Raw genomic sequence first — 288,358 nt, 5'->3', positions numbered from 1 at the left:
TCGCCGCGTCTGAAAATGCCTGATCTATCAAAATATAATAACAGTTTTTCACTGCGTTTAATCCCGTAACGGAAAATCGCGTCCAAAGTCAAAACTGGCACTTTTTTGCCATTAAAATTTTTTTTTTTTAAATTCTATAAAAAGTGATCAAAAGGTCGTACAGTCCTAAAAATAATATAATTGAAAACATCATCAAAAGTCGCAAAAGATGACACCACCCTCAACTCCATACAACGAAGTATAGAAAAGTTATAAGCACAAGAAGACGGCAAAATAAAAAATAATTTTTTGTTCATGAGGTTTAAATTTTTGTAAATGTATGAAAACATTATAAAACCTATACAAATTTGGTATCCCTGTAATCGTACTGACCCAAAGAATAAATTAGATGCGTCATTTGTGGCGTGAAGTGAAAGCCGTAATATCCAAGCCCACAAGAATACGACACATTTTTTCACCATTTTCACTGCATTTGGAATTTTTTTCCCGCTTCCCAGTACATGGCATGGAATATTCAATGTGATCACTATGAAGTGCAATTTATTACGCAAAAAACAAAGTCCTTTCCGGACGAAACACGTGTCGGGGAGGTGCTGGGCAGCCTCTCACCCCCTGTGCCATACCACAACCCGCCATCAGGTATACTCTGTCACTTTACTCTGTACGCGCATTGTGCGTGTTTAAACGTATTTGATACATTTACTTAACAATGTTTGCCTCCCCATGTATTGCACTTCCTGGCTATGCACTATATAAATGTCATCTATTCTACAGCCTTATATCTGCATTTGCTGCCCAGCACCTACATGTTTTATGCCCAGTAACCACCTATTCTGTTTACATGTTCTATTTTTAATCCCCCCCCCTGATCGCCCCCCCCCCAACTAGTTTCCGGGGGGCACCGATCATTGCTATGGCATCACTGGGGTCCGATCTGGCCGAGTGCCAGCCTATGCATAAGTATTGCACGGTATTACCATGAACAATCTCAAAAACTATAACTCAAAAAAAAGTCAAAATCATAACACAACCCCACATATATTGTATCACCGCGTCCGTAACAACCCGTAGAATAAAGATAAATAATTATTGAACCCGTTCGATGAACGCCGTAAAAAAAACCTGTTATAAACCCTCCAAAAATTATGATTTTTACCTATTCAATCCCACAAAAAAATGCTATAAAAAGTGATAAAAAACATATGTACTCCAAAATGATACTGGTGCTACGGAGCTGGTTGATGGCTTGTTTTTTGCGGGACAATGTTATGCCACTTGGAAGACGGCAATACAAATTGATGCTTTTCTACTCCTGCCCTCAAAAAAAAGTTCCTAAATTTTCAACAATAGGGGATACCGACCCCAAAATGGTAACACTGGAAACAGCATCTCATCCCGCAAAAAAAATGCCGTCACATGACCCCAATTACGAAAAAGCAAAAATGTTATAGCCTACAAAAGGGGCCAATGAGGAAAGAAAAATCCTAGCAGCTGCAGGGTCCTCCTTCCCTTCTGCACCTCGCCGTGTGCCCATAATACAAGTCACAGCCACATGTGGGGGGTCTCTGTACGTATAGTGGGTTTTCTCTTTTTATCTTTTGGAAATGTGTAAATTTTAGGGCTAAATGAACATATAACCGGAACAATTTGACCATTCTAAATTTCACCTCCATTTTGATTCAATTACTATGAAGATCTCAAGGGGTTAACTTCGTAAAATCTGTTTCTGATAGCTTGATGGGTGCAGATTTTAAAATGGGTTGGTTATATAGGGAGTTGTGATTGAATTTCATTCAAAACTGTATTTATCCCCAAAATAGTCAATTCTGAAAATCCGGAAAAGCGATATTCAATTTGTAAGCTGCGTGACATCATAATAAATTATCCAGACATTTCAAAAATTATGAAAATGTAAAGTAGACATATGGGAAATGTATGGGAAAACACAATGAATTCGAATTTCGAAAATGGCAAAATTTTTCAAAAAATTCATCATTTTTTTTTGTAAATAAACGCAAAACTTATCAGCCAATATTTACCACTTAAACGAAGTACAACATGTGGGGAAAAACAAACAAACACTCTCAGAATCATTTAGATAAGTAACAGTGTTCAAAAGTTTTAAGCATATAAAGCAACACAGGTCAGAATCCAAAAAAAAAAAAAAATCGGGCTGAGCCTTACGCTACAAAATGGCTGTCTCCTTAAGGGGTTAAAGTGTACTCAATAAACTTTGACTTTTTAGCATTATATGCTCTTTTTCTCCTCTTTTTTTGTAGTGCCTGTTACTTCGAGCATATTAGCCCTATATTTTTTCTGCCCTTCTCCATTTTTGAGCACTGTCTGGCCTGTGTGCACTTGCAATTTTCAGCCCAAAATTGTTTCTATAGGTTTTGTGAATCTCTTTTAAAGAGTCTACCGTTTGCAGCAAAAATACAAAAAAAAAACAAAACAGACACAACACATCTGGGACTCCCAGACTATGAAAAATAAGATTCTCTGGACGAAGATTGAACTTTTCGGTGTAAATTCTAAGAGGTAAAAAGAGGGGAAAACCAGGCAGTGCTCATCACCTGCCAAAAAAAACCCAAACAGTGAATCTTGGTGGCAGCATCATGCTATGCGGGTATTTTTAAGCTGCAGGTATAAGACGACTGGTTGCAATTGTACAAAAGATGAATGCGGCCAAGTACAGAGATATCCTGGATAATAACTTCTTCCAGAGTGCTCTGAACTCAGATCAGGGTTGGGCTGTCACATGGGTCACTTTTCATGGTTTGAACACTATCTTATGTATTGCAGTGTTGTGGTTTTATTTTATTATATAGCCTAATAGGGAATACAGTCAAAACCTATTATTCTCTCCATCATGGCTTAAAGTAGAAGGCTATTTGGGATCTGTTGGGATTGCTCCAATATCCAACAAAGACCATCTCCTGGATCCATGGCAGAAATCGTCAAACCTTTGTGCACAGTAGGTCCTAAATGGACCTACACCTACCGTTTACACTGAGCGATAGTTTATGCGCACAGTCTCAAAAACTTGCAACAATTTATCAAGACGGGCGAACTGACATTATCATCAATTCCTGACATTCCCACCATTGGCACATCAAGCAACGAATATACTAGGACATACCAGGATATACCAAGACTTAGTAGAACTTGAACATAGTCATTTGACTGGATAAATTTTATGCCAGGTCCAGCTACAGTAAATCTGGCATCCCTGTCCCAGCCAGCCCACCCTATGCCTTCTCCTCTTGGCATGAGGGCTGTGTATGGAGAGACAATTCTTGGACGTGCACATAACAAATCTCCATTTTTTTTTTTTATTACATTTTGTGATTAAATATTGTCTGCTTTCCTTTGTCCTTCAGTTGCTACATTAAGTTATAGGGTAATTCACCTCAAACTAAAGTCATTTCATATCCAATTTTTAATTGGTTGCAGTGAAAAAAAAAATTGTAAAACGCATTTTTCAATAAAGTCATCAGTAAAGAAAGGATTTAAATGCAAATAAAGAAAGTTAAACAGTAAAAATTGGAAGGAAAAAAACGCATGTAGATATATACATCTTTATATGCCCCCCATGTCACGTTAGAAGAGAAATAATAAATATATATATATTTGTATAAAGACAGGTGGCAAGTTGTTAGTGAGCAGTTTAACATGAAGAGGTTTCCCTTGCTTTGTTCAGCCTGGTTTAAAACACTTTTGTGTACATGACCATAAATAATGCAATTAAATTATTTTAACACATGGCCCACTCTTCCAAGCATGTAAATTGGACAAAGCCAGTATTTTTCTCCTGTCAATGTGTAGGTAGAGCATTTTAAAATATGTACAGGTGACCAGTATGTAGTTCCCAAGAGTATAAAGAGTTTTTAGTGCCCTTTACATATGCATTCAATTCAAAACACTATATACATAAGAGAAGAATACATATCTATATACCAGCTGAAAAATCCTGGTAAAAAAAAGACCCTTAGCAACTGCCTCTTCTGCAAAATGAGGTAATTCACATATGAAGTTAGAAGGGCATCCAACTGGTTTTGTTCAAATGTCTAAACATCACATTTCCGACTGCTGCAAGATGTGTCTGCAGGCAGGCAGCGATGTATGGATTCAGTACAGTACAACCGAGAGTTATATTACAATCCAGTTAAATCTCATTTAGCAGTGCTTCTGTTTTTTACAAGGACACACACAAAACACAAGGTCCAATAGCTTGATCCCTGGCATGGAATAAGGAAGACAATGGCTGCACCATTATAAATTGGTTTCATCCCAAGAAGGATCATTCATATTCTTGAGGACTTTCCTGATGAGTTTTTCAAGTTCCTTGCGAGCCCTTTGTTCTTCTTCTAAAGATTTCTTCATCTTTTTGCTATCCTGTGGATAACCATGTGGAAGTCAGAAAAAAAGGAACAATGAAAAAGATGTTTTTCACATATAGATTCTCTTAAAGGGAACAGACCATTTAAATGACTCCTCCTCCTCAAAAATACTTCATTTAAAATTATTAAAATGAATTGCTCTTATGTTGCAATGTTGAAAAATTAGTTTGTATACTTCTATGTAACCTGATGTGTATCCACAATAATTAAGTACTGCATATTCATTGTTTCCTGCACTGCTATGCCTCCCTGTTCCTGATTGACAGGTCTCCTTACTACGAACATGGTTCGGGAAGTAGTACTTAGGGACTGTGCCAATATTAAACTATACCACTGCCTTCAGTTAATCCTGCAGGGGCTGTAGGACATTCTACACAATCTTCTGATGGTACGTTGAGAAAGAGGGAGACATAGCAGAGCTGTGCTACACACAACCCTTGAGAACCACTTCCTCATAAAGGTTGGGGCGGAGAGTGGCTGGCTGTATGAAGAGAAATCAACCTCATACTGTCCTCTTGTGTCTCTCTGAAGAGTATACCAGTCTCTCTCATTCATGACGGGGCAGGGTTAGAAGTCAGCATCAGGGTAGCTTGACTGTATAGTGCAGCTCCCTGTCCACATGACTGGAACAGATTTCCACACAGATGCAAAAAAGTCTTTATACATGGGATGAGAGCCAGCATTCTCTAGACACATCAGTGGAACATGTATAAAGACATCTAAAAGACACTGCCACTGGTGACAGGTTCTCTTATAAAATCAATCTCTATTATTTGGGATTGCAGCAAAAAACACAACTTAAATTAGAGTTTTAAAATGAGTAGGTTAGTCTTGGAACATGTTAAGCCGCCTTGCAAAATGTGCTAGTCTGTTATTTATCATTTACTTCTTCAAAGTCATTTGATCACAATGGCAGCTGTAAGTCTAGAATGCCAACTATAACTAGTTGCAAAAAGATATTGCTTTTATTGTATACACACACACACAAAAAAAAGTTTCATATCAAGGTACACAGACCTGCTTTAGCTCTTGGACTTCATCTTTCAATGCATAAACGGTGTCAACTAGACTCCTACAAGGAATAAAAATAGGATAAGTGAAACAAAAAGCAAAAAAATCATATCAAAAATTGTTGTTACCGTAATAATGGAAAGGTCATCCTAAACAATCATACATTTTTTTAGTCAATGTCAACGGTCAAAAGTGGGTGACTAGCATCGGCAAAAGGTTCTATAATAATTTTACTTATAAAAAGAAAAAAATTACTTTTCTTCTATGACAGTCTGTCCATTGCTTCTGGTCTCTTCTACAATAATTTTCTCCTCTTCTGGAAGTAAAACCTGAGGAGCAGATTCTTTGCGTGAACCTGAATGTAGCAAGATGAAATAAGTTAACAAAAAAAAAAAAAGGCTATACTGTGTGCTACACATCTATGTATCAAGCTCAAATATGGTCTCAAATAGTCTTCAAACTAAAAATAACTAAAAAAAAAAAAATAATACCTAAAAAAGGTAGAAAAATACAAAACCAAATTATCCATATATTACCTTGGAGCCAGAAGAAAAAATAGAGCAACAAGTGCTTAAAAGCTCAGAACAGTTTCTGGTGGATGACTCCCCATTTTACATACAACATGAAATGTCTGCATGCAATACCTGTATCATCAGGGTAGAAATAGTACATACTATTACAACATTCAAACAACTTATAGTGAAAACTTACCTAAAACAGGCAATAAGAAAAACGAACACATTAACACAAAATGACTACATTAGGCAAACTGGCCCCCATTACATTAACGCAAAATATCAGCACACACCAATCGACACAGACAAATCTAATACAATGTAATGATGATGTAGGCGCTCATATCAGAGCATCCCCAGTGCTGAAAAGACCACAGCTGAGGAGGAGTTCCTCAAACAAAAAAAAAAAATTGCTACTGCAGCGGAAGTCTTTGTGTTTTACAGTCAATATTAAACAGGTCATGTGATCTCTAGAGGAATCTCAGATGTTTTGTCTAGGATAATGTTAACCTTCATATATTCAGTTAATGGCATGCTGATGTAGATGAACTGCTGTCAGTCAAATGACTAAAGAAGGATTGCAAAGCATGTGCCGCCCTACAGTACCTTGTAGGAAATGACAACACTTAACATGCAGGTCAGTGAAAACATAGGGCTCAAAAACTTTAACAACTGCATAGAATGTTAATATAGCCACTTAACGGTTAAAAAGGGTTTTCCCACAAAACAAGCTAGTGTCTAACTTGCTGATCGTGGGGGTCTCAGTCATGAGTTCCCCACCGAGAACGGGTACCTCCGTCAGACAACTCGTATCGGATCACCGAGACCCCTACCGATCAGCAAGCTAGGCCCTATCTTGCCCTTTAAGTGACAGAATTACAAAAGTTTAAGAGAACCCAACATGAAAATTTAGACTTACAAATCTCCACCAACTTATTATCCAGAGCTGTGAAAAGATCACAATGAGATTCCCCTATATTCTGGGAGATTAAGGCTGCATTCACATGATCATATGGTTGCCGGGTATACGTTCCCCACAGCGGAGAGGAGGAGGGGTAACCCCTCCACTCTCCATAGTGATACATGGCGCATGACCCCGTAACATGTTCTATCTTTCCCCCCCCGTGTAAAGAGCAGTACAGTGCCGCACATGTGCTGCACTGTATCGCTCCGTACGCCAATTGCCATCTATGAGAAGCGTATGTGCGGCCGTACATATGTCCCCTCGACGGTCGTGTGAATGCAGCCTAAGCGTTGTGAAGACATTATGTATTCAAATGACATGGAGTCGTCACAGGGGTGCAGACGAATCACCAGCTAGTCCACTTGTGACTTCAACGATACCACAGAGCACAGCATCTTATGGCAAGTCAACAGATAGTTGAAAGTTTCTGCAAGACTACAGTAGTAGTCATGTGTGACATAATTCAAGCAAGGACGGGACAGACTATTGTGACTACTCCACCTCCATGACTCGGTCTTCAGGTCATTTGAATACACTGTCCAAAGTTAATTTTATGCGCAATACTCAAATCTCTCATATTATAGAAGGACATCCACTCATCTTCCTGGATAAACGCTTGGTGGCAGTCCATGGTCCTACATACTCGTGACAGGTTTACACAAAGAGGGAGAAAAAAAAAAAACGCAAGCCCTCTCCCACTTGAAAAATTGTATGCACAAAACACAACTAAATAAATTTTTAAAACACACTCACAAAATGGTTCCCTGGTGGCTAATGACCAGGACATGGTTTCCCAATCTAACTTAGAGAGTGTATATTAAAAGTACTGTATGACATATTTACCAGCAAACATGATAAAAAACAAAAATTTCCCTATTCATTTATAACCATTTTTATAAGGTAAAATGTTCTCAAGTGTAGATAATCTGTTAAATGGGAATGACCATGAAAGAAAGTTCCCAAATTTAATCCCCTAGTGATGTTCACACAATAAAGAACATTTTAACCCCCTTACAATTTTACTCCGATTTATTGCTGTTTTAGCTCCTATGACTTATTGATGGTCAGAGTAAAACTCCAGCGTGTGGGTGGGGACTCTCTTAGCAGACACTTTGTGATTCCTCTATGCTATGAGATGCTAACAAGGTGCTTGTATTATTTTACTAGCATCTGACACATAGAAAAAAAAAAAAAGTGATGGATCAGAGATGGGAGATGAGATCCATGAGATGGATATAAAACACAATGACAGCCCCCTCAGCTAAACCATAAAACACAGTGACAGCTCTGTTATAAAGACCTTGTCTGTCTGTAGCTGGTAGAGTAAGTCTATGCACGGTGCTTACTAGCAGGAAGTGCCTGTGTCTGAGCTGGTCTTGTAATGAATGGGGGGAGGCAGAGAGCACTACAGTATGTAGATAAGAGAAGCTATTCACGAGAAGAATCCGACCAGTCAGAAGACATACGGTCATATTCAGGGACAATCAAAATTGTAAACAACAGGACTGATAGAGACAGGTTGGAATTATATCTGTGAAATTCTGTCTTTTGTTTTTAATAACAGTGAATAAAAGAATGTTATTTTGTTACCCAGAGTATATTTAATAATCTGGTCTTTTTGGGAATACCATTTTAATAGAACAGGACAGAACTACAACACCCAATTCATGCACTAAAGAATAAAGAAGCCGCAGCACTTGACCATTCATAGAGCTTAACAGTCAGTAAACCAAAAGCACAATTTTTTTTACATATTTTTTAAGAGTGTATTTTAAAAGGGGTGGTCACCGATTTAAGCCGTGTATCACATGACTCAAAGAAAAGGGTACTTTTTAATATAACTCAAATCACATCTCACACACAGACATAAATATGACAAGCTTGAGATTATACATCAGCCTCCCAAAGTTGATCTTACTTAAAAGGGTTGTCTATTAATATTTCTGGTCTGTTCTGAATTTAATGGAAGCGGAGCCTGCAGCTACAATGCATGACCAGTGGATAATGGCATGGAGCCATCCATTCTCTTTGTTCTGATGGGCCCAAACAGCTGATTGTGGAGGCAGAGTTTCATCCACCAGTCAGACCTTGGTGGTCAATCTTATGGACAGGCCAAAAGTATAAGATCTGTTACAACCCCTTCAAGGCATTGTATCCAATTTGTAGATTTCACAAAGATTTAATAGTAATAATTGACAGTGAAATTATTGTGCCATGTACTCTCAGCATTGTATTTACCACCATGTTTGTAAGTAATCATTTAAAGTAAACCACATGGTTGTTAGAACCAGAAAATGAGTTACAAATACCACGGTATTGGGTCTGTGTACCCCTGTCCTATCACTGTGTCCATCCTATCTAGTAAAAAAAAAGTCACTTTTGAAGGCACAGACTAGCAAAGGCAAAATTTATTTCAACTGTACATAACAAGTGCATTCTCTCTGACTTTGTTTTTTTTTCAAGTTCTGAGAACGCAAATACTTCAATGTCATACTGAACCACAAGGCATATTTATACTGTACAATACAACATTCAGAAATACATCTGTATTTTAATTTGTAGTCTTAAGATGGCAATGTCCCACCAGACATGGCTTTTCTCTTCTGTAGAGGAGATGCACAGAAAATTACTCACACCATTGAACACTGGGTAATGTGCTTTTCCGGAGATACAGAAACACTGAACATAGAGATGGGCACTACATAATGCACATAAATACAGTGCAACAGTTCATGTCATGAAGGTGGAAAAGGAATGAGGACGTGTTAACTTCTAGTTTGGATCCAATGCCCTTATTAATCATATATAGTTATGTACACGGATAAATGTATATTTATATATGTATATATGTTACAGAATTGCATAAACAATAAAGTGTTCACTTGACTCACAAAAATAGAATAGAATATTGACTAATATGTAATATTTCTTATTTTATGTTACTAAAGTAAATAACATAAAAGGGTTAATAATTCAGAACACTTCGAAATACTTAATTTTACACCTAAAACACTGAAAACTAACTGTATTCTGTTGGTTAGATTTCAAGTGCTCCAAATGCAGCAGGTCATGTACACAATGGATTTTGCCAAGGCAGATGTATGTCATACAAGTGCACTCATAACTGGGAACAAGAACTGTGGGCCATTACAATTTTCCTTTCTTTTTTTTTAGAAAAAAAAAGGAAAAGTTGGGAATCTATGAAGGTGTTGGTTTCTTTTGATCTCATTAGCATTTCCAGTCTAACGCATGCAATAGTTTAACGATCACATGTTTCACTGCAAACACAAATGGGTTCGGCCCGAGACACGTTCCTCTAGCGCTGCACTTGTAAAGGCAGCACTAGCGCAGTGTGACTGTACCCTTACACATTTACTTAAAGGTAAAATGGTAGGTTTAAGCTGTAAACACCAAGCACCAGCTCAGGGTGAGCTGGTGCCGGTGCTTAGTTTCGTTAGTGTTAAAACCGCGGTATCGCGGTTTTAACACTTTTTAAACTTTATAGCAGAAGCCGCTTCGGCGCTGCGCGCGACCGTGCGCGCGCAACGACTGCGGCATTTCCTGTGTAGGCGCGCGCACGATCGTGCGCACGCAGCGCTGAAGCAGTTTATGCTATAAAGTTTAAAAAGTGTTAAAACCGCGATACCGCGGTTTTAACACTAACGAAACTAAGCACCGGCACCAGCTCACCCTGAGCTGGTGCTCGGTGTTTACAGCTTAAACCTACCATTTGAAATGGTAGGTTTCCTTTAATGGGGTGTTCCAGCCACTGAAATGAAAAATCAACAGGATAGGGGATTACTTGCTGGATCCCGAATGAACAGAGCAGCTGGTCACACATTCAACATTTATTCAGCTCTATGACGATGATGGACATAGCCAATGACTACACACAGTCATCTCAGTAAGTTCCACAAACAGTGAATGGAGCTTGGTCTCAGAGTTATATAAGAGAGTATAGTGTAGCTGAGTTTGACTTTATTAGTGGTAGACTTCCTTTGAAGAACAAAATGAACTGAGCAGAATAATATATACCGTAGTTTATATTACAAAAGATTTGAATGATTTTAAATTAAACAAAATAACATTGTGCACATGGAGAGGTTTGTGAAATCACACTAAAATGCTGCCTGGAGATAGAACAACATTGTTAACAGGTATCTTCTAAACTATAGGTGACCTGTACAGTGAAAAGAAAAAAGGAACATTTCAAAATTAAACAGCAGAATTCTCAAAATCCAAATATACCGTAATAACCCTTCACTTTGCAAATTTTGAAGGGGCTGTCCAGGAATAAAAAAAATTACAAATTCTTGGGGGGAGGATGGAAGCTTTGAATAAAATGAAACCTGTTGTGCTTTTTTCCCCTCCCAAGAGCCAGCTGTAGCTTCCCAAACACAGCCGCCTGCCTGCTCCCTTCTGAAACTTCTGCTGTATCAGTAGAGCAACAGGCAGAGATCCGGCATTGACAAGTTTTGCTGAGGTTGAACAGGACGAAAGGGGAGTAAAAGAGATAAGATTTTTTTTTTTTTTACTCCCGGACAACCCCTTTTAATTTTTCACACTGCATTTTTCCATTGTGCTATTTTGTGAGGTCCATATTTAATGGAAGACTGAAAAAATTGCTCATCATTGGGGTCTTCTTCCACAGCTTCGATTAACAGCGTAACATGCTATTCTTTTTATCAAAACAGACAGATCCAGTACTATATAAAAAGGAAGCCATATTAGTGGTCAGTAAATGCGGCTCTATAGGTTAGCTTAATGGATGTGCTAGGGTTGCCCCAGATGCACTGGTAAAGCCTAAAATATTAGAAAATTAGATAAACCCCTTCATGTGTTTTCATTTTAATCTGCAGCACAGAGATATGTTTTGTAAGTGAATACATTTCCTTAGTAGAGCTTAAAGGGAACCTGTCGTCAGGAGCCCTTTTCTGGCTCCCGGTGTCCCCATAGAGAACAGTGTACACATTGTCAAAGATTTTTTTATAGTAAAACTGGCTTTTTCCGAAAAAAGATAAATTAGTTCAAAGCTTATCTTTCTATATGCAGAGCTGTATCTTTAGTCCCATCAGTGTGGCCACTGAGGAGAGTTTACCCCCCTCCCACTGTTGGTAAACCGTTCCATAATTCATCAATTTCAAGTAAAAAAAAAAAAAAAAAAAAAAAAAAAAAAACACTCCCTTGTGCTCTACATCACCTCCACCCAGTAGCTTCCCACCTTAGAACGTCATACATTTCTGCCCCATTCCTCACTGGCCACTCCTATGGGACTACGGACAAACTCTGTATACAGAAAGATTAACTTTGATCTTCCATATCTTTTTTTCAGAACAAAAAGACAGTTTTACTTAGAGAATACTGTACACATTGCCAAAGATTTTTAAGGGCACATGGGAGAGCCAGAAAAAGGGCTCCTGGTGACAGGTTCCCTTTAAAATGCATGGTAACAAAGAACAGAGGCCTATACCCTCAACTAAAAACAGAAATAACTTCTCATTTCTCAGAAAATACGTGGGCAAAGCTTCATAGGGTGGAGCTGCTAAATTCATCTGCCGAGTCGCAGGTAACACTTGTAAGTGCATATTGCTGACAGACTGATTTTTCTGTGAACCCCCCCCTCTCCGCCCCCCCATAAAACACATGTGCTATGGCATATCCATTAATGTCCGTGGACACAAATGATGCACAACCATTGTACATTAGTTATCCTGTGCATCCGTTTCCCTATTTCAGGGTTGAGAAAAACCCATGTCTTTTTTGGAAAGCGCATGAAAAAAAAATTTATCTTTTTTTATTTACATTGGTGTCTATGGATCAGTCACATCACATCACAACATATGACACACACACAAAAAAAAAGAAGAAGATGTATGACTAAAACTGCATCTGTTTTTGTAAATTTGTTGTGTTACAGCATAAAAAGATATGCGAGCCTAATTTGGGCCTTATTAGTACATACTAGATTTTTATTCCTGGATAAGTAGTAACTAGAAGTCACTGGCATGGAAAAAAAAAGCCTGCATTTGACGTCCAAGTCTCAAATTAGTGGCACCTTATCAAATAGACAAAATCAAACTTTATTGTTCTAAGGCCCCTTTCACACTTGTGTTTTTGATGCAGAAGTTCTGCAACTCACATTGCACTTTGTCCCATTGTTTTCAACGGGCTTGTTCTTATTTGAATTTTTTTTCCAAGTGCGTACATGCATTTTTTTTCATGCCCGCCAAATTTCGCAGCATGCTCTGCTTTTCATGCACATTTTTCACGCCCCATTCAAGTCTGTGAGCATTGCAAGTGCAGTGCGTTTTAAATAGATGGGTTGCTAGGTGATGTGAAAAAATAGGCAGGAAGTGGCGTGTGGGTACCAATTAAAGAATCCAGTGATTTGAAATAAGTGCAAAAAAAGAAAACGCACCAAAAAAAAGCAGTAAAAACAAAATGACACATGCATGGAAAACATTAATAACTCTGACCAAAACACTGGCATAAACTTCATTTTTTCACGCATTGCACTTTGATGTGATTTGCAACGCAAGTGTGAAAAAGGCCTAAGAATTTTTGGATACCCCTGAACTTGTGGAAATTGTATTTTATAGAAAGAATTACAGTAATGGGGGAATTTCTCAAGACCCTCCCTGTCTGCGGACAGTGGGGGAGATTCATCAAAAGTGTCAGAGAGCAAACCTGTTCTAGTTGCTCATAGCTTTCATCTTCCCATAGCAGTTTATAAAATGAAATCTAAGCCATAATTGGTTGCCATTAGCAACTAAAACAGTCTTGCCATCATACACTTTTGATAACTCAGGCCCAAAGTGTCGATATACCAACAGGGGGCGCTGCAGAATTCAGCTATATCCCTATGTGCATGCGACTCTTCCATGCCTCGTATGCCGGAAAACTGGTGGCCAGTGCATGATAAATGCCCCCAATGTGTTTTTTATGAAAAATATCTTTACTAAAGACTGGACTGTCATCAATGCAGTAAAATCATTTAACAAAATCCTTGATTTTTTGCTATGGTTCCTTCTGAAACCATTTAAAACTTAAATAAGTTTAGGATTTTTTTATTTTATAAAAAATTATTAGCAAATCATATTTGAAAGAACACAGACATACGTTACATGTTTTTTTTTTTTTTTTTTTGCATAGTTCTTAATCACACATTCTTGTAGAAATGCTGCAGAACGGGGTTACACTTTTTGTAAATGCTTTGCCATGAAATAACAAGAAGTTTAGCTTTACAGTATGTCTTGCTGTAAAAGCAGGGTACCGGGGGTCCTGCTACAGTCAGGGCCGTGAGGTGGAGGGCGTGGCTAAGAGATATGAAAAAGATCTTTAAACCATTTCGATGTTCAATTTCCACATGGACGCAAAAAGTAGTAGCGGAAAGGATAAGATCAGGAGATGCATGGCTGGGATATTTTTATTTTGTACCCATTTTCTACATGCAGTTTTCATTTAAAAAATAAAACGAAAAAAAAAAAATCTACATTTTTTGGTGGATACAATTGTAAATGTATTGTCATCAAGGTCTATAACTTCAATTACACAAAGCTAGATTCAGAAACTAACATCAGATTGTAAAACGCTGCCAGTGCTTCAGTACTTAACATACTGCGCTTTTTTACATTCGAGCCGATGTAGGCGGTTTTTTGTTTCTTTAATGAAATGAGACAACTGTATGTTGCCTAAAGACTTTAGTTAACAGAAAAAAGGGAAGAAAGTCTGGTACCATAAGAATAAATGAGCACCACTTTTCTCCTACAGTTTCCTTTTTTTTAATTTGCACTTTTTTGCCATAAAACCGTTATGTTCTTCCTGGTCTCCATTTGATTGTAATTTTATTGTGGGTTAATTACAATATTTTCAGTTTAAAACGACTGAAAACTAAAATTTTAAAAATACCCTTAAAGTGCAAAAAAAAAAAAACCTAAAAAAAAAAAAAACAGCACCAAGCATTGCCTTGAATTACTAAGGCGTGTTGTTTCACCAGTAAGAGATCATAACTTTCATGTGTTGTAAACTAGACCTTGTATCACATCATGAAATGGAAACATGGAAGTGGAAAAGTAGTCACATGATACAGCTTTAAGATTTGTTCACTGTCAGTGCCAGAAATAATTCCGGTGGTCTTAAGACAGATATTTCAGTGTGAAAAATGGTGATGTGTAATGAAAAATTTGCAGTGCTTGCTCCAGTGCAAAGTAACATTATATAAACCCAACCCTGGAATCAAATTAAGACTGACAAAGGAGTGGGCTACTTTACTTCAAGTTGTTTTTCATGTGTGGAGGGCAGGGTGTTGGGTAAATTACCAATATACATTTATTATATACAGTTGGCCCAGTTATCAAAGGTGTCTAATTAAGCTTTCTTGTTAATCCTGGTTCTTATGACAACCCAACATTTTTAAAATCCATAGTAAAATATATTTGGATTGGCGCACTTGGTTGAAAAACCTTAGTGAGTATTATTAATGTCGCTGGTATCTTTAGAAAGGTAACCTGCATCCAAACTACCAAGTGGTTGCCACAAAGGGACCACGTATAAACATATAATTCAGATACCTGCGCCACAGATAAGTATACAAGGAACACCGATATGTCACATGAAGCACCAGTAAACTGCATAAAACTACAATCAGTGACTTTGGTACTGTAAGATTCTAGTTTTATGCAGTTTACTGGTGCTTCATGTGACATATCGGTGTGCCTTGTATACTTATCTGTGGAGCAGGCATCTGAATTATATGTTTATATTTTTAAAATGCAATTGTCACAGAGACCAAAAAAATTTTGTCCGAGGTTAAAATGATAAAATATACAATTCCGTCTTGCATTCAAATTCAAGTTAAGAACAAACCTACAGAATGTATCGAGGACTGCCAGTATAAGTGCCTCCATTTTATGGACAAGAATGGCAGCTGATGATGTAATACATTTCTGAACCAGGGGCTTAACGTCATAATAAAGCAGTGCAGATCTTTAAGTAGATGTATATTGGTAAAATACTTTATAATCCTACCCCCCACTTTTTACAGAAAACAGTGTAAAGTGGCCAACCCCAAGGTATTAGACCACGCATTTACATGCATAAATGGGAGACAATGGAGAATGTATTCCACTGTATGCACATGCAATAGTTTACGCCCCGGTTTTCCACAAAAAGTACAAGTTAGGAGTTTCCCTTGTATTTCATGTCCATTTGATGTATACACATCATAGGAGTGGGGCCTTAGGTTGAGGTCAACAGTGAGACATACTGTCCAGACCTTAGTATCACTGCAGCACTAGAGCAACTTCCAACAGCTAGTTATCAACATGAACAAGGACTGAGGAGCACCCATAGGTAACACTGATCTACACAGTAGGAAGATAAAATTGTGTAACAAACTAATAGCAGCTTCTTTATGATACTTCGATAAAGACTGTTTCCCACCACATAAACAAATCATACTGACAGAATATGCCATAAATGTACATAGTGGGAAGGCCTCTTTGATACCCTCAGATATGCATGAGAAACAGTTAAAATAATAGAAATAAATAAAATAAACATAAAACGGAAAATATTTAGAATACTGTAAATACATACAGGCACATTAAAATAGAACACAAAACAAATAGTGACATTTTAAATTCTGGCATATTAGTTACTTATTTCTTCAGTCACATGATGCATTGCCTTCATACTGAGTTGTGCAAACTCATCCTGCTAGTCATGTGCTAGGACTTCCCTCAGAACCATCTTACCGTATTTTGATAACCAAATTAATTTAGGAGTTATTTCTATACAAAATTATATATTCACAAAAGGTCCTCACAAACTGTACGGTTTAGGGTATCCATATTACAAAAAATACACAAAATTATCACTTCAAAAAGAAACATCAACGACAGAATTACTGCCAGTTTTAAAAAAAATCCTCACATTCTTACATAAAACTACGCTAGGAACGTACTGCAAGCATTTCAAGAGTGTGAGGTATATTACCAATATACATTTTACCTTTGTTGATAGATTATTTTTCCCTTTAGCAGAAAAAGGAACCTGGATCAATTTATATATACAAAGTAGTGCCAGAAACTACCCCAGTTCTTATAATAATCACATTAAAGACAGAGAACACAAGTAAACATCTAAGAAAAAAGTAGGTTGTGGTATAACAAGCATTTTGTTAAGAAAAAAAAGTTTAGAAGTGCATTAGTTCTGGTGAGAGATATATGAGCAACAGCTCTTACGAGAAGTAGACCCCATTCTGTAACTATGGGCTGTCCATATACTGTCATAGTCAGAGTCTTCGGAGAGGTCTGAAGGCTCCATACGTGAAAGACTACTGCGACGACCCAAGGAGTCTAGACTTGATTGGTCATCATCAGCCAAGACGTGATTATGCATCAGGTCAGTGCCTTGCCATGCTAAGGATAATGTATGGATGAAATGAAATGGCAAAGATGGGAGGAATGAACAAAGGAAAAGGTGGAGGAGGAGAACAGGACAGGAAAAGCCACAACCAAAATCATAACATGAAACAAAACAAAAAGCAAAAAAAAGGGTGATGGGAAGAGAGGGAAAAAGAAAATATTGTTAAAAAGTAGACCAAAGCTTTGCAGATTTCATTAGTTAGTTGATCATGAGATAAGACTATGCAGCCAGAGATAGACATAACTACTGTTAGCTGTAACTGCTTTTAGTGATCCTACAGTGACAACACTCTGGGGACACTCTAAAATTATATCAACATTACTAATAAAGAAAAGTTAGGTGAGAACTGAACATCTACACTAAAAGTGTCACCAAAATTTTTTTACTGTAAGACTGTGTCAACGCGGGAATAATTTAGCAAGAGGAAAGGGAAGGGTTGGGCCATATCACTAGGCTATGCCATAACATTCAGACTGGAGACTGTTTTGCCCCTGACAAATCTGGAGAACAAAGCGATAAAGTTCCCTTCCACATTTTACCAGCATAGAGGTACTTCCAGCCACCCACCATGCACACGTGCGCGCGGCACCGTACCAATCCGTACCTGGGAGAAAGATAGGACATGCCCCATCTTTCTCCGTAATACGACGCTGTGCTCCATATATGGAGAGGGGCGGGGGTGAGCCTCTCCCGGGCGCCGAAGTGTGCCCACCGTGCTACGGTAGGGCAGGCACATAGTTGTGTGAATGTAGGCCAAGGCTACATTCCCACAAAGACAGCAAGACGTGTGCTCTCCTGGCCGTAGCCTGGGTGAGCACACTTTGGCGCGTGGCAGAGGAGGAGGAGTGACCCCTTTACTCTTGATAGAAGATAGTGGTGTGCCATACACACTGGAAAAAAAATAGAACACGTTCTATCTTTTTTTTGTATATACAGCCGCAAGCTTGTAACCGTATAAACATCCCCGCAACGGTCGTGTGAATGAAGCCCAAGCAGTTAATACCTGTTGAGCACTTGACTTAGAAAGTCGCTCTACCGTCTTAGGGGGAATATATACAGCCGCAAGCTTGTAACCGTATAAACATCCCCGCGACGGTCTTGTGAATGAAGCCCAAGCAGTTAATACCGGTTGAGCACTTGGCTTAGAAAGTCGCTCTACCGTATTAAGGGGAATATATACAGCCGCAAGCTTGCGTCCATATATATGTCCCCAAAACTGTTGTGTGAATGAAGCCTAAGTTGTGAATACCTGTCGAGCACTTGGTTTAGAAAGTCGCTGTGCAGCAATGCATGACTTGGAGAGGGTTGCTGCCACCCTGGTTAGTATAAACTAATGCGTAACAGGCTTTTATTAGGTTACATGCACCACGTTTTCTTCATATGCTCAGCGTATTTACAGATATATACTGGCAAACAAATTCTTAATGTCATATTATGGAAAACACTGCTTGCTACGCCTTTCCATCCTACTTTCTTCCAGCCAAATCACATATTCATTGCTTAGCAGGAGGAAGGTCCCAGTGTTGTCACTGTCCATATAAGGACAGTGACATCCTTGGAGGAAACACTCCGAATAGCCAATCACTGGCTGCTGCAGATGTTCATTCCTCCTGCCCAAAGTATTCTTACCAAAAAATGCTGTTCTAACCAGATTTAGAAAAAAGGTCTATGAAAATACCCCTAAGCATTGTGAAGTGGCCTCAACAGCTGTATCACATTGTGGATTTTCATCTTTCCATGCCAATATCTATTCAAACAAAAGCGCAAGCCCAGATGACCCCTGTAGTAACCTGCACAGGTTTCCCTTATTTTAATGAATGGTGTATTTGTATTGTCATCAGTTGTTAAAATCCCAGGCTACTCTCCATTTGCCATGCTTTTTGTCACCATGGGGAACTGTATAAGACAGCTAGACAAAAGGAGGCTTGTTGGGAGGGGCTGTAGTAGAGGAGTACAAGGCAATAGCATCTTGGTGATGTCACAAGCATGTGACCAGCCCAACAATTTTCAACAATAGCAATCTTTATTAGAACTAACACAAGACCTCAAAAACATAAAAACACTTAAAAGGTGCAATGAAGCACACTGTATACGACTCGGTGAGGTAAGTACAATATAGTCAACCTCACAAACCCGCTCTGGCTGTTAGAAATGTACATGGTGTTTAACAAATTTTGTAAAAAAAAAAAAAAAAAGTTAACAAGCAATACAAGAGTATAATAAACAAGTGAAGCAACCCTCACTATATAACCTGTCAAAAGCCTATGTCAAATTCTTATGTAAACAAACTTTGACTTCTTCCTCAGATGAAGTCACATTTAGTGACGTAACGCAGGGGGTGGGAGGGGGTGATTACCTAGGCCACCTGGCTGTACTTTGTGTATCTTACCCTCCTGTTACACCCTGCCTGTGCTTGGACCTACTTACCCTGTGACATAGGCTTCTGATAGGTTATATAGTGAGAGTTGCTTCACTTGTTTATTATGCTCTTGTATTGCTTGTTGACTTTTGTTTACAAAATTTGTTTACATAAACACCATGTAAATTTCTAACAGCCAGTGGGGGTTTGTGAGGTTTACTATATTGTACTCACCTAACCGTGTCGTTATATTTGTTCTAATAAAGATTGCTATAATTGACAATTTCTTGGCTGGTATGACATTCTCTTTCTTTCTCGCTATATGTATTATTATAGTGTCTATGGCCTAAATATAACATCACTGGTGGTGCAGGACTCCACTTTTTTGTATATGTACAAGCATGTGACTCATCACATGCTTCAAAAAGTCCAATTACAAACATGCTGTCCTGATTCATATGAGTGTCCTGAGTGTTCGGGCCTCTCTGTCCTTACCTGATGTCACAACCAGTAAGTGTCACCCACTTCAGGAATAGCTTATTATGATTTTCTAAGAAATAATGATAGATAAACCAGGCTATGTCTCAGGCTAGAAAGGGAGTTAGTAGTGTGATACAGGTACCATTGGAATTTTAGTCAAAGGCTCTCTCCAGCTGTGCTAAGCCTATTTTTATCAGTAATTTTTAAGTAATGGCATATCCTAGCAATATACAACCACGAGAGCCCCTATAAATTGCAATTGATAATATACCCAAGTTACAAACAGCAACCGCTTAGAATGAGTAGAATAAAGATAACACAAGACACTGTAGATTAGCAACTTTACTAATAACATGGTAACCTCCACTGTGTAGGCAGAATAAAGTTTGAATTCTACTAAATGTATTAATGTGGCAAATATGTCAGCGTGTACTACATGGTTGAGAAAACTATTTTGTATAGAAATAGTGTATTACATTAGCATTAAAGACAGATGCAATAGTCTGGAGGACATATTTAAGCCTCACGCAAGGTGCAAAGGCACAGACCATGAAGAAAGAAAGCAAAATGGAAAAGCTTTATATAAATATGATTGTATCAAGACCAGATATAAAGCAATCAGTCACTAAAATTATGTATCATCTGCAAAGCATATGGGAAAAGCTGCTCGATTGTGGTATATAAGCAGATCAGCAGGAAATAGTAACAGAAAGATAGCTTTCTGTTTACTGCAAAGTTATGAAGAAACTGGCAGGAAATCTGCAGTTCCTCGATACAGATTGCTTACCTGCTGTAAAACAGTACAGAAAAGCAAACACATCCAACCTACCAGCCATGAAATATAAACACATGCATTTAAAAAGCTGATAGAAGAATCAATTCATTCATATTACTACATCAGGGGCAATGCTAGACGTATGTTCACATAGTAGGATTGTAGCTCAACGTATTACAGCTGCAAATACAGAGGTCACTAATTTGAGATTAGCTTCGGTTCACACATATTTGTCCTACCACGCTTTCCACAAAACGGAGGCAAAACTGGATATGGTCAGAAAGCTAATTAGAGGTATTAGACAAAATGCTCACTTCAACTACTTAGTAGAAATCTGACCAAACAAAGACTGCCTATGACGACTAAAAAATAAACTGTGTGTACCCTGCTCCAGGCACTGAGACATGCCACTTATCTATGCACTGAACTGCTTCATTGATTGGCCATAGCAGGTGCAGTGACCAACACAGAGCTCAATAAATACATTTTTTGCCTTTTTTTGCTTACCCCCAAGATTTTTTTTGCTCAGGAGACCGGACAAGTATGTCCAGAGTGCTTATAACTACAGTGCAACCCTACAAAAAGCTATTTTGACTTATTGGGAAGTGGTAGTCTCTATACATGGCTTTCACAAAACTAACGGAGGGGGAAATACACGCCAACTACGCCAAGTGCCTGCTCTAGTCTCGATATATTGTGTGGATGCAGCCGATTGCTGTAGGTGCATTATAATAATCTGATAGTGAGGACCTATCACAAGGATGTAGCATCACTGTCTAATTTTTGCCTGTTCTTTTAAGAAGGAAGGTAAGTTGGCACAATTATTGGTTTATATTACCTAGAGGCCACAGCACATTCAATACAATTATACTTACAGTTATTCATCTTTATTCAATAGAAATTAACAAATACAACATTTAGTATTTTACAAATATCGTACATTAAAGAGTGTTTGTTTATTATAATAACAAATAATGCACAGATTTTTAGCAGAGTAAGAAAAAATCAATGAAAAAGGTGGAAAAGCACACTTACTGGAATTTAATGTTTGACGTGTTTTGGCACTTGTACAGTAAGCCTCAATAACTTTTAATATCTGGGCATCTTCCTCTAATGCTGCTGTGCCTACAAAAAATTAAAGATGTTTAAAAAAGAAGCTTGAAGGCAATGATTGTGTTGAAAGTTCTGAAAGCTAGTAAGCATCTTTTACCCCAACAGCACCTTTAGGTACGGTAATAAATATACTAACATTCTCTCTTACCTGTAAGAAAAGGCCTCCAAAGTTGTAGACAAAAAGTGTCTCTTCTCAGCTAACTTGCATAAGAAGAGTCAGGTTGAGAGGCTCGTTCTATTTTACATAAAACTTGCTTTTGTAACATAATAAAGCTAAGAATCTAATTTTTCAGATCGCATCAGGCTTGTGGTTTTGTATGGTACAGAAATATTGATGCATGTAGGGAAAAAATAGTTGGTAATGTGCTGCTAAAGATCCAGTTCCCACCTATTTCACTACCTATATCTCCTGTTCTTAAAGGGGTATTCCGGGAATATGAACATCTGACACAAAAATCCATGATGATATAAATAAATGAATACAACAATTCCCTAATGTCATTAGTAACAAAGCAGAGCTTAAATAGTTTGATTTTATGATTTACAAATTTTATGGCCTCTCTAAAGTAGGTGGAGTTATCACCAAGATGGCCGCCACTGGAAACTAAAAGTTCCATGATCCTTTAGTTCTCAGTAACTCCTCCTACCTCTTATGCTCTGCTCCCAGTGATGATAAAACAGACTTTCTTGCTCTGTTACCATAGTAATGATGTGTAACTGCCATCACCACAACACTGGCCATACTGGATTCACTGCAACCAACTGACTACAGCCAAACTTAGTGGTGATCACATGACCCTGCCCAGGAAGGTTCAGCACATGTGATGTGGACATGTGACCAGCGGCCATCTTCTGTCCTGTGTCTGCTCTGCAACAGACCGCGCGGAGGAAATTAACGGACTGATTAAAGGGCCAGCAGCATTTTAATTCTTCATTACAGTCTATGTCACCAGCATTTTTCTGCTAAGGGGAGCAAAATTTTAAATAACAACTAATTACACATTAGCTTATATTTTAAGGACCCATGTGTATATGAATTATGCTTTTCCTGGAATACCCCTTTAAATTCACAGAACCTATAGCCTGGTGTTTTTTTGAAAGATAACATCCTAACCTTAAATTTACCCAAAAAGCACAGTGCTAAGAAGCCAGACCGAGGAGCCCTAGCAGTCATGTTCCTCGTCCAGCCCAACTCATTTCAGGCAAAAAGTGACCGATTTTTTTAAAATTAAATAAATGGGTAACATGCAACATAAAAGAAAGAATTATAGAAAGGACATTCCATACCCTACCTAAGGTAGTGTTAATACAAGTGTGTAAAGGCAGATGACAGGTTCCCTTTAAGAGACCCTTATTAGCTTTCTGAACTATTCTGTGTACTAGATATGCTTCTAATCACCAACAAAATGTCAACTATTCAGAGCCATCTTTCATTTTAATTGCTCCACTCATATGTTACTCCTCTTAGAAATGAATGAATATATCAGGGTATTATTAGTTAAGGGAACATTCATGCACAATTTAATACTGTTAAAATGAGTGCTTACATAACTCTAAATATAGGAATGGCAAAATCTATTTATTATATTTATTTATGAATTTCCAGGTGGAATAAAAAAAGGATTGTGACAAATACAAACCACTGTAAATAAAGCTCTATAATTGTTATTTCATAGAGAATGATATTTCCTCAAAAACACTAGATTAGACAGCGGACAAACTTCATAGAGTCTGCCCAGCTGGAATGCAATCAATTTCCATCACACAATCTAAAAGTTTTTAATGATGTAATGTATTGTATGAATCACTGCCTATTTATATACCCAGGTAAACATGTAATATGGGTCTTGCAAGAAAACACATTAAAAGGAGTTGTACTTACTTTTTCTCAGTGCAAACTCTTCATCTGATGGTTTTCGTTCTGGCTTGCGCTTGGGTAGTAATTTTTTCATAGTTTTCGGGCTCTTACTGAGGTCCTATTAACGAAATTTTAAAATTTGATTAAATCGCCAAAACAATACAAGGAAATTCTAAGCTTCATAGGACTTTTCAGGAGAAAACAAACCTAAATCACCACCCTGGTTTACATGTTTGTGAATGCAATGGGATTATCAAAAAAAAAAAAAAAAAGAAAAAAAAGGTTTTTGGTTGAAGTCTCAGCTAATAATTTAAATTTCATCTTCTTATAACATAATTAATGAGTGACCTGATTAACCCAGTGATATTCTATGGTCACCAATCCCATTACTAGGAAAACTCTCATATTGAACATGCAATCTGCAGATTCAACATTTCAGTATGTCACTTACTTATAATTTGAGTCTAGTGAGAGGACTTGTTAAGGAAAGAAAGAACTGCCCACTGGACTCGTACACCTAGAATCATCACATATTTCAACAACTGAAGGACAAGTTCTACATAATCTTCTCTCATAAAACTTTTGAAAAAAACGCTACTTGTGACTGAATCTACATGCTTAATCCAACTGGTTCACTTTAAGTAAAAAGGAAGGGAGTAAGAGAACCCCAGCCAGGGCTGAACTTGCAATCCAAAACACAAGGATCCCTTAGTCAAGTCTAGATATATTTTCATTTAAAATCATTTTACAAGTGAAGACTCCAAGTGGTAAACAAGCACAAAAAGGTAGTGTGTCTATTTAGGAACAAATACACTAAAACTACATCTATAAAGGAAAAAAGGCAGGAGAGAAGTGGAATGTGGATACTAAAGAGGAAGGGAACTTGACACCCTTTGTTTACCATAACTGGAAAACAAGTTGTCAGAGGGAACAGTCCACTACCGTGATGGTAATGCATAGTGTGCAGATCTGCTCTGCATGCCATTCTAATAGACATATAGGGGCTTACCCCTTACCTTAAGAATACAAGACATCCTCTAATAAGGAGTGAAAAAAGCAAAAACAAAAATGTTAAAATGATTTGAATATTTACAATTTTATGATAAATATAAAGTAAACAGCCTTGAAAGGGGCATAAATTAATGCTGTACGAAGCAAAACAGAAATGAGGCACCTCCTCTTATAGTCTAAACTGGAACGTTGCCTTACCTCTTTGTAACACAGTGCTGCAGAAGGCCGAAGAGGAGGAGCAGGACGCAAGCAACTCAAGCTCCATGGCTTTGAGGTTTTAGGTGGCTCTAATGGACTCCAGTTGATGCTGTGTGGTGTCCCATGGTGTGAAAGATGCGGTAGTGTGTGATAGGCAGGTGTGTGAGGAGCTGGCTTGCAGTCTGAATGCTTGCTTGATGGAGTCACTGGATGTGAAGGAAGCTAAAGATAAAGTAAGACACTATGTTTGATAATGTAATGAAATATGACCCCAATACTTTTATCACTGCAAAAATACAACACATCTCTATTCCCGGAAAATGCTACAGATCTGTTTTTTTTACTGAAATTGCTTCATAACAACTATATAATATCTACATTAAGTATACAAATGGAAGCCAAACTGCTTCACCTTAGGAAATACATTTACCATTATATCTCTAAGTATTATGGAAATCAACTTTTATTACGAGGATATGTAAATGTAACCTTTACCTATGAATTAAACATTCTTCTCACATAATAAAGTTGAAGCTCGGCCAGAAATGTATTTGCTGAAGGGAAAGAAGTATTTGCAAGGCTGCCTAACGCGTTTTGAAGAAACCACAAGCCTCAATTTCAGCGGGGAATTCTATTCAAGCATCCATTCATCCATTCAAGCAGCATTCATCCCAAATAAATGTAACAGGATCAGAATTCTTTGTTTCACACAAAAAAATATTCTAATGTGAAAGAGTTATGAATGCATTAAAAAATAATCCCTGCTAGAACGTCACAGGATAAACTGGACATTTTAACCAGCACTTCCTAGTCTATTATAAACTTAAATACGCTACCCCCTTATTAAAGGGGTTGTTAAACACTTTTGAAAATTGTGCAGGAAGGCTACGAAGACAAGTTTAAAAAAAAAGAAAAAAAAGAAAGAAAGCTGTACTCGCCCTCCTCAGTCGTTCCCAGTGTCCCGCACCGCCGTCTCACTGATCCGTGCCCCAGTTGGTTTGCAGTGGCACGGAAGCTCTTCCCTCCGGCAATGCCCAACCTTCCCCATATCTCAGTGCATGATACAGCACCAGAAGCCGAACTCAGTGGAGCTTACGTGCCGTTGTAAACAAACAGGAGCACAGACTAGGGGGACGGCAGCGCTTGACACTGGGAGTGATGAAGGAGGAAAAAGCAACTTTTTTTTTTTTTTTTTTAATCTGTTGTTTTATACTTTCATAATTTATGAGCACTGTTACCTATCAAAACGATTTTGAGATTATTTAACAAAAAAATTAAACCGCCAGAATTTACCAAGATAATGAAGTACAATTTTTTGAAATATTTGTCATTATCGTGTTTTCAGGCAGATAGTTTTACAACCTAAGTTAGTTGCCAAATAACATCTATTTTCCGTATTTTCAAGGAGATTTCAGAATTGACTTTTTGGGACTTATTACGGTTTTTAATGAAATTTGAAATATATATTAGAAAGCCCCTATATATCACTCCATATTCAAATCTGCACCCCTCGAACTATCAAACATTTTTTTTTGAATATTGTTAACCCCATGAGATCTTCATAGTAATTAAATGAAAATGGAGGGAAAATTTAGAACGGTTCAATTTTGTCTGGAAAATGTTAATTTGTTCTCTTTTTCTTTTGGAAATGTGTAAATTTTAGGAATAGTGGCGTAACAACATCTGTAAGCAGCTGCTACGGGGCCCATCATGCTCAGGGGCCGGGGATAGCAGAACCACAATGTCATTATCCCGGGCCATCTCTATCTGCTGAAGCCTAAAGCACAGCAGTAACTTTCTGCAATTTAATGGGGCCCGCCTACTTGTCTGCCCGCTCACACACTCAAACCACCTCCAACTCAGCTGGCCTCCCTCTCTCCTGGCTGACCTCACATCTGGACCGGCCAGACCACATCGGCAACCATCCGCGCTCCGACGCCCCCCCCCCCCCTCGGGCACAGGTGTCCGACACAAAAATTTGTATCCTGGTACATGACACATTTGTACTTTTAGCCATGTTTGAGATTTTACTGGAATAAAGAAATCTTTGTGCATCTTCAAATATCCTGAAGCGCTGGTATTGTTCATTTGTTGTGGAGTTTCTACCTGGAGTCTGTGGGGTCTACTGTTGTTCCATGAGCTGGGAGTGAAACAGGCTGGAAGGTGAGCTGGAATTCGGGACTTTGCATGGGGAATATGCTGTAGGAGTTTATGTGGTGTGTATGTATATGCTCTATATGTGTGTTTTTGGTGTATATACTGTATGTATGTGTGTGTATTTGCTTTATGTATGTGTATATGGTGTTTGTATACTGCGTGCATCTGTATATACGGTGAGTGTATACTGTATGTATAAGTATATACTATTTGCATGTATATAATGCATATGTGCTATACATTATGTGTGTATAAAGGTATGGATGTGTACATACTGTATAATGTACTAGTTAGTATATACTGTATGTATTAGTGTTTAAATGTATACATGAGCACATAAATGCGTGCCTATAAGGGTATACATGTATGTATATGTGTGTGAGTATATAAACACGAGTATGAATGTAGAACTTTATTTTTGTGTATATAATATAAATGTGTATATTTATGAGTGTGTGCATGGATATAAGTAAACGTATGTGATTGTATAATCGAGTCTGTTCAAATATAGAATTTTTTTTATTTTTATTTTTTATGGGGAAGGAGGCCCCATGCAGAAACCTGCTATGGGGCCCAATCTCTCATAGTTAAAAATCATTATTAGTGAGTTTTAATCGGGCATGCTTTTGTTTTATTATAAGGGTCATTACAGATGTGGCAATACTACATGTGTGGGGTTTGTATGGCGATTTTCACTTTTATTGTATATGTACCGTAAGTGTAATGTGTAAGGGGGCTTTTTGATCAATTTACTCATTTTTATTTTAATTTAAAACCTTTTTTTTTTTTTTTTTTTACTTGTCCTACTACGGGAAATGAACAATCAATCGTTCGATTGTTTGTTCATTCTAATACACTGCAGGATATGAGCACTGTCAGCCTATGCTGTTGTATAGGCCAACACACTGCCTATGAGTTCCTGCGCTGACACCCCACAATTCCAGATGCCGGCTGAAAGCTGAAATGGCATCAGCTCAGCATCAAATTGGACACCAACTTCAAATTGAACAACGTTCGTTAATCGCATACAGGTTATATTGACATACATACAATATATATACAATATAATATATAATACATACAATATACATACATACATACAATATATATTCCGGCGTATAAGACGACTTTTGAAGACTGAAAAATCTTCTGTCTGGGGTCGTCTTATACGCCGGTAATTGACCGCCCGCCGTGTATTCCCGTCGGCGGTCGGGTCCCTCTCCATAGCCGGTAAGTCTTTGCTGCATATTATATATATATATGACCTGCAGAAAAATCTGTTCGAAAATCCACAGCACAAATCCACATGCTATGGATTTAAAATCCACATCACAAGTCAATTTCCAGTGTAGATTCAGGGTATTAAACCCCAAGTCAGTCTGGGACCCATAATAGGATAGGTAGCGCTGGAAATGCCTAAAGCTCAGTATTAAATAACAGTTTTGATTTTAGTAATGCTTTTTAGATCGATTATTTTAAGCACAAAAGAAAAATGCAATGCATTGAAGGATGTCGAGCATGCAACCATACACTAGTTGGTAAATGTGTCTTACAGTGTGACAGGGCACAGAATGAGGCTTAATTGTGGGGGTGCTCATAGAGGTGAATTTTGTCTGTTTATGTAGATGGTCAACCCATTCCTGCAGATCCTGCTGGTTATTACATGACACTGTTATCCGTTCAATCATGTTGCCTAGAAAGCAAGTGAAAACATTTTATCAGCTTAACTTGTATAAATGGTCATTTACATGATATTCATATTTACCAAAAATAATGAAATGACTATTATTATTACCTGCTTGCATGTACATAGTAACTAGTCTAGCAATTTCTTAAACTTGTATGAACCCGATGCCATTCCTATTTAAGTATCGAAAGATCACACCTTGTTCATATGTTTGGGTCATCAGGATGCATCCTTCAGACTTAGGCGGTGGCACACGTGGCATTTTGAACCCGGTTTTGGGCCGTTTTTAAGCAGTCCGTTAAAAAAAAATGCATGCATTTTTGACCGATTTTATCTTATCTAAAACGGGTCAAAAACGGATGCGTTTTAAAAAACGCACGCGTTTCTAACGGACTGCTTGAAACCGGCCCAAAAACGGGTTCAAAACATCATGTGCGTCACCAGCCTTAGAAAAAACCCCAGTTAAGTTACCTCCCCACCTTGTTCACATCTAACAAAACTGGTGCCAATCAATTGTGCTACTCAAATTTTTGTTTGTGCTGCTTTTGTTCAGAAGATATTAACTTGTAAAGGTTAAAAGTTCAAGATTTGAGGGGGCCAAACTTTCAATTTCATTACCATTCATGCTTTATTTTCAGTTTACATTTTGTTGTTGCTTTTACTATGTAGATATGTGTAATGTGCATCAAGAAATAAAATTACCAGAAATTTCATAAGCGTTTTTGTGATTCTCATTGTCTTCTAGCTTTGTGATGCAAGTTCCCGTCAGTGGAAGCTTTCCCTGAACATAAAAAACATATGACAATCAATACCTCATAAACAATACAGTGCATTTAACTCCTTAAAGAGAACCCGTCAGGCACATTAACCCCCTAAACTAAATATATTTTTATAAACTGCCATTAGAAAGCATTGCCTCTATCCCTTCATTGTCCCCTTACATGCCTGTAATGCTAAGCAAAGAGTTCCTAAAGCTGTATGCAAAGAGCCAGAGAGAGGTCAAATGAGTCATTATCATATTCAAGGTGTCCAGCTTATTCATGAGTGGGAAGCCACACCCCCAGTGCTTGACTAACAGCCTGTACAATGATGTGAGGTATAATGGTGTAATGTCTCCTCCATGTGCTTCCTAGTGCTGGCGTCCCCTGCAGCCTGTGTGTGTATAGGAGAGATATAACAACAGCTCCAGGCAGCCATGTTATAGCAGAACATGTCAGGTACTTGTGTAGCTGATGTCTGTGTCTCACACATGTGTGCTTTATCTGCTGACATGCTCTCCCTCCTATTACAGACACTAGCAATGCTTTACTATACATTACACACAGACATGAGCTGGGGGAGTAGAGGGGAGGGGTAACATCAATGCCTCTGACCATGTGACCAGCCTCATTTACATAATAAAGAAAAGATGATTTTATAATGATTAATGTATGAATTGACTAGATAAAGGCTGGGATGGGATCCTTGTGAGCTGCTCCAACAGGCAATGGTGACAGAAATAGTGACAGCGACCCAATGTCAGGTGTCGTTTAAAAGAAAACCAAACAATCATGAACCACAAGGATACACACAAGTTTCAATGCTGTATCAATACTACTGTCAGGACTTGGTTCAGTTTGGTAGGATCTATCATATCTCCATAACTGAAAATAATTACGACTTTGTGAATGAAAACAAGTATTTATTGCACAATTTATTCTTAAATTACATCACAAAATATTATCTGACTAAAAATACCCCATTAAAAAGGATCTAAAAACACAAAGCAAAACAACGCGGACAGTGTGACCAGGTCAGGCAACATGGCGAGTGGTGGGTATTAATTTGGTCCCATAATGTTTATTAGGTAAGCAATATTGTGATGATGCACAGGCATGTGATTAGACTTTTGATATTATTGATTGAGTGATTTTGATATGCTGTACCGCATCGCTTATCTGTTTTGTGGAACCTTAGGCGCTGGTAAAAAGACTTTCAAAGTACTACGATGTAATTTCTTGTTTTATGTGTTGCCTCTCCATATATGTTCACACTGTCCGTGTTGTTTTGCTTTGTGTTTTTAGTATGGGGTATTAATGTCAGATAATATTTTGTGATGTAATTTAAGAATAAATTGTGCAATAAAGACTTGTCCTTTAAAAGAAGCCTACCACTCGTTCTGACCCACACTAACCTGCACATAAGTGGAGCTGAGCTGGTGCAGGTACATATTTTGGTTAAACATAACGAAACGGATGGATTATAACTATAGATTCTTATCTTTGCTAATAACCCACTCAGCGCTTCTCTCTATGTCACAGCGCTTGGCCATGAGCATAATAGGGGAGGCATGCAGAGTGCCGTCCCCGCCTCAACCCCCACCCTCCCTTCTTCGCTCCTGAGAGCTGGTGACATCAGGAGCATTAGGGCATGCGCATTGCCGGCTCACATGGCGGCTGCGCGTGCCATCGCGAGACTTTGGCGAGGAGACCGCTACAGGGGGCAGCGACAGAATCCCATATGTAGACACCCATGCGCCGCCCGGATTTAAATGCCTCCGGCAGCTTTTACAGGTGCATTTACATGGTAAAGACACGCAATCGGTGCCACTGAGCCCATGAGCCCTCTCTATCCTCCCGACCGTAATGTTTGGGAAAAATCTGTTACACAATCAACCTTTGATAGGGATATCAATTAAAGATGCCATAAAATTGATCATGTTCCATTTCAAGGGAAGCTTAATCTAATGAAGGTTATACAGTTGTTTCTTGTAAGTTGTCATTTATCTGGAAAAGGTCTGTTGTGTTTAACAACCGAACTATAGACAGGAGGTCTAGAATAATTGTCTGCCTACTCGTTAGAATTGTGCAGAAACCTTCACATGGACATTTGATATAAAGTTTTTCACTTAAGCATGACCCTTCCATCTTCATTCTCTGATAAAACTAATTCTATAGTTTCCAGTGGGAACGGTTTACAGTTTGAGGGTTTCATTTGTGACATCAGATTTTTCTTTTTTCCCCTGAAGAAACAAATATTGTGCATATTTTATTGCCCAGATTTAGACATAAACTGGAAGCGAGAGCCTCTTAAAGGGAGTCTGTCATCAGGAAGGTAATTTTTACATTGCCGATTTTAAAAATTTCATTTTTAGCAACATGACTGGTCATCTCTTTTTTAAAAAAAAAAAAAGCAAGTCCTGAGCGGGACAGCTTCAACAGCCCAATCCCCATCTCCATGCTCTATACTCTACTCCTCCGTGCTCATTCCCCCCACCCCCTTTTCTTTTTTGCCGAGATGGTGGGAAGACTGAACAGAAGAGATGAAGGGAGGTGCGTATGAGCGTGGAGGAGGAGATCCTACAATCTAGTAAACAAACGGGGCCTTTTAGCCAATTGTCAAAAGATTAGGAACAGGGACATTTAAGAAGTATAAAAGCCTTTACCAAATACAGGAGGTTCTTTTAATACTATTAACATGCCCTCATTCTACTAAAGTCTACTGAAGACTTCTTCACCTAGGACTTTCTGTGTGCTCAGATTTGTTACTATTTAAGATGAACAAGTTATCAAAGAACATGAAGTAACAAGAATGGTATAGAATTACAGGATTTAAAAAAAAAAGAAAAAAAAAAAAAACAACATACCACATTTTGCTTGATTTACCTGATAAATAAAGCCGCTCATTCTAGGACTGGCAGAAAGCATCAATAATACGTTGGGAAAGAGGAGAAGATACCTTTCATTCTTTTCCTTAAGGGAAGACAGTACATCAGCAGTTACTGTCAGTACACTGAGCATAAATATGACATCACATTAGATTTAAGCAGTACATTATAAAATTGCATCTTGAATCAATGGGCTATACACATCTTTGCCAACATTTTTTTTGTCTACTGAAATAAGACTAATTTTAACCATAGGGATGAATTAAAAATACTGTATCCTTTATAAAAGGCAGAGTGAATGTATGGCTTTAAACAACACACCTTCCCGGTTCTCTTTCACACGACCGTCTGGGGGGTGTATGTGGCTAAGGTACTCGAGCCATCTATCTTCGGCCATACGGCTACTATTTTCTATAGAGCAGCGCTCACCCCCTCCCCTCTTCTACACACTGATGTATGCCTGCCATGTATGAGGCCTAAATCTGATAAATATTGCAGCTAGCTCACAGCGCCTAATTACTTCTATTATGCACGTTCACAGTGCTGAGAGACATTTTTTTTTTTGGACATTGGCAGGGCGAGTGAATCCGAGCTCTGTCTGTATAACAAGCCCTTGTCTCTATTGACAATGCTACACATAAGGGGAAAAAAAGACTGATTACCTTCCTTAGCATACATTGGAGAGTAATACGTACAAAGTAATATTCAATCACAAGGCTGCGTTTTTGACATGTTCAGCATGCACACCAGGAAAGCTCCCGATGACACACAGTGAACATGTCCATAGTCATACTGCGCTTTTTTTTTTTTTTTTATCCTGCTGGGATTAAAAATATGTAAAATGTTCACCGGAGGTATTTAGAGGCTATGGGGAACATATGCCATTGTATGACATCCATTGCTGGCATTGCTGATTGTACACTGTGGTTGTTCCTGTACTGATGCAACGGCCCATAGAAGGGCAGTTACATCACTAGAGTGACAACCTCAACATTGGCAGTAGCAAATCACGCGAATTCAGGGGCAGGATGCATTGCTGCACTCCCCTGATGAATCCTTACAGCAGAGAGCAGAAACTGCAGAGCCTTGTTAAAAAGATTTTCTAACAATTTTAAAATCTTTAGAGTGTGGTGCCAATACCCGCTACTTTTACAGGCCTTAGGATCACCACAATACACACAACTCAATCACAAAGTGAGCTATATTAAAAAGCAAGCTCTTTAAATAAATAAATCCCAAACTCAAATTTATATCCAGAGTCAAGAAAACCACTTACCTCATTTCCGGCACACTGTATCATTACTTGGGACATATATATGACTGAACCCAGAGTTTTTATGTCATCGCCTTCCCAACCACGTATGGCCTCATTTAGAATTTGCAGTTCCAATTCTTTCCTTTTTCTCACTTCTTGACATTGTGCCTACAAACAACACAAACACATGTTGGAAATATTTAGTGCCATAAAGCAACTCAGTGTAAAGACAGCTAGCAAAATACTCTTAGCGCCCATACACATTAGGAGTGTAAACTATACTATTTTATGGTTTATACTTGAACAAGCATGTATGCATATGTATGAAATAACTTAATTACCGAAAGATTTTTGAAAGCAGTCATGGACTTCTGGATATCTGGCCTATCAGGATGATAATCCTACAAGAAAAAAAAAAAAGTTAGATGAAAGAAGGAAAACAGACACCTAAATATTTTCAAACCAACTCCAATTTTTTTTCACAACTCATTAGCTTTCTGTGTGTAGTCAACTGGAGAGCCTCACGTTTGCAGCTGGGAGTACAGAAATATCTTGCAAAGAAACGGTAGGTTCAACATGTTCCCCATCAGTCCCTCCATCCCAGTCCGATTCTGCATAAATTACTGTCTCTCTCTGCACCTCAATGTGAATCACGCAGTTTACTACCCAAAGCAGAGACTATATACTTCAAGTAACGTTTTCACTGCTGGTTTCCACTACTTATTCCATGCTCCTCCATGTCATAAAAACCATCAGGCTTGTCACTATATGTATCCTGTATGTACGCACTACAGAGCCCAATTGATTAACTTCATAACAAAACACAAAAGCATCATGGGAACCATGGCCACCTTCTAACGGACTCAACTTTATTGCTTGAAACAACATTACTCGAACAGCTTGTGGAAACAACATTACTCGATAGAAAAAAAAAAAAAAAACCCTCCTACCTAATTACAGAGACAGACTTTTTCAGATCTGAAATACGGTAAGTAGCCCTAGGGGGTGTCTTACTGCAGGTAAAACCGATGATACACCTTGCAATAGACTTTAGTGCATATTGTTACTGTTGCACATACAAACTTGACAAACTACCAGCACCTTTTTCATTTTATTTATAGCAAGACAACGCCATTTTCAATATTGTGTGTGTCTACTAAACTATATCAAGGTTTATTTTTCTTGACATCACATATGTCACTTTCCATTACCGTATGTTCTGCTTTCCACAGCTTCTTCCTAGGGCATCAGGAAGAAGTTGAAGAAAGTGAATCTAGAGCCAGTTGAAGGACGCCAAACACCCTGGGTTTATGTTTTATGTGATATTTTAAAAGCCTTTTGAGAGATGCTTGCATTACTTCACTATTGTACACTTGTTATATCTAAATTTCTTATGTAGGAAGTTTGGATGCAATGAAGCCTGAAAAAATAAATTCTCAGTCATAAAAACAGTACATGCAAAAAAAAAAAAAAATTAAAAAACCAAACACTTTGATTTGTTGCTCAGGAGTGGTTATTAGTTTTATTGTGGCCCGACTGTCACATACTAAGAGTATAAGTATTAGATACACAAGTAAATATATGAGAACAGATATTATTTACAAGCAAGTAATAGAGTCCTCCACACAAAGATATCTATGCCAAATCCCCCCTTCAACATATCTTGCTCTTGTGTTTGTACAGGCATAGCTTGGTTCTTCCTCTCAGCGTCTTTCCTGGGCTCTTTTCATGCCAAACTATTTCTATGCTCACCATGGGTAATCAGGCAATCTTCCTCTGGTACATTTACATATGTGCTATTGTGATATCGAGTAATAAGCATTGTAACAGATACATCCATCTATATATTCATATATGTACTTTTGAACCTTTTTAGTATACCATCACTTATTATGCCACCACACTTCTATACAATTGTGATCAGTTTAAGACACCTTTCACACGAATGTGTGGGAGTCTTGCAATTTGCAGCCAGATACGAGTCCCCATAGAAGACTATGGCGCCTGGCCACAGTACGGAGAGCAAACGAGTGTGTCACCGTACCATACCGTAGACAGGCAAAAGATAGGACATGCTCCATCTTTTCCATATGTATCACCCCTCTCCCCAGCACATGGCTGCAGCCGGGTAAAAAAGACATGGTCTAACTTGGATTCTACATAGTTCAATGGAGGCACCACTGTAGAACCAAAGCAATCTTTTCTAATTGCGACTCTGATTATATCTTAATTAGTGAACAGATATTGTTGTGTACAGGATAAGTACTGCTACATCATTACCTATAGGTTGCATGGCTGTAATCCTGTTCCTGCTACTTCATGCCTTCCAAGGAGGGTACATTGACACATTCCAATGATGTCTTGTATATACTGTATATTCTTTTTCATGTAAATCTGTATTCTTATATATTAGCTTATCATGTATCGTCAACTTCATTGTAGTGTTTAACAAAGACTGAAATACAGCTCAAATGTTGCTGCAATAAAATTGATAACCACTCATGAGCAACAAATCCCTGTGTGCGTGGATTTTTTTTTTTTTTTTTTTTTTAGGTATGGTATCTGGAGTAAGATGCCCATCTAAGGCATCCCCCATGACTCAGGATTGTGACAGAAATATCTTTTGACCAGTTAAAGAGATAGGGAAACATAAAAACAGTATGTCAAAAGTGAATAAAAAGCTTGCTTCGACCCCCAACAATAGTCAAGAAGCTAAGAGCACATTTAAGACGCTTATTGTCAACCAGATCCATGAAAGCTTATCTTCACTTTCAGGAACTGATGAAAATAGCACTGAGCACTTGTAACCATGAAAGAGTTTGTATTGTTTGTGTACCAGACAATTCTAATGTGCTGCATCCATCTTTAAGATTTTCCATTCGAAAAAAAAGAAACCATCCAACTCTTGAGCAATATGAGATCCTTAGTGTCTAGAAGTTCGACTTTTCATACCTCCATGTGTCGTTCCAGCTCTTTTAGTAGTGTTGGGTACTTGTCCAGACGCATGAAGGGCTTACTGAGGCCCGTTGTAAGCACAAGAATACCAGGGCTGTTGGCACCTTTCATCTCCATGAATTCACCAAGCTCTTCACTGTAGAAATATAAGAAACTGGATTTTAGTTTTAAGTCACATCCAACAATAGTCCAAACAATTAACAATATTACAGATGATTCAACTGGAATTTGAAGGACAAATGGTTACTACACCAACAAACCTTAGAACATAAAAGCAGTCGCCTAGTTAAAGGGGTGTCCCAAGAACCAAGTTAGGCCCTATCTACAGGACAAGGGATCAGATGGGGTCTGAGGTACCTCAGTCAGACTTCTCGTCGCTCCCAGAGAGTAATCAAGCAGACGGCCATGCATGACCATTCTGCTCCATACATCTCAATGGAGCTGATGGAAATTGTGAGCGAGCGATTTACCATCAAAATCCATCATGATAAACCAGGGACACTTCCTCATAGATCCACTGGCACGTGCTGCGTTCAGTAGATTGTGTCAGAGATTTTTTTTTACTGAGGTAATTACTATTCTGATAGATGCAAAAGGGCCAATGCGCGAGTCCAGCGCCCCACCTTGTCCCAGAATTGCTTAAGTCTTGGGCAGTCCTAAAAATATGTCACATGGAGTGTCTGGATACATTTGTTGAATAATATGTGGAACCCTGTACTACCAAACTAGTTTTATAATCAGTTTCTTGGAATGAGTAGAGGCTTTATGGTACAGTGTCAAGATTTGTTCCCTGTGTTCTGCTGAAAGGGCGAGATTCAAGTCTCTTTCCCACTTCTGCAAAAATGTGGTAGTGTAACCTTCCGGGGAGCGGACACTATTTGATAGAGCAAGGATAAAATACCTCTGTGTGGTCCTGGGTGGTGCAGAGTGTTTCAAAGTGTGTTTGTGGTCTATTGAAGGTCTCTGGAGATTGCAGAGAGGAGAGGTAGTGTGCTAATTGTGTGTGTTGCCATTCATTTAACAGAGGGTGTCCCTCTAGGGAAGAGAGAGCTGATGCCATTAGTTTCCGGCTGTAGAGAATGCCCTAAACCTGCCAGAGCATCTCCAATTCCTAAAAGGAGGGTCCTTGACCCCTGATGCAAAGTCAGGGCTTCCTAATTACGTAACAGGGCAGGGGCGATATACAGATTTTATTATATTTTACTACATTAACAAAAAAACAAAAAAAAAAAACACCTTTATGAGGTAAAATAAATTTGATTAGGTAATGAAAAGTGTAGTATTAGGGTCTTTCTATTGTGGGATAAGCATTACAATTCCAACTTTAGAATTTTTTTGTGCCCTTCACAGTATGGGTATAACAAAATAACTGCTTAGCCAACGTCACTACGGATGCAACAATTCCGATTTTGTAGGGGTTTTTTGATCTATTCAATTTTTTAAACCTTTTATTTATGGGTAAAATGATGATTTAAAATGTATTTATTTCAAAAAGTTAAAAATCATATTCAAAAACTTTTTTTGCTGTCTCACTAGGGATAGCTTGATACCTTCTACAATACATTGCAGTACCACTCTGGCACAGTCTTGGATTGGGCCTAATAGGCCTCCGTACATGACAGTCATGGAGGTATTTTTCAGAACTCTGGCTGTCATGGCAAATACTCAGCACCACACGATTGTGCTTGATCCCAGAAGCAAAGGGGTTAAACTTACAGGGAAAGATCTTTTCTCTCTCAATGTCAGCCCAATCAACAGGACAGGATAGATCGTCCTAATGCTGCAACGACCCGCTAATTAGGAGGGTCCATCGCATCTGCAACCAGTTCAAGGAAATCTACCATCAAATTCAAGAAAGGGACAGTTACTCATAGATCCAGCCACCTTAGTAATCTTATATTTATTATCCATGGCTTCCTTCCTTTTAAAATCAACTTTTAAAACTATGCTAATTGTGAAAGCCACATGTGGCTTTACAGACTGTTTCATTGTCTTACTGCTTCTATTTAGCAGTTGTGCAGTGACCACATACTCCTGTAATCTCAGCGTTGAGGGAACACGGAGGAGCGTGAGACCGTGTGATAGCCTGTAAAGGGTAGCCCCTCAGGCTCATAAGAATACTTTTAAAAGTTTATTTTAGAAAGGCGCGGCCGTGGATAACAAATATAAGAAGAAGATTACCATTGTCAAAGTTCCTGGATCTATGATTCTATAATTTTGATGGTATGTTTCCAATTATCAGAAATTACACGTTACCAAAAAAGCAATATTTTTCAATATCAGGCTTTGAAATAAATTGCAGATAAAATATAAAATTCAGAATACAGGAATTTAATCTATATTGAAGGTGTTTTCCCACCTTGGAAAGTTATCCTCTATCATGTGGATTCAGGATAACTTCCCAATCAGTGAGGGTCAGACAGTTGCGACCCCCAACAATTATGAGAATGGAAGTTCCAGCAATCTAAGCCATCACTCAAATAGAATTGCTGATATCTTTTCTCCCATTGACTTTTATTGTAGCTGAAATGCAATACATCGGCATGGCCACTAAAATGTAAACAATGGCACTACAAGTTTTTGCAATTTTCACAATGGCCACAAAGCCAAATAATAGTCTGACAATTCCCATTTTCTGAAGACAACTTTTTGAGCAGTCATCTCACCAACATCACAGGGCGAACTACAATGAAAAAAATAACACCTGTATTTTAATATGAAACTTACAATTAGGGATCTTATTATCTAATCATACCTGGAATAGGTATGCATAGACACTTGTTCCACCGCCCCAATATCAAGGTAAGATCAATGTTATCTGATAAGATCTGCCCTCTAAACATTGTCCGATTGTATGTTTTTAGAAGTCACATATGTGACAACCCAAAAGAATCGGCTTTATTCCATGGGCTTGGACACATAAATATAAAGGCAATGGATGTAAATTGAAGAATGAGCCCAACTTCATCATTCACCTGACCATTTCCTCCTCTTCCTTACCTCATAGTATACTTTCTGCCGATAGAAATATATGAAAATCCAGAGTACATTAAACAAAGGCTTTTGCATCTATAATAGCTAAATATCGGTTACAGAACTAGGACAACTACATATAAAATACCGAAAAGCCTGTATTCTCCAATAAGAACATTCACCCGGATCCATACGCACATACAGAAGGTATTTCCACTACTAGTATTCTATTAGACTACAGAAAAAGTGGATTGAAGAAAGGAAGTCCTGAATATCTGAAAGCAGTAATTCTAGATTCCCTGGCGTCTCTCTTTGCCACAGTGACTCTGTTATCTGCGAAAAAGGGGCAGTAAAATTATAACAATTCTCTCATTCCAGCTGCACTTAATAGGACAAAACATTCTTTCATGAGGTCTATACGATTGCTTGTAAGCCCTGCAGAGACCATCTCCTCTGTGCCCAGCTTACATGCATTGCAGCTAGATATACAATAGAAACACACTGAACAGTCACCCACCTACAAGCCAGCATTACAGGACAAATTCAATCTCCATGTAATCTGCACCAACCCAAAGCTAAGTGCTTAGTAAAAGTTAGTGCTCAAGAACCAATATATATATCCAGCAAGATCAAGCATGAACAACAACAACCTTAGTATCCTTATTAAACTACCATTTTGAAAACTATGCACTAATATACTTCAAGTTCGTCTTCTAAAAGTTCACCCCTTACCAAAACCCCATCGAAACAATTTAGTGTTGCATTTCATCTGTTTAATTCCCTGATCTAAAACCTCCATTTCTAAATACCCAATCAATAACTTCCCTATAACCTGCAACCTGTGGCTATATACATTCTATATATACAATAAATATTCAAAAGAAAAAATAAATAAAAAAGGTTCCCCTTATTGATTTTTCCACTTCCATTAAACAGAAACCAAATTCATGTTAGTAAAGGCATAATATAAAAAGGAATTTGGATCCAGTGCTTGTTGGTTTACGACATTTAGAGAACTCACATACCTAGTTTATACAAGAGGTGGAAGGAGCACCGGTGCTGAGGCAGGATCCCCACACAACAAGCCACAGTCATTTCTGATCAATAAGCTTCCTTGGTAACTTACACTTCAGAGGAGGGTTTCTGCTTGTAGTATATGGAGCAGGAACTTTCCGCACTGACAGGCCTTAGGATGGCACACAGGCAACGCATTGTACTGAGCGCACCAGCGTACTAGTAGCTGTATGTCTTGTGTCCTGATAGAAGGCTGGGGCTCCTTTCTCTGATGGGAGGATGACATCACCTCTCCTGTATACAGCCCAGCTAGGGGAAGGCAGCGTGCAAGAGACACAAAGAGCTCTCTGCCTGGGTTATCCATGCTCCAGTTACTCTGCAGATACGCAGCTTGAACCAGTCACAGTTACTCTGAACAAACAAAGCTCGCACTTCAGCGATTATCTGTTTCACTACTTGGACAGAGATAAACTTGTTTCTAATGGGATGTGGAACCAGCCTCTAACAAAAAGTAAATTACAACCATCTCTGATAAGAGTAAGAGACTAGTCATATCAAGATTTTGCTTTATAACTTAACCCCTTACATTAATTGCCAGTGCAGTGGGTGGAGATGACACGGTCCTGGCCCCATGTGTGAACCTAAAGCTGAATAAATATAGACAACACCAAGACGATAAAATTTGCCTGGATTCAACAGACAACAAGAGAATACAGAAGAAGTAAGGTTAGGCTATGTTCACACAGTACTGGTGAACACATTCACAATATGCACCAGAGAAGCTTTCAATGCTCACAACCATAGATTCTTATTCACCCAAAACATTTAGCCCTATATCAAGTCATTACCATTACTCCAATATTATTTAGCACAGAACCATAACTACAGTGGTAGCAGCCATGCCAGCTGCTATGGGGCCTGCAGTGTCAACATGCCCCGCCATGTAACCTGCAACAATTAAGAATGGAGGGAGTGCTACATTATATACCGTACATATTATGCTGCACATTGTACAGCATAATGTGTATATAACAGTGCACATCTTCCACAGTACACAGCTCGGATTAGGTGGTGGACCTCTCGGCCCTCTGTGACCTCTAGTGAAAGTCTCGGGATGCTTTACTTTAGTCCCAGGTTGCAAAGATTACCTGTAAGATGTCTGAAATGAGGTTTATTCATAATCGTTATTCACATGACCAATATGCAGCAAAGCCCATCTCTATATAAAGAGGGCTCAGCCCGTGAGCCCTCGTCATACACCCTTCATAGCTCTGCAGCGGATATATCTGTCACAGAGATTGAATGGGTTTTAAAGTTTTTTTGTTGTACTATACTGTATAGTAAAAGTAAAATTGGGTTTACATCTGTATTGTTATATCTACGGTTCTAGATCAAGGCAATGTTGGATCAATCTGTCTGATGGAAAGGTGACATTGAACCAACCAACTAGGATGGGATCCAATGGTATTGATGCATCATTTTTTTGGCATCTTCTATAATATGTATGTGAACAAAGCCTTGGCATGCTTTATAAAAAAAAAAATGTTTTTTTTTTACAGAGCAATTTTATATGAAAACAAAGACACATACCTGTGCTGCGTAAGAACATTAACTGCTGAAGGATGGTTGGCACAATATGCCAAATACAGACTTTTCATCTGATTCATTAAGCTTATAAAACAACCTCCAACTCTTTGCTGACCTTCTGGTGACCTATAGGAGATACAAAAGTACAAAAAGTAGTGAGACACCAGAAGATGCGCACGTGCAAATGAAGATCTGGACATCTGGAGACATGCCAAAAACCATGTGCTAATACTTGGATAAATACGTCACCAAACTTGTATAGGAGTTATTGTGTGACTATAGTTACTAACCAAAATGTGTCAAGTGTAAGACAGTAAAAACTTTATAATTTATGATGTGTGACCTTCTAAAAAGTCACAAACTTTAAAGCCAGTCCCCAACAGGCATAAAAAAAAAAAAAAAAAAGTTTAAAACTAGTTGTGCTAAAAACTGACTTTAATTCAACTTTTCACATAAAAAGTTGCAAACCTACTGCAAATTGTAATTACCAATATGCAAGATTTATTAAGCAGGCTAAGCCACTATGATGCATCTAAGCTTCATCCAAGCTTTGCAGTATGCGTCCTTACAGATAAAAGGTCTCCCCAACGTATTTATGGATTTCAGAGAAATTATTTTACAACATCAAGAACAAAAGATACAGCAAATGTGTCTACTCAGAACCCCTGTGTTGTTACTGCTTTGGAGCTGGAGCCCTTAGGTGCTCTGCTAAAGCCCCCAAAGCACTTCAGCCATATTTGCATATTTCTGAAGAGAACATTTTGGCACAGAAGCTGAAAAAACAGATCCCAGGGATAGCCAAGGGTTTTGCATAAAGAATTAGGATGCGGTCAATGTGAATCAGGATTTTGGCAAACCTTATAAACAACTAGGGCCCCACATCAAAGCCACTGATGACTATTTTATTGCAAAAGGTATCTGGTTAGGCTCTTTCTCGCATTGTTGACTGAACAAGCATTTATCCAACAACCTACAGGACCTGTAGTGATGTCATAACTATGTGACTGCACACATGCTTCGTACATCATCACTAAAGGATGGGGGGAGAATACAGAGAAGAAGTAAAGCGTTGGAGCAAAGTAAGAAGAGGGGGTGGGGGGATTCTGTGTGTGGGCATTTATGTGTATAGAAGTGCCCATTGTGTTCCTTCTGTGTGTAGCAGAGCTGTGTGTGTTTCTGTGTATAGAAGTGCCCAGTATGTTCCTTATGTTTGTGTATATAGCAGAGCTTTGTGTGTCCTATGTATAGCAGAGCCCAGTGTGTTCCTATGTGTGTATGTATAGCAGTATATACATCCCCCAACGGCCTTGTGAATGAGGCCTAAATCTGGGGTGCGTCTTATAGTAAGGAGCGTCTTATATTGTATATTACAAAATCACATGTTTTACATATTCCATTACAGTAGAATGTAGCTTAAAGCCAATCTGCTTGTTAAAAGTGTTGGAAAGTTTCAACTTGTCACAAAAGTTTGATAGGACATTACTTACTTTGTACAGTCTTCCAAAGACTGAACCAATAGTTGCTGAAAAGAACAAATCTCCTCTAGGTTTCCCATTAGATAAGAAATGCTAGTGGGATTTAGCCTTAATAGAAAAACAAAGAAAATGTTAACACAACACAACACATCATAGCAGGAATACAAATAGAATAAAGCCATCAAATGAGAACTTTAAACTCGAGTAAATACACCCCTTTCTGATTACTACAACCCATTTTCCTGGCTAACCCTACCATCTTGTTCCATTTCAACATGAAGGAAACAAACCTAGTAACCTTAATTGCCTCTATGTTAAAGTGGGGAATATCATTAATTCCTTAACGACCAGGCCCTTTTTTATTTTTCCATTTTTCACTCCCCGCCTTCAAAAATCTAACTGTTTTTCTTTTTAGGCGTATAGAGCTGTGTGACGGCTTGTTTTCTGTGTAACAAATTGCACTTCATAGTGATGGCATTTATTATTCCATGCCATGCACTGGAAAGCAGGGAAAAAAAAAAATCCAAATGCAGTGAAAATGGAGAAAAAAAACGCGGGGGCGTGTATTTTAGGGCTTTCACTGCAATATGCAGCAATGACTTACCAGCTATGCAGAGGGCCGAGCCCTCTCCATGCACCCGTACCCGATGCAGGCCGTACTATTAGGGCGCACGTCGTTAAGGGGGTTAAGCAGAGACTAGTGGGACTAATGGGAAAATAAGAGTTAAACAATTTAGAACTACTTTTTTTAACCCAATTATTAATCAGTGGCAACTTAAAACGTAAAATACGGAGGGTGTAAGTCTGCCAGAGTGAGGAACCACACAAGGTTTTCTTACATCCATATTTCATCCACAGAGGGCACACACCCTTCAAAGTGCCCATGTTTGACAGTTCTGTACAAAAAGAAAGGGATACAACTTTATTGCAACCTTACTTTTCGCTTGTCTGTAAATGTCGAAGATAATTGGATAATAGATTCTGGATCTCTTTAAAATATTCATTTTCTGTTTCTAAAATATTTTGTAGCACCTGCATTAAAAAAAAAAAAAAAAGGATGTTAATAATGTCCGTTTGCCAAAGGGCATCAAAGTTTTTTTCCCTAAACATCAGAAATTCTGCTAATTACCCAATAGGTTGCATGTTTTAAGCCAATGCCCAATAAATAATTATTTGATCCTTGGCTGATTTTGCAAGTTTGCTTATTGACAGATCAAAACCATTCTATAAATTTTAAGGATAGGTGAATTTTAATTGAATTTTTTTATCAAAAAAATATCAAACATAAAATACCAGAAAAATCACATTGTACAAGTTATACAAATTAAATTGCATTTTGCATCAAGAAATAAGTATTTGCTCCCTCTAGCAAACAAGACCTAATACTTGGTGGCAAAACCCTAGTTGGCAAGTAGAGCAGTCAGATGATTTTTTGTAGTCTATGAGGTTTGTGCATCTCAGGAGGAATTTTGTCAACCACTCTTTGCAGATCATCTCCAAGTCATTAAGTATTTTAAGGCTATCAGTTTGCAACTACATAAGTTCTTCTTTTGGAGCCACTCCCTTGTAGCCTTGGCCACGACCAATCTTTAATGTCCTGGCGGAGGGGAAGAGGTTGGTACTTAATATTTTAAGGTAAATGGCTCCATCCATTCTTCCATTGATGCGGTTAAGTACTCCTGTGTCCTTTAGCAGAGAAACACACCCAAAAACACAACTTTCCATTTACATGCTTTACAGTGGGGATGGTGTTCTTTGGGCCACAGGCATTTCTCTTCTTCTAAGCAGGGCAAGTTGAATTAATGTCAAAGAGCAAAATTTTTGTCTCATCTGACCACAGCACTTTCTCCCAATCATGCCAAATCATTCAGGCCTTCACTGGCACTTTAAAGGGGTCTGCACATGTGCCTTCTTGAGCAGGGGGACCTTAAGGGCACTGCAGGATTTAAAACCATTAAGGCGTAATGTATTACCTATGGTTTTCTTGGGGAGTGTGGTTCCACCTGCCTTGAGATCATTAACAAGAACCCCCTGTGTAGTTTTAGGGTAATCTCACACTTTCCTCAAGATCAAGGATACTCTACAAGATTTTGCACCAAGATCAATCTCGAATGACAGTCAATTAGTATTTTTCTATTTTCTTATTATTGCATCAGCAGCTGTCTCCTTCTCACCCAGCATCTTACTTATGGTTTTGTAGCACATTCCAGCCTTATGCAGGTCTATGATCTTGTCCCAGACATTCTTAGAAAGCTCTTAGGGCAGCACGGTGGCTTAGTGGTTAGCATTACAGCTTTGCAGCACTGGGGTCCTGGATTCAAGATCTGTGAAGAGTTTGTATGTTCTCTCAGTGTTTGAATGGGTTTCCTACGGGTCCTCAGGTTTCCTCCCACACTCCAAAAACGTACTGGTAGGTTGATTAGATTGTGAACCCCATTGGGGACAGGGACCAATTTGGCAAGCTCTGTGCGCCATTATTATGAATATAATTATTGCCTGTGTTGTAGAGGTTGGATTTTATTTTTTATATTCCAAAATTAACCTACCCTTAAAATTATAGACTGTTCATGTCTTTGTCAGTAAAACAAATTTACAAAATCAGCCAGGGATCAAATAATTTTTTCCTTCACAGTAAATAACACATTGCTAGTGATAACCATTGTGATTAACAAATATGTTACAGTACTATGATTAATCCCGAGAAATCATCATTAATGCACAAACCAGAAAATACGTAGTCACATGGGACCAGATTTTAAAGGTAAACGGTCATCAGCAATTGGCCTAATAAACCACTGACAGAATATTGTCAGGTAGTGTAACACCTACCTTTTGTTTCTCTCATGGTCCAGTGTGGTGGCACCATCCTGAAAATCAACTTTGTAGTGAGATGCAAAGTGGTTGTATAAAGTCAAGAAGGAAGGGAGTTTAACGCTGAAATTCAAGGTGAGGAGCTCTGAACGTCTCCCCCTCTGTAATTAACATCTTATATCGAACTTCAGCAGATCTGTTTAGCGAGGTCTCTGGATGCAGGACCATCAATTACAGTGAAGGGGCTTTCTGAGGAAGAGAGAGCATGACTTCAGTGTTAAAATTTCTGCCTCCTTGACTTTATACAACTAACATCTCACTTCAAAGTAGATTTTCTGGATGATGCCACCACACTGGGTCATGAGAGAAACACGATATGGAAGGTATTGTAGTGGTTTAACATGTCAATTTCTGCTGACAGGTTCCCTTTAAGTGAAACGCTCAATATCTTGTGAATCCACAGTGCGTCTGAGATGTCATACTAGGTAATGCAATTGAGAAATTAAACTAGCATTAATAATATCTCAATAATGGCCACAGATGACCATATCACTTAGTGTACATTAGTATATACAAAGTCTTCACACTATAGCAGCGCCCAGGTAACCCCATTTTTAAAAGAAAGCTTCCACATACGTGTCCCTTTTAAACTATCCTGCATACAAAAGGTCTCGAGTCTACAGAGAAGGGGTATGCATGACTGCCCTCTGCTCCCTACATTTCTGTAGTATCGGAGGTGGCAAAAGAGACCATTTACGAATGCAGCCTAAACACTGATTTGAGGACAGTTGTAGTTATAAATTAAAACCAGTATTATACTAGTAAATGTATATACCTAGGCTTTCAGAATTCAATGTGCAAAGCTCTAACTGGAAAGCATGGACAGACAGCTTTAATGTTTCATCCACCGACTACATTCAGAATGTCTATTGCCTTCAATGCTCCTATTCATTTCTAACTACACAGAGGCATTTTTGTTGGAGTTCGCCAGTTCATTGACTATCCAGGACCCAATTGTTGACCTTCATAGTAAACTGCCTCTATTCTAGTGTCCCGTGTAGATGAGAAATGTCACAAAGCTGTAAGGCCATAGCAAAGATGACTTGACTGAAACTTAAGGGGGATAGGGGCCATGAAAAGAAAAAGTTGTTGCATAATAAATCTGAAAAGAATATAGCTTACTCTCAACTGAGAAAACACAAGACAAGCTATATACAAAGCCACTTTCTAGGATGAAGAGGTCTAGTATTACAATCACATTAATAAATGTAGCAATTATCAGATATGGCAACCAAAATAAATCCATAAACACAAACGTTGAAATTAGTCATCAGATCATAACAAATAAAATGTAAAATGTATCTAGTAAATTAATACTGTACAGATTAAAGCCCATACATAAATACATTGGCAACACAAACTGAACACAAGTCACCTCTCCTGCACTTCTCTTCAGCCATATTCCCTTGCGTGGGCTGCAAATATTGTGAATGCTCATTGCAGACCCCATGACACAGCAACTGAGTTCTCCTTAGCCTCCCCATCCCCGCGATGCTCTGCAGGAATGGACGAGCATTAAAACAGAGACTTGCTGTTAAAGCACAGGATGAACAATCCCTGCCAAGGAAACTATGAATGCTGAAGGGAACACAGCTACGAGACATCCCAGTGACCAAGGAGGAGGGGGGAAACTCTAGACAACTCACACCATTTTCTGAGAAAACCTCAGCAAACAGAAGACACTACCCCTGCAATAGTAAGGCTACATTCACACGGCCGTATCCGTACCGTTTTTTTACGGGTTACATACAGCCACATTCATTTCAATGGACAATATGTCCAACCATTTATATTCCCATTTTTGACAGTGTAGCGTACCGTACACTAGCCGTATAAAAATATAGAGCATGTCCTATTTTCTCCCATATTTCAGTTCCGTAAGCCCTCAAAGTCTATGGGGATGTATAAAATACGGGTTGCATACGTGCTGCATATGGATGAAAAATGTCATGTAAATATGGGCTCATATGGGACTGCAGAAATCATATGGCCATGTGAATGTAGCCTAATACTGACATTCAAGAGATATTTCCTCACAGTTCAATAAGGCTTCTGCACAGCAGTAAAACTCAAATGTAATACATTTTAGGGTACATTCACACGCGGTATATGCGGTTTCATAAAACGCATGCATTTTTTTTTTTTTTTTTTTTTAAACGGATGTGTTTTTTAAGATCTGAAAATGCACCAACTAAAAACGGCCCAAAAAAGCCATGTGTGGCATCACCCTTGGGAGTCTGGTAGAAAACTTTTCATTCATTATATCATCCCATTCACACATGACATGCAGCAGATGGGCATTAATGGTTGGAAACTGATCCACACGGGGGACACATGTGCTAGGTTAAATTCATGGTAATTCAATAGGACAAAAAATGGATACCCGAGGGAAAAAAGGCGGGGGGGGGGGGGGGGGACACAACCATACAGCATATACTTCATGGGTTCGAGTCTCAAGATTTAAGGCTACATTGTGACAACTAACTTGCACGTTTTTTTAAATATGTATAAATATGAAGCAAGTTCATATGCATTCAATGATCCCTGCATCCCTATGGCATTCAAACTAAATGCAAAACTATGACTACCAATGTACAATGTAACTAAATGCCCGTTTACTGCATTTGATGACTAGACAGAGCGCCAAGACTTGCATTTTGTGTCAAACATGCATACCATCAAAGCTTAGATGTAACATTACTAGTGAACATTAGATATTCTTAACCACAAGAGGGCAGCATTGTTTAAATGACGGTCCATAGAGAGGTAAGAACGTACCTTCAAAAATAGATTAATTATTACATTGGAATTCTGATCTTTATAACAAACTACAGCAGACTGTCCATTATTTGTAAATAGTTACCATCAGACATTAAAGTGAAACTTCACCTCCAATATTTTCATTTTCCTTTGTGTAGTGTACAAAGAATAATGTGTTCCGCCTCGGACTTTAGTGGGTGCCATTTAATACTATAATCCTCCAGAATAAAACGTTGAAATGTCTGACAGCTGTACAAAGTAACAACAAAGGACTGCTGGGGGTTGCAGCTGGCTTTTCATAGACTTATGACCAATGACCTGGGCATAGAAGATGGAGCTCCAAGGTCACAATTTAAGGCTCCATGAAAGAACATGGTTATGTATTTTGGCTGTATGCAATCCTTGGGTTTTAAGAGAAAGCTGTCACATGACATTTATTAATGTCCGGTCTTTCTTGACATGCAGTCAGGAGGCAGGGGAGCTCAAGCATGCAGTCAGGAGCAGCCCTGCCACCACCCATCTGTTTAATCCTCGCACAGGCACAGTATGAGTTCAGTGCTGGGTACCCTACTAGCGCTGGTCGGCTTTACAAACATACCAGGAATGCGCCAACAGCAGTTCTCGCAATGTGCATTGAAGATGCTGCTTATGCAGCAGGTCTATGTAGCCGGCCAGCGCTAGCAGGGTATGTGCAGGACCAGCAATGAACTCACAGGCACACTGCGCCTGTGCAAAGATCATGCTGGAAGGAAAACAGGCTTACGAGTTACAGATGGCGGAGTGGAGGTGCGGTAGCTCTTGATTGGATCTCAAGAGAGGAAGGACATTAATAAATGTCATGTTTGAAGATATTATTTAGGTGTTTCACATCTAGTATGCACTAAGGCATACATGGATACTAGTCTATAAGGTACTGTTTGGGTTTGTGTGCGTTTCACCACAAACGTTTCACCAACATATTTGCCCATTAAATCAATGGTAGAATGAAAAAAACTAAATATCTTAGCCCTAAGGTCACAAGTGCAGTCTATGCAATTTATCATAGCAGACATAGAAAAGATAACAACTACAATGCAGTCTTCCTGGAATGAAAGACAGGATCATTCTGCCTCAGCGTAACAGTCTAACTTATATTCATGAAGATTATATTGGCTTTCATTGGGGAGTGGGATGGCTTTGTACTTGCTATGAAAAGAACATAATAGTTAGGCTACATGCACAAAACCGTAATTTCTGTGCTTGCCATACCACAATGTGTTTCTCTCGTTCCCATTGTTCCTCATGTTTTCTATGGAAAATACAGTCATCCATTTAATTGACCATAATTAATTGTCCAAATATAGGACATGTCCAATGTTCTGTATGCAGCCGCACTACAGAACTTTGGACATGTCCTACATTTGGATAGGTTTGTGGCGCAGCCACTCATTTTTTAATGGAGAGGAGGGGTGAAGATCGCTCACTCCCCCGGCAATGTGCTATGCTAAGATTACGACCACAGTGAGAACAGGTTCATAAGCATGTAGCCTTGGGACGGCTGATATTGCTATGTACTAGGTCACTTGGACATTATCCTAGTTCTTACTCTACAGCAATATGTAGATGCTAAAATATGAAATACTAGCAATCTTTCCATTATATCTAAACAGTGCCACATAAAACTGTCCCATTACTGTACAATGGTACATCAAAGATTGTAAAACTGAAACATACTCACCACATTATAATAACTTTTGTTGATTGCAGAAGTCTCAAACCCTTTTGGGGGGCTTTTCAGTGTTGCAGACTTAGGAGATACTGGCTTTTCTAAAGAATAGAAAAAAAAGTATATGGAAAATATGCCTGTATGGCCTTAAGAATGGCAACAGACATGGTAGCAAGTGGTATATTACCATTTTCAAAATAATCTAAAAGAAAAATAAAATAAAAAAATAATAATAGATTCTGGATGGAAAGAAAGAGCGATTTATACCGTATATAGTTTTTGACTCTAGTATAAGCAGACAGTAAGAAAAGCATTGGTCATAGCCTCCCCTCACTGAGGAAATGCTCAGCACACTGCCCCCAGCATAAACAAGTGCTTCCCAATAAATTAGAAAAACATTTTTTTTCCAGTAATTCAATTTAAAAAGTGAAATGCTAAATATTTATATTACATACAGTTGTTACAAACAGAGTAAACTTTTTCAAGTGTTAATTTATGTTAATGTTGAGGATTAGGTCTTACAGCCAGGGATAACCCTAAATAAATTACGGTAGATTATAAAAGACCAAGTGAATACAATTTTTTGAATATTGGCCAAATGAAAAATGTTGTACAGTATCAGCACGCAATACTTGGTCAGGGCTTGTTTTACATGAATGACTGCATGAATGCAGTGTGGCATGGAGGTGATAAGGTGATGGCACTGCAGAGATGTTACGGAAGCCTAGGTTACTTCCATAACAGCCTTCAGCTCGTCTGCATTGTTGTGTCTGGTTTCTAATCTTTCTCTTGAATTTTGGTACATTTGGCAGAGTGGACAGGTACCAATCTCTAAAAAGTTTGTCAGCAGAGGGAATCAGGAAGCGCTCTAAAAATTCCTGGTAGATGGCTGTGCTGGCTTTGGTCTTGATAAAACACAGTGGCTCTACACCAGTAGATGACTTCACCGACTGTGGAAACTTCAAACTAGACATCAAGCAGCTTGGATTGTGTCTCTCCAATCTTCCATTAGACTCTAGGAACTATTTCAGATGAAGGTAAATTTTGCATTTCATTTGATAAACACCTTGGACCACTGAACAACAGTCCAGTTCTTTTTCTCCTAGGCCCAGTTCAGATGCTTCTGGCGTTGTGCAAGTTTTTCTAACACACTTTTCACTTCTACTGAACTCTCCATTTATATGCTTTGATACAGCCCTCTGTACAGCCAGCTTTGTAGCAATGATATTTTGTGGTTTACCCTCTCTATGTGTAGTGTGTCAATGACCATCTTCTGGACATCTCTGAAGCCAGCAGTGTTCCCCATGAACACATCTTTTAAGAAGTTTAGGAAACCTATACAGGCATTTTGGGTTAATTATTCCAATTTTCTAAGATAATGACTTTCGGGTTTTCCTTGGCTGTAAGCCATAATCATCAACATTAACATAAATAAACACTTGAAAAAGTTCACTCTGTTTGTAATGACTCTATATAATATAGCAGTTTTAATTTTGGAATTGAATTGCTGAAAAAAAATTGCCAATATTCTTATTTGTTGCAAAGCACTTTTAGATATGCCCAGCACACTGCCCCCAGAATATGATTATGGCAGCACAAAATAAAAAAATAAATAAAAATTTTTTTAAAAAAATGCATACTACCCTACCAGCGCTCCCTGCAGCTTCCAGGATGCTGGCATGGGATTTCTGTGTAGAAAAGCAAATAGAGACAGGTGCAAGCGATCTGCCTGCGCAAAAACTATGAAGTCATCAAGCAGCAAAACAGCTGGGTCATAGTGTGCGCACAGGCAAACTGCATGGACCCGTCTCTACCCGTGCATGGACCTGCAGGGAGTGTTGGAGGTAAATACGAAGTATATATTTTTTTTATATATTCAAGTTAAAGCCGAGTGTGGCTTTTTGAGCACAAAAATTGTGCTGTAAAACTCTGCTTATACCAAAATATATATACTAAAGACTTGGCATAAATACACTATAAAAGCTCTTTTATACAAGATAAGAGGAATACAAAAAGATACATACCAGAAGACTTGATTTCTCTGACATAGTTGCTTGGGAACCATCCAGTCTTGCCACTGTGCGTTCCCTCCCACCAGCCGCCTTCTTCCAAACGTGTAACATGGATTATATCGCCCTTGCAGAAAGACAGTTCATCTTCATTGGTTTGCTGAAAATTAAACTTGGCCCTAACCACCATATGATGATTGCTGTTATCGGTCATGTCCTATAGTAAAGAAGAAAGTGATTAGTAAAAAGGAGACTCACATAAACCATTCATTAATAAACATTCACTTGTATCACTCATAACACACAGTTACTCTAGAGAGATCATCTCTGAAACTGGAAGAATTGTAAATACTGGTCTGGAGTACAACACAGGCTATCTGTAATGCAATACAGCGAGTTTACCCTCCAATACTTAGTCACATGATATCCGTAAACATCTCTTGATAAACAAGGTGTTTGAAAATAAAGGACTACTCTGCCGAAATATAACAAGACTGTTATAAGTCAACGGAGTCCACATAGCACCAATGGTGTCTTTTATATGAGAAAAATAGACAGGGTTTTTTACTACACATAACACAGATGTGAATGTAGCCTTAACAGGGAATTCTTAAATAGCAATAATGATCATAAAAGGTAGGGCGAGGCATAACATTGTTTCATCCCTTCTGCAGCCCTACCCAGTATTCGCTTTGCACTTGTCTTATGTCTACAGCAGCCCGTGATAAATACTGAGGAGACCAGTGACCACATGGCTTGACCCTCCATCACTGCAGCCAAGTAAACAAAGACTGGCCGGCAGGATCAGAGCAGCGGCAGCTCCAACAGGAGAGTCTAGCTTTATTTTTATGGATGGGTCTACAGGTCTATCTTATGTATACTCTGTACATACACAACTAAACCAGAAACACATTTCATATATTATAAGTGCGAATAAATGTTAAGATGCAGACACTTTACAGTAATCAGTTGCAAGCTAAACGGTTAATGATCGTTCAAGTTAATGAACTTGGATTCTAAGGACACAAACTCATTTGAAGCTCATTTGCTTTGCCCAGTCTCCAAAAAAAAAGTGTACGCCGCCAAGATAAACACAGCCAAGTACAACATTGCATGATTTACTGGAAGACATAAAACCTAAAAAATTAAGAAAGTTGTTTCATGAAGAGGAATGATAAAATCAAGGTCATATGAGGTTACAGTTAATATTTAGCTGTGCACAGTGAAAACCGCCAGAAATCAGAATTTGCTGGTGCCCAAGGTCTAGGGACTTGGAAGCCATGCATAATACTGTACTTCTGTGACAAACAACTTACCAGGCTTCGATATTGACCCTGCAGTAATTTTGATGAGCGGCCGAGTACAGACTGTGACCCAAGAGAATCAAATGACTTAATACGGTGTGAAGATGGACGGACACACACGGAGTCACTTCCCAAGCCAATATCTAGAGATATATAAGTATAAAGTTAGGATCACAGAGAAAAATCTTCAAAGCAAAGAAAAAAAAAAAAGCAAAATTCAGTTTTTCCCTTTTAGGTCAAGTAGAAAGTATTTACTAATAAAATCACTGAACAGTCATATCAAATAGTAAGATATGTGTGGATAAGCAGCCAAATAAGTAACATGTGGACAAATCCTTAATACAGGCGGTCCCCTACTTAAGAACACTTGACTTACATACGACCCCTAGTTACATACGGACCACTGGATATTGGTAATTTATTGTCCTTTAGTCCTAGGCTACAATAAACAGCTGTAACAGTTATCACAGGTGTCTGTAATGAAGCTTTATTGTTAATCCTGGTTCTTATGACAACCCAACATTTTTAAAATCCAATTGTCACAAAGACCAAAAAAGTTCTTGCTGGGATTACAATGATAAAATATACAGTTCCGACTTACATACAAATTCAACTTAAGAACAAACCTACAGGGACTGCCTGTACTGGATTTCTAAACAATTTCATATAGAATAAAGATTCTTTATTTAAAACCTATAAAACGTTGCCCAATGAATAATATATGTCTATTTTAAACAATCAATACATTTAAAAAAAAAAAGGCAAAAGGTATCAATAGTGGAAATGTATCATTGTGTTGCAGTACACAGGCAAAATAACATCAGTCTTCTATTACAGATGCTGGATGAGAAATATATAGTAGTACAAGACTTAGAATCATCAACTATTTTGACTTATTTGCTGAAATAATGTACTGCCATAGTGATTTTGCCAATTTGTACAGAAAAGAGGTGCCTAATAATGGTCTAAAACCCTTAATAAGTGTAATACCAGGTATCCCAGACAGTTCTTTTACTCCAGAATTGAGATGCAGACAGCTTGTTACATCTCCCCCAAATACTCCTAGGTCAGTGAGGGGGAACCTTTTAGAGACCCAGTGGCCAAACTACAACCAAGACCCATGTATTTATCGCTAAGTGCCAATACAGAAATTTAATTTGTGATTTATACTCCCTTCTCTGTCACAGCTTTCATTGATACCAGCACCTGAGGACACCAATAAAGCAGAAAATAGGAGAAATTTGGATGATCATTTCAGCTTCACTCCAGGGTCCCATAAACAGGTAGAATTGTCAGGTCCGGAGCAGTAGCTACAATGATAATCCAGATCTGTCCACACCTTCCCACTCCTCCAGTAGTCCCAGGCAACACTGTCACATTAAAATAGCTCTGTACACAGCAAGTCCTGGGCTGTCTGGGACTGCAGGAAGATACCTGAAGTCATCTCTGGTGATGGCCTGAGTGCCCACAGAAAGGGCTCAGAGTGCCACCTCTGGCACCCGTGCCATAGGTTCGCCACCACTGTCCTAGGTGGTACAACATTAAAAGACATCTGTAAACCGTAAACCAATGATAGAAGCGTCCTATTAACCCCTACGGGACTCCCCTGTTTTGGCCTTAAGGAAGCGGCCCCATTTTTCAAATCTGCCCTGTGTGACAGCTATAAGTGGTTATAGCTTTGGAACAATAAGCGATATCCAGGGGATTTTGAGATTGTACTTCAAATTAGTTTAAAAATTTGGATGAAATCTTTTGTGTTTAGTGGTCATGAATAAGGCGTGACCGCCGAAACGCGTAGGTCTGTGTACTGGACTCTTTGGATACGTGTTCTCAGTTTTATTTCATTTATTCAATAAAAGAGAATCTTTCCTACGTATGTCTTGCAAGTCTGTGGAGCAAGTGCCGGGATAATCTTTCCACTATGTCTTCGTGTTCCAGCCTTCACACTGATCCACGAGCACCTGCACAGTATCAGAGACGGAGCAACAGGAAGGGGTGAGCTGAATCGACACCTTGTGTGTGTTTTTTTCATCTTTTGTGTTTAGTTATGAAAAAAAAACTGAATATGGCAAAAATTTTGAAAAATTCTTTATTTTCAAAGTTCTAAATTCTCTACTTTTGATGCAGATCATAGCACCCAAATAAATTCATAACTTACATTTCCTAAATGTCAGCTTTATTTTGGATGTTTTTTTTAAGATTCCACGTATTTTACTAGAATGTTATAACGCTCAGAATTTGGGTGCCATTTTTCAAATTTTTGGGAAAATCCCCAAAAGTAATATTTAGATGGACCTCCTCCACTTTAATAGGACACTGAGAGGCCTAAATAATAGCGAGACTCGTAAATTACCCCTTTATGGAAACTACACACCTCAACGTATGAAAAAGCACTTTTAAGAAGTTTGTTAACCCTTTAGGTGTTTTATAGGGGTTAAAACAAAATGGAGGTGTGGTCTACAAATTGTAATATTTTTTGACAATGCATTCATTTTGGGTGGAAAATTAAACATTTGTAATGGATTAAATGAAAAAAGGCTCCACGAAGTTTAATACCCAATTTCTCCCGAGTACACGGATACTCTACATGTGCTGGTAACCTGCTGTATGGGCGCACGGCCGGGCATAGAGGGGAAGGAGGCGCCATGCAGATCAGATTTGCTATGTCATTTTGTACCGGCTATAATCTTTTTTTTTTTTTTTTTTATTGTGGACCTATAGGGGTTTATGTTTTTGCCACATGAGATGCACTTTTCTGGTACATAATTTTGGGGCATATATAGCTGATTGGTGAGATTTTATTAACTCTTTGTTGGTGGAGGAAATGAAAATCATCAATTTTTAGGAACTTTTTTGTATTTTTTTTTTTTTGGCCGTTTACCATACCGTAAAAATAGACATCGCGGTGTCAGCTGCGAGTCTTAGACAGCTGACAGCCGCTGCTTCTGGTACCGGCTCCGTTCATGAGCAAGTCCCAGAAGCTGGACGTTATACTACGTCCCAGTGCGCTTAGCATGTAGCCGCAGGGACGTAGTATAACATCGTGGTGCGCCTAGGGCAGCGATGGCGAACCTATGGCACGCGTGCCACATGCGGCACGCAGAGCCGCTCCTGTGGGCACGCACGCTGTCACCATTTGAAGCTCCGGCTGTCGGGAGCGCTAAATGTTATTGTGGTTCCCATAGAAACCACTGCGGGGAGAAGAGAGCAGCATGATACAGCTGCTCCCACATAATAGAATTGGGCAGGGATATAAGGATCTGGCCCCAAGATATAGTGGGCTGTCACTGTTCAATGTGCTCTTTTGGGACCTCTGAGCACAGTAATGTCGGCAGGAAGGCAGTCATTGCTCTGCCTTCCCCCCCTGCTAAAGCCGAAACTCACACAGAGGGCCGGTCACCTGACCCGACCAGCCAATAGGAGAGGAGAGGAGGGAGGAGGAATCACCAGAGCACGGGCTGCATGTAGCTGCTGCAGTGTAGAAAGGTAATAAATGACATACACAAAGTATAGCATCGGCTCATTATCCCCTGCTATCCTGTAAATATCCCCCTGACAAAGCTGCCTGTAAACAAGACAGATCGATAAACTACATCATGCAGCTATTTCATATCTTTCCAGCACCCTCATATCTATCTCTCTGTCTCTCCCATATGTATGTATCCATGTATGTATCTATGTGTCTCTCATATCTATGTATCTAGAAAAATGATATAGAAAAATGATATATCTATCTATCTATCCATCTCATATCTGTCACATATCTATCTATCTATCTATCTATCTCCTGTCTGGCTATCTATTTATCTATCTATCAAGGCCCACTGGTGTCTTGTTACGCCACTGGGATTGGGGTCACGTATAAAGGTCAGCAGACCCCTATATGTGACATATGACATAGCTATAAATAAAATACATCAATATTAAAATGGGGCAATTATCTCTATAATTCTGCTTATCAGCTGCAGGTGTACCTGAGCTCTGCCCCCAATCCTTCCCCTGAACAGTATACAACAGTTTTAGGCCAGCACAGGACAGCGCAGTACACTGCCAAGATTTTCTAACGTTTATTACACAAGTCCCTATATTAAACACCTACGTGGTTTCTTTTTAAATTTTTGTGTTGGCACTTTGCTATAAGTAAGTTAGGCTTGAGTTGCATTTTAGGCACTCGGCCTCTAAAGGGTTCGCCATCACTGGCCTAGGGGTTAAGAAGTTCCTCAGGGACTTCTTTTATTATAACTCTATATGCTGCCATTACAGGGTGGGGCGGTTCCTCAAGAACTTAATAGGACTGTGAACAACGGCTTAATGGACAGAGCATTCCCCAGTACAAGTTAATCATGTTATACTAGCCAGGCTGTTCCAAGTTGATCCAAAATGAGTTTTCTATGATCACATCATCCCAAGGTATATGTATCTGAAAGCTTCCTTGAGATATTGCAGAAATCATGAGTCTATGAAATTCAAGTTCTGCTGCCGTAGTCCCCTTCCACTAATTAGGAGTAAGCAGGAATGATGTTCGTATCAGCCGCCCTCCTGCCCTCCTAGAAACAGCCAGCCGCCCCCATCAGCCTATTATTAAAAAGAAAAAAAATCTGTATGTGCCTTTCCAACACCCCCCCCCCCCCCCGCAGGTCCCCATGTGCTGCCGTTGCATATACTTCAGCCGTTTGTTGTCATAATGTGTGGCATTGGTGCCGAAAGGTGAACACAGAGGTTTTTTTTTTTTCATAGACTCCAGTATAAGGGTGATGGCGTTTTGAACCCGTTTTTTGGTCCGTTTTTAAGCAGTCCATTAAAAAACGCATGCGTTTTTTGAAAACGCATCCGTTTTTGACAGGTTTTACCAATTATCTTAATTAAAACGGGTTAAAAACGGATGCGTTTTTAAAAACACATGCGTTTTTACACGGACTGCTTCAAAACGCACCAAAAACGGGTTCAAAACATGTGTGTCACCACCCTAAGCCGAGTAAAGGTTATGTAAATGTAGCAGAACACTGTAGGAATTTTATATTACATGGGGCAAGTGATATGCATTTTATTTTATATAACATCACACTATGTTTTTTTATGTTATATGGCATCACACTGAACGGAGTTTATATTACATAGGGGCATGAGATATGTATTTTGCACCACTATTTGCACACCAAACCAATATGATGGTCTTGGTCCTGACACACCATGATATGTTACACGTGTGGAAATAAATTGCATCATTATAAACACTGTCAACATTACTTGTGCTATGGGAAGAGTGGGGAGGGGACTTTTCTGTCCAGAAGACATAAAAAAATGCCCTGCTTATTCCAAATTAACTTTGCTGAAGATCCTTTTTGACTAGCAGCAGCCACAATATAGTGAAGGCTTTTCTGACAAGAATGCCTATATGCAAGAAAAGATGTAGTTGTAGAGCAGACTGAAGCAGGAAGACAAGATGAACAGGATGTCCGTTTTCCACCACTGCCCTGACTAGCATACTCATTGTTCACTGCCTGCTGCATGAAGAGGAAGCAGCTGGGAGACGACAAAGCAGGACACCCATGTGTATACAATTGGGAACAAATATAGAGCACATACAACAGTGACCCCGGCTTCAGCTAGGTATAAATAGAGACCAGGAAAGCACTGCCATTATCAGCAGCAGTAGGCTCCATTATATTTACACAGATTTACACCAGACCCATGAAATGAAAAGAAATGCAAAATCATTGCATTCCCCTGAACCTGATAATATGATATGCACAAGCAAATGGTCAACTAAGTTTGACGTTCTCTCTGTATATCTTGCAGTTCAATATTAACCATATTTGACCACAAACCATGAGTTTGGATACAAACTACCACCCTATTTATGATGTGGGAAGAGGCCAGCTGCAATAAACCAAGTTACCATATGGGAACAAAAGATGGGAAGACCAAAAATGTCCAATACAAAACAATGGCCCCCATTTATGCACAGTTATTTATGAGCAGTTTCCTGTGTAGTGTGCAGTGGGCACCAGATGATTACAGACATGATTTGTGGCGCATGTTCTTCATGAATCTGACGCTCCCTGCACTGGCAGAGTGCACCAACTTTTTTTGGTGCACTTTTACCATTGGGCGTGCAACACAATTCTGTCAAGTCGTGGTAAGAAATGTGGTGCGCGGTCCGACTGCTCCGGAACGCCCCTTTATGTGCAGAATTTTGTAAATATGTGTGCAAGTAATGAAAAGAATGTGCAAAGTCAGAGAAAAAATTAGTGCAGGTTGCATCTTAATAAATGTGGGCCAATATTATTTTATATAATATTTTGAGAAGCGATTTTTCAGGACATTAAGAGTCTACTTGTGGGAAAGGCCTCTTCCTTCCAATCAACTTGATAAATGACTTGCTTTTTCTTCATTATTTACTCGGTGCAATTCCATACTTTATATAGTGGCTTTACATTTTACTGCAGCTCAGTCCCACATACTAGACACTACAAAGTGTATAGAACAGTGCCTAGTAAACAAATTGGATGCAGTCAGCTCATCCATATTGAAAGTTGGACCCAATTGGATCAGATAGTGTTGGCTTGATCAAAATTACTACTACCCATCTACTATCAAGATCAAGCATGATTAACCAGGGACACTTAACGTATATACTCTAGAGCAGTGATGGCGAACCTTTTAGAGACTGAGTGCCCAAACTACAACCAAAATCCAGTAATTTACTGTGAAGTGCCAATGTGGCATTTTAAGCTGTAATTTATTGCTACGTGTTCTTCCACATCTTTCAATTGTATCGGCCACCTAGGGCCACCAATACGGTTGAAAGGTAGAGGAAGAATGGTGCGTCCAGCAGGATGACCTCCAAAGATAATGCAGCCCTGTCCACACCTCACTTTTCCTGCAGTTCCAATCAGCCAATGAAGTGTCGCTTTAAAATAGCGCTGAGAGCAGCATCTCATACGTTGCTTGAGACTGCAGGAAGATTTGGTGGATTTGTCCTATTTGGTCACCTCTGTGGTGATGGCCTGAGTGCCCACAGAAAGGGCTCTGAGTGCCACCTCTGGCACCCGTGCCATAGGTTCGCCATCACTGCTCTAGAGTATACCCGAGATCCCTAATTTTGTATGGCCCAAGCAGTCAGCTCCCCCCCCCCCCATCTACTGATGAAATGCCCACTGCAGCCCCTCGGCGTATAAAAAGAAACGTATATACTCGCCTTCCAGTGCTCCCTCTCTGCTTTAACAGCGGGCAGAGGAGCGTCTATGCGATCTGCAGGCGCGCACTATGACATCACAGAGCGTATGGACACGCCTCTGCCCACTGTTAAAGCAGAGAGAAGATAGAGGAGCCACGGGGATCGTGGAGCGCTGGGATGTGAGTATGAAAGGTTATTTTTATACACTTGTGTATAAGCCAAGGTGGGGTTTTTCAGCACATTTTTTGTGCTGAAAAACTTGGCTTAGGTACATTCACACGGGTGTGCCGGCCGAGCACGCTCCATCTTTTCCCCGTGTACTGCGCAGATCGGTGCCACACGTGTAGCACCGTACCACCGCCGGGTCACCATTGCTGTCTATGGGGACATATATGTGGCTGCAAATTTACAGCCGCATATACATCCCCACAGACGTATAAACAGTACTCATAGTTCAGGGCAATGCGACTTTGGCATAATTTTATACGTTTTGTTTTTTGTTTTTTTTAGAAGGTTACCAATGAACTTGAGGGGCTCTGGGGGAGGGGCGTTTGCTGAGCCTCCAGTGAGGTCTTTCCATTTGCTGTTACAATGAGCAGAGCAGGTCTCCCCCTGCACTTCCTGCTCCTAGATTACAGAGGGAAAGAGGGAGAGAGCAGGGAGAGACTTGCTTTGCTAATTGTAACAGCCTGTGGAAACACCCACCAAAGCCCCTAAGGCTCATAAGCATAATTTTAAAGGTTTATTTTAGAAGGAAGGAGGCAATGGATAACTAATATAGGTAGATTAACAGAGTCAGTGCCTGGATCTACAAGGAAGTGTCCCTAGTTTATACAGGCTTGATTTTGATTGTTTTTCCTCAAAGGAAATGGACTAAGACAGTGATGGCGAACCTTTTAGAGCCCGAGTGCCCAAACTTCAAACAAAAGCCACTTATTTATTGCAAAGTGCCAGCGCAGCAATGATGTATATTTCCTTGTTCATTGACAACTTTCAATCCTTCAGCCTCCCTAGGACACCAACGCAGTTAAAAGGAGGAGGGCAAATTCATCTATCATTGTAGGAAGATTCTGCAGGCAGATTCTTTGAGTTCTGTCTGGTGAACTTCATTTTGGGGTGAAGGCCTGGGTGCCCACAGAAAGGGCTCAGCGTGCCGCCTCTGGCACCAGTGCCATAGGTTCGCCACCACTGGACTAAGAGAATATAATGTCCACAAAAACTCTGCAAACATACACAACGGACAGACATTCAGTGGAAAAATTATTAAATATGTAGTAGATGTTGCCATGACATTTAGATCATGCAAATAGTGTTGAGCAATGCATATTTCATTGAAGGATTATTCCTGCAATGCATTGATTAAGTTTAGTAAATCATTATGTATAATGCGGGGGGGGGGGGGGGAGCAGTACACACATACCTGCTGTAACTTTATTCAGAAGGACTAAGGAATTCAGCACCTTGTTGATGTTCTGCCCTTGATAGAGGTCATTGGCCTCAAATGTCTGAAAAACAAAACACATCCAAAAAGCAATGACATTTATCAACATTTAAAGGAACTTGGATTAACACTTTCCCTGCCAGGCATTTCTGGAAAATTTGTCGAGTTATTGGCCAGAGCAATTTTGACAATTTTGACATAATTTGACACACAAATAAAACTGTAATTACAGCATTATACTGAACCGCAAAACATATTTTCTGAAAGCAGACACTTGCCTCGTTTTCAAAATTACATTAAGCAGTTCTAGATATTGGCACCAATTAGGATTCAAAATGTAAAATTTTATTTTAAAAAATGCATTAATATTGACTTTGGGACAATTTTTTGCTATCAAACAGAATAATTACTGTATATACTTGAGTATAAGCTGACCCGAATATAAGTTGATGCCGCTAATTTTGCCACCAAAAACTGGGAAAATCAGTTGACTTGAGTATAAGGGCGTTTTTCAAAAACCCATGCTTTTTTTAACGAAGTGCTTAAAAACAAGCTCAAAACGCCATGTATGACCGCTGTCCAAGCCTTCCTTGCACATTGGTAGCAGCCACCCCCCAGTACTTTAATATAATAAACTCTGTACTTTCCGACAGCTCCCCTCACAGGTCTACTACTCAATCCAGTCTCGGCAGCAGCGACAGGTCCATGCACACAGTCGCTTGCTGATGTCAGTCTGTGAGCCACTAGCGCGCATTGCCTGGTGCTGCTGGCGGGACTGGATCAAGAAGAAGACCTGTGGCTGGCCTTGGAAAGGCGTATACAGAGTTTATTTTTTATATACCCAAGTATAAACAGAGTGGTGATTTTTCAGCACACAAATTGTGCTGAAAAACTCAGCTTAAACTAGTATATACAGTAGCTTCACAACTCCTAAATGTAACAGGAGAACATGTGTAGATTTCATATACACCTCATAGTCATATATTCACATAAATAAATCTTCACAATAACCCCAAATCTGCTTTTCAGCTACAAATTTTAAGACAGTCACTGGTAAAGTAGAGTTGGCAGGAATCCATGATCTGCAAACTACATTTTCCCTAGGGAAAGGACAGCCACCCAGCAACAGCTAAGGGCGATGGCACACGTGGCATTTTGAACCCGTTTTTGGTCAGTTTTTAAGCAGTCCATCAAAATACACATGCGGTTTTCAAAAACGGATGCGTTTCTTAACGGACAGCTTAAAAATGGGCCAAAAACGCGTTCAAAACGTCACGTGTGCCATCACCCTAATGGGGGCAGGCAGCCAGCCATTCCATCTGAATGTGATTGAATGCATTACTATGCATACATTCACAGCTTTAGGTGCGTCCTGATTGGAGTGGTGCCTCCTAAAGCTCCACCCACTCAGGGCCTGCCTCAGAAAACAAACTTAGGCCATTTTCCTTTACATCTTCCATGAGGAGGGTCTGTCACAGCTAGAATCTTCCTCACAGGTAGCTATAAGAATAGTAGACCGGGATAAGAGGTTATTAATAAACATGTCATTATCCCCTTTCAGAATAATATGACAACATTTACCACTGAAGCCTGGGCCGAGTAATAATCTGCAGGCACAGTTAAGACACTATTTTGCAGTAGCAGCAACAGCCATAGCATATTATAAAATGACACAAGTCAGACTAGTATACAGCAGTAATAGCTGGTATATATATGGCACAGGTCCTACAATACACTAGTATACAGCAGTAATAGCTGGTATATATATATATATATATGGCACAGGTCCTACAATAGTATACAGCAGTAATAGCTGGTATATATGACACAGGTCCTACAATAGTATACAGCAGTAATAGCTGGTATATATATATATACGACACAGGTCCTACAATAGTATACAGCAGTAATAGCTGGTATATATATGACACAGGTCCTACAATAGTATACAGCAGTAATAGCTGGTATATATATGACACAGGTCCTACAATAGTATACAGCGGTAATAGCTGGTATATATATGACACAGGTCCTACAATAGTATACAGCAGTAATAGCTGGTATATATGGCACAGGTCCTACAATAGTATACTAGTAATAGCTGGTATATATGACACAGGTCCTACAATAGTATACTGCAGTAATAGCTGGTATATATATGACACAGGTCCTACAATAGTATACTGCAGTAATAGCTGGTATATATATGACACAGGTCCTACAATAGTATACAGCAGTAATAGCTGGTATATATATGACACAGGTCCTACAATAGTATACAGCGGTAATAGCTGGTATATATGACACAGGTCCTACAATAGTATACAGCAGTAATAGCTGGTATATATGACACAGGTCCTACAATAGTATACAGCAGTAATAGCTGGTATATATGGCACAGGTCCTACAATAGTATACTAGTAATAGCTGGTATATATATGACACAGGTCCTACAATAGTATACAGCAGTAATAGCTGGTATATATATGACACAGGTCCTACAATAGTATACTGCAGTAATAGCTGGTATATATATGACACAGGTCCTACAATAGTATACAGCAGTAATAGCTGGTATATATATGACACAGGTCCTACAATAGTATACTGCAGTAATAGCTGGTATATATATGACACAGGTCCTACAATAGTATACAGCAGTAATAGCTGGTATATATATGACACAGGTCCTACAATAGTATACAGCGGTAATAGCTGGTATATATGACACAGGTCCTACAATAGTATACAGCAGTAATAGCTGGTATATATGACACAGGTCCTACAATAGTATACAGCAGTAATAGCTGGTATATATGGCACAGGTCCTACAATAGTATACTAGTAATAGCTGGTATATATATGACACAGGTCCTACAATAGTATACAGCAGTAATAGCTGGTATATATATGACACAGGTCCTACAATAGTATACTGCAGTAATAGCTGGTATACAGTATATGACACTGGGTCATACACTGCATGGTATGCGTCACAAAGTTAGAAACATATATAATAGAGGCCACAGAATACAGAATATTGGCTGTGCTATATACAGTATAATACATTGGTAAAGAGAGAAGCTTTTAGTCAACGTTTAAACGTGGAAATCACTCGGTAATGTCTAGACCAGTGATGGCGAACCTTTTAGAGACCGAGTGCCCAAACTACAACCAAAACCCACTCATTTACCCTGATGTGCCAATGTCCCATTTTAAACAGTAACTTATTGCTACCTGTTCTTCCACTTCTTTAATTGTATCGGCCCTCTGATGCCACCAATACAGTTGAAAGAAGGAGGGCAAATTCAGACTCTCATTGTAGCTTATCTCCAGGGTCTCTCTGTTTAGGAAGAATGGTGGGTCCAGCAGGAGGACCTCCAAAGATATTGCAGTTCTTTTAACACCTTCTCACTTTTCAAGCAGTTCCAAACAGTCAATGAAGTGCCTAGAACTGCAGGAAGATTTAATGGATTTGGTCCTTTTTGGTGAACCCTGTCCTAAGCTGATGGCCTGAGTGCCCACAGAAGGGGCTCTGAGTGCCACCTCTGGCACCAGTGCCATAGGTTCGCCATCACTGGTCTAGACCATTGTCTGACTGGAAATACAGTGTTCCCAGATTACTATAAAAGAGAACTGACCAGAAATGTCTCCTTCTAGTTACTTACTGGCCATTCATAGTAAATTGTGAGAGCTATGGAACAATTCTGTGGTAACTTTCCACAGATTTTGCTGCTCTACCTGGGAACACATCTTTCTACAAAGCCGTCTGAAAAAATTCGGGAGCCCTGAGTAAGTGGAGCTTTAGGAGGCACCTCTCCAATCTGGGCACACCTAAAGTTGTGATTGTATACATAGTAATGCTTTCAAATCACATTCAGACAGAATTAGAGGCTGGCCGCCTGCACCCATTAGCTGTTGCTGGGTGGCTGTCTCCCATAGAGAAAATATTTTTAAAAATTAAAAAAAAAAAAAAAAAAAAAAAAAGTGTTCTTGTGAAGTAGCCTGAACACCCCAGGGTAAATAGCATAACTTTTCTAACTCTGTTTTATAATTTCTGTGGAAGGAAACTGATCAGTAAACTGATGTCCTTTAAGGGACCTTATTTTCCATTTTTAGTTTTTTGGAGGGTTAAAGTTTAACACTGGAGAAATTCTGTATATTTTTTCAGTTTTCAAATGAACCATTATGTATTACCGTACATACTCGTGTATAAGCAGAGATTTTCAGCTAAAAAAATAAAATAAAAATATGTGCTGAAAACCACCACCTCAGCATATACAGGAGTCTATTAAAAAAATAAACAAACCTCAATACCCATACTACACACCCTCCGATGCACACCATGATGCGGCGGTGTCGCCGCTTCTGACGTCCTAATGTGCACCAGGCAGAGCACATGGACACGTCTCTACCCGCTTAGTTACAGCTGAAGAACCTATGGAATGGGAGCCCCGGGGGGCAATGGGAGGCGCCGGAAGGAGAGTATGGCGGAGGGATTTTTTTTTTTTTTTTTTTTTTTACACGGGTTGAAGTGTATTTCATAGATTTGGCTGCAGTCATTTCGTCATTAGGGGGGCTTCTGGGAATTTCATGGTAAAGGGGGGGGGGGGATGTAGGTCATTTTATTATGGGGTCGTTCTGCAGGGCATTTCATCATTGGGGGGGGGGGCGCTTGGCATTTCATTACTCGGGGAGGCTGTGACCAATGCATTTCCCACCATAGGCTTATGCTCGAGTCAATATGTTTTCCCAGTTATTTCTGCCAAAATTAGGGGCCTCGGCTTATACTCGGGTTGACTTATACTCGAGTACATAAGGTAATTCTCTAGTGTGTGACTTCACAGACTCTGACGCCGGCCGCCGCTGCTATATTATATGTGCCGACTGCCACATGGCACGGACCTGCCACTGCCGAACGGATCACGGAGAAGACCTGGGGGGACTCTTTTTTTTATGAAATGGGTGAAAGGCTGGCTAGCTATGTGCATGGCCCAGGCTTTATGCAGGGGCAAGGGGCTGAAAAGCTATATACTGGGGGAAGGCTGTGACCAATGCATTTCCCACCTTGGGCTTATACCCGAGTCAATTCTGTTTTCCCAGTTTTTTGTGCTAAAAGTAGGAGCCTCAACTTATATTTGGGTCGGTTTATACTGGAGTATATACGGTATACAACACTAAACTTAATTCATACACACACACACACCACATTCATGCAACTTTCCAGCAAACAGTGATAAAATGTTAAACATAATTACATGAAAAAATCCAAAGTTTCACTAAAATATGTACATATCAGAAAAGAAAATGAAAAAGTACTTTCCTAAAATGTGAAGAGTTCATACATACCCCACATAAACCAAGCTAATCAGATGACAAAGGTCACATTTACATGAGCGCCATTGTATTAGCCTCGCAACAACAGAACCTTCCGCGGTTCATAAGAATTTGAGAAAGAACATTAAAAAAACACACCGAGTGTGAAACAACTCCTGGGCTAAAAGAGTGTTAGCCCTGATACTCCCTCGTACACTCTGCCTTCATATGTCACAATGCCCAAAGCAAATAATACACACAGTAATACCAGAATGATAGATTGCTACCTCCCCACCTCGCGTATACCTATTCATTAATGGACCACCCTACAGTTAGAATTCTTTACTTTGCATTAATGTAGGCCATATTTATGCTTGTAGCCATCTACCATTATGGTATTGTATGTATTTTTAGCTTTAGGAATTGTGACATGTGCAGGTACAGTGTACCTAGGGGTTATCTGGGGTAACAATGTTTAAAGGGGTATTCTCGTCTGGGCACTCACTTTCAGTTTCACTAATCTTCCATATATAAACATTTCTTCAATTATATGTTATTAAAAAAAATGTTCCTGTGTGAAGATAATTTCACATAAATAAAGTCATGTTGTCCCTAGAAACCAGATAGCTTCCTCGGATACGACCACGTCACACTCTAGCAGTGGTGGCCAGACTTGGGCTATATAGTCCTGCCGGACCACCAGGATTCAGCAATCATTACCACAGGACGGCTGTGCGACATGCAGTAACTCCCGGATATTTTATATACAATAACCTTTTGTTTATTTGTGCAATCTCTCGGGCAGAGGTGGCCGTATCCGAGGAAGCCATCTCGTTTCTAAGGGACAAAATGACTACATTTATGAGAAATTATCTTCACACAGGAACATTTTTTTTAATAACATCTAATTGAAGAAATGTTTATATATGGCAGATTAATGAAACTGAATGTGAATGCCCAGACGAGAATACCCCTTTAAGCCCAAGGGTTGTTTCACACTCAGTATGTTTCTTAGGGTTTTTAATGATTGTCCCGTGTGTTTAAGCTTTTGTATCATTGTGAATAAAGCTCTTGGTGATAATTGTCCATGGTATCCTCTTCCTTTTTGCTTGTTGTATTGCCTTTTTATGAGTGGGCACCTTTTTCTCCTGTTGTACCTCTCTCTCCATTTGAGTAAGAACGCCATAACATAGGTAAAAATAATGGAAGATGGTGTGAAACTAAAAACGGTTTGTTTTTCATGTTACAAATAAGTTTTTGGACATGTTCTGGGTTGCAGTGTTAACATGTAGCCTCCTTAGGTGAAGAGGATCGAATGCTCATCTTTTCACTCAATTTACGTTTAAAAAAAAAAAAAAATGTTTATTATATGACAATTAAAGAGCAAGTGTGCTCTCAGATTGTTCTGGGTAAGAGAGGGTTTATAGCATGAACATTAGTTACTATTATCCAAATATAGAAACAATTCTCCCTGCAGCCTACAGGTTAATTATCTGGAGGGGGTGGGCACACTTCAAGGGGCTACAACTTTAGGTCTGTGGCACTTAGAAACACAAATTTGAGAGAAAAAAGGGAGATTCTAAGGAAGCGGAGCTATTAAAATGTAAAAGTGCCGTCAGTAGTGATTTTTTTTTTTATACATCTCACCCAACATTCTTATTTTAAGTTAAATATCTCTGGATCCCTGGCACCAAGAAACAAAATTTCCAAATGGAAAAAAAAAAAAGTGAGATTCTAGGTGCCATGGATCCAGAGTTATAGGCCTCTGAAGAGAGGATGTATCACATATGTCCTTGTCCATACTGATGCTACCCTGTGAGGATGTAGGATATACGTCCTTGGCAGGGAAAAGTTTAAAGAAAATCTACCATCAAAATCCATGATAATCCAGGCACCACAGGTGTAGTAATCATCTTATATTTGTTAAAATGGTCTCTGTCCTTCTAAAACCAACTTTTATAATTATGATAATGAACCAAAACAGCTATGGGAGAGATATCAGAGCTGCAGTTTCATAGGCTGTTACAATTTAAAGAAGCACTTCCCCCTCAGAATGTGTGCTCACTGCAGATTATAGGAAATACAGGGAGAAGGGTGAGACCAAGACATGCTGCTACAGTGTAACACCACCATGTGAAAATAGAACATGGAAATACTCAGACAAAGCCCTTCCTCCCCCAAGGCGTGTCTGGCATAATTATAAAGTTGATTTTAGAAGAAAAAAGAAGAAAAAGATTAGCACAGTCACAGTGCTTGGATCTATGAGCAAATGGCTCTGGTTTATCATGGTAAATTTTGATGGTAGATTTCCTTAAAGGGGTATTCTCGTCTCGGCATTCACATTCAGTTTCATTAATCTTCCATATATAAACATTTCTTCAATTGGATGTTATTAAAAAAAATGATCCAGTGTGAAGATAATTTCTCATAAATGTAGCCATGTTGTCCCTTAGAAACCAGAAAGCTTCCTCAGATACGACCACGTCACACTGGTGGCCAGACTTGCGCTATAGGGTCCTGCCGGACCACCAGGATTCAGCAATCATTACCACAGGACGGCTGTAGGACATGCAGTAACTCCAGGACATTTTATATACAATAACCTTTTGTTTATTTGTGCAATCACTCCAGCAGAGGTGGACGTATCCGAGGAAGCTATCTCTTTTCTAAGGGACCACATGACTACACTTATGGAAAATTATCTTCACATAGGTATGTTTTTTTAATAACATCTAATTGAAGAAATGTTTATATATGGCAGATTAATGAAACTGAATGTTAATGCCCAGACGAGAATACCCCTTTAAGCATATTAATAAAAGACAATACAAACAAATACAATTTAGCATTAAAAAATACAGAAATAAATAAATTTATCAACACAGAATCAGAGTGAGGTTTTACATGAGTGCCAAATCAGCTTACGGTCTTTAAATTCTCAAATTAGTCTAAACAATAAGAACTGTGATTCTTCTGCTTCTAGTTAATTTTTAAAAACACAAAAAAAATAGTAACCCCCCCCCCCCCCCAATGCAAATATAAACAATGCATATAAACATTAACACAACCAATGAAGTATACAAACAAAACTGTATCTAAAATATAAATGACTGTTAAAGTCATCAAACCTTCATTGTGGAGGATGTTATAGAAGACGCTGTTCTCTAAATCTTGTCCAGCAGTGAAATGTATAACAGGATATTCCAGCCTTTTTCTAGGTTTCCTGTTCCATAGCCATTCATACAGATTAGTTAACTGGAACCCATATGATTGGTTAACACAGCAACCCCCTGCTCCCTAGGAACCGGTCCCTGCAGCTTATGGAAAGAGGCGCTCAGAAACAGGTCATCTATATTGTGTGGCTTCGCTTTTTAGACAATTCTGTCATTTCCTCAAAAAAAAAAAAAAAAAAAAAAAGAGGTATACAAAAACACTGGCAAGTTTCAGTAGTAAGTGTTAGTGTTAGGCCCCTTCCACACTGGCGTTGCATTTCACGTCAGGGTGCAATGCGTGAAAAACTGGTTTTTGGCTGCGTTTTTGTTCCATTTTTCCTTGGAGTAATTAGCGTTTTTGCGTTTTTCACGCGCGTGTTGTTAGCGTTTTTTTTGCGTTTTCGGCGCATTTTTCACGCGCGAGTCAATGGGAGACTCGAGCATTTTTCAAAGGGACCATGGTTTGGGATTAAAATGTGTTATTTAATTGAAAAATAATGTCTTCTGATAAGTTGCAAACATCTGCGATCTATTCTTCACTGTTCCCCGTGTATATTATCTCCCGACAAGTTAGCAGATGTGAAGAACAGTGAATAGAATAAAAACAGTGAACACAGTGAACACCGGATCATTTAAGAGAAAAACACAGTGCAGAACACAGTGCAGAATAGATTACAGATGTTCGGCACATCTGCTTACTTGTCGGGAGATACGCGCGGAACGGTGCGCCCAAAATAGCATGTGAAGAACAATATATATGTGTGTGAAGAACACATTGCAGATGTTTAAATACATCTGCAATGTGCTCTTCACACATATATATTGTTCTTCACATGCTATTTTGGGCGCACTGTTCCGCGCGTATCTCCCGACAAGTAAGCAGATGTGCCGAACATCTGTAATCTATTCTGCACTGTGTTCTGCACTGTGTTTTTCTCTTAAATGATCCGGTGTTCACTGTTTTTATTCTATTCTTCACTGTTCTTCATTGTGTTTTTTTAATTAAATGATCGTTCGCGAGCAGGGGAAATACTGTTATTCTGGTCACCTAGCAACCCTTACGTTTAAAACGCATTGCACTCGCATTGCACTTGCAATGATTGCGAGTGCAATGCGTTCTTGATGCATCTCCATAGACTTGAATGGGGCGTGAAAAACGCGCGTGACACGCAAAAGTAGAGCATGCTGCGATTTTGACGCGTGTGAAAACGAACGCAAGCACGCGCGTGCAAAACAACGCTAATGAAGAAAGACCCATTGAATACAATGGGACAGAGTGCAATGCAAGTTCTGCGCGTCAAATGCACGCGCAGAACTCGCGCGTGAAAAACGCCAGTGTGGAAGGGGCTTTAAAGGAAATTCCTCCAATCAGAAGTAGTTAATACATTCAGTTTTGACAAATTGCAGGAATAGTTGCAAGAGGAACGAAGCTACAAATTGTTGAGTAAATAAATCAGGACCAAACGCCAAAGAATAACAGACAAGACTTTGTGTCACTTCAATCCGTGTTTAGGCACCATAATGATGTCAAGTCACGGTATACCGCACTAAAGTAACAAAACGCAAGAACTTCAACTATTTCATACAAAAGTGCACAACATCCACATCAAAAAGAACGCTGCTAGTCTTCAAATATAGATATGATAATAGCAGTGAAAATTATATTATATATAAGAAAAATGTCATAAGTCTGGCCATACACAAGACCCATAACAGACCTCTGCATCACTTACAGCAGGAGTATACAGCGTTAATTCTTTGAGAATATAGCACAAAGCATTTATCAAGAGCTGTACATTGTGTGGCAGCTCCTGATGCCCCTGCATTGGATATACTAAGAGTCTTTAGGTACTGGGACAAGCTATAGTTATAGTCCATGCTCTTGTCCCACTCCAACTGCGAACGTTACTCCGAGATGTCAGCTCTGCTCCGGTGAAGAACCGAACCAGCATCGGCTAAGCGCCGGACTAGTACTGCGCTAACAGGTTAAAATGGCTAGTTAAGCACAAAAGATGTTGATTTTCTTGCATAAATAGTCATCTACTAACACTATAATGTACACTATTTGTATTACTGAAAATCTCATACTCATTGGCTAAAAATACTCCTCAAAACGTTAAGAGGAGTATTATTATTCTTCTGGAAAAATGATAGTGCAAGCTCTCAGTACAATAATACAGTAGTTATATTTTTAAGCATAGGAGACAGCATTTGTTGCTAGTACCAACTAGATTTAGGCTAGGCTACAGACTAGGCTTACCGAAGCTGACGTCAGAAGTGATGGTACAGATATGTGACACAGGGCAATTGTATGTTTTTAAAGAGAACCAGATAAAATATTTATACACTTTATCTCAGTTACATGTCAGTAGTGAATAAAAAATATTGATTTAAGACCGAACAAGCTTTATCCTTTTTGCATTGAGCTTAAAAGGGAACCTGTCCACACATTTTTCACAAATACAGCAAAGGTCCTCATCACATGTGATCAGATATATACATGTGGGTAGATTTTGCTAATGTGTTAAATACCTAAAATGACATCACCCTGGTCACAGGAGATGAAGTACTGAATGGTGAGGAGGTGGCATGGAGTCGCTGTACTCAAGCCAAGCAGGACACACCCCACTCTGACTCACGGCTAATGGCATATAAAAGATAACATTTATTTTATGTCCTGTTCTTATCTATCGCTACGCAGGGCCCCAAAAAGGCTTTCCAAAACCTTACCTCCTCGCTTGACAACAGCCTGTCAAATACAGCAGGAGACACTAGGGAGATGGTAAAAACAGATTATTACGGCTTCTACCTTCTGCTGTTATCGCTACATAACAAGGAAGCATCGCTATGTGGCCACTGCCTCTATAGACCTAGTGGTCATGGGTACACCTCTGCCCACGGGTTTGTTTTTTTTTCAACCAGATATTGTCCCAGAGTTTTATCATTCCTTTTTTCATAAAATATCCACTCAAACATTTCAAATCTTATTTACGAACACCAACCAATAGGCAAGTCTGGACGTTTATAAACGTCATAACAGTCACCAACTTCAAAAAGTTGTCCTGAACCCTAGTACCACAATTTTTAAAGAGAATATTAATAATCCCCCTTTAATATGTACATGCACCCTCTGCATTTGTATCTGAACTAAAGGAAAGGATAATGGAATGACACTGTACATATTCATAACATATTTTGGTAATAGTTTATAAAAATTTTACTATTTATTTAAAAAAAAAATAAATCTGTAAAAAAAAAAAAAAAAAACTATTTTTTCACATCTGTAGTCATTTATTGGCCAATTTTATAAAGAAAAAAATTTATTACATAAAAACTACCCTATCAAGTGAAAGTTTCACATGTCATGAAAGCAACAGAATTTGTTTCCAAAGATATCGTCATTAACCCCATAGCGCAATAAGACGTACCCTTACATGAGCCCTCTTCATACTCACCGGGCATTTGCTTCATAATGAAGCAAACGCCCACCGCTAACACCCGCGATCGGTGCTTGCACCGATCGTGGGTGTTAACCCTTTGATCGCCACCGGCAAAGCTGCCGGCAGCATTAAAGAGCCGGCGGCGCATGGGCGCCGCCATCTTGGCTCCGATCGTCACTCCCTGTGACGTCACCGGGTAGCGGCGATCCGTTGTCATGACAGCCTCGGATCACACAAAGATCTGAGGCTGTCATGATCGAGGCGATCTGCACATTGTAATAGATGGTGTGCAAAATCCCCATATACTGCCATACTGTAGTACGGCAGTGTATGGTAGGATCAATCAGACAACCTAGGGTTAAAGTACCCTAGGGAGTCTGAAAATTAACGCGAAACACCGGCGGCTCATTCCCGATCGCAGGCGTTTCCATAGAAACGCTGATGCGATCGGGCCGAGGGGCGCGACCTTGTCTGCGTTTTTGCGTTTGAAAGCGCAGACAAAGCGCCACGTGTGGCGCTGGCCAAAGGGTGAAGACACACGTGGCGTTTTTAGGCCGTTTTTAGTTAGTGCGTTTTCAGATCGTTTTTGACCAGTTTGAATTAAGATAATTGGTCAAACCTGTCAAAAACGCATAGGTTTTTTACGATCTGAAGAAGCACTAACTAAAAACGGCCCAAAAACGGCCTAAAAACGCCACGTGTATCTTGACCCAAAGGGTGCTGCCACACAGAACGTTTTTGGACCGTTTTGGTCTGTTTTTAAAAGAACTTAAAACACATGCATTTTTAAATGTGTAGGCAGCTGTGAAATGGATTACAGCCAGCCCAACCCATGGTAAACATACAAAAACACATGCGGTTTTAGTCTAAAACGGTCTTTTAGTTTAAAAACGGTCCAAAAGCACCCCGTGAGGTAGCAACCGAATACATTTACACAGCTCATCTTCTAAAGTATGATATGTGAGAAATCCAATAGGCATAACCCCTAAGCCAGTTGTGGCGAACCTATAGCATGGGTGCCAGTAGTACCCCAACACAGAGTTTGCCAGATACGACTCCTGCTTTCTCCAGTGGTCCAATACAGCCCAGAACGTGCCATTCTCAGCGCTATTTTAAAGCAACTTCCTTGGCTGCCAGGACTGCAGGTGTCGATAGAGATGGATTTTCATTTGAGCTCCTGCTCTGGGTCCCCTGATTCTTCCTCTTCAGGGGACCCTGGAGGGCTACAATACAAATTTCTCCATCATCTTTCTATTGTATTGGTGAACTCAGGACACCAATATAATTAAAACCTGTGATACAGCAGGGATCATTAAATTACTGCTTAAATTGTCATGTTGGCACTCTGCGACATACAGTGCCTACAAGTAGTATTCAACCTAGATTTAGCAAGTTTGATAAGAAGCAAATAAGTTAGAGCCTTCAAACAAGAGCAGGATTAACAGATGCATAAATCTTACAAACCAAAAAGTTATGTTGCTCAGTTAAATTTTAATAAATTTTAAACATAAAAGTATGGGTCTATTATTCAACCCCTCAAACCGCCCAGAATTCTGTTTGGTTCCCCTAAAGTATTAAGAAGTATTTCAGGCACAAAGAACAAAGAGCTTCACATGTTTGGATTAATTATCTGTTTTTCCAGCCTTTTCTGACTATTTAAGACCCTCCGCAAACTTGTGAACAGCACTCATACATGGTCAACATGGGAAAGACAAAGGAGCATTCCAAGGCCATTAGAGGCAAGATCGTGGAGGGTCACAAGGCTGGCAAGGGGTACAAAACCCTTTCCAAGGAGTTGGGCCTACCTGTCTCCACTGTTGGAAGCATCATCCGGAAGTGGAAGGCTTATGGAACTACTGTTAGCCTTCCATGGCCTGGACAGCCTTGGGCCAAGTATGGCCGAAGAGTCAAGGCTAGCCCAAGGACAACAAGGAAGGAGCTCCGGGAAGATCTCATGGCAGTGGGGACATTGGTTTCAGTCAATACCATAAGTAATGTACTCCACCGCAATTGTCTCCGCTCCAGACGAGCACGTAAGGTACCTTTACTTTCAAAGCGTCATGTCAAGACTCGTTTACAGTTTGCTCATGATCACTTGGAGGACTCTGTGACAGACTGGTTCAAGGTTCTCTGGTCTGATGAGAGCAAGATCGAGATCTTTGGTGCCAACCACACACGTGACGTTCGGAGACTGGATGGCACTGCATACGACCCCAAGAATACCATCCCTACAGTCAAGCATAATGGTGGCAGCATCATGCTGTGGGGCAGCTTCTCAGCCAAGGGGCCTGGCCATCTGGTCCGCATCCATGGTAAGATGGATAGCACAGCCTACTTGGAGATTTTGGCCAAGAACCTCCGCTCCTCCATCAAGGATCTTAAGATGCGTCGTCATTTCATCTTCCAACAAGACAACAACCCAAATCACACAGCCAAGAAAACCAAGGCCTGGTTCAAGAGGGAAAAAAATCAAGGTGTTGCAGTGGCCTAGTCAGTCTCCTGACCTTAACCCAATTGAAAACTTGTGGAAGGAGCTCAAGATTAAGGTCCACATGAAACACCCAAAGAACCTAGATAACTTGGAGAAGATCTGCATGGAGGAGTGGGCCAAGATAACTCCAGAGACCTGTGCCGGCGATTATTAGCTGTAATTGCAAACAAGGGTTATTCCACAAAATATTAAAACTAGGGGTTGAATAATAATTGACCCACACTTTTATGTTTAAAATGTATTAAAATATAACTGAGCAACATAACTTTTTGGTTTGTAAGATTTATGCATCTGTTAATAAATCCTGTTCTTGTTTGAAGGCTCTAACTTATTTGCTTCTCATCAAACTTGCCAAATCTAGGTTGAATACTACTTGTAGGCACTGTACAAGTGAGTTTTGGTTGTAGCTTGGGCACTCTGTATCCAAAAGGATTGCCATCATTGCCCTAGACTACCTGCACACAATGTGGGAATAGACATGCGCTAGCCATATTTTCTGCATGTGCTCATTGTACGGGCCACACACAAGGCTGCAGACTACACAGGACCCACGTGCATGATCTGGCTGCCAGATCTGCAAATAGAGCAGGTCCTATTCCTGCTGGTGGTTGTGTCCCAGGCAGTCGTTTTCAATTGTGACTTGTGTGAGTAATTACGTCCCTCACATGTCTACTCGCAATCTACTCACGCAAGTCACAATATGTCGCAGAGTGCCAACATGACAATTTAAGCAGTAACTGAGTTCACCAATACAATAGAAGCCTTACTTCACAGTGCATCTAGAATAATTTATTATAGCCTCTACACACCCATGTATTCAATACTGCAGCAAGAAGATGACAGCAGATAACAAGATAGTCTCACATATAGGTGTATACCATACATGCTGCACCTATATACCTCACACATTGATGTATATACATCTGTAGTATAACGGTGGCAGCCGATAATAGGATAATATATGTAGGAATGCACCTCACACACATGCGCACTTGCAGCGCGCCTCACACACTTGCACACCTCACACACACATGCACTTGCAGCGCGCCTCACACACATGCGCACCTCACACACATGCACTTGCAGCGCGCCTCACACACATGCACACCTCACACACATATACTTGCGGTGCGCCTCATACACACATAGACCTCACACACACATGTGTGCACAGGCAGTGTGGATATGACAGTGCTCAGGAGAGGACACTCACCTCTAGGTTGAAGTGGCTGCAGCCCTTCAGGAACTCCCTGATGTTGCCCAGGCACTCGGCCTCGGTGCGCGGTTCCGGATACACCTGCAGACACAGAAATACAGCGGCTTAGCAGCAGCACTGGGTCGCCCTGGCATTTACATTACAGTGCACGTATGACCCGGGTGGGATTGCTGGCGCCCCCCATACACGCGCCGGTGACTGGTGTCATATGCACGGCTGCTCCTCACCTTGTATATTTATCTCTTTTCCCTGCGGCTTCTTTCCTAAAGCCACCAGGAAGCAAATCCCAGCTCAGGAAATGACGTACAGTGCAGGGAAGACGGGGCCTCCCCCACCCCGGGCACAGCCGGGATCCACATTACCTGCACCGGGAGACGGGCATCCCCGGGGACAAGTCTCCGCGGTAACTCCTTCACTGCCACGGCCCAGGACAGACAGCCCCCCACAGCAAGAAGCCCATAGACACGTTATATCCTATCACACATGGCACACACAACCCTGCACACTCTTCTAATAACAAAACAAATCCTATAAGTGTAAGATAAGTAATGGGACTCGCTGACCCCATCATTTTAGGAGTAATCTGTACCTTGTGTGAACATTGTCCATTTTATGATGATAATGTCTCATACTGAAAGTGATAAATCGCACAAAAACTGACTAAAACATGTATTTCACTGCTGACCATTGTGCCATATATTTTCAGATATTGTAGAAGAAAAGTTCCCATTTATAAGACAATAGTGGCTTGCACAAGAGTTAGGCCCTGTTCACATTTGCTATGGATGCTAAGCAGCTATTGTCACACTACAAAACAGCACATGCACCATGATGGAAACCTGATGGGTCCAATACCTCCATGGCTTGCCATAGGCACTCAGAATATAACCGCGTCTGGTATTGATACAGCAGCATGTGACTTCTTTCCCTTATAAATATCCTTCCTTACACTGAGTCATGGGGAATGGAAAGTGAACGGAAGATCTTCCATTATTTGTTTCCATTATGCTCTCCAAAAAAGAAGAGTGTCACAGAAACCCCCAACACTGGTGTGACCTGGGCCTTTATCATATAAGTATCACACAATACATTGTTACAACACACAGTGATGTCATAGTACTCTGATAATAAAAAATATATACCGTATATTCCGGCGTATAAGACGACCCCCCTACTTTCCTGTTTAAAATATAGAGTTTAAGATATATTCGCCGTATAAGACTACCCCTTTTCCAACGCATACAAAACACCGGTAAAAATGTAAAAAAAAAAACAGATTTGAATGTAACATGGTCCTTTTTTTAATTTAAATTCTTATGACATTCAGGTATATAGCAGGAAAACTGTCGCTCATAAACATAAGGCATACAACAACAACATTACCATCGTCCATTTCACTGTAAATGTTACCATACTGTACCTTAAATTTTTATTTTATTAAATATTCCATGCCATGTACTCAGAAGCGGGAAAGAAATTCCAAATGCAATGAAAATGGTGAAAAAACGCATTTGCGCCATTTTCTTGTGGGCTTGGATATTACGTCTTTCACTGAGCGCCCCACGTGAGCCCTCTCCATGCAGCGCGACCCGACCGCCGCCGTGAATACACGGCGGGCGGTCGCGATTACCGGCGTATAAGACGACCTCTTCAAAAGTCGTCTTATACGCCGGAATATACGGTAATTTGCTTTATGTGGCCATTCATTCATGCGCAACTATAACCACAGCACTTCCTACACTTATGACCCTACTCACCACACAAATTATTGTGAATGTGTCATTTCTGTTACATTTACTATGCAATGGAGTTCACTGAACCAGATGGTGGGAAGGCAACTGCAGGGAAACAAGTAACTGGATCTTCAAATGCTCCCAAAGGTACTGCATAATAGTTATATGGATTGCTACCTAGAAACTATATGGCAGACCATTATAAGAATCAGAATTATCTACTTTACATACAAGTTAACCAAAGGAGTTTCCTGAAATGCCTGCCCTATAGGCAGCATTTTTAGATTTCCATCATGTAGCATCTCTTGTTGACACGTTTAATCATGCTGCCAGATGGTTAACATCATTTAGTCACCAGATCTCCACAAGATGCATTTGGTTGAACATCCATTTGTCTTTGAACAGATATAACTGGAATCTCTAACAGAAACTTGCCCACTCATGCCACATGCATCTCAAAATATTTCTAGAATTCACCCATTTCTTACACTTGAAACATGTAAAACCCTGATGCTCTGATTTACTCTCGTCTTGACCACTGTGAATCCCTACTCATCCGTCTTCCGCCTGCTAACCTCTCTTCATTACAAGTCACTGCACTGGTTGCCCTCCTCCATACGTATACAGTTTAATGAGATTATGTCAGGTCAATTTGGGACACTAAACCTTATGAACCTGTGGTTTAGAATTCCAAATCACCATATATGAGCTCTGACAGTGGGCACAAAAAAAAAAGAGTTTATACTGACCTAGATGGGAGTCCAATGAGGCACATCTTTCTCATATCTAGAGCTGCCGAAGCCTCCTCTCTGCTTGCATATCACCACAGACCGAGGTTAGTATAAATATTTGTTTTTTTTTAATGCAGTCATGAACAGAGCTCATTTAGGGCGAATTTGGGACATTTAACCACAGGTCCTCTACTTCCTCATCTCAGTCTCCTGACCATTTGATGCTCTTGAAGCTGCCCTCGATCTCTGGTGATTCTCTTGTTTAATTTGAATCTTCTAATCACATCTCCAGGACTTCTCCCGTGCTGCACCCATTCTCTAGAATGTACTAATACTCAACTACCAAACTTTAAACACTCTTTTAAAACCCTCTCCGTATGAAGACCTGTCATATTCCCTTGCAGCATGTAACGTCCAGGTCTATATAATAGCCAAGCATTACATATCAATGAACAGGCTACTCTGAATTCCTATGCACCTTGGACTCTGTATACAAGATAGAAGCTGATAACTGGTTCATGCAGTGGCAGCATTATTTATTTATTTATTCTGAGACCTTAAAAGAATTCTACCATTTGATTTCATGCATTAAACATACCCTGAGAATGCTGTAGCTACACTGATGCAGAACCGTATCTTGTTTAATCCCTGAGCTGAGTGGTTTTGCTGAAAAAAAACATTATAAAATTATGAAAATAAGGCTCTGTTGCTCTCTCCTCTCACATTAAGGGCTCATTCACACTGCCGTCTGCAGCCGTCTACAGCATTCTCAGGGTATGTTTGGTTCATAATGCATGTTCAAATGGTAGATTTCCCTTAATAAATGGCTGGGTAAGAGATTTGGGACTGATATGTCTCCCCTTCTTCCTCCTAGATTATAAGCTCCTGCAGCACACATTCAGATTTTGTTATATGTCATGACATTTGGGGCAGGTCACTGTCCTCAGTCATCACCTCTTTACAAATAACACGTCACTACAGAGGTCAGTGGATGTAGAGGTCACAGCTGAGGCCAGTGAGTGGCTGCAGAGGTAACATTCTTTGCACGGCAAGTCATAAGACAACAGCCCCACGTGTGCTTCAGCAGCTGGCTACGGGCTCTGATGTAGACGACGATGCAACCTTATGGCATGGCATCCATACCAAAGGTCATTAGTACATGGCCAATGTGAATGGTCTATCCCGTGGATAGGTTAAAAGACATCTACCATCAGTTTCACTGATAGTACATGTGTAGCACTTACATGTGCGTTTCTTTATGCACTAAGTGGAAATTTTCTTAATAACTAAAAAAAATGGCAGAATTTATTAGAAAAAAAAGAGGTTTAAAAATATGTAAATTACCCGGGGAACCGGGCTGACGCCACCGGTGCGCCTCTGAGAATGGCCGGCTTTTAACCTGTTCACGCCCTGCATTGCTAGTCCTGCCTGCTACAGCCCGAGAGCTCCAAGCTCCGGCGCCTCTGACGTCACTGGCTTTCTCCTTGTTCCTTGGACAAGAGCAGGAGGTACTATTACAGTGCAGGAAGTAAATAAATTAGAAGCCGAGAGGCTCTCAGGTTAGGCCGGCAGCACAAGTGGTGTTTTGAACCCATTTTTGGGCCATTTTTAAGCAGTCTGTTAAAAAACGCATGCGCTTTTAAAAAACGCATCCGTTTTTGACCCATTTTAATTAAGATAATTGGTAAAACCAGTCAAACGCTTTTGTTTTTTTAATGTACTGCTTTAAAATGGCCCAAAGACGGGTTCAAAACGCCACGTGTGCCGCGGGCCTTAGTCTGCCTGATTGGCTCCGGATAATTTACATATTTCTCTTTTTCCTCACAAACCGTGCCATTTCTTTATTCACTAACAACAGTTTCACTTAATGCATAAAGAAACGTGCTACACATCTACCATCAGTTGTCGTTGTGGACCAATGTGCAGTGACAAGTTTTTGTGGCCATGTGATTTTTGGATAACCAGTGGCCTCAGCAGTCGAAGAAGCAGGGAAAATATCTGCTGTTAATTATAACTATCCTGTGACATCGCTGTTTATTGTTCCTATATGGTGGCATCAATGTTTACTATATCTATCCTGGACATCACTGAGTTTTTTTTATCTCTGTATTGTGACATCACAGTGTATTATCCCTTACTGTGAAATTAATGTGTATATTATCCTTCTACTGTGACATCACTGTTTGTATTATCGCTGCACTCTGACATCACTGTATATTGTATCCCTGTACTCTGACATGACTTTGAGTAGTATCACAGTACAATGGGGCTTATTTACTAAGGGTCCTGCGGATCAAACTTTCGTTGGCTTTTAGAAATTTTCAGGGTTTGCGCCGCTGTGACAGGTATTTAGAAGGGGATTGTGCCGCACGCGTCAGATTTTGGCGCAATTGTTACTGACTTTCATGCGACAGAAATCGGGGGAGGGCCGTTGGACTATCTGAAGGATTCCAACTGAGCGCGGGATTTAACTTTAAAATTGTGTCGCAAGACAATGCCCTTACATACACCGGGAAGAAGAAAGTGAACTCCGGAGGACCTGAGAGGGGAAGCGACACATGCAGGAAATCGGGCGCACTATCTTTGTGAATCGCAGCAGAAAGCATTATCGTCGAACAACGCACAGCGGGAATCATGACAGGACCGGGTAAGTAAATGTGCCCCAATGAGTTCACTGCGTGTTCACTGTACTGTGACATCAATGTGTGTATTATCCCTGTACTGTGACATCACTGTGTGTATTACCCTTTACTGTGACATTACTCTGTGTATTATCTCTGTACTCTGACATCACTGTGTGTAATATCTGTGTACTGTGACATTACTGTGTGTATTATCTCTGTACTGTGACATCACTGTGTGTATTATCTGTGTACTATGACATTACTGTGTGTATTATCTCTGTACTGTGACATCACTGTGTGTATTAACACTTACTGTGACATGACTGTGTGTATTATCCTTCAACTGTGACATCAGTGTATGCATTATCCCTGTACTGTGACATCACTGTTTACTAGTCATATGCTGTCATAGTCATATGTCTATTATAACTGTACAGTAATATGGTGGGATATCTACATTAAGAACAAAAAGATCAAATATGTAGAAATCCAACAGGCCGATCATTTCTACATCAGAGGGACATGGCCATGCACATTAAGCCTGTCCAGTCATTCAAATGCTGTACATCCCCAAAACACATACTCACTGTTGTATATCCATAATCATTTGTACTCCAAACAGATTCCTATGGAACCCTGATGCAAACATAGGTTGCCTTACTATATTAATCTGATGAGATATACATCCTATAGATCCAATCTCTGCAAAATACCAATTAATATCTGCTGTACATTACATGGCCACAATATGTAGCCCATATACCACATTATGGCTACGAAAAAGGGAAACAAAGCCTGCATCGCTAAGACAAGCACTTAACAATTGAATTATTCCTGCATAAGCTTTTTCCACATAAGTATTTTGCATCTGTTTATAGACAATAATAAAGAGGGGATGGCAGAGGTTATTGTAGCCAGTGTGACATTGCCCTTGGCCAAGTTTTAATCAAACCCAGTCAATACGGTAATTTGTGCCTGAGTGAGATGTACACACAAAACAAACAAGCCATTATTTTTCTTTATGTTACAAGTGTATCAACAATGATGATTCACTTCCAGAAATATTGTATGACTGCCAATTTGTCTAATATTATCTAAGCTGGTGAAAATGGTAAATAATGTGAGTCACTTTTTTCATACAAATTATTAAGATATAATCACTATACATGGAGATCAAAATCTCAGTATTTTTTTATCAATATAGATTAATTTCAATCTAGAAATGGATAAAAATGGATGAAAAACTAGTCCCTCCTATCCCATAATTTGCAAGACTGGCACTCCAACATAATAAAGAGTTTATTTGACGTGACTGTCCCTTTATTTCACCTGTGTGCTGGTCACATCCCATGAACACAGGAGCACTATATAGAAATATGAAGCAAAGAGTCTCTGTCTGTTGACCAAACTGTGACAACATGGAACAGTTTCCATGGACTGAGCATGTTTGTGTGCAGGAAGCCTTATCATGTTTTCTTGCTGTCTATATTATTTCCCAGTACTGAATGCTCTCTATGCTGATCTTTTCCCTTTCATCTCTTGCCTTCACCTGCTGATGATTCTGCAGCTTACATACATTTGAAGATGTCTTCCTTGTTTCACCATTCATCAACTTATGCATCACCAATACCAAATGACCAATCCTCCTCCTGCATAACAGCTGTTTTTATTTTTTAATTCAGTATCTGTTACCCAATTCATTGATTTAATATTGATTTTGTGTTGTGTCTAATTGTGGTCTTTATCGCTTGGCCATTTAACCAACACATCTGTATAGTTATTTATGGTAGTGTTGTCCTAGGGCTGCAACACTCATTGCATGAAAAAAAAATCAGATGGTTTTGTTCCATGCATTACAGCTAATGAAAGTTTTAATGTGCCTCACTAGTTGCGAGCACTGCACATGGTGATCACATAAGTAACAGAGCTGCAAAATTTTTACAGTCATCGTGTGACAGTTGCAGATAACTATTTATTTTAGCTGTCTGAATATAGCACTATCCATTTACTTTGGAATTGGAAAACAGAATGTATACAATGAGAGATATGGACCGATATGGTTCCAATCTTGCAAACTGACAGCACCCTTGTGGTTGCTATGTCTAAGTGCTAAAACACATAGCTGTGATCAGTCTGTGAATCTCAGATCATGCAGAGGCTGAATTTCACGGACCAAACACACAGCCGAAGAACTGGACTCCATACACCATAGTAATATACAATGCAAGAAGCACCTTCTTCCTTGTGGAACAGCAAAATGTAATTATGATCAACTGTGACAGAGGGACTCCCTGCATCATATTTCACTACAATGCTCAGAGTCCTGTCCTCTGCCTTTGGTGCATTTATAAACCAAAACACATGCGTTTTTGCATGTTAGCATATGTTTGGTCGGTTTGAATCAGTTTTGGAAGTGTAAGCAGCCGTGTTAACATTCTCACAGCTACTTAAACTCCCCGAAATGAATAAAAACACAATTAATAAAACCCCTGCACCAGTTTTTTGTCTAACTATGAACGTTCTTTTCAGTGAAAACTGCTTACACATTTGTTTATGTACACATTTGTGAATTGTGTTGCACGCTCTATATTAAATGGGTGAAAGTACGGCACTCAGCAATCTCCATCAGCTCCATAGACATGAACGATTGTCTGCTCCACTCATCTCGTGGAGCAACGAGCGGTCTGATGGGGGTGGTACATTGGACCCCCGTTCTCGTGATCTTTGGATATAACCCAACTTGTTTTGTGGGAAAACCCCTTTAAAGGTGCACCGAAAAAAATTTGCTGCACTTTGTTGGAGCAGTACAGGGGTCGCCAGAATCTGGAAGAACGTGCGCCACAATTCATGAATCTGGCACACCCTGCACATTACACAGGCAAACTGCATCTAATGCAGTGTGCACTGTTTTTTATAAATGTGGGCCAACCACCCACATTTACTAGGGGCCATGTGAAAGTTTTCTTGCGGACTTTGCACTTTCTTTGAGGTGCAAACTACTTGCACATGTATTTAAGAAGTGCCTACACCACAGTTGTGTCTCACGCGACAGTTATGTGTCGCGGTTTCACTGTTCTTCATGTGACATAAATTTCTGCACTGAAATAGTTGATGAGGTTTTAGATAAATGTAAAGTTATGCACTTGGGTCATGGAAACAAAAAGTACAATTATGTTGTAAACAGACAATACCTGGTAAAACTGCAGCTGAAACAGACTTGGGGGTATTGGTAGATGGTAAACTTAATTTTAGTGACCAGAGCCAGACGGCTGCTGCTAAAGCAAATACAATTATGGGATGTATCAAGAGAGGAATAGATTCTCATGATAAGGAAATAGTTTTGTCCTTATACAAATCCCTGGTCAGGCCACACATGCAATACTGTGTACAGTTTTGGGCACCAGTGTATAAAAAGGACATAGTAGAGCTGGACTTGATGGACTTGTGTCTTTCACTAGTCTTATATACTATGATAAGGAAGCATAGATTCCTTTTTTGTTTGTAAAGGGAAGCGGTTGCTACAGGTCTCGCTCACAAATTCCAATGATGCCTTTATTTATATTATTGGTACCGCCATTTATTATATATGCAGTGAGTACGGGAAGTATTCAGACCCCTTTACATTTTTCACTCTTTGTTTCATTAATGTGCACTCTGAAATCATCTTGACAGAAAAAAATAAATGTAGATATTGTTGCTATTTTATCAAACAAGAAAAACTGAAATATCACATGGTCATAAGTATTCAGACCATTTGCTGTGACACTCTTATTTAAAGGGCTATTCCCATTTCCACAAGTAATTGGTATTGTTTAAATAATGAAAAGTTTATTTTATACAAATACCAATATACTTTCTTTACATTTTTCTAGATTTCTGTTTGCTGTCCTTCTATACAAACCTTCATTGTTTATTTCCAGTGGACAGAGATCTGACCATGGTCACAGAGGTGCACGGCTTGTTATATCACACAGCTCTGATTACTATCTAAGATGCTAACAAGCCGCGCTCCTGTGTGACCATGGTCACTGAAAACAAACATAGAAGTTTGTTTCCTAGAAAACTAGAGGAAAACTAGTTTTCTAGAAAACTGTGAGGAATTGATATAAAAAGTATATTTGAAAATGGTATCAATTTTCATCATACAAACAATAACATTTATTTGCCGGGAATACCCCTTTAACTCACATGTTTATGTCTATTTCCTTCTGATCCTCCTTGAGATCATTCTACTCTTTCATTGGAGTCCAGTTAAACTGATTGGACTTGATTAGGAAAGGCACACACCTCCCTACATAAGACCTCACAGTGCATGTCAGACTACATGAGAATCAGGCGGAACTGCCCAAGGAGCACAGGGACTGTGGCAAGGCACAGATTTGGCCAAGTTTATAAAAGAATTTCTGCAGCACTCCAGGTTCCTAAAAGGAAAGTGGCCTCCATAATCATTAAATTGAAGAAGTTTAAAATGATCACATCTCTTCCTTGACCTGGCTATCCAGCCAAACTTAGCAATTATGGGAGAAGAGTCTTGAGGAGAGAGGTAAACAAGAATCCCAAGATCACAGTGGTTGAGCTGCAGAGATGCAATAAGGAGATGGGAGAAAGTTGCACATAGTCAACTATAGAGTGTGCCAACAGAAGCCTCTCTCAGTGCAAGACATATGAAAGCCAAAAAACACTTGAAAAACTCCCATACAATGAGAAATAAGATTCTCTGATCAGATGAGATGAACTTTTTGGTGTTAATTCTAATCGGTATGTGTGGAGAAAATCAGGCACTCCTCATCACCTGCCAAATACAATTCCAACATTGAAACATGGTGGTGGCAGCACTGGGGGGTTTTCAGCTGCAGGGACAAGATGGCTGTTTGAACTTGAAGGAAAGATGAATGCAGACAATTACAGAGATATCCTGGATGAAAACCTCATCCAGAGTACTCTGGACCTCAGACTGGGCCGGTGGTTCACCTTCCGACTGTCAGGGTCGGAGGTGGTGGACCCACTGAAACACCATGAGCGATGACGTAAGCCGATGCCAGGGAGCATAGTCTAGGTGGCACCCAGTATTCACCAGAGCCCTCCGCAAAGCGGGTTGGACTTGCTGCAGCGGGATACCACCAGGTCATTCCACAGGCACCAAGGCGAAGTAAAAAAAATGGCAGGCGGAATCAGAGTCATAGTCAGGCAGGAGGTCAGGACAGGCAGCACAGGATGGGACAAAGCAATATAGCCAGCCCAATTAGTGGCGCTCGCGCATTAGGGGACGAGGACGGGTTCGCCGACCCGCAGAAGAAGTAGTCGCTGGAGCAAGGACTGATAGGTCTGTCTGCAGACCCCACGCTGCGCACCCCCACACGGAGGCACATGGGTGCACCTGCGACCCAAAACATAGGTTACAGAAGCATCCGTGACACCAACAAGACAATGACCCTAAGCACAAAGCTAAAATAACAAAGCAGTGGCTTCAGAACAACTCTGAGGCCATTCTAGAATGGCCCAGCCAGAGCCATGACCTTAACCCAATTGAGCATCTCTGGAGAGACTTACAAATGGCTTCCACCAACGTTCACCATCCTGAGGGAAGTGGAGAGGATCTGCAAGGAAGAATGCCACAGGATCCCCAAATCCAGGTGTAAAAATCTTGTAGCATCATTCCCAAGAAGACTCATGGCTGTACTAGCGTAAAAGCTGCTTCTATTCATTACTACACAGAGTACAGAGTCTGAATACTTTTGACTATGTGATGTTTCAGTTTTTCTAGTTTAATAAATTAGCAAAAAAATTCAGTTTTTTTCTGTCAAGATGAGGTGGAGAGTGTACATTAATGAGCAAAAAAAAGAACTTTTTTGATGTTACCAATTGGCTGCAATGAAACAAAAGTGTAAAATTTAAAGGGGGTCTGAATACTCCCCGTACACACTGTAGGTTTTCACAATCAGACCCACAATACCTAATATAGCCTAGTCTATATAACATATACTAATATACTACACATACGTGAGCTACACACTCCCTATAAGACAATTCGAAAAGTATGAAATAGATGTAATCAATAACCGGACAACAAGGCATATTACAAAGTATACAACACAGAACATAAAGTTCCCATATGTATATAGAGTAGATCAGGGTCAGGCAGTGGCTATGTATCATTGGGGAGATGTGACACAGAAGCCTCCTCCATTGCTTGTAGTGAGGATCTCCACCAGTAGGAGCCTGTGAGAAGCTTCACACTGACAAAGAGCACAGCTGTCATAGCCATCTCCTTCCCTGGAAGCATGGATGTCCCCTCCTCACAGCCCCTTCCATACACTACACAGAACACAATGTGCCCTGCCAGGACATGTACTGGTCCGGATACACACACATGCATTCCCCATTACATGGGCCTAGCAGCAGCTCGCAGCCTCTGTATACCAGAGACACATAATGAGTGTGACAATGACCCCCAGCATTCGGGCACCTCCTCCACCTCCAGCTGTCGGTCCCATAGCCCTTCTCCCCCTCAGGCTGGTTACCTTGTCTATGGTGCCCGGCAGTAGCCTCTCCAGCAGCCGGCATAGCACCACCCCGTCTTTCAGGGACGCCTGTAGGAAACCCTCCGGGTCGGAAATGGTCTTCTTGGGAGACTCCAGCACCCCGAGTGTTATGAGCCATGTAACGGTCTGCTCTGCCGAATTCATGGCTCTCTGAGGATACAGCCAGATATCAGGAGTAAGGGGGGCAGGGGCAGCCGACGCAGGGTCCCCCAAATACAGCCCCTTCCCCCCTATGAGAGGAGATCCGCCGCCGATTTGCCGTAGTTCACATTGAAGCCCGGGCTGCCGCCGCTGATCCCTCCTTTCCTGGGTAGATGCGGATGATGACGCCTCGATGCTGTAGAAAATGCAGCAGGTCCGCTCCCTCCTCTCCTCCCCCTCCTATTCCTGGCTCTCCCTCACTGCCCCCCTTTCTGTCATGGCTGGGCCCTGGCAGCCTCACACCCTGCACTGGCACTGCACTCACTGGATGGAGACACAGCTCATGCCAAAGCAACTTTCCTGGGTAGCTGCCAGCAGAAGAGCACAGCACCTGGGTGGAGGTCTATATCCGTGCCCTGACTGGCAGCAGTGTTTACTTATATGCTCCATCACATCTACTGCCATTACTAATCCTGCTAATAGTTATTTACACCTGATCCCTACAAATCATCTCATCAATTCTTGTATTGACTGCCTTTATTACTCATTCAGTATAAGGGCATTGATTTTGGCAAAAGCTTCACCAAGTCAGACCAGACCTATTAAACTGGCTGCGCCACTTTTCTGTTGTACTTGCTTGCACATGTATTTATGAAGTGTCTGCGCCAGTTTATTGGTGCGGCTGCACTGTGTCACAAAATTCTGCACATAAAGAGGTGTTCTGATGCCAAATGTGACACATTTATTAATGAGACTCAACAGAAATGTGGAGCACGACCATTAAACTGAAACTAAAAAATGAAAAACCTGGTGCACCAGATTATTGAAGGATGCACCAGATTGTTGAAGACTGTGTACCAGTTTTGAATGATCTGGTGCGCTCTGCACATTAGTGATGCAATCCGTACATAGTGCAGTTTGCATCACTATTGATAAATCTGATCCATAAATCCTTGCTCTTAGTTTCAAAAAAGTTTCATTGAATAAATGCAAAATAGTGCCTTACAATTGGTCATGGCAAAACATATACCCCTCGAGGGGGGAATTCATAGAAATGATTTTGGTGAGATACATAGCCAGCTACTGTATTAATCAAACAGAGAAAATATAGGAGGGGTAGAGCCACAGGAGAGGGTAAGTAACCTGAAAATGAAGTTAGTACAAGATCGGTATAGGTGATCACTAAAGGTGATAATGGTAACAGCCATGTGTTCCCATGAACCATGTGCATTGTACAAATGTCATTAGGGATCGAAGGTAGGTGAACCCTGCGGTGATCCATGGATTCCAAATGCCTGTAGGTCCTGGTTGCCTCTATCCTCTTGAACAACATCAGTCCGTTAATTCTAAAGGAAAAAATGGAAAATCCTTTGCCACCAGCTTAGTGGAAAATTATAAATCCTTTTATGAAAAAATGTATCCAAAAGGAGCCAATGAGGAAACTAAAATCCTGACAGCTTCAGGGTCCTCCTTCCCTTCTGCGCCTCTCTGTGCGCCCATAAAACAATTAATGGCCACATGTGGGGGGTCTCTGTACTTGGGAGAAACGGATTTTAAGATGGGTTTTTTCTTTTTATCGTTTGGAAATGTGTAAATTTCCAAAACGTAGTAAATGAACGTATTACTGTGAAAATATGCCAATTTCACCTCCATTTTGATTCAATTACTATGAAGATCTCAAGGGGTTAACCATCTTCCTAAAAACTGTTTCTGATAGCTCGAAACCCATAGGTCCGTCTCCCCCTGCTTTCTTTCCCTATGGTTGTACATCTATTTTTAACCATGCTTCAATTAATGAATTTATTTTTTAATTATCCCTATTTGAGTGCTGGAGAAACCTGTATCTTCATGTGTAATATAAAAATATATATTTTTAATTATTAGGTGCTTCACATGCAAAATAAAAGCAGTCTTGGGGTCTCCATTCTCCTGATTACTGTGGTCCTAAAGGTCAGACTCTTCTTCACTTGTTTGCTATCATGTGAATTGGAGATAAGTGTCTTTGGTAAGACAAATCCTTGAGGGTGTTTGGTTCCAGTTCTGTTTTGGCAGTTTGCTTTCGATGGGACTGGCAAACAGGGTTGCCATTCAGAGAAAATGCACTCTAAGTTGAGTGTATCCGTATATGGAGAGGTCAGGAGAATAAGCTGTCAGCCAATAGCTATTTATGTCTCGGGTCACAGGCGCACCAATGTGCCTTTCCGTGGCCCTGAATCCCGGCCGTGGCGTCGCTCGCCTCTCCCGGCTCCAGCGTCGTCTCCATTGGTCCAGCGCGTGCATCTCTGCCTCCTAGTGCTCGTGTGCCGGCTCCACAAAAAACTGCGTGCCACTTAAATTCCGCTCCCAGGAGTCGGCTTACGTCATCATCCCAATACCCCTGAATCCTGACACTCCAGGCAGATAAGTTATCAGGGGGAAGGGGGAGGTAGGCACATATCTGTTAGAACAGAGATGTAGCAGCACTGACATTGTAAAAGTCTGTCGGCCTTTGTCTGTCAGCCTTTGCCTGTCACACCTCTGTGCAATAGGCATCTCATCATCCCTGATCTGTCTCATCTCGTTCTAAGTGTCAGTGTGTTTGTAAAATGTCAGAAGCCAGATGAAAATGTATATACACCTATACCCTGATAATCTAACCACATTGTCACCCCATAGAACTACATGGATCATGATGTGTCTGCTTAGAGAGTCCCCGCCCAAATTCCTGGGATTTTGCACTGAGCAGCCTAGGGAGTGATAGGAGCTAAAACAGCAACACAACTGAGTCAAATTGTAAAGGAAGGGTTAAAATTATCTTGTAAACATCACTAGGGGATTCAGATTTGAGAATTTTGCCATTATATATGCCCACAGGAAGAAGCTCTGCAGGAAAAGGGGGAGTGGGGGTTACATCTTCTTAGGGTTCCCACGATTTGCAAGTCAGTCCGCAAACCATGATTGCAGTATTGGCCCTGCTGTTTATCGGGAAGTAACATATCTATGTGATGCAAGGAATACCGTCCCCAGCAGTGAGTACATTGAATACTGTACGGACTGATCACAGATAGAGTGAACCAACCCTTAATTGTCGTTGTTAGAATCATATCTCAAATCTTTTTCTTCCAGAGATCTCATCACTCCAGAGTAAAGAAGAAGTTTCTAACTTCTGAAAAGCCTTCAGTTCATTCCCCATCAAGGCTCCATGTGACATCATTGAAAATCAACCAGAAGAAATCAACAGCCGTCGGACCAGTACAAACAATAACCATAGTGTTTGGATAAACGATAACCAGTCCAGTTATTGCTGGGGGGGGGGGCCACATACCAAATCCATAGGGTTTTTATATAAAATAACCATGATGGGACTGTTTGGGATTATAAACTAAGGAATATTTTAGGCAACAGGAGACTGTTTTAGCTTCAGAAGTTTTAATGTAGCCAAGTGAGTTCAAGGCAAAGGGGCCCACTGAGGCTATGTCACCAGGGGCCTACTGAAACTTGGAGCCGACCCTGCTTGCAGATATAGCACTAAAGAGAGTGTTAGGAGACAAGGTTAGGTACAAAGTACATGTTCTACCTTTAGGATCAGTCCTGTAGCTGACCGTCTAGTCAGGGATTGAAGACAAACAGGGACAGATTCAGTACAGGATATTTATTACTATTTTTATAATCAGCAGAGGAGAATAGATCAATGTTAATATTGTATTTTCTGAGGTTCTGCTTTTTGACTGAATAAGGAAAGCAAGGGGGGAGCGAGAGTTCTCATATTGATTGATTTCAAAAGGGGGCATAAATTTGGATTTCAGAAAGGGATTCATTATGGGTGTGATGTTGCTACAGAAAAAGGGGATATAGGACAGGGGGAATTATAAGTAAGGGGTTACCGGAAAGAGGCATTATACTATGTGGGGGCAGATTCTTTTACCATCTTCAAAGCTGGGAGTTTTTTACATTTTTCAAATTTTATTGATAGCTTTTCTTAAAAATGAACCATCAATGTTTGATAGGAACCGTCCTGAAGCTGAGGGTCTAGTCAGGGAATAAAGAGCTGCAGGGACAGATTAGAGAATGGTCATATTTTACACACATGCTCTTCTTCAAATGATATCTCTGCAACAGTTTTGTATATCATTACAATTTTGCTAGGTTTTTTATGATGTAATGCTTATATTTATTCAAATACTTTAGCATTCCTGTTTTTAATTTATAAGTTGCAGACAGGTAATACAAATAATATGAAATAATACATGTATTGCTTCCCTACTAGCAGAATTAGCCATTCTAAACCAAACACACTTGGTTGGTTGGGCCCATTGTGTCCGGAACCAGTCTTGCCTTTTTGTGCCCTTTTTTTTCTAAAAATGAGCCTAAGGTGCTCCCCAATAAGAATAATACCTCTTGTGTCACCCTCTTCATCCTCATAGACTGTAAGCGCTTGCGAGCAGGGCCCTCACTCCTATTGTTCCATAGGAATGTTTGTACTCTGCAATGTAATATAATATTTGTATATGTCCCCTTTGATTTGTAAAGCGCTACGGAATTTGATGGCGCTATATAAATAAAGATTTTTTTTTATTATTATTATTATAAAACTGCGCACACGTGAGGATTGCCAATCGCCGTCTGGCACTACTGACTCTCTGAATTGGAAGGAAAAGGGGGGCAAGGAGCAAAACGAAGGTGTGCATAATTGTCATATCTTTCATTATATGAGGGTGATTTATTTTTTTCAAAAGATTCTTTTTTTTAAAGGTATTAAACTATAACAGAGGCTATATGAATTTGGTTTATCTGCAATGGTACTGACTCAAAGAATTAAGGTGATTTGTTATTTGGACCGCAGTGTGAAAGCCATAAAAACAAAGCTGGAATGTGTTTATTTTGTCAATTATACAGCATATGGAATTTTTACAAAACATTGCACAAGATATTGCATGGTGTCACCCGGAAATAATTTTTTTCCCACAGTTAAAAGCCCTCATAGAGAAAAAAAAAAATGGAGATGTCGTTTTTGGAAGGAGGAGGGTGAAAAACAAAAACGGAAAAGGGCAAAAGTTTTACAGGGTTTGCCAGATTAAGTCCAAATTAGTCTTTTTACAGTTGTTGTCCTAAACCAGACATATATTTTGTATAAAAATAGAAATGCAACTGTAAATACCAAAAGTAAACCTATTGTATCTTTATTTAGTCAACACTTTCAATGTATCCTTGATATCTTTACCTTGTACCCGTGCAACAGTCTAGATGTGGTAATCAGATAATGTATATACATATGGGATTAGCCAAACAAAATGTCATACTATGGTACAGTACATGTGACTGAAATGCAATGAAATGTCAAAATGTCAAGATTTATATAAAGCGCCCTCTGGTGGTGTTAAACACCAAGGCTTGTAGGGTGGATTCTAGTTTATCTATAAAAGCTAGACTGATACATATTTTTTTAATTTTTGGGTACAGAGTACTGCATTGTTCCAACATTCAGTAGCACTTAATCATTTATTTGTGTACATGACTGAAATATTATAACAATTATAGAGTATCAATGCTTTTAGCACGGTAGGAAGATCAAGCCGAGGTTGTCACCAGAACAGAATATTGGTTGAGAGTTGAGTTGGGATCAGAAACATATCAAATTATAACAGAAAAACAGACATTGTACATGTCACAAGGAACCTTAATGTTCAGGCACCTGTTACAACCGGACCTAGATCAGGATTTGCATTTTAGTACTGGGTATACAGGCCCTTTATTATTATTATTTATTTATGGAGCACCATTAATTCCATGGTACTATACATGTGCACTGTATGTGTGTGTATATGCTCTATATGTGTGCACATAAGTGTATAAATGTGGGATTGTAACTCGCATATGTGAGGGTACAAATGTGAATATTTTTTAAGCAGCAAGGGGTGGGGACATTCAGATGCCTTCTATGGGGCCTGCCTCTATCTCTGATGGTGGAGATGGAAGAATAAGATCAGGGGGGGGGGAAGTGATTGGTATTGCCACATGTAGCATTTTGAAAGGTAATGGATTATTACAGAATGCACTGTAAGACCAAGGTCTAATAAGACAACTAGTCTTCAATTTCTACACCCAAGACATATTAGTGATTGCTGCTATGTTTGAAAAACAGGGTGGAGTGACGGAGAAGGGATTAGAGAACCAGTGCCAGAGTCAGTTATGTTACGTCTTTGCCTGTATCGTCTTCTGTCCGCGGTATGCGGCTTAGAAGGCGTTGAGGTTGTTCAGTGTTCCTGTGTGTGAACTGGGACTGAGATTGCTGCAGGGTTGATTGTTGCACCACACCCGCTTCCCTGCAGTCTAGCAACAGTTAGCCTGCTGTGAATGACAGATCTCTCCTCCAGTCACCTTGAGGGGAGGTTCCCCAGTCACCTATATTACTTCCCAGCACAGGTTCCCCAGCGCTGGTAATACTCGTATTTTCAGCTCCCCAGTCCTTTCAGCGTTTTGTTCTTATATTGACTTCTCTGGCATTCTGACTTTGGCTTTCGTTACTTACCTCGGCTTTCGCTTTCTGATTCTGCTTATATATTGCTCTCTCCGTTGTGACACGGTTTACCTGACTTCGCTACCTGTGTGTATTGTTTGTTTGTCGTGTTCTTTGTCTGCACTGTGGCCTAGGAAGGGATCGTCTTCGTGGTTGTCCCGTATCAATAGGATACCGGAGGCAAGTAGGTAGGTGACAGCATTGGGGGGCTCAGACTTAGGGCTCACTGTCTGGTTTGTTGCCCCTGTATCCCCGAGCCATCATTACATTATTACCAGCCATTTAAAAATCCTTAGTTTGCTAAGTCTTCCGGACCCGCCAGGATGAGCTCCGCCCCGGATCTTGTGCATCGCATGGAAGGCCTAGCAGGCATTGTGGCTGATCTGGCTAACCAGGTCCATGTTCTAACTCAGTTTAGAGCAGAGACCCCTGCCATGTCTCCTGCTGCTCCGCAACCTCCACTCCCCAGTATTAACAAGGTAAAAATGTTACTCCCGGATCGATTCTCAGCTGATAGAGAGAAATTTGAGACTTTCAGGGAATCCTGTTTGCTTTATTTTCGGGTTAACCCGTTATACTCCCAAACTCAAATGGTAGGGGTGGTTATTTCCTTACTCCAGGGGGATCCCCAGGCATGGGCCCTGAAACTACCTCCAGCCGCAGAGGAGTGGTCCTCTTTGGAACGCTTTTTTCAATCCTTGGGGGCCATATACTCAGAACCCGATCATGTTGGGCTTGCGGAGTCCAGTTTGCTGTCTCTTTCGCAGGGTACCCGCTCTGCGGAGGAATACTGCATGGAGTTCCGCAAACACTGCGTAACCTTGAACTGGTGTGAACCGTCCTTGAAAGCCCTCTTCAGAAAAGGCCTGTCAGAACCTGTAAAGGATGCCTGGATTGGTCATCCTGATCCAAACTCACTGGAGCAAACCATGGCCTTAGCAGTCCGCATTGATCGTCGCCTATGGGACAGACGAAAAGATAGAGTAGATGTGAGTCACTCCTCCGGGTCACCTTTACTTTCTCCTAAAAACTCTGTCTCTCCTATTTCTGAACAAGAACCTATGCAGTTGGGCACGGCGAGAGCCAAAACCCGGAAAGAGCATCGCCAGAAGAATCGTCTTTGCTTTTACTGCGGTGAATCTGGACACTTCCTGAGAGGCTGCCCTACCAGACCCAGGCCACAGGCGGAAAACTTCAGCGCCTGAGTGGTAATCGGGAGTGTCACTCAGGCGCACAGGTATCTTCCGACTCTGTATCTAAAATTTTGTTGCCAGTGTCTCTGTTTGCTAAAAATAAGTCTATATCTGGACAAGCTATGGTTGATTCTGGATCTGTTGCTAATTTTATTGACTCTGCTTTTGTTTCAGCCCTAGGGCTGGAGTTGGTTAACCAGAATCCTCCTGTCCTGGTTGTGGGGGCAGATTCTACCCCTTTAAGGGGGGGTAGAGTTTGTTTCAGAACTCCACAGATAACCATGCAGGTTGGTGCTATCCACACCGAACGGGTAGTGTTTTTTGTTTTAAAAAACTTGTCCGCTGATGTCATTTTGGGGTTTCCATGGTTATCTGTACACAATCCTGTATTTAATTGGACCACTGGCGAACTGGTTAAATGGGATCCGCTGTGTTCCTCCCATTGTAATACGCTGTTCCTCTCTGAATGTCAGTCAGAGGAAGAAACTCTGCCTGAATTTATCTCTGATTTCTCTGATGTTTTTGATAAAAAGACTGCCGAGTCCCTGCCTCCACATAGGCCTTATGACTGTGGGATCGATCTCATTCCCGGGTCTAAATATCCCAAGGGAAGGATTTTTAATTTGTCTTCCCCAGAACGAGAGGCTATGCGAGAGTATATACAAGAGAGCCTTCAAAAGGGTCATATACGACCCTCGAATTCCCCTATGGGGGCTGGTTTTTTCTTTGTTGGGAAAAAAGATGGTGGACTTAGACCCTGTATTGATTACCGTGAACTGAATAACATCACTGTCAAAAACCAATACCCACTTCCTCTTATCCCTGATTTGCTTAACCAGGTGGTGGGTGCCCGCTGGTTCTCCAAAATTGACCTCCGTGGGGCCTACAACCTGATTCTCATCAAAAGGGGGGACGAGTGGAAAACTGCTTTTAATACCCCCGAGGGACACTTTGAATATTGTGTGATGCCCTTCGGGTTGTGTAATGCACCAGCAGTATTTCAAGAATTTGTGAATGATATTTTTCGTGATATCCTGGGTCAATATGTGGTAGTCTATCTGGATGATATTCTGATTTTTTCCCCTGACTGGTCAACCCATATCCGACAGATCAGGGATGTTCTCTCTAGATTACGTAAGAATTCCTTATGTGCTAAGTTGTCTAAATGTCTGTTTGGGGTCCAAAAGATTACTTTTTTGGGTTATATCATCACCCCTAAATCTTTTTGTATGGATCCACTCAAGGTCACGGCTATCGAGAAATGGGAACATCCCAACACTCTTAAAGCCCTTCAGCGGTTTTTAGGGTTTGCCAACTATTACCGCAAATTTATTAAGAATTTTTCTGTTGTGGCTAAGCCGTTGACGGATCTCACTAAAAAGGGTGCTGATCTGACCAATTGGACTCCAGAGGCAGAACAAGCATTTGCACAGCTTAAAAGATGTTTTGTAACCGCGCCAGTTTTGACTCAACCTGATTTGAATCACCCTTTTGTAGTTGAAGTTGATGCATCCGAAGTAGGGGTGGGAGCAGTGTTATCTCAGGGATCAAAGTCTCTCACTAACCTAAAACCTGTAGCTTTCTTCTCCAGGAAGTTCTCCTCTGCCGAACATAATTATGATGTGGGTAACAGAGAGCTTTTGGCCATAAAATGGGCATTCGAGGAATGGAGACACTTCCTAGAAGGAGCTAAACATCCCATAACTGTGATTACTGACCATAAGAACCTGTTATACTTAGATAATGCTAAACGACTGTCCCCCAGACAAGCTCGCTGGGCACTCTTCTTTACTCGTTTTAATTTTGTTGTTACTTACCGTCCAGGCACTAAGAATATCAAAGCAGATGCTCTATCACGTAGCTTTGGTAACGACAATACCCCAGAGGTTGTCCCAGATAAGATTCTATTGCCGGGTATTGTGTTATCTGCTATTGACCATGACCTCGCCACCGCTATCTCGAACTCTCAAGATCTTGCGCCTAGTAATCTTCCTATGGGTAAATTGTTTGTGCCACATAATCTTCGTCTCCGGGTCTTGGAGGAGATCCATTGTTCTGTGCTCGCCGGACATCCTGGTATTGCCGGCACTAAGTATCTCTTAGAAAGGTTGTACTGGTGGCCCTCGTGGTCACGTGACGTTCAGGAGTTCGTAGCAGCATGTGATATATGTGCCAGGTCTAAGGTGCCCAAAAGAGTACCAGAGGGACTTCTCCAACCTCTCCCTCTGCCTAAAAAGCCCTGGACTCATATCTCCATGGACTTTATAACTGACTTACCTGTCTCTCAAGGGAAAACTGTCATTTGGGTGGTTTGTGACCGATTCTCGAAAATGTGTCATTTAGTACCCCTCAGGAAATTACCCAGTGCTAAATTATTGGCCTCATTGTTCATAAACAATATTTTGCATCTTCATGGTATACCAGAAAATATTGTCTCTGATCGGGGGGTACAGTTTGTCTCTAAATTCTGGAGAGAATTTTGTGGTCAATTGGGAATCTCTCTTTCGTTTTCTTCCGCTTTCCATCCTGAGACTAATGGGCAGACAGAGAGACTCAACCAATCGCTTGAACAGTTTTTAAGATGCTTTATTTCCGATAACCAGGAGAAATGGAGATCCTTCCTCCCGCTCGCCGAATTTGCCTTAAACAACAGGGTTAGTACCTCATCTAAAATGTCGCCGTTCTTTTGTAATTACGGGTTCAACCCAAAGTTTTCGTCCTGCCAAGACATGGAGTCTGTTAACCCTTCCGCTGAAGCAACGTTCCAAAGGCTGAGCTCAGTCTGGGCACGGGTTCTGTCGAACCTGGTGAAAGCCCAAGATACCCAACGGCGTCAGGCTAATAAAAAACGATCTCCTGGTCCTGAATATAATGTGGGGGAACGAGTGTGGCTATCTACAAGAAATTTGCGTCTCAGAGTGCCATCTGGGAAATTTGCTCCTCGATTTATTGGGCCATACACGATTAACGAAATTATTAATCCCGTCTCTTTTAGGTTACAATTACCTAGCTCTCTTCGCATTCATAATGTTTTTCACAAATCTCTTCTGAAAAAATATATCCCTCCCGTGTTACCCGTGACTAAACCACCAGCTCCTGAGGTGGTCCAAGGTGAACTAGAGTTTGAGGTAGAAAAGATTTTGGATTCCCGCAGGGTACAAAACTCTGTCCAATATCTGGTCCATTGGAAGGGTTATGGCCCGGAACATCGTACCTGGGTCTCTGGTAAAGATCTCCATGCTCCACGTCTCCTCAACATATACCACTGCCAAAATCCTTCTAAACCAGGTGGGAATAGTGAGGGTCCAGTGGCCCCTCATAAAAGGGGGGGTACTGTTTACGTCTTTGCCTGTATCGTCTTCTGTCCGCGGTATGCGGCTTAGAAGGCGTTGAGGTTGTTCAGTGTTCCTGTGTGTGAACTGGGACTGAGATTGCTGCAGGGTTGATTGTTGCACCACACCCGCTTCCCTGCAGTCTAGCAACAGTTAGCCTGCTGTGAATGACAGATCTCTCCTCCAGTCACCTTGAGGGGAGGTTCCCCAGTCACCTATATTACTTCCCAGCACAGGTTCCCCAGCACTGGTAATACTCGTATTTTCAGCTCCCCAGTCCTTTCAGCGTTTTGTTCTTATATTGACTTCTCTGGCATTCTGACTTTGGCTTTCGTTACTTACCTCGGCTTTCGCTTTCTGATTCTGCTTATATATTGCTCTCTCCGTTGTGACCCGGTTTACCTGACTTCGCTACCTGTGTGTATTGTTTGTTTGTCGTGTTCTTTGTCTGCACTGTGGCCTAGGAAGGGATCGTCTTCGTGGTTGTCCCGTATCAATAGGATACCGGAGGCAAGTAGGTAGGTGACGTCATTGGGGGGCTCAGACTTAGGGCTCACTGTCTGGTTTGTTGCCCCTGTATCCCCGAGCCATCATTACAAGTTATCTATATTCCATGGGGTGTGTTGCAAGTTAAGATAAAATTCTTGTCCATTTTCATTAATAAATCTGTCCCTTCATCTTTGGGAAATTCAGTTTTAATAAAAATAGCAGATGATTAGCTACATTATGATTGGATGTCATGGAAACAGCAGTGCAGAAACAAAATTGACTTTTTTATACCAAACATCTCCAGTTCTGAGACCTAACACTTCTGGACTTATCTGTGAATAAGATGTTTTTTTTTTATAAGCTACACTTCCTAGTTACGCAGTTCTAAATATATATGTAGATGGTGTTAAAGAGGTTTCACACTTCAGTCTAATCTGTGTGTCAAGTTCCCTTAAGATTAATGGGCACACGGGCTTTGAATGGGAGGTTGCGCCATTCTAAACAGATTTGCATTGTCACATTTTAAAGGCTACACAACCTTTATTATTTTTTGGGGGGGACATATAAGGGGTTTTGCGAGATTAGATGCACTTTACAAATACATCTTAAAAGTGAATTTCTGTCTCTGAGAGTTTCTGTCTGTCTGTGTCAGTGACAATCTCTAACCGTCTCTGCCTTTGACTGTCTCTGACCGTTTCTGTCTCTGAGTGTCTCTGACAGTCTGTGACTGTCTCTGACTATCTCTGTCTCTGGATGTCTCTGACTCCATTTTTCTCTGACTGTATCTGATTGTCTCTGACTTTTTTCCTCCGTCTGTCACTGTCTTTGACCGTGTCTGTCTCGGAGTTTCTCTGACTGTCTCTTTCTGTGTCTGTCTCTGACTTTGTTTTCTCTGACTGTCTCTGTCTCTGGCTGTCTCTGACCGTCTCCGAGTGTCTCTGACTCTGTCTGTATGTCTGTCTCTAATTGTCTCTGTCTCTAACTGTCTCAGATTATCTCTGACTGTTTATGTCTGTCTCTATCTCTGTCTGTCTCTGACTCTTTTTTTTTTTTTCTATGACTGTGAGTGTCTCTGTATTTGTCTCTGACTGTCTTTGTCTCTAATTGTCACATTGTCTATGGGGAGATTTATCAGAAGTGTCTGAGAGCAGAACTATCCATATACCTATCCATCTTACCTCACACATAAGATGTCTTATACTCATTGTCTATAGTTACCAGTTAAAGCTCATATTAATAACCTTTGGCAAAACAGCAACCAATAACAGCTCAGCTTATAACTGCCACAGCAGCAGACAATGGGTCCTGTATATGGCCGTTAATAAGTGTATTTTGGAAAACATGGGGTGAAAATTTTGTCTCAAAACCTAGTCTATGACGTTGCCTGAGTCGTAGAGAGCGGCTGTGCAAAATTTGGTGATTGTAAATTTGATGGTACAGATTCCTTTAGCGGACATGCATACACAACCAAACACACACATTCACACATACACTCAGCTTTATATATTAGATGTATAGGGGATATTAGTGTCTTTTATACTGTAAGGAGCTTTTACTTTATTTAATAAACTTTTTTTTTCTACCGGTTACACTTGATCCTCTGATTGCCTTTTCAGGTTCTCATTCACTTAGCACAGTGTAATGAAGATGTATTACACTGTATTATGTAACAAAATGAGCATGCTGCGCATACTCGGTTTGTTACAGCAGGTCCTGTCTGGAGCAACGGACCCATCCGGTAAGTGCAGTGGGGGGTCCGTTACACTTAAGAACACCCTTGTATACCGCAATCATGTCTGGCAACAACATATTAGGGGTTAAAGCCTGTGATAGGAGGAATCTTCAATCGCAGGGTGTTAGAGACGGGCGTCAGCTGGAATATACACTCACCGGCCACTTTATTAGGTACACCATGCTAGTAACGGGTTGGACCCCCTTTTGCCTTCAGAACTGCCTCAATTCTTCATGGCATAGATTCAACAAGGTGCTGGAAGCATTCCTCAGAGATTTTAGTCCATATTGACATGATGGCATCACACAGTTGCCGCAGATTTGTCGGCTGCACATCCATGATGCGAATCTCCCATTCCACCACATCCCAAAGATGCTCTATTGGATTGAGAACTGGTGACTGTGGAGGCCATTTGAGTACAGTGAACTCATTGTCATGTTCAAGAAACCAGTCTGAGATGATTCCAGCTTTATGACATGGCGCATTATCCTGCCGAAAGTAGCCATCAGATGTTGGGTACATTGTGGTCATAAAGGGATGGACATGGTCAGCAACAATACTCAGGTAGGCTGTGGTGTTGCAACGATGCTCAATTGGTACCAAGGGGCCCAAAGAGTGCCAAGAAAATATTCCCCACACCATGACACCACCACCACCAGCCTGAACCGTTGATACAAGGCAGGATGGATCCATGCTTTCATGTTGTTGACGCCAAATTCTGACCCTACCATCCGAATGGCGCAGCAGAAATCGAGACTCATCAGACCAGGCAACGTTTTTCCAATCTTCTACTGTCCAATTTCGATGAGCTTGTGCAAATTGTAGCCTCAGTTAACTGTTCTTAGCTGAAAGGAGTGGCACCCGGTGTGGTCTTCTGCTGCTGTAGCCCATCTGCCTCAAAGTTCGATGTACTGTGCGTTCAGAGATGCTCTTTTGCCTACCTTGGTTGTAACGGGTGGCGATTTGAGTCACTGTTGCCTTTCTATCAGCTCGAACCAGTCTGCCCATTCTCCTCTGACCTTTGGGATCAACAAGGCATTTCCGCTCACAGAACTGCCGCTCACTGGATGTTTTTTCTTTTTCGGACCATTCTCTTTAAACCCTAGAGATGGTTGTGCATGAAAATCCCAGTAGATGAGCAGTTTCTGTAATACTCAGGCCAGCCCTTCTGGCACCAACAACCATGCCACGTTCAAAGGCACTCAAATCACCTTTCTTCCCCATACTGATGCTCGATTTGAACTGCAGGAGATTGTCTTGACCATGTCTACATGCCTAAATGCACTGAGTTGCCGCCATGTGATTGGCTGATTAGAAAGTGTTAACGAGCAGTTGGACAGGTGTACCTAATAAAGTGGCCGGTGAGTGTACATATGACACCCGCAGCATACTAGTACTGCATAATGTGGGAACGCACCTCCTGCAGCCCTATTACACCAAATGTCGGGAAGTGGTTAATGCTATAAAAGTATCTTGGACCACTGGTACATCTTTTTACCAATTTTATTTGAAGGGGGTTATGGAAAACTGCAGTCATAGATCAATTGTCAGTTGTCAACCACAGCAGCACAGCTAAAAGAGAAATTGTTATCTACAATTCTTGTGATTAATTGCAATATCCAGTCCATCTAGCAAGACAGACAAAAGTAACAATGAGATGTCACGTTACATAGATGCTCCATATAGATGGAGGGCAAGTAGCTAGTCACAGCAGCTAGGTGTGGACCCAACCACTCTAAGACAGATGACAGATAGAGCCTAGAGAGGCCAGAACCATATTTACTGTTGAAGCATGTAACTCTCAGTGCTTACGCCCCCTATTGGAACCGTCAAGCTAAAGCCTCTGCCCAAACTCCCAGCACGCTACTAAAAGAGAGCAGTGCTGGACCCAGGAGGAGTTTCTCCAATGAGCCACTGCTAACATTAGATTCACAAACTGTTTCAGGCTGCATTCAGGCATTTGTATTGTGTTTTGAAATACATTGGGCTAAATACTTCATCACATGTAAATACATTTTCTTATTAGCAGCATTCGTGTGGTATTTGACATCGTTAGTCACCACTATCATCACATCACTATTAATGTCAAAAGACAAAACACGTTACTACTTGCAAAACACACATGGGTTTTTCCAAATGCATTTAATTTGTAAACCCATCATCAGAATGCGGCCTCTGCCTATGTTCACATGCTGCACTTGAATTACGTTTATGAATGCAATTCCAGCACAGTGTAGAGGAGTTTCTCCCCATCAGGTCTGTGTTTACAGTGACACGCTTGTGATTGGGAATGTGAACCACTTGTTTTGCATTCTGCACACGTGATCGGGAGAAACTCCTCCACACTGTGTAATTCAAGCACAGGAACTCCTCCGTTTCTAAATGTAATTCAAGCACAGAGTATGAACGAACCACCGGGATCCTAAATGTGTCCCTTAAGCCAACTAAACCTAGCCCCACTAACCTTAAAGGGGTATTCTCATCTGGGCACTTACATTCAGTTTCATTAATCTGCCATATGTAAACATTTCTTCAATTAGATGTTATTAAAAAAAAAATGTTCCTGTGTAAAGATAATTTCTCATAAATGTAGACATGCTGTCCCTTAGAAACTAGATAGCTTCCTCGGATACGGCCACCTCTGATGGATTGAGTGCACAAAGAAACAAAAGGTTACTGTATATGAAATGTCCGGGAGTTACTACATGTTGCACAGCCGTCCTGTGGTAATGATTGCTGAATCCTGGTGGTCAGGCAGGACTCTATAGCGCAAGTCTGGCCAACGCTGCCAGAGTGTGACGTGGTCGTATCCGAGGAAGCTATCTGGTTTCTAAGGGACAACATGGCTACACTTATGAGAAATTATCTTCACACAGGAACATTTTTTTAATTAACATCCAATTGAAGAAATGTTTACATAAGGCAAATGAATTTAATTAAATGTAAATGCCCAGATGGGAATACCCCTTTAAGCTACTGACCTACCAACATATACAGTGCCCTCCATAATTAAAGGGGTTTGGAGGTGTAAGAACAAGAAAGCAGTTGTACTATGGCGCTCTGGTATAGTGCTGTACGCAGCAGGGACACATATATATAGATCACAACCAGAGCGGCACCCGCTGCAGGTCCTTGCTGTAGTCTGTGTAATGCTTACACAGGCCGAGGTAGAAGTTGCAAGGGAGTGCGCTGTGGTTGTGACATCATTGCTTTATCTCTATATACAGTCATATTAAACAGTTTGGGCAGCTGTCAGGATACAGGGTTTGTGGATCCACTGGACCGACGTGGGAGGTGGTATGAGCTGACACCTGGGACCGGAGTCTAAGTGGCACCTGGTCTTCACCAAAGCCTGCAGCAAAGCGGGATAAACTTGCTGGGGCAGGGTACCACCAGAGGTACCTTAAGGGAAGACAGTCTCGTAGTTGGGTCCATGCACAGGGTCAGGGCAGGGGGCAGAGATGCAGGGTCAAGTCCAATCCAGGGTCAGCAACGGGTGGTCCCGGACCGGGAACCCAGGCACACGAGACACAGGAACACAGCAATACGGAGGAACTCTGGTAACACACGAACACGGAGGGACTCTGGTAACACAGGAACACAGGACTCAGGAGCAGGAACACACTGGAATGCAGGAATACACAGGAACACAGGAATATCGCTGGGGAGCTCTTTCTAAGGCCGTGAGGCACAAAGATCCGAAAGGGGCTGGAATGTAACAGATAAGGCAGCTGGCCAGGCGCCAATTATTGGTGCGCTGGCCCTTTAAATTTTATAGAGCGAGCGTGCGTGCCGTAGGAGTAGGGAGCATGCGCGACGGCGCACAGACATTGCGGGGAACGCTGTGGGAGCTGTGACAGGTAAGTTAGCCCCCGGAGCCTGCTTGCCCACCAAGTAAGACACACGGGCGCGCCTGCAACCCAGGATATGGGTCGCTGGGGCACCCGTGGCCGTGACAGCACCCCTATTAATCTTAATTATTTTTATTTATCAAAATTTAGGTTTTTGCAACATGATCTGAAAACAAAGATTGTTCAACATAGGGGAAGGATACAAAAAGTTGTCTCAGAGATTTAACCTGTCAGCTTCCACTGTGAGGAACATAGTAAGGAAATGGAAGACCACAGAGACAGTTCTTGTTAAGCCCAGAAGTGGCAGGCCAAGAAAATTATCATTAAGGCAGAGAAGAAGAATGGTGAGCAGATGGTGAACAGGACAATCCACAGACCACCTCCAAAGACCTGCAGCATCATCTTGCTGCAGATAGTGTCACTGTGCATCAGTCAACAATACAGCGCACTTTGCACAATGAGAAGCTGAATGGGAGAGTGATGCGAAAAATGCCATTTCTGCAAGCACACCACAAGTCGACTGAGGTATGCAAAAGCACATTTGGACAAGACAGTTTTATTTTGGAAGAAGGTCCTGTTGACTGATAAAACAAAGATTGAGTTGTTTGGTCATACAAAAAGGCGTTATGCGTGGCAGCCAAAAAACACAGCATTCCAAGAAAAACACTTGCTACCCACTGTAAAATTTGGTGGAGGTTCCATCATGCTTTGGGCCTGTGTGGCCAATGCCAGCAGCAGGAATCTTGTTAAAGTTGAGGGTCGCATGGATTCCTCTCAGTATCAGCAGATTCTTGAAAATAATGTTCAAGAATCAGTGACGAAGTTGAAGTTACACCAGGGATGGATATTTCAGCAAGACAATGATCCAAAACACCACTCCAAATCTATTCAGGCATTCATGCAGAGGAACAATTACAATGTTCTGAAATGGCCATCCCAGTCCCCAGACCTGAATATCATCGAACATCTGTGGGATGATATGAAGCGGGCTGTCCATGCTCGGCGACCATCGAACTGAACTGAATTGTTTTGTAAAGAGAAATGGTCAAAAATACCTTCATCCAGGAACTCATTCAAAGCTACAGGAAATGACGAGAAGCTGTTAATTTTGCAAAAGGAGGATCTACTAGATATTAATGTTACTTTTCTGTTGAGGTGCCCATACTTTTGCACCTGTCAAATTTTGTTTTAATGCATATTGCACATTTTCTGTTCGTACAATAAACCTCATTTCAATCCTGAAATATTACTGTGTCCATAAATTATTAGATATATTAAACTGAAATAGCTGTTGCAAAAACCCAAATTTTGATAACTAAAAATGATTAAGATTAATAGGGGTGCCCAAACTTTTACATATGACTGTACATACAGAGACCAGGGCTGATTGAGGCACAGCCCTGAACCAGAGCACCAGAGGGGTAAAGTACAACTGCTTTCTTGTTTTTATTGCAGGACATCGGGTCTCGCTGGTGCCGGTGTCGGGTTGTGATGCACGACCGTGGTGTGTAAGTATGTCCCACAGCACTGAACCAGAGCACCAGAGGGGTAAAGTACAACTGCTTTCTTGTACTTATTGCGGGACATCGGGTCTCGCTGGTGCCGGTTCTTAGTCTCATAACATCCTAGAAAAAGGAGAGGATGCATGAAATATCATCCAACATAAAGCAGACATTCCAGAAATGTTAGATATCAAGCTTTTTGGGTAGTTTTACTTCCTGTCTGGAAAGTAGAACATTTCAAACTTTGAAAATGAAGAAGTTTTACAAACTTTTGCCAAATTATGATTTTTTTTTCAGAATAAAAAACACAAAACTTATCACTTAAATGTTACAACTAACATGAAGCACAATGGGGCAGATTTACTTACCCGGTCCGTTTGTGATCCAGCGGCGCGTTCTCTGTGCTGGATTCGGGTCCAGCCGGGATTCATCAAGGCAGTTCCTCCGACGTCCACCAGGTGGCGCTGCTGTGCTGAAGTTCCCTGAAATGCACTGAAGTTCAAGATCCTATCCTGGATGAAGGTGAGTGCTAGCTCTGCAACACAATTTTCTTTTTTAAATGCGGCGGTTTTTCCAAATCCGTCGGGTTTTCGTTCGGCCACGCCCCCCGATTTCCATTGCGTGCATGCCGGTGCCGATGCGCCACAATCCGATCGCGTGCGCAAAAATCCCGGGGCAATTCTGGTACAACCGGTGCAAATCGGAAATATTCGGGTAACACGTCAGGAAAACGCGAATCGGGCCCTTAGTAAATGACTCCCAATGTGTCACGAGAATTTAATCTCAAAATCACCTGGATATGTTAAAGCATTCAGAAGTTATAACCAATTATCGTGACACAGATTCGAAAAATCAAGTCTGGTCATTAAGTTGAAAACTAGCATCGGTGATGAGGGGTTAATCATGAAGGCCATCTATGTGTATGAGAGATTGAAAACCAAGCTCAGTGTTGTGTATTGAGTGCTAATGAGGTACATTTACTTACCACCTGAGTGAAGTTGCCCCCCCCCCCACCTTGTTCAAATCAAACAAAATTGGTGTCAAACATTTGTGCTACGTTTGTGCTGGTTTGTGCAGCAGAAATTTTTATTTGTACCGCTATCATTTTTAAGATGTTAATGAAAGTTTCCAGAGGTCATCAGAGGGCAACCAGCCCCCCACAGTGCCTAAACCAAACCAAACTGGTGCTGAACAATTCTGCTACATTTGTGCTGGTTTGTGCAGCAGAAATTTTTGTTTGTGCTGCTTTTGTTTTGAATAAATGAACAAAAAATTAAAGGTCAAAAGTTCAACTAGCCCCCCCCACATTAACCGAATCGAACAAAACTGGTGTCAAACGTTAGTGCTAAAAAGTTTTCATTTGTGCCGCTATCATTTTTAAGGTATGTTCAGGTGTTTACATAGGTTAAAGGTGTTTAGGTAAACTGGTAAAAAACAAACCCAGTGACACTTCCCTGGTTTGATCACCAGGGGGAGCTAGCAAACACATTGGGGGTCATTTACTAAGGGCCCGATTCGCGTTTTCCCGACGTGCTACCCAAATATTTCTGATTTGCGCCGATTTCCCGGGATTTTGGCGCACGCGTTCGGATTGTGGCGCATCGGCGCTGGCATGCACGCGACGGAAATCGGGGGGCGCGGCCGAACGAAAACCCGACGGATTCTGAAAAACCGTCGCATTTTTTAAAAAAATGTGTTGTGGAGCTTGCACTTACCTTCACTCAGCCCGGCTCGGTGTATTCCAGTGCGTTCCGGGGAACTTCAGCGCAGCAGCGCCACCCGGTGGACGTCGGAGGAACTGCCTTAATAAATCTCGGCCGGACCCGAATCCAGTGCAGAGAACGCGCCGCTGGATCGCGAATGGACCGGGTAAGTAAATCTGCCCCATTGTACTTTGGAAGAAATGAATTCTGATGAGCTCTGGAAAAAGTATGAATATATTAAAAATCATAGCAGCACAAACGAAAAATTTTTGCTGCAGAAACAAGCACAAATGTAGCACTGACGTTTTGACGGTTAATGTGGGGGGAGGGGGCTGCTTGAACTTTTGACCTTTAATTTTTTGTTCGTATATTCAAAACAAAAGCAGCACAAACAAAAATTTGAGCAGCACAAACATAGCAGAATTGATTGGCACCAGCTTTGTTTGGTTTGGGCAATGTGGGAGGGCTGGTTGACCTCTGGAAACATTCATTAAAATCTTAAAAACGATAGCGGCACAAACGAAAATTTTTGCTGCACAAACCAGCACAAGCGTAGCACAAACGTTTGGCACAAATTCTGTTTGATTTGAACAAGGTTGGGGGCCAACTTCACTCAGGTTTACTTACCTGGTCCAGTGAGTTCCACGAAGGTACATTGTCCGACAATAATGCACTCTGCCACGATTCACTAAGATCGCGTGCTCGATATCGTGCATGTGTCGCTTCCTCGCTCAGGTCCGCCGGAGTTCACCTTCTTATTCCTCATGCATGTAAGTGCTTGGTCTTGCTGCACAATTTGAAAGTTAAATCCCGTGCTCAGTCCAAATCTGTCTCATCATCCGACAGCACAATCCCTAATTTGTGCTGAATGGAAACCAGCACAGCTGCGGCAAAATCTGATCTCATGCAACACAATCCCCTGTTAAATACCTGTCAAAGCAGCGCAAAACCTGACGATAGTGCAGGGTGCGACCCTTAGTAAATAAGCCCCAATGTGTAATATCTGCACTTACTTTAAATCTAACAACTCACACATAATGTCTTTGGTCAGAGGAATTCTCTTTTATCTTCTTTTTCTGGAGGATATGTTGGCTTCTTCATGCTAGAACTCAGCTATGAAGATTTAGAAACACAAAAATTTAGGTTGGTCATTTTATTATCTCTTCCACTTTATGTTATGACAAATTTAAAAGTGGCCTTTTTTATCCCTAGAGAGCACAAGTATGCCCCTACAGTGGCAATAGTCATAGTTATGCATTACAGTAGCCATAAGTTACAGTGCCTGCCCCCAGGATCCACTGTGCTGCACCAGTAGCCGCAAGGCTGCCTCTAGAAGCCACATGGCTACCCCCAGTAGTCACAAATCTGCCCCCAGTAGTCACTCTGTTGCCCCCAGTAGCCAAAGTGCTGCCCCCAGTAGTCACAGTGCTGTCAGTATTACTAATTATAGTGCTGCCTCCAGAAGCAAGCTGTCAAAGGGTTGCCCCCAGTAGCCACCATGTTCCTCCAGTAGTCGCACTGCTGCCCCCACCCCCCCAGTAGTCACAGTGTTGCCCCCTGTAGTTGCAGTGCTGTCCCCAGTTGCCAATATTAACGGTGCTGCCCCTAGTAGCTACACTGCTACCCCACCCCCCAGTAGTCACAGTGCTGCCCCCAATAGTTGCAGTGCTGTCCCCAGTTGCCGATAGTCACAATGCTGTCCCCAGTAACCACAAAGTTGTCCCCAATAGCCACAGTGCTGGCCCAGTAGTCACAGTGCTGCCCCCAGTAGCCCCCATTCTGAAATAGAAGGCAGTATGAAGGCATAATTTCCTTCTTCTCCTCTTCTACCTCCGCTCCTGAAAGGCAGCCCAGTCTCCAGCCTCAATGGCACAAGCTTGGGATTTTGTTTACTTCCCCATGATTGGTAGAGATGTAGCCATCAAATTACAGTAAAGTAAGCTCTAACTCTCACTTCCTGTCTGGCGTCATGTCGGATCCTCCGCTGCTGCAGGTAACTAGTGTGTGACTGACACACTGCAATTAAAAGCTATGCTCTGGCACTAGTACCCTGATACCACCACAAGCAAATCCTCCGTCACTGCCCCCTCTATATCGGCCACCTTAGGCACAGTGTCCATGATTCCTAGGGGATGTACAACCCTGACAGAGGGGAAAACTACTAGAAAATGAAAATTATGGATTGTGTTATATTCTGAAACTTTGGACTACTGATTCAATAAAGGTGAACTACATTTTAAGAGGTTCAGACCTTGGAGGCTTGTCGCAATCTATATTGAATTTCCTTCCACAGTTAGGTAAGACTAGCATATATATATATATACATTTATTACAACGTCATTATTCCTGCATTATTTGTTGCAAAGTTCTAGCATTCTCAGAACACACCATATGCTATGTGCAGAGTAAACTATTTAGGCATAGAGCTGTAGCATCCTCCACTAGTTTTTCCATTAAAATAACAAGACATAGTGAAAGAAACCTAACAGACGGCTGTCATTTTCTGTTTTGGGATAAGCAAATGCGAATGTAGATGCAGCCTTATGCTGCAGCATGCAATTCATAGTACAAGGTACAAAGAAAAATATTGCAATGTAAAGAGTATAGTTATAGGTTAAAGCCAAGATGTAAAAGTGATTGATGCAGAAGTAAGCAGAAATTAATTTTGAGATTATCTGATTCTAACAATATTCAATCATATACCCACTTTTTTAAATATTCCAGTAATGTTTAGCAGCATCTGTGTATTTCCTATAAAAAGATGAGCTGATTGTCATGACTCACTAGCTATAAATCCTGTATACCATTTTCAGCTTTTCTGCTGACTTGTTGTCACTATGAGTTGACTAAATCTACCATTTTTTATCAAATTAAACACTTAGGAATCATGATTAGCGCAGTATCTCTCCCATAGTTTTGTAAGCATCTAATTTGGACATAAAAGAAATCTACCATTTGACATTTGATTTGATGCATTATAAACCAAATATACCTTGACAATGCTGTAGCTACAGGGCCGATTCTAGCAAATTTGCGGCCTGAAGCGAATATTAAAATGCTGCACACACACACACACACACACACACACACACACACACACACACACACACACACACACACACACACACACACTCCATGCGACAGAAATCCGGGGGTGGGCCGTTGGACGATCGGACGGGTTCAGACTAAGCGCGGGATTTAACATTTAAATTTGTGCTGCATCCAATGCACTTATATACACCGGGAGGAAGATGGTGAACTCTGGCGGACCTGATCGGGGAGGTGACACAAGCAGGAAATCAGGCGCACAATCTTCATGAATCGCGGCAGATGTGCATTTCGGATCGGGGATCTCTGGTCAGGTAACATAACTCTAGCTGCTTTTGGGACTTCTGATGGGTGTTCTGTGATGCTTGTTCTCTCAGCCAGTGCTGCACATGAATGGTTTCAAACTCTATGGGGCACATTAACTAAGGGCTTTGCACCAGTTTTCTGTCAGACTTTGCACATTCTTTTTAGTGCAAACTGCTTGCACAGTGACAGCGCCACATTTGCGTCACACGCAATACTATTGTGGCGCAGCTGCACTTGTCTTTATGTGACAGAAATTAGGGGCCATTACAGTGCTCAGTCGGACCCTGCAACAGATTTAACATGCAAAGTCCAACATGTTAAAGATGCACACTACACTGGCAAACTGCTACAGTTGCAGTTTGCACTGTTGTTAGAAAATTTGCACCTATGTTTCTAGAGCTCCAGGTTCATTCAATACCACATTTAGAAATAGTATTATCTTCAGGATGTATTCCTGGTTTTCCATTGAAGATCTCACAAAGAAAATTGCCTACTTATTCAGATGTCTTTAAATCATAAACAGTGTGTTACTGGGTTACTACTCATAATGCTGACAATGCTAGGTAGCTCAAGGCGTTGGGAGTCATTATTTCAATATTGATCTGCTTCTCAGAATTTTTTTTTAAATAAACACAAGTTTTTAGTATACTTTGATCAATCTTTATAAGCCCAATAGCCACTTCATAGTAACCTCTGTATAGAGGATCTATATGCCTGTAGGCACCATACCCATGGAGACCACCACCACCGCAGCACAGGAGTGGTTTCAGTATCTCTTGGGTCCCAAGTAAAGTTATGCCTGGGGACCCCATAATGTATTGTTACACCCTGAATGGCAGAGCATGACCCAGTAGTCTAAAACACAGTTGCTGCTAGGCTAAGCCCCCAGGCTATGGGACTCCCCACCACATAGACACAGTGCTCCAGTAATAGCAGCTACCAAGCAGTCACATATGGAGTCACATATGTTGGCTGTAGGTTACAGATGAGCTTGTAATATAGATTTGGGGAAAAAGATTGATCTTTCCCCTGGGATCAGAGGTCCTGTGGTCGCATTATTCTTTCTATAAATGTGGGAATAAACATACCATATTAATGAACTGCTTACTGAGCTCAGAATATGCAGAAAGTATAATGAAAAATCTTACACTTTTCCCACAAAATTATATATCAATCTGTTCAGCTACTTTATAAAATACTGATTGTAATCTTGATAACGTATTCAATGTGATAAGTTCCCTTTAGGATATATAACTGTATTTTCATCTGCAGTCCAGCATTTTAGAGGTATTCTATGCTAGCCGCTTGCTTAAGATAAGAGAGAACTGCTCTGTTATGTCTTGTGCTTTGTGCCTGTGATTGTAAATCTGAGCAATTCCTCTTCTGCAAGAGAAAGATAGCAACACAACAGCCATCTGCTGGTGAGGTAGCAGAACACTGTCTACTTGTTATTCTGCAGAAATGACATCATACCCTCATTTCTAAATTTAGCACAAGCCAGCAGCAGTAAAAATAAAAGGTCAGTCTGGGAAAGATGCCAGCTTCTATGACCAGCTGCACATTTAGGAAATTCAATATTTTATTCAGAGTATAAAAAGGAAGATCTGTAATTTGATTTTGTATTATATGAGGCTACTTTATAAATGACAGGAAATTTAAAAGATAGCTAAGAGTCATACTACAAACAATGGCCCACATTTATTAAACCATATGCACCAGTTTTCTGTCCAACTTTGCACTGAAAAGAACGTGCAAAGTGCTTGCACATGTATTTATAAAGTGTCTGCAACAATTTTTGTGTTGCGGCTGCACTGTGTCCAAGAAAAAATGTGCACCTAAAGGGGTGTGTTAATGCTTAGTTTGGGGTTTGTGGCACATTTATTACTGACATATGCCACAATTCTGACTGTGCCACAATTCTGCAGCATGAAAAAATTGGTGCACACCTCCAAAGGGGGCACCAGATTAATGAAGACCCTGTGCCAGTTTTGATGAATCTGGCGCACTCTGGCACTCCACCGGCAAACTGCACATACTACAGACTGCACTAGTTTGATAAATGTAGGCCAATGTATGTGTAACATCCCCCACTGGGCCTGGAGGCAGCTGGGGCCCAGAATACCAGAATGGCTGGTATATATACAGAATCATAGAATCAAGATAATGGTTGAATAATTGTAACTGAGGTTGGATAAACACAATAGCATGCAAAGCAATAGCACATGATATAAACAAGGTGAAAAGCCTGTATAACCGACAACCTCTGGTGGGACTGTATATTAAGGGCATAATGTACACTGCCCCCAGCAGCTTACTAGTTCAGCCATCCATCACTGAAGCCATATCGCACACAAAATAAACTAAAACTCACATCCAGCTTTCCCTAAGGACAAGATACTGAAAGGCAGCTGTCAATCATAGCAAAAAAAGAAACCTGATCCTATTCAGAGCAATTCAGTGAGTTCTGATTTATCATACCCTACCTCCCACTCTGGCATATGCTAACTACTGTACATGATTCTTGAACAAAGATTTAGATTTGTAGAACTCTTATGTAAAAAAGGTGGGCCTTCAGAATTCTTAAAAATGAAACATAACTGCAAAAATGTGCTATATAAATTTCCCCCTCACTGATAAAGTGACAGACCAGTTAAAACATACACAATGGGGCTCATTTACTAAAGGTCCACGGACCACAATATCGTTGGAATATCTGACGATTTCCGATGTGCGGCGCATTTAGAAGGGTTTTTTGTCGCAAATGATCTGATTTTGCCGCACCGGCGGCGGCTCTCATGTGACACAAATCGGGGGGCGGGCCTTCGGAGGATCTGATGGATTCAGACAACGCGCAGGATTGTCAAATTGTGTCACAAGACATGCACTCACATACACCAGGAAGAAGAAGGTGAACTCCAGGGGACCTCAGCGAGGAAGCGATACATGCAGGATTTCGGCGCACGCTCTTGGTGAATGACGCTGGACTTCATCCTCGTCAGACAGTCCGGTTTGAGGATTGCAACAGGACCGGGTAAGTAAATGTGCCCCAATATATAATAAATTCAATAATCATATATTGTGGGAAATAAATATAATGTTACTTTAAAATGCCAAATATACACAACTGTAAACTGTAATAAAACATATTAAATAACATTAATCAAAGCAGCCACAGCAGAGATGACATCTGGGGAATTCTTCAAAATAACTTGCAAGCTACAAATCCACACCCAAGCCAATCCCATGTTATGGCAACTCAGAGTGAGAAACCTCCCTGGAATAGCTGCCAGTGTGATATCAACTAAATCATTCTAATGAGAGCAGTTTAACTATAAAAGTACAAAAGTAAAAGCTAGTTGGATCTCTGCTACAAAATATATACTGCGCTTATTACGTAAAATTATATCCAAAATCCAAGATAATAACAAGATTGTTCACAGAAAACATACATATCTTTTCATAATATGATAAAATGTCATCAGATATAGCATAAAAAAGTACTGTTTTCTTCATTTTAACCCAATGAAAATTGCTTCATACAAAAGATGACTTGTGTAGAAGAACCCCTCAGGCAGGAATATGATCACTTTTTGGATACAGCAATGGAAGCATGAACTTATAAGGGAAAAAGCTGAGGCATTTGAACACAGACATGTGGATTACTGCTTTCCCAGATTTATATAACAATAGCTTTTTCTATAATGAAAACTTTTCCAATTTCCTAGTTTACTTAATTTTAAGGTCTGTTTTAACTCAAAACATTCTGTCAAAATTTGCCTTTAATCCATTTCTATTTGATTGCATTAGGAGGACAATGTGGATTGAAATATTAAGCAACATGACTTTTTTCAGTCAGATACCGGGTGGTTACTTCCCACTGAATGTAAGTGTCAAGGCTCAGTGTCAGTGAACCCCCTTGACCACCGCGGACGATGACACAAGCCGACACCTGGGACCAGAATCTAAGTGGCACCCGGTTTTCACCAGAGCCCGCTGCAAAGCAGGTTGGTCTTGCTGCGGCATGGTACCACCAGGTCCACCAGGCATGACTTGTCTTTAGTGGCAGCCAAGGTCGAGGTATAAAGTCGGCAGGCAATCTCATGGTCGGGGACAGGCAATAGGTCAATGCAGGTGGCAGAGGTTCAAGGTGACACTTAGATTCCGGTCCCAGGTGTCGAAGCAAGAGGTCAGGGCAGGCAACGGAGGAGCGTAGTGCATCAGACAAAGCTTTCTCTAAGGCACAAGGCACGATGTGTAGGGAGAGGCAGGTATAAAAGGATGTCTGAGAAATGGCCAGGGCCAATTAATGGTGCGCTGGCCCTTCAAATTTCCTGAATCCGGCGCACCCTAGGAGACATGGACGCGCGCACATGGACCGCAGACTACAGTCAGGAGCGGGAAAAGGTGAGCAACGCGAGCACAGTGCCAGCGAGCACAGAGGGCCAAGGGTGCACATATCGGGTCGCGGGAGGACCCGTGACCAATAGGATTATAAGGATGTATTTTTATGATAGAAAACCATGTTAAACGAATTCCAATTTTATTACACAGATTTTCAATATTTTGACAGGGGGGGGACTCCTAATTGTAACAGGGCCCGAAGCTTACTGGTCCCACGAGGGATTCACTATACAAATCAAGTACATCTAAGTCAGAGTGAAGGAGAGGTAAGCGGTAGACACTGAATATTTTTTATTTGGAGGTATAGGAAAAAAAAAACGTGTGTATGCGTTGTACTTAAAGCCGAGCAAACAAAAATGCTCACAAGCTGGATGCTCTATGATTTGTAAAGCGCTACGTAATATGATGGCGCTATATAAATAAAGATTATTAAATAAAGATTATTATTATATCTAAATGAATAGACTTGGAAATAGGGTTTGCAATAAATCAGCAAGTAATGCCGCCCTGGATATCAATAAGTACAAGCTAATCAGAGCAAATAACAAGAGGTTAAAAATGCACTGGTGTGATTGTACACCTACTCCTACGACACATTGGGGCACCTTTACTTACACAGTCCAGAGGATTTCCCGAAAGTGCATTATCCAACGACAATGCACTGTGCCACGATTCAATAAGATTGTGCGCCCGATTTCCTGAATGTGTCGCTTCCCCGATCAGGTCCGCCGGAGTTCACCATCTTCCTCCCGATGTATGTAAGTGCGTTGTATTCGACAAAATTTTAAAATTAAATCCCGCGGTTTGTCCCAATCAGTCCGATGGCCCACCCCCCAATTTGTGTCGCATGAAAGCCCACGCTGCTGTGCCAAAATCTGATTGCGTGCGCCAAAATCCCCTTCTAAATGCCTATCCCAGAGGTGCAAATCCAAAAACGTCGGAATATCCGACTAAAATGCGGTCCGCGGGACCCTTAGCAAATAAGCCCCATTGTTTCATCTCCTTTATACATTGATTGCTAAGAATCTACTCCCACCACATAGAATTTTCGATGTTTTGTATATATATACTAACTAAATACAGATCCGTATATAGATCTGGTTTTATATACCGACATTAATAAAACTTACTTTTTACTAGGTCAAAAGGACCTTCTATTTGCAGAAAGGCAATTTATGTGAATCTATACAATGTGCCACTGGCACATAGTAATGAATGATCAGAAGCTTTATATCCTCTGGTCTTGCAAAGACGTGTGACTTACAAGTACATCACATGTCATCTGCAGGTGTATGGAGAGGGCTAATGGCTATTCGGACTGTTCATGTTCTTCATGGCTAAAATGGTTTGCACAGGTATTTAACCCCTGTGAGGAATTGCTCTGGTAGTTGACTGGTAGCAGTGCAGGAAGCAGGGACACACGCCGGTTTAAAGTCCAACTTAAGTGTTTTATTCACACTTGCAAAACAGAACACAAATTCAGCCTCGGCTTAGGCCAGTGATGGGCAACCTTTTGAGCTTGGTGTGTCAAAATTCGCCAAAAAAACGAGCATAACTCGGGTGGTGTGTCACCTTGACAAAAAAAACATAATTTTGTGATATTTATAGTTTAAATAACAAATATGTAGAATTATTTAACTTCTAGGGTACTTTAATCCTAGGTTGTGTGATTGATCCTACCATGTACTACAGTATGGCTGTATATGGGGATTTTCCACATCATCTATTTATTACAATGTGCTGGACAATCTCTCAGCCTCCCGGCTACTGCACCTGGCCGTGTAGGAGCCGAAGATGAAACTTAACTCTCCGGCGGCCACGTGCCACTGAAAATGGCTATGCGTGTCAGCACTGACACGCGTGTCATAGGTTGGCCATCACTGGCTTAGGCACATGCAAAAACGTTACAAAAGTAATTCCTGCCCGGCTAGGCGCTGTCTAACACATTTGACGGACCCTAGCTATCCGGGTACCAGGCTGCCTGGCACACGCTCTTGGCCAGCAGCAAGACAGGAGGCCCTCAGTTACCTTTGCTGTCAAAATGCAATCTCGCTTTCAGCTCTCCAGGTAGGGCCTCTCCTACTGCTTCTGGCCTGCAGACTAAATCAGGCCCTAACGAGGCCTGTGACCCGCACCTGTGGGCAATTCACAAACCCAGGACCGAAGCCCGGGTGGAGTAGGAGTCCCACTACCAGCCTACCCCTACTCCATAATAAGCAGGCCCAGTACGGACATTACAAATGTGTCTGTGTTAGCTAGGCCAACACAGACAAAACAGACTATTCCTGCTTATCACATGTCTGCATTAACCCTTGGGTTACTGCAGACAAACCCAGGGCTTTTACCACATGCATTTCATCTGCCTGTAAGACAGATAGCGGTTTTCACACAGAACACCTCTCACTTTCTCACACCCTTTACCGATATGTGACGTAATACTTTGTCACATGCCGGATGCGGGTGCATGGAGAGGGCTCACGGGCTGACACCTCTCGATAGCCGGTAAGTCTTTGCTGCATATTGCAGCAAAGGCTTACCGGTAAACCTGGGATCGGTGCCAGCACTGATCGCGGGTGTTTTCCCCCTGATCGCCACCGGAGGCTTCAAAATGGGCGCCACCATCTTTCCAAGGATCATCGCTCCCCATGACATCATCGGGGAGCGGCGATCTGTCGCCATGGCAGCCTCGGGTCTTCCGAAGACCCGAGTCTGCTTCAGGTTAACCCATTCATTACAATGTGCTATCAGCACATTGTAATGAATGAGGAGTAAAATCCCCATATACTGCCATACTGTAGTATGGCAGTATATGATATGATCGATCAGACAACCTAGGGTTAAAGTACCCTAGGGAGTCAGAAAAATAGTAAAAATAAAAATAAAAACCTAAAAACTCAAATCACCCCCTTTCCCTAGAAATGATATAAATATAAATAAACAGTAAAAATCATAAACACATTAGGTATCACCGAATCCGAAAATGCCCAATATATCAAAATATAGTAACGGAAAATTGCCATTTAAAAAAAAAAAATTCTATAAAAAGATCAAAAGGTCCTACCGTCCTAAAAATTATAACATTGTAAACGTCATCAAAAATCGCAAAAAATTACACCTCCCAAAGCTCCGTACACCAAAGTATAAAAAAGTTCTTAGCGCCAGAAGACGGCAAAATCCCCCCCAATTTTTTTGTACAGGAGGTTTTAATTTTTGTAAATGTATGAAAACATTATTAAACCTATACAAATTTGGAATCCCCGTAATTGTACTGACCCAAACATAAAGCAGACATGTCATTTGGGGCATACAGTGAAATCCGTAAAATCCAAGCCCACAAGAATATGGCACAAATGCGTTTTCTTACCAATTTCACTGCATTTAGAATTTTTTTCCCGCTTCACAGCATGGAATATTAAATACCATCACTATCAAGTGCAATTTGTTACGCAGAAAATAAGCCATAACACGGTACATGGAAAAATAAAAAGTTATAGATTTTTGAAGGTGGGGAAAAATGAAAACGCAAAAACGAAAAAGGGCTGCGGCGGGAAGGGGTTAAGAAGTGTCTGTGCTGCGATTGTATCACACGCCACCCTTTTGTGGCGCAGCTGCGCTGGCCTCCATGTGACACAAATTAGGGGGCGCGCGATTGGACAGTCCGAATAATTCGTAACTTTAAAATTGTGTCGCACGCCCTATGTTAAAGATTCACCACAAAAAAGATGGTGGTGCTGGCCGGTCGCTGACCTGTTGAATAGCCGGCCCCTGTGACCCCTGAGGGACCTTTGTGCCTCATAGCCCTAGAGAAAGCATTTATTGTGATTCCTGTGATTGCCTGTTGTGACCTCTGCTTTCGTGCATAACTTTGATTCCCTGCCACCTGTCTTGACCTTGAGCTATGTCCCCAACTCCAATCATGTGCTGCCTGACCTTGACTCTGATTCTGTCTGCCGATTCTGTATCTCGCCTTGGCCACTACCACAAGAAAGTAGCGCCTATAGAGCGACCTGGTGGTATCCCGCCACAGAAAGTCCAAATCCATTTGCGGCGGCTTCTGTTGAGTACTGGGTGCCACTTAGACTCAGCTCTCAGGTAGCAAATTGGGGCATTACAAATGGAGAGACTGTCATTCTATGTGCTATCTCAGTCTACATCTTCTGTTCTGTTGGGTTGCCTGTGGTTGCAATGTCATTTTCCTGTGCTCAACTTTCAGACCGGGAAGGTTCTTTGCTAAGAACCAGAATGTCAGTCATGCTTAGGTGGTACCTCATCCCGTATCCACCTCGGCTTCTCCAGTGTCCTCCCTGCTTTGTATGTGGACTTTGCAGATGATTTCTCGGAGAAGCAAGCAGAGATGCTGCCACCGAATTGTCCCTACGATTGCCCTATAGACCTGTTGCTGGGTACATCTCCTCCACTGGCTCGGGTGTACCCATTTATGTGCCTGAAACTGCAGCTATGTCAGCCTATGTGAAGGAGAATCTGCAGAAGGGGTTCATACACAAGTCCTCTTCCCCTTCCGGCGCTGGGCTCTTATTTGTGGCCAGGAAGGACGGTTCACTTTGTCTATGCAAAGACTATTGCGGCCTTAACAAAATTACAGCGAAGAACCGCTATTCATTTCCTCTGATCATGGTCTTCACCAACCAACTAGACCTACATGGGGCATATAATGTCATCTGCATTCGCGAAGGCGATGAATGGAAGACTGCACCAGTTATATTCCAAGAGTTTGTCAACAACATTTTAGAGGCTTGCTATATACAGTTAGGGCCAGAAATATTTGGATAGTGACAAAATTTTCGCGAGATGGGCTCTGCATGCCACCACATTGGATTTGAAATGAAACCTCTACAACAGAATTCAAGTGCAGATTGTAACGTTTAATTTGTAAGGGTTGAACAAAAATATCTGATAGAAAATGTAGGAATTGTACACATTTTTTTACAAACACTCCACATTTTAGGAGCTCAAAAGTAATTGGGCAAATAAACATAACCCAAACAAAATATTTTTATTTTTAATATTTTGTTGCGAATCCTTTGGAGGCAATCACTGCCTTAAGTCTGGAACCCATGGACATCACCAAATGCTGGGTTTCCTCCTTCTTAATGCTTTGCCAGGCCTTTACAGCCGCAGCCTTCAGGTCATGCTTGTTCGTGGGTCTTTCCGTCTTAAGTCTGGATTTGAGCAAGTGAAATGCATGCTCAATTGGGTTAAGATCTGGTGATTGATTTGGCCATTGCAGAATGTTCTGGGTAGCTTTGGCTGTATGCTTGGGGTCATTGTCCATCTGTACTATGAAGCGTCGTCCGATCAACTTTGCAGTATTTGGCTGAATCTGGGCTGAAAGTATATCCCGGTACACTTCAGAATTCATCCGGCTACTCTTGTCTGCTGTTATGTCATCAATAAACACAAGTGACCCAGTGCCATTGAAAGCCATGCATGCCTATGCCATCACGTTGCCTTCACCATGTGCCGTTCCCTTTCTTCTCCAAACTTTTTTCTTCCCGTCATTCTGGTACAGGTTGATCTTTGTCTCATCTGTCCATAGAATACTTTTCCAGAAATGAGCTGGCTTCTTGAGGTGTTTTTCGGCAAATTTAACTCTGGCCTGTCTATTTTTGGAATTGATGAATGGTTTGCATCTAGATGTGAACCCTTTGTATTTACTTATGGAGTCTTCTCTTTACTGTTGACTTAGAGACAGATACACTTACTTCACTGAGAGTGTTCTGGACTTCAGTTGATGTTGTGAACGGTTCTTCTTCACCAAAGAAAGTATGCGGTGATCATCCACCACTGTTGTCATCCGTGGATGCCCAGGCCTTTTTCCCAAGCTCACCAGTCAATTCCTTTTTTCTCAGAATGTACCTGACTGTTGATTTTGCTACTCCAAGCATGTCTGCTATCTCTCTGATGGATTTTTTCTTTTTTTTCAGCCTCAGGATGTTCTGCTTCACCTCAGTTGAGAGTTCCTTTGACCGCATGTTGTCTGGTCACAGCAACAGCTTCCAAATGCAAAACCACACACCTGGAATCAACTCCAGACCTTTTAACTACTTCATTGATTACAGGTTAACGAGGGAGATGCCTTCAGAGTTAATTGCAGCCCTTAGAGTCCATTGTCCAATTACTTTTGGTCCCTTGAAAAAGAGGAGGCTATGCATTACAGAGCTATGATTCCTAAACCCTTTCTCCGATTTGGATGTGGAAACTCTCATATTGCATCTGGGAGTGTGCACTTTCAGCCCATATTATATATATATAATTGTATTTCTGAACATGTTTTTGTAAACAGCTAAAATAACAAAACTTGTGTCACTGTCCAAATATTTCTGGCCCTAACTGTACCTGTGTCATGGTCTACCTGGATGAAATTCTGCTGTCCTCTGTGGATCACGAGTCCCATAAGAATCAAGTATGTCTTGTACTACAGCGCCTAAGGGCCAATTGCCTGTATGCCAAGCTCAAGAACTGTCTGTACCATTAAAAGAACCTTCCTTTCCTTGTGTATATCATCTCTGACAAGGGGCTACAGCTGGATTCCATGAAATTGTCTTCGGTCCTTCAGTGACCTCACTCGGTGGGACTCCATGCCATCCAAAGATTCATGGGCTATGCTAATTACTACCGGCAGTTCATGCTGCATTTTACCTCCCTCCCATTGAGGCGCTGACCAAGATAAACACCAATCCTGAGATGTGGCCTCCGGTGGCTGAAGAAGCTTTCTCCAAGCTGAAGTCTACCTTTGCCTCTGCTTCCGTACTCACCCGGCTTGATGGAGAAACCGTTCCTGCTTGGAAACCGTTGACGCCTCATCGATAGGAGCTGGAAAGCTGGAAAACCTTCTTGGCCACAGAGAAGAATTACTCCATAGGTGATCGGGAGCTTCTGGCCATAAAGCATGCCTTGGAAGAGTGGCATTATTTTCCTGAAAGGAGCTTGTCATCCGGTCTGTATTTATACTGATCACAAAAATCTTCTGTATCTTCAGAGAGCTTATTGCCTAAATCCACAACAAGCTTGTTGGTCCCTCTTCTTGTCTCACTTCAACTTCCAGATCCATTTCCTTCCAGCAGAGAAAAATTTTAAAGCAGATGCCCTCTCTCGTGCCCCCAATGTTATTTGGGACAAACCAGCTCCTTGACATATCGTTCCTCATGAAAGGCTTCTTGTTGCCGCCCCTGTGAATCTACGGCAAATTCCTCCTGGCAAGACCTATGTCCGACCTGCCCTTCGGAAGAGGATACTATTTTGAAGATATTGCTCTCGTGTGGCTGGACACCCTGGGGTGTACAGATTTGTCGCCCTCATCTCTCATTTCTAATGGTGGCCAGGTCTGGTCAAAGATGTATGAGACGTTGTGAGTTCCTGCACTGCCTGTGCCCGAAACAAGTCATCAGGTTTCAAGCCAGCAGGTCTGTTCCTGTAACTGCTCATAGCAAACTGCCTGTGGACTCACGTGCTCTGGACTTTATTATGGATCTTCCACTTTCTTCCTGTAATACTGTCATCTGGGTGATTACAGACCGTTTCCTCTGCCTGGTCTGCTGTCAGCTCCTCGTCTTGCCAGCCTGTTCGTTGTCCACATCTTCCGGCTTAATGGACTTCCCCAGCACATTGTCTTGGATCAAGGGGTCCAGTTTGTTTCCAGGATCTAGTGTTCCTTGTGCAGCCAATTTCATGTGCAGCTGGACTTCTTCTCTGCCTATCATTCGCAATCAATTGGGCAAGTGGAGAGAGTCAATCAGACTCTAGGCTGTTATCTACGACACTTTGTTTCCGCTCGTCGGAACGACTGGTCCACCCTGTTACCACAGGTGGAATTCTCCTACAATTCCCTGGCCTCTGAATCTGCCGGTACCGCTCCCTTATTCATTGTCTATAGACAAAATCCACGCTCACCTCTTCCTCTCTCCATGCCTTCTGATGTTCCTACCATGGAGGACTTGGTACAAGACCTGAGGTCAAGCTGGTTAGTCTCTACTTTGGGCATCTGCCCACACCAAACCCAGGCTGACAGGAAACGCAAGTCTCTTCTGGAGGGCTCATGATCATCCAGTCTCCTAAATGTAAAAACCATCTCTTCCATCCAACACATAGTCCCACATAAAAATACAATCTCCTCCCTCAAAAGGTTCTGTCACGATTCTGCAATGAACTCCTGCATTCTGCACTGAACTTCTACACTGAATCTGTTGATTTACAGGTCCTCTCTAAGGGTCTAACTTTTGATCCATCCTCTCCTTTTAATCCTTTTATAGCAGTAAAGGATCTACATTTGTTCACTTGCAGCCTCTTCTTTAAAAGGATCTTTTTTAACACCAAAGATGCTGATTTTGAACCACATCAACTTGCTAATTCACAGGATGCTGCAGCGGTACAAATTTTGGAAGATCTCTTGATGGAACAAACTGAGCGTGACACAGGTAATTTCTTCCTCTTGTATGGGGCCATTATCTCAGATGAACAAAACATTAATCACATACCATCATGTATCAAACCAAAATCGCGTAAATTTCCAACATATTCAAGTTGTCCAGTGGTTGAGGTTTTTGTCAATGCAGTATCGCAGGAATTTGGGAATATACCTCACTGCATTTCTAATGACAATTTAACTAGACAAGAACAAATGAGTCTAAATAAACTCAAATCACTGGATGACATTCAAATAAAACCGGGAGATAAAGGCGGGAATGTGGTTTTATGGCCATCTGCTATGTACCTTAAAGAGGCCTATAGACAACTATGTGATATTAAATCTTATTAAAAATTGACATTTCCTCATACAGTTCTCAATTTACAAATATTGTCGAAAGAGCAGTGGACGACAATGTAATTTCCAAGTCCGTTGCAGAAGCCCTACTGACGAAAGATCCAACCATCTCTACTCTGTACCTACTTCCGAAAGTTCACAAGAATGCATCAACACCCTCTGGAAGACCCATTATCTTGGGCAGAGGTAACCTAATAGATAACATCTGCAAATATATTGATTCCCTGCTCCAACCCATGGTTCAAAACCTACCATTATACTTGAGGGATTCTACAAATTTCCTTTGACGTCTCGATGGAGTCCAGTTGGACCCGGAGGATATGTTAGTGACATGTGACGTGGAGTCACTGTACACTTCCATCAGGCACAGTGATGGATTGGAGGCAGTTATGTATTTTCTACAAATGACTGATCATACAGGTCCAGAATAGACTTTTATTTTGGCGCTTCTTGAATTTGTCCTCAGTCATAATTTTTTTACTTTTAATGGCTCCTTCTACCTGCAGCTCCAGGGAACAGCATGTGCTCCCTCATATGCAAATCTGTTCCTGGGGCTGTGGAAGAGGGAGCTGATTGATGTACGAATGTGATTACCTTTCAGTCAACTTTTTGGATGTGACAGTGACTCGGGATCCAAAGGGTTTCCTTCACACAAACATCTTTAGGAAGGCAACTTTCGGTTAACACCTATCTTCATTATTCCTCAGCTCACCCTAAACGTGTCCTGAATGCAATCCCGATTGGACAGTTTTTGAAGATCAAACGAATATGTTCAACTGTTCACTTTACAGCAGCGATTTATAGACCGTGGCTACAGTACACGATCCATAAAGAAGAATTTGTTACGGGTTTGTCGCATTGATCATGGGAATCTGGATATGAGAGGAGGTGCTCTAAAGAAAAAAACTTCTTCAAGTTGAATCTAAGTGGATCTGGACATTAAACACTGTATATCCCTTGGGATTAAATGAAAACTTCTCTGCCTTCTTATGATGAATTTGTATCTGCATCTTTTTGCCCACTAGAATGTAATTAATCTAATTAGTTTAGCCGTGACTGCTGCCCGTCAAGCCTGTAGATATCTTCTATAATTTTATATAATTGTTGTCTTTGTCATTTTGGTGTTTTATTCATGTTTACAATTTTTAAGTCTGAACTAATGTCTATACACCTCCAGGCATCTTCTCCGAACTTGTATAAAGTTTATGACACAAGTCAGGCCCGGCTCCAGCACCCGGCATACCTTGGCAAGTGCCGGGGCCCAGAGAGCTGCCGGGGGCCCACACACGCTGTGCACATCTTCACTTCCTGAGGAGCTGTGTCCTGCACTGTTCCTCCCCCACTCGGACAGACACAGCACAGGTAGAGGCTACTGAGCTGCCTGTGTGATGCAGCACATTATGGGTTAATGGGTTAACCCCCCCCCCCATCACCTCTTCACACGGAGCTGCAGTACAGCTGAAATCTGGCAGCTCAGAGATCGGGACGAAGAGGAGGAGGAGGAGGAGAAGCCTGAAGACTCCTCTGTGTGATGCCAGGGCTGCTGAATGGTATGTGACATGTATGGATGTGTATATAGTGAGTGTATGGTATTTGTGATGATGTCTTTGCCTGCATGTGTATCTGTATCTGACTGTCAGTGTGTGTGTGTGTTTGCCTCCATGCTTGTCTATCTTTATGCATGTCTCTGTAGCTGTATGCATGTATCTATCTGCCTGTATATATGTCTTGCTGCATGTGTGGATGTGTGAATGATATTAATCATCTCAAATGTACATGAGAAGCAGAGAGGGTTCAGTGTAAGCAGTGATGTGTATTATGAGGTTCCGCAGCAGCTCAGGTGTTTATTAGGAGGTTCTGCAGCAGCTCAGGTGTGTATTAGGAGGTTCCGCAGCAGCTCAGGTGTGTATTATGAGGTTCCACAGCAGCTCAGGTGTGTATTATGAGGTTCCGCAGCAGCTCAGGTGTGTATTATGAGGTTCCGCAGAAGCTGAGTTGAAGTTTCAGTTTTATTACTTGGCAGAGTGGAGGGGTACACATTTTTAGGTTCGCTCTGTTGGTTATGACCTCAAAACTGCCCTGACCATGACACGGCTGTTTGGGATGATAAACTGGGGAATATTTCAGGGAACAGGAGACAGTTTTTTAGTTTTTGAATTTTTAATGCTGGCACGTGAGTTCTCTGCAAAGGGGCCCACTGTGGCGCTGTCGCCCAGGGGCCTACTGAAACCTGGAGCCGGCCCTGACACAAGTGCTTCGAATCATCCTGTTGTATTGGCTATGTGTATATATATCGATTCTTACCTTTCTAGAAGCAGCTGTGTATTGAGTAGAATCATCAACATGAATTACATTTTGAGTCAGCTGCGGATGGAACAAGTAATGATAAGTCACTTTAGTTCACTACATAATCGTTCACAATATATGTGGTTTATGTCCGGTTCACACAATTGTATTATTAAAATCTAAAATAGTTTTCATTTGGTTACAGAGTATAGATTCAATAATACCTCACTGTGTACACATATACACCATAGATTCACATTATCACATAACACATTTTTGATGGAATAGTGTATATTATTCATCTATACAGTCTACACATATCTTCAATTTCATTTAGCCTTTTATATATTAGTATAGAATGATATGGAGATGTATTTATGCATTTATTTATTACATTTTTTTATTTATCAACATAGAGATGTATTGAGATACCGATCTAGTTGTTGGCTAATTGTTGTATAGATGCACTTTTTAATTTTGTGTTAAAGGAAACCTACCATTTAGAATGGCAGGGGTAAGCTGTAAGTACCGAGCACCAGCTCAGGGTGCTCTGGTGCCGGTACTTACTTTTGTTAGTGTTATAAACCGCGGTATCGCGGTTTTAACACTTTTTAAACTTTAGAGCAGGAGCGGCTTCGGTCTAGAGTTTAAAAAGTGTTAAAACCGCGATACCGCGGTTTATAACACTAACAAAAGTAAGTACTGGCACCAGCGCACCCTGAGCTGGTGCTCGGTACTTACAGCTTACCCCTGCCATTCTAAATGGTAGGTTTCCTTTAACACATCATTGTCCTTATATGCACTAAGTAATGCTGCACATGATATTATGAGTCACAAATCAAATACAGGCAGTCCCCGGGTTACATACAAGATAGGGTCTGGGGGTTTGTTCTTAAGTTGAATTTGTATGTAAGTCGAAACTGTATATTTTATAATGGAAGTTCTAGAAAAAAAATTTTCTTTTGCCCCAGTGACAATTGGAGTTTCAAAATTTTTGGTGTAATTGGACCAAGAATTAACAATAAAGCTTCATTACAGACATCTTACAGCTGATCATTGCAGTCTGGGACTATAGTAAAGCATCCAGAGAGCTTCACCAGAGGTCACAGTGGGCAGAGGGGTCCGTCTGTAACTATGGGTTGTCTGTAAGTCGGGTGTCCTTAAGTAGGGGACCGCCTGTACACAGCTATCTATATAAACGAATTTGCCTGGAGTGCACTTTCTGCTCTTTACAATCCATACAGCTTGTTGATACATTACCTTCCACAATTACCTGCCACTGTGCTGCGGTCTCCAAGTGAGGGGCGTGTCCGGATGGTCACGTGGGACCACTGACCACTGACGTCGGCACAAGCAACCGACCATGTGCCACAAACACAGGTGAATGTTTGCCTCTCATTAAATCCGGGCCGATCATTGGCCAGAGTCGGTCTATATGCCTGGAGTTAATGTAATGACGTTACCCCTTGAGAAAAACCGGCAGGTTGAAATGCGCTTTGGGGGCTGAAAACGCCAGGTAGTATGGTCCACATGATATTCCTCTTGCAATGATTAACCACAAAGAGCAAACTTACGATGTTATGTCTTGTTGCATGATGTGATTATACAATGATATTAGTTGCAAGTTGGACTTGGTATATATGATGCATTGCAGACAATAATTCGAATGTTATTGTAATGTCTGTTTCATTTTATATCTCCTGAGATGCCTTTTTATGTAAATTTTAACAAATGATGTAAATAATAAAGATGATTCATTTTGCAACAGTATGGCATATTTTATTCCCTCTTTGTTTTAGTTTGGTGTAGGATTATACATGTATGTCTGTGAGGGCAGCCTTGGCTTTTTTGGCAAATATAAATTGCCATATAGGTGATAGTCTTGTATGACTCTTCTACTGGTACATGAGACATTTGTATTTTGAATACATTCAATGGGGACATATACCAGAATTGGCGCCCAGGTTTCCCCACCAACCTTTATCTGGCCTTGGATGTCACAGCATATACCTCCCGCCGGGCGGGAAAGAGCCTGAAAATTGTGACTGTCCTGCTGTATTCGAGGAGGTTGGGAAGTGTTTGATCCTGACCTTGGCTATAAAAGAATATTATTATGCTGATATTGTAAAGCTAGATATGGCAACACAAAAACAGAGGAGTTCTTAAGAAAATGGTGTTTTTTAAGCTGAAATATTAAAAGAGTTGGCCACTTTAAAATATAAATTAAGCTTTGCTGTTGGGCAAGATTATCAACAATTCTCCTGCGTTATCCTGTTCTTAAAGGGGTATTCCCAGGAAGACAAGTTTCTTATATGTACTCAGGATAACAAAATAAAAGATTCTTTAATTCACTGTTAACAAAAAACCAGAATTTCACAGGTATAATTCCAACCTGTCTTTATCTGTCCTGGCGTACACAATTTCATTGCCCCGAGACACAACCCTGTAACTTCTGACTTAGGGTTGGGGACGCCATCTTGGTATCCTGTGTGCCAGCGTAGAGCTGAGATTCTGGTACATTTACTACTGTGCCGCGATTTACAAAGATCATGCGCCTGATTTCCTGCATCTGTTGCTTCCCTGCTCAGGTCTGCCGGAGTTCACCATCTTCTTCCCGGGTTATGTAAGTTCATTGGTTGCGACACAATTTGAATATTAAATCCCATGCTCAGTCCGAATCAGTGCCCCCCCCCCCCCATTTCTGTCGCATGAAAGCCGGCGCTGCTGTCACAGCAGTGCAAATCCCGAAAATGTCCAAAAATCCAACTAAAGTGCATTCCGCCGTTTCTCTCTGCTCTGTGCCTGTAGCCCAGCCTGCTGCAGTACAGCGGGGAGTTCACAGACACTCACTGACATCCTGCCAGCACAACATCCTGAGGAAAGAAACTGCAAACTACAAGCAGATAAGTGATCCAGGGAAGGGGGAGGCAGGCACATACCTGTGAGAACACAGATATTGCAGAGCTGACATTGTGTAATAGGAATCTCATACATCTCATCATATCTCTATGGGGGAGATTTATCATAAGGCAGGATTTTGAGCAGTTGTCTATGTGTTAGACTGGCAGGTTTCCAACAGTTGGATTTATAGTCCGGTGTATGTGCAGTGCAATATGCCTTCTGATGTGACTGTGTGTGCTCTATGCGAATAGACTGCACCAGTCGCATGCATGTTTAACATCTGCTCAATTTCTGCCTTTCTCCCCCCGTGGTGTAGTTTTGTGATTTAATTTGGGTTCTTTTGTAAATTCATGGGGCATGCGATAGAATTCTGTCGGACTTTGCATGTTAAATCTGGCACAAGATCAGACTGAGCACCGGAATGCAAAAGTTAGCGTTGCAGGAAGAATAGTGCTGCCACAACACAAAACGGTCACGTGCTTCTGAGAGTTTGCAAAGTCCGACAAAAAAACGTTGGATGGACCCTAGTAAATGTGCCCCATTTTCGGTGAAGGAATGCATGGGGTGGGTGAGGGCACAAACTTTTTTGGGCTGCCTAAGGCACCAAAATCACTTGTCCCAGTCCTTCTGCGGAATATAAGTAAAGCTTATTAATCACACTATAGATATACTCTTTTAGTACGTCCAGAAGATAACAGTAATACGTCCCACTATACATCCTCCCTCTAGTTTAGAACACGGTCCCGTCACATTTAGGCAGCGGTTCATGCACAAAGTCTCCTAACGTCCAGACGGGTCACATGACCACTCTGGGCGTGTCTGTGCTGTGCGTGTACACACAACCATGCCGCTATGAAGCCGCCCCGGCAGTGAGTTAGTAGGAGGCGGGGCTGCACATAGCTCCTCCCCTTGCCCCGGTGTGTGTGTGTGTTTGCGTGCTCTGGAGGCGGCTGTAATGATGTCTGTGTGTTCTGAGCCCGGCTTCTCCAGTGAGGAGGTTCTCAATCTCCGTTTTCCTCTACACCGAGCCTGCAGGGATGGAGACATCGGATGCCTTCAGTCGCTGCTTCAGGGCCCGCCCGGGAATACCGCGCAACAACTGGGCAAGGAAGACTCGTGCTACGGCTGGACGCCCATACATTGGGCAGCTCACTTCGGGAAGGTGAAGTTAAGGGGAACGGCGGTGTGTTCTTGTAATTGAGCGGGAACATCATGAAGAGATGGAAAGTGGGAGGGGAGGCCGCCATTTTGTACGGCTACTTCGCGTTGTGTAGAAAGGCGGGATGACAAGTGATGGGACCTAGACAAAGAAAACTGGGCGTGGTTAGGCAAATCTCGGGCAGCAGTGGCAGCCTGAGGAGGGATGGGCATCCTTGTTAGCAGAACAAAGGTGGGAGGTGCTCTCCCTGCACACAGAGGCGGGAAACCTAGAGGCGCGGGGCCAGCTGCTTCCAGCTCCGCTCTCTTCATTCAGTTTCCTGTCATAACTGGGAGGAGGTTGACAGAATTTTATTACAGCAATAAATTGTTCAGCTCACATTTGCCGGGGGAGAGAAGTCTGTCATATATTCCTGTGGTTTTGGTGCTATAAAGGATATTGTGGGTGCACTGGTGACACCCAGTCACTGCATTATTATAGATAAACCAGGTGCCAGTATGGAGCTGTGCACTAGTTTTATTCTGGCAGGCGTTTTGTGTACATTCACATTTTCTTCAGAAAGTCCACATCTGCTGACAGACTGGGTTTAATCAAACATGACTTGTACTTGTTCCCTGTCTGGGGAGGAGGATAAGCTGTCTGCTAGTAAGGTAGCCCTGGGACCTCCCTGCTGTGTACACAAGTGTGGTATAAGGTCATACATGTATCCTTATTGTTGTGACTGCCACCTCCACGCCATGTGGGCGTTAGGGCCAGTGGCTGCCTGCGGAGTGGACGGCACAGGGTGTTCCTGCCTCAGGGCTGATCACTTTCTAAAAACCTGTGAACATTTGCCATTGAATGTTAGTAGTGTGCTAAATCTCCCCCAATCTACTGCTCCATATCAGATCTGTATGTTAAGTTATGCATGCATAAAGAACCACAGAGACTAGCATAGGACACTTACATTTGGGTGTTATTTTTTGTTACAGGGTTCAGGAATTATTGTCATTATATTTTGATCAAACATTTTGTGAAATATAAATGTTTATGATATTTGACTATTTCTTTTCATATAAGTTCTAGGGAAAGTGGGATGATTTGATTTTTCTTTTTTTTTTTTTTTTATACACTTCTTTAAATGGAACCTGTCATCAGGAGCCCTTTAGGTTCCCATAGAGAATAGTGTGCACATTATCAAAGTGTTAAGTTTTATTAAAACTGTCTTCTTCTGAAAAGTTACATGAAAGTTTACCTTTCTTTCAGCAGAGCAGTGTCCCTTGGGAGTGACCAGTGAGAAGCGGTCCTTTCTAATTCCTGACTAATCCCGACAAATGATAAATTTGTAGGTTTTCTAGTTAAACTCTTACTGTTTCCAACTCATCCTTGATTTTGAGAATTCCTTGGGCTTCTACTTGCAGTATTGAAAAGACAGTGCTGCCTCGCACCTCCCCTTATCATTTGGACATCCCCCATAGAAGGAAGGTTTAAGAAGTAGAAAATATATAACTTTTGAATTGACTTGGGAACTGTACACTCCTTGTAATGTCTGCCTATTCATCTGTGACACCTCTGTTTTGTCTTTCCACAGTTGGAGTGCCTAGTGCAGCTGGTAGCAGCAGGCTGCTCTGTAAATGCCAGTACAACTCGATTTGCTCAAACTCCAGCTCACATTGCTGCATTTGGGGGACATCCACACTGCCTAGTATGGCTAATTCAAGCAGGTGCCCATGTAAATAAACAGGTAACCGATCAAAAAGAGTGCTGGATATGTCTAAAGAAAAATAGTTCAAATGGAAATCTTAAAACCTTAGGTATCCAGATCCCGTCGATTATGTAATTGTGCTAATGTGTAGCCAATTGTTGCACGATATTATTGAATAGTTATTCATTATTAATGTGTGAAATGCCTTTGTGATGCAATTTCAGATAGTAGAAATTATAGTTATCAGATCCAAAATCAACCTGACATTGTTGTGATGTTGTGTGTGAAAAGATACTGGTTTGTAAATTCCATAGAAATGAGATGAGCGGCACCTTTCTAAATCAAGGAAATTAATTGAATGCTTTGGAACTAGGTAGAATAGTGCTGCAGATTATTACTACTTGATGCAGGTTGCATTTTGTTTTTAGCATTTCATTCATTACTCTTTTATGTGTGTGTTTTTCAGGACTATGTGGGTGAGACCCCTGTTCACAAAGCTGCAAGGGCTGGTAGTATGGACTGCCTTAAAGCCCTTGTAACCAATGGAGCACAAATAGAGTATGTGTCCCTTTTTGTTTCCTTTCCTTATGCTTTTTCATATAACTTGCAAATAATTAATTACAACACATAGCCATTCTCAATAAATAACAAATGAGTAGACTCATTTGTAGAGCCTCAGTTTGGGCTTTATGATTGATTGTTTCAACACATTACTGAAAAACCGTGCATGCTGCTATTATATTAACTCGGACACAATAAAAAGAAACAAATTCCATTAATGCTTTATGTATTAACATTCTCAATACATTACTCTGCTGTTTTACGTATGTTGTTTAACCATTTTTGTCTTAAAGGTTTATAGATTTCCTTCTAAAGTTCTTCCTACCAACTCATGTAGAAGTATTTGCTCTTACAAATCCCAACAATGACCGGTATAGACTTGCAGTCATGTGACTTAAAGCAGGTTTCCTTTTAATTCTTTTTCATCTTCATGCTGCAAATGAACAATATTGGTGCTTTTGTTCTATGTAAATAATTGCTGGGTGATCTAAGATTGTGCTGAAGATAGTGTAGTATTATTAACTAGTTCATTTCCAGCTGCAGGCTTTTAGTACCAATTCATCCCTTCTATTTGTATGCAAAACTATACCCACACATGCACTATATTCGTGTGTTGTAACCAAAAGTTAAATTTGTTTCTCAATATGAAAAATACTCAAATAAGCCCAGAGTTCCTTTTTAAAATTTTTTAAAAAATATATATTTGGTATTAAACCAATTATTTTCTTTCCCATCGTCTTGTCTCCCACTTTAAGGTAACTAGCTAAAAGGAGCACTTTCCCATCCCTCTGTCAGCAATAGGAGACAAAGTATGTTAATCCTACCCCCCCAACGGCCTGGCACACACTAAATTAGGATCAGAAGGAAATTAATATAACATTATATTTACAAGAATTTGGTGTTTTTGGGCAACTCGGTTATTCCTGATTCCTAAATTGTGTTGTGGGTAATTTTGTATTCACTGAACAGCTTACAAACCACCCCCCACACCCTATTTTAGCCGATTTTGGAAACTTCATGTGGTGTAGTCTAATATGGGCATATGTGTGAAATTGCTACATGTATGTTACCAGTTGCTTAATCCAGAGAACCAGAATCCCTGTATAGACCTTTGTGAGGCAGCTTAGTGGATTTAAATAAATTATCTCTGCTGCACCTGTCATGAGGATTTAGGTCCACCAGCCTTTTAGCCATCAGAGTGACTTTGTCACAATGATATCTTTCTATGTGAGGTTCAACATTGTGGCGTGAAAAGTACTTTGAGTTCTGCATTCAAATGAACTGAAAGGCATCATCATTGAAGAAAGGTCACGCTGGGATATGTCATCCTGACTTGATTTGAATCTCATACACCAGGTACAAAATTAAATCAACTGCTTGGTGGTGGCATATGAAAGTCCTATAGAACATAATATGAACCAGGGGGTGTCTTTCAGGGTGACTCCCCCACCCCACCTCACCTCCTCTTCTTTCACGTTACTTAACTCCACTGGTCATTGTAACTTGATTACCTCACCTACTGTATAAAGTACAAAAATAGCAGCACTAAAGGTTGAACTTGAGTATTCCTTATCAGAGGTATGGTGCAATGTTTCGACTGTATAGGCCTATATCAAGCAACCATCCACTGTATATTAGCCCTGCCAGAGATCTGCATCAATGCTTCAATTGAAGTGAATTGAAGTGCAGTGCAGTCTTCGGGCATTGGACCCCACAGCTCTGAAATTGGAGATCTATCTTGAGCATAAAAAAAACAAACCCTTTTAAGATAGTTCAAAAGTGTTAGTACACGTAGCCTCATAACCATAATCCTGTCAGTGTGTAGCTTACCTGGTAGGGAAGGTAAGGTGTATTGGCTCACAGCATGTAGAATTTAACCTACTTTGGATGGAGCTTCTTATTAGCATCTCCATCTTTATACCATGGAGGATTTTCCTTGAGCCTTAGGTCCTTTAAAGCCACATTTCTGTGGCAAAATGTGCAATATAGAACCCTTTGCACACTTGATATAGAAACCAATTATTAATTGAATTCCAAATGAAACATTTCATCTTTTATGTAATATGACCAAAACTTCAATCTTGTTTATAACCTGCATTTTGTTTTTCAAAACCTCATTCATTGATGTTCACGTCCTCCTTAACATTCAGAAGACTTTTCATTGTCTCCTTTGCTTCTGCCCCAAAGACTGCTCCTCGTTATTAGAGTGCATTTTGTACCTAAATCCACAGAAGAACTTGTTCCTTGTTTGATTAGAAAGTGATGGCCTGTATGATGAAGCATTGATTCATTCGCTGTTGGTGTGATTATGCACCTGAAAGTAATGGCCTCTTCTGCTGTGCTCTGTTGCCATATTTCTTGCTATTGTATATGTGGTGTTATAGCTAGAAATCCAGATGTCGACGTTGGATCTCGTATGCTATGCCACTTATCAGTTTGAATCACTCCCTATATTGTAATTTATTTTGAACCAATTGTAATAATGTAATATTGAAAAGGGCTTTAATATTTAAATGAACCTTCTGAGGGGTATGATGAGATTGAGGGTGCGTGTTGTGCTATTGTGTTTTTAATTTTTGAAGCAATGTGTTCTAACTGGACACTAGATGTTAATATTTGCCGGGATGGTTATAATTAAGTACATTTGTTCCCAGAGACAGAGTTGGATTATTCAATCTGTTTTCCCCAGATGAATTCAGCAGGTATATAACCATCCATGCAGAGCTGGTACATTTACTGTATATCTGTAATTGCTGGTTATCTAATGCTCACACACACACACCTACTCACTTTCTATTAGATTTTTAAATGCCCTTGAAATGCATTTTCTTAGACGCACAAGAAATTTTTACGTCTATTTTTCCATTCATTCTCTGGGTTTAATGTAAAGTAGTCTAAACATACTGTACCTTTTGTTGACCTATACAAACAAATGAGCTGAAGCAAATTTCAGAAAACTGCTGTAAATGGGTTGTCCTGTGAAAGTCTCTTATCCCCTTGAAGTGTGTGGATCATGCATGTCAACCAGCTTTGTTCCTAGAGGAGATTCTGGGGTACTTTAATCCTGAGTCCCCATTAACACAACTATAAGGGGGCCCTCGATCTGACAGCACAATTTATGGGCAGATCACGGTGCCATGAGCACATGGTCCACATTTATCAAAAACGGTGCAAACTTCATACTATGTATTATGTAGGATGCTCCAGATTCATGAATCTGATGCTTACTGCACTATATTTATTTTTTGTGCACTTTGTTCATGCTGTAGAATTGTGGCGCACACTCTGTCTAAGCACTAACCCACCCCTTTTGGTGCACGTTTTTTGTCTTGTTGGACACGGTGCAGCCGTAACACAAAACTGGCACTGGCTTTATAAATATATGTGCAAGCAGTTTGCAGGTTCTTTCTAGTGCAAATTCGGACAGATAAATGGTGCAAACACTTTAAGAAATATGGGCCTATGTGTCTTGCCACAAAATGTCCAAGCCACTTGGTTTTCAGTGCGGAGGGAAGGGTTGAGTTGCGCTCACTCCCTCCTTTCTCCAGCCGGCTGTGTGATATGACCAGGTTTTAGCCTGAGTGAGCGCTCTGTTGTGTGCAAGAGGCCTCTTCAATCTTAAACCTATCCTCCTATATTTCTAATGGGTGATAAGTGTCTTTTATAGGACAACCTACTGCCATTAACAAGCAGTTGCAGGGCAGATATAGTTTTGTAACAGTAAAGTATAACAGTAAAGTATATATGCCTAATTTGCTTCTGAAAATCAAGACTTTATTTTTTTTGGATTTGCAGCATTTTGATGATCAAACTTGTTTTGTCAAACTGCACCAACATATCGGTCCCTTTTTACACTTAATTCATATTTTCTTATTTAAGCAGCAGTTGCTCCTAATTGTCATTTTAATACTACATTAAGCTATATTCCCTTTCAAATGATTTCATCCACATACTTTATGAACCTTTTATCTTGAGGCTAACAGCCCTAATATATTTTATAAGGTGCTTCATGGTTTACAAACCATACTTCTAGTCTTGGGCTCTAGTGCACCTTTTTGGGTTTGTCATTGTCATGTAAATGTTAATTACAGATATGCGATCACTCACATGATCAGTCTTCTGTTTATTTTTCTGTAATCTGCCATTTCCCTATTTTAAATTAGACGTTTTAAAAAACAAAAAAACTGTAAAAACTACACATGTCAATGTTTTACAGCTACGTAATTCGAATTGACTTGATTTTTTCAAGTAATCCTAGAAAGGGGAGCTTCCCAAATAGAAACTGCTGAAACTGCCACAGGTGCTTCTCCGAAAACCTTACAGTTGTGGCAATGAGTGTTCAGTATCGCTTCCTTTCTGCACACAAGGCATACTGTTGAGGTATTTGTTGCGGTGATTGGTTTTAATGCTAATTTAGGAATTCAGTTATAGAATTTTTAGACTTGCATGCATATATTGCCCTAATATACAGTTTAAGCCATATATATGAACTAACCATAGCTATATGAAAAATAGTTATCGTACTGTTGTTCAGGGAGTAAGCTGCAAGAAGTCCTATAGATTGTCTGGTGGCATTTAAATCTGTATGATGACCTATTCAGCCAAACTTGTGATCTAATCAATTTGGCTCAATTGGGGATTCTGAAATCATCTTCCAGGCTAAAATGTTGAAAATACTGGGGTGACCTATTTACACGTTGCTTTAATCCTACTCTCTCTCTTAATTTATCTCAATGTCTGCCAGTGCATGCATAGTCCATGTCCATTTTTTTTTTCCTGTTTTTCAGTCTCCAGAGCCCAGTTTGCAAAATGGCTTCCACAAAATGCTCTGTCCATTAGGCACCTGGAAGTTATGGTGCCACTTTCTGGCCTAACTTATTAGTTGGTCGCTTTCTGGCGTGACCTGTAATCCATAAGATTCACTATGACACAAGGGTTGTTTGAGGATTTCAGAAATTTTTTTCTGATATATTTTTGCAAACACAATGTATTTCATTTATAAAAAACTAGATGGATACATGTCTTTTCCTGCTGAGTGGTTTTTGGTTTTTTTGGGTTTTTTTCCCCCTTCATCACTTGTGTGTAGCCTTGCTACTGTGCTCCACAATGTGCACAATATGGCCTGTAACTTATGACTTGTGCAAAAGGCTTCTATTTTGCATCTCGTCTAAGCTAATTTACTTGATACAGCTTAAACGTACAAGCAAACTTCTAAGTTATGGCATTAGGCTCTGGCAAGTTTACATTGTTATGCTATACTGAAAGAAAAGCATAAACATATTCCACTTCACTGGCTTTCCTGATTACCAGTCTTGAGGAAATCCTTTTCCAGCAGTGCGTCTGCAAACATTGCTGTAATTCCCAAGCATAAACCCACCCCATATGTCAGCTTTTTGCATAAATATGAAATGCAATTATGAAATTATATCAATTTTAATTGGCTACTTTATTTGATGGCATTTCTTCCTTATGACAAATACCATATGCCGGTTCCTCTTTTTCTCTACTCCGATGACAGAACGGAGGGATATTATCATTCTCTACTTTATTATTGTTTTATATTCACAATGGATTTTCTGGCAGCATTTGAATATACCTATGAGGAATTGCCTATATAGGGAACAATCATGAACCTCTTTACCAAACTCCTTGACATCCCCACTGTCTACATTTAGTCCTAACTACGCACACTAGAATCTTTAACTCCTGAGTTATTTCAACAAAAATGGTGGCCACTGATCCATTGTACCTTTTACAGTATAAAGCTACTGTAAAAACTCCCACTCTGCAATTATATTAAAAATTATTTGTTTTAGCATAAAGGACCTTGCATTTCCTCGATGCCACATTTTGAAGCTTTTCAATGGTATTATATAATACTATGTACAGTATAAGAAGCCTGTGGCAAGAAAAAGCCTTGCCTGTTTATTTCAAGCTGCTGGACCTTGAGGGTAAAAATTTCTTAAGTCCATTCTTTTCTCCTTTTGTAATCCAGTAAGCCATTGGCAACCAACAATGATGGTACCTTTACAAGCTAGTGCTCTATCTTTATCTAATGCGGAGTTTCACTTGAGTAATTGCTATTCTCTCTCTCTCGTGGGTTGATGGGGGCCAATGTGGACTCCGTTCCCCCAATTAATGAAATTGGAATCCAATAGTTCCAATAATTTCTTATCCGTGCCGCTGTTTTTTTTTTTTTGTTTTTTTTTTTCTTGTGGCTTCAACTGCAGGCTTACATATGGTGTCATGATTCTAACTAGCCCTTCATTTAGGGATTTTTTAATCCTGTTGGGAGACTACCCAGTTTTATTTTTCTTCCATCTTTCATCTGAGTGTCCCCCACTCCTAATTTAAAAGAATCTTTCTCCAACCTTATGAGATGGATTGCTTGTATTATGTTCACTTTTATCTTTCGATTCAGAAGCCACTATGATTTTTGAAATTTGGAATTTTTTAATAGTTTTTGGCTGACTGAAACAACAAACAGGAAGCTAGTTTACATTGATGTTTCTCGGAGAGACTGGCTTTTATATGTGGTTGTTTCCGGTCAATCCTACACTCACTAAACATCTTGGCAGGAATCGGAGTGATATAAACTCATTTCCTCTCCCTCTGTTTAGAAGATTCTTGTTTACATAGTCCTTGACCAGAAACTGGTCCCTATAGCCCCAACACTGCTTTTGTTTACAACCACCTTTCCCCCTTACAGAACAGTGAACCATTTTAAAGCACAAGCTGCTGAATAACAAAACTGTGGTTCAGACTGAAGTTACGATTGAGTAATCTCTGCCCAATAAAGCCCATTGCTATATTTTACAAGTGTTAAATCATGGCCATGGCTTCCCAGCAGCTTGGTGCGATCATTGTTTTGTTCTAGTATCTGGTAAAGGTTGTAATCGTTTGGGGTTTATTTCCCATTGTATTTTTTTCCACCCATAAATCTCTAAATAACATATATATTTTTTTGCTTTTTAACATGTTACCTACATTTTTTTAAGAAAATGTCACTTGCATGAAGTTGCATCTGCCAAAATAGTATTGCTTAAAGCTGTGTTTAACAGCTTAATTTGTTGTGAAGTTTACGGTTTCATAAATGAACTTCACATTAGATTTTCTATTTCTAGAGAAATGCACAAAGATGTTAAGTTTGACCATGTGTCATTGATTTGAACGTGATCTTAAAGTTTAGCATCAGAGGTAATGGATGTGTAGACCGGCCTAGCATTCAACCAGTAGGATTACAGGTTTTTGTGTAACATTGTGACAGATACCCCAGTCAAGGGAAATGCCGCAGACAATCTATAGTTATTATTCAATATAAATAGTATTCCTGCTGTCAAGTGTGTAGCATAAGTATAATAAAAATTTACTTTTTGTATTTAGCAGTTAGCTGTCATTCTAGGTACCTAAAATCTATCTGTAATTTTGAGTGTAGTTTATAAATTGAAACCAAACCTTTATATATTTTCTTTAGAATTAGAAATGCTTCTGTTTTAAGGGTAGATTACCTTTTACGTAGAACAGGCCTGACTAGATAAAAATGAGTTCTGCAGTATGGCTCTTTAATTGTTTAGCCTTCAGATAGTTAGCCACTGAGGGCTTACACTATGCAAAGAATACAATTTAATTCAGTACTTTCTTGTGCAGCTTTAGGAATGCAAATGGCTTGACGGCGGCTGATCTTGCACACTCCCAAGGCTTTCAAGAGTGTGCTCAGTTTCTCCTAAACCTCCAGAACAGTCAGCTGAACGGTTTTTATTACAGCAGCTCCTTAAATGGAGTGCACCAAGGCAACTCCTCTAATTTTAATGGAGGCCCGATAAATCGCAAACGATCTTTCAATGATTTGGAGGCTTGTGCCATCAAGAAGCTTAGAACCGAAGGTAAGAAACAACATTTCTTCTCCACAGATATGACAAATTGCCACTAATGCTTTACCATTTTACATTTACACACCAACATGAGACTTTGGAGTTTAAATGCAGGGATTTATAGGGGAAAACAATCCTTAAAGGGGTTGCGCAGCATAACTTCTGACCAATCTCCATTGCTCCATTTTAAACATGGGTACACCGTTGAGTAGGTAGTTTCTTTCAGTGCACTATGCATAGCTTGATGATATATGGTGGTATAGTAACAAAAATAGCTATATGTAAATGATGTGAACGAATGATCTACTAAAAATCAATCTAAAGTAATCTACTCAATAGCATTGATTTAAGCACTGGTCTCCAAAGGTTCCCTGCACTCAAACACATGTGCTGAGTGCCTAAATTAGGAGACAAGTCTATATTGAACTGAGTTATGTCGGTGGTGTAACTAAACCTACGTCTAAATAAAAAAAAAAGTAAATGTAAGCTTTTTTGCTTTTAAAGGGAACTTGTCACCACATTTGCACAGCCAGTGACGGTTAATAAAACTCTAAAGGAAATTATCTGCCACACTTTTTTGCTAAAAATCGTTTACCTTGCATCCCCATAAATCGCCTTTATCTTTTATTACCTGGCCAACAAAGGGGAGTGCCCTGCTCACCCGGCCCCTCCCATATACTTCTCCCCATGCCTTATGCCTCCTTACTGGTCACAGTTTAGGTCATGTGACCAGAATGACATCCTCTTGTGTCCTTTAGCCTCTTAACAATAGAAACCCCATGCATGTATCTGACCACATTAAGTCACCACAGCCTCCATGGACTTCTACTCCTGTTCCATGCAGGCTGCTGTGATTTCATGTGATCATATACATGGTGTACAGTTTGCTATTGTTAGAGGCTAAAGAACCTAAGATGTCACTTTGGGCACATGACATGTAACACAAGGCACCATGTGAATGATTAACACAACATTTTCTATAAAAAAAATAGGAGGCAGAGCAGTGATTTTAAAGAGATACAGAGCTGTCAGTCAGAATAATGGGGCGTGGTTCACTGGCAGCCTGAGAGAAGAGTCGGAGCCAGGAGACATGAGTCAGGAAAACTAATTTGCATATCAGAAAAATGTCTAATTCAAGTACAGTGCCTACCTGGCAGCTAATTTTAGGTGATATAAGGAGGACTTGTGTAACCCTTTATCAGCAAGCATTGCTAGTCAGGGTGGTTAAAATCTGGTGACAAGTCGTCTTTAATTTTGTATTCCAGGAGGCAGCATTCCTCTACAGACTGATTTCGCTGGAGGGGTAGAAGATGACAGCATGCATGTAGAAAATCACACAGAGATTTCAGGTGGGAGTGGGCAATTTTTTGACAGATGTTGCAACACACAGCTGGTTGAAGATCTGAAACCACCACAGAGCCCATCTGTTAGACCAGCAAATAATATTTGCACATTGTCTCCAATGCAAACGCCTTTTCGTTGCATCAGCCAATACGCTTATTTCTAGATATTCATGTATGAAGTAATGGTATCGGTGTGTTCCTTATCTGAGTTGTATCATAACTTCATATTTTAAAAAACACAATAAAGACTTTGGGAGGGACATATATAACCTGATGCAAAGTAACCCATACAGTACTTGTAAAAGCATACCAGAGATCTGTTCTGATTTTAGTCTCCTTCTTCTGTGTATTTAATTTTTTTTATATTCTGAGGCTTTTGAGAAAGTGGATTGTTCAACTGTAAATTTGAGTATACATGTTGAAAATTAACTTTGGCATGAATGTTGTAGATATTAAAATCTGTATGAAATTGGTGTGCACTTGTTTTGGTTTTGAAACACTAAAATGTATTATAACGAAGCACAGATACTGCCTGTGAATGCAGTGGTAATGAGTGAAGTTGGCTAAGGCTTTATTGCATCATCATATGGTGACTAGTTATATAGATGTTTTAATGGGCAGGGAAAGACTTGCTGCCCACCATGAAAGAGATGTGCCCATTTAGTAAGGTGAAGGTGTACATTACTTCCTTATTTAGGAGGAGCCAAATTGATAGATGTGCAGGAAACTGCAGCCTGGTCCTATTCAAGAGCAGTACTGTTAAAGGGCACCTACCACCACAAATCTACCTATAAAGGTAGATCGGGTGGTAGGTGGATCAATGGGACGTGAGGATAGTAATAATATATTATTACACATATATTCAAATTTACTTATGCGGCTACTGGGGCGTGGAGTAGCCGCATCTGAGGTTACACGAGGCGGTTACTCAACGCCCCAGTAGCCACTTTACTCGTCCTACTCACCCATCTTCAGCGCGCAGCTCCACGTAGCTGCGTGCCCTCGTCCGGCGATCCTGCCGTCTGCGCATGCGCAGAAGAGCAGGCTTGCGTGGTCACTGCTCCGAAACAGGCGCGGGTCTGCTCTTCTGTGCAGGCGGCAGGATCGCCTGACGAGGGCATGCAGCTACGCGGAGCTGCGCGCCGAAGATGGGTGAGTAGGAGGGGTAAAGTGGCTACCGGGGCGTGGAGTAAACGCCTCGTGTAACCTCACATGCGGCTACTCCACGCCCCAGTAGCCGCATAAGTAAATTTGAATATATGTGTAATAAAAGTTATCAAAAAAGTGTGGGGACGTGAGGATTAGCCCTTAAAAGGGCTATCCTCACGTCCCATTGATCCACCTACCACCCAATCTACCTTTATAGGTAGATTTTTGGTGGTAGGTTTCCTTTAATCCAGCACTGTTGTCTTTTTAACTGTCATTCTTTTACATTATATGGACATAGAAACTAAATAGGCTTTCAACCAATGTAAAGGTCCGTTAACCCGATATGAACAAAAAGCCAACATATTCCTACCCTCAGTACTTTCTGGTCCAGCAATGATGTCCCAACTCAAACACTTAACATTGATTAATCACTGATTCTAACAGGTGACTGTAAGGCTAATATGGCAGATTTTTTATATACATCTCTCTCCAAATAGCCATTCAATTATTTTATTTTCATGAACAACCCCTCAAACTGCAGATTACACTTACCCAGAGCATATATTTTTGTGAACCATCCAGAGCTAAGAAAACTACCAGCTTCACCACTGTTTCTATACTGTCATTGCAGCTTTTGGATTTGTGTGCATATAAAACATAATTTTCTATTCACTTTCTGCCAAATACAATTGACTGCAAGTGAAGGGATGACGGCACATCTTTAGCTGTATTACAGGCACTCGCCTGTAATAAATGACAAACTTGCTATGCTTTAACAGTATGTGCTGTAAATCATGGAATTGAGACAAACACACTGCCACAATTCAAGAGCAATTTACTGTTCACAGTTAACTAGTTAAGTATAAAAGTATTGGGTTTGTCCAACTTTTAGATGATTTTAGTTTTTTGATTCTATAATATGCCAAGTAACTGGATTAGTGCAAGTTATTTAATGTATTAATGTAATGTATATCGGCTTTAATTCCTGAAAGCTTTACAGACTAAATCCTACAGCATCCCCTTTCTGTCTGCAGAGCTAGCAGTGACAAATTGCTTCTAAAGTTGTCTCTAGTACAAGCAATCTACAGAAATCTGTTGTAGAAACAAATTGTCCTGGTAACTTACAGATCATCCTATGTACTTATTCTCCCATCTTAGTATCTGCTAAGAAGTAGATTATATATTAACCAAAAATATCCTGCCTCATTATACTCCCCAAAACATTGCCCAGAAGTCTAAATCTGTTCAATCATTTGTTCAGTGTGTTTGGTTTATTTGTTTTGATGCCATAGTAATTTTGTAAACTGAATGACGCGCCTCCTGCCTTCACTTTACATATAAGGAAAGTGGGGCAGAACTTTTAATGTATATTTGTAAATATCCTGCCAGGCTTACTTACACACAGATTACAAAAAACATGAGGTAAAGTGGCCAACATCTTTAACACCTTCCCAAAGTGCACAGTAATAGTACAGCCCGTTGATCGCTTTGCCGGTGGCTTCAAAAAGATGGCACCCCCATCTTGGTGACGATCGCTGCTCCCCATGACGTCATCAGGGAGTGGCGATCGCTCACTGTGAGGCCTCGGGTCTTCAAGCATTTACTAAAGATTTTAAAGATTAAAGGTGTATTCCATTTTGGCGAAGAAATGTTTGTATATACATTCTTTATCAATTCCTCAGTTTCCTAGACCTCTGCTTGCTGTCATTCTATAGAAATCTTTATTTCCAGTGGGCAGAATTTTGACAATGTTCACGGCTCGTTATAACCCACAGCTCTAATTACTCTGTTGCACGCCGTGTACCTGTGACTATGGTCAGATTTTTGTCCACTGGAAATATTCTATAAAAAGCTCCATAGTTTGACAGCAAGCAGAGATCTTGAAAATGGCGAGAAATAATGCATAAAGTAAATTAGAAAATTGTATAATTTTTCATTACACTAACATTTTACTGAAATTTAAATACACCTTTCAAGGGTGTCTACAATCTCCCCAAGCAGCATGATCTGCTGGCAACATGTTGTAGAGGAATGCATTATTATATCAAAAGCGCCTTAATTTCTGTCCATTATGCAGTTTAATTTTTTAAAAACTTTTATTTATCTTTTTCTTTTAGATCAACTTACAGCAAAGCACATTGCACTCCTAGGTCCCAATTAACATCAAGGTTTTCTATTGCTAATGAGGTAGTTGTTGTACCAAAGTCATGTCCTCAGCACCCTAAGAGCTTTTGTCTTTTAAGCATCGTGGAGTAGCACTGGAAGAAGAGGGAAGTGCTCTGGTTCTTGAGGAGATGATTTTGGGGATATCTTGGAAATTACACAATGGACAAAAATAAAGATATATGTAAAAGAGCAATGCATTTCTGTACAACATATTGCCAGCATATGTTTAGCTGAGATGGAAGTGAATATTCATGGCATCTCTTACAATACCCTTAATGGACATCTACCACCAGGATGAAGAATTGTAAGCCAAGCACACTGACATACTGGTGTGTGCCTCTCTGGCAGAGCTTCATCTGCCCTTGTTTTTAAGAAAAAAAAGGCTTTAAATTATGCACATGAGCCCCCGGATCTTCAGTCTTTTTTGTAAAAAAAAAAAACTAAGCTAAACAAAGATGTTCCTGCCAAAGGGGGCACACCAGCATGTCAGTGTACCAGCATTGGTTTACAATGCTTGATCCTGGTGGTAAATGTATTTTTAATGATTTTTTTTCTTTTTAATTATTCTTTTTCTCCCTTTAAAAAAGTTTCAAGGATTGTGACAGGTTTGTTTCTTAATGCAGATGTGAATGGTAGCTTCACTACGTTAACAAATGGACAAGCAAGTAATGGATTTAATCTTCCTCTTGGAGACATGGAAACGAGTCCTTCAAAGTGCCTTCAATTGTCCCAAGGGATCAACCATGTCCCAGTCGCAAACGGCAAGAAAGAACGCCCTGATGAAAACGTTCATTCTCAAACTTGCGGCTCTTTGCATGTTAATGGAAGTCCTAGTAGTTGGGTGACTGCTAAGCCTTTTCTGGGTGAAGGGGCTTCTGATGTCTTACAATATGGATACTACCATGGATTTGGAGATTCTGCTGAAAGTTTACCTGAGTATAGTAGTTTTGTAGAACATTCTGATTCGATCAGTGTTGAAAATAGGTATAAAAGTACATTTATAAGTACACTTCATCAGTATCAGGGGTTCTGAGGCGTCCAGGGAGGCATCTAAAATGGAATCTATTATAGCTTTTTTTTTTCTTTCTTTTTTTTTTAATATGCCTACTATGTAAAACTCATTGTTTGTGTCTTATTCCTTATGGAAATGTAAGCAGCGTTTATCTACTCAGCTACTGCTAGAAATGACTGCACACAGAAGAGTTGGGTATAAAAACAAAAAAGCACTTTAACGTTACCAACATATATCCTTGTTTTGAAAGTGGTTTGTCTCAAAATATTAGGGACAAATTATGGAGACTCATAGGATGGGCATCCAGGTGTAGTGTATTTAATGGGCATTAGTAATGCTGTCATTCTATGCTATATAAAAATAAAAAAAAAGTTTCTAGGATTGGGATTTTTTTTTAAACTGCTATGCAAATAGTACAATTGTTTTTTGTTTTGTTTTTTTTTCTTTCCAAAAAGGTCAGAATTCTACTTGACTGTAACCTTCAGTGTATTCGAATGGCTTATTCATTCCATATTTTGTTAATAGTCACTTTAACCAAAAAAAAATGTAACAATGCGTCTCTGAGTCTTTCATGGGGCAAAAGAAAGGCAAAATATTTATGTTTAATCAAAGAATTATATTTTATATATTGGGAAAGACTGCTGCAAAAACTCTTAGAAGCTTTTCCATTTTCTTTAATATTGCTGCTTTCTGCAGAAGGCAAACTAGTTTAATGCATTTCATTTTGTAGATTTTTATTGTTAAATTAATTTTCTTAAAGCAGATTTTTTTTCTTCTAGAGACCTTTGTACTGTTATGGTTGAATAAGGGAATATGATTTTAGTTTGCAATAATATAACTGAAGGTGGCTGAAATTTGTATAGAAATGGCTGTCAAAGACGGTCAACATTTAAAATGGAAGTATGTACTATTTGAATTGCAAATAATGTGTTTTATGTAAGCCTTAAACATGACTAGACAAGGAGAAAGTTGCAATGTATGTATATCTATTCACTCATTGCTTCTGTGTTTTATTTTATTTTTTAACAAGCTTCAAATAATTTACCGCTTGCATTTCAAGAAACACTATGGTTATCCACATTTGCTGACAATACATTGTTCACCTAATTTTGCCACCAGCTCATTGTTTTGATTGGATGGTTACAATATACTAAGTTGTATATAGTTATTATGCTTGTGTTTATTTTTTTTCTATATAAATTAGACTGATTTAGTTATGATCAGTCTCTGGGCATAAATGGAGCCATATGTATTATTGTTTATAAGAAGTTCCGTTTTTAAATCCTAATTATCCTCGGAGTTCGGTCATATGCACAGGATTGTGTACAACCCATGAAAATGGGTCCGTATGTCGGGTCAATCCCATGGACTGCACACCACCTACAGGAATGGAGTCCTTGCGTTATACCAAAATATTATGCAAGGACTTTCCGTCTGCCAGCAGAACTGTAGCATCAGCACTGTATTTACTGCAAGTCCTTGCATCATATTTTGGTAAAATGCATTCTGTACAAGATGTGCAGTCCGTGGGATTGGCCCGACATACTGCTCCCATGATTATGTGCATTTGCCCTCTGTGGCATAGATATTTACTTTGAGCACGAGCTGACTTCTCATTCATTTTGTTTTACGTTTATATACTGTTGAACTTTGCAAAGGGAAAGCATGTGCCCCGAGCTTTTTGTTTATTAAAAAAATTGAGTTGCTGCATAAACTTTTGGTTTTGCTTTTTTTTTTTTTTCGTTTTCTCATTTTATAGGTAGCAGTGATATACTGTAATAAAAATCTTTTCACCTTCCCCCAAACCCTCCAAGGTCTCAATGTTTTTGTTGACTGGAATACATCGTTCCTCTTTTATATCATGAAAACTCAATAAACATTTGAAGAAAAAAAGTTTTCAGTGACCTACATGGGTTAAATGGGTTTCAACAATCTTGGCATTAATATAAGTGAATAAAAAAACTTTTTTTTTTTTAAATTTGCCATAAAGAGATGCAAAAAAATACAGCAATGTCAAGTTATGAGGTTACAAAATACATAAGCGGTTATCAACATTTTTAAACCCCTTACCACATGTGACGTAATAGTACGGGCTGAGCCCTCTTCATAGCCGGTACGTTTTTGCTACATATTGATGAGGATCTTTGCTCCCAGTACCGTCATCGGGGAGCTGTGCTCGGTCGCCACGACAGCCTCGGGTCAGACCTGGGGCTGTCTCGTTTTAAAGGAAACCTACCACTTGTAGTGGCAGGTTTCCGATGGCAATACTGGGCACCAGCTCAGGGTGAGCTGATGCCGGAGCTTATTTTAGTTAGTGTTTTAAACCGCGGTATCGCGGTTTAAAACACTTTTTAAACTTTATAGCCGGCGCAGGCAGGTACGCGCTCGGCGCTTACCGTGCACGCGGCTACATAGGAAGTGAATGAGAGCCGCGTGCACGGTAAGCGCCGAGCGCGTACCTGCCTGCGCCGGCTATAACGTTTAAAAAGTGTTTTAAACCGCGATACCGCGGTTTAAAACACTAACTAAAATAAGCTCCGGCACCAGCTCACCCTGAGCTGGTGCCCGGTATTTCCATCGGAATCCTGCCACTACAAGTGGTAGGTTCCCTTTAACCCTTTCATTACACTGTGCAAATTGCACATTGTAATGAATGAGGAGAAAAATCCCCATATAAAGTACCATGGGAGTCTAAAAAAAAAAAAAAAATAGTAAAAATAAAAAGTGAAAAAAAAAAATAAGAATTCAAATCACCCCTCTTTCTTAGAACCGATTTAAATATAAATAAACAGTAAAAGTCATAAACACATTGGGTATCGCCGTATCCGACAATCTGTCGATCTATCAAAATATAATAATGGTTTTTCACGGTGTTTAACACCGTTATGGAAAACAGCGCCCAGTGGAAAATGGCACTTTTTTGCCATTTTGAAAAACATAAAAAATTCAATAAGGTGATCAAAATGTCATAGTCCTAAAAATGGTAGCATTGAAAACGTCATCAAGTCTCAAAAAATGCCACCGCTCCGTACACCAAAGTATGAAAAAGTTATTAGTGTCAGAAGATGGCAAAATGAAGATTTTTTTTTTCTTTGTACTAGAGGTTTTAATTTTTGTAAATGTATGAAAACATAAAACCTTTACAATTTTGGTATCCCCATAATCTTACTTACTCAAATAATAAAGTAGACATGTCATTTGGGGCGTACAAAGAAATCCGTGAAGTCCACAAGAAAACAGCGCACATGTGTTTTTCACTGCATTTTGGATTTTTTTTTTTCTTTCCAGTACATGGCATGAAATATTATACACCATCATTTTGAAGTGCAATTTGTTACGCATAAAAGCCATCACAGCTCTGTACATGGAAAAATTAAAAGTTAGATTTTTGAAGGTGGGGAGTGAAAAATGAAAACGCAAAAATGAAAAAGGGCTGCGGCAGAAGGGGTTAAAGAGAGTGAAATGATAATTTCCTTAGCTCGATATAGACATTTTAACCCCTTAGCGACACGCGCTGTATTAGTATGGGGCGTGTTGGGTCCCGGTGCATGGTGAGAGCTCACTGGCTGAGCCCTCTCCATAGCCGGTAAGTCTTTGCAGCAAATACCGGTAACACTGTAGTGTAGTATGGCAATATATAATAGGATCGATCAGACAACCTAAGGTTAAAATAAAGTTAAAAATTATAATTAAAAACCTAAAAATTCTAATCACCCCCTTTCCCTCGAACCGATATAAATAAGCAGGTATCGCTGTGTCTGAAAATGCCCGATCTATCAAAAAGTAACGGTTTTTCACTGCGTTTATCCCCGTTACGGAAAATAGCGCCCAAAGTAGAAAATGGCATTTTTTTTTGCCATTTTAAAAAAAAATTAAAAATACTATAAAAAGTGATCGAAAGGTCGTAAAAATGGCAGCATTGAAAATTTCATCAAAAGTTGGAAAAAAATTAATTTGCCCTTATGCTTTCTTTAACTGAAAGCATTTTCTCACAATTCAACAGAAATTTCTATCTAGCTTTCAACAGACAGATGCTTTTTGTATTGTCCGATAACACCAGAAACTGTTTTTGTTCCTCATGTACACGCTCTGGACTCCTGATTACTGCAAAGTTTGCTGAAAGGTGAGGTATTCTTTAAATCTATAAGAATCCTCAAAAGAGATGCCCCACAAGAAGACCTTTATTCCTGGTAACAGAATAGGGTCTGATTGCTAGGGGTCTGATCATTGGTCGATGTGGGAGTTATTTCGTCATCCATTCTCCTGATGGGTTAGAGTCCTAGCAATAACAATTATCCCCATAACAAATTTAATAGTACAGTTTCATAGGTAAATAGGGGAAATTTATCAGTGCTTCTACACAGTGGACCCTGCTCACTTCATATAGCCTGTGAACATTCGCTCATGAACTCAGGACCCTAGTGCTGCAAGGCAGAAGTGCTACCCACCGTGCCGCCCCTTATACGATCTGGGCGCTGATGTCAGAGCCGGGGTGTGTGCTCTCTCCTAGTTCCCCAGCCGTGGAGGCTTACAATGCCCGTGCATACATTAAAAGCCAGGGATACTGCCTGAACGCCTCCGGCTGTTTTACAAAGTTATTATTTAATTAATAAAGATGACAAAACCTGTTAAAAACGTTCCCCCCATCCCCTAGACCAGTGATGGCGAACCTTTTAGAGACCGAGTGCCCAAAATACAACCAAAAGCCACTTATTTACCATCAAGTGCCAACATGACAATTTTAAACAGTAACTTATTGCTCTCTGTTGTTCAATCGTATCGGCCCCCTGAGGCCACCAAAGCAGGAGGGTAAATTCAGATATCATTGTAGCTTCTCTCCAGGGTCTCTCTGTACAGGAAGAATCATTGGGCCAGCAGTAGGACCTCCAAAAATATTCTGAAACTGCATCTCAATTGTCTAAGACTGCAGGGAGATTCAAGTCCTGTCTGGTGAATCTTGTCCTGGAGCGACAGCCTGGGTGCCCACAAAAAGGTCTCAGAGTGCCACCTCTGGCACCCGTGCCATAGGTTCGCCATCACTGCCCTAGACATAACTAGCAGTCTATTAAGGACACTCTAGTACCGGTAAACTGGGAGTAGATGTCCTTTAATAATATTGACCAATCAGATGTAAAGTTACTATTGTAATGTAAGTCCCAAAGACTTGTAGAGTCCTCCCTAAGAGCAGAAGAGAGGTCAGCCCAGGGGAGTTCTCTGAGAACCTTACTAGGCTGAAGTTACTGCTGTTGTGGCCGTTGCTGAGTTCTTGTAAGGACTGTAAGTTAAATGCTTTACCAACGTTGCCTCTGAGTGATCCCTGTGCAAGGTTGTTTACCACCAAGGGTGTCCCACTTGCTAACACCAGGGATCCTATACCTATAGCAGGGTTGGCCCAGGGAGAAACTTCCATCTTCAGCCTCTTCCTCCATTTCTTGTACTTTCCACCCATCGGATACCTGCCAGGCTGTGGACGAGGCCTCCGTTCTCTGGGACCAAGGATCATGACCACTGACGAGCACTATGCCACTCCGGTACCATGGCCGCGGTGGAGGATGTTGCATATTCCTCCACTCTCACATATTTCTAATTCTTGTTTATACTTTTGGCAATTTAAGGACTGTTGTGTTTTTTTCTTCCTGTTCAACTTAGAAATATCTGTTGAAATGCTGAGTAATAGTGTGCAGAATTGTGGGTTTTAGCCCATTGATATTTCATACTAAATACTTGCTTGTTTGTAAATTGATCCTCTGCCCTGTATTCCATACTCAAGGCTTCTAGGCAGTGGTCTCCCAATCCTTATTTTTGCACTATTGGTTGTTAAACCAACTTACCTCCTTAAGCAGATACTCACTTAGAAGAATGTCCATGTGCTTGAGATCTCTGATAAGCCCCTGAGAGCAGCAATGCATCTAAACAGCTCTGCTAACTGTCCAATTACAATTATTCTAACTTGTACTATGCTGCCACCTCCTGGTGAAGGAATAACATGCCGAATGTTCCACAGTAATTACAAATGCCTTGTTTACTGAGGGCTTTCTCAGAAAGACACGTGTCATAAGTCATGAGACAAGTGCAACTCTGGAATACAGCGGGGGTGTTACAGAGACCGAATGGCATAACCAAGTACTCATAGTGGCCATCTAGGGTGTTGAAGGCAGTTTTCCATTCATCCCCAGGTTTAATTCGGATGAGGTTGTAGGCACCCCGTAAATCCAGCTTTGTAAAAAGAGTGGCACTGCGGATTCAGAAATAAGGAGTAGTGAGTACTTATTTTTTATAGTAATTTCATTCAGCCCGCGATACAGGGTTGGAGACCCCCATCCTTCTTTTCCACAAAGAAGAACCCTGCGCCTGCTGGAGAGAAAGATGGACAAATAAAACCCATTTGGAGATTGTCCTATTCAGACATGGCCCGTGACTCTGGTAAAGACAGACGGCAAGTCCTTCCACGAGGAGGGGTTTTGCCTGGAAGCTAGTTGATGGCCAAATCCCAGGGATTATTTCAAACATTGTTAATAAATTAAAGTGCAGAATAAAATTTTTCTTAATTATATGACAAACCCTATCTAACTTTACAGTTTTCTCTGACTTTGCAAAAATGGTGTGTTATCCAAAGTGACTGAATCCTTCCGACAGGAGGTTGTCCAGATGATGACCAAAGGGGTGACCTAGCAGCCATAGTCTTGCTTGTTGGTTGTTCCAGGTCTGTGATTCATAGAAAATAAAGGTTTTGTGTTGATATAATTTTGGTCATTTTTTCTTTAAAACACTGTCCTAGTGGCATAATGTACCCCCATACAAAAACTGCATCAAAAGTGTTCAATGTAGATTACATTATTTAAAAAAAAAAAAAAGAAATCAAGTGATCATCCATTGTTCTCTAATTTTCATCTTCATTCTATAAAAAATGTTTGTTTGTAAATTTGTGTGTAATGCATATAAAGTCATGCATATAAAGTGTGTAGCAAATATTTGTATGTATTTAGTAGTTACTCCACTGCTCATATCACAGATCTGTACTCATTACACACTATAACAGTTTCCAGTCATTGTGTCATTAACAAGAGAAGAGTAAGGCTCACTTCACACTACTTGTCATTTTTTTCTGTTTCTTCCCTCCGTTGGAAAAGTAAAGAATAAAGGTTTAACAGAGTTTTTTAAGGTATCACTTAAAAATCCCATTAATCAGTGTAAATTTTATATCATCCGTTATGTTCCATTTAGGCAGGGATTCGATATCCATGTGTTTTTGGACGAAAATGCATTGGATAAGGGATCCCTGCTAAACTGACTATAACGGATGACATAAAATTTACATTGATGTCAATGGGATTTTTAACTGATACGTTAAACCTCCACTTTTCACTTCTTTAATGGAGGGAAGGAATGGTAGTGTGAACTTAGCCTAACACTTTGAAAATAAATTGGTGTTTACAGTCAGACTCTTTATAGCACTACCAATTGTCTTTAACTATAAAGAGACTTCAGCAGTCCACAAGATTCCAAGGATCTACATGTATGGCTGAGCACTGCAGCACAGAAGTCTACCTTGCTCTGCTGTCTGCCTTATTCAATAAGCGTGGGGGTCAGAATCAAGTTTCTCCTTTGTACTCTGAATCAGATTTAGCAATCAGTTTGGGAAAAATGCCCAGATCATTGCCCTGCAGGTAGTCCATCTTCTCAAGGATGGCTCATCCATGCATGTTATAGCAAGAAAGTTTCATGTGTCTTCCAGCACTGCCCTAAGAGCATGAAGCAGAACCCAGGGAAACATAGCCAATATACATGGGTAACTTGACATGGTCATAGGAGAGGCTCAATTTAGAAGGACCATTATGTGTTTTGGAGCACGATGACCAAAACTACTTCTATCAGGTTACTGATATGTTAGAGAACAATGTATGATCACTTGATTTTATAATGTAATCTACAACATTTTTTGTAAGGGGTACACTATGGCACTAGAACAAAATTAAAATTACAAAACATAAAACCTTTATTTTCCAAAAAAATCTGTACATCATAAATAGCGAAAGTTTAGAATTATATTCTCTGAAGGCTACACTAGTCGCCAATGAGTAGAAAGTATACAGGCCTTTGCTTTGAATGAGTTCTGTGGCCACAGGATATCACTAGACTCACACTGCTCCGATTTGATTTTCTTCCAGTCTTTTCCACAGTTCTGTAACTGTTGTGGATATTTTCACCATCAATGATCTTCCAGAGGTTTCTATTGGATGTAGATCGGGACTCTGGGATGTTCATTTCATTGTTTCAATGTTTTCTGTTTCAAGGAAAAGCTTTACCTGATTTGACAGAGGACATTGTCCTACGTGAAAATTGCTGGCTGGATTATCTTTATTATCCAGTCCTCTCTTACTGTTGTCTTTTGAGGGTGTCCAGTCTTCTTGGGGGACTTGAATGCATTTAAGATGTTGCAAAGATGCAATATGCTATAAATTGCAGACTTGTAACAACCAACTTCTCTTGCTATGGCTGATGGGGGTCACCCTTTTGGCCTACTGGGCAACCTGCTGCTGGAGTCACTTTGGAATGGCACAACATTTTTGCAAAGTCAGTGAAAACTGGAAAGTTAGGCTGCCAGTTAAATAGGCTCCAGTATATCTTTGGAGGGTGATATCCCAACTGCTATAAAGTAAAGACATTGGCAGAAGTTCGGTAGATACAGCAGGCCCTGAATTCCTCTTGTGGCATGAGTGCGCAGGCAACAAAAAACTTTTGATGCTCTTAAAGAGAACTTGTCAACAGGTTTTACCCCACTAAACTTCTAGTGCCCTCATGTAGGGTATGAAATGTTCGCAAAAATTAGGGGTATAGAGGGTTTCTGTTATTAGGAAAGATTAAAGCAACCAGATTTATTTTGTATCAAAAAGAGACGACTAAGAGGGGACATGATTAATTTATATAAATATATGAATGGTCCAAACAAAAAATATGGTGAAAAGTTTTTCCAGGTCAAATGAAAAAAAAAAACAATCACCAGAGGCGATAGGGCTTTTTTACTGTGAGACCTGTGAATCTGTGGAATAGCCTGCCTCAGGCGCTGGTCACAGCAGGGACAGCAGAGAGCTTCAAGAAGGGTCTAAATACCTTTTTACATCTAAATAACATTGATGTTTGGTTTTTTTTTTAAATACACTTCCTTCCCTTAACCGGTTAAGGACCAGGCCCTTTCCTGTTTTTTCATTTCCGTTTTTCACTCCCCACCTTCAAAAATCTCTAACTTTTTTATTTTTACGCGTAAAGAGCTGTGTGACGGCTTGTTTTCTGCATAACAATTGCACTTCATAGTGATGGTATTGAATATACCATGCCATGTATTGGGAAGCGGGAAAAAAATTCCAAATGCAGTGAAAATGGTGAAAAACCACATTTGCGCCATTTTCTTGTGGGCTTGGATATTACGGCTTTCACTGAGCGCCCCAAATGACATGTCTACTTTATTCTTTGGGTTGGTACGATTTCGGGGATACCAAATTTGTATAGGTTTTTTAATGTTTTACAAAAATTAAAACCTCCTGTAGAATTTTTTTTTTTTTAATTTTGCCATCTTCTGGCGCTAATAACTTTTTTATACTTTGTTGTACGGAGCTGTGGGTGGTGTCATTTTTTGCGACATTTTTTTTTTTTTAAAGTATTTATTTTTGCAAATTTTTTGGAAAATTTTTTTTTTAACAATTACAATAAACAAATTAAAGAACAAGATTGTCTGTTACATACTTTCTTCCCCACAATACAGAATAAATGAATAACATTCGTGGTAACGAACAGGATCTTATTGCGTTCCAATATTAACTAAGGGATATATCGCGATAAATGACAGCAGATAATGCAGCCAGACGTCTTGTTACGACAAAAATAACTATTGAGACATAGACAATCAGTCACACACACATACACACATACTTTTTTTTTTTTTTGCGACATTTGATAATATTTTCAATGACATCATTTTTAGCACTGTACGACCTTTTGATCACTTTTTATAGTTTTTTTAATATTTTTCAAATTGGCAAAAAAGTGCCATTTCCGACTTTGGGCGAAATTTTCAAATCTGCCCTGTTTCACTATAAGTGGTTATAACTTTGGAATGCTTTAACATATCCAAGTGATTTTTGAATTGTTTTCTGGTGACACTTTGTACTTCATATAAGTTGAAAAATGTTAGTGATATGTTTTGCGTTTATTTTTTGAAAAAAACGGATATTTGGTGAAAATTTGGAAAAATTCTCAATTTTCGAAATTCAAAATGTTCTACTTTTTCCATACATAGTCATAACAGCAAACAAACTTGATAACTAACATTAACCGAATGTCTGGTTTATGTTGACATGGTTTTTTATGCATTCTCTCACTTTTGTAGGATGTTAATGGGCTTTGAACTTTAGGTGCGATTTTTCACATTTTCTTAAAAAACACAAAATCCTGCTACTGAGGGACCTGCTCAGGTTTCAAATCACTTTAAGAGGCCTAAATAAAAGTAAAACCCCATAAATTACCCTTAGGTTAAGGGGCGTAGTTTCTATACTATGTAAAACAACTTTCATGAAGTTTGTTAACCCTTTAATTGTTTTACAGGGGATAAAATAAAATTGTGTGCAATTTTGAAATTTTCATTTTTTTGGCTAAATGAATGTGTTTTTCAAAAAATGGCCAAATTTTCAGTGGATAAAATACAAAAACGTTTCACAAAGTTTGATTTCAATTTAGATGTCAAATTCTATTGAGTATGCCAATACCCATATGTTGCAGTAACCTGCTGTATGGGAACACGCCAGGGCATCGAAGGGAAGCTGCGCCATTCAGAGCAGATTATGCATTGTCATTTAACGGCTATACAATCTTTATTTTTTAGCAATTTGGACAAATAAGGGCTTATTTTCAGAGACATTAGATACACTTTACAAATACTTAATTTTAGTTGGTCATTAGCTCATTGATGAGATTTTATTAACTCTTAAATGTATGTAGGGAAAGAAAATCGTAAATTTTGGTTTCCTTGTATTTTTAGGGCCATGCGCCGTACCATAAAAACAACATATTGGGGCTCATTTTCGTCGGGTTTCCTGACAATTTTCGATTTGCGCCACATTTAACAGGGTTTTTTGGCGCACGCGATCGGATTTTAGCACAATTGCGCTGACTTCCATGCGACACAAATCGGGGGCCTGGCCGTCGGATAACCCGATGGTTCCGGACTACGCGCGGGATTTAAAATTCAAATTGTGTCGCAAGACACGCACTTACAAGCACCAGGAAGAAGAAGGTGAACTCTGGCGGACTTTAGCGGGAAAGTGACAGATTGGAAAGCAGGAAATTGGGCGCACAAGCTACGTGAATCGCGCCCCTCTTCATCTTCGTTGGACCGTCTGGATCGGGGATCGTGACAGGCCCGGGTAAGTAAATTTGCCCCATTCTCTTTATTCCAGGGATCACTACAATTATGGTGATACCTCACTTATATAGTTTTTTTTATATATTTTTACAATTTTACTGAACAAAAACTAACATAGAGAAAATCTCATTTATTTTTGTATTGCCATCTTTTCGGAGACATAACTTTTATATTGTTCGCTTGACAGAGCTGGTTTAGGGCTTATTTTTACATGTTGAGTTGTCCTTTTTAGTGGTACCATTTTGGCGCACATAACTTTTTTTGATAACTTTTTGGAACATTTTTTCAGATTTTGTTTTTACAGCGTTCACCAAGCGGATGCAATACTGATTTATTACGTATGTATATGGAATGTTTAGGGGACTTTCACTTTAATTCTTTTTATTAAAAAATGTTTTTACTAAGTGTGGTATACTCTTTTTTTTTTTTTTTTTACTTTTACAGGTTGTCTTGAACAAGCGATGCTCTGATTGCTTGTTCAAGCTCTCATTTCTTTAAGACAATGTTATACAGATGAATTACACTGTGTTATGTAACACACTGAGCATACAGCCAGGTCCTTCTAGTAGGACGGCCCTGGCTCCCGGACAGGGTCGCGCAGCCCTGGGGCACTGGCAGCACATGGGAGCAACGGACCCCCTGGTAAGCACCATAGGGGGTCCGATTTAGTACAAAAGACACTTGGAGCAGCACATAGTACCTATAATCCTCCTAGAACTCACCATCCAGCAGAGTCTTTTGTTTACATGGTTAAGAAAGATATTGAAGAATTGGACAATATTAAAAGAGATATTTACACATCCTGCCCTAATCTAACTAAAGTCGAGAAAGTAGCATAGAATACACTGTTAGATAGCCAAGAAGTTATTATGAAGCCAGCGGACAAATGCAGATCCATAGTTGTCGTGGACAAATCCGCCTACAAGAGGGAAATCGTAAGACAGTTGTCTGATGTAAGCACGTATGACAAACGGAAAGGAATTTGACAGGACAAATCCATAAGTTGATTTCAGACTTAATTATGAAATACACTTTAAATCATATTATTGATGAGAAATTGGGTAAATTCCTGAAACAGCACTCACCGGTAATTTCAGTGTTTTTATATATTTGCCAAAGATCCATAAACATTAATTGACCCACCAGGAAGGCCCATAGTGGCATCAATGGAATCCGTTTTGTCATCTTTGGCTATTACACTGGAGAAATTGTTGACTCCTATAACCAAGAAGATGCCCTCCTCATTATTAGACACCAATGATTTCCTCACTACAATGAAATTGGTCACAGGGCTATCAGCTACAAGTTGGTTTGTCACAATTGATGTGACAAGCCTATACACCTCCATTGAACACACAAAAGGATTAGAGGCTGTGAGATGGATATTGGAACAAAGTGAATATGAACACAATCAGAAAATGTTCATACCTGATGCATTAACTTTTGATACTGACTAATAATATTTTCATGTTTCAGGGTGACTTTTATATGCAGAAACGGGGCACGGCAATGGGGTCCAATGTGGCCTCCCAATAGCAAACAGTTACATGTCCTTTTTTTGAAGATTGTCACATATATAGTTACCCAGGTTTTGGGGACTTTTTGAGGGTTTGGAAAAGATTTATCAACAATATTTTTTGCATTTGGGAGGGCTACCCGTTTAGCCTTCTTGACACATATGAATTCAATATGGGAGGAGCTAAAGTTTACAGCTACATATAGCCAGAATGAAGTCACCTTTTTGGACACTAGAATTTTGAAGGGGAATAATGGAAGTTTATCATCTGATCTGTATTGAAAGGAAACAGACAGAAATAGCCTATTGCACTTTAGGAGCATTCATCCTCTATCCACAAAAAATCGATTTCCAAGTCACAATTTCAAAGAGTCCGTAGAATAGTATCAGACCCTGAACAGTGTGAAGTGAGACTCACAGAGATGCATAAGAAATTTCGAGAGCAGGGGTATCTGGTGAGATTATTATTAGAAACTAGGAAGACACGTCCAAGCAGCAAAAACCGTTAAAAAGGAATAAAATGAGATTCCTGTTTGTAAGACCACATCATCCATTAGTCTATAAAATTATAATGTTATTAAAAAACATTGGCGGATACTGCAGGAAGCTTATCTGGAGGTAGAAGAATTTCAAGAGACCCCACTAATAAACCATTGAAGATCACCTACATAATGTAATAAATTGGTCAGGGCAGATCTGGGTAGTGAAAAGAAGGTATCCAGACAGACTTTCTTAGCTACCCAAAGAAAGGGAACATTTCCCTGTTTGCAATGTCAACAATGTGATCAAAAATTAATTTTTCTCCCACCAGCGCATGGGTAAGACATACAATGTTAATGTGTATTTCACAAGAGAGGTTGTTTATCTAATTAAATGCCAGTTCGGTCCTCTATAGGCGAAACCTGCCAGCATGTAGGGGACTGTATTGGACAACAGAAGTCCACAATAAGGTTGTGTGGTAATTTATTATTGTCACTACCCAGTCACTTAAAAAAAATCAACCACACTATTGCATAATTGAGGTTTTAGGTTATTGAAACAATCGATCCCCCGAGATGAGGAGGGGATATTAATAAAATGATATTGCGATGAGAGGCATACTGAATACATGAACTAGACACTCTAGAACCCAGAGGCTTGAACAAGGAATAAGAAATTAATAAACTATGATCATTCGTTTCCTTTTCCTCCCTTTTTCTTTTAGATACAGAATAATTAATCTTGATTAATGTCCACGGTATTGTATCAAATGTTAAATTTAATTTCGTTTGTGTTTAACCATAACTAATATCTGTATCGGTTATTTACTAATGACTAACCCTGATCCATGCGTAGTCTACTATAAAACATTTTTCAGGTATCTGATATAAGATCTCTATACATATGTGTATTTATGTACCTTTGTGTTCTTTACCTTGCATCATATCATTATATACACTTACTGACTTCTGTCCATACTGAAATCCAGATTCGATAATATGAGCAAATTGCGATCATGTGACTGGTCACGTGATCGCAACTCCCCCGAATGCATACGTCACTAGGCAACGAAGGACTGACACTTGATGATCCAGAAGTAAACCATACATCACCAGAAATGAAGACTAGTTCATACTACATAGACTTTGTATTTTTGTGATCTATTAAGCAGTTGAAAAAAGGCTCTGGTTGGCGTCCGGAATCATAGGATGCCAATAAATCTCGTTGTAACCTAACTTTGGAATAAATCTCACAAAATATTAATCTCATGTGCCTTGCTAGGGAAAGGGGACCTCCGCCACCTCCTCTATAACAGGTGGAACTAAGGCCCCTTCCACACTTGCGTTGCAGATCACATCAGAGTCTGATCAGGGTGCGATCAGGGTTTGGTCAGTGAAAAACGCACATTTTGCATCAGAGTGCAATCAGTTTTCAGTCAGAGTTTCTTCAGTGTCTCAGTTTTTCACGCGCGTTTATGATGCAATTTCAATGCGTTTTTCACGTGCAGAAAATTCTTGTGAAAGGACTCAGGACTGAGCTCTATCTTTTCTATGGCAATTGATGCGTGAAAAAAGTGTCTCGGAGTACAATGAGTTTTTGATGCGTCTCCATAGACTGGTATGGTGCGTTTTTCACGCGTGTGACTTGCAAAAGTAGAGCATGTCGAAATTTAAACGCGCGTTAAAAAAAACACGCATGTGTGCGTGAAAAAAAAATGTAAGTCTCAAAAGACCCATTGGTTACAATGGGTCAGAGTGCAATGCAAGTTCTGCGCGTCAAAAGCACGCGCAGAAAACACGCGTGAAAAACGCAAGTGTGAAAGGGGCCTAACTCTGTAGCAATTTTTGTTGCAGCATAGATGCCAAAGGCTCAACTCCTCTCATTCTAAGGCCCCTTTCACACTTGCGTTCTTCACGTGCGTTTTCGACGCGCAGAACTTGCATTGCACTCTGACCCATTGTAATCAATGGGTCTTTTCAGACTTGCATTTTTTTCACGCACACGCGCGTTTTTTTAACGCGCGTTTAAATCTCGACATGCTCTACTTGTGCAAGTCACGTGCGTGAAAAACGCATCATACAAGTCTATGGAGATGCATCAAAAACGCATCGCACTCTGAGACACTTGCAAGTGCAATGCGTTTTTCACGCATCAATTGCCATAGAAAAGATAAAGCTCAGTCCGGAGTCCATTTCACGCGCATTTTCTGCGCGTGAAAAACGCATTGAAATGTTCATGTGTATGAGGCCGTACAGAAATAGTTTGAAACACAAGTTGCAGATAAAGATCTAGTTTCCATCTATAATTTTATTCAGGTTCTCCCTCATCCATGCCCTGTGATTTTTTTTTTTTTTAAATAGGATCGTGGACATCCTGCACGGATAGCTGTAGTATTTTTATTCTGACCTCCATAAGTCAGCTGTAATGAGTGCAAGTGGGCAGACTCCTTTGCTTAACCCCTTCAAGACCAAGTTTTCACATTTTTCAGTTTGTCACTCCACTCTTTGCACAAGCCATCAATTTTAGATTTTTTTAGTTTACAAAGCTGTAGGTTGGCTTGTTATATGCAAGAGAAATTTTATTTTGTAGTGGCACCATTGAATACTCTGTGTCATGTTCTGGGAAGCTGGGGAAAAAAATTCAAAGGTGGCGGTTTTGGCAAAAAAAAAAAAAAAAAAAACCAAAAAACACAGTTATGCCATATTCTGATGGGTTTAATTTGTACAGCTTCCAATGTGCAGTTCAGGTGACAACTACAAATTTTTTGTATCAGTGATACCAAATTTATTTAGTTATTCCTCAATACCTTTAAAAATTTTTTTAAAACCTTGCATTAATAAGAAAATGCCTCACATCGCCATATTCTGACACCCATAACTTTTTTTTATACTTCAGTGTACAGAGCTGTGTAAGGTGTCATTGTTTGTGGGATGTGATGATGTTCTCATTGATACTAGTTTGAAATCTATACAACTTTTTCATCACTTTTTATGAAAAATTTTATTGGAAGCTTAATGATAAAAAATTCGGACATCTAGGCACTATTTTCCATTATATATACCGTATATACTCGTGTATAAGCCGAGATTTTCAGCACAAAAAATGTGCTGAAAAACCTCACCTCGGCTTATACACGAGTCAACTAAAAAAAAAAAAAAAATACTCACCCTCCGGTGTCCGGATCCTCGGCGGCAGCTCCCGATTCTCGGCAGCGGCTCCGCTCCTCTCTTCTTTCTTCACTGGCGGCTCCCGGTCTCTTTGCTTACTTCGCTAGCCGGCAGTCGCGTCCCTGCGATCTGCCGACGGGCGCACACTAAGATGCGGCGCTGTCGCCGCTGATGACGTCATCGGCGGCGACACTGCCGTATCATAGTGTGCGCCCATAAGCAAAGAGACCAGGAGCCGCCAGTGAAGAGAGGAGCTGCCACCGAGGTTCGGAAGCCGCCGCCAGGACCGGGAGCCACCGCCGAGGACCGGGAGCCGTGCCGAGCATCAAAGATGAGTATCGTCGGAGGGTGAGTATTAAGTTTGGTTTTTTTATTCACTTGGCATACTGGGGGCAGGCTGTATACTACTATTGGGGCAGGCTGGCTATATACTACAGGGGGCAGGCTGGCTTTATACTACAGGGGGCAGGCTGGCTGTATACTACACCCTCGGCTTATACTCGAGTCAATAGGTTTTTCCAGTTTTTGGTGGTAAAATTAGGGGTCTCGGCTTATACTCGGGTCGGCTTATACTCGAGTATATACGGTATATCGTCAGGAATAAATGTTTTTATATTTTAATAGATTGGAAACGTAGCGTTACTCAATATGTTTATGGCTTTACTTGTTTATTTATTTTTATATGTGTAAAGTGGGGGGATTTGAAATTTTTTTTCTCTTTATATATTTTTAAAATATTTTATTTTTTGAACTCAAGGGGAATCACTTATACAATATACTGCAATACAGGAGTATGTTGTAGATATACTGCTACTATATTATAGTCTCAGACAGACTGTAATATAGAATTATTAACAGGGCCGGTTTAAGGTTGGTGGGGGCCCCCATTGAATGTAGTCCAGACAGGAAACAGAAATCGCTATATACAACCCCCTTTAACTATATACAGCTCCCCCAGTAATCACTATATACAGCCCCCAGCAATCACTATAGACAGCTCCCCCAGTAATCACTATATACGGCCCCTCCAGTAATAAATATATACAGCCCACCAGCAATCAGTATATACAGCTCCCTAACAATAACTATATGAAGCCCCCAGTAATCACTATATGCACCCCAGCATTAACTATATACAGTCCCTCTATAACAACTATATACAGTCCCCCACTAAATTATATGTACCCCACTATAATAACTATATACAGTCCCGCTATTATAACTATATACACATCTCCTATATTAACCAACTACATAGCCCCACATATTAACTATATACAGTCCAAGGTAAAATAATAAAATTGTACTTCACCTTCCTCCGTTCCCCCGATCCTAGTCTTCTTCCTTCGCGGTTAACCTCGGAGATGTACCAAGATGGCGGCACCCTGCTGCCAGGGTGCCGCCGTCTTGGTTAACCACTGAACGTCAAATGGCAGAGCAAGGAACTTTTTGTTTCCTTGCTCTGCCATAGGCTTATGTCGACCATGTCTGCAAGTTACGGCCCAGTCAGTCCGGACTCAGTGGGCGAATAGGCCAGTTGCATCGCCCACATTTGGTGGAGGCCCCTATAAGGGCAAAGTGGTGGGGCCCCCGGTGGCGCGCCCCCTCTTAATTAAGCCCTGATCACTATTGACAGCTATGGGAGCCTCTAAATGGCTTCCAGCTGTCACTGCACATAAAAATCCAGCATGAAACACCAGGAACACTTACCAATAGATCCAGTCACTATGGTAATCTTATATTTGTTATCCACAGCCTCCTTCCAAAATCAACCTTTATGCTAATGAGGCAGAAGTGGTCTGGGGGGTGTTACTAACACCCCACCATTCTGCAGCTTCACAGGCCATTACACCATGTCACCCTCCCCCCAATCCCTCAGCATTTCAACCCTTGCAATGTCTGATCTATGGGTTCCTGGTTTATGATGCTTTATTTTGATGGTATATGGCCTTTAAAAGACATCTACCATAAGATTACTGGCAACGGGGAGGTGAGTTGTAAGCATTTACCATCAGGTAAACTTTTTTTGTATCTTTAGCTCTTTGTAGCTTTTTGATGAATGGTAGATGTCCTTTAACCCTTTCCCGCTGCAGCACTTTTTCCTTTTAATTTTTCACTCCCCTCCTATAAAACTAGAACTTTTTTATTTTCCCATGTACAGGGCTGCGTGATGGCTTGCTTTCTGCGTAACAAATTCAAAATGGTGGTATTTAACATTCCATGCCGTGTACTAGGAAGCAGGAAAAAATTCCAAATGCAATGAAATTGGTGAAAAAACGCATTTGCGCCATTTTCTTGTGGGCTTGGATTTTACGGATTTCACTTTGTATAGGTTTTATAATGTTTTTATACATTTAAAAATTAAAAACCTCCCAATTTTTATTTTGCCATCTTCTCGCGCAAATACCTTTTTTTTTATACTTTGGCGTACAGGGCTGTGGGTGGTGTCATTTTTTTTGCTACTTTTGATGATGTTTTCAAGGTTACAATTCTTTGGACTGTAGGACCTTTTGATCACCTTTTATTGAACTTTTTATATTTTTAAAATGGCAAAAGGCCATTTTCTATTTTGGACGCTATTTTTCATTACGGGGTTAAACGCAGTGAAAAAGCGTTATTATATTTTGATAGATCGGGCATGTTCGGAGGCGGCAACACCTAATGTGTTAACGATTTTTACTCTATTTATATGGGGTCATCAATTAAGCTTCATTGTAGACACCTTTGACAACTGTTACAGCTGATCATTTAAGCCTAGAGCTAAAGTTTATTAAATTACCAACATCCAGAGAGCTCCACTAGCCATCACATTGGGCAGAGAGGCCCGTTTGTATCTACCGTAGGTGTTGTTAAGACGTGGTATGCATGTACACATATAGTGTAGCAGTGGGACATTTTTAATTTATTTTTTTTTCTGAGCCTTTGTATCTAAGCACCAACTATTACTTGATTAGGTTCCACAGAAACCGAAAAAACGGGAACAACAGAGGACAGCGCCTCAGGTAATATAGCCAGGTACTTGAGTTTTCAAGGTAGTATAGAAGGTGCTCACCTTGTGAGAAACTTAAGGTTATGCATAAATTCCCACTCTTGGGGAACGGTCCTTGGTTTTTCCAATCAGGAATTGGCCTGGTGTGTAAAAAACAGCAGCTCCCACAACTCTACATACCCGAAACCAAAGGTTCCGGTAAAAGCATATATGGAAAAACAACAGTGTAAGAGTTATCGTGGGGCGCTAAACAAACACAACCACTTGAGCCCTTGTATGTAGGAGACCTCTAGTGGGGTCATACAAACCACGGTCCACTTGAGCTCTTGTATGTAGGAGACCTCTAGTGGGGTCATACAAACCACAGTCCACTGGACCGTGGTTTGTATGACCCCACTAAAGGTCTCCTACATACAAGGGCTCAAGTAGTTGTGTTTGTTTAGCGCCCCACGATAACTCTTACACTGTTGTTTTTCCATATTTGATTAGGTTCCAGACAGCAAGAGCTCCACACAATTTCTTATTATTGTTGTGCTATATTTGCGTAAAGGGACCAATCTTTTCCTTATGTGCAAGTAGAGCACAGAAACTACATAAAGTACTTGTGCATTGTGACTTTTCTGCTAAATTCTGTACCTTAACGTCTTCCATAATTGTTTATCATGTAATACGCTATGTTTCTGTTATTCCAAGTCTTCTATAATTATTCTTTCCCATTTCATTTGCATGCAATAAAAAAACTAAACGCACACATTCAAAAAAATGTAACTTTCCATAGATCTGTATTTATTTTAAGTATCACAGCTGTACAATCTCCATACATACAGAAGGAAATGCACATTGGCTATACAACGGCAATCAGCTGCATTTCCAATTATAATACATCAAGTGCAATGCCACTTAAAATGTACATTTATACAAATTAGGATTGCTCACTAATACCTGTGACTGTATAAAGCTTGATCTATGCGAATCATTACTAAACCACTGTTTGGTTGAATAAAAAACATAGTTAATTATTTTAAAATGGCCTCTTCTGGTTCCCAGGCCAGAATCGAGTATAAAATATTTGCCATGTAAAATGCAGTTTTTTTGCATCTCTTTAAAAATAAGCTACTTGTCTTAAATCCTGTTTGTTGGAATAATAATGCAGCCATAGAACATGGGTCACTTTTATACTTCACAAGGGATGTACGGAAATAAATTACAAAGCAGTGGCTATTGACAAAAAAAGTCAAAATCGATAGGGATATCCGCTGTTATTAAATATCGTGGCATATCTGTATGCCATAAGGTAGTGGGGAAAACAGAACCAACTAGACAATGGGCTGTGAGAAAACTAGTGGATGGACACAGTGCTTTTAAGTAGTTTAGAAGTGCATTAGACATCCACCATAACTGATATGTTCTCAGTCACCATCTATTCCAGAAGTGCCTGAGACTATGAACATGAGAAGACATGCACGGCATGAACAATAAACCAGCTCACTAGGTAGGCTTGTAGACGTAAAATATGGGATAAAGTGATGTTATTGCTGTCACTTTAACAGGAATATCCCTAGACTTGGGTACAAAAAAAAAAATGAAAGAGGTGCCACCTTGTCACCTTCACAAGGTGTGTATGGGCAATAAATACAATGCTTTATTCTTCCCTCCAGAACTACCTGTTGTATGCCCGCTCTTTTTTAGATTTCTCAAGTGCTTTACCCATGGTTTTTTCATTTTCTCCTCTACATTCAGGGCAGTACCATTTTCCTTTTGGTTTATGGTTGAGTCCAACACAAGAGAAATGAAACCATTCTATTGGACACTCTTCATTATCACAACCAATCATTTCCCCATAGGAAACTTGATTACACAGGCAATAGGTCGGCTCATTGGGGTCAATAGGAAGATCTGCAGGCGATGCTTCTCTTTCAGCTTTAGCTTTTGATCTCTTTTTCTTCTTTGAAGTTTTTGGCTTCTTTTCTTTGGGTGTTCCTGACGTAAGGTCATCATGGTCATGGTTAATGGTGGCATTTTCCCGATTCTCATTGTTCCTCTGCCTCCTCGATCTTTTATTGCTGGCTTTCTCAGTCTGAGAGAGAGCTTCATTTTTAGACTTATCTTGGGCGTTCTTACTGCTATTACTAGTACTGTCATTTAGATCCTGGCACGTTTCAAACAGTTCCACATGACTGTCCACTTGTCGTGTCCTGTTTTCAACCAGTTCCACCATCTGGCTTACTATCTGTATTTTGTCATCACCCAATTCTTGGCTACGTATGAGAGCCCTCTGAATGAACTGTAGCAGGCGTCGCTTCTGTATTGAATCAGACTCGCGGCGGAATTTTTCATAGTAGTCATCCAACTCTTTCAGAATCTCTAGAATGACAAGAGTTAACTAAACGTTAGTAAAATAAATCCATTGCTAGAACCCCCTACATAGAATACTAGTACAAAGTGTGTCTCTCATCCTGAAGGAGCAAGGCATCCATAAATTACCTGGGTGGCCACTGAATTCTCCATTCAGATTAATTAAGAGCATAGAGCCAATTTCTCTGATAATTCCACCTCCTACACAAGTGTTCAAGGAAAACATGTAATAAATCAATAGAAAGACTGAACAAATCCTCTCTACTTTTCATGTATATTTTATGAGCTTGCTGGCATGACCCTGGCATGACCCTGGCATGACCATTTTTGTAAGGTTTCCTTTATTTCATAAAAAATTGTTCTACAGTTTCCATCAAATTTTCCACCCAAACCCTAAAAAAAGCCATTAAAAGTCTATTGACATCAATGTCTATTTTTGTGAGGGGAGTTAAACATAGGTGCAGGGGCATCATATATTTCAAATTCATTTCTGACTGTAAAGGGGCATGAGGAAGGGTGTTTAATGGCCACCTATTACACCAGAGACTATGGAATGTGACTACCCTGTTTTTTGTGTTAGGGCTGAAAGGGAAAATAAGATCTGCATGTCAATCACAGGTTGTATGTTGCTTTTTTTCATTCCCAGTCTGAAACATGCATGCGACTCTACAGGTACCGCATAACATATGTGACCCGTGTGTGTGCGTGACTCTACAGGTACCGCATAACATATGTGACCCGTGTGTGTGCGTGACTCTACAGGTACCGCATAACATATGTGACCCGTGTGTGTGCGTGACTCTACAGGTACCACATAACATATGTGACCCGTGTGTGTGCGACTCTACAGGTACCACATAACATATGTGACCCGTGTGTGTGCGACTCTACAGGTACCACATAACATATGTGACCCGTGTGTGTGCGACTCTACAGGTACCACATAACATATGTGACCCGTGTGTGTGCGACTCTACAGGTACCACATAACATATGTGACCCGTGTGTGTGCGACTCTACAGGTACCACATAACATATGTGACCCGTGTGTGTGCGACTCTACAGGTACCACATAACATATGTGACCCGTGTGTGTGTGCGACTCTACAGGTACCACATAACATATGTGACCCGTGTGTGTGTGCGACTCTACAGGTACCACATAACATATGTGACCCGTGTGTGTGTGCGCGACTCTACAGGTACCACATAACATATGTGACCCGTGTGTGTGTGACTCTACAGGTACCACATAACATATGTGACGTGTGTGTCATCACTAATCTGACCATCTAGAAAGTAACATCTGGCTACAGAACCGGCTGCTACTTCTGCTCATCGCTGGTGGCTATGAAGCGCCTTCCAGCAGCCATTCCGAGTACGGACAAGGCACTTCCTACTTTCTTCCTTGTGCAGCGCCTATACAAGAACGTCTTCCACCCCTATATAAACAACAAACAGACTACCGCACATAACAATAGCTATTGTGGTAGGAAATCCCTCATCATGCCCACAGAAAATATGGCCGCCGCATACGGCTATACTTTCCTGTATTTTCTGCCCATATCTGTACTGTAGGGAAGCAGCCTGTATCAGCCCCCCCCCCTCTAAATATCAACATCCAATAAGAAAATGTGGGCGGGCAGAGACATTCAAATGAATGTAAAGAGGTTTACTAAATTGCGAAAAGGAAGGCGGGACCACCAGTAGGAGGCGGGGTAAAGTAGCAGCAAATGAAATCACAGCCAGCACCCGGGATGTTCTAAAATAGAGAGTAACAGCCAATCAGCTCAAAGAGGCGGCGCCAGCACGATGACGTTGGTAGGCCCCCCAGTATAAAAAAGCAGTGTGTTCTCTAGTCAGGTTAAAGCGCGGCTGGCGTCAACAGTAGACGGGGAGTTAGTACATAGACGCGGTTTACACGTAACATTTTGTTTTTCTCGCTGCCCTCTACATACAAAACAACAATGTAAGAAATGTACACCAGCACACCAGACATGGCTCACGGCGCTAGCAGGACGTGACTTCCCCTGCCATGTATTCACACCGGTGTTCGATAGCATTACAACAATAAGTTACCGTGTGGAAACCGCTCACATTCACAGTCTTTATAGACCCAGCCCAAGGGATGAGAAGCAAAACAGGGAGGCCAGCTGGAGACACCCCGAATGTGACGCATTTCCACAAACGAGGGCTGTCTCTGGGGGACGGAGTGACCCGCTCCTCCGGTATACGGTGCGGGGGAGGAGGGGGCTACATGCGGCGCACTGCGGCCCCATATCCATGTAGAGCCCGGCTGTTTAGCCATGGAGTTCCACACGGCACCGACAATGTCACACTTACAATAACAAGTATATAGCACACAAACAGCTGTGCCTCGCCATAGGGTCACACATCCTACACGACTTTCTGTGTGTGTAGGACAATGCAGCGCCGTCCAGCTGTGTGCCCAGGAAGGTGAAGTGCTCAGCAAACTAGAAGAGGGGATTAGTCCATGTAGTAGCAGACTGCAGTCAGCCCACTGCAGGTAATGCATAGGATGTCTGTGATGAGAACACAATGAAGACATGAAGCAGAGGAAACCCTGCCCACCACTAGAGCACTTACTACTACAGCCATCCTGGTGACTGTACATTCCTCAGTGTTGTGCTTTGGGAGCACTACAGGCAGCCGGGCTTTGTGCGGCAGGGTGGGATTCAGGTGACTTTAGCCTTCAGTGTATTCCAGCTCAGAGGACCTTTTGTTCCGCCCTATGACTAGCGCTGCACATACACAAGTGTCCCTACAAGTCGATCCCTACAGACAGGGAGACTGTGTGCGAGTTCGTGCTGAGGCTGAGCACAATGCAGGATGCATATGGAGGAGGAGAAGGGAGAGCCTGAAACGCCAGACAAAACACCAGCAAAAGTTGCCCTACACATAGAGCCGTCTTACCTTGGTATTTGGCGTCAATTTCTCTCATCAGGGAGACGTTTCTTTGCAGGTCGAAAGGCAGAGACTCGATGGAGTCCAAGTAATCCTCCACATAGTTCACCATGTGAGTGTGGTCGCCGTTAGTCGGGTTTAACATCTTGTGCCAGCGCCAGGATGTGTCCTCTGAGGGCACTCGCCGTTAGCGCAGCCTCCTGCTCGGGAGATAATAAACTAGTAATGCACTGGAGCTGATGGCAGAGATGGGGGCAGCGGCAGGACAAAAAAACACAAAGGCGATCCGCTCGGAGAGCTGCTGCACGGCCGGGAGAGCCTCGGCGCCTGGCATCCAGCCTCCAGCAAGTGGCAGGGAAGCGGCCACACGGCAGCACCGAAGTCCGGCAGTCTCAGCAGCTGATTGAATGGCTGTCTTTCTGGACAACTCGGGAACAAGACAGTGGAAGGAGGTTGTGGGGTGTGTGTGTGTGTAAAGGGGGTGGGGAAAGAGGTGGGAGCTCGCTGTGTGGAGAATGCAGCAGGCAGGGACATCAAGTGTTGTTGGGAAGACACATAGAGGGAGGTGATGACATGGAAGTGTGTTCTGTGCAGCGGGCGCCTCTCACTAACACTTAGGAAACATCCCCCGCTCCACAGCTTCCCCTATACTCTCCCGTACTGACTCCTCCTACCGCACCGCACTGGTGCGCCGCTCACACACAAACTTCCACGGGCACGCGGACACGACATTCTGACAGCGCAGCTCTTGTCACCAGAAAACTATCAATCCCAGAAGCCACCTGTCACCAAGAGCCGGCCAATAGCCGCTGCCTCTCGCCATTTCTGGGCGGGGCCTAAAGCGCGCAGCCCTACAAATCTCTCATCCTAGTAGTCACTAGGTAACGCGCAACGCGCTCCCGCATTGGGCGGAGCCAAGCAGTGAAAGCGGAAGTTACTCTAGAACAGGGGGCGGAAAGTTTTCTAGCTGGGCGGGCATTGGCAGGGCTCATTGTAACCATGACAACAACGCCAACAGCCCGGCCCTCGTACCCGCCCACCCACTGCTAGAAAGATAAATAAATGTGTCTCACCCTCCGCTTGTAGCCTCGTACAGTCTGCTGATGGGGAACTAAGGAGCCACAGCATTGTCGTTCACATGGGACAGAAACGGGTAGAGAGTAGAGACTGCAACCGCCACACAAAGTGTTGTGGAGGGCGAGGATGCTAAGCCCGAGCCGGGGTGATGGCGGCATGTAGGCTGCAGGAGAAGTACAGGGATTAAGGGCTGGTATTACTTGCAGCCTGTCCATATTATCATAGTAACAGGCTGATCCGGGGAACAGGCGAGCTCTGCAGTGTATCCAGTGCTCAGTGACCTGATTCCCCCTTATAAATAATGGGATCTGAGGCACCAGGAAACTGGACCTTTCCAACTCTCTAACCATGGCGGCCAAGCACTACAAGAGTGTCCCTGTATGTGCAGGAGTTATCAGTGAGGAGGCTATAACTACAGGCCATGCTCATATGTGGGGTTTCCATTGTGTTCTGAAACGCAATTGGGAAAAGATTGTGTTTCCTTAGTTTAGTAAATGTTCAGGAAATGCAACGTTAGGCTACATTCACATTGACGTGTTCCCCCCGTACTGTAGCATGGTGGGCACACGTCGGTGCTGGGGAAAGGAGGAGGGGAGGAGTGCTGCTCACCCCCACCCCTCTCCATAGAGGAACATGGGGCACAGTGCCGTATTCTGGGAAAAGACATGTGCGGCACCATACCTCTCCCATGCGCCCATTGCCGTCTACGTCCGTATATATCCGACATATATATATATGTCAGCTGTATATATACGTCCCCCATAGGCTGTGTGAATGCAGCCATAGCATGATGTGTGATCAGTAGAGATGAGCGAGCACTAAAATGCTCAGGTGCTCGTTATTCGAGACGAACTTTTCCCAATGCTCGAGTGCTCGTCTCGAATAACGAGCCCCATTGAAGTCAATGGGAGACTCGAGCATTTTTCAAGGGGACCAAGGGTCTGCACAGGGAAGCTTGGCCAAACACCTGGAAACCTCAGAAAATGGTGGAAACACCACGGAAATGGACAGGAAACAGCAGGGGCAGCATGCATGGATGCCTCTGAGGCTGCTTAATCGCACCATTATGCCAAAATTATGGGCAACAGCATGGCGATGACAGAGTGACCGAATGAGGCTAGATAGCATCTAAAACATCCAATAATTGACCCTGACACTATAGGGGACGGCATGCAGCGGCAGTGGCATGGCGACATACCCCAAATGGACTCGGGCTTCAAACCAATTAAAAAAATTCCCTTTGGCGAGGATAACGTGTAGCACTGTATGTATCAGTATTTTACCTGGTTAAGGAGGTGAGCAAGAAGCCCTGAAATGATTTCCTATGTGAACAAAAGGTTGACGGTATATTTAGTCGATAACACAGCATGGTGGCGACATAGTGACCAAGTTCCATAACGTATCTGGTGAAGCACCCGAAAAATTAGCCTGACACAGCTCGTTTGATAAGGGGACAACATGTGGAAGCAGCCATGGAGACGAGTTCCATGATTAAGAGCAACATTATGGGGCATTCATATTGCTCTGCTATGATTGAAACTTCAGGTCTCCAGTATGGCGGCGACAGATGCGCCGAGTTCCATTATGTATCTGGTGAAACACCTGAAAATTCTGCCTGACACAGCTCGTTTGATAAGGGGATGATGTGCTGTATTTCCTCTCACGCTCCAGCGTCTGGGGTATAGACAGTTGAAAGTTGCGCATGGAGACATTGGTGGACGCTGTGGAGGATCGTGGAGGCGAAATGGACAGGAAACAGCAGGGGCAGTATGCATGGATGCCTCTGAGGCTGCCTAATCATGGGATGGAGCTGGCGGTCCGCTGCCAGGCGAGCTTTCGCCTGTCCAAGCCCCTGTCTCTTGGCTCCTCCCCATTAAAAATGGGCCTGGGGTCCAGAAGCGTTTACTTTGAAAAAATTATAATTTTCAAAGCAGGCCGGGGCTACAAACAACACTTCTAAGAACCTTTTGTATAAGATCTGGTGTAGTACTGTTCTTATAAGTAATTGGCTTGGTTATGGCGGTTATTCAGGTTGAGCTTCTTTCACCTGGTGGAGAATGGAAATCCTGAGAAATCTAGGTTTTATTCATCTTGATAAGCATCAGCCTGTCAGCGCTGTCAGTCGACAGGCATGTACGCTTATCGGTGATGATGCCACCAGCTGCACTAAAAAACCGCTCAGACAACACGCTAGCGGCAGGGCAGGCAAGAACCTCCAAGGCGTACAGTTCGTGCCACATGTCCAGCTTTGAAACCCATTAGTTGTAGGGAACTGTGTGATCATTTAGGACGATGGTATGGTCAGCTACGTACTCCCTCACCATCTTTCTGTAAAGACCAGTGTCTTGCTGGGGTGACATAAAACTGGCAAGGCCTTGTAAAGCGTACCCCTGCCAGTGCTGGACAAGCTGCCTGCTCGCCTACTTTCCCTCGCTACTTGTCCTGCAGAAGTACGCCCTCTGCTGTCAGAAGGGAAATACTGTTTCAGCTTGTGCACCAGGGCCTGCTGGTATCCATGCATTCTCACACTCCTTTCCTCTCCAGAGATGAGAGTGTAAAGATTTTGCTTGTACCGTGGGTCCAGGAGAGTGAATACCCAGTAATCGGTGCTGGAATAAATTCTTTGAACACGAGGGTCACGGGATAGGCAGCCTAGCATGAAATCTGCCATATGAGTCCCAATGCGCAAGAATTCACTCTGCTCACTGGCCTGACTGTCCATTTCCTCCTCCAACTCCTCTTCTTCTGCCCATACCCGCTGAACAGTGAAGGACTGAGCAATGCTCCCCTCTTCTGTCTCGCCAACATTCTGCTCCTCTTCCTCCTCATCCTCCTCCACCTCCTCCGATATGCGCTGAGAAACAGACCTGAGGGTCCTTTGGCTATCAACAAGGGAATCTTCTTCCCCCGTCTCTTGTGACGAGCACAAAGCTTCCGACTTCATGCTGACCAGAGAGTTTTTCAACAGGCCAAGCAGCGGGATGGTGAGGCTGATGATGGCGGCATCGCCACTGACCATCTGTGTTGACTCCTCAAAGTTACTCCGCACCTGACAGATATCAGACATCTACGTCCACTCCTCATTGTAGACTTGAGGAAGCTGACTGACCTGACTACCATTTCTGGTGGAAGTTGACATCTGGCAGTCTACAATCGCTCTGCGCTGCTGGTAAACTCTGGATAACATGGTTAATGTTGAATTCCACCTCGTGGGCACGTCGCACAACAGTCGGTGAGCGGGCAGTTGGAGGCGGCACTGTGCTGCCCTGAGAGTGGCAGCATCTGTGCTGGACTTCCTGAAATGCGCACAGATGCGGCGCACCTTCGTGAGCAAATCAGACAGATTGGGGTATGTCTTGAGGAACTGCTGAACTATGAGATTTAACACATGGGCCAGGCAAGTGTCTGCCGAGTTTCAGAGCCGCCACCAGGTTACGGCCGTTGTCACACACACCATGCCTGGCTTCAGGTTCAGCGGTGCCAGCCACAGATCAGTCTGCGCCATGATGCCCTATAATAGCTCTTGGACGGTGTGCCTTTAATCGCCTAGGCTCAGCAGTTTGAGCACCACCTGCTGTCGCTTAGCGACGGCACTGCTGCTGTGCCTAGAGATATCGACTGATGGCGCCATGCCCACGGATGGTAATTCGGAGGAGGGGTGGGAGGAGGCATAGTAGGCCTGAGAGGCCTGGACTGAGGTAGGCCCCACAATCCTCGGTGCCGCCAGTGATATATAGTGGCCCTGCCCGGCAGCACTCATCCACGTGTCCGTGGTCAGGTGGACCTTGTCAGAAACGGCGTTGGTCAGGGCACGGATGATTTTGTCTGACACGTGCTGGTGCAGGGCTGGGACAGCATGTCAGGAAAAGTAGTGGCGGCTGGGGACCGAATAGCGAGGGGCGGCCGCCGCCATGAGGTTGCGAAAGGTCTCTACCAGCCTATAGGGCAGCATCTCTAGGCTGAGTATTTTGGAGATGTGGACGTTGAGGGCTTGGGCGTGTGGGTGGGTTGCATTGTATTTCCTCTTGCGCTCCAGCATCTGGGGTATAGACAGCTGAACGCTGCGGATGGAGACATTGGTGGATGCTGTGGAGGATCGTGGAGGCAAAGGTGTGGTTTTCGCACGGGAGGTGTTTAAGCCGGGGTCCTGGGCAGGGGGGTGACTAGCAGAGGCAGCAGATGCCCGGGTGGAGGTGAACGGCCTTGGTTCCATTGAGTGGGGTGTTTAGCATTCATATGCCTGCGCATACTGGTGGTGGTTAAGCTGGTAGTGGTGGAACCCTTACTGATCCTGGTGTGGCACAGGTTGCACACCACAGTCCGTCGGTCATCCGTGTTTCTTTAAAAAACCTCCAGACTTCCGAAAATCTAGCCCTCGCCACGGGAGCTTCACTACGTGAAACATTTGGCGCTGATGCACCAGCTCTGGCCCTGCCTCTCAGTCTGGCCCCACCACTGCCTCTTCCAACCTGTTCTCGTCGAGGACTCGCCTCCGTCTCAGAAGCACTGTGTTCATCCGGCCTATTAACCCAGCTTGGGTCTGTCACCTCATCATCCTCCGATCCCTCAGTCTGCTTCCCCATCGGACTTCCTGCCCTGACAACAAATTCACCACTGTCTGACAACTGTGTCTCCTCATCGTACGACACCTCTTTACACACTTCTTCCACTACGTCAACAATGTCATCATCACCCACAGACTGCGACCGGTGGAAAACCTGGGCATCGGGAAAGAGCTCAGCAGCAACCGGACAAGTGGTTTGTGACTCTGGGAAGGGTCCAGAAAACAGTTCCTCAGAGTATGCCGGTTCAAATGCCAAATTTTCCTGGGAGGGGGCAGACTGGGGGGAAGGAGGCTGAGGTGGAGGAGCTGGAGGAGTGCTGATTTCAGTGACATGGGTGGACTGCGTGGAAGACTGACTGGTGGACAAATGGCTAGAAGCATTGTCTGCAATCCACGACATCACCTGTTTGCACTGTTCTGGCCTCAACAGTGCTCTACCACGAGTCCCAGTAACTTGAGACATGAACCTAGGGAGTGTAGCTCTGCGGCGTTCCCCTGCTCCCTGATCAGCAGGTGGTGTCTCACCGCGCCCAGGACCACAGCCTCTGACCCCTGCAGTAGTTGGACGCCCTCGTCCTCTACCTCTATCCCTAGCCTTCGGGTTCAACATTTTCAAAATTTAAGTGTAAACTGTAAATGTTTTTTTGTGTTTTTTTTTTTTTTTTTTTACAAAACGATCAGAAGAAATCACACAGCAACCACAGAAGATGATGATAATTGCTATGGCTAGTTTCTAACCTACACTGACAGCACACAACAGGATTATGTGCTGTGCCTGTGATGACTTTCAGTTTTGAAAAAAAAATAAAAAATCGGCAGACTGTGCCTAATTCAATCAAACCACTAATAAATTGTCCCACTTAGGTGTTTGAGATGGATATGTGTGTCACTAAGAGCTAAATAGAACGTTCGCAAGTCTCCCTGCAAATTTGTCACAATATGATACTAGCTGCACTACTAGTGCCAGCAAGGCCAGCCACAAGAAAAAAAAAATATTCTAGCCCTAACAAGGGCTGTTGGGTTCTTGTAGACTCACTCCTGCCTAACAGTAAGCTAATATAACAGCCTAACACTATCCCTGCAGCAGCAGCAGCTCTCTCCCTAACGGCATCCAGACAGAGAATGATGCGAGCAGCACAGGCAGGGGCTAGTCTATTCCAGGGTCACCTGATCAGGCCAGCCAACCACTGCTATCGACGTGTAAGGGTACCACGTCATGCTGGGTGGAGTGCAGAGTCTCCTGGCTTGGGATTGGCTCTGTTTCTGGCCGCCAAAAATCAAAACGGCGGGAGATGCCATTTGCTCGAGCTGGCGAAATTCTGACTTTCAGACACTTGATAAATCTGCCCCAATGTCTTCAAAGTGATAGATTACAGCAGTAATACTTGTGTGACATTTCGGCCACAAGGGCCTTTCTCAAACACAAAAGCTGTCCTCCAGTGTAACAAGCACAATACTAAGCGCCAGCACCCAGATACTCTTTGGTAGACAGCTTTTGTGTTTGAGAAAGGCCCTTGTGGCCGAAACGTCATACAAGTATTACTGCTGTAATCTATCACGTTGAAGACATAAAATGGATGTTAAAACCCATTGGAGTGCGTGGTCCCAATTTTACTTTACTGTACATGGGGTTGGATCCCTGGATCAGACGCAACAAGATACTTGAGAGTGCAGACCGAATATATTAACCCCAGGACTGTGGCAGCTTGATAGGGAGCCAGGTAAAATACACTATATGATTATAGCGAACCTATACTACTCACAAACATGACAAAAGCAACTATGCAATTGTCATGTTATGTGCTTTTGGAAGACGTGCATGGTGAAAAATGGGGGTTGTGATGATGGTTCAGCCATACATAAGGCAGCAGTAATTTATGCTAATGAACTCTACAGTTGATAATATATATTACAGTCTTTAGTATGCAGAATTAGTTCAACTTCATTGAAGGTGCAGTACATGTCATAAAGAATATTGTATGACCTGATCCATATGTGTAATATACCACGTGGTTATGTTTTTTTTTTTACTAATAACAACAGGTAAGTAACAATCTGCTGTTATCTATTACAATGCTATTCATTTACAGCCTATATTGTATGGTCTGATCTATCCATGGTGAAAAATTGTGAAGATATTTGGTGTACACATTTCAACCAAGTTAAAACTAATGCTTCACACGGGGCATACCTCTCAAGTGATCATACATTGTTCTCTAATTTTGATCTCTAGTGTATATATACTTGATTGTTTCTGAAATAATGTAATTTCCATTGATCAACATTTGATGGATTTTTGTAAGGGGTACACCATGCCACTAGAAAAGTGTGTTACAAAATTACCAAAGTATATCAACATAAAACCTTAATTTTGCGAAACATTTGATGATCATATTTAGAGAACAGCACTGACTGTAGCACTTTTTTTTTTTTTTACAACCAATATTTGCTTTGAATGACTTCAGCACATGTGTACACAGGACATCACTAGTCTCTCACACTGCTCTGGTGTGATTTTGATATTCTTCTTCCACAGTTTTAAGACTGTTTTGGGTTTCTTGGCCATAATTTTGTTACCAAGAATTTCCCAGAGGTTTTCTATTGGGCTTAGATCAGGACTCTCATTTAATTGTTTCAATATTTTCTGTTTCAAGTAACTGCTTTACCTGTTTTTCTGTGTGACAGAGGGCATTCTTTTGTTTTTTAAGCGAAACCATGCCAGGGCCGGTCTGGCGTTGCTTTGCTTGTTGGCCACGCCACCCGCAAGATACATAAAGAGGCCCAAGGGTAGTCGCAGGGGCGCCCACAAATGATAAATCTCATCCAATGTTTCCCATCAGACCTAAATAAATTAAACTAGCTTTCAACACTAAAAATAACTGTGGGATACTTCTCTGTCCACACAACATTCTTCTCAAGTGAGTCTACCTTCTACCTTCTAGGTCAGTGATGGCAAACCTTTTATAGAACAAGTGCCCAAACTACAACCAAAATCCACTTAATTACTGTGAAGTGCCAACATTTTTAAGTAGTAACTTATTGCTCCCTGTTCTTACACATCTTTCAATTTTACCGGCCCCCGGAGGCAACCAATACAGTTGAAAAAGGAGGGCAAATTCAGACCATCATTGTAGCTTCTCTCCAGGGTCTCTGTACAGGAAGAATGGTGGGTCCAGCAGAATGATCTCCAAAGATAACGCAGTTCTGTCAAAACCGTCTCACTTTTCCCGCAGTTCCAAACAGCCAAAGAAGTGTCGCTTTAAAATAGAATTAAGTTGCCCGAGACTGCAGGAAGATGCAGTGTTTGGTGAACTCTGTCCCGAGGCGATGGCCTGAGTGCCCGCAGAAAGGGCTCTGAGTGCCACTTCTGGCACCCGTGCCATAGGTTCGCCACCACTGTTCTAGGTTCTTTCTTCTAACAGGAGGTTTGGTAACTGTAGAGTGGGCTTTTAGTCCAAATGATCTTTAACCTCTTAAGGATGCAGCCATTTTGTAGCTTAAGACTCAGCCCGATCTTTTTGGATTCTGACATGCGTCGTTTTATATGGTTATAGCTTTTAAACACTGTTACTTATCTAAATGATTCTGAGATTGTTTGTTTGTTTTTTCCCCACATGTTGTACTTCATTTTAGTGGTAAATGTCAGCTGATACGTTTTGCGCTTATTTACAAAAAATAAAAAGAAAAAATTATGATTTTTTTTAAAAATTAGCCATTTTCGAAATTCAAATCATTGCGTTTTCAGGCAGATAGATTTACCACCCAAATAAATTGCTGAATAACATTTCCCAATTGTCTACTTTAAATTTTCATCATTTTGAAATATCTGGAAAATTTATTTTGATGTCTCGCGGCTTACAAATCGAATATCGCTTTTACGGAAATTTCAGAATTGACTATTTTGGGGATAAATACAGTTGAAAATGAAATTTTACATATTTAGCATCAAAACCCCCAATATAATCAACCCATTTTCAAATCTGCACCTCAAACTATCAGAAACAGCTTTTACCAAGATTGTTAACCCCTTGAGATCTTCATAGTAATTGAATCAAAATGGAGGTGAAATTTAGAATGGTCAAAATGTGCCGGTTATATGTTCATTTAGCCCTAAAATTTACACATTTCCAAAAGATAAAGCACAGCGAGGCGCAGAAGGGAAGGAGCGGAGCTGCCAGGATTTTAGTTTCCTCATTGGCCCCTTTTGTAGGCTATAAAATTTTAGCTTTTGCGTTATTGGGCCCATATGAAAGCATTTTTTTTTTGCAGGATGAGCTGCTTTTTCCAGTGTTACCATTTTGGGGTTGGTATCCCCTATTGTTGAAAATTTAGGAACTTTTTTGAGGGCAGGAGTAGGGCATCAATTCTGTACTGGATTTTTTACTTTTTTTTTTGGTGTTCACCGTTTAGCCTAATAATCATGTTATCTTTATTTTACGGGTCGATACGATTACGGGGATACCATACATGAATATTTTTTTTTTTACGTTTTACAAAATTTGTCAAATAAAACCCTAATGTGGGGAAAAATTTATCATTTTTGCATTGCCGTATTCCATGTGGCATAACATTGTTACTTTTTTGGCTATGGTGCTGGTTGATGGTTTGTTTTTTTGCGGGGCATTTTGTACTTTGCACTAGTATCATTCTGGAGTACATATGTTTTTTTGATCACTTTGAATAGCATTTTTTATGGGATTGAATAGGTAAAAATCATAATTTTTGGAGGGTTTATAACAGGTTTTTTTCAGCGTTTATCTTGCGGGTTCAATAATAATTTACTGTTGTTGTACTGGTTGTTACGGATGCAGTGATACTATATATGTGGGGTTTGTGTTAGGATTTAGACTTTCTTTTGCGTTATATGTCTCTTTATATGTTTTGGGGCTTTTGGGCATTTTGATTGATTTCTTTATTTTTTATTGAATAACTTTTTTTTTTTTTACTTTTTCCAGCATGGGACATGAACAAGCTATCATCTGATTGCTTGTTCATGATAATATCCTGCAGTACTCATGTATTGCAGGGTATTAGCAGTGTCAGCCTATGCACATTCATAGGCTGGCACTGTGCCAGTAAGATGACGTCATAGACGCAATCTTACCGGCAGTTTTGCAGGCAACACTGGGGTCAAGATCGGACCCCAGTGATGCCACAGCAACGATCAGCGCCCCCGGAAAACGGTTCGGGGGGGGGGTGGATCGTGGGGGAGAGACCCCCCAGAGGCATTTTAGACCGCTGCATTTAATGGGTTAAGCCTGCGATCGGAGCCCACTCAAAACGCGGGTGTTACACTGGGGTGCTGGCTATATGTTACATACGGCACCCCGTGTTTTCCGATGCCGTTTTGGCTCAGAACCAGCATCGGCTCTGCGTCCAATATATCGGACGCTGAACGTTAAGTCGCTTAAAGTCGGACTTAAAGGAGTATTACCACAAAGACAAGATTCTTAAATATACTCAAGATAACAAAAAAAAACAGTCTCTCATTCACTGTTAACAAAAATACAGCATTTCACAGATGCAATTCTAACCTCTCTCTAGTAGTCCTGGTGTTTACAATTTTGTTTGTTCCTGGATATGACCATAAATCTTCTGACTATGGTTGAATTCTTCTCATGAATACCTTCTCTTGCCTGCACACTGCAGTGCTCTCTGCCTCATGCCGCTCCCTCCCTGCATTACAAGACCAGCTCAGGGACAGACAGCTGGCAAGCATCAGTGTGCAGAAATTTACTCTACTGGCTACAGATAGATAAGGTCTTTATCTAGGAGGGAGGATAGAGATAGCAGAGCTGCCTCTTTGTGTGTTATAGCTGAGATGTATAAGAGCTGAGAGTGGCATTGTGTGTTTTATCCATCTCATGTATCTCATCATCTCTCATCAATGATCTGTCTCATCTCTTTTTCTATTTGTCGATGATAGTAGAATGTTCAGAAGCTAAATAAAAATGTAGATAAATCCTCAACCATGATAATCTAAGCACATTGTCTGTACACAGCATTTTATAGCACAGAGGAATCATGAAGTGTCTGCTTAGGGAGTTTTAAACTGATCACTAAGTTATAGGAACTAAAACTGAGTAAAATTGTAAAGTAAGGGGGTTAAAAATTATCTTTATTGTGTAAACATCATTAGGGAATTAAAATTTGAGAACTGTTTTTCATGGGCAAATCCCTTTAATGTCATGAGACTGTAACACAAAACAGATCCTGACACTATTCAGTACTGAACTGGTGAGCAGTTCCAGCTGCAGTGTTATAACAATTACCCATGGAGATTCTCGACATTATCCTGTCTTCTCTTGCATTTGTCTTTCAATGGTGATCAACCTTTTTGGGGGACTGAAATGAGTTTTTGATGTTGTAAAGATGCAATATTCAAGAAATCTAAGACTTTGATTGACCAACTTCTCTTTCTATGGCTGATAGGGTCATGTCTTTGGCCCTAAACTGGACAACTTGCTGCCGGAGGCTTTCAGTCATTTCGGAACGGCACAACTATTTTGTCAGTGAAAACTGGAGAGTTAGGCTGCCAGTTAGGGCTCTTTTACATTGGCGTTGGTGCTCACCTTCAGTTGCCCATCCGGTGTGTTTTGTCTCAGTTTTCTTCCATTTTGTATCTGTAATGCATCAGTTTTGTGTAGATTCATAGACCTCTATTACTTTCTGTGATCCGCATCAGTGAAAAAAATAACACAAGTTTAATTTTTTTTTTCACAGACAACGGATCAGTGAAAATACAAGCCAATCTGAAAACGCCCATTGAAAACAATGCCTTTGAGAGGCTTTCATGGAAATCACTGAACCATGGACATTAAAAAAAAGCCAATGTGAAAGAGCCCTTAGTAAGGGTTTTTCAGATAATTAAGGAAATTAGCACAAGGAGCCAGATTAACACAAATTATTTGAAACTATCTTAAAGTGTTCTCTAATTTAGTTCTTTTACAATTTTCTAATTTACATATTTATTCTGCCATGACTAAGAGCGTATAGCTCAAACGTGTCATGAAAATGCCTCAGAGTGTGCCTTCTGGGAAAAATAAAAACTTCACAGTACTGTTAGAGCTTTATGTACAGTACCCATGCTGAAACTTACTTATTTGTACCCCAGATTGTAGCCATTTTAGGCCTGTTGCCCACAAGCGCAAGTTGCTGTAACAACAACTTGCTCCGTGCACATGTGGGATTTACAAGTCCAAAATTAGAACTACTGCGCTGAACTGACATGCTGAGTTAAGTTCAGCAGTTGTAGGTTCAGTTGGGAAAATCCCACTAAAGCTACATGCACATAAGCATGCACACAAATACATTCTGGATGTGTGTTAGCCTTTGTTTCAAAGGCTGAAGCACATCCCCATTTCTTTTGATGGGCTCTCGCACACGGCTCCAAATTTTTTTGTAATGAATGGCCTAACCCGAAGATGCTTTGGGTCTTCGGGAGACCCAAGGTTACCATGGCGACGGATCGCCGCTCCCCGATGCACCGCCATCTTTTTGAAGCTGCTGGGAGCTTCGCCGGCGGCGATCAGCAGGAAAACATGCAGCAAAGACTTACCGGCTATGGAGAGGGCTCAGCTTGTGAGCTCTCTCAATGCACCCGCACCCGGATCAATGAGCTTGAGGTGCTCTTCAGAGCCTCTGTGGCACCACCATCGACCCGATGTCACTGGCTCTCTGCAAATCTTGCACATTGCTAAGGTCAACTGAGACAGCTGAATTGTAGTGCAGCGAGATTTGCAGAGAGCCGGTGACGTCACTGTACCAATCATCTACCATCAGGGAATCTTTTGGTAGATGTCCTTTATAGGAAATTTCTGAATTGTTATAATTCATTATTTGTTTGTGGAGTTTATCCAGGAATGGTGGAATAGTGGAAATGTTTATACATCTCCTGCATTTAGTAGCTATCATTGATTTTGGCTTCCAAAATCAGAATTCTGATTCAGAATACTTTGGCATTAAAATTGCCAAATTTAACTGGTTCCTGACCGCCCAATGTGAATTCACAGCGTGCGTCGGGTACCGGTGCATGGGGAGGGCTGCAGCTGAGACTTATCAGTTACACCCACAATCGGTGCTAGCACCGATCATGGGTCTTATCCCAGCGATCGTCGCCGTCAAAGCTGCCCGTGGCTTCAAAAGAGGCGGCGAATGGGCGCTCCCATCTTGGCAAGGATCGTCACTCCACATGATGTCATCGGGGAGCTGCGATCCGTCGGCATGACAGAGGCTGTCATGCCGGCGGATCGCAGCTCCCCGATGACGTCATGTCTTCCGGGTCTTCCTCGTTTTAACCCTTCATTACAATCAGCACATTGTAATGAATGAGGAGGAAAATCCCCATATACTACCATACTACAGTATGGCAGTATATGATAGGATCGATCGAAAAATAGTAAAAATAAAAGTTAGAAAAAAAAGATAATAAAAAAACCTAAAAATTCAAATCACCCCCTTTTCCTTAGAACTGATATAAATAAACAGTAAAAATCATAAACACATTAGGTATCGAAGTGTCCGAAAATGCGCAATCAAAATATAACGGTTTTTCACTGAGTTTAACCCTGTAACGGAAAATAGCGCCCAAAGTCGGAAAATGGCACTTTTTTGCCATTTTGAAAAATATAAAAAAAAAACAGGAAAAAGTTATCAAAAAGTCAAACAGTCCTAAAAATAATATAATTGAAAACGTGATCAAAAGTCGCAAAACGCCACCACCACGCGCAGCTCTGTACACCAAAGTATGAAAAAGTTATTAGCGCCGGAAGATGGCAAAATAAAAAAACATTTTGTACAAGAGGTTTTAATTTTTGTAAATGTATGAAAACATTATAAAGCCTATACAAATTTGGTATCCCCGTAATCGTACTGACCCAAAGAATAAAGCAGACCTGTCATTTGTCACTGCATTTGGATTTTTTTTCACGCTTCCCAGTACATGGCATGGAATATTAAAAACCATCACTATGAAGTGCAATTTGTTATGCAGAAAACAAGCCATCACAGAGCTCTTTACGTGTAAACATGAAAAAGTTATAGATGGTGGTGAGTGAAAAATGGAAATGAAAAAACAAAAAATGGCCAGGTCCATAACCAGTTAAAGGAAATCTACCATCAGGAATCTACTTTCTTAAGTAGTTCCCATGGTAGATTCCACCACCCTGCACCATCCCCAAACACTTTTTGGCTAGTCCTTCAACCCCTTAACGCTCTGCGCCGTAGCTCTACGGCGCAGAGGTACAGGGAATGTATGAAGAGGGCTCACGGGCTGAGTCCTCTTCATACAAAGGTGGGGGTTGTTGCATATTGGCGCAAACCCCCACCGCTAATAATCGTGGTCGGTGCTTGCACCGTTCACGGCTATTAACTCTTAACAAGGAGCCAGTGGCTCATTGTAATGAATGAGCTGCAAAAATGCCATATATTGCAATACAGAAGTATTGCAGTATATGGTAGGAACGATCTGACCATCTAGGGTTAATGTACCCTAGATGGTCTAAGAATTAGTGAAAAAAATAAAAAAAGTTTAAAAAATAAAAAAAATTAATAATATTAAAAAGTCAAATCACCCCCCTTTCGCTAGAACTGATATAAAACATAATAAACAGTTAAAATCACAGACACATTAGGTATCGCCACACCCCAAAATGCCGGATCTATCAAAATATAAAAATGGTTACGGCCGGCGGTGACCTCCGAGACGGGAAATGTCCGAAATGCGACTTTTACACTTTTTTACATCACATAAAAAATGGAATAAAAAATGATCAAAATGTCGCACAGACCTCAAAATGGTAGCAATGCAAACTTCGGCTCATTTCGCAAAAAATTACACATCACACAGCTCCGTGCACCAAAGTATGAAAAAGTTATTAGCTTCAGAAGATGGCAAAAAAATTTTTTTCTTTTTTGTACACATTCGTTTAATTTTTGAAAATGTATTAAAACACAATAAAACCTATATAAATTTGGTATCACCGCGATCGCACCAAACCAAAGAATAAAGCTGAGCTGTTATTTTGAGTGCACAAAGTGTCAAAGTCGTAAAAACTGAGCCCACAAGAACGTGACTTTTTTTAAAATTTTTTTCCACATTTGGAATTTTTTTTCAGCTTTGCAGTACACGTCATGTTAAAATAAATAACATTAGTGGAAAGTAAAATTTGTTACGCACAAAATAAGCCCTCACACAGGTCTGTACACGTAAAAATGAAAAAGTTATGGATTTTTGAGAGCGAGAAATGAGTGAAAAAACCCTGCCCCCTTAAGGGGTTAATGAAGCCCTAAAGATTTTAAGCTACATATTATAAATATACAAATGAACTACTTGGGCGTGTGAGTAGCCTTCTCCCCCAGTAGCTACTTTAGATCCACCTACCTGATTGCCCTTGCCTTGGGTGTACGCAGCTGCTGTACCCTGCACAAGCGCAGCGGTTTCTGGCGCATCATCGGGAGCATTAGAACTGCACATGCGCAGTAGCTACTGTTCCCCTGCCGCTGACATGCAGAGAGCAGAGGAGCTGTGCACGTACATATAGTACCATATCCACCCATGCAACTTTATAAACATCACATATACACATACATTATATACACATACAGTCAGACACACCACACACTCACATACAGCATACACACAATACCCCAAATGCCGGGGCCCCCTCACACTGTGGGTCCAATAGCGGCGCCTAAGGTCTTTATAGAAGGACTAGCCAAAAAGTCGTGGGGATGGTGCAGGGTGGTGGATTCCTTATGGTAGATTTCCTGTAAGAAAACTTTTTTGTCCAGCCATAAATTATCTAAAACAAACTTTTCATATACCAATAAATGATTTTTGAGGGAAAATCCTCTTTTGTGGGTTTTTGATTGTAGGTGTCAATGTTGTGTGTAATGATGTAAGGAGGCAATAAGTGAGCACAGCACCAGGAGGACTTGTGGGGACTGTAGTTACAATGGGCGCAGGGTGTAGGCCTATGCTCCTCCAGCAGAGCCTGTGAGGGCATATACCCGGGCTCCTGCCGGCCCACATCTTCACCGAGTGTTTACTGGGAGAGAGAGGGTTAATGGTGGGAGGAGCAGAGGAAGAGGTTGGCTTCTGTCATTGACACTGCATGTGGAGTCCGTGACAGCGCTACAGTCCGCATTGTACCGCACTGCACGGGTCACAACGTGAAGGCTTCCGCGCCGGGTGGGAGGCTGCTGGCGGGAATATGCAGAGCTTAGCGCGGCACAGCTGTAAGCTGCTCCCGGGACTGACTGCGAAGGCTCGGACCGCTGGCTCGTGCGCCTCGGCTGCTGGACATTGGACGCCCCCTTGTGGATATGACACGGGAATACAAGTGTACAACAGTCTGACTAAAAGGAAGGAAGTGCTCACTCTGCTCAGACCGGCGCTGGCGACATGGTAGTGTGTGGTGTACGGGACGGACATGCCAAGGAATATACAGCCGCTCAGAAGTGATGAATGCGGAGACACAAACTCATACTTGCTTCTCTATTACTGGCATACCTAGTGGCCAGCACTACATCCTTACTACAGCTAGACTTACACTGGGCCAGTTCCCATCTGCCGGTTTTGCTTCCATTTTGCAGTTTCCATTGAACCCTGTCCTGCTAATGGCCTTTTCCATTTTTGTGTTTCCATTTTTTTGCTCCCCTTTTCCCTTAAACTGAAATTAGGGCCTAACTTGCTGATCAGTAGGGGTCTCTGTGCTGACCCCCCACAGATTGCGAAAATGAGGGGTCCAACAGAGACTAATGCTCGCTCCTCAGCCTAATGGAGCAGACGGCCGCTCTTGACCTTTCTGCTCCATTAGTCTCTGCGGAGCCGACGGAAATTGCAGAGCACAACTCAGGCTTAGGGTACATTCACACAGCGGTATGCCCCCATGTGCTGGAGAGGAGGAGGAGGCGGCCCCTCCTCCATCCATAGAGAATAGCGGCGCACGGCCGCACACACGCCAAAAGATAGAGCATGCTCTATCTTTTTGCGGTGTGCGGGCCGGATCAATGCCACACATGTGTGGCTCTGCGCCGCGCCGCTATTGCGGTCTATGGGGACGTACATGCGGCCGCAAATTTGCGGCCGCATGTACGTCCCCGCAGACGGCCATGTGAATGTGCCCTTAATGCGGCAGTCACCGCCTTCTCGGACCGGCCCCTCATGAATCCGCTGTAAGCCCGGTCCGGTGTTCAGAGGCTACTTGGATTTTTAATTGATACGTTAAACTTCTGTTCTTTACATTTTTTTTAATGGAGGTTTGAACGGTAGTGTGAAATAAGCCTAAAATGGATTTGTATCAGTTATTAATCTGCAAAATCGCAGTTGGTAGTTACATTGCTAGAAAAACACCTGAAATATTGTGTCTTTGCTGGAGCTTGTGTAAGCAGTGTGTTGATCAGATTTAACCCTTTAAAGACCAGACCCTTTTCCATTCTGGCATTTTTTTTTTCGTTTCCCTGATTCCTAACGCCACAATTTTATTTTTTTCATTAATGTAGCTGTATAAGTGCTAGTTATCTGCAGGACAAATTGTATTTCCTAGCACCCCATCTAATGTTCTGTGCCATATACTGGGAATCTGGAATAAAGTTAAAAATGCCTACTTTGTTACTGCGGCTTTTACTGCATTGTCCAAGTGATACCTCAAATTTATAAAGATTATTTAACAACTTAGACACGTGACAAAGACAGGGCCTAATTCGGGTGCAGCAAATTGCAAACAATGCAATACAGGAGTATTGCATTCTACTGTGTCAGTGTTAAAACTGAAAATTAAAAAAAAAAAAAAAAAAAAAGAAAATAAACTTGTTAGCTATGCTGCCTCTTAACATACCTGATTTACACCTAAAAAACATTGATAGTTATGTTATATAGATTTGTTTCCCCTAAATCCTTTCCTCATCCAATCCCTTCCCTTCCCTTGGTTGAACTTGATTTCAACCATATAAACTATGATCTATCAAAATATAAAAATTATTATTCCATGCGGTGCTTTGTGGGACTCCACTTCTACCACCATTTTAAAACACAAAAAAATTTGAATGAAAATGTCATCTTATGCAGTATTAAAAAGTTATGGGCATCGGAATGTAGAAATAGATATCCACTTAAAAAAAAAAAATTAAAACAATAAAATTTATATCTATATTTGGTATCCGTTTGGTATCTGACACAAAAAATTGTCAATTGGACTGTACATTGAGAGCAAAAAAAAGCCTACAATAAAAGTAAGAAAATACATTTTTCTCTCCACATTTAATTTTTTTTTTTCCAGTTTCTCAGTACATTATATGGAATATTAAATGGAAGTACAGACTGTTACTCAGAAAACAAGCCCTGATAATGCTCTGTAAGCGGAAAAATAAAAAAGTTGCAGATTTTAAAAAGGGAGGGGGAGCAAAAATAATCAAACCCAAAGTGTATGTATATATATATATATATATATATATATATATGTGTGTTTTTCCAACTTCTGTATACAGAGCTGTGTAAGGTGTAAATTTTTTGGAGGACAAACTGATATTTTCATTGGTACCATTTTGGGAACCATTCAGAGAATTTAGCTATTTCAGCATTTATCGTGTGGGATAATTTTTGAAATATTTTCATAGGTCAGGCATTTTGGGGCTCACATATTTATAATTTTAATTATATATGTAACGTATAAACTGGAGTATAAGCCAAGGCACCTAATTTTAACACAAAAACCTATTGACTCGAATATAAGCCGAGGGTGGGAAATGCATTGGTCACAGCCTCCAGCCAGTATAAAACTGACCAGCCCCTGCCTCCCCCAGTATGTAGCCTGCCAGCCCCTGCCCCCCCCAGTGTGTAGACTGCCAGCTCTTGCCCCTCCCAGTATATAGCCTACCAGCCCTTGCCCCTCCCAGTATGTAGCCTGCCAGCCCTTGCCCCTCCCAGTATGTAGCCTGCCAGCTCCTGTCCCCCCAGTATATAGCCTGCCAATTCCTGTTTATACAAGTTAGAAAACTCCTTGGGGCACATTTACTAAGGTCCGTGCGCCAATTTTTATCGGACTTTGCACGTTCTTTCTTGTGCAATCTGACATCCTCCGCACATTACTCAGGCAAAGTGAAGTTTGTACTGTTTATCGTAAATGTTCCCCCTTTTGTTCAAACAATTGTAAGGACTGTTCCAAACAACTGTGTTCAGTCCAGGAATTGCAGTACATATTCTAGTAGTATTTACATGACCGAACTCAACTATTAGTAACATAATCTTTCATATTGTTTTTAGGTATAGCTGTGGGCCAACCGTTTATGATGATGCACATCTAGGACATGCATGGTAAGTCACCATGTTTTTTTATTTTTACTGTGTGGACAGCTAGACCAGCCCGACAAAGTACTTATCTGACAGTGGATCAGGTTTATTCATTATGGGCCTTATTACAACTGTCTTATAGCAAAACTGTTCTGGTTGCTTATAGCAACCAATCAGAGCTCAGCTTTACTTTTGTAAATTGCTGTGGGAAAATGAAAGCTGAGCTTTGATTAGTTGCCATGAACTGATGTATGGCAGTATATTAGCGTAGTCACAATCATAGGCTGACACAGGCACTGCTAGGATCTACCCCTGGCAGGCATTTACACGAGGCAGTCTTCATCATGACCCCAGTGTCTATGGAGAAAATCATAATTTGTAATGCATAAAAAGTTACTTGGATAAATACATTCATCTTGTTAGTAATAATAAGTAATGCTAAATACATAATTAATTTGTCCATCCCAGGATACTCAGCCTTCAAATCCAAGTTTTCTTCACTCCATGGTCAATGGGGAGACCAGCAATCCACCAATAATAATAATAATATTTTTTTATATAGCACCATCATATGGGGGGCACATACAAATAAATGAGAAATTACAGAGGTATACAACAGTCACCAAGGTAAACTAAGGGAATATGGACCCTGCACACTAGGCGGGGAAGAAGGGGCAAGGTGTGACACAAAAGATGTAAGTGCTTGAGCAATATCCAAACCATTTTTTAAAGAGGACCACCTCACTTATATGGAGATTAGCATTCTGTAGGGGCTGCTACATAGATTCACGGGCACTTTGAATTTTCCTTCTATCCCCCACGGTTGCAGAGTTATTGGGCCCGAGATGTGACCATTACAATCTGTGTTTGGTCAGAGAGGAGGAGCTAGAGCTGGGGGTGTGTCTTATGCTAATCTTTTCTCATACTGTCAGTGGTGAGATGTAATGTCTCTATGTGTATCTAAAGGCCTCATAAACGTGATGCAAATGCTGCGTAAGCCTAAACGTGGCGCAAACGCTGCGTAAGCGTAAACATGACAGAAACGTGTAAAAGTAAATGTAATTCAAACGCCACAAAAGAGTAAACGTGACACAAACGGCGAATAAGTGAGAACGTGATGCAAGCGCTGCTTAAGTGTAAACGTGTAGGCGTGCCCCAAACGCAGTGTGAGTGTAAACGCGGCGTAACCATGCCGCAAGCTCTGCGTAAACGTAACCGTGACGCATACGCCGCGTAAATGTAACAGTGGAGCAAACGCCGCGTAAGCATATCCATGACGCAAACGCCACATAAGCGCAAACGTGACGCAAGCGACGTGTAAGCGTAAATGTGACGCAAAAGCCTCATAAACATGCAAACGGCGCGTAAACGTGATGCAATTGCTGCGTAAATGTGACACAAGTGCTGTGTAAGCGTATCCATGACGCAAACGCCACATAAGCTCAAACGTGGCGCAAACGTTCCGCAAGGGGCGAGTAAGCGCAAACGTTCCGCAAGGGGCGTGTAAGCGTAAATGTGATGCAAACGCTGCATAAGCGTAAACGTGATGCAAGAGCTGTGTAAGTGTAAACGTTGTGTAAAAGTAAACGTAATTCAAATGCCACGTAAAAGTAACTGTGTCGCAAACATTGCATAATCGTAACCATGGCGCAAACGCAGTGTAAGCACGACACAAACGCGTAAATGCAACCGCAAGCAAAACTGACAAAACATTGTGATTATGTTAACACAATGTCAAGAGAATTTTAGCAGAATGTGTGTGAACACAGCTATTAGATGAACATAGAAAAAACTCACAGATCAATATTCATAATTACTACTCTGACTATGATTGGACAGTATGAGAGAAGATTAGCATAACACACGCCTCCAGCCCCAGCTCCTCCTCTCTGACCAAACACAGATTACAATGGTCAAACACTGGGAATGTTATCTCCGCAACCGCGGGGGCTAGAAGGAAAATTCCAGGTGCCCCTGAATCTGTGTAGGCGCTCCTACAGGATGGTATGATAATCTCTACATGTGTGAGGTGGTGAAAGGTCCTCTTTAAGTTGTCAAAATAAAGCTGCATGTGGCAGTCGCAAGCAGATAACTATATGGACTGAGTACAAGCGGCCTCTAAAGTAACCAACACAATGGTGGTTAGGGAATGTGATACAGATGCTTACATCTTCTGTAGTTGTCTATAAAAGTACAGGGAAAATATCCTGCAGTAATAGATCAGACTAATATGATATACAATAATGCTCATGAGTTAAAAAAGGAAACGAAGGCTGAATAAATTTGCTGCCATATATTGTAAACATCCCTGGTAAAACACAAAATAAGAATAGTCACTCTAGAATTACACCCTGGATCTTTCATTGCTTTTAAATATTCTGTATTTATAAACTGTTACCTATTGTTGTTACAATTATAACAACAATTATAACGTTATGATAATGAGGATCTGTTGTTCCTGTGGCTGCCCCAGCGCTTATCCTCTTACTCTTATTATGCACTGCTTCAGACAACTCTGTATTCACTGTGTTGTCCCTGACAGGCAGAAGTAATCAAATGCTGCACCATCCCCTAGCTGCTGTGTATGAGTCATCCAGCGCAGGTCGATTTGTCCTTTCTGGACAGTTCAGGCACGTGGAAGTAATACGTTTTACTGCACCGAACTTGATCAATTTCCTGAATTTCTGAATTTTGTAATTTGTGTTTTGAGCAAAACTACTCGGTTCAGGGATTAAATAAGATAGGTTTCTGCATCAGTGTCTCTACAGCATTCTCAAGGTATGCTTGGTTAATAATACCTGAAAACCATTAGATTTCCTTTTAGTAAGGTTAGAATGTCTCTTTATGCACTAGGTCTAAGCTTCTTGATAATACAGATACAGAGTAGATAGTATTCATTTTATATATGGGCAGTCCCCTACTTAAGGACACCTGACTTACAGACGGAACCCTCTGCCCACTGTGACCTTTGGTGAAGCTCTCTGAATGCTTTACTATAGTCCCAGATGGCAATGATCGGCTGTAAGGTGTCTGTACTCAAGCTTTATTGATAATCCTTGGTACCAGTACAGCAAAAAATTTTGAAACTCCAACAGTCAAATGGGCAAAAAAATTTTTGGTCTGGAACTACAATTTTATAAAATATACAGTTTCGACTTGCATACAAATTCAACTTAAGAATAAACCTATGCACCCGATCTTGTATGTAACTTGGGGACTGCCTGTATACCAGAAGCACAGGTTATTAAGAAATGTTGAATTTGTTCACCATGCTTGCTTTTAGCCAATGATTGTGGAACAGGTTCTTCTGTCATTCACTGGACCAACAAATATGAGAAAACAAGCAGATCAATTAGCTCTCCTCTAATAGAGGCTTTCCACACAGATAGAGGGCTGCAATTTCTGCTAAAGCTGCCTACTGTATGACTTGAATACTGATGCCTGAAATTATTATGAGTGTACAAAGTCACCTACAATTATTGTAATTTTTAAAGATTTGCTTTTACTGTGACACTAAAGGTTATTTGTATTGATCAGTGACAGAAAACTTAGAGAAACTTTCTGTCATTCAATGTTGCGACATAGTAAACCATGTTATACTGGTTGGATATGCAGTGGACCATAGTTCTGGTAGTCGATGGTGGAATAAAATGTGGGAGCCTTGTCTACTTTAGGTTGTATTTTGTTGTCTTTAATAAAGATTGCCAATTCTGTTTTCTTCCTTTTGCAGTTCTTATGTTCGTTTTGATATAATTCGTAGAATTCTGAATCGGTATTTTGGAATTGACGTTGTCATGGTAATGGTCATAACTGATATTGATGACAAGATAATCAAGAGGGCCAATGAGGTAAGCATGAGATTGTTTCCATGTACTGCACATCTGATCCATGTGCAGTGAACTGTACTGTCCTCCGCTTCATCAATCACAAAACGCATGTTCCAATGCACTAAAATGGGTGTCTCAGATTCTTATTCTAAAGATTGCATAAATGGCAGCTTTTCTGTTCAATAAGCTTTTATTGAAATCAACTAAATGGCAGCTTTTATGTAGCCAGGCTTGATATCCAGTGCTGCAGGTTATTAGTGTATATGGCCCCATACAAGCTGACAGGCTCCATACCTTTTTTTTAAGGATTAATCTTATATTTTCAAGAAAATTGACAACTTATTGGCAATTCTTATAAAATGTGAACCTTCATTGACAAAATATGAGATAAAGAAAAGTAGACGTATTGTAGGGCATTTACTATGCCTAGTCAACCAGTTGTCTGGTGGACAAGGCAAGTAAAAAGTCCCATTTACGAATGTTTTGTCGGATTTTTGCCACACAGGAAACATTGGGTGTGGCTGGATGTGATGTGTTGAATCTCTTAATTAATTTATGCTCCCATTCTTTCCTTTCCCTCTGTGTCTTAAAAGTCATTAAAATGTGATCTGCAAATCTTCCATAGTATGGTCCTCTCTGGAGAAGCTAGCAGCTACTGGGAGATCTTTCAGTTTTAATATCAGATCGGTGCGAGTTCATGCGCTGAATGTTTCCCCAACATTAGAACTAATTCACTACAAAAAAAAAAAAAAAAAAAAAAAAAAATATATATATATATATATATATATATATATATATATATATATATATATATATATATATATATATATTTCATCATCACCAGACTTTAACCCCTTATCACCGACACTAGTTTCAGCTTAATGACCAGACTTGATTTTTCAAATCTGACATGTCTCACGATAATTGGTTATAACTTCGGAACGCTTTAACATATCCGGGTGATTTTGAGACTGTTTTCTCGTGACACATTGTACTTCATGTTAGTTACAAAATTTAAGTGATAAGTTTTGCGTTTAGTTCTGAAAAAAAGTGAAAATTTTGCAAAAGTTTGTAAAAATTCTTCATTTTCCAAGTTTGAAATGTTCTGCTTTCCAGACAGGAAGTACCGTATTTTTCGGCCTATAAGGCGCACCAAAAATCCTTTAATTTTCTCAGAAATCAAAGGTGCGCCTTATAGGCCAGTGCGCCTTATATATGAACTTATACAGAAATGTACTACAGACAAGATGTACTGTACATTTACCAGTGTTTAATAGCTCCATCCCCAGAAATTTCCTGCACCTTCCCACACAGTATACAGGGTCCCTAGCTCCTGAAGTGCCCTGGCACCACAACTAACATTGTGCCCATCCTGCCCTCCCATAGCACGGAGAGACCGGAGCTGCCATAGTGCCCACCACGAGGCAATCATCATCATCAGTAAACAATCCCCCATACCTGACAGCCCTGTAACAGGAGCCACAGGGAACCCCACAGGAATAACACCCTGGCTGAGGAGGGAAGGAGAAGGGGCAGAGGGAGACCGCTTAACCCCTGCTGCATCACCCTGCATTAACCCCCAGCAGCCAATACCTCTGAGATCGGAGCTCTCTGACACGCTGAAGACAAGTTTCCCGGGAAGTGTAGCTGGCTTGAACTGTGCACAGGTCTGCCACCTACTGGTCATTTTTGGGTACTGCTTTTGATCCTGGGCCTTATACTCCAGTGTGCCTTATATATGAAACTAGATGTCTTAGCAGGCATTTATTAGAGGTGCGCCTTATACTCCGGTGCGCCTTATAGGCCGAAAAATACGGTAAAACTACCAAAAAAGTTTGATAATTAACATTTACAGAATATCTGCTTTATGTTGGGATGATATTTTATGCTTCCAGTCATTTTTCTAGGATGTTATGAGGTGCAGAACTTTAGGTGCCATTTTTCTCATTTTCATGAAAATTGCCAAAACTCACATTTTAAGGGACAACTCAGCTTTCAAGTGACTTTGAAAGGACTAAATAATAGTAATAACCCCATAAATTACCCCACTATAGAAACGTGACCCCTCAACGTATGTAAAACAACTTCTATTAAGTCTATTAACCCTTTAAGTGTTTCACATGGGTTAAAACAATATGGACCTGCGATTTAGAAACTTTCAAATTTTTTTGGAAAATACATTCATTTAGGCCAAAACTGACAGTTTCAGAATAAATTAAATGATAAAACGCACTGCAACATGTGATGCCCAAGTCCTCAAGAGTGTAGGGATACCCCATATGTGGTGGTAACCTGCTGTATGGGCGCACGGCCGGGCATAGAATGAATGGAGGCGCCCTTCACAGCAGATTTGTATTGTCACATTGTACGACCTATAAATTTAAATTTTTTTTGGTAATGCGAACATATGAGGGCTTATTATTTACGGGATGACATACAATGTATATATAATTCATTTTGGGAGTCTAAAGCTTATTCATGAGATTTTATTAACTATTTCAAGGGGGACACAAACAAAATCATCAATTTTTATTTTGGATTTTTAGCATTTTTTTTCCCCCAGCTCACCGTAATGTAAAAATATTTTATCTTTATTCTCTGGTTCACTACGATTACGGTGATACCTCATTTATATAGTTTTTCTCATCTTTGCTCAATTTTCCTTAGCAAAACCAATATTGGAGAATATCGCATTGTTTTTACTATTCACAACTTTTTAGGGCCATAACTTCTGTTGTCAGTTCTGGTTGAGGGCTTATTTTTTGCGAAAAGAGTTGTTCTTTTCAGTCGTATCATATTAGGGAACATAACTTTTTTTGATCACTTTTTAGAACATTTTTAGTGTTTGATGAAAAGTTGTACATTACGGGAAGTTTTTCGAGTTTTTTTTTTTACGTCGTTCACCGAGCGGGTTCAATATTGATTTAACCCCTTCCCGCCGCGGCCCTTTTTCGATTTTGCATTTTCATTTTTCACTCCCCACATTCAAAAATCTGTAACTTTTTTATTTTTCCATGTACAGAGCTGTGTGATGGCTTTTTTTCTGCGTAACAAATTACACTTCAAAATGGTGATATTTAATATTCCATGCTGGGAAGCGGTAAAATTGGTAAAAACACGCATTTGTGCCGTATTCTTGTGGGCTTGGATTTTACGGATTTCACTGTACACCCCAAATGACATGTCTACTTTATTCTTTGGGTCGGTACGATTACGGGGATACCAAATTTGTATAGGTTTTATGTTTTCATACATTTAAAAAAATTAAAACCTCTTGTACAAAATTTTTGGGGGATTTTGCCATCTTCTGGCGCTAATAACTTTTTCATACTTCGGTGTACGGGCTGTGGGTGGTGTAGTTTTTTGCGGATTTTGATGACGTTTACAATGTTATCATTTTTAGGACTGTACGACCTTTTGATCACTTTTTATAGAATTTATAATTTTTTTTTAAATGGCAAAAAGGTGCCATTTTTGACTTTGGGCGTGATTTTCCGTTAAGGGGTTAAATGCAGTGAAAAACCGTTATCATATTTTGATCGGGCATTTTCGGACGCGGCAATACCTAATGTGTTTATGATTTTTACTGTTTATTTATATCAGTTCTAGGGAAAGGCGGGTGATTTGAATTTTTAGGTTTTTTTATTATAATTTTTTTAACTTTTTGTTTTATTTTTATTTTTACTATTTTTCAGACTCCCTAGGGTACTTTAACCGTAGGGTGTCTGTACGATCCTATCCAATACTGCCATACTACAGTCACAGGGAGCGACGATCCACGGAAAGATGGCAGCGCGCCGCCGTCTTTTTGAAGCTGCCGGCACCTTTTCCGGCACTGATAGCGAGTGTTACCGGTAAGCCTTTGCTGCAATATGCAGCAAAGACTTACTGGCTATGGAGAGGGCTCGGCCCGAGCCCTCTCCATGTACTAGGACCCGACATGTGACGTACTATTACGTCACATGTCGGTAAGGGGTTAAATTTATTGTACAGATTAATACGTACGCGGTGATACCAAATATGTACGTGTTTTTTCTGTTTTATATACTTTATTTGCATTTTATGTGTAACTGGGGAGATTATGGGACTTTTATTTATTTAATTATATTCTAAAATGACTAAATCTTTTTTTTTTTTTTTTTTTTTTTTTTTTAACTTTTTTACACTTTCTACTTCTTGGCTTGATCAAGCGATAATCCGATCGCTTGTTCAAGCCTCTACACTGTAATAACCTTGGATTGCAGTGTATAGTGTAAGTAATTGAGCATGCTGAGCATGCTCTGTTACATACAGCCGGGTCCTGCCAGGAGGCGGAACCCGGCACAAAGAGGAGCCGACAGCCTTGGGTCACTCGTCGGAACCCGGGGCTGAGGCAGGAGGGATCGGATCCTCTGGTAAGCACACCAGGGGGGGTCCGATTCACAGGGGACACATGCTTGACCGTGGCGTGTAAGGGGTTAAACACCCGGGATCGGAGTTTTTCTAATCCCGGGTGTTAGTGCCGGGTCTGGGCTGTGATATCACAGCCCGACACCGGCACTTGCAGGACCCGATGTCCCGAAATCTTCTTCTGACGCGTCGTCGTAGAAAAGCGTACGCGTCAGAAGAAGTACCCTTAACCCCTTAACGCTGAAGCCACTTTTCACCTTCCTGACACGGCCCATTTTTTAAAATCTGACATGTGTCTATTTAAGTGGTTATAACTTTGGAACGCTTTAACATATCCAGTTGATTTTGAGATTGTTTTTTCATGACACATTGTACTTCATGCTGGTTGAGAAATTTAATCAATATATTTAGTATTTATTTATGAAATAAATGGAAATTTGGCAAAAATTTTGAGAAAAACAATGTTTTCCAAATTCAAAATTTTCTACTTTTTGGAAAGTTGGTCATATCACTAAAATAACTTGATAACTAACATTTTCCATATGTCTGCTTTAACTTGGCATCATTTTTCAAACATCTTTTCCTTTATTTAGGATGTTAGGAGGCTTATAACTTTAGGTGCAATTTTTCAGATTTTCACGAAAATCATCAAAACCTACTTTTGGAGGGTCAATTTAGTTAGAAGTGACTTTATAAGGCCTACATGACAGAAAACCCCCACAAATTACACCATTTTAGAAACTACACCCCTCAAAATATTCAAAACAACCTTTGGGAATTTTGTTAACCCTTTGAGCGTTTCATGAGGGTGAAAGATAAATGAAAGTGAAATTAGAGAAATGTAATTTTATCTCACTATAGATTCATTGAACACTAAAATTTGCACCTTCACAATGGGTTAAAAAGGAAAATGCATTTTACAATGTTGAGGGCAATTCCTCTTGAGTATGCCAATACCCATTTTGTCACTGTACCCTGCTGTACGGGCACAGGGGGGCACTTGGAATGGAAAGAGCGTTGTTTCGTTTTTGCAGGGCAAATATGGCTGAAAAAGTTTTCATGTGTCAGGATGCATTTGGAGAGCCATAATGGTACCAAAACAGAGGAAAGCCCCAACATGAGACACCATTTTGGAAAGTACACTCCTTGGAGAGTTTAGCAACGTGTAATTTGTGTATTTTCCCCAACAGGTGTTTGATTCAATTAGGCCCCAAAAGTGAAAAAAGGTGAAAATTTTCTCAAAAAAGTCACTTTTACCCCAAATTTTTGTAAGCCACAAGGGATAAAAGATGAAACAACCCCATAAATGTGTAAAACTATTTCTCCTAAGCACAGAACTGCACCACTTTTGCATATAAAGTGTTGTATGGGTACACAGTAGGGCTCAGAAGGGAAAGCGGGGCGTTGGCCTTTTAGAAGCCAGATTTGACAATCATCCTTTACATGTGTCAGGATGCATTTGGAGAGCCCTAGTGGTACCAAAACAGAGGGGAACCCCAACAAGTGTCACCATTTTGGAAAGTGCACCCTTTGGAGAATTCAGCCAGGTGTAATATGTGTATTTTCCCCTACAGGTGTTTGCTTCAATTAGGTCCCTAAAAGGAAAAAGGTGAACATTTTCCCAAAAAAGTCACTTTTACGGCTAATTTCTGTATCCCATAAGGCATTAAAGATGAAACAACCCCAAAAAATGTGTACTAGCATTTCTCCCAAGTATAAAATTGCCCCACACATGCAAATAAAATGTTGTATGGGTACGCAGTAAAGCTCAGAAGGGAAAGAGGGGCGTTGGCCTTTTAGAAGCCAAATTTGACAAACATCCTTTACATGTGTCAGCATGCATTTAGAGAGCCGTAGTGGTACCAAAACAGAGGGGAACCCCAACAAGTGTCACCATTTTGGAAAGCACACCCCTTAGAGAATTTAGCAAGGTGTAATATGTGTATTTGTCCGTAAAGGTGTTTGATTTAATTAGGACTTAAATAGATAAAAGGTGAACATTTTCCTATAAAGGTCATTTTACTCCTAATTTTATATAGCCACAAGGGATAAAAAAAAATGTAATAACCCCCCAAAATGTGTAAAACTATTTCTCTCAAGTGTAGAAGTACCCCACATGTGTATATAAAATGTTGTATGGGCGCACAGTAAAAGGAAAGGGGGATGTTTGCCTTTTAGAAGCCAAATTTGACAGAAATGTTTGACATGCATTTGGAGAACCCTAGTGGTATAAAACAGAGAAGAATCCGAAAAGTGACCCTAATCTTTGAATGCACACCCCTTAGAGAATTTTGCAATGTGTAATATATGTATTTGCCCCTACAGGTGAATGATCCAATTAGGCCCTAATCATTAAAAAGGTGAACATTTTCCTATAAATGTCACTTTACCCCTAATTTATGTAAGCCACAAGGGATAATATATTAAATAACCCCAAAAAAGGGGTAAAACTATTTCTCCCGAGTGTAGAAGTCCCCCACATGTGCATATAAAATGCATTATGGGCGCACAGTAGAGGAAAAGAGGGATGTTTGTCTTTTAGAGGCCAAATTTGCAAGAAATCCTTCACATGTGTCAGGATACCTTTGGAGAGCTGTAGTGGTACCAAAACAGAGGAAAACCCGAAAAGTGACCCTAATTGTTGAATGTACACCCCTTGGGGAATATAGCAATGTGTAATATGTGGTGTAGGGTAATACACGTGGTGAAATGAGCATTTTGAACATATAGGTGGTTTCCAAATATGATGTGCAATGCAGTCCAAGATGGAAATTGCAATTATTTCTGGAAAGTTCAGTGCCCGTTATGTGGCGCCCCTTATGAAATAATGGAGGGGTATTGGGAGCAACGGGACATAACAGTTGTTACAATTATTCATTTTACCGAAATTAATTCACAATAGGGTGGGTGTGAATTGTGAATGTCTAGTGTATAAGGAGGTAGTATATATCAAGGGACCAACTAAACTTTTGTCACTCTGGAGTTGTCGCAGGTCTCTTAGTAGTATATAGTGTCCATCCTTAGTATGTAGTGTCCATCCTAACTTCTCTTTTGGAACAGACTCTTTATTGAGTCCTACCTTTAGAAGCAGCAGAATTCACCGGGAAAATGCTGTCCTGGCAAAACACAGGAACATCTAAACCAGAGATACTGGGCCCCGTCCTTCTTGTCCCAATATTAGTTTCCTAATATCTTCCTCTTGAAAACGGAGAAATGATACGGCAGGACATGCACATTGGAACAGCACGTAAGAGTTGTACAGCATCATCTGAACAATGTGCACGGCCAGCGCTTTTCTTCGTTTTAGTAGGGAAATTATCACCAAGTGTTGCTCTTATTCACCCTAGCGATGCCCATTGTGACGAATATTGCTGCCTTTGGCTGGACCAAATCGACCAGCCAATAGCGGCAAACATGGACAGAGGGGGGCAGCAAAACCCCTCTGGACCGCAAGGCGAAATTGGTGGCCGTCAGGAACAGCCGCCACCCTGCCCCGATCACCGTGTCTACAGACATGGTGACCGGTATTACTGACGTCATAAGAAAATTCGCTGCTATTGGCTCGTCTGAATTGATGAGCCAATAGCAGTGATAATAAACTGGGGGGGTGTGGGGGGAACGTAACCCTTCTGGTCCATGGGGCAGGATGGATGGCTGTCAGGAACAGCCGCCATCTTACCCCGATCAGTGAACAGCCGCCGTCTTACCCTGACCGGTGTTGGAAAGTCACTACTCGCCGCACCGTTCTATAACAATGCTCGTTGGGAATAGGCTATACAATCTTTATTTATTTTTTAAGCAATTTAGACAAATAAGGGCTTATTTTTTGCGAGACGAGATGCACTGTAAAAAAAAATTAATTTTAGTGGGTTTTTAGCTTATTGAAGCAATTTTATTAACTTTTTACGTGTGGAGGAAAATAAAATCATCAATTCTTCTTTTGGATTTTTAGCATTTTTTTGGGGGGGTGTTCACTGTAGCATAACAATAATATATTATCTTTATTCTACGGATCACTACGATTACGGTGATACCTCATTTATATAGTTTTATTTTTATTTGTCCAATTTTATTGAAGGAAAACTAGAATAGAAAAAATTGCATTTGTTTTAGTATTGCCATTTTTATAGCGGCATAATTATAGTATTTTTTGGTTTACGGAGCTGGTTGTAAGCTTATTTTTTGCGTGACAAGTTGCTCTTTTTATTGGTATCATTTTGGTGCTTGTAACTTTTTCGGATCACTTTTTAGAACATTTTTTGTAAAGCAATTTGATAAAAAGTTTTAATTTTTGGCAAGTTTTTGGGTTTTTTTTTTACCACGTTCACCAAGCGGGTCCAATTATGATTAGGATTTATTGTACACATTGTTACGGACGCAGCGATACCAAATAAGTGGGGTTTTATCGTGATTTAGTGTTTTTTATACTTTATTACTTGTGTAAAGGGAAATGTGGTGTTTGGGGGGACTTTCACTTTCTTTTATTATTTATTTTTATTGTAAAAAACCTTTATTTATTTATTTTTACTTTTTTTACAGTAACTGACATCTAAGCTTGAACAAGTGATCTTCTGATCACTTGTTCAAGCTCTTTTACAGGTTACACAGTGCAATACAGTGCTGCGCATGCCCAGTGTCTTACAGCCGGGTCCTGCCAGGAGGCAGGGACCCGGCTTCCGGATCAAGATCTCGCAGCCCCGGGCAGCGGCAGTCCCGGGGCTGCGATCGGAGCAGCGGACCCCCCCGGTAAGCGCCGCGGGGGGGTCCGATTCAGATTTAATTACCTTTAAATGCCTCTAACACGCCGCGGTCAGCGCGACCGCGGCGTGTTAGGGGTTAACACCCGCGATCGGAGAAATCTCCGATCGCGGGTGTTAGAGGCGGGTGTCAGCTATAATATATAGCCGACACCCGCAGCTTCTGGCGCCGGCTCCGTTCAGGAGCCGGCGCCAGAAGCTTGACGTAATAGTACTGCATTTTGCGGGAACGCACCTCCCGCGATGCAGTACTATTACGTCAAATGTCGGGAAGGGGTTAATGACCGCCGTAAAAAGCCAATACGGCGGTCATTAAGGGGTTAAAACGCCCATTAAAAACAGTATAACAAAAGGTGGTAAACATATGGTGGTGCACATCATGATCCAACATACAGTCATAAAGTATCTACTATCACCACATAAGACGACAACATCAAAATAAATATAATCGGCTGGTCACTCCAAAATAACACGGCATCAAAGATATAAATGCATCTACATATTCAAAAAGCATACCAACCAGACTGCATGTTGTATTGTACCAGAGGTGCCACCGCAGAACCCCGGCGTGCGTTTCACCATCTCTTTCTGAAGTAGTATACTGTAGTATTGCAGTATATAGTATTAGCAATCGGACCCTGCAGGGTTAAAGTACCATGGAGGATCTGAAATAATGGTAAAAAATGTAAAAAAAAATTAAAATAAAAAAATAGTAAAAAAAGTAAAAGTTTAAATCCCCCCCCCTTTTCTTTAGATCACATATAAAAGCAAATAAACAGTAATAATCAGAAACATGTTCGATATCATCGCGCCCCAAAATCTCTGATCTATCAAAATATAATAGCGATTTTTCCCATCATTTAACCCCGATGGGGCCCAAAGTGGAAAGTGACACTTTCAAAAAAGAAATAAAAAAATCTATAATAAGTGATCAAAAGGCCGTACAGACCTCAAAATAATAGCATTAAAAACGTCATCAAAATTCGCAAAAAAATGACACCACCCACAGCTCCGTGGACTGCAGTATGAAAAAGCTATTAGCGCCAGAACATGGCAAAATGAAGATATTTTTTTTTTTTTTTTACAGAAGGTTTACATGTTTTTAAATGTATAAAAAAATTATAAAACCTATACAAATTTGGTATACTCGTGATCGTACCGAACCACAGAATGAAGTAGACATGTCATTTGGGGCGCTCAGTGAAAGCTGTAAAATATAAGCCCACAAGAATATGGCGCAATTGAGTAGTGTTAACGTATCCCTAAAGTAATTTTTTGTTTTCTTTTCTTGAACATTAACACATTGTTTTAAAGTTTAAACAACCCTATCCGTAATAAGCAAAATCAAATGTAAAATATTTACATTGTATTTCCTCTTCTTTATGAAAGAAGTGAATAATGTTGCATTGCTATTTGCGGAAACATTCAATCCCTACAACCCCATCACATAAATCTTTAGGTTTCAGGTACAGATACCAGTTTCAACCTGTTAATTCATGTGATGGAACATGCATTCATTGCCTATAATGGGGTGTCTACCGTCTCCCAAAGCATTATGATTGTTTCTGTCCAATTTGGGGGAGGACACAACCTTTTATCACCAAATTCCCCATTAGTAAACAAACTAGACTGCGAATATCATGTAAATTACTTATGAATGTACTGCAAGTGAAGTGCACTTTTGGTGAAAATAAACATTCCAACTAATGGATTTTCCATTAAAATAAAAAATAATGTTGGCTGCATACATGTTCATTACCAGTAGTTCCAGCTTCCAATAGATCTTTGTTTGTATGACCAGCTGTGCCAGTATGTTTTGGGCATGTCTCTTGAAAAATCTCTCATTAGTCCAGGGCTTAACCAAAATGTATTGCTTCATCTATGGGCATGACATTGTTTAGGCTTGTTTAGAAAAGAACATGCCCTTTGTCCCCTTCAGGAAAATTAGAGTAAAGATTATTGCTAAGTCTTCAAAGGATACAAAGACTCCCAGAAAATAAGTGAATAGCTGTGAAGACGTTGTGGCACATTTTATTCACAGCTTGCAGGTAAAAAACATGTTTGCATAAAAAAGTGCATAAAAGCTTAACCAGTCATCCAATTACATTTCACAGCATTAATAGCTCTGTTGCTAAGATAAAACCAAACTTCTCCGCTTTATAAATACTTGTCCTGTCAGCATCTGATGCTCTTAAACTATGTAGTCAATGAAAGCCTGGTTTACATATTAATGTATCTCTGGTACTTGGGCGACAAGGTTTAATGTGAGAAAAGAATTTTATTAACTTGTAAAAGGGGAAAAAATGTGTAATATATCATGCCTCAAATAAAGAAGTGATAAATCTTATTCTGCATACATCACTTCTACTGTTGAATGTTTTGTAGAACATGGTATTTTAAAGGACATCTACCACCAGGATGAAGGATGCCCCCTCAGGTTCTGCTCTTGCAGGCTTCTTATGCCCTTTAAAAAATAAATAAATAAAAAAAGGGCAACAGAAACTTAACCCGTTCACGCGCTGAGCCCTCTCCATAGCCGGTAAGTCTTTGCATATTGCAGCAAAGGCTTTCACCTCGATCGCCGCCGGCAATGCTGCCGGCGGCTTCAAAAGGATGGCGGCGCGTGGGCGCCGCCATCTTTTCGAGGATCGCCGCTCCCTGTGACGTCATCGGGGAGCGGCGATCCGTCGCCATGGTAACCTCGGGTCTCACGAAGACCCGAGGCTACTTCGGGTTAACCCATGCATTACAATGTGCTATCAGCACATTGTAATGTATGAGTAGTAAAATCCCCATATACTGCCATACTGTAGTATGGCAGTATATGATAGGATCGTGCAGACACCCTAGGGTTAAAGTACACTAGGGAGTCTGAAAAGTACTAAAAATAAAAAAAAAGTAAAAAAAAAAATTATAATAAAAAAACCCTAAAAACTCAAATCACCCCCCTTTCCCTAGAACTGATATAAATATAAATAAACAGTATAAATCATAAACACATTAGGTATCGCCACGTCCGAAAATGCCCGATCTATCAAAATATGATAACGGTTTTTCACTGCGTTTAATCCCGTAACGGAAAATCGCGCCCAAAGTCAAAAATGGCATTTTTTTTGTCATTTAAAAAAATTCTATAAAAAGTGATCACAAGGTCGAACAGTCCTAAAATTGATAAACGTCATCAAAATCCGCAAAAAACGACACCACCCACAGCTCAGTACACCAAAGTATAAAAAAGTTATTAGCGCCAGAAGATGGCAAAATCCCAAAAAATATTTTTGTACAGGAGGTTTTAATTTTTTTAAATGTATGAAAACATTATAAAACCTATACAAATTTGGTATCCCCGTAATCGCACAGACCCAAAGAATAAAGTAGACATGTCATTTGGGACGCACAGTGAAATCCGTAAGATCCAAGCCCACAAGAAGACGGCACAAATGGTTTTTTTTTTACCAATTTCACTGCATTTGGAATTTTTTTCTTGCTTCCTAGTACACGGCATGGAATATTCTATACGATCTCTATGAAGTGCAATTTGTTACGCAGAAAATAAGCCATCACACAGCTCTATACATGGAAAAATAAAAAAGTTATGGATTTTTGATCATGGGGAGTAAAAAATGAAAATGAAAAAACAAAAAAGGGCCAGGTCCTGAAAGGGTTAAAGAGGAGCAGATCCTGCCAGAGTGGGGACTCACCAGTATGTCATTGTGCTTGATTACAATCCTTCATCCTGTTGATAGATCTTGATAGTCTTTTAACCCGTTACACTGAGCCCTTCATACAAGGTTGGTGTTTGCCACATATTGCAGCAAACACCCATTGATAGCACTCGTAGTGAGTGCTCGCATGTTAAAAGCTGCCGGAGGCATTTAAATCCATATTGGTTTCGATGAAGGCCCCCTGTCAGGACATCTGGGAGCGGCGATCGGTTACGTTGTTAGCATCGGGTCATACAACGGCCAATTTTAACCCATTGCAATGTTCGATTTGTACATTTTAATAAATGATGTGTAAAACCTCATATACTGCCATACTGTAGTATGAAAGTTTATGGTAGGATCAATCAGATAACCTACGGTTAAAGTACCCTAGGGGTCTGCTGAAAAATAGTAAAAAATGTTTTTTCCTAGAACTAATATAAATATAAATAGTAAAAATCATAAACAGGTTAGATATCTCCCCATCTAAAATAAATGATCTATCAAAATATAATGATCATAATATAATCAAAATATATACTGTAATTCCTGGCGTTTAACCCCTTAATGGAAAATAGTGCCCAAACTCAATAATGGCATATTTTTGCCATTTAGAAAATTACACAAAAAAATTCAACAAAAAATGATCAAAAGGCCGGACAGTCCTTAAAATGGTAGCATTGAAAACGTCATCAAAAGTCTCAAAATAATGACACCACCCACAGCTCCATACACCAAAGTATGAAATACACCAAAGTATAAGCGCCAGAAGATTGCAAAATGAAGGTTTTTTTTTCGTACAGGTGTTAATTTTTGTAAATGAAAACATATAACTTTTTTATTTTTCCATGTAAAGAGCTGTATATTTTTGAAGGTGAGGAGTGAAAAATGCTAACTGAAAAAATTTATCAAATTCATCATCCTGCCTTAAACACTATAATAAGTGTGGCACATTTTAGTTAGATTTTAGTTATCATTTCTGTGAAAAGGGGATGGGATAAGAGACGTATGGTTAGAAGTTGATGCCTCTACTTTCACGTTCTTTAACCCCTATGCACACATGAACGTTATAGTACGTCCCTGCAGGAAGACGGTTCCCGCACGGGGTAGTTCTATAACGCCCCGTTTCTGGCACTGGCACACGAACGGAACCGGCACCAGAAGCAGTGGCACTGACACTGCTCTCTAGCGCCCGCAATCGGGCCAGCTCCAATCTCGGGTGTTAACCCTTTACATACCGCGGTCAATCATGACCGCGCCATGTAAGGTTCTTCCCCCTATGGATCAGATCCCCTGTGCCTCTTACCGGGGATCTGATCCACTGCTGGGCAGCCCCGAGGTATGCCGAGTGCCCCGGGGCTGCCCGATGTTTTTGGCAGTCAGACCCCTTCCGAGTCTGACTGTAAACTGTCTGCGCATGCGTCTAGGGGTGTAGTTTCCATAATGAAGTAACAAGTCTTGCTATTATTTAGACCTCTCACAGTCAATTAGAAGTGAAGCAGGCGATTTTCCTAAAAATTAAAAAAAGACACCCAAATCCTGAGTCTCATAACATTCTAGTAAAATATGTGGAATCTTAAAAAAACATGCCAACATAAAGCAGACATATGAATGTATTTGGGCGCTGTGACTATCTGCATCAAAAGTAGAGAATTAAAAACTTTGAAAGTAAAGATTTTTTCCAAATTTCGTTATATTTCAAAACTAAACACAAGTTATCATCCAAATTTTTGAAATAATTTAAAGCACAATCTCAAAATCCCCTGGATATATATTATAGCGTTCCAAAGCTATAACCACTTATAGGGACACAGGGCAGATTAGAAAAATTGCCACGTCCTAGAGGCCAAAAGAGTCCCCCTTTCCAAGGGGTTAAACAACCACAATAGCAGTTAGCATAAACCACAGCCATAGGAGCAGGAGTCTGTAGAAAAGTATCCAGTTGCAGGAAAAAATAGCCACTGCAATGTACAGTTAGGTGGTGGCGGATGATAAGGATGCATGTATTTGTTAGCTTAGTTTATTGTAAAAAACGTGCATTTGGGTGTATCATGTCACATCTAAGGCCCATGCCTTTTGTTGGAAGTCACAAAATGTATGAAACCATTAAAGGGGTTGTCTGGCCCACTGATGCACTTTTGTACTGTGGACCTCTCCTCAGAATGTGACAGGAAGGGAACAATGGAATCCTGCACTGATGAGTTTTTTTTTCTGACTGCTTCTTGGGAGTTAAAACCTATATAGCAGTGGTGGCGAACCTATGGCACTGGTGCCAGAGACAGCACTCAGAGCCCTTTCTGTGGGCACCTGGGCCATTGCCCCAACACACCAGACAGGAAAGCATCTTCCTGCAGTTCCAGAAAGCATCTTCCTGCAGTTCCAAGCAACTTAAAAGATGCTGCTTTCAGTCATGCTTTGATACTTACTTCGCTACTTGGGACTGTATCAAGAGGGAGAATGAATAGACAGGGCAATGAATTACTGCTTTAATTTTTGGTTGGCACCTTACGATAAATAAGGGGGGTTTTGGGCACTCGGCCGCTAAAAGGTTCGCCATCACTGCTATATAGTTATAGAAGCTAGAATCTAAGTGACTTTTCCATTGCATAGTGGCTGTGCCAGGCAGGGGTGAACCTAGCCTTTCTGCTGCCTAAGGCGAAATATAGAAATCCCCCCCATACATGTAATATATCAAGGAGTGTCGGGACCAGACCCAATCATATTGGTTTAATGTGAAAATAAAGCAATGCAAAATACATAGTGTGCCACCCTGTACTATATAATACACACAGCGAGCTACCACAAAGAACAAAATACATAAAACAATCCGCCATATAAAATAAAATCAGTACGGCGTGCCCCCATGTACCATGTAAGACGTACGGCGTGCCCCCATGTACCATGTAAGACGTACGGCGTGCCCCCATGTACCATGTAAGACGTACGGCGTGCCCCCATGTAAGACGTACTGCGTGCCCCCATGTACCATGTAAGACGTACGGCGTGCTGAATATATATATACATACATAGAAGTTATCTTCAGTCTTTTCTTCTTTTCTCGTCGGCCTTGTCGTCCAGAGGGTAGGGGGGGAGGGTTTGCCAGGGATGGGGGAGCTGGGATGCCGGGGGAGGGGGGGAATCTGAGAGGGGGCCAGCGCGGACATTGGGCTGTGGTGGGGACTGGTACCTGTGCCTGGAGGCTGGATGGGTGTGATAGGCGGGCCGCGGGGGGAAGTGTCGGCCCGCGCGCTGATACATGTGCCGTCCGCGGGCGGGTGGATGTGATGGGCGGGGAGATGTGCCGGCCGGAACTCATGCTGGCGGGCGGGAACCCGACGCCGCCCACTAGTGTAGCAGGAGGTGCGCCGCCTGAGGTGAGAATCTCTACTTGCCTCATGCGAGGTGCGCCCCTGGTGCCAGGATACTGCAGCCTGAATTCCATTCACTTCAATGGGAGCCTAACTGCAGTTCTTGAGCACCAATTTCTTTATAAATGTATGAAAATCCTTAGGGGGACAGACAATCACTTTATTAAATGTTGCGAACAGCATTTTTTTTGGCATAATCGATGCCACAATATGTCTGTCCACATAAATGTGTTTTGAATGAGAAAGCAGAAGTCTTTGTCAGACATCTCTGGGGACAGCTTGTCTCCCCAAGAACCAAAATTAGCAGAAATGTAAAATATCCCAAAAGACTTGACCCTTCTTTCCCTTTACGTCTATCATGGATAGAGCTGGAGGTCCCATGTACATTAGACACAATCCTCCAATGTGTATGGCCATTATGTTGAAATAAATTCAAAATAAAGTAACAGGGATTTTACTGAAATTAGAAAAAAGGTTTTGTTGACCACATGGCTCCTGTCCATGATCTTGCTTGTATAATATTGTAGCTATGTCTTGTATGGCCTAATGTTGGACTATTGATGAGTTTTTGGGTTGCTTGCATATATTCTTTTGTTTTGTCAACAGCTTAAGTTGCCTCCAGTGTCCCTTGCCCGTACATATGAACAGAAGTTTAAACAAGACATGGCAGCTTTGAAGGTAAGGGTGTTTGGGGGAACACATAGGTTCTATAGTCACTTATAGACATGGTTATATTTTAATTGGTGCTCTAAGCACTCTGTTTACTTAAAGGAAATCTACCATGAGAATCACCGATGGTAGACCCCTAACACTTACATGTTTGTCCGTGTTTTATTATTTTTTGTCAGAAATTTGTAGAAAAAAGTGTTTTAGAAAATATGTAAAGCAGCCCGAGGGTCTCTGGGATAGTCTATGTAGCCCCTCCAAATTTTAACCCCTTTTAACCCATTCAAGACTCCCATACGGCTTTATATGCCCTATTTGATCATGTCCTGTGCAGATAGGACATATACACTCACCGGCCACTTTATTAGGTACACCATGCTAGTAATGGGTTGGACCCCCTTTTGCCTTCAGAACTGCCTCAATTCTTCGTGGCATAGATTCAACAAGGTGCTGAAAGCATTCCTCAGAGATTTTGGTCCATATTGACATGATGGCATCACACAGTTGCCGCAGATTTGTCGGCTGCACATCCATGATGCGAATCTCCCGTTCCACCCATCCCAAAGATGCCATTTGAGTACAGTAAACTCATTGTCATGTTCAAGAAACCAGTCTGAGATGATTGCAGCTTTATGACATGGCGCATTATCCTGCTGAAAGTAGCCATCAGATGTTGAGTACATTGTGGTCATAAAGGGATGGACATGGTCAGCAACAATACTCAGGTATTAAATATAAATAAACAGTAAGAAATTTTAAACACATTAGGTATTGCCATGTCCGAAAGTGCCCGATCTATCAAAATATAATAAGGGTTTTTCACTGCGGAAAATGGCAAAAATGGCACTTTTTTGCCATTTTGTAATATATAAAAAAATTCTATAAATAGTGCTCAAACTGTCGTATAGCTCTAAAAATGATAGCATTGAAAACATCAACAAAAGTCACACAAAATGACACCACCCACAGCTCTGTACACCAAAGTTTGAAAAAGTTATTAGCGCCGGAGGAAGGCAAAAGAAAAAAGAAAAAAATTTGTACAGGTGTTAATTTTTGTAACTGTATGAAAACATTATAAAACCATTATAAAATCCAAGCCCACAGGAATACGGTGCAAATGCATTTTTCACCATTTTCACTGCATTTGGAATTTTTTACCCGTTTCCCAGTACACGGCATGGAATATTGAATACCATCACTATGAAGTGCAATTTGTTACACAGAAAACAAGCCTTCACAGAGCTCTTTAAGGGTAAAAATAAAAAAGTTATAGATTTTTGAAGGAGGGGAGTGAAAAATGGAAATGAAAAAAACAAAAAAGAGCCAGGTCGTTAAGGGGTTAAATAAGAGCTGAACAGAACTGGAAAAATTGATTTGGACATTTTTACAAATATAGCTAGTGACCGGTTACCATAGAACCCTATTAACTAACTGACACCCTTCTTTAAGCTCAAACTTGTTTTCCCTCACATCCCCATAAAATCAACTTTACATTTTCAAACATTTACATTTGCAAACTGTACTCCATGCATGTATCAGATCAAATGATGAAATGCATGTATCAGATGAAATGACAGCATGCTTCTGTGGATGATGGGGAGGAGTAGTCCATACAGGCACGCTGTGATTGCATGTGATAAGATATATGCATGGGGTAAAGTTTGCAAATGTAAGGAGGCGAAAGGACCTTAGATGATGTCGCCCTGTCATGTGACATTATTTGCCGAATGCTGAGAAAGCATGGGGAGGATTGCCATGTCCCCTCTACTCCTGCTAAATCTTAATGCATGCCATGCAAGATTATAAACTTGATTTCATGAGAATGTGAGGGAAACAATTTTTAGCTAAAAGAAGGGTGTCTGTTAGGTTCCCTATTAACTGTCACTAGATATTTGTGAAAAATGGAGTGACTGGTTCCTTTTAAATGGCAGTAGTAATGCCATGGCAACATTTATTTCACTCTGCAATTGCTCTTCAAATTCTGACATGGAAATATTTTTTTCTATTATTCTGTGTTTTTACAGTGGAATATATCTTTGCCCTCCACTGTAAGGACACGTCGTAAATCAGCCCAACATATTCTTTCAATGGAGAGCAAAGATGAGATGTGAATTAATCCTCAGGTAGTGTTCTGTGTAAAGAAACATGGCCTACTTTTTGACATGTTTATTTTTGTTTTACAAATTATGTTCTTGTCTCTTTAAAGGTTCTCCCTCCCACTATATATATGCGAGTTACTGAACACATTCCCCAGATCATATCTTTTATTCAGCAGATCATTTCTAATGGACATGCTTATGCTACCTCACAAGGTATGGGTTCAAAAGAGTCACACCTGACAGACAAAAACACTCAGCAAAATGAAAATGTTGTTGGAGCAAGCAGTATGACCTGACATCCCTATTGATTTTCATGATCCATCTGTCATAATATCACAATAGAAGAGATGTCAGCATTTATGTCTCTTCACTATTACTAATTGAAATATTTTCCCCCACATATAATATCCCCCAAAAGTCTCTTGATAACAATACCAGATGGATAAATCTAGTTAAATCTAACATTCTTCTTTTGATGTATCTGCTATTCTGTTAAATTCTCACCAAATCTTTCAGCCAAAGAGTCTTGTAAATTGTTTTTTCTTTTTGTTCAATAAAACTTGCATATAACAGTTACCATATATTTCTCCAATGTCTTTGAGAGCAGCATATTACCGTAATTGATATTATAACTATTATAATGACCCTAACATAAGTATTACTGCCATTGCCATAGCATTTCAAAGCTATTCTTATAATGAATAAGATAAATAGAATCGGGGGAGGGGGGTTGGGGTTATCACTTTTTTTAGGTTTGCAATTTGGAAAATGTGTGGTGATGTGGAATAAGACTACGGTTTCCACTATGAATATTTATGGAAAAATCTGGCCTACAACATGGCTGACAATGACAAAGACAGCATAGCACAACATTAATTTGTAGAACAGCATGTTTGCAGCTGGCTGTGAATATTACGAGTGACTTTCAGCTAAGCTGGAATATCCTTGAGAAGCATCAGATCTGATTTGTATGCTGCACCTGTGGACATCTGTACTGTCCAGTAAAGAATGGAGAAAATGTATTTGCATTGCTGATATGCACTTTAAAGGGAACCAAATACAAAATGCTATTTGACATACATTATTTAGTGATTAATTTGGTGTTTACCCTTTTAAAATTGATTCAGTTGTTCTAAATAAATTTCCTACAGTAAGTTTAGAGGAATTATCCAATCTTTACATTAATAACCTCCCCAGTCATACATTGTACTTGACTTACATAGAGAACTGTAATATTGCTTTATGCCTAGATCCTTACTCCTAACTTCTCTAATGGTTGTGTACAGATGTTGACAGAAAAGAGGAAGTTTGTAAGTATATTTAGTAAAGACAGTGTAGTCCAACCAGGATGATGCCAGTTTACGTTCAGTCGTATGAAAAAATTATATTCTGCCTGATAAAAAAAAAAATGCTTAAATTTATAATCTTTATTAAATATTCTGATAAAATGGGCTATGCGAGGCATAGGCTTTTCAATGCACAACCAAGGTTTGCTTGATGAAAATAATCCAAAGGAGTTTATTTTGAAAAGTCCATATATAACATAATAGGTTCAATAAACACCAAGCTCTTGTAGTTCCACAGACCAGCAGAAGGCAAAACACAAATCTCCACAATCATAATCCCCCAGATTGCTGGTCAGGGACACCTTTTATACAATTGAAATACCCACAATTCTCTGCAGCTTCCCCTATAAAACACCAGAGCTGCTGCTGGCCTGCCTCTTATAAGGTCAGAGCAGATCCACCATGCTGCAGGTAAGTAGAACATAACATTTATTACATAGTATATTACATTGTTTTACATTGTAACAGCACATTCCCTGGTTTTGGTACACAGCTCCCAGGTGGTAATACTAGACAGAAGAGAATAGAGCATTAGGTGGCCGCCTAATGAGAGAAGTAGAATAAGGAGTCATCCACACTCATTCACACATAAGTTTACCAAACCAGGAAACTAATGTACCACAACCAGAGGTACAGAAAACCAGTTTTCAATACTATAAAAAAACATGCGTCTTCTTCACAGGCTATACCTTAGTCATGTAACAACAAAACCAGGCTTTCTGCAATACCTCCAGATTTCGATAACAGTGTAATAATGCTGAACAAAAATGTTGGGGTGAGTGTCATAAACACTCAATCCAGAAAAACTATACGCCATTTATTATCAGCAACCAATCATGATTCCTGCACTTGGGTAGCAGTAGTTACCTCGCTACTTTTTGCCTTGTGTGCTTGCTGAGCTAGTATGCTGTGGGCGTCAGGGTCATATTATTGTATGCTCTCCCATGACTCAACAACTAGTAACACTGTGTTGACTTCTAATAACACATCAACTTCCACGTTTCTTGGCCTCAGTTGTCACACTCTGAACACGAAATGGTGCATCTCCTTTTACCCTACGTATTCCTTACAAGGAACCTGTCACCAGGAGACTCCTTTTATAGCTCCCCCATCCCCATGGAGAATTGCACATACACTGCTAAACATTTTTTGTATGAAAAATTGGTTTTACAGAACTCATATATGACCTTTGAATGACTCCCCCCCCCCCCCCCCCACTCGGGAAACCGCTTTTCCGCGTGTAATTTTAAAAAGAATAATCCTGCCCTTCTCCATCATTTTATGCCCCTGATTTGCCCCCCCTGCAGAATCAAGCTGTCCCGAGTTATCGCTGACCGCATCAGACATTCTCGCGTCTGCGCTGTCAGCATCTCTCGTACCGTACGCACGGACAGACGCAGATAAATCGGTACCGTCTGACTTGGAGTAGCCGACTCGAAGTAGCTATGTGGACAGTGAGGCGCCGGGAGCTACGCAAACTATGTAGCTACTCTGAATCGGCAGCATAATGTGGCGCATCATGGCACCGCTTCATCTGCGCATGTTCGTGCACATGGTACAAGAGATGCTGACCATGCAGGCGCAAGAATGCCTGACGCGGTCAGTGACATAGAGTTACGGACAGTGGGCGGGACGTGAGTAGGTGACATCTATGTGGGGGGGGGGCATGAGGGGGGGGGGAAATTATGGAGAAGGACGGGATTATTCTTTTAAAAATCACACACGGAGGAGCGGTTTCCCTAGGGTGGTGGGGGAACTACTCCTCTTCAGCCCTGCCCAGGGTGTGACTTGGCTAATCACACAGCACATTGTCATTCAAAGGTAACGATAACGTATCTTTGTTCTGTAAAACCGATTTTTCAGACAAAATATATTTAGCAGTGTATGTGCAATGCTCTATGGGGCAGGAGGTGCTAAAAAGGGGTCTCCTGGTGACAGGTTCCCTTTAATCGACATCTATACCTGTGTTGAGGCACTTTCTATGAATGACTGACAGAGTGAATTGACCTGTTAGGTCAATGTGTTTTTAGGATAGCTGAATCAAGGAAGTCTAGCTCAGCAAACACATATTAAGGCAAAAAGTAGTGAGGTAAGTAGATGCTACCCAAGTGCAGGAATCCTACTGCCCGAGTGGTTGCTGATAATACATGTTGTATTGTTTATAACAAAAGAAATAAGTGATTGTGACAACATTTTTGTTCATCATTATTACACTCCTGAAAATCTGGTGGTATTGCTGAAAGCCTGGTTTTGTTGTTACGTGGCTAATGTATAGCCATGTTTTAACAAGAATATTTAATAAAGATTATATTTTTAAGCATTCTGGTATCAGGCAGAATATAATATGAAGTAAAGACACAGCAATAGACACCATCTCTGGGCCAATGTACATGCTGTATATGTCACATCCAGCTCATGCTACTGGTATTTGTACATTTTATGCTACTTTTTTTTTCCTTGTATAGTCCATTTGTCCAGCTGTGACTCTTCCCTTTCTCTTGTTGTCATTTGTTTTTGTTTGTACCTACGCTATTAATATGTGGTTAATGCATCTAAATCCAATGTAATCCTTAAGCTATAAGACTTACATTTGACTAAAATATGCTGGTGATCTATTCACTGTGGTAACTGCATTTTCTGTTCATTTTACAGGCAATGTGTACTTTGATGTCCAGTCAATTGGCAAAAAATATGGAAAGTTTATTGGTTCTTTTTCAGATATGAACACAGAGCCAGGTCAGTTAGTATATGGTCATACGTGTTGTGATGATACTATGAAATAGATTTTAAGAATTTTACCCTTCTTACTGCCAGGTATTTCTAGGCATTTTGTGCCTCCAATTAGTTGGAATTTTGTTTTTATTTTTATGTTAAAAATGTAAAAAAAAAATGTTCTAATATTAAACTTCATACTAACCCCCTAGCAAACATATTTTTATGAAAGCCGTCACCTGTAACACTGTATGAATACTATGCAGCAGTTTAACCCCTTTGTGATCGGGGGTCATTGCTGCCTGAATGTCGCAGTCAATTTTTGCAGTTCTGTTCTGCCCTTCTTGGAATGACAATATGTTTGGAACCACTTTCCATATCATAACAGTATTTACATTTGTTTTTTTTTTTCATGACATGTATGACTTTATCTTGATATAATATTCTAATAACATTTTTATAGAATAAACAGAAAACTAAAAATGTGAAAAAAACATGTTTTTTTGTAATGTTTTCCATTAAAAATGTTTTTATAAGCGGTAAAATTGTATAAGCCTTTTATCTAAGTATGTACAATGTTACAAAAACATTTTTGTAACATTGCTGCCAACATTTACCACTAAAATGAAGTACAACAAATGACAAAAAAAACAAACAAACTTAAAATTGCTTTGGTACTAAAAAGTTCAAAAGTTATAACCATAAAAACTGAAACAACGTGTAGAAAGGCACAAGGTGTTGGATGGTAGATACGTGTCACTGTGGTGCCTGGCCACGGTGTAGTAAAAACCAGTATTGCTGGTGTCAGTGGCGTTCGGCCACTGACACACTTTTGTTATTTTACCATAGCTGCAATACAGCTGATCCGAGACGTTTTTTTTCTGGAGCAGTCACAGTGCTGGGTGGGATGGCTGGTCCCACGTTCCAGGCCAGGGCTTACAGCCCTATGTAAAGCCACCTGTGTCAGAGCTGGGCCTTGCTGTGTGGGGAAGTCTGAGGACTGTAAAGCATCTGGTGCAGGCCAGCGCTCAGCAGCAAGAGATAAACCAGTTGCTCATTAAACAGATGGCCATGATGGCAGGAGCAATCAACGTCAAGGAGACCACAGCTCCACATAGCCAGGTGGATGGGCAGCGTGTGAGAAAAGCAGTACGTGAGGCATTGCAGAAAATGACTACAGAAGACAACGTAGAAGCCTTCCTTTACTGTCTTGAAGAGGGTTGCTGAACGTGAGAGACTGCCAGCAGAGCAATGGGCTGAAGTCTTGGCCCCGTTTCTCACAGGTGAGCCACAGAAGGCCATTTGGGGACGAATAAGACCATAGAAAGAATCCTAAGCAGGTTCTACTGGCCGGAATGTTACCGGGAGGTCAGTGATTATTGTCAGTCATGTCCTACTTGCCAAGTAACTTCCCCGGTGGCAAACTTCCGCAGCCCCCTAATTCCATTGCCGATTATCGAAGTACCCTTTGAGAGGGTAGCCATGCATTTGGTAGGGCCTCTGGTAAAATCAGCTAGGGGTCACCAGTATATACTAGTGCTAGTGGATTATTCTACCAGGTATCCAGAGGCCATTCCCCTGAGAAAGGCCTCCTCCAAGGTTATCGCCAGAGAATTGTTTCAGATATTTTCTAGAACAGGGCTACCTACGGAGATTCTGACTGACCAAGGGACTCCATTCATGTCCAGGGTGATGCAGGATCTCTGTAAGGTACTGAAGGTTACTCAACTACGCACCTCTGTTTACCACCCACAGACAGATGGGTTGGTGGAACGTTTCAACAAGACCTTGAAGGCTATGTTAAAGAAGGTAGTTCAGAAAGATGGTAGGTACTGGGATTACCTGTTACTTTACCTGTTGTTTTCCATTAGGGAAGTACCCTAAGCCTCCACGAGGTCTGTAAGACCTAACAAAAAAGATATGGGAGAGCAAAGTTACACCCTACGACAGTGTCATTGAACATGTTGCCCAATCACAGGATCGGATAGTTCAGGTCGTTCCTATTGTCAAAGAGCATCTTCTGCAGGCTCAGGAAGCACAGGCTAGAGTCTATAATAGATCGGCTCGTCTTAGACAGTTTAGTCCGGGGGATCGAGTTTTGGAGTTAGTACCTACGGTGGAGAGCAAATTCTTGGTGAGATGGCAAGGGCCTTATGAAGTTGTCGAGAGGGTGAGCAAAGTTAACTATCGAGTTCATCAGCCAGGCAGAAGAAAACCCTATCAGGTTTATCATATTAACTTGCTTAAGCCCTGGAAACACACAGATGCCCCTTTTAGGCCTCTTGCCTTGTGACCCAATCGAAGGTTAACAAAGAGAATGTGAAGATAGCAGAGACCCTGTCCTCCTCTCAAAAACACCAGTGCAGACAATTGTTGGAGAAAAATAGAGATCTATTCACAGAAGCGCAAGGGCTAACTAATGTAATTGAACACAATATCGTTACTGAGCCTCATGTGAGAGTGAACCTAAAACCATATCGGGATCGCAGTCATCACCAAGGAAGTGCAAAGAATGCTGAAACTAGGGGTCATTGAGGAATCTAAAAGTGGGTGGTCCAGTCCCATAGTGCTAGTCCCAAAGCCCAATGGAGAGTGGCGATTCTCGCAAATTAAATGAGGTGTCAAAGGTACATGCATACCCCGTGCCTCGGGTAGATGAGCTTATTGGGGAGCTAGGGCCAGCCCGGTATATCACTACCTTGGACCTCACCAAGGAGTATTGGCAAATTCTCTTATCTAAGGAAGCCAGGGAGAAGACAGCCTTTTCCACACCAGAAGAATCCTTCCAGTATATCAGGGTGCCATTTGGTTTACAAGGGGCCCCAGCCACCTTCCAAAGGGCTATGGATCGGTCTTATAAGACCTCACAGAGAATATTCAGCCGCTTACTTTGATGACATAGTGATCTTTAGCCGGGATTGGGAGAGTCACCTTGGTAAAATCCAAGCAGTCCTGAATGCACTTGGGCTGGTTTTACTATAAATCCAAGTAAGTGTGCCATTGGGATGGAAGAAGCCAGATACTTGGGCTATGTCGTAGGGAGAGGTGAGATTAAGCCCCAGAAAAACAAGGTAAAAGCCATCCAGGACTGATCAAGTGGTACCCAGAGGCTGAAGGGGCTTTCCAGAAGCTTAAGTTTGCTCTCTGTAGACAGCCAGTGTTGATAGCCTCTGATTTTTCTTGTGAGTTGGTGGTGCAAACAGATGCATCAGAGGTAGGCCTAGGGGCTGTATTGTCGCAGGTGGTAAATGGGGAGGAACATCCGGTGTGCTATCTCAATAGATAGCTGTCCCCAGTGGAATGTAACTATTCAATAATCGAGAGAGAATGCTTGGCCAGCAAGTGGGCCCTAGATTCGTTCCAGTACTACCTACTGGGTCGAAAGTTCAGGCTGTTATCAGACCATGCTCCTCTAAAATGGCTTAGAGAGAAAAAGGGTAATAATGCCTGTGTGACCCGTTGGTTCTTGGCTTTGTAAGACTTTAATTTTACAGTGGAACATAGGCCTGGCAAATTACAAGGTAAGGCAGATCCGCTGTCTGGGGTTTATTGCATGCTGGCTGAAGGTGCCCCCTGAAGACCCCCTGTGTTGGGCAGAGGGGTGGGGTATGTAAAAAGGCGCAAGGTGTCGTGGTGGATGGTAGGTACGTGTCACCGTGGTGCCTGGCCTCGGTGAAGTAAAAACCAGTATTGCTGGTGTCAGCGGCGTTTGACCATTTTAGCATAGCTGCAATGCAGCTGATCCGGGACGGGTTTTTTCTGGAGCAGTCACAGTGCAGGGTGGGATGGCTGCTCCCATGTTCCAGGCCAGGGCTTACAGCCCTATATAAAGCCACCTGTGTTAGGAGAAGGTGGGATGGTTCCCTGTGTGTAGCTGAGTGGAACACTTTGGATAGCAGAGCCAGATCTGGGCCTTGCTGTGTGGGGAAGTCTGAGGACTGAAAAGGTGCTCCTAACCTAGGAGGGTGAAGTACGGTACTGTGCCTGTGAATGTGAACTGTGCTTGATAAAATGGACTGAGATTTATCATATGGACTATGCGTTTTGTTTTGCTGGCTGGACCAAGCCCTTTTGCCTGTTATTTTTATGTCCAAAATAAAGACACCTGTTTTGTTTACCTGAAAGACTGCTGCCTGGCGCTTCTCTAAAGGCTACCATTTGAGTTGAACCCCTACAAACGATAAAACATCTCTAAGATGTCAAGGACTGAGTCTAGATTAATTTTTTATTTCAACACATTTGTCCCAGGGGGCTTGAATGCGGAAATTGAATAATTTGGGTTTTTGTAGCGGCCTGTATATGTTTATGAAACAAACTGATAAAATAATACAATAAATAAAAACAATGACTATTCAATTCACTATGTTTCACAGTTGAATGGACATACATAATGCCACTTCATATGTAGAACTTAAAGGGGTTTTCCCATCTGGGCATTTACATTTAATAAAATTCATTTGCATATGTAAACATTTTCTTCAATTGGATGTTGCCATGTTGACCCTTAGAAATGAAATAGCTTCCTTGGATACGACCACATCACATTTTGGCAGGGGTGGCCACACGTGCGCTATTCAGCCCTGCCTGACCACCTGGATGCAGCAATCATTACCACAGGACGGCTGTGGGAACTCCTCAGACATTTAATATTCAGAAACTTTTTGTTTCCTTGTGCAATCACTCCAGCAGAGGTGGCCATAACCAAGGTCTTGTTTCTAAGGGACCATATGACTACATTTATGAGAAATTTTCTTCACACAGGAACATTTTTTTTAAAATAACATCTAATTGAAGAAATGTTTATATATGGCAGATTAATGTAACTGAATGTGAATGCCCAGACGAGAATACCCCTTTAACAATCACAAATAGCCTGGGCCCAGGCGCAAAACAATTTACGGAGCATCTATTGTTTCATCCTGTCGTGGGTTTTATGACCTTTACTATATTTTATCTGTGGACAAATCTATAAGGTATATCCTTATATAGGTATAGCATTGTAAATGTTATGAGGATTAACGATAGGACAGTTATGTGATTTTTATGAAATTGATACAATTTTTATTGTATTCATACTGTTGTTTATTTGGGACCTATAGATAACATTACATTTTTTACAAATAAAATGTATGGAAACATTAATTTGAATATAATGGAATGAGGTAGTGTATCTGTTTTTCAGGTTTTTTTTTTTCCCTTTTAAATGTTTGACTCACGGTTGGACTGTTGCACACCATACCACCTGTGGTTTTTCAATCGGAGGCTAGTGCTAGTGTCGGGTTTTATTGGTTTACTTTTTGTACTTATTGTAATCTGCAGATGCCATACAGCCTTACGTAGACCCGAGACTGTCATGGCAACCAATCAGCGCACCCCGATGACATCACGAGGAACGGCAATCTCAACCAAGATGGCGGTACCTGCACTGCCGCCTTTTAAATTCTCACCCTGTGAGCACTCTTCATACATTTTTAACCCCTTAACGACTTGGCTTTTTTTAGTTTTTTCACTTCCATTTTTCACTCGCCACCTTCAATAACTTTTTTATTTTTCCACATAAAGAGCTCTGTGATGGCTTATTTTCTGCGTAACAAATTGCACTTTGTAGTGACGGTATTTAATATTCCATGCCGTGTACTGGGAAGCGGGAAAAAATTCCAAATGCAGTGAAAATGGTGAAAAAACACATTTGCAATGTTTTCTTGTGGGCTTGTATTTTAAAGCTTTCACTGTGCGCACCAAATGACATGTATACTTTATTCTTTGGGTTGGTACGATTACATGGATACCAAATTTGTATAGGTTTTAAAATGGTTTCGTACATTAAAAAAAAAAAAAAAAATTAAAACCTTTTTTGCGACTTTTTTGGCGTTTTCATTGCTATAATTTTTAGGACTGTGCGACCTTTTGATCACTTTTTAATAATTTTTTTATATTTTTCAAAATAGCAAAAATTGCCATTTTCAACTTTGGATGCTATTTTCTGTTAAGGGGTTAAACACAGTGAAAAAACTTTATTATATTTTGATAGATCGGGCATTTTCGGACGCGGCAATGCCTAATGTGTTTATGATTTTTACTGTTTATTAATATTTATATCAGTTCTAAAGAAAGGGGGGTGATTTGAATTTTTAGGGTTTTTTATAAAAAATTTTTTTTAAAAAAAAAACTTTTTTTTTAACTTTTACTATTTTTCAGACTCCCTAGGGTACTTTAACCCTAGGTTGTCTGATCGATTCTACCATACACTGCCATACTGCAATATGGCAGTATATGGGGATTTTACTCCTCATTCATTACAATGTGCTGATAGCACATTGTAATGAATGGGTTAAAACGAGACGATCGACGTGAAGGCAACCGCGAGCCCTCTCCATGCATTTTGTGAAAATGTGGTGAAAGGTTCTCTTTAAAGAGGAGAATCTTACCTTTATCATACCAGGATTGTGTTTTTAGATGAACCAGGGATATCCACTGTTAAATTTACTGTTGGGAATCGAGATTTGTATTTAAAAATCAGATTTTTTACTGTGACTTTAACAGTGGATATCGGTTGTTCTTTCACCTAGAAACACAAATATTGTCCTGATATTATATTAAAGGTGAGATTCTCCTCCTTAATAGGACAGCAGAAGTGTCTTTCTAATTTCCACGCTTCATGAGATATGACCATTCATAACTTGACGCGTATATACTTTCTATCTGCTTGGAGCATGTGCAGTCGTGAAAGAGTTAATATACATGGGCACCTAAATGTAGTTTTGATTGAGTATATTGTTTTAATTAAAAAAATATAAATTCATTTTGGTGTCAAAAAATGTGCCCCAAGCAGAAAATGATATGCACTGCACCTCCTAAATCTAAAAGCTGATAATGCTTAGTTAAAAATAGCTGGTGTCCTACTTTTTAATCTTTCTGGTTTAGTCTTTTTTTCACATTCTGTAAAATAGGCACCTGCATTTTAAATCTCTCAATTTACACTGTACTCTGGTAGTCCAAGCTCACCACTGGTTTCTCAAAAAGCAAATTCCAAACCAGAGTGTATATAAATGAATCTAAGAAGGATTATTTACTGATGAGTTTCTTCCATATTAGTTGTAGAATTAATGAAAACTCATTATAAATATTATATTCCTATATTATGACCATGATGATGGGGAAATTGTGCCCAAATCTGTCCCCTTAATTTGTATTAAAAATATTATTTGTAAAATGTAAAATTATACTGTTTTCCAATATACTTTCTCTATTGATTCCTCATGGCTTTCTAGATCACTGCTTGCTAACATTATATAGCAACAGTACTCAACCTGTGGTTCGTGGCCATTTTACAGGGGTTGCCTAAGACCATCGGAAATATGTTTTCCAATGATCTTGGGGACCAAGACACTGTTCACCTATTGAATAATCAAATGTACATGTGTCTTTACCCACTATGTGGCAGCGGTAGGCTGGTAATTATGACTCAAATGGGTCCAGGGACTGCAGTGTGTTATCGATAAGTGGTCACGGTCACAGTGGTCATTCTATAAAGTTACAATAAATCGTCTTTATAAAAGTAACAGAACAATATCACTGTTCGGACAGGATTTTTGCTACTGAGGGAGAGAGATCGTTCTATTACTTCTGTTAAAGTGAAATCACACCCAACACACATTTTACACTAGCGATCCCCTTTTTCCATTGACCCTTTCATGCTCTGATTGTGTGTATCTATATATATATATATCCTTATTTTTCTAAGTGATTTTTTTTGTGTGTGTCGCATAGATATATATACACACACAGTAACTTATAGAAAAGTATATATTAGTTAGTATATAGTATAGAGCAATAATAGACGTCATTGGTTTTGCAAAAAAAAAAAGTGGTGTAGTTACAATTAATTTATAGGCACTCGTTGTGTGTATGTAAGTCGCTTCATAACAACCCCCCTCCCCCCAAACGAAAAAAATTCCAGTTAGTATTTAGTGCTTTTTTTTCTGTAGACAGTGGTCTTTTGTGTAACCGCATACACTTTTTTATGTGCACACACTATATCGTAAAGTACATGCCGTACATACAAGTTTTTAATTTTCCTAGTAAAATCAAATGGCCAAGCGACATTGCAGTGTTGCGGAGGCGTACACCTTCCATTGTTTTCCAGTGAGAACATTAATGGAAAGGAGTCAGGTTCTGAATATGAACCGATTTGAAGACAGCACACACAAAGTGATAGCTCTGGTTGATCTGACAGTGACATGCCAAAAAAGATACCAAGGACCCTGCAGAGTTTAGGTGTTGGGAGAATTTGACAATGCAGGTGCAAGTACCAGCACTGTTGAGCCACAGCCAACTCCAAGCCATGTGGAAGAAAGTGTCAGTTTGAACACTGGTGAAGAGAGTGTTGAACTTGTAGCTCCAATTTCTGATTTACATAGGGCACTTTGTGTTTGATGCTGGCTATCTGATGTATTAAATCCAGTGTGGTGCCCCTCAAAAAATACATCAAACATTCCACCATTTACAGCACAGGCTAGTATTGATGTGCAAACTGAGAATTTTTACCCAGATGAGTTTTTTTCTAATTTTTATTACTTATGAGCTAATGGCTAACACTCCTGAGCTCACCTCCTATTCGTCCACAAATCCTATTCACCACATGGCAATTTTTTATTCTGTTATGACTGGTACCAAATTTTGATGCAATTTATGCATTTAAACGGCAATCCAATTTGTCACAGAGAAACTCAAATTGACAAACTTTTTAAGCTGAGGCCCCTTGTCTCCTATCTGAACAGAAAGTTTTCTGAAATGTATACCACCAAGAAAAATATAGTGATGGACGAATCACTAATTCACTTTACTGTCTTTCAAACAGTACAACCCAAGCAAGAGATCCCGATATGGTGTCAAGATATATAAGTTGTGTGAATCTGGCAGTGGGTGTACGAAGGAAAAGTTAGCCAGTTGCATTCCCCTAGTTGCACCTCGTATATGGGCACTACTGGAAAAATTGTACTGGATTTGAAGTATCCACTACTAGGAAAGGGTTATCACTTTTATGTCGACAATTATTATAAAAGTATTCTGCTGTTCAAACATTTGTATGAAAAGAATAAGGTAGCTTGTGGGACAATTACAAAGAACAGGGTTGGCTTTCCAGAGTTTGGTATGTGGTTGATGGGAATAAGGTACACGGTTGATTGGAAGCAATGGCACAATTGTGCCATCTTCCAATCAAAAGTTATGGGGTTTTGATAAAAACCCAGACCCAAAAAGTACATAGCTGATGGGAGGGGGATAGAAAATATCCCCCTTACAGTGACATCACAGCCAGGGGTGGGGGTCAAAAATCCCCTGGGTTTGAATTAGTGAAGCAGCCACATAGTGTTATTCAGTCTGGGGTACTCTATTAAACTAGAAGATTGGTTCGCTATCTATGCCCAGTCCTCAGGCCAAAGAATTTCTTCCTATTTGACTAGCAAGAGTTTTTTGTTTCCATTGTCCTAAATGTAAGTATCGTATGTGTATTGTTTTTAATCTTTTTCATTTTATCTGACAATTTTATTCTTTGAGTGTATTGCATTTTTTATGTAAATTTAATGATTTTAAGAAGTCTCTGCTAGTAGCCTTAAAGAATCTGAGATTTTGAAGGGAATCGCGTTACCAGAGGTCATTGTTAGCATAATCCATGTAGTACGCGATTGCATGTTCTGTGTGAATGTATAATGGTAAAATCGTATAAGTAGTGAGTGCATGTGCTGTGTAATCATCAGGGTGCATTGTCTGTATGGTTGAGGTGCCTACAGCCTTCTTTATGTAAGTACCTTGTGGGTGGTGGCAGTGGATTGGCTGGGTGCTGAGTTTGCGTGGAGTAAATTTGTAAAATTGCTGTGGCTGCTGGCTACGAGGGGCCGTCCCTGCTGTGGCTGCTGGCTACGAGGGGCCGTCCCTGCTGTGGCTGCTGACTACGAGGGGCCGTCCTTGCTGTGGCTGCAATTACAATTCATAACAGTAGTAAAATTACATATATGAATTGGCAATGAAAATAATTTTATGGTTGGGGATCACCACTGTATAAAAAGGGTCGTCGCATTAGGAAGTTTAAGAACCGCTGGTCTATAGGAAGCTTCAGCTATGCTCTGGAAGTAAGCAGTGAAGCTTTCTATAAAATTTCAGCAAGCAGAGATCTAGAAAACCATGAGGAATTTGATATAGAATATATTTTAGGAAATTGTAATTATTTATGTAATGAAAAGTTATGCAATCTCCCCTTTGAATTGTTGTGAATGCTGGGGATGCAAGAATATCTGTGTTGACCTGCTGTGGCCGTTATGTTTGAGTACTGATGTTCAAAAATCAATTACGAGCCACAGCTCAAAATGTCCAATTGATGGTCCCTATCAAAATTTAACACATATATTAATATACTGCTTGTATAGAGGAACATTTAAAAATGAACCTTTATTGTATAATTCATAAAACTATGTGTGCTGGAGCTCACACTAATCGATAAACACGGAAGCCCAACAGACCAGTACAGTGTCAAATAAATATTTGTTAGCGGATATATCCATATACCGCATATTATATTAAGGCACAGCGTTAAGGAGTTCCTATCTTTTCACCACGCTGTGTTAACAGTAGGAGGGTCCTTTTAATGTGTCCACTGATATTCTAGTACACGACAAATTTTAGTGTATAATGGGGTATTCAATATGTTTTTCTCCCTCACCCCAAAGCATCACCAACGTGTATTTCTTAAAAGTCAGGAAAATCATAAAGAGGTGTATCGGTGGGTACTAAGTTTACCACCTATGATATGATATAGCTTATACACCTCCCAGATTCAGAACAGAATACATTACAGGGGTGTAGTGGTGGACCAGTGATTTACCACCCAACCCATACATACACCTCCACAATACCAATTATTTACACCTATTTACACCTGATGCATTTCCCTGCATATAGCAGTTCATCAGAGGTGAGATTATACACGATGTAGCACGTATCGTGGGTTTAGGAGTTGTGTAGTGCTTAGGTTCAATGCAGCTTCACAATGCCCACAAACACGCCGTGCCTAATACTAGTTACAGTAGCGTATCATTTGTCTTTTATTGTGACATAATGAGTCAAGGTTTTTGTTCATGACATTTTACTAGCATGTGAACCGCATCCTCTGCTGACTGTCTTTACAATCGGCTCATAGTTTACGCTATATCATGCCAAATCTTCGCTCTGTCTAGTGAGACGCCGGCGTTAGTATGGCCGCGCGTGCCGCTTGTACTCGCGTCTATTAATAGTCTTTGCTCCACCCTCACAGGGGGGTTGGTCCAGACTGCGGGAGCCAATCATGCATCGTATCAAGCTGTCATCCAGAAGGGCAAGACAAGGATGTCATTCGGATAGGTGGGTCCCCCCCTAGCCAATCACAACAGCTATGCTTGAATTGTTTACTTTGGAAGCCACGCCCCTCAAACCACCGCATCTGGTGATGCAGTGGCTATTTATGGAGGATATTATCGCAGATATAGCAGGTAGGAAAACAACATACGTGAAATTATCAGATAGGTGGCGGCAATTATTATGCAAGTGCATAGAGACCTTGTTTCGGAGGATAAACCCCAAACCAGAGATACAGAAGAGACCAGCACATCGCACGGTCCAAAGGGATAAAAGAAATCAGAATATAGTTATCATTACTTGGGACCAATAAAACCAAAATCAAGAAACAGAAGCGATCTTTTAAAAATAATAACGTGACCTCCAGGTGGACAATTCGGAGGATCTAAATAAAGCAAGTATAGACTATATGCTCATTGAGTCCATCGTTTTGCAAGGTTTTCAATGTGAAAATCCACCTGGATTCTCGTTGTATCACCTTGCGGCGAAGTCCCCTCCCCTTGGGGATGGTTCCACCACCTCAATGACCTGAAACTGCAGGACCCTGTGATTCCCCATTGTGATGATCCCACACATGTCTCGATATAGTTGTGTCTTCCTTATTTTTAGTGTCATTTACATGCTCCCTAATCCTCCTCCTGACTTCACGTGTGGTTTGTCCCACATACTGGGTGCCACAAATGTAGGTCATAAGATAAATCACCCCTGCAGATTTGCAATTGGCGAAATTGCGCATCCAGTATGTTTTACCAGTGGTGGTACTTTGAAAAGATTTCCCTGTTGATATGTATTTACAGGCTTTACAGCCCCCACACCTGAACATACCCTTGGGTTTTTCAGGAAGCCAAGTTCCCTGTGAGAGGCTTAAGATGACTATGGACAATCATATCTTTGATATTGCGTCCACGTTTATAGGTAATCGACGGATAATCCTCAATTACGTCTGCGATGTCCTTGTCCATTTTCAGAATACCCCAATTCCTGCTTAGAATGTGATGTATTTCCCTGTGGCAGTTATCAAAAGTACCAATCACTCTCAACTTGGAGTCTCCATCTGTTCGTGTTTTTGGATTCAACAATGTATTCCTATGACAACTCCGTGCATGATGGAGTGCCTCCTTCAGCACTTGAGGAGGATAACCCCTCTCAGCAAATCTGTTACGAAGATCTTTAGCGTCTGCTAAATAGTCCCCAGTTGAGGAGCAATTTCTCTGTACCCTCAGGTACTGACATTTGGGAATGCCCCTTTTCAAAGAAACCGGATGCAAGCTATTACACTGCTAAAGGTTGTTAGTCGCAGTTGATTTTCGGAATAGCTTGGTTTTTAGTTTTCCTGTAGGGGATAGTTCAATTGTTACATCCAAGAATGTTAACGACAATGGGTTAATTTCCGACGTGAAGAAAAGACCCAGTTGATTGACGTTCAGCATCTCCACAAATTCGCAAAAGAGTTCTTTGGTTCCACTCCAGAAAATAAGGACATCATCGATGAACCTCAGCCACAGCACTATGGCCAAGGTCCATCGTTCATGCTTCTCATGAAACACCACCTCTCTCTCCCACCAGCCCAGGTAGAGATTGGCATATGTGGGAGCACATGGGCTCCCCATTGCAACTCCCCTGAGCTTGTGGAAGATTCTGCCCTCAAAAAGAAAAAAATTCTTGGTCAGAATAAAGTCCAATAACTTAAGGACAAAGTTGTTATGGGCCGAAAATTGGACTCCCTTTGTTTTCAAAAAGTCTCCCACAGCCTCACATCCCTTGTCATGTGGGATGGAGATGTACAGGGCCTCCACATCGAGGCTAGCTAGTAGAGTCCCTGTGGGAAGCTCGACATCATCAATCTGCCTCAGAACATCCATAGTGTCCCTCACATAAGAAGGGAGGGACACTACGAATTGTCGCAGTATCTCATCAATGTATTATGCTTGCATTTTGTGTCAAGCTATTGACCCCCGATACGATAGGTCTCCCCTTCAATGGGGTCACTCCCTTATGTATCTTGGGTAGGGAGTAGAACGTGGCTGTGCTGGAATTGTCGGGATACATAAATTTCCATTCCTTCTCTGTGATTAATTTGTTGCCCTTTGCCTCATCAAGGATCTTTCGTAACTCCTGGCTAAACTGTTCGCTCGGGTTCATAGACAGCTTCTTGTAGCAATGTTGATCTTTGAGTATCCTTAGGCACATCACAACATATTTATCCCTTTCCAGCACGACCACATTCCCCCCCTTATCCGATGGTTTGATGATGATTGTGGGGTCACTACTTAAATTTCTTAAGGCTTCCTGCTCACCCCTGGAGAGATTCGGTTGCGTCATATATCTCGTATCCAGGGTACATAACTGGTCTGTTACAACTTTCAGGAAGACATCAATTGGAGAGCCATCGCACACTGGTGCTGTATTTTTAGATTTAGGTTTTAAATTAGTGAAAGGACCCTCACCTGGCGTTCTCTCTCTCTCTCTCTCTCTCTCTCCTCCAGGAGGGCCTCCAAGTTATAAAAATCAGACATATCTGCCTCCGTTAATCCTAGTTCAAGACACTTTTTCCTGTCATGCATCTTAAAAAAAATTTTCCATTTAAGTCTACGACAGATTCAGATCCTTAACCCATTCAAAGATATCCACCTGCGGAACAGGAACAAAAGACAGTCCTTTTGATAGGACACTCCTCTCCTCATCAGATAAAGTTCTATCTGACAGATTAATAATTTGGAGTTATCAGTGATAGAACAGGAAGGGAGGACTATGTTTTTTGAGGCTCGTTCTGTCCCCTTAATAGGTAATTTGAGATGGGTAACTCCTGCCCTAAAAAATGTTCTCTCTCGGTGCTGGTCGATGGTTCCCCTCTTCCACCTCGTGGACCCCTGCTGCCTCTACCTCCTGTGCTACCTCTTCCTCTGCCCCTTCCTGAGTTGGAGCCTTTCACTTCTTTACCTCGGTTTCCCCTTCCTCTTTGGGATTGTGAGCCCTCAGAGGCCGATGAGGACTGCTCACAGTCACTTATCACCTGAGTTTTTGATAAAAAATCTAACGCTCTTCCTTCCTTAAAGTCTAATGTATCCCTACAATATTGGAAATGTTGGCGGTGGAACCATCCCCAAGGGGAGGGGACTTCGCCCGCAAGGTGATACAACGAGAATCCAGGTGGATTTTCACATTGAAAACCTTGCAAAACGATGGACTCAATGAGCATATAGTCTATACTTGCTTTATTTAGATCCTCCGAATTGTCCACCTGGAGGTCACGTTATTATTTTAAAAGATCGCTTCTGTTTCTTGATTTTGGTTATATTGGTCCCAAGTAATGATAACTATATTCTGATTTCTTTTATCCCTTTGGACCGTGCGATGTGCTGGTCTCTTCTGTATCTCTGGTTTGGGGTTTATCCTCCGAAACAAGGTCTCTATGCACTTGCATAATAATTGCCGCCACCTATCTTATAATTTCACGTATGTTGTTTTCCTACCTGCTATATCCGCGATAATATCCTCCATAAATAGCCACTGCATCACCAGATGCGGTGGTTTGAGGGGCGTGGCTTCCAAAGTAAACAAGGGAAGGAGCGAATTCAAGCATAGCTGTTGTGATTGGCTAGGGGGGACCCACCTATCCGAATGACATCCTCGTCTTGCCCTTCTGGATGACAGCTTGATACGATGCATGATTGGCTCCCGCAGTCTGGACCAACCCCCCAGTGAGGGTGGAGCAAAGACTATTAATAGACGCGAGTACACACGGCACGCGCGGCCATACTAACGCTGGTGTCTCACTAGACAGAGCGAAGATTTGGCATGATATAGCGTAAACTATGAGCCGATTGTAAAGACAGTCAGCAGAGGATGCGGTTCACATGCTAGTAAAATGTCATGAACAAAAACCTTGACTCATTATGTCACAATAAAAGACAAATGATACGCTACTGTAACTAGTATTAGGCACGGCGTGTTTGTGGGCATTGTGAAGCTGCGTTGAACCTAAGCACTACACAACTCCTAAACCCACGATACGTGCTACATCGTGTATAATCTCACCTCTGATGAACTGCTATATGCAGGGAAACGCGTCAGGTGTAAATAGGTGTAAATAATTGGTATTGTGGAGGTGTATGTATGGGTTGGGTGGTAAATCACTGGTCCACCACTACACCCCTGTAATGTATTCTGTTCTGAATCTGGGAGGTGTATAAGCTATATCATAGGTGGTAAACTTAGTACCCACCGATACACCTCTTTATGATTTTCCTGACTTTTAAGAAATACACGTTGGTGATGCTTTGGGGTGAGGGAGAAAAACATATTGAATACCCCATTACACACTAAAATTTGTCGTGTACTAGAATATCAGTGGACACATTAAAGGACCCTCCTACTGTTAACACAGCGTGGTGAAAAGATAGGAACTCCTTAACGCTGTGCCTTAATATAATATGCGGTATATGGATATATCCGCTAACAAATATTTATAAATGGCAGATTACTGAAGTACTGGGAGTAGTGGTCCCCAATGTGTCCAAGCCTATTTTTTTGACACTGTACTGGTCTGTTGGGCTTCCGTGTTTATCGATTAGTGTGAGCTCCAGCACACATAGTTTTATGAATTATACAATAAAGGTTCATTTTTAAATGTTCCTCTATACAGGCAGTATATTAAATTATGTATTGATGTTGCCACATGTCTTACTGCTTTAGCCTTATTACTGATCTTTTGTAATATTAACATCAATGAAATACAATAGTGGAAATCATTCATTCTCTTGATTCCCAATTTTTTGTATGGCAGTTATAAGTGACAAGAGGTCCCCCAGAGACTTTGCCTTATGGAAGACAGCTAAACCAGAGGAGCCTCAGTGGGACTCACCATGGGGTAAAGGAAGGCCTGGCTGGCATATTGAGTGCTCCACAATTGCAAGGTGCATAAAAGATTTATATGTATCGGGAGATTTATCTAAAACAATTCCTTATTTTCTGCAATGTACAGTAGTGTTATATTGGATGATTTTTTTTCTGTGCTGTGGGTTTTCAACCAGAAGTATGTAAATTATTGTTACTATGCATTGCCGAGGTTGAAAGCTGTGGGAAATTTGCTATGATTCCTTAAGATGAACCACAGCAGAAATAACACTTTTGACTTCTGGTGGATTTTGCCTTAGCCGCTTTTAGGGGAAACATATTGCTAACTTTCCCCACTGGATATTTAGCCTGCCCCAACCCTACTGTGCAGAAATGCTTTTATTTTTAAACTAATAAAGTTTTACACAAAATGAATGTATATTTTTGTGTAATTCCATGTGATATTTCCTCCCTTCTATAGCGGTGTGTTTGGAGAACAGCTTGACATTCATACTGGTGGAATTGACTTGGCTTTCCCTCATCATGAAAATGAAGTAGCTCAGTGCGAGGCCTATCACCAGTGTAATCAATGGGGGAACTATTTTCTACACTCTGGTAGGTCTGATATATACTGGAGCCTTGACTATATGAAGACTGGTAAATTATATTACTAGTATTTGTGAACTAGAGGAGTTTCCTCCATGCTTTATAGTTGCAAAACCTATGTTGGCAGCTGTCCAGCCTTGATAAAGTGTGGATGGCTAGTGTATGTTTGATCAAAGAGCCTGGCAGTGAGAACACAATCCAGAACACTTGGAGATGCTGCAATCCTAAAAACAAAGGCATGATTTAACATCTGTCCAAAGCTGCTCGCTAACACGGTTTGCAGCTTTGTATGGTCACCATCAGCAACTTGTGTTATGTGCCATCATTGTGTTTCTAGTATATTTCACAGCAAGACTAACTCAATCTTTAGTGTTAATCATAATGTTGGATATTCCAGCACCCCAAAATGAACAGAAGCCACAAACGTTAATATAATTTGTATATATGAAAAACATTTAAAAAAGGGAAGATTTTGCACCACAAATTTTATTGATCCCGTTGGGGGGGGGGGGGTGCGAGTGGGGTTGCTTGTTGTTTACCTTACCCATTTTACGTAGTTAGAAACATACAATATAGACATACACAATAGTAAAACAATGCTTGTGGTAACTTACAGCTTAATTTTTAAGTGTTCTGAACAGTGAGACCAGCGTTGGCCGGTGGGGCGCTGTCCATTGCTCCTAGGACGATATGGTCGCAGCACAGCCTGGCTATAAACCCTGGGTAACTGGGTACAGTGAAACCTCTCATGTCCAGCGCTGATACACTGAAGTTGGGGTGGGGGTGGGGGGGTGAGGTTTGAGATGTAATATGTACAGTTTACACAGCTGCTTACACTTCCAGTAACGACTAAAGACGCTTTCAAAGTAGCCTAATGCATAGTACCATTTGAAAACCCATGCATTTTGATGCAACCAAAATGCCACATGTGAACGCATCCTCAGGTCATTTCTTTTAGATTGGCCCTTACGTGACCCTTTGCAATTTTTTTTCTACCCATTTCTAATTTAATTTCTTGTGGTGAATGTTATTACGGTATGTTCATATTTTTAGGGAAAATGTGGTTTGTTTACTACTAATGGAATGTACGGAAATCATTATAGATAAGTGCTCTAAATGTATAGATGTGCTTTTTGCAAGCATCATCTCAATATCTAGCATTAATGTTGTCACCTCTATGGAACAGTTGTCACTTTTATAGCTCTATCAGGTTCTCAGTCAGAACTTTAGTGATTCTCGACATACACATAATTTGTTGAAGGCAGTTGTTGCCTGTGATGATTGATCAATTGTAAATGTGCCCCAACTCATCCTCTTTGTGTCAGCACAACTTTTCTTCTCTTTAAATAAAGCCATTTTATTTACATGCATTCCAAAAAACAAGCACTAGACACTGAAATAGCCTCTTTTCTTCCCAGGGCATTTACATCTGAAAGGAAGCGAAGAAAAAATGTCAAAGTCTTTGAAAAACTACATTACAGTGAAGGTAATTGTGTTCTATCTTGGGAAATGGATGTAAATCACCTTGTAATGAACAGTTTGTTGTGAGTTATGTGCTGAATGCAAATGAGAGTTATTGTGGAAAATGTGGGGATCTGAGTTTTACTAGGCAGTTGCAGAACTAGTTAAAGGTAACCTGTTAGAAGAAATTGACCTACTAAACCATTAGCAGTTTGTTGTCGAGCAGATTTCAGATCAGATATCAGACTTTTCTTTCATGATTCAGTCACATCTTGCATAAGCAAATTCAGCTCACCATGATGTAACAGGTAAGTGTCACATTTTCATTCCAGGAGCATATTCCAAATCCCAAAGCCAGGTAAGTAACTGTAGTAAAAAATTACCATGTTGATATCAGCAGACCAACTTCTTCTTTATTGTAACTGTATTAAAAGCCTGGTACAGCCATTGCAAGGCTCTGCGGACCCTTGTTTTCAGACTGATATCGTCTAATCCAGGAACCTAAATACTGCTAAAAACACTTAACTCTATATAGAGAGGGCAAGGTTGTTATTCATCATATACACTCACTGGCCACTTTATTAGGTACACCGTGCTAGTAACGGGTTGGACCCCCTGCCTCTATTCTTCGTGGCATAGATTCAACAAGGAAGCATTCCTCAGAGATTTTGGTCCATATTGACATGATGGCATCACACAGTTGCCGCAGATTTGTCGGCTGCACATCCATGATGCGAATATCCCGTTCCACCACATCCCAAAGATGCTCTATTGGATTGAGATCTGGTGACTGTGGAGGCCATTTGAGTACAGTGAACTCATTGTCATGTTCAAGAAACCAGTCTGAGATGATTCCAGCTTTCTGACATGGCGCATTATCCTGCTGAAAGTAGCCATCAGATGTTGGGTACATTGTGGTCATAAAGGGATGGACGTGGTCAGCAACAATACTCAGGTAGGCTGTGGCGTTGCAACGATGCTCAATTGGTACCAAGGGGCCCAAAGAGTGCCAAGAAAATATTCCCCACACCATCACCACCACCACCAGCCTGAACCGTTGATACAAGGCAGGATGGATCCATGCTTTCATGTTGTTGACGCCAAATTCTGACCCTACCATCCGAATGTCGCAGCAGAAATCGAGACTCATCAGACCAGGCAACGTTTTTTCCAATCTTCTACTGTCCAATTTCGATGAGCTTGTGCAAATTGTAGTCTCAGTTTCCTGTTCTTAGCTGAAAGGAGTGGCACCCGGTGTGGTCTTCTGCTGCTGTAGCCCATCTGCCTCAAAGTCCGACGTACTGTGCGTTCAGAGATGCTCTTCTGCCTTCTTTGGTTGTAACGGGTGGCGATTTGAGTCACTGTTGCCTTTCTATCAGCTCGAACCAGTCTGCCCATTCTCCTCTGACCTCTGGCATCAACAAGGCATTTCCACCCACAGAACTGCCGCTCACTGGATGTTTTTTCTTTTTCAGACCATTCTCTGTAAACCCTAGAGATGGTTGTGCGTGAAAATCCCAGTAGATCAGCAGTTTCTGAAATACTCAGACCAGCCCTTCTGGCACCAACAACCATACCACGTTCAAAGGCACTCAAATCACCTTTCTTCCCCATACTGATGCTCAGTTAGAACTGCAGGAGATTGTCTTGACCATGTCTACATGCCTAAATGCACTGAGTTGCGGCCATGTGATTGGCTGATTAGAAATTAAGTGTTAACGAGCAGTTGGACAGGTGTACCTAATAAAGTGGCCGGTGAGTGTATACTATAAACAAATATGTCTCTTAGGCTAGGTTTACACCTCCTTCTTCCTGCATATGTTGTAAGGACACGTCAGGAGGATTCCATGATTCCACCTTGCTGAACCATGAAAGGAACATGATCTACCAATATACTGGCAGCGGTTAATAGGTCAATTTCTGCTAGCTTAGATTACTTGGATTTTCGGACAATGCAGAACATGGTTTCTTTCCATATGCTTTGACATTTTGGAAACTTGTCAAAAGTATAGAATTTTGGGGATTCAGAAGCTGCTGTTAATCTTGGGCTGCGGTGCTTGCTAAAAAATGATTTGTTACTTTAAATGACTCTATAATTGACTCTATGACTATAATTGACCAACTATAAGCCAATTCATAACCGAGCAGTATTAAAACTTCCTATGTAGCCCAATGCTGGAAGTTTTCATTCAGGTATATATGTATCTGCTCACTTCATGACTGGTGCTTTCATAAAATAAGAAACTATTTTCTTCAAATCGAAGAACTATTTAACATATCTTAGCAACGTACTTCTCTCTCCACTTATTTTATCTCTTAACCTGCCCCCCACCTCCCCCAACACGCTTCCTAATCCACTTTTGAATTTAGTATTGGTAGAAAAATGTGAAGTCTTCACCCACTGAACTTCATTACAGGCGGTCCCCTTCTTAAGGACACCCGACTTACAGACAACCCATAGTTACAGACAGACCCCTCTGACCTCTGGTGAAGCTCTCTGAATGCTTTACTATAGTCCCAGGCTGCAATAATCAGCTGTAAGGTGTCTGTACTGAAGCTTTATTGATAATCCTTGGTCCCATTACAGCAAAAAATGTTTAAACTCCAATTGTCACTGGGGCCAACATTTTTTTTGCATGGATCTACAATTATAAAATATACAGTTTCGACTGACATACAAATTCAACTTAAGAACAAAGCTCCGGACCCTATCTTGTACGTAACCCGGGGACTGCCTGTATTCGATATTTTGTGAATAAAATTAATTTTTGATCAAATATTGGTTGAGCCTTAAATCGATGTAGCAGCGCAATGAGGAAGCTCTACTTTTTCCCTTTAATCCACTGCCATTTGCAATACGATCCTTCCAGGAGGAATCGGTTGGAGCACTGCTGCGTTACATTATCTCTTGACACACGCTGAGTAGTTATGCACTGAGCAGAACTACCCCAGGTGAGAGCATAACTAACCTGACCATAGTCACCAGAAATAGGATTCCCTTGAACCAACGGGTGTTTGACCTATGAGTGCCTTTGTGTCCATTTATTTTTTGTTCCAGTCTACCAAGTCTTCACCCAGTGACACAGAAACTGGGTCGGACTAGTCGGCCTAATGACCTACTGAAAATTGATATGTTAAATGTCCAGTTTAGGCCTCATGCATATAGACATTTGGTAATGAAGTGTTAAGCTTCTATATTTAACACCTTGCCGACCGAGGACGAACTATATCGTCCTCGCGCAGCAGGGGATGTATGGAGAGAGGTCACGAGCTGAGCTCTCTCTTCATATACAGCGGGTAACAGCTGTATAATACAGCCAATACCCGCTTGTCACTGCCGCCGTCGGTGCTGGCACCGATCGCGGCAGCTAACCTGTTAAGTGCCGCGGTCGAACCCGACTGCGGCACCTAACTTACTGTTAAATTGCGGCCGCCATCTTGGATGCCCGATCGCCGCCCCCTGGAAAATCATCGGAGGGCGGCGATCAGTTGCTATGGCAGCCTAGAGTCTCATTGAGCTTGCCAGGTGCAATGATTTATAATAGCCACCAGAGGTATTGCAGTATATAGTATTAGCAATCGGACCCTGCAGGGTTAAATTACCCTGGAGGATCTAAAATAATGGTAAAAAAAAAAATAAAAAAAAATATGAAAAAATAGTAAAAGAAGTAAAAGTTTAAATCCCTAGAACTTTCCCTAGAACTGATATAAATAAACAGTAAAAATCATAAACACATTGGGTATCATCGCGTCCCAAAATGTCCGATCTATCAAAATATATTAGCGATTTTTCCCAGCGTTTAGCCCCGTAACGAAAATTGGCGCCCAAAGTCGAAAATGCCCCTTTTTTGCCATTTTGAAAAATATAAAAAATTCTATAAAAAGTGATCAAAAGCCCATACAGTCCTCAAAAAGAAAGCATTAAAAACTTCTTCAAAAGTTGCAAAAAATGACACCTCCCACAGCTCCGTGTACTGAAGTATGAAAAAGTTATTAGTGCCAGAACATGGCAAAATGAAGAATTTTTTTTTTGTATAGAAGGTTTTAATTTTTTTAAATGTATGAAAACATTATAAAACCTGTACAAATTTGGTATCCTCGTGATCGTACCGAACCAAAGAATAAAATAGACATGTGATTTAGGGCGTTCAGTGAAAGCTGTAAAATCCAAGCCCACAAGAAAACGCTGCAAATGCGTTTTTTCATCATTTTCACTGCATTCTGAATTTTTTCCCGCTTCCCAATGCATGGAATGGAATAATAAATACCATCACTATAAACTTCAATTTGTTACGCAGAAAACAAGCACAAACAGAGCTATTTATATGGAAAAATAAAAAAGTTACATATTTTTGAACGTGGGGAGTGAAAAATGAAAATGCAAAAACGAAAAAGGGCCACGTCCCTAAGGGGTTAAAGAATTGTGCCATAGAAGAAAATATTTAGCGTATAGGGGAAAAATGTTAAAGGGCATACATGCAAAACAGCAGTGTGAAACTGTGTTCATATTGCACATAGCACTATGATGAAAGGAGTTCAATACTTTGTCCTGAATTCACAGACTGACCATGGACATGTCTTTCGCGCCTAAGGGTTCGGTCACTCGTGGCGTTTAATGCATCCGTTTCAAAACAAACTGCAACAGCCAAAGCAAAATTTTCCTAATGAAATTGATGTTAACAATTGAATTTACAAATTACAACAATTAACACACGTGTTAAAATTGTGTGAACATATGTATGTGTTAACTTTGTGTTAATGGTTGCTTTTTGTAAATGCAAATGTTAACATACATTTAATTAGGCAAATCTCTCTGCAGCTATTGCACTGCGTTTTGAAACACATGTTAAATGCCATGTGTGAATGCACCCCAAAGGGGGGGAGACATTCACGGGAGTGTTTGTGTAGTGATTGTGGTAGAAACAACTGGATACTACCGTGACTTCAAGCAGTAATTTTCCAGTGGCGACCCAACTTCAACCTCTGCATTGTAAAAGTGGAATTATGTCTTTTTTTTTCCCCTTCCTCCACCATTAGATACATATTGGGCTTGTGGGAGTGGGGTTAAAGGGGTTTTCCCACTAATTCAAATTGGGCCTTATCCACAGGATAGGGCCTAACTTGCTGATCAGTGGGGGTCTCGGTGATGATACCCCCACAGATCACGAAAACGAAGGGTCCGATAGGGTGCCAGGTACCTCTGTCTGACCCCTCATCGCTCCATGAGAGTAAGGGAGAAGATGGCCATGCATGATGGCATGTGAGCGCATAATAAAAGACTTCCAGAACCGCAAACATGGGTATGGACCCACTTTGTATTTTGCAGCTCGGGCAGTCGGGTCATACACAGGGCTGTGGAATTCAATGAAGTGAATGGGGATGTGTGCTAGCTGCTTTGTACGGCTTGGTCCATTTCCCACAACTACAGGTGGGGGCGGCTTTGCCAGAGCATGTGTGTTTTCACCAAAATGTTTGTGTTCTGGAATACAGCATTTAAATCTGTAACTGATCATCAGCAAAATCACTACATACAGCTGCATATTGCAGAATATGGTAGGAACAACACCCCGTTTCAGTCTGCAACTACAGTAAAAAAAAGGAAAAATTCAAATCACACCCCTTCCTTGGAAATGACATAAAATAAACAAATATAATCCTAAAAGTGTTAGATGTCGCTGCGTCCCAAAATATTTGATCTATCTAAACATAATTCACCATTTTGCAGTACAGAAAAAATTTATGTAAAGTTAGTAAAGTAAGTAAAAAATGAAAGCCCAATAAAACCTATATTTAGTTGATATCTTTGAATTTGGCAACCCAAAAAATAATTGATTTGGAGCACACAGTGAAAGCCCACAGGAGAGTGTTTTTTCTGTCACTTTTAACGCAAGTTCACCTCCTCCTCGAGGCTTCAATGAATGTGCCTGCTTGCTTGTAGGAGCAGGCACATAGGAGCTTGTGCAGATGCCTGCCAGGAGGCACTGCATGTTGTATTCTAACCAGGGGGCAGAGCCAACAGGTTTTCTGGGCCCACTAGTGAATTCACTGACACAGGTGGGCCAGTCTGACCAGGCACAGAAGGCATGGCAAGTGAGACTGCAAAGAGAAGAGGTGCTGGAAAATTAAGACTACAAGTTACATAATGCCCAGAAACCGAGAAACCGTGCAATTCTCATTGACGAGACTACCATTTACTGCAAAGTTTGTTGAAAGGAACACTTTTGTTGAAGCTTAAGCACCTTTGGTAGGCCTAAAATATGTAAGTAATATGATGAAATGGGTATTTTAAGTATTATGCATGTATTGTAAAATTTCTAATATGACATATTATATTTCTATATTTTATATATAATATTACTTCTCTCTAGGAATTTCTGCAGTCTTTCTCCTCTGATGAGTTCCGGATGTTTTGTTTACGCTCTAAATATAAATCCGGTAAGGTCTTTTTATGTTGTATTTTGGCCATCAATAAATTTTTACATTTTTTTTAAGTTATGTTGAAGGGGTGCTCTACCAGAGGGATAATGATGACCTATCTAATGGCTGAGCTTTCTGTCCCGAGTACAGCCACTACACATAGAACAGAGCCAGGCTATCCGCCAGAGGCTGGTGGAATCGGCGAATCACTGGTAGTCTGACCCCACCAATAGGAAACCTTTAAAATATAACTATTTTAATTCTTTTATTTGATTATTTTTGATTGCATCAGGTAAAATGTATACCGTATTTGGTCACTAGCTGTTATTTTTTCCATTATATATAAAATTATATGATATGATTAAGATACGCTTTCTTGAAACATGTAATCAGTTAAGTGATAGTCAAACAGGCAGAAAAAAAACACCATAGGGTGGATGCCAATCACTATTTCAAATTCACCACTCCAAATATGGCAAAGTAAATCCCTAGATCAATGTCCATCATAAAATCTGGTTCCTGTAATGAAAAAGCGTCACTGCTATTAAATTTATAATGTTGTTTGGAATGTTTCCCAACTTTCAAGCACATTGAATGGAATATTTAATAGTGACATTAGAAAGTACAGTTTGTCTTGCAGTAACCAAGGATTCTCTAAAAATGGATAAGCAAAAAAGTTATGGCATTTGGGAGGATAGAAGTAAAAAATAACTGTGGCAGCAAGTGGTTGAAGGGAATCAGTCAGCCATTTTGACCATGTAAAACTGTAGTCCCTGTTATCTTACAGCACTGGAGAGCTGAAAGATACCTTTGTAACACCAATGCACTGAGGTTTTTCCCTAGCAGGGTTCTGGTTACTCAGCAGTAAAAGGAGAAGTTGTGGAGCGGATCAATGGGGAGCTCTAAGAGAATAGTGCCCCAGTACACCAAGTCCAGCTACAATCCTGAAATTTTTATACATTCTTCACAGTTCTGCTGCTACTAATGCACACTAAGCATAACATTTCATAAAAGGGAGTGAATTCTTCATCTTGTACAAATATATAAAATTCCCAAATGTTATTACTACAATTCATAAAAATTACAAATAAGGTGCATTGATGCTAAAGTAGAAAGACCACCAAAGCTCTTAATCTTATTTACAATGCTGCAGTGTCCTCTTTCTCCACAGCTGTGCTGTCTCCCGACACAGATAAGGCCTTTCCTATTCTGTACTCTGGAACACCTAGGTTTTATGACCACAAATGCTTACTTCGCTTCAAGCCCTCTAATCTCCGCCCATAGCCATAGCCAGGGTAAACGGTGCATACATTAACAGTCTCCAGATAAGGAATGGAACGATGCAAGGGTGTCTCCTCTCTTTCCTACTTTTCTTCTTGATTATTGAACCCGTCTTCCATAAAATCTGTAATATTGCAGACGGTCGGGGGTAGAAATTATAATTGGCAGCATATGCTGACGACTTTTTGTTTTATCTAACCTCTCCCCAAGTTTCCCTTCTTTTCTAGTCAAATTTTAAATTTTTTTGAAGAAATCAGAGGCTATGGCTTTGCATGTCCCAGCTTATGAAAGAGACATCTTGGTCTCTTACTTTCATTTATGCTCTGCCACTGACTCAAAAAAAAACCAGCATCCACCTTCCCAAATCTCTAAATTTCCCACCCTTAGTACAAGAGCTGTGCAAAAATATCCCACGCTTGTCCATTGGATTTTTTTTTTCATGGTTTGGCTGCAACATCCTGAAAAGGAATGTCCTCCCCCATTTATGTTATACAAGCCTTACCAATTTGTAAAAATTTGTAATATGTACCAATTGCATTTTACACTGTTTATCTGTCCAAACAAACAGCCATGTCTGCAACACCGCCAACTCACTTATAGGAAACATTGCGGAGGTATTCTCCTCCCACATATCGAGTTGTACTACAAGGCAACTCACCTTGGTAGAGTGGTCGAATGGTGCCGACATGGCTATTATAAGACTAATGTTCCCCTCTCCTGTATAGCATATGTCAGCAGAACACATTGGTCAGGTTTGAATGCCCATTAGACAATCTTGGGGGTTTCCTACAGTGTTCTTCAACTTCCTCTATCCCCTGCTCTGTATCCCATTCTGGACTTTTAACCAGGCACATCAAAACCACTCTTTAAAGCTTTGCTTTACTCTGGTAGGCTCATGGCGGCACATTTCTTCATGGCAGGAGAGGCGGGAGACTCTCTCTCTCTCTCCGGAGGGACTCTTCCCACTGAAAAAACAAGCAACACCTACAACTGTCTCATTACATATCCTCCTTCTCCTCACCAGACACTTTTAATATGTTGCGAACATACTATGAAATAAAATGCACAAAATAATGCTTAAAAGGTAATGCACAGACTGGTAAGCAGGCATTTGGCATTAAATAAAAGACCCTATATAAATCCAATAAAGCATTCATATAAAATAGTTTGCAGGGATCACCTTTTTGTTTATTGCCCAACTTCTGCTTACCAGTCTGCATTACCTAATGAGCATTGTTTTGTGGTTATTTCTTTCATGGTATGTATAAGACAAGTTTTCACAAGCTGTCCGGTTGGGTTACAGTGCCCATACCAGCATTAGTTCTCCTTCATGTACTTATTTCTTGAGATTTTTTGCATGCATTGCTGTTGGCCTTATTTTTATTACTTATTTTGGGTAATGCCTACAATGTGTGAGAAGAAAGATGATCAGATTATGTAATGTGTACAGTTTTTGATCTATTTTAATTTCCATCACTAGCTGTTGATTACAGTAAGGATTCCATGAGTGAAGCCACGAGCACCCTAAAAATAATCTCTTCTTTCATGAACGATGCCAGTGCCTACCTCAAAGGCCAGCTTATCTGTGAGCCTATACAGGAGGATGTACTGTGGCAATGGTAGGTAATTGTCACTTTTTTGTCTATTTCGATCTATAACTCCTGCTGATATATGGATATGAGATATTTTGCACATAAAAATCACAAACCAAAGACAGAAATTTTATCTGCTCCTGTATCCCTGTTCACTTTCCTGTATCCCTACATTCTGGTGCTCTTTTAGCTGGACTTCTCCCAGCAGTGGCTAGATATGTATTCCACCATGTGTCCACAAGTCAGCCCATACCCCCCCCCCCCCCAGGTTATTTCAGGAATGTGTCCCCTGCCCGGTGGAATGGAGGGATGATACTGTACACATCCGTCTGCGGAAAGATTCCATCGGTGTCTGACACCCATAGGAATTTATAGCTACCCATCTCCCACTGCTCTGCCCCTGTGTAAGTCCTCACTGTAGTTTAAATAATCAGTTCATGAGTTACTTAGCTTGGAATAAACAGTCTCTGACTACTTATCCTGTAGAGCAAGAGATTGTGGGAGAGGTTTCAAGAAGTGACTGCAGATATGAAACTGTATTTCTGGGTGTGATTGGTGTATTAGAGATGATATAACATTGATACTCCAGTCACAGCCAGAGCTACAATCATCTGAAATGATATAACGGTAGACAGATTATTGCAGCTTGTAATGTGACTGATTTAATACCCCTGGCTAAGCATTGCAATAACAATCCTATTAACTCATACAGAGGCTATTTTCTACTAAAAATGTCCTACATTGCCTATAGAAACCACTTACAATAATGACCTGTAGCAATATAGATGCTGAGCTGTGATTGGTTTCTATCTAGGCTAACTGCCACCGCAACCGACCGCTTCTATAATTTTCGGTTACTAAATGAAAAAATTTTGGAATGGGCACAGTAAAATTTCCACTCCAAACATCTAGTAGGAGATTTATCACTATGCAGTGCAATTCTTACAGTGACTATACCACCTACACACCATGTGGGCATAGAGGGGGCTTAGAGTGGGCAGGCATGGGGCGTTCCCACGTAATTTCGAAAAACCTGAAAACGGTCAGGTTCTTCTGTAACTCTATGCTAGGACGGACCTGGCGGACCTTTTGCCCAGCGGTCACAACGCCCCCCAAATAAATAAAGAGCCGAAGTTGATTTTGTATCCGAAGAGACACGAGGGACTGTGCAAAATGATGTGATTGTAAACGCATAGTGTAGATTCCTTTACTGGATACACATACACTTCACTGTATTCTATTAATATATAAAGCTTTGTCTGTCTTTTCTCATAAAACATCTTTCCTTTCTTGCCAAAAAGCCTGAATGAAACAAAAATGAATGTTAAAGCAGCGTTTGCAGATGACTTTGACACCCTACGAGCTGTGGATGCCATTATGGACCTCATTCACCATGGCAACCGTCAGCTTAAGCCCGTTTCCAAGGTAACCTATCAGGATGTAATCTAAAGATGGCAGCTGTCCATACCAGCAGGCTCAAGGCTGCCCTATGCTAAAAGCACTTTAAGCTGTGAGTTGTAAGCTCGGGCTTGTGCTAGTGTCATTTCAGATTTGGTAGTTCCTAATGTTGGCAGTGCTCTCTGATGATAATACAGTGCAGCAATTTCAGCTAAGCAGTGCGAATATGGTGTGGATCTGAAAAGCTTTAAATAAATCACTTTAAGGTGTGTGGTGCATATATACTGCTAAGGGCATTTCGCCGGTTACGGTGCGGTGAGCACACTTCTCATAAAAGTCAATGAGGACTGATATGCGGCCACAAATGGTGAGGCTACATATCCGTCCCCATTACGTTTGTGTGAATGAGCCATTAGGTATCACCTATTGACAGCCTTGAAAAATTATATGGAAAAATTCCATAATTGATAGGCATGAAATTATTTTTGGTCAGGATTTTATTAAAAAATGTCATCTGTCTTTTGCAGCCTGTGCGTATTCTCAATACAATATAAGCAAGCTGCTAAGACCCATTTGGCAAAACAAAAAACCAGATAAGCAGGTCCTAGGTGGACACTCTTCACTCAAATGAAAAGTGTAATTTTTATGTTCATTCAGGAGAGCAGAGATGGCGTCTCTGATTTTGCACTTCTCATTAGAATAGATAGTGAAATCCTGCATTTGGGCCATTAAGATAGTGGCATAGTCTCTGTGTCTACCAAAACAAGCATGTTATTGTGTATCTATGAGTGCTGAGTCATCTCTGGTGGGCCAGTCTGACACTGCACCAGAGTATGCAGAAGATCCTCCAGTGGGCCCAGGCTCTAGCCTACCGTATATACTCGAATATAAGCAGAGGCACCTAATTTTACCACCGAAAACTGGGAAAACCTTTTGACTCGAGTATAAGCCTAGGGTGGGAAATGCATTGCCTCCCCAGTATATGGAGATGGTGAGTACTCATTTTATTTATATATATATATATATATATATATATATATATATATATATATATATATATATATATACATATACATATATATATATACATATATATATATATATATATATATATATATATACAGAGTAGGGAATTTTCTGCATAAAAATTGTGCTGAAAAACTCTGCTTATACTTGAGTACATATGGTAATACTGGACCACAGAGATGCAGCTAGAGAGAACCAAAGTTTGTGTTTTGGTATGTATCCGGGGGGATGATAATAAGGTGGGAACAGAAGTGTTTCTGTTTTCAGCATCTGATTGTCAAAAAACATTTTTCTGTTCCAGGGTATTCATCAGGCCCGCAGCCCTTTGGTTTATGGAGCCATTATATCCTATGTAAAACAGCTTTTGGATCTTTTGGGAATTTCACCACAGGAGGAGCAGGTAATTCTTTGGTTTTATATTGTCCTTCTTTAGCTAGAACACATGCAAGTGTACACAGTTCTATGATCAGCCCCCTGAGAATTTCTATGAACAAACCACAAAGGTACATGGAATTTATAACCTTCTCCTACTTCCTGTATCTCAAAATTTTGGCTCTGTAAAATGGATGCTCAATAGGGGCTTGCTGCGTTATAACATTTTTATTATTACTAACCTAATACTAGATCACTATAGAAACCTTTATGAACTTACAGATGATCAATGAAAAATATTATGGAGCACATGAAGCATTTACTAAGCCTGCTGTATTTAATTGAGCTTACTTCCCTATTAAATTTGGTTAATTTGTGGACTGGTTTTGTCCAAGAAACTGAAATCTAAAACTCCTTTAAGGGATCTTCCCATCTGAGCATTCACATTTAATTTAATTCGGCTGTCATATCAAATTTTGGTTTAGTTTTTGAACAAATATGATTGTAATTACATGTTTTTTATTTTTTGAATTATTTGTTCTTTAAGTTTATTCCACACAAAAAAAGTAGGAACATGCATTCCCTGATTATCATTTTTAATTAACCTGATCCTGGAAACTTGGTCTGTGTCCATACTAAACAAATATGCTGGCCATAGTTTAGTATGCCTTCTACATTTACCACCCTAAATAACTAAACTCACCCATGTGCAATGGCCCTATGTGGTCAATAAGCTTTAAATATACCACTTCATGTCCATTGTCATTACACAATACTGGATTACTAAACGCTGAGAGAGAAGATATTGGAGTGTAACTCATCATCTACATAGTAAAAACTGATACGTGACCCAATGAACTTTGCTGTGGTAGTTACTACTACTTCATGTTTTCAAAAGTTTTCCATTCGTTTTATAGATGTTAGTTATAATTTTTTTCTTTTTTAAGGTTGCAGCAGAAGGAAAACATTCTGCACTTCTATTTAATGTGGTTGATGAAATTGTAGACTTTAGAAGAGAAGTCCGGAATTATGCTCTAGCAACGGAAGAGACCGTGCAAGACTTGCAGCAGAAGGAGAGGCGGAAACAGATGATTAAAGAGCGGAAACATTTGATGACAGCCTGCGATAGAGTGCGCTCCAACTTAGCTGGATTTGGAATAAATATTAAGGTTAGTCATGGCCTCACGAAGTCTAAAGGCACGTGTCTCAGTGGACAAATACACTATTGGGATTGTGCTAGGAGAAAATTTCCAATTTACTAAATCTGCTAAATTCAGTATACAAAATCAGTGCTGTGCTCAGCAATTTACAACTCTCCCGTGGTATTGAATGAAGCGTCAGGACACACGCTCCACCTGTTGATCTATTAATACATGAGAATGAAATATTCATTCTTATGATTAATGCAGTCTTAGCGGTTAAACTAGATTCTCACCTATCTTGTGTTAGGGGATAGCAATAGATTGCTAAAAATATGCTTGACCTCAAAATTTGAAAATGGGTAATTTTTTCAGTGACACATTCACAAGCAAAAAACAGAGTATCCTCCATATTAGGCTACATTCACACACATGTATTGGGGAAGTTTATACCACCCCATACACTTCTATGGGAACACGGCATTGTACGGGAGCGGTACGGTGCAGCACACGTACCGCTCCGTAGCCCAGGAAAAGATAGGACATGTCCTATCTTTTCCCGTGTTACGGTGGCGTGCGCCATATGTTCCTATAAAGAGGGGCAGGGGTGAGCAGCGCTCACCACCTCCTATTCTCCCCACGCGCTGCCTTGTGCCCGCCATGCTACGGTACGGGGGGCAACGGCAGTGTGCATGTAGCCTTAAAGTATTGAACAAGGTTTTCGATACATTGTGCAACTCTAAAACTCAGAACCAGGTTCAATACCAGGTTTCTGTGCTGAATGACTTGTGCTGTTCTACAGACTCCATGTAGCTGACTGTCTTCTATGAGGATTAATTCCCCTGCAATCAGCAGGGAATCCTTTGTATAGACGGGTCAGGCCATCAGCAAAGCCGGAACCACATCATCAGGGAAATATCATGAACTGTCCATAAATGGTGTTTTTACATCGCCAGGGCTTCCCCTGACACAAGCAGGAATGCTGGCATATAAGATATCTCCCCTAGGTCTCTAAATTATTTCATGTTTTTCACTTTTTGTTCAGATGGTATTTAAGCTCACACCCTCCCTGCCATAGAGATACAGGACAGCACCTCTATCTACTAGACCAGTGGTGGCGAACCTATGGCACAGGTGCCAGAAGTGGCACTCAGAGCCCTTTCTGTGGGCACCCAGGCCTTCACCCCAGCACAAAGTTTTCCAGACAGTACTCAAGCCTGTGGTCCAAGACAGGCTTGAGTGCTATTTTAAAGCGACATCCTTGGCTGCTAGGGTTCCCTGATTTTTCCTCTTCAGGAGGCCCTGAAGGTAAGATACAATCCAAATCTTCTTTCTATTGTATTGGTGTCCTCAGGATGCCAATACGATTGAAACCTGTGATACAGCAGGGATCAAGAAGTTATTTCTTAAACTGTCATGTTGGCACTTTGCCACATGTAAGTTGGTTTTGGTTGTAGTTTGGGCACTCTGTCTCTTAAAGGTTCACCATCACTGTACTAGACTATGAGTTTGCTGGTTGTCAATGGGATTTTTTTCTGACTAGAGCTTCCATAGAGTTGCACTGTGATGCTATATGGAGATGGATCTTCTCAGGCATTTTTCTATATATCACTGCATTATCCTTTTTTTTAACAGATTAATAGTTATTTAGTCTTATACATTTTTATTAATTCAATTTAAATTATACACTTTATATTAACATTACCAGGACAATCTTCACAATACACATAATAAATTGTCATTGATAAAAAACTGAAGCTCCCCTTGCAAAACGCTGGTTGACTGTTATTGATCACATGCAGTTAATTGTAAATACACGTGATTTGGTTGAGCCACGCTCCCAGAAACACAATGCAAACACCCCATGTGACCCCACCCATAGCATTGAATTCAGATAATACTGAAATGGCAGCATTTTGTAAGTGTCATGTTTGCTACATCGATCACAAAGCGAACCACATTCAAATTTTTCAAGAAAATTTTAGGGACCATTTTATTAACATAGGGGTTTTGAAGTTCTGTTAACAAGCTTCCTATCTGCTGTTATGGGGTGATAGGTTTCTGTTAAAACTTTAAAGTTCTGTAAATACTTAAAGGGGTTGTACAAGTGTTGAAAAAAAAAAAACTATGTGGCCGGGAGCGGGCTGCTTAAAACAATAAAGATGTACTTACCTTGCGGTGCCCTTCGGTATCCAGCGCTGCTGTCGCTCCGGTCCGGGCATCATGTAAACAAACATGGCCGCCGCAGCAGCGCTGCATTCAGCTGCCAGCCGGCCGTGGCTGGGTACTCCTATCCGTCCCCATACACAACATTGTGTATGGGGGCCGGAAGGTTGTTGGGTCCGGCCGGAAGCTGAATGTAGCGCTACTCCGGCGGCCATGTTTGTTTACATGGAGCTGGATACCGGAGGGCACCGGAAGGTAAGTACATCTTTATTGTTTTAGGCAGCCCGCCCCCGGCCACATATTTTTTTTAAACTCTGACAACCCCTTTAAACAAAATGAAGGTTTGATTGGAATTCACTAATAGTTATCATTAATGCATTCATTTAGCCTTAAACTGAATAAAAGTAGAAAATGTATATACAAATATATTGTGCAGTTTCTTCCCAGTAAGATGACATGTGGATGTAACCTACTGCCTGGGTACATGGATTTTGATAGAAGGGTGCTAGGACATGTTTCACATGTGGCATTTTGATTGCATTTTTAAACGCAAACCAAACACTCACATGTTGAGGTAAGATTGCATTTTCTCTGCGTTCCGTTAACGTGTTGAAAACACAATATTACCAAAACATGATCACAAGTGAAGTCTTTGGATTGCATTTCAAAATGTGGTACCACAAACCCCTTGCCCCAGAGAATTTGTATACGGTTTCATGTGGAATAGGGGGCATTTTAACCCCTTGCTTCTTACCAGTAGCACCGATTGCGGGTGTTTACACCAACTATGCCAGCAGCTATTGACAGGTTATCGGGGAGCTGTGATCCGTTGCTATGACAGCCTCGGGTCACACAATCTTTTGCATGTGCAATTTGCCCATTGTAGTAGCTGATGTGCAAAATCCCCATGTACTGTCATAATGTAGTATGGCAGTATATGGTCGGATCAGACAGCCTAGGCTTAAAGTACCCTAGGGGGCCTGGGAAAGAATAAATAAGTAAACCTAAAAATTTGTTTAACCCCATAATGGAAAATAGTACCCAAAGTAAAAAATGACACTTTTTCCATTTTAAAAATGTAAAAAATTATATTAAAAGTGATCAAAAGGCCATACAATCCTAAAAAAATTATAGCATTGGAAAAGTCATCAAAAGTCACAAAAATTGACACCACACACAGCTCCGTACTCTGAAGTATGTAAAAGTTATTAGCGCCAGAACATGGCAATACATTTTTGTAATGTATGAAAACATAAACCTATATAAATTTGGTATCCCTGTGATTGTACTGATCCAATGAATGAAGTAGACATGTAATTTGGGGTTGCACAGTGGAAACCAAGCCCACAAGAAAGCGGCGCAAATGCATTTTTTTTTCACCAATTTCACTGCATTTGGAATTTTTTCCCGCTTCCCAGTACACGACATGGAATATTAATCATCACTATGAAGTGTGTTTGTTACACAGAAAAAAAGCCATCACACAGTTGGGGAATGAAAAATTGAAATGCAAAAACAAAAAAGGGCCTGGTTGTTAAGAGGTTAAAGATGACCAACACATACCCAATGTAAAGATCTAACACTTAATATATTATCTTATTTTTCAGGACAGAGGAAATATTTCTACATGGGAACTTAACAACAAGGGAAATGAGGAACAGCGAGGATAAATATTACATGCTGCCATTTGACAATAAAAATCTATTTTTATAAAGACGTGTACTGTATTATTTGATAATGCTGTTTGGTGTAGGTCACATCTGTTGATGTAATGCTTGCATAACCTTTACACTACTGCAATGTAGAAGAAAGGCAGCTTCTCACAGGATCCAAGGAATTAAGGTATGTTTAGAAAATAAAGGCAAAAAGTTTGCTTGGTAAATGCATATATCCCCTTTAAAGAGAAGAGTATCTATTTGGATTTAGGATGTACCTTAGGAGCTGCAGTGAAAATACCTGTGATGCTTATACCCAAAATAGAAACCTGCAAAGAAATTAACCCATAAATATATTCCAGCAACAAATATACCAAACACAAAGATACCGATGACTGAAGCAGTCAGTGTCCCCCCCCCCCCCCCATCAGCAGCCACGCTTGGGTCATTGAGGGCGCTGGCTGCATACAGTACAGCAATACGTGTTTCTTAAAGATACACAAATTGCTACTTGGGGGCCAGGACAGCGCCCTAGGATGGGAGGAGAGGGTAGTGCCCTAGGCGATTGCCTACCCCTCGCCCAGGCCCTGCTTGAAACTAATAATCAAGAAACAGACACTTTTCCTGGCTTACAGCTGGGGCCTGGGGCTTAAGTTTAACAGAAAGCTTCCCCAGAGGTCTCCTGTAAGTTGGGGACTGCCTTTACTTGGTTCCCTTTAGTCAGCTATAACTACTATTGTTGCTTCTCCATTGCAGAAATGTATTTGAAAATACTTAGTATTTGCATCTTCTTCAGAGCAACAGCAAGTGATCTTCTGAGGTAATAATGTAGTATCTCTGGGAATTTTAGTAAAATATAATTGAGACTGAAGCAGATTTTAGGAGAAAAAGAAAATTAATGAATCTACCCTGCTGCAGTGTTGCTTCGGTTGCCATTAGAGATGAGCAGAGAATCTGCATGTATGTGTAACACTACAGTGTGAAATAAGCCATCAATGCTGAGGTTCCCTATACAATAAACCAACAGGTTCTCACTAAATGAAAAATCGTCCAAAATGAGAGATTTATTATGTTCAAAACAATTGTTAACTTGTTCATAAGTAAAAATCCCTAAATTAATTTATGACAATAGTGTTTGGATAAATTACTCTACTTTCCAGTGAATACAGTAGTTCTAAAATTTCATACAAACGATGATGTACATTAAGAACAATGCATTAGAAGCCATCGCAAAGGGATCAGTACAAACTGGAAACAAATGAAACCTAACTGCAGGCACTTTATCACCAAGGACGAGCAGAAGTCACTGGACTGATCATCTACACAGTCATTTCCATTAAGCTCTGATGCACATCAAGTCCAGTTCTGATACTACAGGAAGAAAATCCAAATGTGCACTTTCTTCTGCATTACAATTCAATGCTCTTTTTGGTTAAACAAAAATCTGGAGTCTTTTTAGAAGGTTTCCTCTAATTCGCCTCTGCACTGTGCATTATAGGGCTAGGCCTATGAATAAAGCAGAAGACGCTATATCAGGTTTCGAAGAGCTTGTTGAAAGCTGTTCCAACTTCTGAGATCATGTCTGTAGTGGTCATAGAACGTCCATATTTCTGAAATGCCTGATGATTGCATTGTCTTGTGAGAGAACATGCTCCAAATGCTGCCACCACAAAGGGATTTTGACTGCAACAGATACAAAAAAAATACAATAAAAGGGTTAAAAAAGCTGGGCCACTTATAGATATAACAGGTAAAAAAAATCTGAAATATACTAAGGGATATACATTTTTCTTTGCATTCTTTGCTTGTTGGGCAGGATTAAAGGGAAATTCCAGGTATATAAATGTCTGCCACAAAAAACAAACCAAAGCTATGTATATAAATTAACCCCTTAAGGACGCAGCCATTTTGTAGCTTAAGGCTCAGTCCCATTTTTTGGATTCTGACCTGCGTCTCTTTATATGGTTATAACTTTTGAACACTGTTACTTATCAAAGCGATTCTGAGATTGTTTTTCCCCACATGTTGTACTTTATTTTAGTGGTAAATTTTGGCTGATAAGTTTTGCGTTTATTTACAAAAAAAAGAAAAAAAAAATGAATTTTTAGAAAAATTTGCCATTTTCGAAATTCAAAATCACAGCGTTTTCAGGCAGATCGATTTACCACCTATATAACTTGCAGAATAACATTTCCCATTTGTCTACTTTACATTTTCATAATTTTTGAAATGTTTGGATAAATATTTTTGACGTCACGCGGCCTACAAATCGAATAGCGATTTTCCGTATTTTCAGAATTGACTATTTTGGGGATAAATACTGTTTGAAATCAAATTTTACATATTTAGCAACAAAAACCCCCTATATAACCAACCCATTTTCAAATCTGCACCCCTCAAACTATCAGAAACAGCATTTACAAAGATTGTTAACCCCTTGAGATCTTCATAGTAATTGAATCAAAATGGCTGTGAAATTTAGAATGGTCAAATTTTGTCGGTTATACGTTCATTTAGCCCTAAAATTTACACATTTCCAAAAGATAAAAAGAGAAAACTCACCATAAAATTTGTTCTACAATTTCTCCTGAGTACAGCGACCCCCCACACGTGGACATTACTTGTGTTATGGGGGCACAGCGAGGCGCAGAAGGGAAGGAGCACCCTGCAGCTGCCAGGATTTTAGTCTTCTCGTTGCCCCCTTTTGAAGGCTATAAAATTTTCACTTTTCCGTTATTGGGGCCATGTGACGGCATTTTTTTTGCAGGGCGAGATGCTTTTTCCAGTGTTACCATTTTGGGGTTGGTATCACCTATTGTTGAAAATTTAGGAACTTTTTTTGAGGTCATGAGTAGAAAAGCATCAATTCTGTACTGGATTTTTAACTTTTTTTTTTCCCGTGTTCACCGTATATCCTAATAATCATGTTATCTTTATTCTATGGGTCGATACGATTACGGGGATACCAGACATGAATATTTTTTTCTTATGTTTTACTAAATTTGCCAAATAAAACCCTAATGTGGGGAAAAATCTATCATTTTGCCCAGTGGCATAACATTGTTACGTTTTTGGCTACAGAGCTGGTTGATGGCTTGTTTTTTGTGGGACATGTTGTTCTTTGCAACAGTATCATCTGGAGTACATATGTTTTGTTGATCACTTTTTATTGCATTTTTAGTGGGACATAATAGGTAAAAATAATAATTTTTGGCGGGTTTTTAACAGGGTTTTTTTACGGCGTTCATCATATGGGTTCAATAGTTATTTAGTTTTATTCTATGGATTGTTATGGACGCGGTGATACTATATATGTGGGGTTTGTGTTATGATTTAGACTTTTTTGAGCGTTATATGTCTCTTTATAAATCACAAAAAATGCCCATAAGCCCCAAAACATATAAAGTAATTTTTTATTGAAAAACATTTTTTTTTTAAATTTTTTTTACATGATCCACCATCTCATTGCTTGTTCTTGATAATACAGTACTCTGCAATACTAATGTATTGCAGGGTATTAGCAGTGCCAGCCTATGCAGATGCATAGGCTGACACTTTGCCTTTAAGATGATGTCACAGACGCCATCTTAAAGGCAATCCCTCCAGGCTTCTCTGGGGTCCCGATCGGACCCCAGAGGTGACAAAACAGCAATCGCCCCCCCCCCCCCAAAACGGTGCAGGGGGGAGGGCATCGTGGGGTAAAGACCCCCAGAATGCATGTTAAATGCAGCAGTCACGTTGACCGCGGCATTTAACGGGTTAAACACCCGCGATCGGAGCCCACTCCGACCGGGGATGTCAGCGGTAAATTACAGCTGAAATCCCGCGGCTAACTATGCCGGTTCGGCTGCTGTGCAGCGCTGAACCAGCATCGTCTCTGCGCAGTAGCTCTACTGCGCTGAGCGCTATTCGCGGGACTCAGCGCAGTACAGCTACGGCGCAGAGCGCTAAGGGGTTAATATAACAAAAGTCAATATTATTCATCACAGAACAGAGCTTACATAGTTTGCTTTTATGAGTCACAAAAATTTATGGGCTTTCTTAAGTAGACCGAGCTATCTCCAAGATGGCCTCCACAGGATACTACAATTCCCATGATCCTGCATTTCTTAGCAAAAGCATGTGAGGGAGAAGCTGTTACTACCATAGTGTGGTAATGTGCAGTGATGGCAGTTTCACAGTTCATTACTGAGATGGGTCTCTGCGGGGGATGTATGGAGAGAGCTCACGGGCTGAGCTCTCTCCATACACAGTGGGTGTCAGCTGAATAATACAGCTGACACCTGCCTGTTACTGCCGTGGTCTGTGCTGGCACCAATCATGTAAGTTAACCTGTTAAGAACCGCAGTCGGACCTGACCACGGCCTTAAACATTGCTGCCCCTGTGGCAGGTGGTGATCGGTTGCCATGGAAGTCTACAATCTCAGAAACTTTTAGGCTTGTCATGTAGAATGATCTCCAATAGCCTCTGAATGGCAGGCTATTAGAGATAAATTCGTAAAATTGCTATATACTGCAATACAGTAGCATTGCAGTATATAGTATGAGCAACCAGTATGTGAGAGTTTTTGGCCTCAGAATTTTGTACAAAAATAAAATTTGCCATTTTTCCAAAGATTTAAAACCTATATAAATTTGGTAGCCATGTGATTGTATGAACCCAAAGAATAAAGAGTGTCATCTGTAGCATAGAATGAAAGCTGTTAAACCAGAGCCCACAAGAAAATGTGAAAAATGTGGGGGGTTTTGGTCAATTTTACAACACTTGTCATTTAATATTCCATGCAATGTACTGGAAAAAAAATTCTGTCACAAAAAGTACAATTTGTCCCACAAACGCAAAAACGAAACAGGTCTGAGTCTTTTATGGATTCAATAACATAACAATAACATACTAGCTTCTATTTTAACCCCTACAGGACTCAGCCTCTTTTGGCCTTAAAGGGGTATTCTCGTCTGGGCATTCACAATCAGTTTAACTAATCTTCCATATATAAACATTTCTTCAATTGGATGTTATTAAAAAAAAATGTTCCTGTGTGAAGATAATTTCTCATAAATGTAGCCATGTTGTCCCTTAGAAACGATAAAGCTTCCTCAGATACGACCACGTCACACTCTGGCAGCAGTGGCCAGACATGCGCTATTGAGTCCTGTCTGACCTCCTGGATTCAGAAATCATTACCAGAGGACGGCTGTGGGACCTGCCAGACATTTCATATACCAAAACCTTTTGTTTCTTTGTGCAATCCCTCCAGCAGAGGTGGCCGTATCCGAGGAAGCTATCTCGTTTCTAAGGGAAAAAAATCACTACATTTATGGGAAATTATCTTCACACAGGAACATTTTTTTTAATAACATCTAATTGAAGAAATGTTTATATACGGCAGATTTATCAAACTGAATGTGAATGCGCAGACGAGAATACCCCTTTAACCCCTTAAGGACGCAGCCATTTTACAGCTTAAGGCTCAGCCCGATTTTTTGGATTCTGACTTGCTTCGCTTTATATGGTTATAACTTTTGAACACTGTTACTTATCAAAACGATTCTGAGATTGTTTTTTCCCCACATGTTGTACTTCATTTTAGTGGTAAATTTTGGCAGATAAGTTTTGCGTTTATTTACAAAAAAAAGAAAATGTGATGAATTTTTTGAAAAATTTGCCATTTTCGAAATTCTAAATCATCACGTTTTCAGGCAGATAGATTTACCACCTAAATAAGTTGCTGAATAACATTTCCCATTTGTCTACTTTACATTTTCATAATTTCTGAAATATCTGGATAATTTATTTTGACGTCACGCGGCTTGCAAATAGAATATCGCTTTTCCGGATTTTCAGAATTGACTATTTTGGGGATAAATACAGTTTTGAATGAAATTTTACATATTTAGCATCAAAACCCCCTATATAATCTACCCATTTTCAAATCTGCACCCCTCAAGCTATCAGAAACAGCTTTTACGAAGATTGTTAACCCCTTGAGATCTTCATAGTAATTGAATCAAAATGGAGGTGAAATTTAGAATGGTCATATTGTTCCCTTATACGTTCATTTAGCACCAAAATTTACACATTTCCAAAATATAAAAAGAGAAAACCCACCATACAATTTGTTCTGCAATTTCTCCTGAGTACAAAGACCCCCCACATGTGGCCGTTACTTGTTTTATGGGGGCACAGCGAGGCGCAGAAGGGAAGGAGGGCGCTGCAGCTGCCAGGAATTTAGTTTCCTCATTGGCCCCTTTTGAAGGCTATAAAATTTTCGCTTTTTCGTTATTGGGGCCATGTGACGGCATTTTTTTTGCGGGATGAGATGCTTTTTCCATTGTTACCATTTTGGGGTTGGTATCACCTATTGTTGAAAATTTAGGAACTTTTTTTGAGGGCAGGAGTAGAAAAGCATCAATTCTGTACTGGATTTTTGACTTTTTTTTTTTTGGTGTTCACCGTATAGACTAATAATCATGTTATCTTTATTCTATGGGTTGATACGATTACGGGGATACCAGACATGAATATATTTTCTTACGTTTTACTAAATTTGTCAAACAAAACCCTAATGTGGGGAAAAATCTATAATTTTTGTATTGCCATCTTCCAAGTGGCATAACTTTGTTACGTTTTTGGCTACGGAGCTGGTTGATGGCTTGTTTTTTGCGGGACATGTTGTACTTTGCACCAGTATCATGTCTGAGTACATATGGTTTTTTGGTCGCATTTTATATCATTTTTTGTGGGATTGAAAAGGTAAAAATCATAATTTTTGGAGGGTTTATAACAGTTTTTTTTTACGGCGTTTATCGTGGGGGTTCAATAATGATTTACTTTTATTCTACGGGTTGTTACGGACGCGGTGATACTATATATGTGGGGTTTGTGTTATGATTTAGACTTTTTTTTTGAGTTATATGTCTCTTTATATGTTTTGGGGGTTTGGGGCATTTTTAGTGATTTATGACTTTATTTTTTTATTGAATAACTTTTTTTTTTACTTTTTCACTTTTATACCATGGGACATGAAGAAGCAATCTTCTGATTGCTTCTTCATGATAATATTCTGCAATACTCATGTATTGCAGAGTATTATCAGTGTCAGCCTATGCACTTGCATAGGCTGGCACTTTGCCAGTAAGATGACGTCACAGACGCCATCTTACTGGCAATTCTTGCTAGTAACTCTGGGGTCCAGATCGGACCCCAGAGTTACTATAGCAACGATCGGCGCCCCCCGAAAACGGTTCGGGGGGGCCGATCGTGGGGGAAAGACCCCCCAGATACTTGTTAGATGCCGCGGTCGCGCTGACCGCGGCATCTAACGGGTTAAGCACCCGCGATCGGAGACAACTCCGATCGCGGGTGTTACACTGGGGTGCCGGCTATTAGTTACAGCCGGCACCCCGTGTTTCCCGATGCCGGTTCGGCTCTGATCCAGAGCCGAGCCGGCATAGGAGCCGTGGCGGATATATCCGCCACTGAGCGCTAAGTCACTGCGCTCCGTGGCGGATATATCCGCCGCGGAGCGCGAAGGGGTTAAGGATGCGCTCCCATTTTTCAGATCTGGCCTGTGTCATTATAAGTGGTTATAGTGTGGGAACGCTATGAGATATCCAGGGGATTTTGAGATTGTTTTCTCGTGACACATTGTACTTCAAAATGTCTGCTTTATGTTGGATGGTTTTTTAAGATTCCACATAATTTACTAGAATGTTATGAGGCTCAGAATTTAGGTATCATTTTTCACATTTTTTGTAAAATCGCCAAAACCCGTATTTAGATGGACCTGCTCATCTTCTAATTGACACTGAGAGGCCTAAATCAGTGATGGCTAACCTATGACACGCGTGTCAGTGCTGACACACATAGCCATTTTCACTGACACACGGCTGCCTGAGAGTTAAGTTTCATCCTACATGACCAGGTGCAGTAGCCAGGAGGCTGAGAGATTGCACTGAGCTTCCTGCACCCCCCTCCTCCTCCTCCCCGGGCCGACCTCTCCCCATGTGTGAGCTGTGCCTAGTGTCTCCAGTCAGCACAGGTATCAGCATGGGGAACAGCAGGAGAGGTGACCCGGCCATACACCCAGGAGGCTCCTCTGCAGCTCCTGATAGTTGTGGAAGGGGGGGGGGGGGGGGGGGGAGGATGGCAGCAAGTCAGAGGTCACATCGCTGCTGCCTTGTGTGATGTCCCAGCAGCTGCCACCTCTACACTGACCATCTCCACAGCAGGGGCAAGGGAGGACAACAACTCTCATCATATAGTAAGTAAGGTCAGTGCACTGTATGATAGAAGACAGTCATCAGGGCTTGTGTGTCAGTTTTGTGACGTACAAGCCCTGAAATAATTGCAACGCCTTGCAAATCGCCAGACATTGTGATTATTTTGCTCCTCACACCTTCTCCATGCCAAGATGGCATAAGGGAGATGCAGACAGCGGCGCCTGCGCCCTCACTATAACCTGTGAACTTTCATGACAAAGTTCACAGGTTACTAAGCATTTCCACACTTGTCTGATTGTAACCGATCTATTACAATGTGTGATTTGCACATTGTAATAGATGATTGGGAAAATCCCCATATACTGCCATACTGTAGTATGGCAGTATATGGTAGGATCAATCAGACAACCTACAGTTAAAGTACCCTAGAAGTTAAAGGGGTTATCCGGGTTTAAAAATCTTTTTATGGCCGGGCTGGGGAGGGATAGTTAAACATAATAAACATGGACTTACCTCCTCCGGCGCCGCCGATGTCCCGCGCCGCGGTCACTTCGATCCGTGCCCCTGTAAACAAACAGGGGCACGGAAGCCGCGCACAGGGAGCTTCCGGTCCGCGTTGTGGACGGCTCCTCCCATCCGTCCCTATCTCTCAGCGTTGTAAGCGCTGGGAGATGGTGCGCATGGGAGCATCCGGCCGGCCGGAAGCTCCCTGTGCGCCGGTGTAATGAAACCGGCGCACGGAGAAGACAAGCCGCGGCGCGGGACATCGGCAGCACCGGAGGAGGTAAGTACATGTTTATTATGTTTAAATAGCCCTCCCCAGCCCGGCCATATAAAAAATTTTTAAACCCGGATAACCCCTTTAAATAGTATACAGATTTATTATTTAAACTATAAATATCACAAAATTATGTTTTATTTGTCATGGTGACACACCACCCGAGTTATGCTCGGTTTTTTGGCGAATTATGACACACCAAGCTCAAAAGGTTGCCCATCGCTGGCCTAAATAATAGCGAGACTCATAAATTATTTCCATTATGGAAACTACACCCCTCAACGCATGAAAAACCACTTTTAAGAAGTTTGTTAACCCTTTAGGTGTTTTATAGGGGTTAAAACAAAGTGGAGGCGCAGTCTGCAAATTGTAATATTTTTTCACAATACACTCGTTTTGGGTGGAAAATTAAACATTTACAATGGATTAAATGAAAAAAGGCTCCACAAAGTTTGTTACCCAATCTCTCCCGAGTACACCGATACCCTATATGTGGTGGTAACCTGCTGTATGGGCGCACGGCCGGGCATAGAAGGGAAGGAGGCGCCATCCAGATCAGATTTGCTATGTCACATTGTACAGGCTATAATTTTTTATCTTTTTTTAATGTGGACCTATAGGGGCCACATGAGATGCATTTTTCTGGTACCTAATTTTAGGGAATCTATAGCTAATTGGTGAGATTTTATTAACTCTTTGTTGGTGGAGGAAATTAAAATCATAAATTTTTGGCAATTTTTTTTTTTTTTTTTTTTTACGGGGTTCCCTTTGCAGATCTACCGTATTTTGCGGCCTATAAGGCGCACCAAAAATCCTTTGATTTTCTCAGAAATCAAAGGTGCGCCTTATAGGCCAGAGCGCCTTATATATGAACTAGAAATGTACTACTGACAAGATGTACTGTACATTTACCAGTGTTTAATAGCTCCATCCCCAGAAATTTCCTGCACCTTCCCACACAGTATACAGGGTCCCTAACTCCTGAAGTGCCCTGGCACCACAACTAACATTGTGCCCATCCTGCCCTCCTCTAGCACGGAGAGACCGGAGCTGCCATAGTGCCGACCACGAGGCAATCATCATCATCAGTAAACAATCCCCCATACCGGACAGCCCTATAACAGGGGAAAGAGAAGGAGCCACAGGGAACCCCACAGGAATAACACCCTGGCTGAGGAGGGAAGGAGAAGGGGCAGAGGGAGACCGCTTAACCCCTGCTGCATCACCCTGCATTAACCCCCAGCAGCCATACCTCTGAGATCAGGGCTCTCTGACAGCTGAAGGAAAGTTTCCCAGGAAGTGTAGCTGGCTTGAACTGTGCACAGGTCTGCCACCTGCTGGTCATTTTTAGGTACTGCATTTGATCCTGCGCCTTATACTCCAGTGCGCCTTATATATAAACCTAGATGTATTAGCAGGCATTTATTAGAGGTGCGCCTTATACTCCAGTGCGCCTTATAGGCCGAAAAATACGGTAATAATGATTCTGTTTCATTATGCAGATTGTTACGGACGCAGGGATACCAAATATGTGGGGGTATTGTGTATTTTATTCAATTATACTGAATAAAAACTAATTTGGAGAAAATCTTGTTCATTTTAGCATCACCATCTTTTCATATGCAGAACTTTTTTATTTTTCAGCTGACAAATCTGGTTCGGGGCTTATATTTTGCGAGAAGAGTTGTTCTTTTTAGTGGGCTTATTTTAGAGTGCATAACATTTTTTAAATCACTTTTTAGAGCATTTTTTATAGGGTATGAATTAAAAATGATCTTTCTTCGGAACGGTTTTGCGTTTTTTTTCCCTCCGGCCTTTACCGTGCGGGTCCAGTAATTATTCTGTTTTATTATATGGATTGATACGGACGCGGCAATACTAAATATGCGTTTTTGTGGTTTTTATACTTAAGTGTTTTTATGGGAAAGTGACATTTTAGAGGCTTATATTTTAATGTATTTATTTTTTATTTATTATAATGTGTAGTGTTTTTCACTTTTTTTACTTATACATACTCGAACTTGAACCAGCAATACTCTGATCACTGGTTCAAGTTCAATACACTGCTCTACAATACTATTTTATTGTAGAGCAGTGTAATCTGTCTGGCACGCTCGTGCATGCTCAGACACTTTACAGTCAGATTCGGAAGGGATCTGACTGCCAGGGACATCAGGCAGCTCCGGAGCACATGCCAATCCTCGGAGCTGCCCAGAAGTGGATCGGATCCCCCGGTAAGCGGCGCGGGGGATCCGATCCACAGCGCAAACACCCGTACACGCCGCAGTCATGCTTGACCGCGGCATGTAAGGGGTTAACACCCACAATCGGAGTTGGCTCCGATCGCAGGTGTTAGCTGACAGCCGCTGCTTCTGGTACCGGCTCCGTTTGTGAGCCGGTGCCAGAAGCAGAACGTTATAGCACGTCCCTGTGTGCTTAACATGTAGCACCGGGGACGTACTATAACGTCCTGGTGCGCCTAGGGGTTAAAGGGAACCTGTCAGCAGAAATTGACCTTATAAACCACTACCAGTATGTTTCATGACCCAGTGTGGTGGCATCATCCAGAAAATCAACTTTGATGTGAGACTGTAGAGGTAAATTGGTTGTATAAAGTCATGGAGGCAGAGATTTTAACACTCAAATCAAGCTCTTTTCCTCTTTTCCTGAAGTCTAATGCATGACGTCAATCACAGAGGAGGCCTCCTTAATTTTATAAATCCAATTTGCAGCTTCAAAGTTGATTTTCAAGATTATGAAGGAACCAAAAACTAGAAGGTGTTACGCTGTTTGACAATATACTGTAGTGGTTTATTAGGCCAATTACTAAGGACAGATTCCCCTTAACCCCTTACCGCATTTGGATGTTCCTGTAGCGGGGGAGGGGGGAGTATGAAGCGAGCTCACGGTCCAAGCCCTCTTTATACTCCACAGGTGTTTGCTGCACAATGGAGCTAGCACCAATCGCGGGTGTTAACTCTTTGATTGCCACGTGATGTCATCTAGGAGCAGCGATCCATTGCCATATATATTAGACTGCAACAAAAAAAACTAATTGCGGAATCACCAACAGGTTATATAATTTCAACAGCCGATCCTCCAAGGAATTAAAAAAAAAAAATCCCCTACCCAACTCTGTACATGGAAATATAAAGAATTGTATGTGCAAAGGATGATTTTTTTTTATTATCTCATAACAACTGTATAATCTCCATGATCATACAGAACCAAAGCAGAAAGGGGATCATCATGTAGACCAAATAATGAAATCAAAAGAAAAGCCACAACTGCACTTTTTGGGGGGGATTTTTTTTTTTTTTTTAACAGCTTCCCAGTATATTCCATGGAATAGTGAACAATTTATCCCACAAAAAAACAAGCCCTCATACAATAGAAAAATTAATAAAATGAAAAAAATGTATGATGAGCTGCTACTGTAAGAGGTTATAAAATCAGGTGATGCTATAATCTTATCCGACAGAACATACCCATTTATCTTTTCTGGCCCGGCAAGAAATGCCCAGTGTATCAGGACTCCAAGAGACCCAGCGAGAAGATCGCCCTGTCCTCCACAACGTCGGCTACTACCTTCATGATTGCACACTAAAACTTTAATACAGAGAAAATAAATTAGAATTCAGATTATAGGAACATTTAAAACTATATTAACACATGGCAGAATATATCCTAACATTTCTTTTATACAACAAGCAGTCCCCGTGTTACGTACTAGATAGGTTCTCTAAGTACAAACCTAAAGAACCACACCAAGCCTATAAACTGTACCTTCTTCTGTAATATGTACGTGCCCTGGAGGCGTTTTTAAAGAGGACTGGTCACCAGATTTTGACCACCCTGACTAACAATGCCCGCTGATTAAGGGTTACAATTCCTCCCCAATCTGCCAGTGGGGCCCTGTACCTCAATTACAGTGGTTTTTCTGATATGCAAATTAGATTTTCTGATTCATCTCTGGTATCTCTAGCTAACGTCTCTCAGGCTGGCAGTGAACCACACCCCCTTATTGTGACTGACAGCTCTGAGTCTCTTCATCGTGGCATGTGACAATGGCCTCCATGGAGAGGAGTAGAAGTCCATGGAGGCTGCTGTGACTTCATGTGGTAACATGTATGGGATAGAGTTTGCTATTAATAAGAGGCTAGTACCTGAGATGATGTCACTCTGCTCACATGTCATGAAATGTGACCAGTAAGGATGCACAAGGCATGGGGAGGAGTAGATGAGAGGGGCCAGCAGAGCATGACAACCCCCCCTTCTGATAACAGGTAATATAAGATAAAAGGCGATTTATGTGGATGTAAGCGAAACAATTTTTAAAGAAGGGAGTCAGTCAGTTATTAGAGCTCTATAGGAACTGGTTGTCTGAATGCCGGAGGTGCGGCTGCTTCCTAGAAAAGAATAACAGATGATTTTTCATTCATGCTGCATATGCCAATAACAACTCCAGGAGAGGGACATATTACAGAAAAAAGTTTGTAGCTTCGGAAAGCAGGGGGTTGTGCGGCGACAAGTTTGCTTTAACTTGAATTTTTATGCAAATCAGAACTAATTATAGCTCATGACAATATGTTTTGTCCCTGAGACAATTGGATTTTTAAAATTGCTATAACACTGGGAACACTCATTGTGGTGCCTGGAACTATTTTAAAGGGAACCTGCCAGCAGGAATGTGATTTGTAGCTGGTGACAGGTTCCAATAGCCTGTGCAATGCTGGTTTAAAAGTGCCTTTCTCATAAAAAATTGCAGCATGTTATTTTGTCTGCGGACCAAGTACATCCATAGTCAATTGATTCGCAAAAAAATGGTCGCCACATGCATGATATCCATATGCACTGTTTTTTCCCCAAATGTTGCTAGGCAACCAACTGGGCAGGGAAAGAAGTAGATTAGAAATCCATCAGTTTTTTTTGCATATGTGAATGGATACAATATGAACTGAACACAGACATGTGATCACTGAAGACAGATATCACGTCCACATTTTTTGCAGTTGCGTAGCAGACACGCTTGTCTGAATGAGCCCTTATTTTAACCCCAATTTAACTGTAATATATGCTTAAAAATAATAGTAGTAGTAATAATAATAATAATAATAATAATAATAATAATAATGTGATGCTATCAAGAGGGATCTCTGAGAAGATCCATCTATACCAGTGTAACTCTGTAGTGAAGTTACATAAAATCCTCCCATTAACCACTAAGCCTAGTGGATAGAGGTTATGTCCTGTATCTCTATGGCAGGTGGAATGTAGAGGTTGTGAGTTCAAACCCGGGGCTGGGCAATAAAATATTTAATTAAACAATATAGCGACCTTGTGTCTGGGGAAGCCCTGGGAGATGTAGAAACCCATATATGGACATACTGTGATCATTGTCCCTGCTCTGCCTCTAACCAGACACATCTATACAAATGATTCCCAGTCCGATGTCTCCTCTGGGGAATCCCCTGCAGACAGATACTAGGAATCTGTACAACAGCAGAAGTCATTCAATACCGCAAGTGACAAAAACCCAGTATTGAACTATTCTGATTTTGACAGTATTGATGTTTCAATGCATTGTGCAACCCTACAGCATAGCCTAGACTATTTTTAGCTGTCACTAAAAATCCTCTTTCTAGTTACAGGTTCGCTACAAGTATGTTTGGGGCCCCGATTCTGAATACTGTTGGAGGTCTGGTATTGCCATCTTACAAAGTGTACTTTGCTCAAACTCAACTCAGTACTGTACAAGACAAATTTTTGAAATGCATGTCAACTAATTAAAAAATGTCACATTGCTACTGAAACTAGTGAACACTCAATATTGTGCTAAACAAACTGAAAAATGTATTTCATTTTGTGGCTGTAGATGAGAGATTTTCCATCAAGTCGCTGAAACCTCGTGCTCAAATGAAAAACAAAGGAAAATTATAAATGATGTGTATATAACTTCTGTTTTATGACACTTCTGCATTAAAACTTTACCAATATTTGAACAAACCTTTATCTCCATCTGAGATGAGGTCCCACTCCCCTTTCTGAACAATAGTTATATTGCCCATGGCTTGGCTGAGCCTTAGGACGCTTCCATGCTGGTCACTGCTGTCCACTGGCTCCGTGAGCTGAAAGTATTAAAGCAAAGCTCTCAACATTTCTAATTCTCATTTACTCTATAAGGAGCCCATGTTTAATCCAAACATACTAAAAATTGTCCTGCTTCACAATGACCTCAGGATCAAACTTGCATATGTGCTAGTAGAGAAAATGTTAACATACCTCCTAATTATAAATCTATAGGCGAGTTGTGTGTGATCCACTGCTGGGACCAAAAGGCCTTAGTATTGTAAACAAAGGAAATCAGCTACTGAGTATTTATACGAAGGACTATGAAACTGCTCTTTATATCCCCGTGCTCCAAATCTGCACAGCAGACTACATCCATACAGCTAATATAAGATGGATTAAAGACCAATCTGACATGCTTTGTGCAGCATTGCGTAATCTGTGTGCGCTATATAAAGAATTTTTATTATTATTATTATTATTGGAAAATGCAAGTCAAAGCCAATTCCGTAAATTATACCTTGTGCAAGTCCTTAAAGGAGCATGACTGGAATGGAAATGAGTCATGCTCCTCCCTTCAGGCCCCGCACCAGCCATTTTTCAATAAATTAGCTTTGACTGGAGTGTTTCTATAAGGAGACATTACATTTACACTCACCGGCCACTTTATTAGGTACACCTGTCCAACTGCTCGTTAACACTTAATTTCTAATCAGCCAATCACATGGCGGCAACTCAGTGCATTTAGGCATGTAAACATGGTCAAGACAATCTCCTGCAGTTCAAACCGAGCATCAGTATGGGGAAGAAAGATGATTTGAGTGCCTTTGAACGTGGCATGGTTGTTGGTGCCAGAAGGGCTGGTCTGAGTATTTCAGAAACTGCTGATCTACTGGTATTTTCACGCACAACCATCTCTAGGGTTTACAGAGAATGGTCCGAAAAAGAAAAAACATCCAGTGAGCGGCAGTTCTGTGGGCGGAAATGCCTTGATGCCAGAGGTCAGAGGAGAATGGGCAGACTGGTTCGAGCTGTTAGAAAGGCAACAGTGACTCAAACCGCCACCCGTTACAACCAAGATAGGCAGAAGAGCATCTCTGAACGCACACTACGTCGAACTTTGAGGCAGATGGGCTACAGCAGCAGAAGACCACATCGGGTGCCACTTCTTTCAGCTAAGAACAGGAAACTGAGGCTACAATTTGCACAAGCTCATCGAAATTGGACAGTAGAAGATTGGAAAAACGTTGCCTGGTCTGATGAGTCTCGATTTCTGCTGCGACATTCGGATGGTAGGGTCAGAATTTGGCGTCAACAACATGAAAGCATGGATCCATCCTGCCTTGTATCAACGGTTCAGGCTGGTGGTGGTGGTGTCATGGTGTGGGGAATATTTTCTTGGCACTCTTTGGGCCCCTTGGTACCAATTGAGCATCGTTGCAACGCCACAGCCTACCTGAGTATTGTTGCTGACCATGTCCATCCCTTTAGGACCACAATGTACCCAACATCTGATGGCTACTTTCAGCAGGATAATGCGCCATGTCATGAAGCTGGAATCATCTCAGACTGGTTTCTTGAACATGACAATGAGTTCACTGTACTCAAATGGCCTCCACAATCACCAGATCTCAATCCAATAGAGCATCTTTGGGATGTGGTGGAACAGGAGATTCGCATCATGGATGTGCAGCCGACAAATCTGCGGCAACTGTGTGATGCCATCATGTCAATATGGACCAAAATCTCTGAGGAATGCTTCCAGCACCTTGTTGAATCTATGCCACGAAGAATTAAGGCAGTTCTGAAGGCAAAAGGGGGTCCAACCCGTTACTAGCATGGTGTACCTAATAAGATGGCCGGTGAGTGTATATCTGTTTAGAGGATATTCCAGCTCCACGTTGAGACAATACAAGATTATGGCAATGCGCCATATTCTGGCATAAACTAAGCCAACTAAGGCTGGAGACAACAACTGTGCTGTCAGTGCAGAGGACAGTATTACAACTTTAGTTCAGCACTGCAGTTCTATGGAGAAGCAGGGATTCCTTACATCATATATAACTATGACTCAAGAAGTCCCAACCAGTGTGGTCGAAACATGGAATCTTTCAAGCACATGCTCGTGTGGCACTCGCCTCATTGAAGGTACAAAGTACAACTAGACAGTCTTCTAGGGAACCTGTCACCAGGGACCTAATTTTCACTAAAGACCGATTACAAAATCCCATTACAGCTTCATTGCAAATATGCTTTCTCTAAGCATTTTCGATTACAATAGAATTGTGTGTTATAACTTACCTTGCACCCGACAGAATCCTCTGTGTAGTCCCAGGGGTTGGGCTTTGGTTTGGATACAGTGCAAAAAACAACATGCGACTTGTCTGTACCGCAGACTCCTCAGCTCTTGGCCCCCACCTGTTCCATCACAGAGCACACATCACAGCCTGGTGAGCTGACATCAGTGGGGGAGGGAGGAGCTGTACACGAGCACAAAGGTTAGGACTGAGAGCTGAGCAGTGTGCAGCACAGACTGTACTTTATACCACACAATTATATTGTAATGTAAATAATTCTAGAAGGCAGAGAGGCAGATTTGCAGTGCAGCTGTAATGGGATTTTGCAACCTGTCTTTAGTGAAAATTAGGTCCCTGGTGACAGGTTCCCTTTAAACCACTCCAGACTCATCAATCAGCATCAGACACTGATAAATCTGGGTCAGTAAAAGAAATATAGAGCATAACTGTGCAGTGTCTTACTTTAGGACACTTTTGATAGATCTGCCCAAATATCCTTAAGGTGAGCGTTTCTATTTCTATGCCATGTTACCCCCAGACAAAGTATTAAGTACCTGACATATGAATTTAAAGGACTAGTTAATCTGACTACTAATCCTATAAAGACTGCAGTATGTCCAGATCCTCCTTGTAGGGTATATCTTTTACTTGTAATAAAAGGCTTTTCTTTATTCCAGTGAAAGATGTGCCCAGACATTAAAACACACGACTCATAAGATCTCACTGCTTTGCAAACAAGCTTAAGTATATACTTAATCTTACTATATATAAATATACAATATGTGTAATGGAGGGAATTACCCCACGTTCACATTACATGAATGGAGAACATCCTGTATAAAAGTACTTACCACTGCCTCATACAACCGAGTGAACTCCATGAAATTTGGAGTAAGGACTGCTCTCTGATAGCCATGGATAACAGAGGGTTGTTGGGCAATAAGCCAAAGTCCATCCTACAATGTAAGGTAACACTTAATACAAATCCAAATTCAAAAATATCCCCAGAATGAAAGAAGAATACTCACTGCATCTATAACCATAGGAATGCCTTTTACTTTGGCTTTCTCAATAATACCCTAGGAATGAAACAAGAATTACACATGGAACTTGGATAACTATAACACCATCTCTTTTGTGACACCGATACCTTTGCTGTTTCCAAAATGGAGTCATTTCTTCCCAAACCCGGTCCTATTACTAGAGCGTGTAGTCTTGGAAGCCATTTTTCTATCTCATGCAAAGCATTGATATGATCCCTGTGTGAACATCATACACTCAATGTGCAGTTAACACACTCATTTTAAAAAAGCAATACATGATCCATAGCACCTATTAATGATGAACACTTACAGAACTGGATGTACAATAAGTTCTGGACTGTAGGACTTTATCACAGTCGCTGCATCTTTGGTACAAAATACCTGGGACAAATCTGCACCCTAAGAAAAGTAAAGTAATGTACCGGAGGTTAGAGAGCAGAATTCACCAGACAACCCGAGGACAAGGAGAGATTTATTAAATGGTCAATGGAAATTAAGTCGTGACTTGCACAAACAAGCCTGCAACACTTTACTGACTAATATGACAAGACATAGCCTTGGAAAAAGTCTGTGCGCCAAAAATAAGTCAACTGTGCCTAAAATGTGGCACAGGTTTTCTGTGTGAACTACACTAACTAATAGATGGTGCAAAGTATTACTCCAGAGTAATTACTAAGTATTACTCTGATCTAACATCGGCTACTTTTCATACTGTAGTATGTCAGTATATGATAGGATCGACAAAACAACCTAGGTTAAAGTACCCTTGGTTCTGACCCAAAGAATAGAGTATAGACATGGGGTGTACAGTTAAATACGTCAAATCCAAGCCCACAAGAAAATGGCGCAAATGCCACCATTTTCACTGCATTTGGAATTTTCTCACTTCCCAGTACATGGCATTGAATATTAAATTACAGCATATTGAAGTGCAATTTGTTATGCAGAAAACAAGCCATCACACAGAATAAAAAAGTTAAAGATTTTTGAAGGTGGGGAGTGGAAAATGAAAACGCAAAAACAAGAAAGAGGGCTGCAGCGGGAAGGGGTTAAGGGCACCACGCTTTTCTTAGACATACATAGCGACATGACAAAAAAATATTTACTCACCACTTTGAGTGCTGAAATAGCTGCAAAGTATGGAGCACCAGTATATCTATAAAAGAAAAATGTCAACATATCTAGGTGTAAAATACACTTTGTAGGCCTCTGCTGAATACATAGGCATAAAGAAATGGTTTCTGCTACTGGAAAGTTATTAGGCTCCACACACACACACTTCAGTAGTTTTATTAGCCAGTGGCATCCTATTCATACCAACTGCTGAGTACATTTCATGTAAAATTTATCCCACGTTCTGGTAATTGCTGAGGGTCCTAGCATTTATACCCCCTACAGGCTGCATGTCACCACGGTGTGCGTTCCTCTCAGTGCTAAAGATAAAAAAGACTGCATAAGCAGCAATTATGCATAGGATTAATATCTGCTCTTCATTTTATGGTTCAGGCAGTTGGCTTAATGGAAAGCATATGTTCCAAAACAATGTCTGTGTGCAGGGGGGGGGGCTAAGAGTTTTTAAAATGAGCTCCCTCTTTAATGGTCTTGTTCCATATCAGTTTTATTAAATAATTCCATGCCTTATTAAATAACATTTGTGGAGCATAATTTTTATGACTTTATGTTGTACTTACTCTTGACAGCCTCCAACAATGCCAATCTTCCCATCCTGGCCTTTGTGCTTCTTAGACGTAAGTGGGGGGATGACATTTCTGACCAGTTGGAAGATATTCTCCATGTCCTTGGTAGGACGCGTAGGACGCATAGAGAAGGATCTCTCCAAAACTAAATGTGAAAATGACAGCATTAGTCTTTTTTAGAAGCATTGTTAAATCACAGAATGTACCATTTGTCAAGGCCAACGGTATACAAAAGAGCTGCCTAGCTCCACCTATTGAGAGCAACATGAGCCACGGGTGTCTCTGACTGATTTCAAAGGAAAGTAGATGTACACTTTCTTACCTTATTTTGCCACAGTTTACCATGACAATCAGAACTAGGTGACTGTACATTGTATGAGGCTTATTCGCATGCAAAACTACCACAGAAAGCTGATGCTCAAACAAACCTACCAATACACTTTAACAAGCCATTTCAGACGTCTTCCGTTTTGTACCTAACACAGGCTGTGACACTTATGTAAGAAGGGGGCTGGTTCAGCTAATGACCTTATCGAGATTTAATTTATGCAAATAACCATACATACACACATCTACATGGCAGCATGTTTAAAACTAAGTTTATAAATCCCAGCATAAATCTGCTATATCTGACCGTAATGCTGAAACCTCCCATTGTAATATATGCAATGTACCAAGGTTGTGTCTCCTTAGCATCCAGAGCACTGTTATTCCAGTGTGGACCACTACCCTATCCATCAGATAAGCGGGAGATTTATCTTTTGAGAAGTATCTGGAAACAATGGATGACAAGGGAAGTGATTGAACCGGGAATAGCAGTGCTCCATTTACTGAGCACATGATCCTGGTGCACCAACTTCCTTATAAGCATGCGGATTTCACCAAGAAACAGCATAATGGACAGATGTAAGAATCAAAGATCAAAGATGTTGGGTATCAAAGTGCATTTCTCTATTATATGCTGGCAAATTATAACTTCTAGGGAGCCGGTAGGCTCCCTTTAAACAAGTGTGGGGTAAATGTAGAGAGATGATACGATTTGCATTTCACCAATAGTAAATTATATTTTGCACAGTACGCAAGTTAAAGTGCTTGTGCAGTCACATTAAAATGATACCTGAATAGTCTCTCAAGGGGGCTGGTAAAACATGAGCTGCTTACCACTGTACTGCAAATCTCCTAAGAGGGGCAGGAATGTTGGAAAAGGAAAAGCAAGCAACTTTTATTTTACTGGCACCTGTAGAAGCTCTTTAGGGATATACATTAATTTTATTGGACAACCTCTCCCTCTGCTGAATCTAATCATAATTTCCTTATAAAGCAACTGTCTATGATTAAACGGACTCCTACATCTGCAATTTACCATGCACAGCACCTTATATTCAGTGATTATGTTAATATGTCACAAATATTTGTTTTGACTAAATTATTTTGCATATGACATTTTTGTTCTGTTACGCTTATCACATCATTTTAGTAAACTTCTCTTATAAAATAATCAACACTTGGTTACAGGATTTAAAAAAAATGGAAAAAAAATAAATACCTCAAATCGTTTATTAACCCCTTAACGCCGAAGCCACTTTTCACCTTCCTGACACGGCCCATGCAGTTTCTACTAAAGGCTCCTGCACATGAGTATATACAGGCAGTCCCCAACTGAAGAACACTGGAATTGCAGATGACCCCTAGTTATAAACAGGCCTTTATGCCCACTGTGACCTCTGGTGAAGCTCAGTCACAGTGCTGGAGGGATTAACATAAGAATTATCAAAAGGTGTCTGCGATGAAGCTTTATTGTTAACCCCTTACCAACACGAGCAGTAATAGTACGGCGCACGTCAGGTGCGGGTACATGGAGAGGGCTCATGGGCTGAGCCCCCTCCATAGCCAGTAAGTGTTTGCTGCATATTGCAGCAAAGACTTACCAGTAACACCCACGATCTGTGCTAGCACCGATCACGGGTGTTATCCTGTCGACTTCCGTTGGCAAAGCACCGCCATCTTGGTAACAATCATCGCTCCCAGTTACGTCATTGGGGAGCAGCAATTGGTCCCATGAAAGATCTGAGGCTGTCTTTACAATGTGCAATTTGCAAGTCTGAAAAATAGTGAAAGTAAAAAAAAAAGTTAAAGAAAAATTATAAGAAAAACATAAAATTCAAATCACCCCCCTTTCCCTAGAACTGATATAAATATAAATAAACAGTAAAAAATCATAAAACACATTAGGTATCGCTGTGTCCAAAAATGCTTGAATAAAATATAACGTTTTTTTACTGCATTTAACACCGTTACAGAAAATAGAACCCGAAGTTGAAAATGGCACTTTGTCATTCTGAAAAACATAAAAAATTCATTGAAAAGTGATCAAAAGGTTGTACAGTCCTAAAAATGATAGCATTAAAAATGTCATCAAAAGTCGCAAAAGTATGACACCACCCACAGAAGATGGAAAATGCAAAAAAAAAATTTTGTACAGGAGGCTTTAATTTTTGTAAGTGTATGAAAACATAAAACCTATACAAATTTGGTATCCCCATGACCGTAACGACCCAAAGAATAAAAGTAGACATGTCCTTTGGGGCACACAGTGAAATCTTTAAAATCCAAGCCCATAAGAAAACGGTGCAAATGCGGTTTTTCACCAATTTCACTACATTTGGAATTTTTTTCCCGCTTCCCAGTACACGCCATGGAATATTCAATACCATCACTATGAAGTGCAATTTGTTACACAGAAAACAAGCCTTCACATAGCTCTTTATGTGTAAAAAAAAGTTCGATTTTTGAAGTTGGGGAGTGAAAAATGGAAAAACCAAAAATGGGTCAGGAGTTAAAGAAAACCTGCCTACCCAATAAGGTAGTTCTGGCCTGGGAGACAAGGTTGCATCGCTGTAGCTGCGTGCACTCGTATGCGAAGTTGCTGCGCATGTACAGAACTGCAGCCTCAAAGATGTCTGCACATAGCTACAGCGAGATGAGGACTGCCTTGAAGGAAAGATCAAAAGATGCTAATGGGTTATTTAGTAGCCGTTGCTCCTGCACCACAGCCTGGCTGTAGCCTTCAAAGGAAATTTGCAATAAAAACTTTTTATATTGATCTCGAGCACTAAAAGTTTTACAAAAACAAAAAACACAACCGCAGGCTGCCAGTAAATACAGGACCCTGCCACAGGACGTGGTTTCCTTTAATCCCAAATTTTTGAACAATCTTATTGTCATAGGGACTTACAAAAAAATAAAACCCTATTATGACTTACATACAAATTTAACTTAAAGGAAACCTACCACTGCGAATGGTAGGTATTAGCTGTAAACACCAGACACCAGCTCACTACCTTTGCTAGTGTTTTAAACCACTATATCGCGGTTTAAACACATTTTGATGAACAGACCCGAGGTAGCTTCATGCATCAGATTTTATACATCATTTACATTTGCTTTTACTATTCCTCTATAAACGAGCTTTTCTTCCTCCATAATATCCTGCTTTTAGACATGACTGTACAGCCTGCTAGTGACAGAATGGTTATATGACTGGTTATACCTATTGGAGGACTAAATGGTGAGGCAGTAGTAAAGTGCATTGTTTCCCCATACGTCCGGACGTTGCCTCGTACGGGGCTACTGACTCGACCATTCCCTCCCATCTGAGAGGTGGCCGATATGCCACTTAGTAACTGTCCCAACATCTGCAACATTTGAAATTCACGATTGTGCTCGGCTTCACGTCTCTTATCTTCTATCTGCAGGCGCTGTTCTTCATATTTATAGAAGCGCTCCTCTGCATTCACACTCTGCTGAAGGAAACGCTCCATCATCTTGTCCACATTGAAGCCAGAGTGGCGCTTTTTCGACTTTTTAAGCTGAGGTATCGGAGATGGATTTGCCTTTGAGTGGATAGACTTATAACCTGAGGGAAGGAAGATGGACATGGTTTATGCTGCAATACTTGCATTGAACATAAAGCAAAGAGATTACGATCTTGGAAGAGCAGCCTGTCTGCTGAGAAGAACGTGTCATCTGCACTTCAGTAAAGGCGCCTGTAATATGAAGCATCAGACAGACAGCAGCCTGCTGGGAACATGTGACATCTTTGTGATCTGAGCTCAGTGTGGATTCTGTGGCCACTTTATTCTTGCCTTCACCTGTCTCTTTATAGCTACAATCCTTCCTCTATTACAGAAATGTCACTTCTCCAGGAAGAAGAAGTCCCCTGGTACCTTACAGCTGTTAAGTGACATTCACAGTCTTCTGCAGAATGCTGAATCTGCCAGAATATAGAACGACATTGTTGTGATCCTGACACTGTCCTGGATAGCAGGTTAATCACGTCTTTATCCACAGATTCTCATTACGTGTCACTCAGAATATACCCTTCAGGATATACCATCAGGAGGATGCACTAGGGAAAATAAGCCAGATAGTCTATTGGGGGTTAAAAAAAAAAAAAGGGGGGGGGGCAATTTGCTTTTCCTCTTTAATTAATAGGGCCATAACACTAAGGTTTTGGGGGAATCCACTACAGCAGCACTTTCTACCATCTCCTAAAGGACCGATGACAGACTTATTTTCTGGTATAAAATAAGCTGACTTATGGGACTAGGAAGTATTACTAGACGGCCTTATATTACACCAGATACAGCAGCAGACATGTTTCAGTCTACTGTATGTGATGTCACTGCTGAGCCTCCATATTCAACCTCTAAACTGCCTTGTGCTCATAGCATAAATCTGGACAATCCCTTTACCTAACAGGCATCATGCACACGTACATAACAGGCTGCAAACAGGTCCTGTTGCAACCATAGTCCATAGTAAATGTGCAGGACCTGCTCCATATTTGGCGGCCACTCAGCACAGTCATGGTGTGTGCCTTATGCCTCACCTCTATTGTGGCCATTTGCTAGCTGCACAAGTTGCCCCTACCTTATGGCCACCACATACAGTTGTGTGCATGAGGACTTTCCTACAGGATCGTGTAGCTCATAGTTCATGCAAATGTCTTTCTAGTGGATCTCCACTGGACAACCCATGACTACAGTGAGGACCCCTATATGCTGCACTGTTAAGATAGAGACAGGGACACTCACCTTCGTTAGGGGGTAATGGGATGGCGAAGCTGGGCCCCTCCTCCACTTTGATGGGGTGCTCTGTGTAGCAGGACGATCCCTCCCCCGAGTCCTCGGTGAAGTTGTCTTGTGAGGACTCCAGTCCCCCCTCCCCGGAGCCAGTGGGCTCTTCATCGTCTTCTATCTCCTCGTCCTCATCCTCCCTCGGGTCCGCGGGCAGCTCCTCTCTGCACGAGTTGTCGGGACGGAGGAGCAGGATTCCCGGGGGCTCGGGTGTGGGGCCGCACGGGTGCTCGGCGCTGGTGGCCGGGGCCGGCCTTGTGCTGAGGATGCGGTCCATCTCGTCATAGTAGCGGCATATCTTACGGGCGTGCCCGTTCTTCCTGAAGCCCTCTCGGGCCTGGTAGTACTGGCGCTTGAGGCCTTTGATGCGGATGCGACACTGTTCGGGTGTGCGCTCGAAGCCCAGCTCGCTCAGCCGCCCGGCCACGTCCCGGTACACATGGCTGTTACGGAAATTACCGTCCAGGGCCGACTGCACGTCTGCTTCCCCCCAGATGTCCAGCAGCGCCCGGGTCTCCATGTCAGACCACAGGAAGCCCCGAGTACTGGTGATGAGCCGCCGCATACACACCGACATCCCGCCCGTCTGCGCTGCACAGTGACTGCCGAGCTAAACGTGGCTGGACACGGAGCCTGCAGAGAACGCGTCGCGGTCGTAGCTCATTCAGAGCCGGCACCCCCGAGAGGTCACCGGCTCCGCAGACGTGCCCGGCACATGCACCACACAGAGCAGCGCGGCGGCCGCGGACTCATGCATGGCCGCTCTGCCAGGAACCTGCGGGGAGCCGAGCGCTGCATCCGCGTCACACGCTCCACATTCCATGCTGTCACTTATCAATAAAGCTTTGGACAATCAAAACCCATGACAGATTAGTATAAACAAGAGCGCCACGAGGGAGTGTGGAGCCGGTGACGTCACTGCGCTACCGAGGCTATAAAGCCTGGAAACCCTCAGCACCACCTCAATAGCGCGTACAGCTCCCACTGCCTCACACTGTGTGCGGAGCACCGAGTGGCAGACAGCTAGACCTCCCCAGGAGATACACATTCTGTTATCATGCACAGAGCAAACCATAGAACACATATATTCACTGCCAACACATTGTCGTTTTAAGCCATTAACCCCAAGACTAAATTATTTGATTTTCCGTTTTTCACGCCTCTCCTTCCACAACCTCTAACTTATCGATTTTTTTCTATTACAAAGCTGTATGTTGGCTAGTTATATGTGAGAATTTATACTAGATTATTTTCTAGTGGCACCATTTAATATTCAGTACCATGTACGGGTGAGCTGGAAAAACTAAAGGTGGTGGCATTGGTAAAAAAAAAAAAAACACAGTTGTGCCATATTTTGATGGGCTTTATTTGTACGACTTTCAATATGTGATCAAGATGACACGCCTCTGATTCTTTGATGGCAGTATATAAATGAAGATGTCAGTATGATCACAGCGATACCAAAATTTCTATAGTGTAGTCATGTCTCAATATCTTTAAAATTTTTCAAAAATCTTGCATTAAAAATTATGAAAATGCTTTGCATCGCTATATTCTGACATCTGTAATCTTTAATACATCAGTGTACAGAACTGTAAGGATGACATTTTCATTTATACCATTTTGAAAACTGTACAACTTTTAATTAACATTTTTATTGGAGGCAAAAAACTGACAATTTGAACATATAGGCACTATTTTTCATTATGGAAAATAATTGTTTTTATATTTTAACCCCTTACCACCAATGCCAGTTTTCAGCTTAATGACCAGACTATATATCCAGGTGATTTTGAAATTGTTTTCTTGTGACACATTGTATTTCGTGTAAGTTGTAAAATTTAAGGGATAAGTTTTGTGTTTCGTTCTGAAAAAAGGAAAATTTGGCAAAAGTTCAGAAAAACTTCAAATTTTTTTAGTAATGCGAACATATGAGGGCTTATTATATGAGGGATGAGATACGCTGTATAGATAATTCATTTTGAGGTCTATAGCTTTTTTCATAAGATTTTATTAACTATTTCAAGGAAGACACAAACAAAATCATCATTTTTACTTTGGGATTTTTAGTACTTTTTTTGTCTGCTCACTGTAACAAAAATATTTTACTTTTATTATCTGGTTCACTACAATTGCGGAGATACCTCATTTATAGTTTTCCTTATCTTAGCTAATATTACTGAGCAAAACTAACATTGAAGAAAATCTTTTTTTTTTTTTTTTTTTTTTTTTAGTATAAGGCGTAACTTATGTATTTTTCTGTTGACAAATCTGGTTGAGGGCTTTTTTTTTTTTGCAGAGTTGTTCTTTTAAGTCAAACAAAACTTCAAAGTGTTAAACCCCGGAGATAGAATGAGCTTGTCAGAGGAGCAATTTAACAGAGCATGCTCTCCATGCGCCCATGATACACAATGAATACAAAGACAACGCTCAACTCCTTTGCACATGATCAGTTCAACGCCACAAGACGATACAGATCGCCATATTTCTGTGCATTTTCCTCTCCTGCAGCTGTCGAGTTTGTATACACATGGTGCATTTTTTTTTATACACATTGCAATATACACACTTTTTTACATTTGGCTGGTTTGAATCAGTTTTTCTTAATTTCTGGAAGTGTAAACAGCTGAAATTTTGGTGCCAAGACATTTCCTCGGACCTATTACGTTGATCCCTATTCCAGGTATATCATCAGACACTTTATTAAATCTCACCCAACATAGTCTGTATCTGACAACAAGGAATTGTCACATTGGGGGCCAGATCAGTATGGGTCATTGCAACGTCCAAGGAGGCGGTTCCACTACGGGGCACAGCGAGGTCACAATAGGCATTTTCAATGTCAACGGGCATTGTGAAGCAACAAGTGGATGATTTCACAATAATATTTTTTCTTGTTCTCTTTGCAGAGATCCATGAGATATTGTACCAAATTTTTCTTCCTAGCACTATTTAATATTCTATAAATGAAATAAAAACAGCTGAGCCATTTCCTAATGGCCTTTGTTTTACAGCTTTGATTGTACAGTCCATATCACACCTCCCATTTAATCAAAAAGAAACAAATACAAATTCTTCCTTTTTGCCATATTCTGGCATCTGTTCAGAGCTCTAATTTTTTGCGGGACCAGTTGACTATTTCAGTGGTACCATTTTGGGAACAATACAACTTCTTCAACACCTTGTATTGAAATTTTTTGGGTAGCAAAAAGTGGAGTTTTTTTTCCATGGTGGCACTCACTCTGTGGTTTAATCCTACTAATATTCTGATAGATTAGCTATTTTTTGGATGTGCAAACACCTAACATGTTTATGATTTCAATCTTCTCATTCTCATAAAATGGAAAATGGGGGTGATTTGAAAGGACATCTACCACCAGGATAAAAGACTGTATGCAAATGAGCCTGAGGGGCTCTAGGCTCCATTAACACCTATGGAGACTAAAGCCCAACAGGCTCATTTGCATACAGTCCTTCATGCCATTTGAATTTTTACAAGTCCTATTTTTGTCTATTTTACTGTGATTATGAAATCAATTTCTGTGTGCCTTAACCCAAAGTAGTGAATGGGTAGTGTGCTGGCTGCTGAAACAATGGCTAGCACAAATTCATGTCTGTCTGCATGATGGCTATTTCTGTATAACTTGACATCATCTTACTAGGCTACATTCACACGACCGTCATGGGGACGTATATACGGCAGCAAGCTTGTGGTCATATATACACCCCCATACACGGCAATAGGCACACACCCGTACATGAGAATAATTAGAATATGTTCTATCTTTTTCTGTCTGTACACCGCTATCTCCTATGGATTAGCAGCGCTCTACCCTCCTCCTCTGCCAGGCTACGATCGAATGCAGCCATATGTGGCAATACTGACTCACTGTAATGTGGGTAGATGTGGGGGATTCCTGTGCTGTGCCTGACCACTACCAGTTCCTGATGCAGACTATAGCACAATTCTCTGCCAAGAAGAACTGCCCAGCTGGCTGCCAAATATATATCAGGAGGCCTGATATGTTCACACTGTATTTTGAAACAATACAAGCGCTAAGGAGAGGAGATTTGCTAACATTGCGTTTTAAACAGTATGTTAACACCTTCAGGATATGGCTGGTTTATGTTTTAAGGCTCAGCGCCATGTTTTGTATGCTGACATGTGTCGCTTTATATGGTTAAAACTTTTGAACACTAACTGACCAAAGTTATTTTGAGATTGTTTTTCCGTCACATCTTGTACTTTTGGCTGATAAATTTTGCTTTTATTTAAAAAAAAAGTTTTTAAAAAAATGGGTGCACAGCCATGCATTAGCCAGTTTTGTCCTATAGAATTTAGTGGTTTTTAGTTAGTTTGTAGTGCACTTTTGTGAACTATAAATTTTTTTTTCCCGTTAATGTTTCCATGTAAGGGCTTATTTTTTGTGGGATGAGATGCATTTTTCATTGCTATTATTTTGCAGTGGCCATGTCCCATTGCTCAAAATGTATTAACTTTATTTTGTGGAGGGGTCGTAGAAAAAAAAAATCATCATTTCTACCACTGAATTTCGATTTTTTTTTTTTTTTCTGGTGTTCATTATATACCCTAAGTAATGTGTTAGATTTATTCTACGGGTATGATTGGGGCAGTACCAAATTTCTATATTTTTGCTTACGTTTGACTAATTTTGTATTGCCGTTTTCCAAGTGGCATAACTCCTTATTAATTGTCTATATTGCTGGTTGAGAGCTTGTTTTTTTTGCAGGACATTGTTGTACTTTACAACAGTACCATTTTGTATAGATTTTTTTTATCACTTTTTATTGCATTTTAAGTGGGACAAGATAGGACACAGACAGGGACATACAGGCATCTTTATTGACAGCCCTGCGGTCTTCACACAGTCCTCAAGGTTGCCACAACAGTTGCTCCCCCAACCCCCCCACCACCACCATCCCAATAAAAGTTTGACCACGGCTTTTAAATGGTTAACACCTGTGATCGGAGTTCTCTGGCCGCGGGTGTTACATGGGGATGTAAGAGGGTAGATTACCCTGTTACAGGCATATGTTGTGTGGAGTGACCCCCGGCTCAAAGCAATGAGCCCAGTCTGGAGGGGTCACACTGCCACTACATTTAGTTACTGCTATAGAAACATGGAATGACACGTGCCGCCAGCAGCCGTGCCCGCGGAGGTACCTGCTTCCTGTAGACTATACAGCAGACCTGCAGCCAGGACCCCCGCAGTGGCCGCCACTGTGAGCGCAGCGAGGGAGCCCCAGGCCCACATGACGGAGCCCGCTCCTTACCTACAGCTGCGCACCGGGCGGACAGCATCAGGACACTTCCGGGATCCCAGTACAGCAGCGCGGCTCGGCCCCGTCTGGAGAAACAATCAGCGACCAATCAGGAGCCAGATCCAGGTGTGGGCGGGGAGATCGTCACTGTCATTGTAGCGAGCCAATCACATGGCGTTCACCTGGTGAAGGTGACAGCGGCAAGGACTGATCTCAGGGAATACAGGGAATAATAGATATCAATTTATCCAAAATGTAAGCTCATAGGGACACATTTACTAAGGGCTTTTCCCACACTTTTTTTGTTCTTTATTGTTTCTGTTCCTTCTTTTTATTCTTTTGGTGGAAATCTGCTCTCAGTGGTATTTGAGAAGTGTCGCATAGAGGTACATAGAGTCACATAGAGGCCAGCGCAGCTGCGCCGCAAAAGTACATAAAAAGTCAGTAGGCATGCAGTTGGTCTGTAGGACTAATTCCGACCAAGCGCTGTATTTAACTTGAAAATTGTTTCGTACGCCCTATGTTAAAGGTGCACCACAAAAAAGATTGGGAACACTGTCGGGCCAGTGCAGGGAAGCAACAGATTCATGTTTTCTGGGCACGTTCCAAGTGAATCGACGCAAACAGCATTATACACGGAAATAGCACTTTTAGTGCATTTTCAGACTTTCTAAGTAAATGTGCCCCTTAGCCTTATAACAGTTCCTACCCCTCAAACCCACATCTACAGAGAGCAGTTGCATATCACTATGGGGCACATTTACTTAGAAATACGTAAAATGCAGTAAAAGTGCTATTTCCGTGTACAATGCTGTGTGCAGCGATTCACTAAGATCATGCGCCAGAAATCATGAATCTGTCGCTTCCCTATACTGGTCCGACAGAGTTCACCATGTTTTTTGTGGTGGATCTTTAACATAGGGTGTGCGACACAATTTGCAATTTAAACTTGGCGCTTGGTCTGAATCAGTCAGACTGTCCGACGGCAAGCCTCCTAAGTTGTGTCGCATGGAAATCAGCGCAGCTGCACCACAAAAAGGTGGCATGCCACACAATAGTGTCGCAGACAATTCTTAAATATCTCTGAAAGCCGTTTTAGCCATAAAGAATTTGCACAGTGCAACAAAAGTGCGGCGCAAAAACCTTAGTAAATATGCCCCTATCTGCCAGCAGTGCGAGTGACAACATTGAAATTCCTCATAGTTACATGGTTTCTATATTTCATGGAATTCATGGAATTTGTTCTCCATTTGTGTTTACAAATATTTATACAAGTGAATATATTTTGTCCAAAAATACTTT

General features: G+C 40.9%; 5 protein-coding genes across 15 annotated transcripts; 2 read left to right on the top strand and 3 right to left on the bottom strand.

Annotated features, from left to right (window-relative positions):
• Positions 1-3,344: 3,344 nt before the first annotated feature.
• Positions 3,345-90,818, bottom strand: ARHGEF7 (Rho guanine nucleotide exchange factor 7). Of its 5 annotated transcripts, none has more exons than XM_072135576.1 (23): positions 90,416-90,818; positions 78,804-78,887; positions 63,111-63,195; positions 54,523-54,653; positions 53,222-53,423; positions 51,210-51,298; positions 44,799-44,893; positions 43,874-43,969; positions 42,390-42,512; positions 36,810-36,948; positions 34,199-34,258; positions 33,879-34,025; positions 32,601-32,687; positions 29,659-29,737; positions 28,823-28,962; positions 25,113-25,334; positions 24,920-24,940; positions 23,928-24,021; positions 21,968-22,057; positions 17,135-17,311; positions 5,667-5,766; positions 5,418-5,472; positions 3,345-4,395 (listed from the first exon to the last, which is right to left on the bottom strand). In XM_072135576.1, exons 1-23 carry the CDS (start codon positions 90,578-90,580, stop codon positions 4,273-4,275), a joined length of 2,604 nt encoding a protein of 867 aa, XP_071991677.1. In that variant the 5' UTR covers positions 90,581-90,818; the 3' UTR covers positions 3,345-4,272. The 5 variants fall into 5 exon arrangements, with proteins under 5 accessions (XP_071991677.1, XP_071991682.1, XP_071991678.1 ...); XM_072135581.1 differs by lacking the exon at positions 90,416-90,818 and adding an exon at positions 79,169-79,189 and having other exon boundaries at positions 3,346-4,395; XM_072135577.1 differs by lacking the exon at positions 24,920-24,940 and having other exon boundaries at positions 3,346-4,395; positions 90,416-90,816.
• A 42,641-nt stretch (positions 90,819-133,459) lies between these two features.
• On the top strand, positions 133,460-151,514 carry ANKRD10 (ankyrin repeat domain 10). The gene is made up of 6 exons (XM_072135575.1): positions 133,460-133,761; positions 135,329-135,481; positions 135,909-136,000; positions 143,651-143,886; positions 145,140-145,223; positions 149,156-151,514. The coding sequence occupies exons 1-6, from the start codon at positions 133,555-133,557 to the stop codon at positions 149,563-149,565; spliced, it is 1,182 nt and encodes a 393-aa protein (XP_071991676.1). The 5' UTR covers positions 133,460-133,554; the 3' UTR covers positions 149,566-151,514.
• An 18,363-nt stretch (positions 151,515-169,877) lies between these two features.
• ING1 (inhibitor of growth family member 1) lies at positions 169,878-175,583 on the bottom strand. Of its 4 annotated transcripts, none has more exons than XM_072135572.1 (3): positions 175,466-175,543; positions 174,402-174,592; positions 169,878-171,476 (listed from the first exon to the last, which is right to left on the bottom strand). In XM_072135572.1, exons 2-3 carry the CDS (start codon positions 174,535-174,537, stop codon positions 170,773-170,775), a joined length of 840 nt encoding a protein of 279 aa, XP_071991673.1. In that variant the 5' UTR covers positions 174,538-174,592; positions 175,466-175,543; the 3' UTR covers positions 169,878-170,772. The 4 variants fall into 4 exon arrangements, with proteins under 4 accessions (XP_071991673.1, XP_071991672.1, XP_071991675.1 ...); XM_072135571.1 differs by lacking the exon at positions 175,466-175,543 and adding an exon at positions 175,175-175,276; XM_072135574.1 differs by lacking the exon at positions 174,402-174,592 and having other exon boundaries at positions 175,466-175,583.
• Positions 175,584-191,104: 15,521 nt separating this feature from the next.
• Positions 191,105-256,577, top strand: CARS2 (cysteinyl-tRNA synthetase 2, mitochondrial). Of its 2 annotated transcripts, none has more exons than XM_072135570.1 (15): positions 191,105-191,123; positions 194,297-194,347; positions 198,054-198,171; positions 214,975-215,046; positions 217,241-217,346; positions 221,132-221,215; positions 237,366-237,495; positions 237,897-238,030; positions 239,440-239,507; positions 245,851-245,917; positions 248,661-248,799; positions 250,074-250,197; positions 251,498-251,596; positions 252,516-252,737; positions 256,481-256,577. In XM_072135570.1, the coding sequence occupies exons 3-15, from the start codon at positions 198,118-198,120 to the stop codon at positions 256,541-256,543; spliced, it is 1,362 nt and encodes a 453-aa protein (XP_071991671.1). In that variant the 5' UTR covers positions 191,105-191,123; positions 194,297-194,347; positions 198,054-198,117; the 3' UTR covers positions 256,544-256,577. The 2 variants fall into 2 exon arrangements, with proteins under 2 accessions (XP_071991671.1, XP_071991670.1); XM_072135569.1 differs by lacking the exon at positions 191,105-191,123 and adding an exon at positions 191,130-191,440.
• Positions 256,578-257,567: 990 nt separating this feature from the next.
• Positions 257,568-287,196, bottom strand: NAXD (NAD(P)HX dehydratase). Of its 3 annotated transcripts, XM_072135565.1 has the most exons (11): positions 281,732-282,677; positions 280,186-280,551; positions 276,630-276,780; positions 276,049-276,094; positions 275,249-275,337; positions 275,046-275,154; positions 274,924-274,974; positions 274,747-274,851; positions 271,537-271,657; positions 269,018-269,138; positions 257,568-258,211 (listed from the first exon to the last, which is right to left on the bottom strand). In XM_072135565.1, the coding sequence occupies exons 1-11, from the start codon at positions 282,348-282,350 to the stop codon at positions 258,061-258,063; spliced, it is 1,929 nt and encodes a 642-aa protein (XP_071991666.1). In that variant the 5' UTR covers positions 282,351-282,677; the 3' UTR covers positions 257,568-258,060. The 3 variants fall into 3 exon arrangements, with proteins under 3 accessions (XP_071991666.1, XP_071991668.1, XP_071991667.1); XM_072135567.1 differs by lacking the exons at positions 280,186-280,551; positions 281,732-282,677 and adding an exon at positions 287,069-287,196; XM_072135566.1 differs by lacking the exons at positions 280,186-280,551; positions 281,732-282,677 and adding an exon at positions 286,959-287,098.
• Between the last annotated feature and the right edge of the window lie 1,162 nt (positions 287,197-288,358).

The sequence above is a fragment of the Engystomops pustulosus genome, chromosome 2, assembly GCF_040894005.1.
Source record: "Engystomops pustulosus chromosome 2, aEngPut4.maternal, whole genome shotgun sequence".
Lineage (NCBI taxonomy): Eukaryota > Metazoa > Chordata > Amphibia > Anura > Leptodactylidae > Engystomops > Engystomops pustulosus.
The sequence above is the reverse complement of the archived record's forward strand: the minus strand, read 5'-3'. Positions and strand labels throughout refer to the sequence as shown.

Bases quoted from the DNA above. Each gene is read 5' to 3' on its own strand.
- NAXD (XM_072135565.1), bottom strand. From the start codon at position 282,350: ATGTCGGTGTGTATGCGGCGGCTCATCACCAGTACTCGGGGCTTCCTG. The intron at 276,095-276,629 runs GTAAGTACAACA...TTTCTTTTATAG, and splicing joins ATTGTTGGAGGCTGTCAAGA to ATATACTGGTGCTCCATACT. The intron at 274,975-275,045 runs GTATCGGTGTCA...TTTCATTCCTAG, and splicing joins CCATTTTGGAAACAGCAAAG to GGTATTATTGAGAAAGCCAA.
- ARHGEF7 (XM_072135576.1), bottom strand. From the start codon at position 90,580: ATGAATTCGGCAGAGCAGACCGTTACATGGCTCATAACACTCGGGGTG. The intron at 78,888-90,415 runs GTAACCAGCCTG...CTGTGTCTGCAG, and splicing joins TGCCGGGCACCATAGACAAG to GTGTATCCGGAACCGCGCAC. The intron at 36,949-42,389 runs GTATGTGTCTTT...ATATTTCTACAG, and splicing joins AATGTTCTTACGCAGCACAG to TGAAGAGCTTGGTGAATTCA.
- ING1 (XM_072135572.1), bottom strand. From the start codon at position 174,537: ATGTTAAACCCGACTAACGGCGACCACACTCACATGGTGAACTATGTG. The intron at 171,477-174,401 runs GTAAGACGGCTC...TTGTCATTCTAG, and splicing joins AATTGACGCCAAATACCAAG to AGATTCTGAAAGAGTTGGAT.
- CARS2 (XM_072135569.1), top strand. From the start codon at position 191,247: ATGCAGAGCTTAGCGCGGCACAGCTGTAAGCTGCTCCCGGGACTGACT. The intron at 238,031-239,439 runs GTAGGTCTGATA...TTTTCTTCCCAG, and splicing joins GAACTATTTTCTACACTCTG to GGCATTTACATCTGAAAGGA. The intron at 245,918-248,660 runs GTAAGGTCTTTT...TTCCATCACTAG, and splicing joins ACGCTCTAAATATAAATCCG to CTGTTGATTACAGTAAGGAT.
- ANKRD10 (XM_072135575.1), top strand. From the start codon at position 133,555: ATGATGTCTGTGTGTTCTGAGCCCGGCTTCTCCAGTGAGGAGGTTCTC. The intron at 143,887-145,139 runs GTAAGAAACAAC...TTTGTATTCCAG, and splicing joins CAAGAAGCTTAGAACCGAAG to GAGGCAGCATTCCTCTACAG. The intron at 145,224-149,155 runs GTGGGAGTGGGC...TTCTTAATGCAG, and splicing joins AAATCACACAGAGATTTCAG to ATGTGAATGGTAGCTTCACT.